This window comes from Mastigoproctus giganteus, chromosome 8 (genome assembly GCF_048544385.1).
Source record: "Mastigoproctus giganteus isolate SK-2022 chromosome 8, ASM4854438v1, whole genome shotgun sequence".
Classification (NCBI taxonomy): domain Eukaryota; kingdom Metazoa; phylum Arthropoda; class Arachnida; order Uropygi; family Thelyphonidae; genus Mastigoproctus; species Mastigoproctus giganteus.
In genome coordinates this window covers 230,002,657-230,291,014 of record NC_143582.1, presented here as the reverse complement: position 1 = coordinate 230,291,014, position 288,358 = coordinate 230,002,657, and the positions used below count along the sequence as shown (strand labels likewise).

The following is a 288,358-nucleotide window of genomic DNA, read 5'->3' as shown; positions in this document are numbered from 1 at the left end:
TTCTGGTAACATTTCAGCCAAAACTGTTGTATAAAGGTTGCAAATGCTCATTTTGGAATATTTTGAGAGCACCTGTCAAATATTACTTATCTTTGCCATAACTATTAATAAATATGTTTGGTTTATATTTCTATTTGTGTTGCCAGTCATTAATGTAACATACCCTTGCAAAAAAGAGTTAGAAATATGAAATTCCTAGGTGATACACTTTCTTTGAACACCACTGTATAATATTCATATAAGTTTCTGTAATTTTAAGATACGTTTTCTTGCACTTTCTTGAACATATACTGTATATATGTTTTATTATATAATTTATGTATTTAAGGTTTATATAAAGAAATTCTGTCTTAAAATCATCAGAAATGCTGGTCACACCAATCAGTTTAAATTATTAACATAATTTCCTATGGATAAATCTCCCTTTCTTAATGTGGATTCACATTAGCATTAGTAGAGGCATTTGATGCAAGAAAGCAAGCTTATGCAGCATCAGCCAAAAAAAAAAACCCACTTCCACTTCACCCCTCTGTTCGTTCAAAATACCTGTCCAGCTGAGCCTTAAACTTATTTAGGCTATCAACCTCCACCACAAGGGATGGAAGTCTGTTCCACCAACCAACCACCCGCTGGCTAAAGGCAAATTTCCGCACGTCTATCCTACATCTGTCTTTCCTCAATTTGAATTTATGCCCTCTCAGGTGATTTTTCTGAGCTAGAGGAAGAATCCCATCAGCATTGAGCATGCTTAAACCATTCAAGGCTTTATACACCTCTATCAGATCACCTCACTGGTGCCTAGTCTCCAGACACTGTAATTTGCAAAACTTAAGCCTTTCTTCGTAAGAGCACCCCTTTGTTCCATTCACTAATCTTGTTGCCCTTCTCTGTACTCGTTCCAGCAGCTCTACATCCTTCTTGAAATGAGGCCTCCAGACCTGTATACAGTACTCTAGGTGTGGCCTGACCATCGCCTTATACAATGGAATAATCACCTCCTTATCCCTGCTGGAAAAATTCCTGTATATCATTGACAATACTCCATGAGCTACTCTTGCAGCCCATCTGCACTGCTCAGAGAACTTCATATCTGCCTGCACAACCACCCCCAAGTCCCTTTCATTCTCTACCACTGTCAGTGTAGTACCACAGAGCATCGCCTTATACAATGGAATAATCACCTCCTTATCCCTGCTGGAAAAATTCCTGTATATCATTGACGATACTCCATGAGCTACTCTTGCAGCCCGTCTGCACTGCTCAGAGAACTTCATATCTGCCTGCACAACCACCCCCAAGTCCCTTTCATTCTCTACCACTGTCAGTGTAGTACCACAGAGTTGATACGTTGCTCTGGGGTTGCTGTTTCCCATGTGTAGTACTTTACATTTGTCAATGTTAAACTTCATTTGCCACCTCTCAGCCCATCTGCTCAACCTTTCCAGATCCTGTTGCAGCAGCATAGTGTCAGTAGTGTCCTTGACAACCCTGCCAACCTTTGTATCATCTGCAAACTTGGACATTAAGCTGGATATACCATCATCAATATCATTTATAAATACAGAAAACAATAATGGACCCAACACTGAGCCCTGAGGGACTCCACTAATAACATCAGTCCACGATGAGCAGTGTCCATTGATTACCACTCTCTGTCTTCTCCCCCTCAACCACCCCTTTATCCATAGCAGCAATTTGCCTCCAATGTCACACTGCTCCAATTTGTGTAGCAGTCTTCCATGTGCAACAGTATCAAAAGCCTTTCTAAGATCCAAGTATATAATATCAAAGTTATTCCCTGCATCCAGTTCTTTTGTGACTGCATCATACAACGTCTACAGAAAGGATAGACAGGATAGGAAGGGGGGAGGGGTTATGTTATTAGTTAAGAAACACATAAAAACCAAGGAAGTGAAGCCAGTCGACATCGCTGGACAGTGCAGTGTTGAGTCAGTTTGGTGTGACATAAGCATTGGGAGATCAAAATTGAGAGTAGGAGTGTGCTATAGGCCTAATGACTCTGATGAGTATATTAAGGAACTGTACAGGGAAATAGAGTGGGCCAGTAAATCAGAGAGTCTTATAATGGGAGATTTTAATTTCCCAGATATTGACTGGAATTTGGGGGCTGGTTACTCACACACTAGCAGGGCTTTTGTGGATTTATTGGATGATTGTTTTCTACATCAGCATGTTCGGGAGGCAACTAGAGGGAGTAATACTCTTGATTTGATTATCAGCAGTGATTCTTCATGCATTAAGAATCTGGAGATAAATGAACCACTAGGTGGCAGTGATCACAGTGTGCTGAAGTGGGATTTACTGAAAGAGGTAACTACCATTAGGGGTAAAGGGAAGGGTTATTGCTTCCGTAAAGGCGACTACGATGGACTGAGACAGTATTTAAATTCTATACAGTGGGACCAACTGATGATGTTACCAACAGCAAATTCAAAATGGGAAGCATTCAAAGAACTTATCTTGGAAGCTACTAGGCTTTACATACCAACTAAGAAATATTGTTCAAGGTTTAGGCCAAAATGGATGTCAGATGAACTAATGAGGCATATGGCAGAGAAGAAAAATACATGGGATACTTACAAATTAACACATGACACAGAAGCCTATGATAGATACAAGTTGATATGCAACCAAGTTACAAAGGAGGTTAGGCAGGCGAAGACAGATTACGAGAAATCCTTGGCAAGGGATGCAAAGAAAAACAGCAAAGAGTTCTTTACTTATGTAAACTCTAGAAGGAAGGGGATGAATCAGATTGGTCCACTTGATATTGATGGGTCAACTGTTGATGATCCTGCTCAGGTAGCTAACAAACTAAATGAATATTTTGCATCGACATTCACACATGAGGAGTTATTCAGCAAGGGGAATGCCAGAGGTGTATTCAACTCTAGCAGTAAGCTACAGAATCTTGAAATAACTGGGAGTAAAGTGGAGGAGAAACTGTTGAAGATAAACACAAGAAAGGCACCCGGGGTGGATGGGATCTATCCAGTTATATTAAAGGAGGCAGCAAAGGAAGTAAGCAAACCCTTAGCCATAATTATGAGAGCTTCCTTGTACTCAGGGGAGGTACCCATAGACTGGAAATGTGCAAATGTGACCCCAATTCACAAAGGAGGATCAAAGGCTGACACAAGTAATTATAGACCTGTGAGCTTAACTTCTGTTCCAGGAAAATTAATGGAGGCACTGGTTAAAGAAGCACTGCAGGATCATTTAGACAAGACTTCAGTTATAGCTCAGACACAGCATGGTTTTGTTAAGGGGAAGTCTTGCCTGACCAACTTGATTGGATACTATGGGATCATATAAGATATAAGGGATCATATCTCTGATATCACGTCTCTGATATCCCAACAATATATGCATTTGATGTTTTGAGCAATACCTCAAATTCATCAAATTTATTTACTAAACTCCTAGCATTGGTGTACACGCAAGTATACCTGCACCTGTTTCTATTCTTAGCTACCCTAACAACCCATGTGTTTACTTGTACCGCAATGGCTCCCAGCAGTCTCTGAAATACCATGCATCTTGTTTTTCAGGCTTCTGCTCATTCTAATAGAAGCAGTGCAAGAATCTCTTTCATCTCTGCCAGTGGCTACTGTCAATCTATTGGTCTTTGTCTCCCCCCAAGCTAGCAGTTTTCCAACCCACCTAACACTGCCTCGATAGCATCAGCAAATATTCTTGCACCCTTTCTATTTAAGTGTATCCCATCCCTGTAGAAGTACTCTGCACTCTGTTTTTGTGGTTCCAGTTAGTGTTAAGCAGGGGTATGCTGTATTAGTATTAATAGTAAAATAAAAATTAAAAAAATCTGCCTGCCTCTTCTGTTCATCTCCTGTAATAATTTGTTCAATGGCTCCTTAAAGTGTGTGTGTGTGTGTGTGTGTGTGTGTGTGTGTGTGTGTGTGTGTGTGTGTGTAAAGATGCCATCAGCATTTAGTTTACTTAATCAGATTAAAGCATTTAAAACCTTGTACACTTCAATCAGTTCTCCTGGCAGGTACATTGATTCCAAATCAGTCTGCTACAATTTTTGCTGGCAAAATTCCTGTATGCTTTAACAGAACTCCCATGAGCTATCCTAGCAGCCTCTCTGCACTGCTCAGAGAACTTCATGTTGGAAAGTATACAATTACCCTTAAGTCTCTGTTGTTATTCCTGCTGCCCAAATGCAGTACATTGCATTTAACAGTATTAAACATCAATTGCCACTTCTCAGCCTATGCCTAATTTTTCTACATCTTGCTCAGTTATTTGCAAATTGTGTTTTTTATGCAGTAGTTATTAATTATGAGAAACTAAACAAAACTTCATTACGTTCTCTGATTTTTTTTTTTTTTTTGCAGTTACCATATTTTATGGAAGAACTTGCTTTAACAGATATCAATCTAGGAAACACTATCCCACTCATCCACAGAACCTCCGAACCTACAATGGATGAGAAAGGGTTTTGGGTTGATCTAGATATTTCATATAACGGAGCTTTCCAGATGACTTTAGAAACTAAATTAAATCTTATGCGATTAAAGAAAAGTCAAGAGATGACTTCCATATCAACGTTTAAAGAAAAAGAAGTAGAGAAGCCTGTACTACCATCCAGGTAATTCCATTTTAATGTTTGTTTGCAAGTTAATTTACCTGTGAAATATTTATAGGTAAAGAAAATTCTTTAAGATAACATAGTTACTGGAGGTTGTAGTCATTAATCCAGGTGTAATCACTATGAAAAAACTGCATACTTCACTACATTAGAAAATTATAAAAATTTTGGATGTCTTAATTATAATTATTAAAAAAATACTTTTATATTAAATGCTGAAGCTACCATAAAAGGGGTGCAGAGGTTTAGGACTAAGTTAAAATTTATTTATTTGCAAGTGTAATCCCATTTCTTCCAAAAAGGAAATGTATATATTTGTATATATAAATTGTATTAAAAAGGTGTATTAATATATTGAATTAAATATGCATAAATGGATGTGATAGTTATACAAAGTGCCAGCAACGAGCAGGTGAGGAAAGTAGAAAAAGTGTAGTAGATTTATGAAAGGTGAAAGAATGTTTTAAAATCCTAAAGGTTATGATCAATTAATAAAAATTATGGGCTGAATTACCAAGCCAATATAAAGTGGGGTAACTGTAAAGGAAAATTAGTACATCAAAATAATAATATAATGAAGGTAAAAATTAAAATTAAAATGTTATAGCTGTCATCAGATATTAGGGGGAAACATTTAGAAAATGGTCGAATATAGGTAATGCAAATATGCATGATCTGATGTCAGCGAAAATAATTATTGATACATGGATCAGGTATATCATCAGGGGATTACACCTGACCATGTATCAGGAACTGCATTTCTCTATTTGTCCATAGTAGTAGAAGAAAAGTGGATAGCCAAAACAAGTCATGGTAAAGAAATTAGCACTTTCTAATAAGTATGGACAAGGTAGTCCCAATGCAGTGTAATTTATTGAGGTATAAATAATTTAGTTAAAATAGAAAAATGTAAAAATGAATATGTAGAATTTTTAATTTTGTGTAGGTGAGAAATCAATTTAGAACAAACAAATAGTATAAGGTCATCATCATCATCTATCCTATTTCATCTAATGGTAATAAGGGTGAGGTATTAAATTGAGGAAGGAGAAGGGAAAAAGACATATATTTTAAATAAATAAAGAAGAAAAATAGCGATAGAAGTAGGATAGTAGGAATGCTCATTTCACCCTTGTATTGCACTAATAGTTCAACGAATGGGAAGAAATTAGAAATAGGCAACAGAAAGATAAAAAGCATTAATTACTTTTTCAAAGATAAAATTTTTGAAAAAGTAATTAAAAGACACAGCTTGCTGGGGTTTTGATGCCCAATCTTATAGTAAGGGCTTGGCATTTGTAAGCATTAGTAGAAAAGGTAGCTAATACCAAAAGCTTGTATAGAAATATGTGTCGAACATGCCAATAAAACGAATCTAAAACGAAACCTATATATTTTTTTTTTTTTTTTTTTTTTTATATTCACACAATTTGTATATATTTATGGAAATTTGTAAACTGTTGTGAGAATTGCTAACATATACTATCTCACTAACCTCAGATGTGAAACATTTTGATTGTTTTATTTCATCATACCTCTTACAGCTATATAATTTTTAAGATTTTTATTATATGTATTTATGATGCAGGTCTCATGTCTACAACAGTGATGAAGAGGATAGTGCTGAATCATCTAGTGATGAGGATGTTGGTCTTCCAGATTTAGGGGAACATAACAGTGAAGAGGTGTAAGTTAAATTGGCTGTGTGCGATATATATTTATAAGATTTTTTTAAAAAAATAATTTAACAGTATATATTATTAATAATTAATTAATGGTTTATGGACCAGGGATACTGCCAGAATTAAGCAGAACGAACCCAACGACCATAATGGGTACATACGTTTATCGGTAGAGAGGAATAGGTAAAGGGCTAACAAAACTGAAATTGTTACTATGGGAAGGTCAGAACAAGGAAGGGTCAGAAGTAAATTAGAAGTACTAAATGCTGTGTATCCTATGACTTCAGAGTGTTTTTCGAGGGCCAGCTGCCAAAATCAAAGGAAAGAACAGTAAGAAGTAAAACATAATTTATTATTTTCCTCAATTTTGAAAAACTTTGTTTGGCAGTAGCCACTGTTACCGTTAATGACAAATATATTCGTAAAGAAATAGCAATATTTGGAAAAGAATCAATTAAATGATTATTATAAATAAAATTCAAATCATCCTTGGGTGTCATGTTTTTATTTAAGAAACATTGCAAAGATTTTATTTCTTCGATTAGAGATACACCATCTATATCATTACTCTTATTTGAGTAATCTGTTAGTTTTAGTTGTAAATCTTTATAATGTGTTAGGATTTCACTTTCATCCCAATCCGATAGTGTACTTAATTTCGATATAACTTTAAATGTGTCATTATATTCTTCCAAAAGTTTAAATCGCTCACACAATGACATTAAAGCAAAATCTATTAATACTTAAAAAAAAAAAAAAAGGGATGTTTTAAAATTAAATTTTGGATCTATGATGCATTTGTCTGTTGATTCGTAGTCAAAACATCTTTTCTTTCCTCTTTGTCTTGTATTGACAGGAAAGTTGGTTCGATAACTGTCTTCTGCGATTTGAATCGCACAACTTATGATTGATTCATCTGTTTTAAATTCGTTTAAATCATATTTAATTTTTTTTAATTTTCAAGAGCTTCGCTGAAGTTAAAATCAGTACTGTAGCATTTTGCTAATGACATTAATTTTACTCAACATATCATGCTACACAATAACGGGACAAATTAATTTAAATTTTGTTATGAACATGTTAGCTTGAAATCTTGTATCCATATCTCTTTTTTTTTTCTCTCTTTTTTTTTTTTAATCATTTGCAATTTCTTTGGTCTGTAATTTTATAGGTCTAATCACTTCGATTCGACTTTCCCATCCCGTATTAGATAATGGTTTTAGTGTTAGTATTTTTACATATTTAAGTAAAATACTCCATCGCTTCGTGGATACAGAAAAGAAATTGTAAAATTATTGAACTACAATGAAGAAATTAACAGTTTCAAGCGAAATTTTTGCATGACAACTAAATTAAAAATATGGGCTGAGCAAGCAACATAAAAAGCTCTAGAGTTAGTTTCCAGTATTTTTGCTGTAACCCAAAATTATTGGGTTACAGCAAAAATACTGGTTTTGCTGTATTTTACCCCTCATATTAGTGGCATTATTGTATTCCTGTCCGCAAAGATTTTGAATGTCCAATTTTAGTCTATAAATATGACCTAAAATAAATTCATACAATCCCTGTCCACTTGTGTCATCTACAGGACAAAAGCCTAAAAAATGTTCTCTGATTTCATTTGTGTTTGCTTCTTTATTATAATGGAATAATATTTTGCATCTTTGACCATTTCTATTTTAATTTGAACTTTATGTCCCAAATAATGAGCAATGTTTTTCGAAGTTGAGCTTTGAATACGGCTTAAATATTCTGCCCTAACTGCATCAAATTTTGAAAAAGTTTCTATTAACTTCAAAAAATTGCCATTATTATTTTCATATAGTTGTTCAGATGATCCGTGGAAAGCTATAGATTGTCGGGCTGAAAATTGTATTGCATGAATTAATACGTTCAATTACCAAATACCAGTACTTTTTTTCTGTCTCATACAACTTCTGTTCTTGAGAATCAATTGTGATATTTTTTGCTAAATTCATTCGAAGTTGAGCAAAACTACTACTATTTTTGATATGAGAGTCACCTTTTTCATGTTTACTTAAAATATGTGACAAATGCTCTTTGCATCCAAATTCATTATTATGTTGTGATTTGCCATCTCTGAAAACAAAGTACCGAATCTCTAGAAACTGAGTATACTAGCCATAATCTCAATATAATTTTTCTCCATTTGGAAGTAACCTACTATAATAAGTGGAAAATTTCCTTTCTAAATTATCTCTTGGAAAATCACATTTGATTATTTGAGGAGGAGGATGTTTGTCTGTTTCATTGTTAAAAATTTTGGTCACGTACCCGGATCTTCTAATTGGGAGAAATTTTTATAAACTTCATCAATTTCTGTTTGTTTAATCAATTCTGGAAGAGTAGTAGTAGATGTTGATGGTACACTCTGTTGTATTTGCGTTTCTGTTCTACTTGTTTTTTCTGGTTCTGTTTGATCAATCAATTCTGAAAGAATAACAGTGGACTTTGATGGCACACTCTGTTGTTCTTGCACTTTTTTCCTGAGGTTTCTAAGAACTTGCTTAAAGAACCAGACAATTGGTTGCACAATTCCTCTCGTGCAGCCTTATGTTTTTTATTTTGAACACCAGATAAGTTTGCTGATTTTTTTCTCAGACATCTAGGGTAAATAGGAATTAGTTTATTATTTAATGAGCAGGAAATTGGAATCTTCTTTTTCGTACGAGAAAATGCATAGCTACTCAAGATAAAAACGAAGGGATTATAGTTATTCAAAGTAAATTTAATTTTTAAATTTCGAAAATTGATCTGAATTTCTGAAAAATGTTACTCATTTGACAATTTTCATTATATTAAAAGCACTAATTAATTTTCAAAATTTTAAAATTATGTCGGATTCAGAACTACAGTAATTCTTTTGTCATTATTTTGAGTCGAATTGAATTTCAATTCCTTATAACTAATGAGAGAAATGGAAAAAATTATAAAATTTTACTTACCATGAGGAAAATGAATAGGAATTCACATAAACAACTATAAATATTAAAAACAAAATTGCTTTGTTTTTACTCCACCAACTAGAAATATTGAGTAAGGACCTAAGACAATTGCAGACCTGCCTACCTATCTATATATATATAGAAAATAGATTAACAGATTTCTAGTCTCAGAAAATAAACAGTTAATGCTGATAACAAGCTGCAATTCTTTTTCTACGAATCTCTGTGCCCAATAATTAGTAAATATTCCATAAAATTGCATAAATAATGTAAATTAACATAACTGTTTAATTTAATGTATAATTAAAAAATAATTTTATAACATTTTTCCTACGACCGTGTTATAAAGTATTTTAGTGTGTAAAATATCACTTTTTGATGACAGTGCCTAAAAAATATTTCACACTAGTGTGTGTGAAATAAATCAAATGGCTGCCACAAATATCAAATTATATGAAATATCAACAATTTAACTGATCAATTTGTATTTATTTAAGTTTTTTTTATGATTTTTGGTTAATACAAAACAAGTTTAGTACAAGATTTATTATAATTTGTAAGAATTACTGAATCTAGTAATTCATTTGACATGTTCACATTTTTATGATACCAACATACAAATACCAAAAAATACTTACTATCAATTGCCAACTCTTATTAGTCATGTGTAAAGGGCTGTTTTTGATCTCTTGCTACCGTTTTCGTGTTTGGCTAATGCCTCACGCATATACCATTGCACTTGATCAAAAACGCCTCCTTTACATATTTATTACATAAATGACTATTTCAGATATTTCATACGTTTATATCTTATATACTTATATTTTTTATCTATTTACATTTTATTATTTAAAACCCAATTTGGCATCCCTCTTTAACTGGCACCTTTGTGCGGTGCACAACCTGCAGACCCGCTTGTGCTGGCCTTGGTTCCAATATCTGGAAAGTTTAAATCCCCCATTATTAAACATTCTGATTTACTGATGCATTCTGTTTCTCTGTATGCTTGTTTGTTGTCCTCATTACAGTCATTATGTCGCACCAAACTGACTCAGTGTAGCATTTTCCACCCATTTCAACAGGGTACACTGCCTTAGATTTAATTTGCTTCTTCCCTTTGAGCATAACCCAAACATTTTCTCAGGTATGCCAAGCTGTGCTTGCTACCTGGGAGTCTATAAAACACTTATGGAACTGATATTGGCAAACACTCAAGTGAACTGGACCTAATTTCGGCAAAGTCTGGTCGGTCTGTGACAGCCAGGTCCTACGCTTACACCTTCATGATGATGGGACCGTTAATGACCCTGGATATAATCCCCATGTGCAAGTCCTGAAATACAGCACCTAGCCACCCAGGTGCGAACCAACATAAGAAAGGGTCAAGATGTTCCACCCATACTATATAGAGGAATGCCGCCGCTCTGTGTTAGCAGGAAATACTATGTGATAGTGTGATAAATAACTCTCATCAGCTGGTGCAATACCACCACTTTTGCTTATTGGAGGCTTGAAATAGTGGAACCCATGTTTAGTCTCAAGAGCAAAGCTCCAGCAACTCCCCATTTCTTCCATCATGCAGAATGACTGATGTCTTTGGAGGTTATGATGGAGATCCAATCTTCCTTACATTTCCTACGACCATGTTATAAAGTATTTTAGTGTGTAAAATATCACTTTTTGATGACAGTGCCTAAAAAGTATTTCACACACTAGTGTGTGTGAAATAAATCTGTGTTCACACACCCGCTGCTAGATAGTCAACCAGATCAAACCTGTTGGTAACTCTTGTAGGTTTCCGGATCAGTTAGTGTATAATCGTAGGCTAGTGGTCAGGTGTGCGGGTGCATAAGTACACATGCCTTGAGTGACCGGGGTTCAAGTCCGTGACTGCTGAATATGGTACTGTTTCTTGTATTCTGTGTATCTTGTAAACTCCTCTGACCGTTTGGTCGTCCCGGAGTATAAACAGAAAATTTATTTATTTTTAATCTCGCTGCCTCTACTCTGTCAGATAGTGACTGGGGTGAGTCAATAATGTGTGTGTGTGTGCACGGTGGGGGTAGGAGTTTGCTGATGTTACATTATGTCAAGGAGCTGGGTACTTGCCATGTGTACAAAAATTTCATAACTTCATACAGCATGTCCTTGCCATCTCTTTTTATTTCTGAATACACCATGAATTGCCAAAATAACAGAACAAACTTATCTGTAAAAAGTTCTAAGCCTCCCAAACACTGCCTCGATCATTTCACAAATATACTTGTTCTCAGTTCTAATCTCAGTGATGTCCATTTCCACTTACAATTTGCCAAATCCCATGTATTTTTTCTGACAGGATCCGAGTTAACAGTAAATTCAACCACTGCTCGTCTCAGCTGTCTGAATTATTTGCTATATGATTCCTTTCACTTCAAAGGTGGTACTTGTGCATATGTCTCTCCTTATGTTCTCTGTCAGAGACTTAGTAATTTGGAATCTCCTCTTTTCAATCTTCCTTGGTTTTCAATCTCTCTCTCTCTCTCTCTCTCTCTCTCTCTCTCTCTCTCTCTCTCTCTCTCTCTCTCTCTCTCTCTCTCTCTCTCTCTCTCTCTCTCTCTCTCCCCTCCTCCTCCTCCTCCTCCATTCTATCAAATTCATTTATTGTCCTTACCAGTCTCCCAGTGCCACTGACTTGGAACTCTAAGGCCAACTTTCCTAACAGTGAAGTAATTTTCCTTGGTGATTTTAATGTTCACAATTCCAGTTGACTAACATTTTCTAGTCACATAGGCCCAGCTTGCCATGATGCTGAGGCATTTTGTAGTTACTAATGATCTCGCACAGATTTACCTACTAGAATACCAGACAGTCTTAGCCAAGCAGCCAACATGCTTGGTCTTTCTCACAAACAACCCTTCTAAATACATGATCAAGGTGTGTGGTCCTCTAGTCACTTCAGATCACAACTTGATGATGGTTTCTTCTAAAATGGAGCCTTTTTCTCATGGCCATTCTCAATCTCATGTTGTTTTGGCTTTACAAGAATGCAAAATGGGGTGATCTGCACGATTTCTTTTCTTTTCCTTGGTTCGATTACTGTTTCAAATCTTCTGATGTCGACGTCTGCTCAGATCATGTAAGTGAAATTATTTTTGTAGGGATGAAAACTTTTGATCTACACTCCACCTTAAAAGCTCATCCTTTATCTAAACCTTGTTTTTCCAGTAAATGTGCTATGGCTGCTCAAAAGAAGAATTTTGCTTATCATAATCGGTTTATATTCGAATCTCCTGTTTCATTTTCTGCCTGCACCACAGTTTCCAATAATTGCAAAGCAGTTAACAATCAGTCCAAACTAGATTTCAAACAAGCTATGAGTAGAAAAGTTGCTTCTTGTCCAAATGGTAGTTGAGCATCCTGATCTCTTGCCAAAGCTATTGGCCACAACTTTTGTCCATCTCTTTCAAAACCAGATGGTTGTATTGCCATCTTCAGCCAAAGATAAAGCTGAACTGCTAGCATCCTATTTTTCTTCCAACTTTATAAAGTTGGGAAGAATATTCCTTTATAAAGCAGCCATTATCCCGGCAATCGCATACGCTTCCGGTGTCTGGTTCCACAAAGCCTCAACAGCGGTAAACTGCAGACAACTGGATATCATACATAGACCCATCCTATTGACCCTCACCCGAGCATGCAAGACAGTCTCTACTCATGCACTACAAGTGATCACGGGCGCTCTCCCTCTTGATCTTGAGGTGATTCGCAATGGCATGCTTCAGCAACTCAGACGTGGCAAAGTCACAACCTTCCAGGACCACACTACAGACCCGGCTAATAACTGTAAAGTTGAGAAATACAGGCTGCAAACGTACTTGACATCGATATGGCAACAACGCTGGACGATTTCTGACAAAGGAGACATCACGCGAAGGTTCTTTCCAAACTTGCAAAAGGTGTACCCAAAATATCCGACATGGCTCTGCCCTGGTCTCCACGTCACCTACCTTCTCACAGGACATGGAGCTATCCGCCACAAGCTAAACCTCTTTGGACTGACAGATAACCCAGCCTGCGCATGTGGTTCCCTCGAGACCTGGGACCACCTGCTACACGAGTGTGAACTGTACGAAGATCTGCGTGGACATCTCATCACACGAGTCCAGTTCAACCCCAAAAATCAGGAGCACTACCTACTGGAGGATGAGGGAACCTACAATGCTCTAACCAACTTTGCTCAGTGCCTCTTTGTAAGACGCCAGACTCTTCCTTTGCCGGAAAATCTAGGACAACTAGGATAAATACAACAACAATCACAACAAATGATGAACCAAGATAAAACTGGACTGTGCCTGAACTGCACTCTCCCAAATACTGACCGATGGAGGACACCGATTCCATATGAGAACTGTTAACCAAACGCATTGACTACAATCGGACCTTTGGGAGTCCACCCTGACTGTGACTGAAGCCTATCCTACTGAATACCCACCAGTGGATGGACCTGGATCCCACGAGTAACTACTTAATAAAAGACCAAGCATGAGCTGCACAAATGTCATACAGACCTGGACTGAAAACCTGGACAGAGATATCTTCACTCCACTCCTGGGAATACCAAACGGGGCAGCCCTGACGCCTTGCCGCCCCACTGAAGCCACCCCACATGTATGCCCTGTTGGCGAATAGGCCAGCTCCCTTGCCTGGCCTACTTTCTACCCTTTCCTGGCGGGGGATGAGGGGACAGCCCTGCTGTCACCTCCCCTTCTCGCCACCCCTTCTTTTCCTTCTGGTGGGGCATGGGCATGCCACACTGTAAACTGGAGTTGTCTTCCCTATCGGCTCCATACTTCTATCTATCTCCCCCCCAGTCTTCAGTCTCCCTCCCCACTCTACCTGCACGCTAGTGAACGCCCCACACAATCTAAATTCCACAAGTGAAAATCAATTTCGCCCACCATTTCTTTTGACCTCCTAGCACTTCCTCCTCAACGTGATCACATTTTTATTTATTTTTTTTATTTATTTTATTTTATTTTTTTTTTTTTATTTTTATTTTATTTTATTTATTTATTTTTTTTTATTTTATTATTATTATTTTTTTTTTTATTTATTTTTTTTTTTTTTAGGTCCTAGCCACTGAAATCTCAGGAAATTAGGTGGCAGGACCTGCCAGAGTGAACTATATTCAAGTGGATACCTGGTCTGCCTCCACGGGGCGAAAGTGGGGCAACGTCGGGCCTCAGTAGAGGTCTGGCGGCTAAATGACCAGATGAACAACGGTACAAGGCATCACACATATACAAAGTCCATACACTTTTAAATCTCTGGCTTTTCCAGTAAACTGGTTCACCTACAATGTAACCTACGCGGAGATGGGGGAAACCCCTGGTGCCGCTTGACCCTAAACACACTTTACACTTTTCTTCCAACTCATGTATTGATGATCTTGGTAAATCACTTCCCACCATTCTCAGTACTCTCCATTCAATGCCTCCTGTGGTGCTCCGTCAAAAGGATGTCAGAACAATTTTGAACAATCTTGATGCTGATAAAACTCCAGGTTTTATTAGCATCAAATCGGCATCTGTGGCACTATGGCCACAGATGCCGATTTGCCTAATAAATCCCCAAACAAACAAACAACAAACCCATCCAATTATCATCCCATTGCACTTACTTCTTCTCTTTCTAAAGTAATAGAGAAATCAATTAACTTCCATCTCTTAAACTATCTAGTAACCTTCTATATGATCATCGATTGCCTCTGTGGATTCTGTCAGTGTCTTCCCTGGTGATAATATGGCTAACTCATCTTTTAACAAATTCAGTGGAAATATTTCGTGAAACTCAAGCAGTTCCTCTTGTCATATCGAAGGTTTTTGATCGTGTTTGGCATACAGGTCTTCTAAATAAGCTTCCATCTTATGATTTTCCACATGTTTTTTGTAATTTGGTATCCAATTTTCTCTCTCTCTGACCACTCACTGTAGTTGATGGTACACTGCTCTGTCTTCTAACTTCTCTACTAATGTTGGTGTTCCTCAAGGCTCAGTTCTTTCTCCTGCTCTTGTCCTCTTGTATATTAATGGCCTTCTTCCATTGACTTTAAATCCTATCCATAGTTTTGCTGATGATAGCACATTGCATTCCACATTCTAGTTTGAGAAACCTTGCCCTGCACAAACAGCTTCAACTTCTCAAATATCCACTACCATTTCTTTAAATGCTATCTCCAAGTAATTCTCCAATGGGGCAAAGAAAACTTAGTTGAATTCAGTCCTTCTAAACTTGGGCTTGTCTTTTAGCCCACAAAAAGAATTCTTCTGCTCCTGTGCTTATCTTTGTTGACACCCTGATTTCTAGACAAGATAATATATCTCTATGGGGGATTACCCTGACTTCTAATCTCTCTCTCTCTCTCTCTCTCTCTCTCTCTCTCTCTCTCTCTCTCTCTCTCTCTCTCTCTCATTTGTAACATGCATAAGCATGTTACAAAATATTGCTTCCTTTGCATCTAAAAAACTTGGTATTACTTTACTTCCAAACAGCTGTTCACTCTGTACAAATCACAAATCTGCCCTGCCGTGGATATTCTTTCGACTTTGGGGGGTGGTTCTCCCAAAACCTCTCCCGGGCTTCTAAATTCTGTTCAAAATAGAACAGTTGCCAGGAATGTTAATGACACTAATGACAATATGCTATTGCAATGGGATCTAGAAAAGTTGAGCAGATGGGCTGAGAGGTGGCAACTGAAGGTTAACATTGACAAATGTAAAGTACTGCATATGGGTAGCAGTAACCCCAGAGTAATGTATCAACTGTGTGGTACTACACTCAGGGTGGTAGAGAATGAAAAGGACCTGGGGGTAATTGTGCAGGCAGATATGAAGTTCTCTGAGCAGTGCAGACGGCCTGCAAGAGTAGCTCATGGTGTCTTGGATAGCAAGGTGATTATCCCCTTGTATACGGCAATGGTAAGGCCACACCTTGAGTACCATATACCGGTATTCAAGGTGTCTGGAGGCCTCATTTTATGAAGGATGTAGAGCTGCTGGAGTGAGTATTGAGAAGGTCAGCAAGATTAGTGAATGGAAAAAGGGTTGCTCTTACGAAGAAAGGCTTAGTTATGCAAATAATAGTGTCTGGAGACTAGGCACCTGCAAGGTGAACTGATTGAGGTGTATAAGGCCTTGAACAGTTTGAGCAAGCTCAATGCTGGGGGGACATAAATTCAAATTGAGGAAAGTCAGTTGTAGAATAGATGTGCAGAAATTTGCCTTTTGCCAGCGAGTGGGTGGTTGATTGCTGGAACAAACTGCCATCTGTCATTGTAGAAGTTGACAGCTTAAATAAATTCAAGGCAGAACTAGACAAACATTTGGAGCGAATGGATGTGTGAAATGGGAAGATTTTTTCTTTTTGGCTGATGCTGTATAGGCTTACTTTCTTGCACCATATACCTCTGCTAATGCTATTTACTGCGCTATCATTGGTGTACATGCAAGTATATATGCATCTGTACTTTTATCCCCTTGGTTACCCTCTCACATCCCATATGTATCCTTGTTCCATGATGACCTGCAGCAGGCTTGAAATCCTTGACATCTTGCTTTCTGGACTGCTGCATGTTCCAGTACAAAGCAGTGCAAGAATCACTTTCTTCTTTACCTGCAGCTATTGTTAATCATAAGTCTGTGGTCTCATCAATATAATGATGATATCTGAAATAAGATAGCAACATTCAATATGGAGGCCTGTATCTACTGAATTATAAGATAGCAGCATGGAATAATTTGTAAGTGTGTATTCAATCATTAGTGGAATAATAATTGAATACATACTTACAAATACCTCTGCGCATGGAAATTTACAGATAAAGAGACATAAATATAATCTAAAAATGATAAGGAAATGATAGTACATTTGGGAGGGAAGAAATTAAATGTTCTTCTAATCCAGTCTTCAGACTTTTAAACAGATGTGCTGTTCAGCACTGGAGCTGATTGCTTAAATTGTGACCAGTTCCAGTACCAGCAGCCCATATTTGTTTATGGGCATGGGTTTGGCAGAAAAATTGATGTGGTAATACTTCAGTAATCATCCTAAAATAAATTTTCAAGTTGATTTTCAGGGTGTACAGGGTCTTTCATTTTCATTTAACTTGTATTAATGCAAACCATGTATCTGTATCATTCCCTTTAAAATAATCAACATTGCCATTGCTGTATTGTCAGGCCTTATTATTTTATTTATTTTTTTTAATTTTTTTTTCAGCTTATCAGATGTCTTAGTGTAATAGACTGAATTGATTGTGATCCCTCTTCCAAAAATATGATTTGGATAATGCTCACAGAGGCTCAAATGAACAGCCGCCATCACTTTGCAAGCAGATGCATGGACACTGTTTTTTGCACATGATGTTTATAACAAAATTTCTTAGGCTGAATTGTTTAATACCTAGAAGCTATTGCTGCATGGAGAATCTAGCTTGAATTTGTTATGCCACCATTACTTTCAGTCCATTCTGTAACTTTTTATATTCTTTATATTGATATATGCCCAATTGAAACATCAAGTTCTCCTGAAGTACATTGAATAGCTTCTAGAATGGTTAAATAAATAGAAGCTGTATCTTAATGCTATAAAATATGTTGGAAAATAACAACCCCAGTGACAGGTGAATTAAAACTGGCAAAGGAAGAAAAGGGTTTGGTGGTTTATAATATGACAAATCTGATGTTCTCTGGACATTGCAAGCACAAAGTGGACTTCTAATGTCCTCAGTGATTTAACAAGTAATTACTCATAGAGATAGAGAGATTATAATTCCTCTCTGTAATGCAGTTGAGAGATGTGACATTGTATTTGTGATGAAAAATTCATTTCTGGGCATGGAATGAAAACATCACTTTATTTAGTTTAGCTTATGCTTGAAGAAAATGAAAATTTACAGAATTCAGTACAGCTTTTAATCAATATAGTTATTGAATAATAGAAAATTAACAAGTTAATGTACACAATGCATTATATATCAGGCAAGTTTGATTTTGATTTTTTTTTTTTTTCCTTCCCTGAAGTAAATGATTTTTTTTTTTCATTTTCTGTGATTAAAGTGTGATTTTCTGTGAAAAATAAATATAATTATCTTCTAATCAATTAATTACTAAGATTATAACTTTATAGAATACTTAATAAAACAGTAGTCTTACATTCTCTAAATCTAGCTGTTGAGTTTAATTACAACTGTATAATATTTATTACTCTTCTCCATTATATTTTTTCTCTTTTTATTTCTCTATACATATATGTATCTCTTCATAAGCAATCACTTTCACAAATCTTAACATAACAATATTGCTTACAATACTACATTAAAGTCACATTTAATCTATGAATTTAGGAGATTTTTTTTTTTTCCCCCATACAGTTGTATAGAAAAAAGAAATAAAAATTGCTGGATTTCAAAGATGGCTTGAAAAATATTTTTAAAAGTCCCAAATATAAAATTGCACTAAATCTGTTAGCATTAGCAGGTCATATGATGCAAGAAAGCAAGCTTATATAGCTCAACCAAAAAAAAAAAAAAAAAAAAAAACAGCCTTCCCATTTCATCCATCCATACAAGTTTGTTCCAACTATCAACCACATCTATTCCTGTTCACTGGAATAGATGTGCTCGATTTATTACATGAACAGGTTGACAGACATGGTGAAGACAATAGGCACCATGCATATGTATATGCAAATGTGTCTGAAAATGATAAAATTCAAAATAAAAAAATCTGGATAATAAAATAAATGTTCAGTATCAGAAAATCTTTTTCTGGTTTTAGCTACCTGTAATGTACGGTAGCATTAAAAGTAGTACTATTTAGTATTATTATTACTCTTATTAGATGATATTAATATTTATGGGTAGCTGTTCTATATTAACTTATTTATTATTATTTTATTGTTTGTGTATTTATTTTATGTATTATTTATTTATTTTTTATTTTATATATATATATATATTTTTTTTTTTTTTTTTTTTTTGCAGACCTGTTTCTGTGGCAGCAGTGGCTACAGGAAGCAGTACTGGTAAAAAACTGTTGAGGATAGTTGACAAAATTGCTCAGTCCCGTTACTTTCAACAGGCTGCAGAAAATAAGTATATCAAGCGAGCTATAAAAGAGGTTTCTAATACTCCTCTAGTATTAACAGTGGAAATTGCATGGCTCTCTGGAGTTCTTGCTCTTAATGTTCCTCCATTGCCTACAGATAGATTATGGCAAGTTTGTTTTTCTGATTCTTTTTTTGTGTGAGTTCAGGCATCTTGTCAAATACATTTAAAATTATACACTCTAGTGCAACTTTCACATTCATTTGCTGTATTCTCATTGTTTGTCTTTTTTTCTTGCATTCCACTTTCTTTTGTATCAGATATGATACGATGTTTACTGACACTGAGCTCAGTGATGTCACAGAATGAGTCTCACCAACTCATCCATCCTGTGGGTAGCACATATATGAATATGAAAGTTACACAAATGATAAAATAATTTGTTATTCCTGTATTGTTTACTTCATTTTATAATATGAAATGAAATAAGCTCTACAGTTACTGATACTAGAATGTAGTACTGTTTATAAAACAATCATATATTGTAGCAAAGATTGCGGCATTATATTTCAATGTAGGAATTGAATAATGCCATTTAAAAATTTTATGCGTATTATGCAGTCATTAGAAATTAGCAGTAAACTGAAAAGATAATGAAAGAAATTGAAAAAAAACTCAATGGAGAGATGCATATAATTTTAAAAATGTATAGTCTATTGGCCACTGGTATAATCAGCTGGTGCAATGTGTGTGTTTTACTATGTAAATAGTGAACTCTAATTGAAACCAGCTTATAATATCTGATGTTACTTAATTATTTAAATATTCAAATTATTTCATAAAAAATTCAGTATCAATATGAGCATCTTCAGTGTCTATATGTAATAATTTTATTTATTTTTTTTATTAGTCAGCATCTATTCTTGCTTGAAAATTTATGCTTAATCATATTCACTATTTAAGCCACCACCTCTTTTCTTTGTTTTTCACATCTCATATATTGGTATAATATGTTAATCATTTCCGCCCTTCCTTTTAAGAGATCAGAAATACAGGAATTTCCCCTCTGCTTGTGCAGCACTCACAACTGTGCTTGTTGAATTGAGTGAATCAAAAAATAAATGTTCGACGAACATGTAAATAGAATTATTTATTGTATTTATTCAATTTTTTATCTCATGCACAGGAAAAATTACAAAAGCGTGCAATTTAAAAATTATAAAATTACAAAAAATAGAGGAGACAGGCATAACATCAGCAAGTTTTACCTCTCGAGCATTGTTGTCAGAGTCGACATCTTCAGCTGATAAGTACGGCACTTCGGAGGATGAGGGCTGTGTAGATTTAGAAGGGGGTGGCTGTTTTCTTTTCATCATAGATTTCTTTGTAGCAAGTAAGTATACCTCACCATTGCCGATGCAATTTCACAAAATGCCATTGACATCTCTGGTGATGAAGCACCTCGGCTCCTCATTTGGTTCATCTTGAGTTTCTTCAGCATTTTCTTTTTTCACTATTGCATCCTGCAAGTCAATAAGTTCTTTGTTAGATAATTCCTTCTCTTCTTTCTCTGTTAACTCCTCCACATCTTTGGCATCAACCTCCAACTGAAGTAGCTCTGCAACCTTTACAATCTTATCTGTAACCTCTTCGTATGATTCATCTTTTTCAAATCCTTCGAAGCCTTTTACGTGCCATGTGCACATTTTCTTCCATGCGCCATTTAAACAACTTTTAGTAATTTCCACCCAGGCCTTATTAATGCTTAAGATGGCATGGTAAATATCATAAGATTTCCAAAAGTCTCTTAACGTAAAATTTTTCTCATCATCTACTGCAGACAATGCCTGAGCAAATGTTGTGCGTAAATCGTATGCTTTTAAATTCTAAATAACACCCTGATCCATAGGTTGGATGAGTGAAGTCATGTTTGGCGGTAGAAATATGATTCTCACATTCTAATTGAAATCATCTAGATGCATAGGATATCCAAGAGAATTATCTAATAGAAGCAAAATCTTGAAAGGAACATCGTTGGCTTTACAATATTTTTCAACCTCGGGAATGAAGCAGCATTTAAACCAATCCTCAAAGAGAGATATTGTTATCCAAGCTCTCTGGTTCAATCGGAAATGCACAGGTAGGGTGACTTTGATGCCCTTAAATGCACGAGGATTTCCAGAATGGTACACAAGCAGTGGTTTTAATCTGTAATCTCCCACTGCATTAACCCCAAGCAAGAGCGTGGCCCTATCTTTTGATGCCTCGAAACCTGGCAATGTATGTTCAATCCGGCATTTTTTTTCCAATACAGAGCAATCTCATCAATGTTAAAAATTTGCTGTGTTGAATAGCCGCCTTCATTAATTTTTTCCAACACATCACAAAATTTCTCTGCAGCTGCAGAATCGGCACTGGCGACCTCATTGCATACTTTAATGTTGTGGACACCAGCACAATACTTGAACCTATTAAACCACCCATTGCTTGCCATGAACTTGGATTGGGGTTCGCCGTACTTATCCTTAATATCTTTATAAATACTTCTTGCTTTTGCTTGAATGGTCATTAGACTTGGGGGCACTCACTTCTGAATCTGATTTTCCATCCGTATCATTAACAGCTGTTCCATCTTCGATATAGCACCTGAACACTGTTTTGTGATCACTGTTGATCTTAAGTGCATTGATCCTTTGACATGTTCTTTTATACGTGCACTGTGTCCTTTAAAATAGTATTCATTGTTGAAGCAGCGAGACTTAATTCCCTTGCAATGGATGACAAACTTTTCCTGCTTCGTACTTCATATTCATCTTCATTTCTAAATCAATTTTGTTTCGTTTCCTAGCACTGCCAGCACTTTGCACTTTCCATTGGTCTGAGACAGCTCTACCCTCAGACATAAGCTTTATAGATACATTGATGACTTGATAATTTTCAACTACCCAACTTTTAAATAGGACTTTGCTGGTTGTTACCCTGCAGAACTGACCCTGGATAAAACAAATAATAATGACCTTTCAGCCAGGCTGCTTTCCTCTACCATCACTTCACAAAATTCCCAGCTGCTTCCTCTACCATCACTTCACAAAAGCATTTAACATTATTAAATTTAAAAATATTACAAACTGTGACCCAGTTCTACTGGCCTGTACATATTGTATAGTTTCATACCCCCTTACTCTGTTGTGTCTCACAGTGTGGAAAGCTCATGCTCACAGATAGTCTATTGATGGGGGTACTATGTTTCTTGTCTTGTCATCGTTTTTCTGTATTATTATTTTTTTTCTCTCATTTTTTATCTTATTTTTATTATTTTGATTTCTTTAACATTGCCACCATTGACTTAAACCCATGAGGCAATTGTCCAATTATCTGTCCAGGGACCATCTGTGGTACCAGCTTGCAACCCCGGACTGCCCGAGCACTACTTTATTCACCTCCATTTCAATTACTTTCTGCTGTTCTTTTTACTACATTTTATTTCTCGTGAGCAATTAGGCTGACCGAAAGCAATATTGAGATGCTACTATCACTACTTGTTTCTTCTATTACAAAGTTTAGTGTCTTTTCCACACTACTTTGTTAGTTTTTGTTTCCCCTTCTACTGGCTTTTTGCCTTATCTGTTTAATAGCTCACTTCTTCGTCACACAGGTACAGTTCCGATTTATGATTTCCACCTCCCCCCCACACGGGGCTACTTCAACTGACACGTATATACACTGCACGTGAACACTCAGCTCTCTCCTTCAATCACCATTTACTTTCAACGTCTTCCGGTCCATACAGACAGTAAGTTTTCTTGTTTTTTCCCCATGTCTTAGATTTTTTGAGTTTACATTTCAATCTTCTCTTTCCACAGGATTTTATTTATCATTATATTTTTATTTTATAGTTTATTTATTCTTCCTTCTGGTCTCAGTTGGGTCAGCTGTGATGTATACGTATACCGTTTACGTGTACATCATAACAGAAACAGAGATCTGGCCTATTGTCTCGTGGCTCCTAAGATATTTTCTGCTGATCCTTTTGAAGAAGTAGTTAAAGTCCTAGGACTCACAGCTTTAGGTTCATACAATAATTATGCCCTTATTAATTGCTTTTTATTTCAGGTAAGTTGATTTTTTACTTACAGGTTCTCCCTATTCTTCCATGGTTATTACACCTGATAGCTCAACTTCCCTACCATATACACAAATATACTGATTTTTACCTTTTTTGTCTATATATATTTTTATATATACAGGGTGTTTCAAAAGTGATGGTCAATAATTTAAAGGTGAACTGTACAGACTACAATATGCAAAAAAAAGGCCTAGTAAACATGGGTCCTTAAGTGAATAATTTTCAAGATTTTGCACATTTCTGTTGGGATCCACCGCTGACTTGTTTGTTTAGGTTAGGTTATGCTCATTCTCTCCCTTTCCCCCTCTTCAATGCTCTGAGACGTAGCAGGCATACTAGTACTTGTCAAAGGATAGTCAACATGGAAAGAGGTTACAGCAACAAAGAGTATAAGAGTATGCAGACATGCACTTCATGTATGGTAAACCAACGGCCAGTGCACTTGAGGCTGCGCATTTGTACCAAAAAGCATTTCCCCGCGGAAGGCAGCTCAACAGGTGCACGTTCATCAGGGTACATCAACACCTTAGATAACATGGGTGCTTCGCACATGGAGTACGAGCAAGTAGGCCCAGAAGCATAACACCTGATGTTGAGGTAAGGATGTTAGAAAGAACATCCTGTAACATCTGTAAAATCCTGTGGTGTTGAAACCAAAAATTAAAAATGTATTATCTTATGTTTAATAAAACCACCCTTAGCAAAGGATTCACAGCTTTTTGCTAAACTAGTGCTCCCATAGTCAGTGGCGGATCTTAACAGAAAATATTCATTATCTCGAAAACGGTTCATTTGTGACCCTAAATTCACTGGGACTTTTTTTGCTTATTTTAGTTTGTACTTTTCAACTTTAACTTATTGACCATCATTTTTGAAACACCCTGTATATATATACAGGGTGATTCACTACCAGTGCGACAAACTTGCAAGAGATGTAGGGGGCACAAAAACGAATCGGAATCACATAGCATTGCAGGGTCTGAAATGCCTTCATCATGCGGTAGAGGACGTTGAACGGGAAGATCGCATGAACAGCAATCCCGCTGGAAGTCAGCATTTGCAAACCGGTTCCCGAGGCAGTAGGGTGGATGAGTATTCAAACGTTGAACTGGCCGACATGCACCTCGTGTATGGAGCTGCGGACTGTAACGGGTGCACCACTCTGCGCTTGTACCAGGAACGTTTCCCGCACAGGCGTGCTCCTCGTCATACAATTTCGCACGTGTGCACAGAAGGTTATGTGAGACTGGTTGTTTCACGAGAGGTACCATGAATCGAGAGCGAACGACAAGGATGCCAGACAATGAGGAGAATGTCCTACGTCTTTGCAGAAGGCAATCCAAGTAAGAGTACTCGAGTGATAGGCCAACAATTGGGTATTTCCCAATCCACTGTATGGAGGATACTGTCAACAAACCAAATGAGTTCATACCATCTTCAACGCGTCTGATCATTGGAGCCTGCGGATTATCCACTCCGGAGGACTTTTGCTACTTGGTTTCTTCAACAGAAACGGTTTGCAAATGCTGACTTCTAGTGGGGTCGCTGTTCAAGCGACTTCCCATTCAACGTCCTCTACCGCATGACAAAGGCATTTCGATCCCTGCAATGGATCGAAATGCTATGTGATTCCAATTCATCTTTGTGCCCCCCCCATACTTCCTGCGAGTTTGTCGCACTGGTAGTGAATCACCCTGTATATAATTAGAAATGCACATTCCTCCACATGATGCGCAATGTATAACAGATATTAAATCAGAACTAATGCCAGTAGCATGGCAAAACTGTTGAGCGAAAATAATAAATTAAACATAACGATTAATAAAGAGGGAGGGAGAAGAATAGGTAAAAAGACTAAAAATTGTAGCAGAAAATAATTTAGAGCCAATTAAATAAGAATTTAACAGCGCCCCCCCCTTTAAGGTGCCAGTTCCAAGTTACGTGAAATATCACAAATAGAGACTAAACTAACTACAATAAAATAAAACCAAAATAATAAAAATAGACTGACCATTATGCTCCATATCAATGGAGGACCACAAGGCCAATAATGGTTGGGGAATCACTGCATTTCAATTGTTAGACAAATCGCCGCAAAGGCAAACTGATCAAAGGATCAGATCCCCCAATCGAACCACCAATGCAGAGAATTTGAATAACGGTGGTCCTTATGCAATGAAAAATAAAAATATAGAACAGGCAGACTAGCACTCCAGAGAAGAGGCACACCACTGACACAATGTAAGCTTTACCAGCTTATATAGACAAATAAATAAAATAATATAGATGGTGGTATGGGTGTAGCATTAGCATATCAAACTCACTACTACCATTTGATGCAGTTTATGTAAATCAATGATTTACATAAATGAAATACAATGGTATGTAAAATTTTATATAATCCCTATTTATGGTTTTGAGGTTTAAGGTACTAAGAACTTGTATCTGACAAGCATTAAGTATGGACTTCACTATATATAAATTATAATAAACAAGCAAACATTTTATTGAGTTAAATTTTTATTCAGGTTTGGATTTCGCACTAATCCTCAATTGTCCATTCGGGCCCGTCCAAAACTGGGTGGCCATACAGTTACTATTGCTCCTGTTATAGAATGGATAGAAAAAAAGTTAGTTCTTGAATTTCAGGTGAGAATAACAGCAAACTCAAATTCATTTTTAAACCAATTTTTACAGTCACCGTTTTCTGTAAATAAGCAAATGTTTTGTATATTAATTCTTTTATTTCAGGAAATATACTGGTATCTACTTTTTTGCTTCTGTTTCACTGCTTGATATATATATATATATATATATATATATATATATATATATATATCAAGTTTTATATACTATATATATATATATATAGTATATAAAACAGGTGAAAAAGGTAAAGAAAGGAGAAGAAAAAGGTAAAGAAAGGAAAAAAAAAAAAAAATAGAAAATAGATGTACCTGGACGCACAAGGCTACAGAACAGGATACAACTATAAAATAAAACATATAAATAAATGATAAAGGACATAGTAAGATGGGAAAGTTATTAACAACAACATGCCATGTCTAAAGGAAGAAGATATGAGAAGAAAAGAATGTTAAGATCCTAATAAATTAAGTGGAAAAAGTGGCTGAATTGATAAGCCAAATCATATTTACAAAAGCTAGAAAAAAGAGGTAATTAATGCATATTAAAAAATAGTAATAAATAAAAATGAAAATAATGAAAATAAATTGGTACATAGATCAGGTATTTCATCAGGGGACTACACCCGATCATGTACCAAAATACTGCGTTTCTATACAAACCCATGCCGATGGAGGTAGCAATAAATTAAAAAAGAATTAAAAAATTAAAAAATGAATTAAAATTTTTTTGAAACCTTCATAGACATGAGTGAGGTAGCCCCAATGCAGTGTGTATATTTTAAGTAAACCGTTAAATTAAAAGGTGTAACAGGCAGCAGCATAGAAAAGGGAAGTAATACAAGATATGGGTGGGAAAAAAATGGTAGTAAAAAAAGGAGGCGAGAATAAGAAAAGAAGGAATGTCCGAATCACCCTCGTATTGCACTAATAGTTCAACGGACGGAAAAAGCAGAATAGAAAGTATAAAGACGTAAAGAGAAGGAAAAGATTTTAAAGATACTAGGCAAGCTGGGTTCGTAAGTACCCAACCTCTTAGAGAGTGCCTTGGCTGTGAAGGTGTTAGTAGAAGAGGAAAATTAATACTGCTAGCCTGTGAAATATTTTTTGTTAATGTCAGATGTAAAAAAATTAGAATAAAATTACATACCTTTAAAATTATGTAGTATCAATTAGTAAAATTATGTAGCATCAATTAGTAAAATTATGTAGCATCAATTAGTAAAATGCATAATAAACATGATTAATAAATAGAATACAAACAAGGAGAGGTTGCTTAGTAGAAAAATAATAATGGACGCCCTCTATAGTTAAAAGTGAGGAAAAGGTCCGAATAATAATTAAAAATAATTAAGCAAAAATAATTAAAATAAAATAATAATGGAAAAAATTAAATAAATAAAACTTAAAGCTAACTTAGAAAGTGAAAAGACATGAGCATCGTTCAGAATAGAAGTCATATGATGCGATCACTTTCAAAGTGGTGGGAATACCACCATTTAAATTTACAACTATACATCTGTACAAATTATCATGTTAACCCTAATCAAAATGAGATATAGTGAAACCGAATTTATGTTTAATGAAGTTAGAAAGATTTTTAATAATACGATTTATAAAATTAATAGGAATATCATTTAAACATAATTTGGTATATAGGCCGTTTAAAGCTTTGATAAAAAGTGTTTGATTGCTGCTAAGATACGCAAGACGTAAAATTTGTGTATGGATGATATTTTTATGAACTGTAATGGAAATATTAGAGTTCCAATTTGTTAAATAAATAATGTTGAAATTAAATTGACTTCTTTTATCAAATAGTTCCAAGGTATTATGAAGAGGTGAATTATTTAAAGTAATGCTTAAATCGAGAAAGTTTGCGTGTTGGTTACCATTATTTTCTTTGTTTAAGGTAAGTTCAGTAGGATATATCAATTTAGCAATATTTTCAAAATGATAATTTAAAATCAAGATATCATCAACATATCTAAATGCGAAGAAATTAAGGTTTGGATTATTATTAGTATAATAATAATATTATTATACTAATATTATATTTAAATGATATTCCTATTAATTTTATAAATCGTATTATTAAAAATCTTTCTAACTTCATTAAACATAAATTCGGTTTCACTATATCTCATTTTGATTAGGGTTAACATGATAATTTGTACAGATGTATAGTTGTAAATTTAAATGGTGGTATTCCCACCACTTTGAAAGTGATCGCATCATATGACTTCTATTCTGAACGATGCTCGTGTCTTTTCACTTTCTAAGTTACCTTTAAGTTTTATTTATTTAATTTTTCCCATTATTATTTTATTTTAATTATTTTTGCTTAATTATTTTTAATTATTATTCGGACCTTTTCCTCACTTTTAACTATAGAGGGCGTCCATTATTATTTTTCTACTAAGCAACCTCTCCTTGTTTGTATTCTATTTATTAATCATGTTTATTATGCATTTTACTAATTGATGCTACATAATTTTACTAATTGATGCTACATAATTTTACTAATTGATACTACATAATTTTAAAGGTATGTAATTTTATACTAATTTTTTTACATCTGACATTAACAAAAAATATTTCACAGGCTAGCAGTATTAATTTTCCTCTTCTACTAACACCTTCACAGCCAAGGCCCTCTCTAAGATGTTGGGTACTTACGAACCCAGCTTGCCTAGTATCTTTAAAATCTTTTCCTTCTCTTTACGTCTTTATACTTTCTATTCTGCTTTTTCCGTCCGTTGAACTATTACTGCAATACAAGGGTGATTCGGACATTCCTTCTTTTCTTATTCTCGCTATTTTCGCCTCCTTTTTTTACTACCGTTTTTTTCCCACCCATACCTTGTATTACTTCCCTTTTCTATGCTGCTGCCTGTTACACCTTTTAATTACACCTTTTAATTTAACGGTTTACTTAAAATATACACACTGCGTTGGGGCTACCTCACTCATGTCTATGAAGGTTTCAAAAAAATTAATTCATTTTTTAATTTTTTAATTCTTTTTTAATTTATTGCTACCTCCATCGGCATGGGTTTGTATAGAAACGCAGTATTTTGGTACATGATCGGGTGTAGTCCCCTGATGAAATACCTGATCTATGTACCAATTTATTTTCATTATTTTCATTTTTATTTATTACTATTTTTTAATATGCATTAATTACCTCTTTTTTCTAGCTTTTGTAAATATGATTTGGCTTATCAATTCAGCCACTTTTTCCACTTAATTTATTAGGATCTTAACATTCTTTTCTTCTCATATCTTCTTCCTTTAGACATGGCACGTTGTTGTTAATAACTTTCCCATCTTACTATGTCCTTTATCATTTATTTCTATGTTTTATATATATATATATATGATAATTAAATATAATCATGTACTGTTTTGGTTAAAGGGCACCTTATTCAGGCTTTGAACTTAGGAAAGATAAATGTAACCATTTCATACCACATTTTGGTATTTGTTTAGTCAATTGCCATACTAAAATATGCATTATAATTGAGTATAACATTACATTGTTACAATATTATACACAATATCATACCTTTTGTGTATGATATTGTAACAATGTGCAATAATCTGAAATGTGCAAGACTGAGTTTTTTGAATGATAATAAATTTGATGTATAAAGAAGGAACCAAGTCCAAATATATTTTGTTCAACAAATAAACATTTTGATGATAATAACACACTGGTGTATTCATTACAGAAAAATAACATATATCATCAGGTGTAGCTTGTGGATCTGGCCTCCCTTTGACCTTTTCAGGGGATTTGATGGGGATGGACAACATTTTGAAGGGCAGTCCCCCAACCTTCAAAGTAGTTTCTTCTGATGATAATTGTCCCAGCGTTACTGCAACTTCTAGTAACACTTCTGTAAATCTTCCTGTGGACCTGTGAGCATTTTTGTTGGATGGTTGGAATTTCATCATATTTTTATCTTTCAACTTTATTTTGAGTTGGGATGTAAGAACAGGTCAATGGGGAGAGTGAGGTATTACAGGAGTAGTTTTTGAGTCAATTTCTTGAATGGAGAGTGCAGCTTGTGCAGGAACACTGTCATAGGAGAGTCCACCATTTTCAAACAGCTGGTGCTCTTTTCTTAACTTTTTCTTTCGGTTGTATTGGAGTCTCTTTATGCATTTACCACCTGTGACCATTCTGAATAAATTAGCATAGATGCTAACTCTCCGGATTTACAACAGAGAATCCCATTTTTTTACTCAATCTGATCCCTTCATCTCATAATATAGCTGATGACAGAGAGTTTCTCTATCTTTTTGCTCAAAACAGTTTTTCTCCTTTTTCTTTTTGTAAAAAAAAAAAAATAGTAAAACTACATTAAAATTGCAATTTTTTAAAAAGATTTTGTGGCATATTTTCTTTAACTAGTTAGCCATTATGTGTTACATTGCAAAATAGAAATGTAATATTCTCTATAATGTGCAATCATTTCACTGTACTTGTGTAGTACAACGCTGGTTGACAATGTCTTTAAGGAAAATAGGAAAGAAATACAAAATAAAACTTCCTAAGACTTATATGTAAGATTTTCCTATATTACAAAATTTGTGTGCTATTTATGCACAAAGCCACCAACAGAATTCTTAAACCACAACAAACACACTGTGCTTTCTCAGCTCTTATAACATCTGCCATTTCTGTTTTTCCTATAGCATTGCCTCTGAGATATGAACACAACTCCAAACTGATGGGAAACAACACTCATTATAAATGTTTGAAATTGTAGTAAGGTTATTATTGTTTAATTGCCTTATATTTTCCTGCATCTGTATTTTATGGAGATGTAGTTCAAATTTATTTAGACATTAGCATTAGCAAGAGCACATGATGCAAGAAAGCAAGCTTATATAGCATCAGCCAAAAAAAAAAAAAAAAACCCATACACACCCTTCTCATTTTACCCATCCACTTGCTCCCAATGTTTCTCTAGTTCTGCCATGAATCTCTTTAAGCTATAAACTTCTACAATAACAGATGGAAGTTTGTTCCAGCAATCAATCACCTGCTGGCTAAAGACAAACTTCCCCACATCTATCCTACAACCGGCTTTCCTCAATTTAAATTTATGCACTCTCAGGCAATTATTCCGAGCAAGAGGAAGAATCCAATCAGCATTCAGCCTGCTGAAACCATTCAAGCAGATCACCTCGCAGGTGCCTGTCTCCTAACATTGCAATTTGTGGAACTTAAGCCTTTCTTCATGAGAGCAACCCTTTGTTCCATTCACTAATCTTGTTGCCCTTCTCTGTACTTGTTCCAACAGCTCTACATCCTTCTTAAAATGAGACCTCCAGACCTGTATACAGTACTCAAGGTGTGGCCTGATCATTGCCTTATACAAGAGGATAATCACCTCCTTATCTCTGCTAGAAAAATTCCTGTATATCATTGACAAGCCACCATGAGCTATTCTTGCAGACTGTCTACATTGCTCAGAAAAATTATATATGACTGCAAGATTACTCCCAGGTCCTTTTCATTCTCTACTACTGTCAGTGTATTACCACACAGTTGATATGTTACTCGGGGGTTACTGCTACCCATATGCAGTACTTAACATTTGTCAATGTTAAACTTCAGTTGCGACTTCTCAGCCCAGCTGCTCTCGTTTCTAGATCTTCTTGCAGTAGCACACTGTCATTAGTGTCATTAACAACCCTGCCAACCTTCATATCATCTGTAAATGTAGACTTTAAGCCTGATATACCTTCATAAATATCATTAATAAATACAGAGAACAACACTGGACCAACACTGAACCCTGGGGGACTCCACTAATAACATTTAGTCCAATAAGAGCAGTGTCCATTGATTACCACTCTCTGCCTTCTCCCACTCAACCATCCCTTTATCTAGGCCACCGTAGCCTAGTGGTCAGGCACGCATGTGCCTAAGTACACGTGCCTTGATTGACCGGGGTTCAAGCCCGTGACTACTGAATACAGTGCTGTTTTTTGTATTCAATCTATCATGCGAACTCCTCTGACCGTTTGATCGTCCTGGAGTATAAACAGAAAATTTATTTAGTGACAAATGGGCCTGGAGTACTGGGGTCCATAGTTTAATAATTCAAATAGATATTTACAGTATACCCAGTTATAAAATATAAGTACAAATTCAGTTAGCTTTCGGAACACGTGTCCCTTTATCAACTTAGTTGATAAAGGGACACGTGTTCCGAAAGCTAACTGAATTTGGACTTATATTTTATAACTGGGTATACTGTAAATATCTATTTGAATTAGAAAATTTATTTATTTATTATAGCAGCAATTTGCCTCCAATGCCAGACTGCTCCAATTTGTCAGCAGTCTTCTATGTGCAACAGTATCAAAAGCCTTCTAAGATTCAAATATGATATCAAAATTATTCTTTGCATCCAGTTCCTTTGTGACTACATCATAGTGTCCAATCAAATTGGTCAGACAAGACTTCCCCTTAACAAACACATGCTGTGTCCGAGCTATAAATGATGTCTTGTCTAGATGATCCTGCAATACTTCTTTAACCAGGGGCTCCATTAATTTCCCTGGAACAGAAGTTAAACTGGTCTGTAATTGCCTGTGCCTCCCTTTGATCCTCCTTTGTGGATTGGGGTTACATTTGGACATCTGCAGTCCATGGGTACCTCCCCGGAGTCCAAGGAAACTCTCGTGGCTAAGAGTTTGCTTACTTCCTTTGCTGCCTCCTTTTAATATACCTGGATAGATTCCATCCACCTCAGGTGTCTTTCTTACGTTTATCTTCAATAATTTCTCCTCCACTTTACTCTCAGTTATTACAAGATTATCTAGCACACTGTCAGAGTTTAATAAACCTCTGGCATTCCCCTTCCTGAATAACTCCTCATATGTGAAATGCAGATGCAAAATATTCATTTAGTTTGTTAGCTACCTGAGCAAGATCATCAACAGTTGAACCATCGATATCAAGTGGACCAATCTGATTCATCCCCTTCCTTCTAGAGTTTACATAAGTAAAGAACTCTTTGCATCCTTTGCCAAAGATTTCTCATAATCTGCCTTTGCTGCCTAACCTCCTTTGTGACTTGGTTACAGACCAGCTTATCTCTGGCACCATCCGTAGCCAGATGGGCAGGAGCAGCAGTGCGTAGCACGCGCTTCTTGATTAAACCGGGTTCAAGCCCGTGACCATCAAATACGGAAGGTTCGGAAAGGTCAGGAAATGACCACCGCATACCCCTGAGCAATGTGGCCTTAGTTGCTAATGCTCCTAAAAACCAAATAACAACAACAGCTTATATCTATCATGGGCTTTTGTGTCACCTGTTAATTTATGGATCCCATGCATTTTTCTTTTCTGCCACATGTCTAATTAGTTCATCTGACATTCATTTAGGCCTAAATCTTGAACAATATTTCTTAGTTGGTATCAAAAGCCTAGTAGTATCCAAGATTAATTCTTTGAATGCTTCCCATTTTGATTTTCTGTTGATAACATCATCAGTTAGTACCACTGTATAGAATTTAAATACTGTCTCAGACCACTGTAGTCACCTTTACGAAAGCAAAAACCCTACCCTTTACCTCTTTCAGTAAATCCCACTTCAGACACTGTGATCACTGCCACCTAGTGGTTCCTTTATCTGCAGATTCTTAATGCATGAAGAAACGCAATTGATAATCAGATCAAGAGTATTACTCCCTCTAGTTGACGCCCGAACATGCTGCTGTAGAAAACAATCATGCAATAAATCCACAAAAACCTTGCTAGTGTCTGGGTGACCAACCCAAAAATTCCAGTCAATCTCTGGGAAATTATAATCCACCATTATAAGACACTCTGATTTACTGGCCCACTATTTCTTTGCACAATTGCTCATTATACTGATCAGATTCATTGGGCCTGTAACACACCTACTCTCGTTTTTCCTTTCCCAGTGCTTCTGTCACACCAAGCAGACTCAACATTGCATTGTCCTCCAACGTCAACTGGATGCACTTCCTTAGATTTTGTGTTTCTTAACTAACATTGTACTCTCCAAATTCTAATTCTGCTCTGCTTATGTCTGTGTGACACCATGTCTCTGATATCCCAAGAGTATCTGCACGTGATGTCTTCACCAGCACTTCAAGCTCATCAAATTTATTAACTACACTCCTAGCATTGGTGTACATGCAAGTATACATGCACCTGTTTCTACTCTTCGTTACCCTAACACAGCCCATGTATTTACTTTTTCCACTATGACTCCCAGCAGTCCTGGAAATCTCCATTGTGTTGCTTTCCATGCTGCTGTTCAATTGCATTTCAATAGAAGTTGTGCAAGAATCACTTTCAGCTCTGCCAGCAGCTACTGTTAATCTATTAGTCCATGTATCCCTCTCATGCTAGCAGTTTTCTGACTCACCTAACTCTGATAGCATCAGCAAATATCCTTGCACCCTTTCTATTTAAGTGTATCCCATCCCTGTAGAAGCAGTCTCTCCTGTTAACAAGCACAGATCAGGCTGTGAAAAATTCTACCCCTTGAGCCTTGCACAATCTCTCCAGGGCCAAATTGATCAACAAGGCTCTCATCATATGCTCCCTTCTATCGTATCTGGTCAATAATTGCAGACACTTTCAATTTCAACCCTAACTCACGGGTTGCTTTCAACATTGACCTGTACTTGTTAAGTAATTCCACCGGTCTCCTACTCTTAATATCATTAGTGCCAATGTGTACAACAATATCACTCTTTGTGCTCTTGAAAGATGATGTCTACAACGTCATCAACCTTTGCCCCTGGCAGACATACACTGGTCCTGTTCCGCCTATCCTTTTTGCACAATATGTTCCCCGTTTCCCTGACAAAAGAGTCACCGACAACAACTAGTCCCTTTGGGACCGGCGCATTCTGCCTTGGGGGTTATCGCTGTGTTGCTTGATGTTCAAGTGCAAGCTCTGGCATTGATATTGACAACTTGATAGGCCCTCAATTTAAATCCTATGAGGACATCCACCTTGTCCTTCAAGCTCTCATATAGGCCCATAGCAACGCCGAGTTGGTGTCTGATTTCCTCACACCCCTTGGCAATATCATGTCTCTTTCCTGATTGCTCCACAAACATCAAACAAGCAGTGCATTTCAAAAGGCTGTGATTCAGAGGACAACCGTAGTCCCCCCCCCTCAGTTCTCCCCTGAGCCACAGCACTCCCATTAGTTTGAGCATTTTGCTTTGCTGCTCTGGGCTGGGTCATGATTTCTGTTCAGTTTCAAATAAAATTCCAGTAGAAAATATAACCCTAAACTTATATTCCAACGCAGTTATAAACTATATATATATGTATTTCAGAATCGAATATTATCTCCGAGTTACGTTATGACTTTCTTTTTTCCTGTCGAAGTTATGTGTTTTAATTTATAGTGTTACTTTTGTAAAAACTAGGTCGTTATATGTATTTAGTTAAAAAAAAAAAAAAAAAGTACAATTTAATTGACAGTGAAATTTAATAAGATTAGTAAATTTTACTGATTAATTGATACTACTATACTCGCTATCTAGTTTTCCGTTAAAACTCACGCTATCTAGTTCGAGGTATACATTGTATCATATAACAATGGCAGCAATTGCTGGCTTTAGCAAACATTTCTAATTTTGAAAGATAAAGCATCTGATTCTCTCTCTCTCTCTCTCTCTCTCTCTCTCTCTCTCTCTCTCTCTCTCTCTCTCACACACACACACATTGTCTTTTCAGTCATTACATTAAAATAATAGTGTGCAGTTAGAAAACCATCTTCAGAACTACCTTTGACTTCATTTTGGCTCATATTTAAATAGAATCTCCATGGGATGATTCAAATTCTTAACAATTCTTATTTGATCCTTGACACTTCTGTTTTTTCCTCGTAGAATAGAGGTGACAGTGTTCAAATATTGCCTGTGATAGGAGGAACTCTTTCGGAATTTTTCAACTAGTATTGTAAGTCACATTTTGGACTTTGTAGGGTTCCCTGCTGACAAAAAAAGTTTTAACCCCCACACAAAACATATCTTTAAAACATGTAGAATTTACATAAAATACAGACAAAGCATGATCTAGGTTGCCATTTCATATATTATTTTCTAAATCATCCAACTCAGTTTTAACTTGTGAAATAAGTTTTTATATTCAAATTTTTTTGTTATTTTTTTCATTTAGATGTTAAAATGGTATGTTTATAATTGTATGTCAGTATCAATTAACTATAAATTATCTGGTTTTTTTTTTTTTTTTGGTTTTTTTTGCTCACTTAGAAATATTTAATATTTCCACCATAATATTAAGATATGGTTTCATTCTTTATTCTTGCAGAAAATCTTTGTCATGCCAAATATGGATAATATTGTCATTCCCTTCATGCATTCTGGCTTATCATCAGATTATTCATGACATTTGGCTAATGGCTTGCTGCTTACCTTTTGTCTTTCATATGGCCAAGATTGGAAAAATAGAATTTTTCTATGTTAAGTCTGTTGTATATTGTGATCAATAAACTTGACGATTTAAAGTGTATATAATGCTCTGCCATGATTGTTAGGCATTTCCTAGATATTCCATTTATTTCTGCAATGCAGAAAAGTGTCAAGATGCTACAATGAACCAAAATGCCAAACATTGCAAAGGTAAACCAAAAAAATGTATGTTCAAACATATTTCATATTTGTTCAGAAGTGAACTATTTATTATTATTGACCTTTTGTATGCATGCATGAAATTTTTCTTTTAATATCAGTAAATTGCCATTTAGTGCAATGAACTTTTAGTAAATAAAAAAAAATAAATTGCCACATCATACACCAGAAGTCTTAACTGTTGCTCAGATTACGTTGTTAAATGAAAAGGTGGCAATATCTTTGGTTGTGTTTTCCTTTATAAAAGAATTCTTAAATGAGTAGTATAGTATTTTAATACAAGCAGCTACCAAGATTTGCTATAGAAGCATATCATATATGATATCTATGCAGAAAATTGCATTATTATTATCCCTATTGCAAACTAGTTGAATATATTTAATTTTCCTTGTTCACCATTATACATAATGTTGTGTGTATTCAACAAAAGTAAGAATGATTTTTTTGATAAAATTATTTGTGTTATAGTTTATTTTGATAATTGTTTATTGTAACTGTAATCATTTTTTTTATTATTTTCATTTATCTGATATTTACTTTAATATTTAACTAATTAAAAACATAAAAGCACAGAATATTTAAAGAAATCTAATTCCTAATTTCATCGCCTTCAATCTTGTTTTCTTGCCACTTATGTTCTTTAAATTCATTTCATAACAAAAACAGAGTATTTACATGTTAGAAATTTTATCAACAGACTTCCACCTTTACCTTCATCTGTACAGTGAAATAATCTGTGTACATATTGTAGTTAAATTATTTTAAAGAATATTGCTTGAACTCGCATCTTTTTTTAATGATAACTTTACATTGCTCTTCAAAGGATTGTATTTTCTCAGCCATTTATAATAGTTTGTAATTTTAAACAAATTAATAGTTAATATTGATAAAATCTTCAGCTTGTTAAAGTAAATAAATTTTGATCCAACTAGTCTATAACTAGTCATTATATGATAAGCACATTGTCAATATAATTTAGAAATCTGCATTTTTATGTTATATTGATTTCAGTTACATCTGTAATAATATTTATTTGAAGTAAAGATCTTAAGCAGCAATTAATTTGTAAATTTCTACTATAAATTGATAGGTTAAATTGTAATAGCGAAACCTAGGGAAATGATTTCATTTACTACTTTGTGTGTGTGTGTGTGTGTGTGTGTGTGTGTGTGTGTGTGTGTGTGTGTGTGTGTGTGTGTGTGTGTGTGTGTGTGTGTGTGTGTGTGTGTGTGTGTGTGTCAGTTTAGTTAAAACTTAAATTGTCCTATTAGGATTATTAGCAATGTAATTCTTTCCTGTAAACAATAAGAGAAACACTGTTACTTTTGGTGAATTTAGTTAATATTAAAATATACATTGCAACATTTTTTTTGTCTTGAAATGCTGCTATTTTTCTTCTTTTTTTACGATTATAATTTTTCTGACTTGAATCTGAAAACAGTACATTCTACAGTGCTTCTTTATTTGTAGACGTTAGTTTGAAGAATTTAAACTAACATCTTCAAAATGTTAATTTAAAATGTTTTAAAAGTTTAACATCTTCAAGATGTTTAAGAAGAATTCAGTTCTTTAGGAATCAAAATTTAATAAATCCATTTGAAATAATATGTTAATCATAAATTTTCGTAATAAAGAAAGAAGAATATGGCCAAAGAATGTTAAAATCCATCATACAGTGATTTGATAGAGAAGGACCACTACATTACTAGTAAAATCATTTTATGTGTCATCTCTGTTTCTGCAATTTTTTTTTACAAACTGTATATTCTAAATCAGTTTTACAGTATCCACCAGTCTGGATTATGCTGTACTTCACAGTAGTGTTCCTTACTTAGGTAGTCCTATTGCATCTTTTTGTTAAAAGTTTATGATAGGTATGCATTCTTCCCAGCAGAAATCTTTAGATTTCCTATTTAAATGTCATAAAGAATTTGTAAAATCTAACTATGCTCATCCTTATTCTCTCATTTTGCTAGTGAAAAATAAAAATGTTATCAGGAGTCTGATGTTGAGATTCATGATAACATTGATTTTAATTCTAATAATCTTAATTTAAGTACCACATTTTGTGTTTCCATGCAGGAGTAGTAATTTAATATTAGAAATGTTGACTAATTAAATGTTGTCTTCCCCTCCCACCTTCATGTGCTAAATCGTCACTAAAATCTTTGAAAAAATACAAACTGGGCAAGGACCAGAGTTATGTGGTAACTTATGTAATTTGTATTTGGCTGGTTTCCAGTATCATAGAGTAATATGCAGCAAATCCTCCTTTCAGTAAAATAACTATTTCATTCATCATGGAATTCCACAAAGATTTTAAAGGATAGTTGCAGTTTTGTAAATTTGTTTCTATCAGCAAAGTGTCAATTAGCACTCACATCTTAGTCACTAGGAAGCTTGTTGTTCTTGACTGAAAATTAATGAATAGTTTTGGATTCTAAAACTCCACATATCCAGTTGGTGGCAGACCCTCTGGAAATGATTTTTTTTTTTTTTTTTTTAATTCTATATTGACTTGATTGGTATATCTGTAATCTACTTTTATTAACAACTCTATTTGGCAAAGGTTGCAGTTTTTGCCAAATCTAGATAGTAAATTTTTAAAATATATTATAAATTTTATATATATATATATATATATATAACATGAAATTCGTAATCAGCAACTTTACCTATACTTCAAAAATAAACTGGGCAGAATTATGAATATTGTTGTAGAAAAATATTTATAGTTTATTCTCATGGTCAATTTTTTCACTCATTGAAAGTGAACTGAATCCTAGTCAGTTCAAGAGTTGAATCCTAATATTGACCTGTGACAAAAGAATATAAATTATAAATAAATGAAAACATTTAAAATTATATTGGTAGAAATAAATTGTTTCTTATAAGAATAAGAGGTTCAGATATTTAATTTGTGAATTAAGGTTTGCATATAATTCCTACCTTTAGTTTTAGAGTAGATTTGTTAAAACAGATTTCATTGAACAAAAGATTTTGGTGTTGGTTGGAATAAATCACCTTATTCCTTCAGACCTATTTGTCTCATTTCCAGGAAATTGTTTTCTTTCTATGTATTGCCAAAATGTAATGAAATGCTTAGGCTTCAAGAGATCTATCCCATGTTACAAGCCTTTCCTCTCCTTACCTCCAAAAAAAAAAATCATAAATTTCACAATTGGAAACTTTTTTTTTTTAAGCTTTTATGTGCATTGGCAAGCACTTTTCTGTGTTTTTTTCACATACCAATATCTCCTATTCCTGGAATATTTCTATAAATGGAGTATTGGAAGTGTCAATGGTGATAGAGAGATTCAGTCTGTGAGGAAAACAGAAGTTGTAAATAATTTTATGAAATTAAATTAATGCAAATCTAAAATGAACAGCTTTGAATTAAATGCCAACTAATTGCATGGAAACAAATCTCATTGGCATTCATTCATGTTACAATGAAAATGTAAATAAATAAATTGTTACGGATGGAAATTTTATATAATAATTTATATCAGCTTTGTGTTAAAAACTTGAATTCATTATTCAGAAATTAAAAATAGTTAACTTTTCACTTCACTTTCTGTGCTTATATGTTTATCGTGTTCTGATAAATATTTGTTATTAAACGTTAAGTTTTCATCTTTAAAATTCTAACTAAAAGTTTTTAGGGAACCACCAGTAATGTTACAAAGTAATATTAAAGAGCATCATAAAATAACAATTAATAACATAAAATAATAGAATAACATTATCATGTATATGCATTATGAACTGTATACACATAGTAGCAATAGTATGAAAGTAATGGGAAAACATTATTTCATTGGAGTAACCTGAATTCTTTGTTTTGGTTGTGATGTGTTATGTTTTTGCACCTACACCTTGTTATTATACTATGAACAATTATCTGTTTTGTTATGTGTAGCTTCAATTTCTACATCTGAATCTTTTTTATTATTATTTTCAGTTTATTTTATTTATTTATTTTATTATTTTTTTTTTTTTTTCTGTGTGTGTCATCTGTCTCACTTTAAAAGGGCAAACAGTTAACATTAGGAGATCCAGATGAGAGAGAGCTTGTGGAAATTTTCTCTCTTGACTTTTTTTTATGATATATGATAACTAATATTAGTTAAATGAACTGTTTTTGTTGGAAAATGATCCATTAAACAGAAAATTCACAGAAAGCAAATAGCATGAATGCTGACTGTATGTGTTCTTGTAAATGTTGGTATTTGACTCTCACCTCCCACCTCTTATTATATCATTTTATTTTGATGGTTTCCAAATCAGTGTGAAGTAATTACATAACACATCAGTAGGCTGTAATGAAACTCACTTTCATTCAGAATTATTTTTATAATTCTGAATGAAGATGATGTAATGAAACGAAAAGCCTAACTTGCAGCCATGTTAGCAGACTATGGGCAGTGCAGTGCAGTCCAAATTGTCAATTCATTGCAGTCATTGTCATCTTTGTCACACTGCCATATAGCTACATTCATACATAGCTATATTTTTACACAGTGAGGTGTCTTTTGAAAAAGGAAATTTCTTCACCTGAATAATATATTGTTGCTGCCATAAAGGAATTTTCCATGCATTATCTATTTCTATGCCACTATCATTTGTTCACGTATTTCGTTACCTTATTCACATATTTCATGATGTGCATTACGATGAATTTGCTCACACATCCATTATTTTATTGGCGTCCAGTTTATTGATTGTTGTAGTAGTGCACCAGGATTGCCATTTGCTAATTATGAGATATGTTGTAATAATATTAGGACTGTTTAAATATGAAAGAAAAATTGTATATGTATCATTTTCAGTTGTCTGTGATATATGCATAAGAATAGAATATTTCCCATTACTTTCATCACTCACTTTATAATAAAATAATCATAAATAATATTGAATTAACCACCATAGTAATATCTTAATTTACTTAGTGCTGTCGATCGTTAGAATAAGATGTCTTTAACAGACTCTCTACGGCAACTCTCAAGTTGACATAGAGAGTTGGAGAGTCTGCTAAAGTTCAAGGCAGAATTGGGTAGTTACTTTTTGATGATGAGTAAATTGAGATCGATTGGGGTTTTTTTTTTTTTTTTGCCAATTTTGGCCTTGAATTGTTTTCTCTGATTAATACTAAAGTGGTGAGCGAATTGGAAATCCAAATTGAGTTAGTTGGTACAGTATTTCTTATAATGTATTTGTAACATTGCAAATAAAACTTCATATATGTTGGTTGTTTTAATGGATTTAAAATTTTAAATTAATGTTTGTCTTTAAAGTGAGTGGTTACTGATTTGTATCTATACTAGATTCCACATTAACACTAGATATAAATTGTTAGTTATAATGCTTCTTCACAAAGTGAAATTCAACTCATGCTGTCAGCATATAGATCAGAATACACCCTGCCAAATTCATTTCATAGTTTTCATTAGTGTTGTTTATAAAAGAAGTTATTATGAGAATAAAATATTTATAAAAACAGATCTTGATTATAGATGTTAAAATAAACAAAGAAAGAAAGATACCTTTTTCATAAATTAATAGCAAAATTGAGACAAAATTGTCATAATCACACTCGGGCTCCAGACATAGATCAGAAACAACCAAAGTAAGCACAGTTGTTAAAAATTGCTAATAATAGTTTGACTAGATGAAAGATTGAATTCATTATTTCCAAACTATAAAGGCAAACAAAAGTTCCTGTGCTAGCAACTTTCTTATACTACTCAGTTATATATTTTCATGCTTCCTTGGTCTAACCCCACGAAGCATATGCTTTTTTTCCTTTTTTGTAAAAGGCACCATGCGTGTATTCAATTAGCATTTGCAGTGATCAGTGAAACCATCCAAAGGATGGCGAATTATTTTTTAATGAAGTAAAGAAACTTCTCCCTGGAAGTGAGTATTTGGTCTTCATAACACAATACCAAGGCTACTTGGAAATAACACATCCTTAAATATGAGAAAGTCAGCTAAGGACTGGAGCATTTGTTTCACTGAATGCCAAGTTTGATATGTATGTATGTGTCATGCTAATGTTTTTACTCAATGAAACTTTAACATATATATTCAGAATATTAATAACCTGTGTTTTTCTGAGTTCGAAAAAGTCTTCATTTGTGATTTTACTAAAAGATTAAACATTTGATTTCTTCTTAAATATTCTGTTTAAAATATGTGCTTTAAATTTCTTGTATAAAACCTGTATTGTATTCAGTAGTAGGGGTGTTTAGTTCTCCCAAACAAGATGCTGTTATTTTTTTAAATAAATTAATAAACTACTAAAAAAACTTAAGTAATAAAGTATTGCTGATATTTTCAGTGGTTTTGTAAGTTTTTTTTTTTTTTTAACATAAAGTTGGCTGAAAATGGCTTTATATCCCCATTCCAAATCCTGGTTATGTTGCATAGTAAAATATATTAATTTTCTAAGCAGTGCTGTTTAATGATATGTAGCATCTCTATTTAAATTTATTTATCCATTCCATATATTAATTCACATACATACTTCCCTCATTCTACTTTTTAAATAGAGCAGCATTGTTATGGAATATATGTGCTTGGAATTTCACAATTGTGCAATACAAATGTAGAAAGATCATTAAGATATCAAATTCACTTTATGTTCACAAAGCAAGCAATCAGTTCTGTTTGATGAGTGAAATACTTTTTGGTAGTTATTGCAAATAAATTGAATAAAATTTTGAAAGATTGTATTAATCATCTTCTATCTGAGAAAGATAGATGTATGTTGTAATGTACAAATTATAAGTTTAAAAATTGTACATTGTATATATTGATACTTTGTTCTATATTGTTCATGTTAACATTAGTATTTGAAGTAAATATGTAAATGTGCACATTTACTTTCTGAGATAAAAGGTAAACACCATCATTTGCTTAACTTTAGACAATAACATTAACCTTCTTTTTCTTGTGGGTCACCAGTTATTATACTAATGAACATAAACCAATGGCTTCTTATACTGCTGCCTTCTTTGCATGTTTGCACTTTGTAAACATAAAGGCGTGAAATTACCGAGTTGCACCTTATGGCTTAGATTGCATGTTATTGACAACCACAATAAGAAAACCAAAACAGCAATAAAAAAGGGGAAAAAATTCCTATTCAATTGGCATTTGCAAATTTTTTGTATTGGTGGGGACCAGAAACTGGGAATTATAATACCCTTCCCAATTTTTCAAATACCTATCACACCCTACCACTGATTTGTGTTTGAGAAATGTTTTTTGTCTTTGAATAGAGTTTAATATTGAAATCAATGTTTATATGCTGCATAACGGTTTCCTATGTTATTGTTAAATCTATGTTAGGCTATCATTAAAGGACGATATCACTAATATAAAAAATTGTCCCAATTTTTATGATGGAAATCAGTAGGTTGCAGTCCGTGTTATACAGATACCTCTGAGTTGCATTATTAAGTATACATTATATTTTATTTTATTTAATATACGTTATATTAAATTTTCACCAGGAATTTATACTTCATTTGATTATTATTCTTAACTTTGAGACACTAATTCTAATCAGTGTCAGTTGTTAACTTGTAGATACTTGCTTTTAAATCCATGGACATATAAGAAGTTTATTAATTATATAAACTTCTTATATTTTCAGTATGCACATATCTTATGTGTATATTATTCTCAAATTGAAAATGTGGACCACCTCTTGATTATCCCAGGGTTAAATTACATTTCATAAAATATAATTTAATTATCAAATATATTATTGTATCAAGTTTTGAACAAGACTGGGATAAAGGCTTTTATATATATATATATATATATATAATCAGGCATTCTTAAAACAATTTGGTTACATAAAATAGTAATGAAGTTCTGAGCACTATATATAGCCATGAATGACTCTTTATGTTTTAAATTTAGTTGTGCCGAAGTTAAAAAGTGATATAATGTAATAGTACATTAGTATTAATTTCTAATTAATGATGTTCTTTTAACAAAAAAAATTACAATTTAGACCCAAGTTACATATAGTGATCCTCTTGCACTTTAAAGTATTTCACAAATAGTAGCAGTAGCTTAAATTTGAACGTTATATAAATTATACATCAGAATTCCTCATTAAAAGATTCTGGAAATTTCCAAGAATCCTGCTGAAAATAATTTGTTTTCCTTAAAGATGCTTTTTTTTTTGTTGTTGTTGTTGTTGTTGTGTTATATATGACACTTTTCTGCAATAAGTGAAAACATGCTTCCTTTGTATGTGCTATGTATTGTATTGGAAAAAAAATATATATTTTTTGTATATTGGTATGCTTGGTATGTAGTTTCACTTATATTGTTAATGGAGATTTAATGTTATCTGAAGTCAAGATTTCTATATACAGAAAAGCTTTATTGGAATATCGAACTTTATTGAGATAAATTTTATGAGAAAGAGGATTCTTTTATGCTTATCTTTTTCTTAAATAATAGGATAAGCATATTCACAACAACATTTATAGCAAATTAATGTGAATACGGTTTTAATTATTTGAAAGTTAATTAGGTTATTGTGCATTGTGAAGTAATGGGATAAAGATGTTATTTATTGGTGATTCTTTCATTTCTTTCTATTTGAAAATAATTATATTGTTCATTATTTGTTTGTTTCTGTACAGAATTTTGTGTAAGAAATAATAACCATTATTCCAGTTTTCTGTTTTGTTAGTTATGTTTTAAAAATTGTAAAATTACAAATTTTTGCTTATTACAAATATAATTTATACAACAGGCTATAGAGTGAATTTATGCAATGTGTGAATTATATAATAGGTGGTCTCCTATCACCCAATGTAGTTCTGTAGAACTACATTGGGTGAATCATGGGGGGCAAAGGACATACAGCCACCCTGACTTACATAAGGGTTGCGTTCCGTGGAACTCTACGTAACTTGGAATTTTATGTGTCGGAATTTCCCTAACTGCTTATGCAGCACTCACAAATTTGATTGAAGCAAAGAGAAATGTTTGACGAATGTAAATAGAATTATTTATTCAATTTTTTTATCTCGTGCTCAGGAAAAATTACAAAAATTTCAAAATTATAAAATTACAAAAAGAGAGAGGAGACAGGCATAACATATCAACAAGTTTACCTTTCGAGCATTGTTGCCAGAATTAACTCTCCAGCTTATAAGCACGCTGCTGTGGAGATTTAGAAGGGGTTTTTTCCAACACCACAAAATTTCTCTGCAGCTGCAGAATCTGCACTGGCGACTTCACCGCATACTTTAATGTTTTGAAAACCAGCACAATGCTTGAACCTATTAAGCCACCCGTTACTTGCCAAACTTGGCTTGGGGTTCGCCATACTTATCCTTAATATCTCCATAAATACTTGTTGCTTTTACTTGAATGGCCATTGGACTCAGGGGCACTTGCTTCTGAACCTCATATTATTAATAGATTTATCAGGTGAAGATTCTTTAACATGTTCTTTTATACGCGCACTGTCCCTTAAAATAGTATTCACTGTTGAAGCAGCAAGACCTAATTCCGTGCAGTAGATGCCAAACTTTGTCCTGCTTCATACGTCTTAATTAATCATCTTCATTTCTAAATCAATTTTGTTTCATTTCTTAGCACTGTCACCACCTGCACTTTCCATTGGTCCCTTTCCCTTCACCATTGTAAAAAGAAAATAAAAGTTGTTCAAAATTGATTCTTATAACAGAACATACGATAATGATGAAAGTGTAGTGCAATTTCCTTTATAAAATGACCTTTTAGAGAGATAAATAACTTAGTTATATAGCAAAAATTTCAACTTCCAAGGTCTTGGAACAAATTACCAAAAAAAACCAATGTGTTATTGGGTTCACATTACGATATTTTCATGATACCTCCATTTATTCCTACAGGATGCAAGATACGTTTCCACGACTTTTAAGTTTGCACCAGCCAGCAAAAACTTACGTAAAATCGAATTTCCGAAAGTCAAGTATTACTCCAGGTATAACCTATCGATACACACAATTATGGGGGATTTTTTTTTATTATAAGTACAGCCAATTGTAATACATAACTTTAAATAAAAAAGTGTTTTTCATTAATGGCATGCCATTCTCATTCAGCAGCGTCAGAATTAGCCTTTCATGCCATCAATGAAAAACATACTTTTTTATTTAATGAGGCCAAAATATTTATGTCCAACGTAATTATATGAGGCTATTAATTGCAGAAACTGTTGAAATTAAATTACATGAGAATTCTGTTAATGCTCGCTGGCCATATCTAATCTCAGACTCGTGGTCCTTTACACGCAAGCGAAGACAAATAATTCCTATTTGTTCCTTGCTCACCCCTATTCGGTAATTTTCATTCCTGTGATCATGACATATGGTTGAAAAGCATTGTCAGCTTCGGGAAGGAAAACAGTTTTGCATTTTTTTCGTTAAATTAATTTTTTACTTAATTTTTAATTGCGTTAAATTGATTTTTAATTATTGTTAATTATTTCTTACTGTAATATAAGATTTTCGACGTTTTTTAATTTGTTTTCCTTTAATTTCTGGAGAGTATCGTATGGAAGTGTTTTATATATCATATTGGGGTAAACTTCTCTTATTCTTTTACAAATATTGATATCAATGTAGACTGTATTAAGCATTATAGCTCTGGTTCATACTATCAAATTCATTTATAATCTCTTACTGACTGGTTCATTCACTTCCTTTCTCTCCAGGTATAACCTATCGATACACACAATTATGGGGGATTTTTTGAATACCTTGGTGCAAAATTACATTCGATTAACACTAAGATACTCGGCCCAAGGTTACCATATTTCTTTTATAATACATGTATATTCTTAGAAATAAAAAAAACTTTGAAAGCTAAAACAGAAATCAACACTATTTAAAATTATTCTGAAAACGTGGCCATCAACAATTACAGTGGGCACAAACAACGGAAAAGTCAGTTGACCACAGCCTATTGGTAAGTGACACAATAGATAATTAATGTTTACCAATGTGTTTGAATATCTGCCCTCTACCAGATCAGGACCATTATGAAGTTTACAAAAATTAATCAAACTAAGACCACCATCTAGACAAGAGTACAGTTATACTTCAGACACAGCATGAGTTTGTTAAAGGGAAATCTTGTCTGACCGATTTGATTGAATACTTTGATGTGGTGGTCACAAAGGAACTAGATGAAAAAAATATTTTTGTATCACATACTTGGATTTCAGGAAAGCTTTTGATACTGATACAGATAAAAGACTACTGTACAATTTGAAGAAGACATAGTGGTAATCAATGGACACTGCTCTTTGTGGAGTTCCTGGGGGTTCGGTGTTAGGACCACTGTTGTTTTCAATGATATTGAAGGCATATTAAGCTTAATGTCCAAGTTTTCAGAAAATACAAACGTTGGTAGGTTGGATAGAAGAAGGAAAGAGGTAGAGGCATACGATGCAAGAAAGAAAGCTTATGCACCATCAACTAAAAAAAAAACCTCCCATTTCACCCCTCCATTCATTCTAAATGCCTGTCCAGCTCAGCCTTACATTTATTTAGGCTATCAAATTCCACAACAAGAGATGGAAGTCTGTTCCACCAATCAACTACCCGCTGGCTAAAGGCAAATTTCCGCACATCTATTCTACAACTGTCTTTCCTCAATTTGAATCTATGTTCCCTCTGGCCCCGGGTGCCAAGCGTTCCGTGGCCAAGCGATTTGTAGTGCATTTCTAAAAGCGATTTCTGCAAAGAGTATTTGAGCAAACAGATTCTATTTTTGTTTCAAAAACCGTTTTCTTAATTTCTTTGTATATCCGAGTAGCACTTTCACTCTACAAGAAGTAGGGAAAGGCCCAGAAAGGGAATCCACCTTTCTGTTTTTTTCTATAAATACTAATTACTAACCCAGCCGCTTAGTCACCTCGTGGCACTGCTCCTGCCTCCCCATGGCGGGGCCGGTAACCTGGGTGGAAAAGATAATCCCCCAGGGCCAAAAGGAGCCATCATGGATTCCGCAAATTTTCCACCCTTAGAGCCTTCAAGCTCAAGACCAGAATATGGTAATGAAGACAAGGAAAATAGCCAACCCAAAAGGCTTCGAACAGAAACACACTGTTCAGATATTCCCAATTTTTTGGTGATGCACTCTCTGTCTACCCAGCCTGTGGGTAAGTTATCTCCGTTCGTGATTCAAAGACATCTAGAATCTATTGCAGGATCACCAAAAATGGTAAAGCAACTCCAATCCGGAGATCTCCTGATTGAAACAGCCTCCACAAAACATTCGGAGTGGCTATTAAAGACAACGACATTTGGTGGGTTGCCAGTATCTGTTACTCCCCACAATACCTTAAATTCATCAAAGGGTGTCATCACAGAATGGGACTTAATTACTGTGTCTGAGGATGAATTAGTACAAGAACTTAGCAACCAAAAGGTAATCAGCGCTAAAAGAATGACAAAAAAAGATGGAAATCTCATTCCAACTCATTCCATCATTTTAACTTTTAGTACTCCTGATTTGCCATCCTCAGTAAAAGCTGGATATTTAAACTGCCGAATTCGTCCATACATCCCAAATCCTCTTCGCTGTTTTAAATGCCAGAAATATGGCCATTCACAGCAGGCATGCAGAGGTGACGCCATCTGTCCTATTTGTGGAGCAAAGGATCATACGCAGGCAGATTGTCCAGCCGCAATTCCCATCTGTCCCAACTGCAAAGGCAATCACCCCGCATTTTCTAAAACATGTGAAATGTGGAAAACAGGGGAATATCCAAAAATATAAAGTAGAACACAAAGTCACATATCCTGAGGCACGCAGACAAATAATGCTGACCATGCCAAGTCCATCTTATGCCTCTCGAACCCGAAGTTTTCATACAACTGCAATTCAAACAGATGTGTCGATACCGCCCAACGTCTCGCTAGCTAATTGGGTTAAAGCAACCATATCAACCACAGGAAAAGAAAATTCTAAAACGAAAACCAGCAATGCCACCAACACCCCGATTAGTATCCCGAATGATACTGAAACAGTCTCAAATGACACAGAAAAATTCCCAATTGAGACTCGGACAGTTCTGCATAACAAAGAAAAACTTAAAACTGCTAAAGATAAGAATAAACCTGAATCATCAGCCAGTAGTATGGAAGTAGATGTAAACCCAGATCATGAAGAACCCATACTAGAACTTCATGCAAATGACACGATGGATACTGGACGCCCTACTTTCCAGAAAAAAGACCGAAAAAAATCCTCTTCAAACAAAAAACAGTCAGATGATTCGTCCTCAACTAAACCAAAATGAACCACAACATCTTACAATGGAATTGCAGAGGCTTTCGTTCCAACACAGATGATATTCAATACCTAATTAACCAATATTCTCCGGTTGCCTTTTGTTTACAGGAAACTTACCTAACCACACAAATTTCTCCTTCGATAAAGAACTATTGGATTTATCGAAGAGATCGAAATGCTGCTAACGCTGCCCATGGTGGTGTGGCAATACTAGTAAATTCAAAGATCCCATCAAAACATATCCCACTCCAAACTGAAATAGAAGCTGTTGCTGTTCGTATAACTCTCCATGGTACAATAACACTAGTCTCAATCTATCTACCACCAAACTGTAATTGCTCTTTAAAAGATCTTGAAGACCTCTTTATACAGATACCTCCACCTTTCTGTATATTAGGGGACTTTAATGGGGCTCTACTAAATTGGATAGACGAGGTAGACTAATTGAAAGTTTTTTGGAGGCACTAAATCTCACTGTACTCAATACAGGTGCACCGACACACATACAGCTCCCAGCAGGACACACCTCAGCAATAGATCTCTCAATTTGTTCACCAGTACTAGTCCCAACCATAGAGTGGTATGTAATAAACGATCCCATGGGCAGTGACCATTTCCCAATAGTATGCAACTTTCTGAAAGCAAAGACTCCTTCATTTCAACCCTGCAGAAAGTGGAAATTTGTCCGAGCAGACTGGGCAAAATTTCAGTCATCAATTGACCTTGACGAGGAAAAAATCCGCCACCAGCATATTGATGATGTGACAGAATACATCACGTCGCATCTTCTAAATGTGGCTAAAGACACGATACCACTATCAAATCCGCCGGGCCGAAAGCATTGTAATTACTGGTGGAATGACAAATGCACCACAGCAAAGAGAGCAAAAAATAAAGCCTGGAATTTGTTTCGGCAGTGCCCAAGCACAGTCAATCTCATTAATTATAAGAAATTAAGGGCAAAAGCACGCTTTATACAAAAGCAAGCAAAGAAAGAATCCTGGACCCGTTTTACATCCAGTTTTCACAGAAATACTGATCCCAAAATAATATGGAAAAGAATTAGACAGCTGTCTGGTAAGTTTCCTACCATACCTTCTCCAATCCTCTCCTGGAATGGGCAAGATATATCTAATCCTGTAGATATAGCCAATGCTTTGGGCAATATTTTTGCAGAAATCTCAGCAACATCAGCATATACTAGCTCATTCCAAAGAATTAAAAACACTAAAGAAAAGCATGGTATTAATTTTGAAACTTCAAACCTTCTCCCATATAATAAACCTCTGCAATATTCTGAACTATTACATGTCATTAGAACAGCCCGCAATGGTGCTGCTGGACCAGATGGGATTTATTATGTCATGCTACAACATCTTAATGACAAAGCTTTGCGCCTCCTCCTAGTCTTTTACAATCGTATATTTTTAGAAAATGTTTTTCCAGTTTCTTGGCATCACTCTACAGTTTTGGCATTCCTAAAACCTGGAAAAGATCCATCCAACTCTCATATATAGCTATAGACCCATATCTCTCTCAAGCTGCCTCAGTAAAATCCTTGAGAAAATTATCCACAGAAGACTCATCTGGATCATCGAGTCGGAAGAGCTAATGAGCCGTAGTCAATATGGCTTTCGTCAAAACAGGTCATGCTTAGACCTTATGGTCAAGGCTGAATTTGCCATCCGTAATGCTTTTGTCAAACATGAACATCTAGTAATGGTTTCAATAGACATAGAGAAGGCATTTGATACCACCTGGAGGCATGGTATACTTAGTGATCTGTACTTTCTCGGACTACGTGGCAACCTTCCTGTATTTATTAAGAACTTTCTACATACTAGATCATTTCAAGTTCGATACCAACATGCCCTCTCTTCAACTTTCATTCAGGAAGAAGGTGTTCCACAGGGATCAGTATTGAGTGCCACTCTTTTTGCTATTAGAATTGATTCCATCACCAAACAGTTTCCAAACACAATTGAGACTTATCTATATGCAGATGACCTTTCCATCTCCTGCCATTCCCAAAACATGAGATCTATTGAAAGACAGCTTCAAATTTCACTAAATAAAATACAACAATGGGCCAGCAACAACGGCTACCGACTCTCTCAGCAGAAAACAACTGCAATCCATTTTTGCAGACAACGAAAACTTCATCCGGATCCTGAACTTCAAATTTCCAATGTCTCAGTGAATAATTGTCCTAGATCATGGTAGTAGTGAATAAGTGTCCTAGATCACAGTATGAACCACAAACTATTAGTGCCAAGCTCACTAAGACCAGTTAACCCTGCCAGTGCCTGGGCCCAAGGCTCATCTGGTAGGTATAGGAAGTAGTGAATATTTGTCCCAGATCACAGTAGCACTGCAAGAACAAGAAGGAATGATTGAGGCATAGAAGACAACAAGAAGGGAGGAAAGGGAAGGAAAGAGAGTAGAAGGAAAAGGGGAAGAAGAGAGACAGAATAAAATCAAGGGGGCAGGTCACTGAATCACATTCCCAGTGCCCATGCCTCAGACAGCTCACCCTGCAAGCAGTTAAGTGCCAATGAGAACAAAGCAGGTTGACTGCAACACTGACATCACAAATTACACCAAGGGCCAAAAACTTTGTACCTCACATCAACAGTACCAGGCACAATAAGGCCAGTTAACCCTAACATTGCCAAAGCCAAAGGCACATCAAGTGAGCAGAGGTAATGGGGTGAAATTCCCAGGTCACAATAGTATGACATGGACAACAAGCAAAGATTGAGACATGAACAACAACAAAGAAGAAGGGAAGGGGAAGAGAAGAAACTTTGTCCCCTCATTCCCACTCTTGGTCAGGATTGAGCCCTGCAAGAGATGGAATAGTACATCCCTCCCACTCTTGGCCAGGACTGAGCCCTGTGAGAGATGGGGTATAGGGATATGGAAAAGTAAATGATAGTCCTTATATTATTATAGTTTAATTTATTTTATTTTAATATATTTTACTTTATTTTATTTATTTTAATTATTTTATTTTACTTTACTTTATTTTAATTGTTTTATTTATTTTATTTTATTTTATTTTATTTCATATCTAAGGGGAAATAAAACCAAAAAAGTGTGCCCTGGTAATTCTGAGGGGACCTTCCCTGATGCATTACCCGGCCACACAGGATTAACTTGATGGGACATCAGACGTCCAAAAACTTAACCACAGGACCGGATCAGTCCGTGTCCTCTTAAGATACAGTAGATCCTGGCTGCCTCCATGTGGCTAGGGATGGGAGTGAGGGGCTGTGACACAAACCTGCCACAGCCCCCTACTGCTAAATGCCAGGTGCCGGCTAACACACAACGCAAACACAACACTAATGCACACCTAATTACATATTTCATCTATCAGATGCATTTTTTTTTTTTTTTTTTTTTTTTTTTTGAGTTAAATATATACGTGAAATTTTGATGCTCTTTTAAGTTCTTTTCTAAGCCGGCAACTTGGCAAAAAGCCTAACAAACGGCGGATATAGGGGAAACCCTGGAAGCCGCTAATAACTTACAAATACACTTTATCTGTATCTGTCTCCATCCCAATCGCTACTAACATCAGATTCCTAGGATTAATCCTTGACCACAAATTAAATTTCCTAGATCATATTAAAAATGTACGGACTTCCTGTCTGAAAAAGATAAACATACTCAGAGCCTTATCTGCCTGAACGTGGGGTGCAGATCGTACCTCCCTGCTTCGGTTGTACAAAGCATTAATCAGATCCCGTCTCGATTATGGTGCTCCAATCTATGATTCTGCCAGAAAGAGTGCATTACGCTGGCTTGATCCTATTCAACACAGTGCTTTGAGAATTGCAATTGGTGCGTTCAGAACGTCGCCAGCACATAGTCTCTACATAGAAGCTCACGAGCCCCCACTAACTTTACGCAGGAAAACGCTGTTATTGAAATATGCTGTCAAGATACAAAGTTGTGCCTCTCATCCCGTTCAGTCATACCTTTTTAACCCACCGTTAGAAAACCTATACAGAAACAAACCCAGCATAGTTAAACCAGTTGGTCTTCGCCTTCTTGAACTAGTGCAGGTTTGGAATATTTCCATCCGGAAAGTACAGCAGATACCAACCTTTGCTCAACCACCATGGGCTCCTCCTCCTCTTCCAACATGTGACACTTACCTCTGCCAATGGACAAAGAATACTTTGCAAGCAACAAACTTCAAACAAATTCATGATGTTCACATTCAAAGATATATTGATTTCTACCAAATTTATACAGATGGCTCTAAATCTAATTCAAATGTTGGAGCAGCTGCAGTGTTTCCAAATACAGTTGTATCAGTATCCCTTCCATCAGATTTTAGTATATTTTCTGCTGAATTGTATGCAATAAAACTTGCTTTAGAAAATCTCTATTCTGACTGTTTTTTAAAATCTGTTATTTATACTGATTCCCTCAGCTCAATCATGTCGCTAAGTAATTGCGAAGATAAAGTTCACCCTGTTCTAGATGAAATCAGAAGCTTGTTACTACAAATCAAAAAACGTCAACAACTGGTTGCTTTTTGTTGGATACCCGCCCATTCCGGTATTTTAGGCAATGAACTGGCTGATAAAGCTGCAAAAAATCCAACTACCTTTGATTTAACCAATATCCCTGTTCCAGCATCAGATTGTGTACTAACCGTTAATGCTGCTTGCCTATCACAATGGACAGCACTCTGGCACTCTCAGACTAATAATAAACTCTTTCAGTTTAAACAAGATCCGAAAATTTGGCGTTCCAGTGTCCGTACATCGAGACGAGAAGAAGTAGTCCTTTCAAGGGCAAGAATAGGTCATACTCATCTGACACATCTTTATTTACTCACAGGAGGTGATCCACCACAGTGTACACATTGCTCTAACATCTTGACTGTTAGACATATTCTCATTGGCTGCCCCTACTATAAACAACACAGAGCTTCATCCTTGATCTCACTGATAAATGATCGTAAACCAATAACTCTTGAAAATCTCATTGGTGATAAGGCAAATATTTCTGAATTTTTTGACTTCCTCAAGCAAACTGGACTTTTTAATAATTTCTGATTTAAAATTTTCTTTTGATTTTATGGAAATTGCTCATCTCTTAAAATAATAAGTGAATAGGCACATTATAGCCATAGATGCTTATGTGCCATTAAGCCTCCATAACAACATGCCCCCTCTGGCTCTTAATCTGAGCAAGAGGAAGAATCACATCAGCATTCAGCTTGCTCATCCTATTCAAGGCCTTATACACCTCAATCAGATCAACTCACAGGTGAATACTCTCCAGGCTCTGTAAACTCCACATCCTTCCTAAAATGAGGCCTGCAGATCTGTACACAGTACTCTAGGTGTGGCCTGACCATTGCCTTCTATAATGGGATAATCACCTCCATGTCCCTGCTAGCAAAATTCCTATATATCAATGACAAGTCTCCATGACCTGCCCTGGCAGCCCATCTGCACTGCTCAGCGAACTTCATATTTGACTGCACAATTACCCCCGCCGACCGGGCTAGCCAGGTAGGTAAGGTGCCTGTCTGGCAACCCAAAGGTCATGGGTTCGATTCCCGCCTTGGGCTTGGATCACAGTAAAATGCAAAAACTTGCATTATGGCCATAGAAGCTGATGCGCCAACAACTAACAAGGGAAAAAAAAATAAATAAAATACCCCCAGGTCTTTTTCACTTTCCATTTCCCTGAGTGTGGTACCACACAGTTGGTACATTTCCCTTGGGTTATTGCTACCCATAGCGATACTTTGCATTTATCAATGCAAATTGCCACTTCAGTTGTCATTTCTCAGCCCATTTGCCCAACTTATCTAGCTCCAGTTTGAGTGGCATACTGCTGTCATTAAAAACCCTGCCAACCTTTGTATCATCTGCAAATTTGGACATTAAGCCTGATATACCTTCATCAATATCATTGATAAATATACAAAAAAACAATGGGCCCAGCACCGAACCTAGGGGAACTCCGTTAATAACATTTGTCCACGAAGGGCAGTGACCATTGATTACCACTGTCTGTCGTCTCCCACTCACCCATCCATTTATCCATTGTAGCAATATACATCTTAGCAACTTGCCCTTAATGCCATACCTCTCCAATTTGTACCGCAGTCTTCCATGTGCAACAGTATCAAAGCTTTCCTGAAATCCAAGTATAAGATATCAAAAATATTTTTGGCATTCAGTTCCTTTGTGACCACATCATAGTATTCAATCAAATTGGTCAGACAAGACCTCCCTTTATCAAACCCATGCTGTGTCTTAACTATTACTGCAGTCTTGTCTAGATGGTCCTGCAGTGCTTCTTTAACCAGTGACTAACAAACTAACAGGTCTATAGTCTTACTTGTGTTACCTTTAGATCCTGTTTTGTGAATTGGTGATACATTTGCATACCTCCAGTCCTTGTGGACCTCCCATGGACTGAATATGTGCAATAAACTGGATAAACATTCTATCTTGATGCAATATTTCCACATTAATATCGAAGGTGATAGCCGGTAGTCATTTACTCTGTTCGATCATCTATATGGTTACTAAAGCTATTTTTAGTTAATGCAATGTCAATATTCAACCGGCCTGTAGAACTGCTATGTGTAGGGAGTTGGTTATGTATATTAATGATATCAATATTATGAGTTATAACAAATTCCTCAAGAAGTTGACCTCTGTGGTCTGTCAATCCATTAACTATAAATTATATTTAGCATTCACATCTGCAACTATTATTACATTTTGATTACCAATGAACTGAAGGGCGTGTTTCATTAAAATCATCGAACAGTACAATGATATTCAGCAGAAATTTAAATAATTTAAAAGTACATAGGTAGCAACATTTGAACACAAGCCATTAATAATAATAATATATTGTTATTAAAGGCAGCAATACAACTTTTAGGAATGGAACTGAAGAACCTGAATAAACAACTCGTGTTCACAAAGCAATCCATAACCCTTGATGTGCGATCAGTGTGTGTCTGATTTTACAAAAATATGGTTCCTGAATGGCCACATCTATTGAAAACTATTCAGTAGATATTCTTATCTCGCCTGCAACAGTACAGGACCTCTATCCATTTATTTGTAATAACTTTAGCTTTAAACATAATGTCAAAGCAATATTGTTATATTCAACATGGTGTGGAACATTTTTCATTTCATCAGCGGTCAATCGTGCTATTTACATCACTCTCTTGTATTCAGCACAATCACGAACTGAATACTGATCCTGTTTTCTTCTCTTACAGTTTGCACAACTTTGAGATTCCTCTTTGTACAAGCACTTAGAAAACGTGCCCAATACTGTTTTATGTGAGCAATATTGCATTGTATGGCCATATCCTAGGCACAAGAAGCACTTAGTAACCACGATAAATGGCTTATGTTTATGGAAACTCCATGTCAGATACATACAACTTTTCCATAGCTGAGACACTTATATATTTGAGTCATAAGACTCGCAACCCAATGAACATTTCAAGTGATTCTGGACTTCATAGTGAAATGAAAAAAATGTCTTGCTTTACCTCATCAAAAGTAAATCCACATTCAGCCAAATTTTTAGTATGTAAAGTCATCCAAAATTTCATCTTTACTTAAGTCTTTGGTATAGCCACTGGATTTTTAAGTATGCTGATGAAGACAGTGAGGTAGAAATATTTATCATATATGACTGTTTCAGTCTCTAAAAGAACCCCTTATTACGCGCCTACCGTAAGGCTTTAACTGCTTTGACTTCAGATTTAAAGTTTTTCGTTATTACCACTTTAGCCTCAGTATAGTACTAGTTTTCATTGTACTTTCTTCTTTTATTCCTAAAACATTCTCTTTAGATTCAAAGCATCACATTTAAGATTATTAACTACATTACACATCTCCTTTGAGGGGAGTCCCGTCCAAATAACATAAGGGTACGAACGTTTAGGCCTAGATTTAATAATTCAATACCTTCCTAGTCATCTGGTCTTATTCAGCATTAGCATTAGTAGAGGCATTTGATGCAAGAAAGCAAGCTTATGCAGCATCAGCCAAAAAAAAAAAAAAAAAAAAAACCCACTTCCACTTCACCCCTCTGTTCGTTCAAAATACCTGTCCAGCTGAGCCTTAAACTTATTTAGGCTATCAACCTCCACCACAAGGGATGGAAGTCTGTTCCACCAACCAACCACCCGCTGGCTAAAGGCAAATTTCCGCACGTCTATCCTACATCTGTCTTTCCTCAATTTGAATTTATGTCCTCTCAGGTGATTTTTCTGAGCTAGAGGAAGAATCCCATCAGCATTGAGCATGCTTAAACCATTCAAGGCTTTATACACCTCTATCAGATCACCTCGCTGGTGCCTAGTCTCCAGACACTGTAATTTGCAAAACTTAAGCCTTTCTTCGTAAGAGCACCCCTTTGTTCCATTCACTAATCTTGTTGCCCTTCTCTGTACTCGTTCCAGCAGCTCTACATCCTTCTTAAAATGAGGCCTCCAGACCTGTATACAGTACTCTAGGTGTGGCCTGACCATCGCCTTATACAATGGAATAATCACCTCCTTATCCCTGCTGGAAAAATTCCTGTATATCATTGACAATACTCCATGAGTTACTCTTGCAGCCCGTCTGCACTGCTCAGAGAACTTCATATCTGCCTGCATAACCACCCCCAAGTCCCTTTCATTCTCTACCACTGTCAGTGTAGTACCACAGAGTTGATACGTTGCTCTGGGGTTGCTGTTTCCCATGTGTAGTACTTTACATTTGTCAATGTTAAACTTCATTTGCCACCTCTCAGCCCATCTGCTCAACCTTTCCAGATCCTGTTGCAGCAGCATAGTGTCAGTAGTGTCCTTGACAACCCTGCCAACCTTTGTATCGTCTGCAAACTTGGACATTAAGCCCGATATACCATCATCAATATCATTTATAAATACAGAAAACAATAATGGACCCAACACTGAGCCCTGAGGGACTCCACTAATAACATCAGTCCACGATGAGCAGTGTCCATTGATTACCACTCTCTGTCTTCTCCCCCTCAACCACCCCTTTATCCATAGCAGCAATTTGCCTCCAATGTCACACTGCTCCAATTTGTGTAGCAGTCTTCCATGTGCAACAGTATCAAAAGCCTTTCTAAGATCCAAGTATATAATATCAAAGTTATTCCCTGCATCCAGTTCTTTTGTGACTGCATCATAGTATCCTATCAAGTTGGTCAGGAAAGACTTCCCCTTAACAAAACCATGCTGTGTCTGAGCTATAACTGAAGTCTTGTCTAAATGATCCTGCAGTGCTTCTTTAACCAGTGCCTCCATTAATTTTCCTGGAACAGAAGTTAAGCTCACAGGTCTATAATTACTTGTGTCATCCTTTGATCCTCCTTTGTGAATTGGGGTCACATTTGCACATTTCCAGTCTATGGGTACCTCCCCTGAGTCCAATGAAGCTCTCATAATTATGGCTAAGGGTTTGCTTACTTCCTTTGCTGCCTCCTTTAATATAACTGGATAGATCCCATCCACCCCGGGTGCCTTTCTTGTGTTTATCTTCAACAGTTTCTCCTCCACTTTACTCCCAGTTATTTCAAGATTCTGTAGCTTACTGCTAGAGTTGAATACACCTCTGGCATTCCCCTCGCTGAATAACTCCTCATGTGTGAATGTCGATGCAAAATATTCATTTAGTTTGTTAGCTACCTGAGCAGGATCATCAACACTTGACCCATCAATATCAAGTGGACCAATCTGATTCATCCCCTTCCTTCTAGAGTTTACATAAGTAAAGAACTCTTTGCTGTTTTTCTTTGCATCCCTTGCCAAGGATTTCTCGTAATCTGCCTTCGCCTGCCTAACCTCCTTTGTAACTTGGTTACAGACCAACTTATATCTATCATAGGCTTCTGTGTCATGTGTTAATTTGTGTCCCAAGCATTTTTCTTCTCTGCCTTATGTCTCATTTTTTCCTCTGACGTCCATTTAGGCCTAAACCTTGAACAATATTTCTTAGTTGGTATGTAAAGCCTAGTAGCTTCCAAGATAAGTTCTTTGAATGCTTCCCATTTTGAATTTGCTGTTGGTAACATCGTAAGTTGGTCCCACTGTATAGAATTTAAATACTGTCTCAGTCCATCGTAGTCGCCTTTACGGAAGCAATAACCCTTTCCTTTACCCCTAATGGTAGTTACCTCTTTGAGTAAATCCCACTTCAGCACACTGTGATCACTGCCACCTAGTGGTTCATTTATCTGCAGATTCTTAATGCATGAAGAATCACTGCTGATAATCAAATCAAGAGTATTACTCCCTCTAGTTGCCTCCCGAACATGCTGATGTAGAAAACAATCATCCAATAAATCCACAAAAGCCCTGCTAGTGTGTGAGTAACCAGCCCCCAAATTCCAGTCAATATCTGGGAAATTAAAATCTCCCATTATAAGACACTCTGATTTACTGGCCCACTCTATTTCCCTGTACAGTTCCTTATTATACTCATCAGAGTCATTAGGCCTATAGCACACTCCTACTCTCAATTTTGATCTCCCAATGTTTATGTCACACCAAACTGACTCCACATTGCACTGTCCAGCGATGTCGACTGGCTTCACTTCCTTGGTTTTTATGTGTTTCTTAACTAATAGCATAAACCCTCCCCCCCTTCCTATCCTGTCTATCCTTTCTGTAGACGTTGTACTCCCCAAATTGCAGTTCTGCATCCCTTATATCTGTGTGACACCACGTCTCTGATATCCCAACATCTGCCTTCGATGTTTTGAGCAATACCTCAAATTCATCAAATTTATTTACTAAACTCCTAGCATTGGTGTACACGCAAGTATACCTGCACCTGTTTCTATTCTTAGCTACCCTAACACAACCCATGTGTTTACTTGTACCGCAATGGCTCCCAGCAGTCTCTGAAATACCATGCATCTTGTTTTTCAGGCTTCTGCTCATTCTAATAGAAGCAGTGCAAGAATCTCTTTCATCTCTGCCAGTGGCTACTGTCAATCTATTGGTTTTTGTCTCCTCCCAAGCTAGCAGTTTTCCGACCCACCTAACACTGCCTCGATAGCATCAGCAAATATTCTTGCACCCTTTCTATTTAAGTGTATCCCATCCCTGTAGAAGCAATCTCTCCTGTTAACAAGTACAGTCCAGGCTGAAAACCATTCTACCCCTTGAGCCTTGCACAATCTTTCCAGGGCCGAATTGATCGACAAGGCTCTCATCATATACTCCCTCCTATCGTGTCTGGGCAGAATTGCAGACACTTTCAAATTCAACCCTAATTCTCGGCTTTTGTTCAACAGTGACCTGTACTTGTTAAGTAATTCTGCCGGTCTCCTACTCATAATATTATTAGTGCCAACGTGTACAACTATATCACCTTTTGTGCCCTTAAAAGATGATATTCGCTCTACAACGTCATCAACCTTTGCCCCTGGCAGACATACCCTGGTCCTGTTCCACCTATCTTTTTTACAAAGCATGTTCCCCGTTTCCCTGACAATAGAGTCACCAACAACTACTAGTTCCTTCGGGACCAGCGCATTCTGCCTTAGGGGTTGTCTCTGTGTCACGCGATGCCCAAGTGCAAGCTCTGGCGTTGATGTGGGCAGCTGAGAGCTTGATGGGCCCGCCCCTCAATTTAGTTTCTTCGCGGGCATCCACCCTGTCCTTCAAGCTCTCATATAGGCTCACAAGAACGCCGAGTTGTTGCCTGATATCGATACACTCCTTGCATCGCGCACACACAAAGACATCCCCCTTGGCAGTATCATGTCCCGTACCCGAATGCTCTGCAAACATCAAGCAAACAGTGCATTTTATAAGGCTGTCAGTCAGAGGACAACTGCCCCCCTCAGTTCTGCTCTGAGCCACAGCACTTCCATTAGCTTGAGCCTTTTGCTTTGCTGCTCTGGTCTGAGTCATGATTCTATTAATTTATTAATTAATTATGTTATGTTATTAATTATATTACGTTTGTAATCTAAGTCGTTATATGTATTTATTTAAACGTACAATTTAACTGCTAACGAAGTTCAACTAACGCTATCTAGTACGGTATGTAACCTATGGTATATCTAGTATGGTATCACAATGGCGGGAAAGTTACTAACGGTAGCGGTAGTTACGAACACGTGGAAACCCTTACCGATACTTTTACAAGGCCGAGTAAAGAATAAATACACCAAATTAATCAAAAAATCACAAAATAATGTTATACTACTAAATTTAAATCAAAAGTTTTAGAAAAACAATTTCAAATCAATAAATAAGAAAAATCCACTTAGCGGCTTTGGAACACGTCCGTCACTAGTAGCCTCGTCGACTTATCTCTACTTTCTTATTGACTGCCAGAACCACATCTACATTCTTAGGACCTAAGCTGGAAAAGGTTTGACAACCCTGTCCGGTAAATTTGCCCTATTATTTATTTCCTCGTTTACCACATTTAATTTCTCATTTTCAATGAGAAATTAAATCTTTTGCCACTGCCTCCAAATTTGACCAATTTTCCATGATAGTATTACCTGAAGTCATAGTTATCTTATTCCCCTCACCAGATCTAAATCCCATAATGCACTTATATCACTTCATATAAATGGATACATCCTGATTATCATCATTCTGTTGTGTCTGTGTTCCTATTTGCAATCCTAATATAGTTCCACCTTTTGAATTCGAAGGAATTCCCTCTGAAATATCTTTTTCAATTGACAAACAAAGCACTAACAGATATTACGGGATCACAAATTTTGCTGTGAAGCATACCTGAACTGGGTAAGTCTTCAGTAGAGGACTCGTGCATCTTTGCGACAATGAGTGATAGCCAGGTCCAGCTCTGAAAATTTTAAATTTCCAAAGTTTGACAAATCAGACTAAGTTTACTTTGTGAATCTCTTTAAACACTTAAGTTTATCTTCTCTAGCAGTTAATTTTTAAAGTTTTATTCTGTCAACGCTTCTTATCCTTAAAAATAAAAAACAACGCAGACATAAAATTAACAAATGCATAGTTTTATCGACTACCTATATACCAGTTAAAAGGAATTAAATTCGTTGTGTGAACACTAGTGTGCCGATTGGCCAGTTTCAATGTACTGTGTGAGTGTTGTGCGTTTAGAATTAAGCTACAGACAATAAGTGAATTAATTCAGACTTTTAAATCCGAACAGCGAAGTATGAAAGTCTAAGTAAAATTTCAACGGTGTCTAGTGCTTACGTCTTACAGCCCAGGACAGGAAGTTTAATTTTGAAACAGATGTCACTATCATTATTAGCAGCCATGTGATGCAAGGAAGCCTGAAGCTTATGCAGTACCAGCCAAAAAAATTCCCGAGTTACCCTGAGAGAGAGAGAGAGAGACAAAAGGAATCACCAAGAAAGAGAAGAATGATGATATCCAGCTCAGGACCTTGGGTGTGCCAAGCCCATACTCACCAGATCTGAGCACCAGATGTGTAAAGCTGATATTCTGAAAAAAAAAAAATATATATATATATATGCAACGTGATTGGCCTGTTTGAATTTTTGTAAATTTGTATCTGCGTGATTCCTAAATATAAGTGCGGAAGGCTGGTGGTGGTGGCCTGACATGCACAAATCATACCAGAATAAAATGTATATCGACAAATAAGTATGATTTCTAAAGCTTAAAAATTTACAAAGTTTGAAAAAACACTGTTTTCTGTTTTCGGAAACGAGACGTATCCGAGTTTTAAATAAACTTGATATTTGGAGGTATTAGTATTAGTATTAATAACGGCCGTATGGTGCAAGAAAGCCTATGGCTTATGCTGCACCAGCCAAAAAAAAAAAAAAAAATCCGAACAAAACAATGATAAAAACAAAAATTAAATAAATAAATAAATAATAATAATTAATAAATGAATAAAAATAATAAAATGAAATTAAAAATTAAATAAAAAGGAAATTAATCCTATCATCCTATGCGCTTCCCTTACCCGAAAGTACTATCCAGATGACCTTTGAATTTCCCCAAACTGTCGGCCTCTACCACCCATGAAGGCAACTTATTCCAGTAATTTATAACTCGCTGGCTAAAATAAAACTTCCTGCAGTCCAATCTAAACATTTCCCCGCGTAACTTGAATTTATGTCCCCTAGTTCTCGCATCATTTATAATCTTGAAAATTTTGTCCTCATTCATTTTACTGATGCCTCTCAGAGCCTTAAACACCTCAATCAAATCTCCCCTAAGGTGTCTAGTTTCCAAACTCTGCAACCCACATATTCGAAGTCTTTCTTCATACGGACGCCCTTTTGCCGATCTCACCAGGCAAGTTACCCTTCTTTGCACCCTTTCAAGAAGCTCGATGTCTTTCTTTAGGTGCGGTCTCCATACTTGAACACAGTATTCCAAGTGTGGTCTAACCTTATATAATGGGATTATCACGTCCCTATCTCTACTTGCAAAAGTTCGATAGATCATCGATAGGACACCATGGGCCTTCCTTGCAACCTGTTTACAATGCTCAGAGAATTTCATGTCTGACCGTATCGTAACACCCAAGTCCCTTTCCTCCAGTACTGGGTTTAGTTGAACTCCACCAAGTGAATAAGTTATTTTGGGATTACTGTTTCCCAGGTGTAATACCTTACACTTTGTTGGATTAAAGCACAGCTGCCATTTTTCTGACCATTCTTGAAGTCTATCTAGGTCTCTCTGAAGAAGCTCAGCTTGACAGTGATCATTAACTACTCTACCAATTTTAACATCATCTGCAAATTTAGACATCACGCCCTCTATCCCTTCATCAATGTCGTTTATGAAAATTAAAAACAACAGTGGTCCTAATACTGATCCTTGGGGAACCCCACTTCTTACATCAACCCAATCTGAGGAATAGCCATTTATCACAACCCTCTGCCTCCTGCCCTGAAGCCATCCTTCTATCCATCTAAGGATTTTTCCAGTGATTCCAACCTGTTCCAGCTTATAAAGCAACCGCTCATGTGGGACTGAGTCAAAAGCTTTGCTGAAATCTAAATAAACAATGTCGAAATTATTCCCTAAATCCAGCTCGTGAGTGACCCTTTCGAAATAGCGAACCAGATTTGTTAAACATGATTTTCCCTTTACAAAACCATGCTGAGTATCCTTGAGAATTTCAATTCGATCCAAATGATCCTGAATTCCACCCTTGATCAATGCCTCCATGATTTTCCCTACTACTGAAGTCAGACTGACAGGTCGATAATTTCCCACTTCACTTTTAGAGCCACCCTTATGTATGGGAGATACATTTGCACTTTTCCAATCCAAGGGAATCTCCCCAAAGTCTAGTGATGCTCGCATAACCAGCCTCAGTGGTTCAATGCACTCGCTTGTCACCTCTCTCAAGATTATAGGGTATATTCCATCGACTCCAGGAGCCTTACTAGTCTGTAGGCTTGAAAGTTTTTTCATTAAATAATCTTGCGAAATTTCAATATCATTAATTACATATTTTTTAACTTCGCTCCCACAATTTCCCACTGCCACAAAAGGCTTTTCATTTGTAAATATCGATGCAAAATAACTGTTGAGTTCATCTGCAACGGCAGCTGGTGTATTTATTACTATCCCCTTTCCCTTACGTAAAGGTCCGATCTGGTTTGTCCTGCTCTTCTTGGCATTTATATATGTGAAGAATTCTTTATCCCCCCTCTTTGCTCTGTTTGCTAGTGATTTCTCATAAACTGCCTTTGCCTGTCGAACCTTTTCTGTGGCTCTATTACACATCACCTTGTAGCTGTTATAGGCTTCAGTACTTTTTATTGCTCTGTAACGTTTCCATGCCACCTTTTTCTGCTCAAGTAATGTGGCAACTTCACTATTCATCCAACTTGGAACCCTTCTCGTGGAGTATTTTTTTAATGGTATATACGCATTCAAGGCATCTGTGATTAATGTTTTGAAAGCATACCACAGTTCAATTGTATTCATTCTCTGCGCGATATCTACCCAGTTAATAGAGGCCATGTAGTACCTTAAGGCATCGTAATTTCCTTTTCTGAAATTAAAACCCATTCCTTTGCCTTTTACTTCTGCTACCTCTCTCGTCATCATCCACCGTAGAACTCCGTGATCACTTCCTGCTACTGGTTCCTCTACTGTCAGCCCTGTTATGTCATCTGATTCATGTGTGATGATGAGGTCTAGGATATTCTTTTCTCTAGTACTTTCCCTGACATGTTGATACAAATAACAGTCATCTAGTTGATTTAAAAATTTTGTTCCCCATGTCGAGTTTCCTTCCCATTTACTCCAATCAATTAGAGGCAAATTGAAATCACCAAATATGTATACAGTATGAGAAAAAAGTGTACATTAAAATGCCATAAATTTTACAAATAAATGCACTCATATGTTTCCCCAAGTCCGTTTTTTTTAATCCCCTGAACCCAAGTGGAAAAAGAAAGATGTAAAACAAATCACATTCTAAACCAATCACAGTGCTTGATTTGTTTTTAAAAACTGACCAATCAGTGTCCATGTTCAAAGTTCAGTTCGGGATCGAACTTTCCTAACCGCCATAGTTAGAAACAACGAGACACTTTGTCATTACACAGACCAAAACGAGGCGGTCAGCAATGAAAATTTATCCGTTAAAAATTAGTTTTTCTTAATTTCCAGAGCGATAGTTACAGCGTGATTCGTGATAGTAGTATTTCCGAAATTTGACAAGTATCAGTTCCAAAGTCACAGCTCCGGGAATTTGCGAGAGATATATGGGTTTAAAAAGCTGTAGTTCTCTATTTGTGTGTGGAGTTAAGATGTATATGTGATTACTATCTGTTTCTCGGTAGACTTTAAAGACGTGTGAAAAGTTAAAATAGGCCCTCGTGTTTGTTTCCGATATAAATGAGCTTGTTTTTCATACAGGCAAAAAGCAGATTTTTACTCAGCTTCGTGTTTTTTTTTTTATATAGAGCAAAAATATCAATTTATTAAGATAAAGTGAAAAAGCATTAGTTTATTCAACTAATATTAGGAAAGAATGTACTTTTCATATAGCTTACCTTTTTGGATATATCAGTAATCGTATTCATATGTCTGGAAAATAAAAACTTGATCATGTTCACCCCTCACACTGGTGCACTATGGCCATAGATGCTGATGCGCCAAATAAATCCCCAACCAATCACCCCTCACAATGGGTGATGCCTCTGGGTGAGTCGATGAAACTTCAAAGGCTGTTCTGGAACTGCCGAAAGGAAATTAGTCAGGTGAGAGATTGACATGTACACGTGTGTTTTCGCTAGTGATATTCAAGCCAACAAGGGGAATTAATGAAACTTAACTTCTGTCTGTCAGTTGAAGCTGTATGTGTTGTGCATTCATCCAGCTAAGTGGTAAAATATGTTTTCTTCTTGGCTTCACAATGTGTAACCTTGTGATATAGTTGACATGGAGATGAATATATTTCCAGTGAATAATAAGAAAATCTTGAAATGTATGTGAATTATCGTTTTGCGTGTTTGTGCTTTGCGAAGCAACTGCACAATTCTGCTTCCACAGTGGAGCAGTCCTTGTGAGTTTTTGATTCAGTTTGACAGCACAATTCCAAAACAAAAGCTTTAGTGATTATACCCTTATCAAGTTGTTAAATAGTTTTTGGCTTTTGTAAATGTTATCAGCGCCTACGTTTACTTAGTCGATTTTAAATTCGATCTTAAACATAAACACGCACGCACATACAATAATTTTTTAATTGCTAAACTGTAGATGCTATTTGCTGGTCTGTTAAGAAGTAGATGTCAACGTTAATATTGGTAATTTTAAGTTTTGAGAAAAAACAATGTTATTTGTTGCTCATGTCGGCTTTGCATACACTTTAATTATTTGACAAAACTAAATGGTTAAGCTAACGTGTTTTGGTTTGGGTTTTTTTTTTTTTTTTTTTTTTTGGAAATTTAAATCGAGTCAAAAACCACACTTGATAATGCTAAAATATACAGTTTTATTCTTGAGTTAACATCGAAAATAGCCTAAATGCCAAACTTAAAGTTGTGAATTTTCACTTAAACTCATTTAAACAAGCAAGCACACTTGATGGCTTGATGTCACTTAATATACACACTTATTGTTGTTGTGACAGCTAAAACGTCGAACTTAAAGTTAGCAATTTTCTCATTGACATCTTGTGCTAACAACTAAAATGGCAAAATTACAATCTTAAGGAAAAACTAACTGCAGTCACTGAGAAATAGGTTTGCAAAAATGAACGCAAATGGATGTCAGAACCACTAGGGCTCCAGAAGAAAGGATTTTATACATGTTATCTACCAACATTTTTAAATTGTTTGGATTAAGTTTCAAAGAATGAGCACCTCCCTCATTGTAATTTTTATTTTTACCCAATAAAAATTATTCTTTTGCAAATATTATCTGTGCCTGTGTGATTCTTTAGCATTATAGAGAAAAACAACCTTTTTAAGAGTTTAATTTTAAATCTTACCTTGGAATAGATTTCACACATCAAATATATACAGAGGTTTCAAAAAAAAAATTACAATCATTGCAGGTAAACTAGATAATACACCGGTTTAATTTTTCAGCTTTTCAAGAACAGGTAGAATTTGGTTAAGAAAAACTTTAAGAATACAGATGATTTAATTACTGTGGATAGAGATATGTGTAAAAATAAACTGTTGACGATAGAGATATATATTCTGTATAGCTTTTTAAAGGGGAAAATATTCATTTTAATTCCAAAGAAGAGCAATATAACTAGAATAAAATCGAACTGTCTAGTTTTCAATATTCACAAATTACAGTTTTTGAGAAAATAACTGCAATCATTGCAGATAAAGTTGACAAGACTTCAAACACACACACACACACATTTCTTCAAAGAAGCGCGTAGGTTTAATTTTCAGGTTTTCAAGAACAGGTAATAACCTTTTAACAATGGCTTAATCTTAAATTTTACTTTGGAATAGATTTTACAAATCAACAGTGCATATAAACTTCATAAGAGTAAGCCGTGTGTGTTTAAACCTGTGTATTTCTGCAAGGAAACAAAATTTCCTTCCAGAAACACACAGATTTATGTGATATCCACACAGTCACAAGAAAAGATCGCCGCACACGAGGTATAACAACCCTGGTTCGTGCCCCAATCCCAAAAGGAAAAATAATCTGAAATTACAAGTAATGCCATCTACCGAGATAAAAACAAACTTACAACAGATATTATAAACCAATTGTTTGCTGACACCTCAAGCTATGGTCAAGTCAAATGCTTGTACTGAAAAGCATTTCGTTCTTATACTCTCCAGTTACTGCTAGAGACTACCAGATGACCAAAAGTACTAATTATAGAAAATGGACGGCCAGTGATATCAACAACTGAATAGCAGAAATATCGTACAAAGGCATACAGCCACACTTCTTTTGCTTGACCCCATTCCGAACTAGCGTAAATACATAACCTTTTTTTATGAAAGTCATAAAAAACCCACTTCTGTTTTTAACTGACTCGAAGTGGTGTAAAAACATAACCTTTTTACACTAAAATGAAAGTCTATTAAAAAACACAAATTTTCTTTTGCTTGAATCCGTTCCGAATTAAAGTAACATAACCTTTTTTCGGCTGAAATTCAGAGAAAGCTACACCCTCCAGAATGTTGCTGTTTTCCCCCTCTTCTAGCCCACGTCTAGAAGAGGGGGAAAACAGAACTTCCAAACAGTGAAGTTCCATGGTGAGTTATGAACTTCGCTGTTCGAAAGGTCACATGGCGTTAATTTTTCCATGTGTCTCATTCTTCAGCATGTCACCTAATGAACCTCATGAGTTATCTGAATGGCCGATTAGGAATGCGTAATTTAAAGAAAAAACTTGTTTGTTCAGGGCTGAATAATAGCGGGGGGTGTGGGGGAAGGAGCCCCCCAAAAGCAGAGGTTTCCAGAAAATAAAATTAAGAAATATCACCTGATGAAAGTGAGGTGATGCTCTACTCCTGCGATATAAGATGCGGAATAGGCTGGTGTCTGTTATGAACTAGAAGTGGCAGTTGTCGTTGTCCTCCAAATCACGGCCTTATGCAGGGTTGGATTTACATATAAGCCAAACAAGCTGCAGCTTAGAGCCTCGCATTACAAGGGACCTCGATGTATCTTAAAAAAATCCTTTTTTAATATTGTCACAGCTGAACTGTGAGAGAGAAGGGTCTCATACATGTTATACCTTAGGGCCAAAACAAATTTAAACCGGTCATGGCCTTACGAAATGTACTACTTCATTGATATTCGCCGACTTCCTGGAACAGGACATGAGACACGCTTCTGGCGCTAGAGACAAAACCTTGTAACGGCGCCTAATATACAGGGTGATTCACTACCAGTGCGACAACCTTACAGGAGGTGTAGGGGGCACAAAAACGAGTCAGAATCACATAGCATTGCAGGGTCCAAAATGCCTTCGTCATGCGGTAGAGGATGTTGAACGGGAGGTCGTGGGAACAGCGATCCCGCTGGAAGTCAGCATTTGCGAACTGGTTCCCGAGGCAGTAGGATGGACGAGTATTCAAACGTTGAACTGGCCGACATGCACCTCGCGTATGGAGCTGCGGACTGTAACGGGCGCGCCGCTCTGCGCTTGTACCAGGAACGTTTCCCGCACAGGCGTGCTCCTCATAATACGATTTTCGCACGTGTGCACAGAAGGTTACGTGAGACTGGTTGTTTCACGAGAGGTACCATGAATACGATTACTGTTCATGCTATCTGCAATGTGTCCAATCATTGGAGCCTGCGGATTATCCACTCCGGAGGACTTTTGCTACTTGGTTTCTTCAACAGAAACGGTTCGCAAATGCTGACTTCCAGCGGGATCGCTGTTCACGCGACCTCCCGTTCCACGTCCTCTACCGCATGATGAAGGCATTTCGGACCCTGCAATGCTATGTGATTCCGATTCGTCTTTGTGCCCCCTACAACTCCTGCAAATTTATCGCACTGGTAGTGAATCACCCTGTATATCGTATCGTAACACGCGCATCTAACAGCGCCTATTTTAGACGGCGCCTGTGGCAAGGGCTTCATACGACAACCCCTAGCCATGACCCTGGGACCTCCTGGAAAGAGACATTCGATGTTACAATTATCCACCTGATAATGTGCAGGCATTACTGGATACGTTGTGCAACTCATGGGTACTACTACAAAACACCGTGTGACACCTGGAGTCCATGCCAAGACGTGTACGGGATATGATATGGACAAATGGTAGCTCCACGAACTATTAGGTGTTGATAATGAGATGCCAACTCAGTGTACCTGACATTTGTAAAAATGTCTTCATTTTTACTTTTCGTTTGCCTTTGAGGGCTGTTACTTTGCCAAGTCACCTTATACTTTTGTCACTGCTATACTTGTAGTGTGATACTCACTCCGTGTATAAGGCTGTGTTTTTTTTTTTTTTTTTGTTTTTTGGAGCGTACGCCTGTTGGCGCGTGCTAGAGAAAAACAGCAGTTGAAATACTATTCCATCTTCATGAGTCCGGCTGATTCACAGCAAGAGATCATTGCTCGATCGGATCGGACGAACATCGTGGATATAATATTGATAAAACTATGAGAAAGTAAATGACTTTCGTCGGAGAAAAGAGAGTAATGACAATTAAGGAACATACTTCAGGGTGAAATCTTAACCTTATAACTACAGGGTGATTGTTGTCTGGAAATTCCTTGTGTAGGGGAACGGACTTTAGATCTAGTGACTACCACTGGGCAGTCTGGAAATTTCACCCCATGCAGATGTGAGGTTCCTTTTTCTCCTCATAAGTTCTATTGTTCACTGTCAGGTCTCCAAAACAACAGTCCCTGGGATTTTCATTTCCCCACGAAATTAGCCTTTTAAGCAATAGAGGCATTGGAAATTCTAAAAGGGGGGACATATATATATTCAGATGAGAGACAAAAGAGGGGTCGAACGTACGGGAATGAAGAGAGACACGCAGAGAGAGCCGAGGAGACGGAGAGAGAGAGAGAGAGAGAGAGAGAGAGAGAGAGAACGGAGAAGACGGAGAGAGAGAGAGAGAGAGAGAGAGAGAGAGAGAGAACAGAGAAGACGGAGAGAGGAGATACAGAGAGACAGACACGGAGAAACCCGGAAGGAGACAGACGAAGAGAGTCTTGTCCTGTGCGAAGCACTTCTCTTTTCTTGAAGCCATCTCGTCACAAACGACTTGAGAATCTTTTGCTGCTGGCTCCTGTTCCTAGACTTCTATTCCTGAATATTGCAAAGATTATTTTGGTAAGTCTCAGCCGATATTTACGACACAATAGTTTAATAGAATGAAAGTGTCAGACGTTCATACCTGACTCTTTATTTAATAGAGTCTACTGAGAAACAACCCTCCTCATAGGAACATTCACTAAGATAGCATTAATCTCACAACACTTAGAAAGTACAGTATAAGATTCACAAGATCCATTTGTATTAATATAACACAAGTTATGACTTTTAAATCTGTATAGTACACTTACATATACACCCAGATGCTCAAACTAGAGGACGAGTGTTGGCTCCAAGAGTACGGGCAACAGTGCCAATTGAGGATCACACGAAGAACACTGACATGTTTATGCACATGTATCATTAGCCTTATAGTATATCGTTTTATCCTCTTTGATAAGAAATAGAGCTCTTATATAACCATATTATTTTACACCTGTTTTGCATGCTAGAGTTAATAAACCATGTTTTGTTTAATCATCCTTGCCTCTTAACCATTCTCTTGCTACACGTTATCCACACCACGAGTTTTATAGTAAAAGAATCACAGTTTTGCGGCATTCTGAGGTATAACTTATGGGAGGATTTCAGAATGAAAGACACAATGCCAATTTTGTTGTGCGAGACTATTCCCCACGTTTCAGAATAGGCCTTGGAACATGAGATTATTGTCCTAGTATACATGGTGTCTCAAAAATATTGGTACAAACGTTTAGGGGAGGTAGGTAACATCTAAAGGAATGTGAATCGCATAGGAACCCATAACCGGAAGCATCACCGTAAGTCGGTACACGGCGCTGTTCATCAGTTCGCGACAGGGAAATTTCTGGTTTACTCATTCAAGCAGTAGTCGGCGCACGGAGAGCATGCATCGATATACGAACTGTGAGCTGGCAGACATGCACCTAGAGTATGTAGTAGCAGAGGGCAATGGACGAGCCACTCAACGAATTTATGGAGAACACTTCCCAGAGAGACATGTACCGGACCACCGTTTGTTTGTGCATGTGCATCAAAATTTGTACGATTATGGGTCATTTAGAGGTAACAGGAGTATTGCGGGCAGACTACGTTCGATGCGAACTCCCGCCATGGAAGAAAGTGATTTGAATGCCGTCCAGAATAATCTTACTACCAGCACACGTGCCGTTGCCTCTGCATTAGGAGTGTCTCGTTGCAGTGTACAGCGTGTCTGGCATGACGATTCTTTGCACCCCTTTCATCTCCAAACGGTTCAGTTACTGCTCCCCCAAGATCACCCTGCACATGGATTTTGCACAGTGGTTTCTCCAAAAAGTGTTCAAGACTTGAATTTTCCAGCCTATGTTTTGTTCACGGATGAGGCTTATTTCACTCGGGAAGGCATTATTCAATCAGCACAATGCTCATGTGTGGGCTCACGACAACCCACATGGTGTGCGCCCCATGTGGCACAACATCGCTTCGCAATAAATGTGTGGGCAGGTATGGTCGGTGACTGCTTAGTCGGCCCATACCTGTTACCATCCCGCATGAACTCTGCTAAATATCCGATCTTTTTTGAACAAGTTCTACCAGGGTTAGATGCTAAAGTCTGTCTATTTGATACACTGCTTTTATCACCCCCCCCCCCCACATCTAATTTAAAAAAAAAACGTCTTTATAGTTAACTAACGTGTTTTCTTTTTATTCTGTGTTTCAATTCTTTATTACTTGACGATGTTCCAGCAAATGTGAGATGCAACATTTGGTTTCAACACGACGGGGCGCCTGCCCATTATGGAAGGTGTGTTCGTGACCATTTGAACAGGCGTTTTGGGCGTCGATGGATTGGCCGTGGTGGATCCGTTGCCTGGCTCCCATGCCCGCCTGACTTATCGAGCCTTGATTTCTTTCTGTGGGGGCCCTCAAATCTATCGTGTAGGAATCGCCTGTGGAGACGGAAATGGATCTCGTGGAGAGACTCATGTGCGCTACTACTACTGCTACTGTCAAAGAAACTCCAGGTGTGTTCGACCGTGTCCACCATTCTATGCTGAGTCGGTGTGATGCATGGATCGCGTCTCATGGTGGAACCTTCAAGCATCTGTTGTAACATCATGAAATGCATCCATCTCGTACTCCATTGTTAATATTATGTCAAATAAATGTTTGCCACTAATTACTGTCGTGTCATTTCTGCTTCTTGTGCCTCTGCTGCTACTTTCCCGTGACGTTTCCGGTTATGGGTTCCTATGTGATTCATATTCCTTTAGATGTACCAATATTTTTTGTTTTGTACCAATATTTTTGAGGCACCCTGTATAAACCACTAGTCGATCATATAAGACATAGGCGTTTTCTGGAACATCAATATTAACGAATAAACTTGCCCGGAAATCTTGTTGTAGACATTTCATCTTGAATAATGTTAAGAATCGAATGTCTTAATCTCCATTTGAAGAGTGATGTCCAGACAAACCCCTGTGGAACACTCAGTAGAAGAAACCCGACTGACGATGATGGTACAAAAAATCAGAAGTGCGCGAGTTTTGTTTCTAAAAAAATTATCAAGGAGTAATTTTAATGCATTTTTATGTTCTAAACAATGGACCATTGGGAGAAGGTGCAATATCCCCCCCCCCCCGTACGTTTTATTTATTTGGAATTCTATTTTTTTTTTTTTTTTTTTTGTAATTTCATCTATGTAATTCGCACCTTACGCTTTAACGCAGTTGTTAAGCGAATCCAAAAAGAACTCGCTTTATTTAATTTTATTTCTATTGATCGTTGTTGTGAATACCGCTTTAATACAGCTTCTTCCAGCAACACTTGCTTTGGCCTTTTTAAAGTCTGTCTATTTGATACACTGTTTTTATCACCCCCCCCCCCCACATCTAATTTCAAAGAAAACGTCTTTATAGATTCTTTTTGTTTTTCTAACATCCGATACAGTCTATTGGCCAATACCAAATTCTTGAGCATTTTTTTTTTTCCAGGAACACCATTTTCAAGTTGTTCTTTCACTTTCAGCTTGGCTTGATAGTTAACTAACTTTTCTTTTTATTCCGTGTTTCAATTCTTTATAACCCGCAGAGTGACTCATCTGCCTTCCTAAATCCCGTGTCTTTCAAAGTACTCAACTCTAAACAGAATTTTTTCATAACGGAATAAACACACTAACTTAAAAGGGTACCGTATTGTAGTACTCCCTCCCTTTCCGGTTCGATTAAAATCAGTATATCCTTTTCCGATTTTACGCTTGTAAAAGTATTTTACAAGTATTTTACTAATTTTGTAATATTTTTAAAAATCATATAGGGCCACCCAAGACCCAACTCATCTGCCCAATTTTTTGTATTAGAATGTTTGTAAAGTTACGTGCAGTTGGCAAAGGTTCTCGGCGCTTACTATTAAATAATGCAATCATTTTTGCCTAACATGCAATTTTCTTTTTAATGTCAGATGTCTTTTGTGTCAGTACATCTTCCGTGACCCGGAGCTTTTAGGAAATCGCTTTAATGATTTCCTCTAAGCACCGCTACACAATGACGTCACCATGTCGTCGCACTGTTTCCATGACAACGGAATGATGTAATGGCCCAATGCAACCTGCTGCTCAAATGTGTGGGTTGTTCGCACGATAATCTCCCCCACATATTCAGAACAGCAAATCGCTAAGAAAATGAAGTGTCTGGCTTTGGATATATTTTAGCACTCGATTTAAACTCACCTAAACCATTTTTAAGAGAAAAAAATGTTATTTGGAGAATGATTTTTTCAAATACGAACTTTTAAAAAAATGCATTGCGAATGCATCGTTGACATCTCATCAAATAATTCTCTAAAGGTACATTTTCTTACTATTGAATATGAGTTAGCTTTCGCATTATGTGAGGGTACATTTGAGCTAAACGAGACATCACAGAGTAGTAAGATACTCTTGCGAGATAGAGTTACAAAAATTCAGGGTTCATTTCAACAGCGAGCACCGGTGCTTTCAGTGGGTAGGGGAAACATAATTTCAACGTTAGAACATTAACATCGCTTTCCTCCCACTAATATATAAATCGGGAAGAACTCGTCTAATTGTTTAATTTCAAGTTTACCATAGCATGACAGAAACGAAAAGGCTTTTTATTATTATTTGAATAAATAATCTTATCCTGAATAAACATCAAGAGTACGCATGGCTAAACTAGGGTCATCTTGCTCTGACACATTCATCATTCTTTGAAGAAATAGTTCACTTTGCACATATGTCAGTATTTCTGTAGCAATCACTTTGAGCAATTGATTGATATGAAATGCATCGTATAACATTTAAATAATTTCGGTTGTTATAAATTAGTATTATTATTAATAGTGGCAAATTATGCAAGAAGGCAAGCTAATACAGAAAAAAAAAAAAAATCATATATCGTCTGTCCATCTCCTTCAATAGTTTGCCAAATCCTTCCTTGAATTTATTTAAAATACTCACTTATAGCAGTTTCTTGCGATGAAGGCCTGACTAGCCGAGTGGTCATGAGTCAGAGTGAATAGTACGCGTTCTTTGGGTGAAGCGGGGTTCCAGCCCGTAACTACTAAATACGGTAAATATTTGTATCGACGATTTAGTGTTAAACTCTACTGATTTCGTGTTGTGCCGGAGTATAAACAGAAAATTTATTTATTTATCATCTATCCCGCTGACTGAAGGCAAACATCAATTTTAATTAGTGCCACCTCATGTGTGTAGTCTGAGCAATAGTAAGAATTTCATCATGCATTGAGCTTGCTCAGTCTGTTCAAAGGCTTAAAGTTGAACCCTTGAAATTAATTATGAGGACATCGTTGGACGCGGGCGAGATTCCTTTGGTTTTCGAGAAGTGCAACTTTATCTATTGGCGATACGGCAATAGATAAAGGAAATTCTAATAGCGAAGTTGGTAACTACAGACCGGTTATTCAAACTGCAGATGGCAGGAAAATCCATAGAGGTAATGATTAAGTGTGCAATCCAGAAACATTTAGATAGATATGGCATTCTGAAAGACATACAACATGGCTTTTTAAAGAGAAAATCATTTAACTAACATAGTTGACTATTTTGACACAATTACTGATGAGCTGGATTTAAGAAAAAATTTCGACATAATTTATTTTGGATTTAGCAAAGCCTTGACTCGGGCCCACTTGACAGAGTGTATAAGCTTGAACAGGTTAGAATTACTGGTAAGATTCGAAGGATTACGGTGTGGATGCAGAGGAGAAGGCGGTTGTGATAAATGGATGTTTTTTAGACTGGTGTAACGATCTTTGAGGGACACACTCAAGTATCGGTTCTTGGACCACTGTTGCTTCTTATTTTCATTTAAAATAATAATAATAATTTTTCTGGTTATATTTCGGGACGTACACACGGTCAGAGGATTTCATAAGATAGAGATAATACAAAAACAACGCCGTATTTAGCAGTCACGGACTTTAACCCCGGTAACTCAAGGCATGTGTACTTAAGCACTCTGGTTCTGACCACTCGGCAACGGCAGTCTAATGACATCGATGAAGAGATAGAAGGCATGATGTTCAAAATTTGGAGATGACGTAACGATTGGCAGAGCTGATAATGAGCAGTGCCAAGCAACACTCCTTCAGGATGACTAAACAGGTTCAAAGATGGTTAGAGAAGGGGTAGCAATATTTCAATGCTGAGACTTACACATGGGGAACAGCCAACCACAAATCGAAGGCTTAGTGTCAGAAAACGTTACAAAATGGCATTTTTGTTTTCAGACAACATTAGTTTAACTTTATGCAAATAACAATGCATATCATGTCATAGAAATGTATTTCTGTAGATAATTAGTATTAGCATTAGCATTAGTAGAGGCATTTGATGCAAGAAAGCAAGCTTATTCAGCATCAGCCAAAAAAAAAATAATAATAATAAAGTAAAATTAATAAATAAAAAAATAACTACTTCCACTTCACCCCTCTGTTCGTTCGAAATACCTGTCCAGCTGAGCCTTAAACTTATTTAGGCTATCAACTTCCACGACAAGGGATGGAAGTCTGTTCCACCTACCAACCACCCGCTGGCTAAAGGCAAATTTCCGCACGTCTATCCTACATCTGTCTTTCCTCAATTTGAATTTATGCCCTCTCAGGTGATTATTCTGAGCTAGAGGAAGAATCCCATCAGCATTGAGCATGCTCAAACCATTCAAGACTTTATACACCTCAATCAGATCACCTCGCAGGTGCCTAGTCTCCAGAAATTGTAATTTGCAAAACTTAAGCCTTTCTTCGTAAGAGCACCCCTTTGTTCCATTCACTAATCTTGTTGCCCTTCTCTGTACTCGTTCCAGCAGCTCTACATCCTTCTTGAAATGAGGCCTACAGACCTGTATACAGTACTCTAGGTGTGGCCTGACCATTGCCTTATACAAGGGAATAATCAAACAAGTTAGAATAATTTAATAATTTACAAGAATAATTTACAAGTTAGCTTGGACTATAAGCATATTTCTGGTAAACCAAGAAAACGTTAAATGACTTTTTCTTGGTTAATTACAAAAGCCTTTACTACAAAATGATTTTGTAGTTAACGTTGTCTGACACTAAACCCTCGAAATAAATTATACACTTGGTGGGATTGAATTAAAAACAGTGGATGAGGAAAGGGATTTGGGGGTTAGAATACGGACAGATATGAAGTTGTCTGAGCAGTGTAAAGAGGCAATCAGAAAAAATACTATGGATTTATTGAGCGTTTTCCTGTAGAGATAAGAAGGTATAATCCGACTGTATAAAGCAAAAAAGATATTGAGCTTGTTAAAAGGGTACAAAGACGGGCAAGTCGAATGATGAGATCTGTTAAAGATCGACCATGTGAGGAAAGACTCCGATTATGTTAGTTACAGAACTTGACGACCAGGCACCTCACAGGTGACCTGATTTAGGTTTATAAGGCTCTGAGAGGGATTAGTAATATGAAAGAAGGAAGGATTCTCACTGTTATAAAGAATTCCAAAACTAGGGTTCACAAATTGAAATTACACTGGTTAAGGTTTAGCTTAGATTGTAGGAAGTTTTCTTTTAGCCAGCTAGTCGTTGGTTCCTGGTACAAGTTGCCCTCGAAGGTGGTTGAGGCGGACAGTTTGAATAAATTCAAAGATCAACTGGATGGTTACCTGTGGTATTTAATTTGTATTTTTTATCTTGGAATTTTTATTTATTTATTATTATTTTTATTTTTTGGCACTATGTGGCATCTGTGCGTATAGTATAGTGGTAGCGTCACCGTTTTTATTACACTGGGTAGAAAAGGCGTGGGTTCGAATCCTTATGATGACACGAGGAACTTTAATGGGCTTTTATCAGTCCTTGGCAGAGTTAGTCGGTTTCAAGAGTAGATAGCAAGTTTTTTTCCCCAGAAACTATGCTTTTTCATCCAGAAAAACAAGCAAATCGTTGAGAGAACCCACACAATTTACAGACAGAATACGTATATAGGTTTATGTAATCAATTACGGGTCACCCAAATATAATAAGTTTTAAAAATAAAAAGCTCACCCCTAACTTTTTCTCCTGAGTACGGAATGTTACGAAAGCTGCAGATTTAAACTGCGGAGTTGAACAAAAGTTCCTTGTGCCGCCCAAACCTATGATTTACATACGTACTGAACATATATTCAATTCCCACAACAGACTGGATACAACTCTTGTCCACAAAAAGGAAAATTGCACCTATATGATCAACACAGCGGTGTCCAGTACTGGCAAACTTCAGAAAGGCAAAGAGAAAAAGATCTCGAAACACACAGACCTAAGAAAGGAGATCAAAGATGTGGCACGTGTAACAAGTAACGACCATTTCGATCATCGCCAAAACCACCGATATGGAGCAAAAGGCCCTACACAGGTGCCTACTTTCAGAAAGTCGCCATCTTGAAAACTTGTAAGGATAATCAGAAATTTCCCCGACCAACAGTAATAACAGCCGGATATATCAGCCTCCCTTGGCACTCGTTACCAGTACACGTCACGGGGCTCCCCCCCATCAGGGAGAAATAACTGTTGCTATTGTTGTCCGTTGATGGAGCATTAGCGAATAGGAGTAAGGCTTAAGCGACATATACTACGTGTATATATTATCTGTAAATTGCGTGTTCTGTAGTCGATTCACTGTTAGCTGGACGTAAAATCACAGTTTCCGAGAGTCCCCATGCACTGGAGATGTACAAAGGTATCTCCAATTCAAAAAGGGTGACACAAATAATAGACCTGTTACAGACCTGTTAGTTTGACTTCTGTTCCAGGGAAAATAGTGGAGTTACTGGTTAAAGAAGCATTGCAGGATCATTTAGACAAGACGGCAGCAATAATTCAGACACAGTATGGGTTTGTCAAGGGGAAGTATTGTCTGACCAATTTGATTGGATACTATGATGTGGTCACAAACGAACTGGATGCAAAATAAATAATTTTGATATCATATGCTTGTATTTCAGGAAAGCTTTTGATACTGTTGCACATGGAAGATACTGTACAAATTGGAGCAATATGGCATTAAGGGCTAGTTGCTACAATGGATAAAACTATGGTTGAGTGGAAGAAGGCAGAGTGGTGGTCAATGGGTACTGCTCTACGTGGACTAATGTTATTAGTGGTGTCCCTGAGGGTTCGGTGTTGGGCCCATTGTTGTTTTATGTATATTTATCAATGATATTGATGAAAGTATATCAAGCTTAATGTCAAAGGTTGGCAGGGTTGTTAATGACAGTATACTGCAGCAACAGGATCTGGAAAAGTTTGGTAGATGGGGTGAGAAGTGGCAACTGAAGTTTTACATTTGCAAATACAAAGCACTGCGTATGGGTAACAATAACCTCAGAGAAATGTACCAACTATGTTGTGTTACATTCAGAGTAGTGGAGAATGAAAGAGACCTTGGGATAATTGTGCAGTCAGATATGAAGTTTTCTGAACAGTGCAGACAGGCTGCCAAAGTGGGTGATGGGGTCTTGTTAATGATATACAGGAATTTTGCGAGAAGGGATAAGGAGGTGATAATCCCCTTGTACAAAGAAATGGTCGGGCTACACCTTAAGTACTCTGTACAGGGCTGGAAGCCTCATTTTAGGAAGGATGTAGAGTTGCTAGAACGAGTACAGAGAAGGGCAACAAGACTGGTGAAGAGAACAAAGGGGGTGCTCTTATGAGAAAAGCCTTAAATTCTGCAAATTGCAGCTTCTGGAGACTAGCCACCTGCGTGGCGATCTGATTGAGGTGTATAAGGCCTTGAATGGATTGAGCAGGCTTGATGCTGATGGGATTCTTCCTCTTGCCCAGATTAATCGCCTGAGAGGGACATAAATTCAAATTGAGGAAAGTTGGTTGTAGAATAGATGTGTGGAAATTTGCCTTTAGCCAGCAGGTGGTTGAATGCTGGAAGAAAGTTCTGTCATAGAAGTTGACTGCTTAAATAAATTCAAGGCAGGAGTAGACAAACATTTGGAATGAGTGGATCAGTGAAATGGGAATCGTTTTTTTTTTTTTGCTGATGCTGTATAAGCTTGCTTTCTTGCATCGTGTGCCTCTACAAATGCCAACCCTGGACCAACAAGCATCCTGCGTACTTGGTAGCAGTACACGTCACGGGGTTCAACACACCAATCAGGGAGAAATTATAATAATCAAAATTAAAAAAGTGGTTATGACACTGGACAACCAGCCTGATGAACCCGGGTTCGGGTCCGCTTTGGCGGAAGAGAACGCGCCTCCATCACGCTTGGAAATTATTATAATAATAATAATAATAAATCAGAATAATAATAATAAAATGAACATTGCAATAGTTACTCCGACGGACCTACCTTTCACAAGGGCAGAGTGATGGCTAAGGCCATCTGGTGTCACTCCCAAGAACTATCACTACCACTGGACTTAAGATGTCAAATAGAAATAACAATCATACTGCATCGAACGCAGCGCAGAATAAAGTCACTTGCGTGCCTTAAACAGAGGCGTCGGTTCAAAAAGTTGGAGAAAAAAGACACTGGAGCAAGTGGCACCATCCTCTGTATGGCTACCACAAGAAAAGAGCAAGACTATCCATCCCACCAATGGAAGTACTTCGTGCGGAACTGCGATAGTGATCACCAGGAAGGAAGAAAACAACAACGCATGAAGTGGAGCATCGAAATGAATACGTACATCATCCAAGCATACTAAAAATAACCCAGATAGAGACCAATATAACAATGTACAGGTAGAGACTACACACCAAGTGGTTGGAACGATTTCTGGATATTCGAGTCACCGAAGAGCGAATAGCGGACCAGAGAAGATCGTCAGGAAGAACCTGATAGCTCCTGCAATATTGGAAAACATCAAGCAGGACATGAGCGATCAACTACAAAGAACAAAGAATGTGGACATCACAGAACCAGAGGAGGAAAAGAAAGAAGAAACACAACCCAGAGCAGCTGAAGTGGAAAGAGACGAGGTCATAATATCCGGACTAGAAGAGGAGTTCGAAGAAATGGACCCATAAAGACCCATATGATACCGAAGCAGAGGCCCAACAGAATCCTGTAGAGAGTCATAGACCACCTAAATCGGCAAATAAAACCATATTACCTCAACAATAATGGTGCAACACTAGAGGCCATCCACAGAGCTGTATATTGGTCAATTTGATATGGATGGTTCAACTGTTGATGATCCTGCTCAGATAGTAAACAAATTGAATGAATATTTTGCATCTACATACACACATGAAGAGTTATTAAGGATTGAAAATGCCAGAAGGTTATCAAATTGTAGCAGCGTGCTTAATGATTTTGTAATAACTGAGAGAAAAGTGGAGGAGAAATTGTTGAAGTTAAACATAAGAAAGGCACCTGGAGTGGATGGGACCTATCTAGTTATATAAAAGGAGGCGGCAAAGGAACTAAGCAAACCCTTAGCCCTAATCATGAGAACATCCTTGAACTCAAGGGAGGTCCCCCCCGGACTGGAAACGTGCAAATGTATCCCCAATTCACAAAGGGGGATCGAAGGGTGACACGAGTAATTACAGACCTGTTAGTTTAACTTCTTTAACCAGTGATTCCATTATTATTATTTTCCCTGGAAAATAATGGAATCACTGGTTAAAGAAGCATTGCAGGATCATCTAGACAAGACTACAGCAATAATTGAGACACCACATGGGTTTGTTAAGTGAAAGTCTTGTCCGACAAATTTGATTGGTGCGAAATTTGCCTTTAGCCTGCTGGTGGTTAAATGCTGGAACAAACTTCCATCTGTCGTTGTGAAAAGTTGATAGGTTAAATAAATTTAAGGAGGAACTCGACAAAAATTTAGATGGAATGGTTGTGTGAATTTTTTTTTTTTTTTTTTTTGGCTGATGCTACATAAGCTCGTACGCTTGCTTTCTTGCATCACATGCCACAATTACTATTACTACTTCTACTGCTACTACTGCTGTGCTGCCATAACAACAACTAGGATGAATGGAAGAGAAACGAGAGAGCAGCAGCAGCAGCAGCAGCAGCAGCAGAAGAAGAACCGAAAAAGGAAGGCACCGCCAGCATGGGAAATAAGACTTCAGCAGAAGATAGAAGAATTAAGAGTCAAGACAGGTCATTGTCCCAGTACCAACAGGGTAATAGTAGTAAGATATTGGGTGGAAAAGTGACAAACAATTTCAATAGAGAGAGAGTCCACAGCAATCACTAGACCAAAAATCAGAGAATAGGGGAATACTTGGACATACTGAAGCAGAACCTTCTCGCACTCAGCAAGAGACTATGCCGAACAAAGGGAGCTCCCAGACTGACTCTTCAATGAGGACCAGAGAGCCTTCTACAGGAATCTCTGAGAAGACGCGAACGAACCTTCCGAGCAGAAGATGATCGAGGAGTTCTGGTGCAACATATGGAGCAGTGAAGTAAGATATAACAGACGAGCCCACTGAATAGCACTAGAACAGGAGAAAACCAAGGATGAATGAGTGATTGGGAGATTTGAGGGGAAGAAGTAAGGAAATAGATTATTATTATTATTATCATCATCTGTTTATTCCAGTAAAGAAAACCACCCCGGGACGGCAAAGTGCCAGGATGGTGCTAAGTACATATCAGGGTACGAGATACTACGTGCAGTGGGTTACATATACTGAACAGGTAGTCGCGTCCCGAAATATTATATACAAATTTTATGTTTAATATATACAGTATTTACATATTAATGATTGTGTACATACATTATACAAATCATATATTTACAATTCACTAATAATTCCATATATAACTTACATATTTACATAACTGTTAGAGAAGATATATTTTTCCAGTCAACAGCTTACCAAATTATTATTGATCTTAAAGCAGAAAGTTTCACTTTTATTCACAATTCTTTGGTACTTTGCAGCCGATTCATATTTCGGTAAGTCTGTACGAATCCTGGAAGATCTCTTTCCGGTATGTTGCATCCTCACACAGTTTTTCGACATCTATGTGCATCTTTGGAGTTAAATATTTTTGCTGCATTTGATGAGAAGAATCTTTGCAGGTTACTAGGATTGTTCAGGACTGGACGCAGTGGATTATTTACTTCTCCGCAACGTCTAGCAGTGGCACGCGGTTTGACTAGAATATTATCCAGGACTGAACCATCTACTCTCCCTGTGAGCATTTGTGCGAGAGTGTGTATGTTCCTGTTAATTGTCCGCTGCATCCAGGGTGTGATGTTAAGGTTTGAGTAGAGAATGGCCCTTGAGATAGTAAAAGGGTGGCCAGCAACTCTTTCGCCAGTTGTGGGAGATCAGGAGCTCCCACAATTGGCGAACCCGAGGAATAGATAACGTCCACAACAAATGGCACAAGAAGATCACTTACACCACAAGAACTTGACAGAGCAGTTCACCTGAATAATAAGGCAATAAAAAAACAATCAGAAAGTTTCTCACTCAAGGAATCACTTATCTGAATGCTAAAGAACAAGAAATGGAGAAATACTGGCCAATAACCTGTCTCCCAACGATGTACAAATCCTCACTAGCTGCATAACCAAGAAGATATTAGACCATTTGGAGAGGGGGAACATAATGGCCGAATAGCAGAAAGGGTTGCAATGATCAATTAATGAGATATGGTGCAGTTATAGAGCAAGCCTGCAACAAGCGCCGCAACCTACATTGACTACCTCAAGGTCTTCCACTCCGTGCCTCATACCTGACTAATAGAGACGATCAAGATCTACAATGTCAATCTGCCAGTGACAAAATTTATAGGCGCAACCATGGCGAAAGGGAATACCACCATCAAAGTCGAGAATATCACAATCGGACTGATCCCCATGAAGAGTGTAATCTTTCAGGGAGATTCCCTGAGCCTACTGTGGTTCTGTCTAGCACTCCAACAGCTATCCACCTTGCACAACAGCAGCAAGTATGGATACAACCTCGAAGAATGAAGGAAAAACCTGTAAATCCTCGCCCACCTTATGTACATGGATGACATCAAGCTCTATGCAGCAACTGGAAAGCAACTCCATCAACTACTCCGAATCACCGAAGAATTCAGCAGTGATATCAGGATGGAATATCTGGACAAGTGCAAAACCCACGTATTGCATCAAGGGAAATTAGCTGGCCGAAACTACCAGTTTCTCGCTCTATCATGATAGAGCGAGAGACCTACAAATAGCAGTCTCAGCAGGTAGTGCAGAAGGATATTAAGGCCTTCCGGACGGAAAAATACCATCAGACTCAGAAGCCTACTCAAAGCAAAGCGAAATGGAGGGAACACAGTTAAAACCATAAACACCTATGCAGTCCCAGTGCTAACTTACTCCTTCTGGATCATAGATTGGACTAACACTAAGCTGAAGGATATCACGAGAAAGACAAGATCAATGATCCAGAAGGAGTAACCACCTGAAGTCAGCCGTGCAGGGACTGTCAATAGCTGAGAAAGTGAGAGGAAGGGGCCTGATAGACTTCTTCGAACAACAGAAGACAGTGATTGCTAATCTGAAGGATTACTTACAGAAAAACGGAGCAGCACTCTAGCAAGCCATAATGAAGATACACAAGTGGCATACCCCACTCATTTTAATTGAGGAGGACCAGGTGGAACAAACCGACGTGGAAAGATTGGAAAAAGAAGATATTAAATTGAACTCCATCAAGACCACAGATAAAATGGCTTCCAATGCATGGCTCACCAGCTGGACGCTCTCTCAAAGACTGTGGCAATTCTGCTAGCCATTGAGGATAATCCAACACATCACCACAGGATGCAAGGTGACGATCCAGAAAGAGCATACTCATAGACACGACCAGGTAGCCAGGATAATACATCAGAAGCTAGCGAGGGAAATACCGGTTGATCAAAGAAAGTATACTGTATTACAAGTACGATTCCCAGACAGTACAAGAGAACCAACCCCCAAGCTGTACTGGAATCCCGCCATAATAACGGACAAGTCAATCCCGCACAACAGTCCAGACATAACCCTATCTGATTGATATAGCAGTACCGAACACTGGCAACCTCCAGAAAATCCACGAGGAAAAGATTATGAAATACATGAACCTAAAACAGAAGGCCAAAGAGATGTGGCATATGCAACAATTAACGACCATCTCGATCATTGTTTCAACCAACCTATGGTGTCAAAGACCCTACATAGCAGCCTAACAGCAATAGGTATCCCAGCGAACACCTGCAAGGAACTCCAGAAATTCGCAATCCTGAACACCTGTAGGATAGTCAGAAAGTTCCTCGACCAACAGTATCACCAGACATAACAATCCCGCCCATGTGTACTTAGTAGCAATATCCGTCACGGGGGCACCACTTGGTATAATAATAATAATAATAATTGTTATTATCTATCTATCTATCTATCTGCCTACAATATGGTCATACTTTCAAGTTTTGTAAGCAATCTACATTTACCTGTGGTCACTGTGACCTAACTGGACATCAAACTACAAATTGTCCATCCCTTGATAGTCCTCCGTCCTGTTCAAACTGCAGGATTAAGAAGAAAGATGTCTCTCATTCCTACAAGGACACTAAGTGTCCCGAATTTGTTAAAGCACAGTTTACCAATAAACTAAAAACTAACTTTATTCCTTAGAATCTGGTAAGATTTACTTGATTCTTATTGCTTCGTTTCCTTGTGGGGTTCTATTTGAATCCCTGTTACTATTTAATTGTTAATTTAACCTAAGCTGCTTGTTTTTTAGCTAATATTGAAAAAATTATAGTTTAAATATATTGTCTTAAAAATATATATATCTATATATCTATCTGACACTTAATATGAGAATGATCCAACGAAACTGTTTTCTTAATTCCTGAAATTGAAATGTTGAAACGTTTGTATTTCATTCTAAAAAGTTTTCTTTATCTTTTCTTTTTTGCTTTTGTACATAGAATGTAAATAGTTGTTGTTGAAAATGTATCTACTGTTCTCGTTTTAATAATAATAAAAAAAAAAAATATATATATATATCTTTTGTGTGTGAGATGAGCAGAAGGTTGTGTTCAGAATCAGATGAGCTTCAAGGACCCAAGAGAAATGACACAAGTGAGAAGCATTTTGCTTGTGAAGTACGTGGCACACTGTTTAAAAAATCATCACAACTGAAAGACCACAATAGAATTCACACAAATTACAAGTCTCTCACTTGTGAAACATGCAGAAAGTCATTTTTTAAATGGGCAATTTTTAAAGAACACTTAAGAACTCACACCAGTGAAAAACGTGTTATCTGTGAAATATGTGGCAATTCATTTTCACGCTTCTCGTCACTAAAATGGCACTTCAGAATTCATACAAATGAAAAACCTTTTATATGTGAAATATGTGGAAAGGGATTTTCACAATCAGCATGTGTTATAAAACACAGAAGAATCCACACAAATGAAAAACCTTTTACTTGTGATTTATGTGGCAGGTCATTTTCATCTTCAACACGTCTCAAGGACCACAAAAGGTCTCACACTCGTGAAAAGCCATTTTCTTGCAAAACATGTGCAAAATCATTTTCAAGGTCACCACATCCACTCAAACACAACAGAAGATTTCACTTCAGGGAACTTTTATCCTGAAAAATATGCAAGAAGTGATTAGATAGTTAATCCTACTTGCAGTATGCACTAACTTATGGTTTCAGTCATTCATTAAAGTTAAACTCCAAAGTATCCAAATTATCTAAAAGAATGCACTAAGATTTTTGCAGCCGTTATAATTTTACAAATAGTAGTGAACAATAGTAGGGCTTGTGTTGACTCATCTTCAAAAGCCACAAATTTTCAGCATTTTGAGTTACTAAATAGACGTTACCTTTTAAATATAGTGGAATATGTACAGAATATATTTTTAAGATCATTAGCTGTAAAAAAAAAACGAATGATTTCTTTAGGTTAGGAATTTTTTGTTATAGGAAATTTATGACAAGAAACTTTTTTGTAATCATGAAATTTTAAATTTTTAAGCATAACAGAAAAAAAAAATGTTATCTAGGTTATTAACTTCTGTGGAGGTAACCATTTTGTGTGCATTTGTATTGAAGGAAAGTTTTTTTTTTTTTCTTTGTCTTAAATGATATAAAAATTCTTCCTTTTAGCTACCGATAACTGCTGAACTTTCAGTGTTCCTTTAATTAAAGTAACAAAATTTGACATATGCCATTCTCTCAGTTACTTTTCTGAGGTCTTGAATAACCAAAAAATTGTTTATTTAATTTTTCATTTTTCAATTATGGTTTATGTTGGCATAAATTGTTTCAAACCGTGTTGAAAGCTTGCCCTTCATGCCGATTTTCAAAACTTTTGTAGAGATGAAAGTGGATTCTTATAAATGCACTGATAGCACCACATTGAGTTTCATGACAATCTGTGCCATGTACAGATATAATCTGTTGACATTGCATTGGAACAGCCTACAAAATGTATGTATGTGTTTGCACTCATAAAAGGGTTAAAGGTAATCAAAAAGGATGTGTTCATGAAGATTGAACCATTTCATTCCACATCTGCTCAGTTGGGTTAAAATCTGTGGTTTGTGCTGGCTAGGAAAAGTGTGTAAAGTTCATGTTCCTTGTCATGTTCCTGAAACTTGGAAAAATTTGGATTAATGTCACAAAGGATAATTTTTTTTTATAATCAAGTAGCGTACTAATAGCTACATTTTATGTGTATAAGATATAAGTATCTGTAAACTCTGTAATTACATAATTAGTAAATAAATGTACACTTAAACCAGAAAAAAAAAAATATATATATCTATCTTTCTATCTATCTATAAGTGGAGGTAGTTTCCAATGATGTGCTCTACACGCGGATCGGACACCTGCTTTTGAGCTCCCGACCTTTTGTCCTTTTTGACGTTTGTCTGCGATAACCCTTAGTCAAGACTTATATGTTTCGATTCCTCTTCGGAAGAGCTTTCGAGTAATAATAAATTTGTGTGTGTAGATTTAGCGGAGTTTGAGTTAGGTTAGAATTTAATTTTTTAACTTTAGCCATGGAAAGCTGGACATTCCAGTAACGGCTTACTCCACCCCTCCCCCGCCCATCCCATCTGTTGCCTCCAGCTATGGCCAGCGAAGGTCAAACAACCACAGCAACGGAACCTACAGCTACTGCCAGCAGTGACCAAGACACCGGAAGCCACATCCTGCGACAACAGGTGAATACCCCAAGGTCCAAAAGGTCAGTAACTGTTAATACTTATGCTAATGCCGTATCTAATGGATTATGCTTGACGCCAGCAAAAACCCCTCTCTCGCGACCAACAATAGTACACACGCGGTCGAACAACGCTCTTACAAATGAAGCAAATGCTATTACTTCCCGGGAAAATGGAATAGTAATTTTCGCTACCAAGGAAAACACCCCCTTAGAGCAGTACCTTACAGCGATCGCGGAGAAAGTACCACCGAAAAATATTACCTACGCATCCCGTGTGGCGGGAACTGTGCAAGTGTATTTCAGCCACCCCCTCATGGGCGCAAACTATCCTGCAAAATGGAATAGACATCGGTCTTCATCACCAAGAAGCGGCGCCAATTGCCTTAGCACCAACGAAAGTTACAATTTGCAACGTCCCACCTGAAATCCCTCATCAATTTCTGAGAGGAATTTTATCCAAATACGGATCAGTTACCGGGAAAATACGCACACTCTCTGCAGCAAACACGAAACCGGATTTTCGCATATAAAAGCTTCCGCAGGCAAGCACTTATGTACTTCACCAACAATGACGCAGCAAACATCCCAAAACTCATCAACGCCAATCTAAACGGAATAATTTACACCTTCTATATCTTCATTTCCTCACAATGTTTCTTCTGCAACGAAAAGGGTCACATCAGGAAAAACTGCCCGCATATCTCTAACTCTTCTGAAAGTAATACCGAAATTCAGATGGCACCAACCTGGATCAGGCCAGATGCACAAAGCGAGCTGACTGTTGGAGATAATGGGGATGCTGAAGAAACTGTCACACAGTCTGAGATGCTTCCCACAACAAACTCTTCAGAAAAAGAAAATTCAAAGACCACAGAAGACCAGGACGCAATCTCTTCAGGAGACTGACCAACCGAAACAAGAGTTTTATCTCGGAATCAACCCCCAAGGCAGACCACGTCCCAAGTCACAAAACAGATGAAGACAACGCACACGGCGGCAGGAAAAGAGCAAACCACCTCTCTACTATAGATCAAAAACAACAGGGGCGACGAAAATAAATACAGAACACCACAGATGACAAACGGTCAGATCTCAAATAAGTCCATCATACCACCAAGTATGGAAATAAATAAACAGCTACAAACCACTCACGATCCAAATAAAGAAGAACCAGAATTTCTGGGCACTGAAGAAGAGACCAACTGTGATTCTCACGATTCAAGTGCTTCAGAGGATGAGGAAAGCGATTTTCCCTACACTAAAGGTCCTTTAACTGTGGAAAAACTATGCTCCTTTCTACGGGAAGTACGCGGCTCCCCACAGAAGCTGGAGACAGCTCTGACGTTCACCTCTAACATACCCGAGCTGATCTCACAACTTACGGCTCTACATTCCAAACTAAAAGGAAAGAAGGACAGGGCAGATGTGAATAGATCCAAGCGCCTGTACTACTTGACTAACGGGCTCGAACAGCAATATCATCAATCAGGATGTTATCCGCCCTAAAACTTGCAAAACCCTTACCTTTATTCCTGCAGATATTGCTGACTCTTAGCATGCTATCACTTAATGCAAGAGGATGCGCCTCTGCATTGCGCAATAAGCTGATCCTTCACCAGGTCCAACGACATCATGCCGACCTGCTCTTCCTACAAGAAACAAATATTAAAACAGACACAAGGCCATCCTTGAAATGGACAGATTGGTCATATATATTCCATCACTCTCCAACACAACAACATCATGGAGCAGGAGTGAGTGTCGGTCTTCATCAAAAGACCACCTGCAAGCTCAATGTGATAGCAGAGATCGCTGGCTATGCGATTTACACCCGCCTGGATACACCCCAGAAGGAAACCCTGCACCTTTTTAACATCTACATGCCACAGCAGGACAGACTTGCTATTCAAATAACCAACTTCATACAAAGCAACCTCTCTACTATAGATCAAGAACACATCATTCTTGCTGGCGACTTCAACTGCACTCTTGACCCAGAAATGGACAGAACACGATGCACTGAGCACCGCACAACATTAATCAACAACCTGCAGGCCCTGATAAACAACAATGAACTGGTCGACGTATTTAGACACCAGCACCCAGAAGAAAAGTCCTACACCTAGAGATCAGCAAATACAACACCTGAAAGACTACCTTACCAAGCCTGACTGGGTACATCCCAAAACACACCATCCACCTGATTAGAAAAGGCTGCTGACGAGGCTACTAGAGACGGTCGTGTTCAAAGCCGCTAAGTGGATTTTTCTTATTTATTGATTTGAAATTATTGTTTTTCTAAAACTTTTGATTTAAATTTAGTAGTATAACATTATTTTGTGATTTTCTGATTAATTTGGTGTATTTATTCTTTACTTGGCCTTGTAATTGCATAAAAGTATTGGTAAAGGTTTCCACGTGTTTCAACTCCGCTATCGTTCGTAATTTTCCCGCCTTTGTGATACGATAGTTATATACCGTACTAGATAGCGTTAGTTGAACTTCGTCAGCAGTTAAATTGTACGTTTAAATAAATACATATAACGACTTAGATTACAAACGTAATATAATTAATTATATTTAACATAATTAATAACATAACATAATTAATTATAATTAATTAATAAATTAATAGAATCATGACTCAGACCAGAGCAGCAAAGCAAAAGGCTCAAGCTAATGGAAGTGCTGTGGCTCAGAGCAGAACTGAGGAGGGCAGTTGTCCTCTGACTCACAGCCTTATAAAATGCACTGTTTGCTTGATGTTTGCAGAGCAATCAGGTACGGGACATGATACTGCCATGGGGATGTCTGTGTGTGCGCGATGCAAGGAGTGTATCGAAATCAGGCAACAACTCAGCGTTCTTATGGGCCTATATGAGAGCTTGAAGGACAGGGTGGATGCCCTCGAAGGAACTAAATTGAGGGGCCCATTAAGCTCTCAGCCGCCCACATCAACGCCAGATCTTCTCTTGGTCGTAGCGCAACACAGCGGCAACCCCCAAGGCAGAATGCGCTGGTCCCAAAGGAAACAGTAGTTGTTGGTGACTCTATTGTCAGGGAAACGGGAAACATGCTTTGTAAAAAGGATAGGTGGAACAGGACCAGGGTATGTCTGCCAGGAGCAAAGGTTGATGACGTTGTAGAGCGAATATCATCTTTTAAGGGCACAAAAGGTGATATAGTTGTACACGTTGGCACTAATAATATTAAGAGTAGGAGACCGGCAGATTTACTTAACAAGTACAGGTCACTGTTGAACAAAAGCCGAGAATTAGGGTTGAATTTGAAAGTGTCTGCAATTCTGCCCAGACACGATAGGAGGGAGTTTATGATGAGAGCGATCAATTCGGCCCTGGAAAGATTGTGCAAGGCTCAAGGGGTAGAATTTTTTTTAGCCTGGACTGTACTTGCTAACAGGAGAGATTGCTTCTACAGGGATGGGATACACTTAAATAGAAAGGGTGCAAGAATATTTGCTGATGCTATCGAGGCAGTGTTAGGTGGGTCGGAAAACTGCTAGCTTGGAGGGAGATAAAGACCAATAGATTGACAGTAGCCACTGGCAGAGGTGAAAGAGATTAGCATTAGCATTAGCATTAGCATTTATAGAGGCATTTGATGCAAGAAAGCAAGCTTATGCAGCATCAGCCAAAAAAAAAAAAAAAAAAAACCCACTTCCACTTCACCCCTCTGTTCGTTCAAAATACCTGCCCAGCTGAGCCTTAAACTTATTTAGGCTATCAACCTCCACCACAAGGGATGGAAGTCTGTTCCACCAACCAACCACCCACTGGCTAAAGGCAAATTTCCGCACGTCTATCCTACATCTGTCTTTCCTCAATTTGAATTTATGCCCTCTCAGGTGATTTTTCTGAGCAAGAGGAAGAATCCCATCAGCATTGAGCATGCTTAAACCATTCAAGGCTTTATACACCTCTATCAGATCACCTCGCTGGTGCCTAGTCTCCAGACACTGTAATTTGCAAAACTTAAGCCTTTCTTCGTAAGAGCACCCCTTTGTTCCATTCACTAATCTTGTTGCCCTTCTCTGTACTCGTTCCAGCAGCTCTACATCCTTCTTGAAATGAGGCCTCCAGACCTGTATACAGTACTCTAGGTGTGGCCTGACCATCGTCTTATACAATGGAATAATCACCTCCTTATCCCTGCTGGAAAAATTCCTGTATATCATTGACAATACTCCATGAGCTACTCTTGCAGCCCGTCTGCACTGCTCAGAGAACTTCATATCTGCCTGCACAACCACCCCCAAGTCCCTTTCATTCTCTACTACTGTCAGTGTAGTACCACAGAGTTGATACGTTGCTCTGGGGTTGCTGTTTCCCATGTGTAGTACTTTACATTTGTCAATGTTAAACTTTATTTGCCACCTCTCAGCCCATCTGCTCAACCTTTCCAGATCCTGTTGCAGCAGCATAGTGCAGTAGTGTCCTTGACAACCCAGCCAACCTTTGTATCGTCTGCAAACTTGGACATTAAGCCCGATATACCATCATCAATATCATTTATAAATACAGAAAACAATAATGGACCCAACACTGAGCCCTGAGGGACTCCACTAATAACATCAGTCCACGATGAGCAGTGTCCATTGATTACCACTCTCTGTCTTCTCCCCCTCAACCACCCCTTTATCCATAGCAGCAATTTGCCTCCAATGTCACACTGCTCCAATTTGTGTAGCAGTCTTCCATGTGCAACAGTATCAAAAGCCTTTCTAAGATCCAAGTATATAATATCAAAGTTATTCCCTGCATCCAGTTCTTTTGTGACTGCATCATAGTATCCAATCAAGTTGGTCAGGCAAGACTTCCCCTTAACAAAACCATGCTGTGTCTGAGCTATAACTGAAGTCTTGTCTAAATGATCCTGCAGTGCTTCTTTAACCAGTGCCTCCATTAATTTTCCTGGAACAGAAGTTAAGCTCACAGGTCTATAATTACTTGTGTCAGCCTTTGATCCTCCTTTGTGAATTGGGGTCACATTTGCACATTTCCAGTCTATGGGTACCTCCCCTGAGTCCAAGGAAGCTCTCATAATTATGGCTAAGGGTTTGCTTACTTCCTTTGCTGCCTCCTTTAATATAACTGGATAGATCCCATCCACCCCGGGTGCCTTTCTTGTGTTTATCTTCAACAGTTTCTCCTCCACTTTACTCCCAGTTATTTCAAGATTCTGTAGCTTACTGCTAGAGTTGAATACACCTCTGGCATTCCCCTCGCTGAATAACTCCTCATGTGTGAATGTCGATGCAAAATATTCATTTAGTTTGTTAGCTACCTGAGCAGGATCATCAACACTTGACCCATCAATATCAAGTGGACCAATCTGATTCATCCCCTTCCTGCTAGAGTTTACATAAGTAAAGAACTCTTTGCTGTTTTTCTTTGCATCCCTTGCCAAGGATTTCTCGTAATCTGCCTTCGCCTGCCTAACCTCCTTTGTAACTTGGTTGCATATCAACTTGTATCTATCATAGGCTTCTGTGTCATGTGTTAATTTGTAAGTATCCCATGCATTTTTCTTCTCTGCCATATGCCTCATTAGTTCATCCGACATCCATTTTGGCCTAAACCTTGAACAATATTTCTTAGTTGGTATGTAAAGCCTAGTAGCTTCCAAAATAAGTTCTTTGAATGCTTCCCATTTTGAATTTGCTGTTGGTAACATCATCAGTTGGTCCCACTGTATAGAATTTAAATACTGTCTCAGTCCATCGTAGTCACTTTACGGAAGCAATAACCCTTCCCTTTACCCCTAATGGTAGTTATCTCTTTGAGTAAATCCCACTTCAGCACACTGTGATCACTGCCACCTTTGAGGGAACAATTTGAGTCCCTGAAAAAACGAGTGCTTGCCCTCGAAAATAATGCATCTGGGAGCTCGTCAGGGACTCAAAACTCCAGCAATCTACCAAGTGATGCACACCCGATTCGAGCCTCAAAACAGAAAAACCAAGTGCAAACTACTCTGGTTAAAAAGGACATTGTATTATTAGGAGACTCCATTGTCAGGGAAACGGGGAATATTTTTTGTAATAAAGATAGGTGGAGGAGAACCAGGGTATGTCTGCCGGGAGCAACTATTGATGATGTCACGAACAGACTGTCAGATTTTAAAGGGGGTAAAGAAAATATTATTATTCATGTGGGGACAAACGATATTAAACGTACACGATCTGACGATTTGTTGGAAAAATACAAGACCATGCTGAGGAAATGTCGCGAGCTAGGCCATAATGTCTATGTGTCTGCAATTCTGCCCAGACACGATAGCATGGGATTATATGTTAAGAGCCTTGTGGATTAACTCAAGACTTGAAGGAATCTGCAAGGCTTTTGGGGGGTAAATTTCTATCAGCATGGCCCACACTTGTAGGTAGAAGGAATTTGTTTTGTAGAGACGGGATACACTTAAACAAAGGTGGTGCAAAAGTTTTTGCCAGTATTATTGAGGATACCTTAAAGGTTCAGGGAAACTGCTAGTTAGGGGGGATGTGGGTAATACTGACACGCGTTTATCTGATAATATTGGTCAAAGTAACTCTTGCACATACCTCAAGAGTTATTATCTGTTACCCCAACTGGACGTATTATCTAGATGTTCTGGGGGCACAAACGTTTCACGTGGGCGGGTAGCTAATGCGAGGGAAGAGAGCCTAAAAAACTTCAAGGGTTGTGTTAGGGTTGTTAAATATACAAGAACAGTAAATCTTAATTGTTTATACAGTAACGTTAGAAGTGTCGTCAATAAAATGAGCGAATTCGAACTGCTGGTTAAAACAAGTAACGCGGACATAATAGGGCTTACAGAGACGTGGTGCCACCCGGAAATTGGGGATGATGAATTTCAGTACGGCTTGTATAATGTATTTAGGAAGGATAGGTTAGATAGAAGGGGTGGTGGGGTAATGCTTCTTATCAGAAGCAGTCTGAGTGCGACGATAGCTTTCCCGGATTCAGACGTTTCACATGCTTGTATAGAGTCTGTATGGTGTGAGATAGTTGGAAACAAAGGTACAATGCGAGTAGGAGTAATCTACAGACCAGGTGATTGTGAAGATTATGACAAAAGCCTCTACATGCAAATGGAATGGGCAAGTAAGCGTCAATGCCTTATTATGGGTGATTTCAATCTGCCTCTAATTGATTGGAGTAAATGGGAAGGAAACTCGACATGGGGAACAAAATTTTTAAATCAACTAGATGACTGTTATTTGTATCAACATGTCAGGGAAAATACTAGAGAAAAGAGTATCCTAGACCTCATCATCACACATGAATCAGATGACATAACAGGGCTGACAGTAGAGGAACCAGTAGCAGGAAGTGATCACGGAGTTCTACGGTGGATGATGACGAGAGAGGTAGCAGAAGTAAAAGGCAAAGGAATGGGTTTTAATTTCAGAAAAGGAAATTACGATGCCTTAAGGTACTACATGGCCTCTATTAACTGGGTAGATATCGCGCAGAGAATGAATACAATTGAACTGTGGTACGCTTTTAAAACATTAATCACAGATGCCTTGAATGCGTATATACCATTAAAAAAATACTCCACGAGGAGGGTTCCAAGTTGGATGACTAGTGAAGTTGCCGCATTACTTGAGCAGAAAAAGGTGGCATGGAAAGGTTACAGAACAACAAAAAGTACTGAAGCCTATAACAGCTACAAGGTGATGTGTAATAGAGCCACAGAAGTGGTTCGACAGACAAAGGCAGTTTATGAGAAATCACTAGCAAACAGAGCAAAGAGGAGGGATAAAGAATTCTTCACATATATAAATGCCAAGAAGAGCAGGACAAACCAGATCGGACCTTTATGTAAGGGAAAGGGGATAGTAATAAATACACCAGCTGCCGTTGCAGATGAACTCAACAGTTATTTTGCATCGATATTTACAAATGAAAAGCCTTTTGTGGCAAAGGGAAATTGTGGGAGCGAAGTTAAAAAATATGTAATTAATGATATTGAAATTTCGCAAGATTATTTAATGAAAAAACCTTCGAGCCTACAGACCAGTAAGGCTCCTGGAGTTGATGGAATATACCCTATAATCTTAAGAGAGGCGGCAAGCGAGTGCATTGAACCATTGAGGCTAATTATGCGAGCATCATTAGACTCTGGGGAGATTCCCTTGGATTGGAAAAGTGCAAATGTATCTCCCATACATAAGGGTGGCTCTAAAAGTGAAGTTGGAAATTATCGACCTGTCAGTCTGACTTCAGTAGTAGGGAAAATCATGGAGGCAATGATCAAGGGTGGAATTCAGGATCATTTGGATCGAATTGAAATTCTCAAGGATACTCAGCATGGTTTCGTAAAGGGAAAATCATGTTTAACAAATCTGGTTCGCTATTTCGAAAGGGTCACTCACGAGCTGGATTTAGGGAATAATTTCGACATTGTTTATTTAGATTTCAGCAAAGCTTTTGACTCAGTCCCACATGAGCGGTTGCTTTATAAGCTGGAACAGGTTGGAATCACTGGGAAAATCCTTAGATGGATAGAAGGATGGCTTCAGGGCAGGAGGCAGAGGGTTGTGATAAATGGCTATTCCTCAGATTGGGTTGATGTAAGAAGTGGGGTTCCCCAAGGATCAGTATTAGGACCACTGTTGTTTTTAATTTTCATAAACGACATTGATGAAGGGATAGAGGGCGTGATGTCTAAATTTGCAGATGATGTTAAAATTGGGAGAGTAGTTAATGATCACTGTCAAGCTGAGCTTCTTCAGAGAGACCTAGATAGACTTCAGGAATGGTCAGAAAAATGGCAGCTGTGCTTTAATCCAACAAAGTGTAAGGTATTACACCTGGGAAACAGTAATCCCAAAAAAACCTATTCACTTGGTGGAGTTCAACTAAAGCCAGTACTGGAGGAAAGGGACTTGGGTGTTACGATACGGTCAGACATGAAATTCTCTGAGCATTGTAAACAGGTTGCAAGGAAGGCCCATGGTGTCCTATCAATGATCTATCGAACTTTTGCAAGTAGAGATAGGGACGTGATAATCCCATTATATAAGGCTTATGTTAGACCACACTTGGAATACTGTGTTCAAGTATGGAGACCGCACCTGAAGAAAGACATCTAGCTTCTTGAAAGGGTGCAAAGAAGGGTAACTCGCCTGGTGAGATCGGCAAAAGGGCGTCCTTATGAAGAAAGACTTCGAATATGTGGGTTGCAGAGTTTGGAAACTAGACACCTTAGAGGAGATTTGATTGAGGTGTTTAAGGCTCTGAGAGGCATCAGTAAAATGAATGAGGACAAAATTTTCAAGATTATAAATGATGCTAGAACTAGGGGACATAAATTCAAGTTACGGGAGGAAATGTTTAGATTGGATTGCAGGAAGTTCTATTTTAGCCAGCGAGTTATAAATTACTGGAATAAGTTGCCTTCATGGGTGGTAGAGGCCGACAGTTTGGGGAAATTCAAAGGTCATCTGGATAGTACTTTCGGGTAAGGGAAGCACATAGGATGATAGGTTTAATTTCCTTTTTATTTATTTTTTATTTTATTAATTATTATTATTTAGTTATTTATTTTTATTTTTTTGTTTTTATCATTGTTTTGTTCGGATTTATTTTTTTAAATTTTTTTTTTTTTTTTTTTTTGGCTGGTGCAGCATAAGCCATAGGCTTTCTTGCACCATGCGGCCGTTACTAATACTATTACCTAGTGGTTCATTTATCTGCAGATTCTTAATGCATGAAGAATCACTGCTGATAATCAAATCAAGAGTATTACTCCCTCTAGTTGCCTCCCGAACATGCTGATGTAGAAAACAATCATCCGATAAATCCACAAAAGCCCTGCTAGTGTGTGAGTAACCAGCCCCCAAATTCCAGTCAATATCTGGGAAATTAAAATCTCCCATTATAAGACACTCTGATTTACTGGTCCACTCTATTTCCCTGTACAGTTCCTTATTATACTCATCAGAGTCATTAGGCCTATAGCACACTCCTACTCTCAATTTTGATCTCGCAATGTTTATGTCACACCAAACTGACTCCACACTGCACTGTCCAGCGATATCGACTGGCTTCACTTCCTTGGTTTTTATGTATTTCTTAACTAATAGCATAACCTCTCCTCCCTTCCTATCCAGTCTATCCTTTCTGTAGACGTTGTACTCCCCAAATTGCAGTTCTGCATCCCTTATATCTGTGTGACACCACGTCTCTGATATCCCAACAATATCTGCCTTCGATGTTTTGAGAAATACCTCAAATTCATCAAATTTATTTACTAAACTGCTAGCATTGGTGTACACGCAAGTATACCTGCACATGTTTCTATTCTTAGCTACCCTAACACTACTTGTATCGCAATGGCTCCCAGCAGTCTCTGAAATACCATGTATCTTGTTTTTCAGTCTTCTGCTCATTCTAATAGAAGCAGTGCAAGAATCTCTTTCACCTCTGCCAGTGGCTACTGTCAATCTATTGGTGTTTGTCTCCCCCCAAGCTAGCAGTTTTCCGACCCACCTAACACTGCCTCGATAGCATCAGCAAATATTCTTGCACCCTTTCTATTTAAGTGTATCCCATCCCTGTAGAAGCAATCTCTCCTGTTAACAAGTACAGTCCAGGCTGCAAAAAATTCTACCCCTTGAGCCTTGCACAATCTTTCCAGGGCCGAATTGATCGACAAGGCTCTCATCATATACTCCCTCCTATCGTGTCTGGGCAGAATTGCAGACACTTTCAAATTCAACCCTAATTCTCGGCTTTTGTTCAACAGTGACCTGTACTTGTTAAGTAATTCTGCCGGTCTCCTACTCTTAATATTATTAGTGCCAACGTGTACAACTATATCACCTTTTGTGCCCTTAAAAGATGATATTCGCTCTGCAAGAAGCAGTGCAAAAATCTCATCTTAAAAGATGAGATTCTTGCACTGCTTCTATTAGAATGAGCAGAAGCCTGAAAAACAAGATGCATGGTATTTCAGAGACTGCTGGGAGCCATTGCGGTACAAGTAAACACAAGGGTTGTGTTAGGGTAGCTAAGAATAGAAACAGGTGCAGGTATACTTGCGTGTACACCAATGCTAGGAGTTTAGTAAATAAATTTGATGAATTTGAGGTATTGCTCAAAACATCAAAGGCAGATATTGTTGGGATATCAGAGACGTGGTGTCACACAGATATAAGGGATGCAGAACTGCAATTTGGGGAGTACAACGTCTACAGAAAGGATAGACAGGATAGGAAGGGGGGAGGAGTTATGCTATTAATTAAGAAACACATAAAAACCAAGGTAGTAAAGCCAGTCGACATCGCCGGACAGTGCAGTGTTGAGTCAGTTTGGTGTGACATAAACATTGGGAGATCAAAATTGAGAGTAGGAGTGTGCTATAGGCCTAATGACTCTGATGAGTATAATAAGGAACTGTACAGGGAAATAGAGTGGGCCAGTAAATCAGAGAGTCTTATAATGGGAGATTTTAATTTCCCAGATATTGAATGGAATTTGGGGGCTGGTTACTCACACACTAGCAGGGCTTTTGTGGATTTATTGGATGATTGTTTTCTACATCAGCATGTTCGGGAGGCAACTAGAGGGAGTAACACTCTTGATTTGATTATCAGCAGTGATTCTTCATGCATTAAGAATCTGCAGATAAATATACCACTAGGTGGCAGTGATCACAGTGTGCTGAAGTGGGATTTACTGAAAGAGGTAACTACCATTAGGGGTAAAGGGAAGGGTTATTGCTTCCGTAAAGGCGACTACGATGGACTGAGACAGTATTTAAATTCTATACAGTGGGACCAACTGATGATGTTACAAACAGCAAATTCAAAATGGGAAGCATTCAAAGAACTTATCTTGGAAGCTACTAGGCTTTACATACCAACTAAGAAATATTGTTCAAGGTTTAGGACAAAATGGATGTCAGATGAACTAATGAGGCATATGGCAGAGAAGAAAAATGCATGGGACACTTACAAATTAACACATGACACAGAAGCCTATGATAGATACAAGTTGATATGCAACCAAGTTACAACGGAGGTTAGGCAGGCGAAGGCAGATTACGAGAAATCCTTGCAAGGGATGCAAACAAAAACAGCAAAGAGTTCTTTACTTATGTAAACTCTAGAAGGAAGGGGATGAATCAGATTGGTCCACTTGATATTGATGGGTCAACTGTTGATGTTCCTGCTCAGGTAGCTAACAAACTAAATGAATATTTTGCATCGACATTCACACATGAGGAGTTATTCAGCAAGGGGAATGCCAGAGGTGTATTCAACTCTAGCAGTAAGCTACAGAATCTTGAAATAACTGGGAGTAAAGTGGAGGAGAAACTGTTGAAGATAAACACAAGAAAGGCACCTGGTGGATGGGATCTATCCAGTTATATTAAAGGAGGCAGCAAAGGAAGTAAGCAAACCCTTAGCCATAATTATGAGAGCTTCCTTGGACTCTGGGGAGGTACCCATAGACTGGAAATGTGCAAATGTGACCCCAATTCACAAAGGAGGATCAAAGGCTGACACAAGTAATTATAGACCTTTGAGCTTAACGTCTGTTCCAGGAAAATTAATGGAGGCACTGGTTAAAGAAGCACTGCAGGATCATTTAGACAAGACTTCAGTTATAGCTCAGACACAGCATGGTTTTGTTAAGGGGAAGTCTTGCCTGACCAACTTGATTGGATACTATGATGCAATCACAAAAGAACTGGATGCAGGGAATAACTTTGATATTATATACTTGGATCTTAGAAAGGCTTTTGATACTGTTGCACATGGAAGGCTGCTACACAAATTGGAGCAATGTGGCATTGGAGGCAAATTGCTGCTATGGATAAAGGGGTGGTTGAGGGGGAGAAGACAGAGAGTGGTAATCAATGGACACTGCTCAACGTGGACTAATGTTATTAGTGGAGTCCCTCAGGGCTCAGTGTTGGGTCCATTATTGTTTTCTGTATTTATAAATGATATTGATGATGGTATATCAAGCTTAATGTCCAAGTTTGCAGATGATACAAAGGTTGGCAGGGTTGTCAAGGACACTACTGACACTATGCTGCTGCAACAGGATCTGGAAAGGTTGAGCAGATGGGCTGAGAGGTGGCAAATGAAGTTTAACATTGACAAATGTAAAGTACTACACATGGGAAACAGCAACCCCAGAGCAACGTATCAACTCTGTGGTACTACACTGACAGTGGTAGAGAATGAAAGGGACTTGGGGGTGGTTGTGCAGGCAGATATGAAATTCTCTGAGCAGTGCAGACGGGCTGCAAGAGTAGCTCATGGAGTATTGTCAATGATATACAGGAAGTTTTCCAGCAGGGATAAGGAGGTGATTATTCCATTGTATAAGGCAATGGTCAGGCCACACCTAGAGTAATGTATACAGGTCTGGAGGCCTCATTTCAAGAAGGATGTAGAGCTGCTGGAACGAGTACAGAGAAGGGCAACAAGATTAGTGAATAGAACAAAGGGGTGCTTTTATGAAGAAAGGCTTAAATTTTGCAAATTACAGTGTCTGGAGACTAGGCACCAGCGAGGTGATCTGATAGAGGTGTATAAAGCTTTGAATGGTTTAAGCATGCTCAATGCTGATGGGATTCTTCCTCTAGCTCAGAAAAATCACCTGAGAGGGCATAAATTCAAACTGAGGAAAGACAGATGTAGGATAGACGTGCGGAAATTTGCCTTTAGCCAGCGGGTGGTTGGTTGGTAAAACAGACTTCCATCCCTTGTGGTGGAGGTTGATAGCCTAAATAAGTTTAAGGCTCAGCTGGACAGGTATTTTGAACGAACAGAGGGGTGAAGTGAAAGTGGTTTTTTTTTTTTTTTTTTTTTTTTGGCTGTTGCTGCATAAGCTTGCTTTCTTGCATCAAATGCCTCTGCTAATGCTAATGCTAATGCTAGAAGCATCACACATTTGCCATCTTATATCTCAGATCACTCCTTTATCAAATTACAGCTCTCCTTCTCACCCAATCACTAGAAAAGTGGAGGTGCTTATTGGATATTCAACAATAGCCTTCTTCAAGACAAGGAATACATCTCTAAGCTGCAAGACCTGATATCCAATCTTGCCCAATCCAAAGACAGATTGGAGCCCATGAACACATGGTGGCCTAGCTTTAAAAGTAAACTGAAATCATTCTCGCAAACCTACAGCCATCAGAAAAGTCAACAAAAGCGTAATAACCTCTATCAACTTGAGCAAAGGCTGAAAAATCTCCCATCTGATAGTCAGACCTATCAGTCAACACTACAAGCCATACAAACCCACTTAGAACACTCTGCAAAAATCGCCCTACTCAGATCGAGATACACCCACATAAATCTATCTGATGCCCCGACCAAATACTTTTTCTCATTAAAAAGCAGACATCAGAAATCAACCACCATCACTGCCATTCAGCTGCAAAACGGAAACGTCACTGAAGACCCAGAGGAAATCTTCTTTAAAGTAACAAGATTTTATAGAGAAATTTACAGTTCTCAAGAAACCTCTACAAAGGCAACGGAGGAAATCCTTTCAGAACTTAAAAAAATCTCCCATACGGCCAAATGCAGTATGGAGAACCAATCACCCTACAAGAACTAACAGCAGCATGCAAAACCCTTTCCAAAAATAAATCACCAGGTCTGGATGGACTGACTTCTGAATTCTTCCAAACGTTTTGGGATCAACTCGGAGTGCTACTCTTTCGAATGCTTGAAGAAGCTTAGTCCCATGGACTACCATCTTTGGTCACCACCTCTGTCGCTCGACTGATTCCCAAGAAAGGGGATCGCACCAATTTACAAAACTGGCGCCCGATTTCCTTAATGAATACGGACTGTAAAATCATTTCCAAAGCCATCGCCAATAGATTAAAAGCCACTCTCCCTGATATCATCGATCACCAACAAACATACTCTGTACCTGGAAGATCGATTCACGACAATCTACATCTGATCCGAGACCTCCTCTCCACTGCAAACAACCAAAGAGAATTCCTAGCACTTATTAGCCTTGACCAGAAAAAGGCATTCGACAGCGTTGAACACAGCTACCTATTTCAAACCTTGAAAGCCTTTGGATATGGACCATACATCATCGGAACAATCCATCTGCTATACAAGGAAGCCAAATTCTGCCTGAAACTCAACAACCAGCTCACCTGCCACTTTTCGTATTCCAGAGGGATAAAACAAGGCTGCCCACTCTCTTGACAACTCTACACAATTGCCATAGAACCATTCTTTAATAAAATTGCCACCAGTATACAATCCCGACGAACGCTGCTATCAGAACCCCACCTAAATATAACCTACTCAGCATACGCAGATGACGTCACAATTGCAATAAGCCACGAGAGCGAATTTGAAGTCATTCAAAAGGCTCATGATCTCTATGCTCAAGTATCAGGCTGAAAACTCAACCACTCTAAGACCAGCAGCCTGTGGGCTAGTAACTGGAAAACTAGAACAGACCGCCCCCCCCCCCCATCCAATGCACATGGTCCATCGAGGGACAGAAATACCTAGGTGTGTACCTCGGCAATACCCTCCTTTTCTCACAGAAGAACTGGCCCGAATTGCTGAGTCGTTTCAACAAAGTACTCGGGAAAGGGGCCGACCGGGCTAGCCGAGTGGGTAAAGTACCTGCCCGGCAACCCAAAGGTCGCGGGTTCGATTCCCGCCTCGGGCTTGGATCACTGTACTGCAAAAACCTTTGGAGGTGCAATATGGCCACAGAAGCCGATGCGCCAACAACTACCAAATCAAAAAAAAAAAAAAAAAAAAAAAAAATCGGGAAAGGGAGAAGCGTGTGCGCCACATCTTCGCTGAGAGGGAGAGTGCTTGTGATCAATCATATGGCGGCAAGCATTCTCTGGCACATCTTCAAAATTCTCACTCCACCTCCTGACTTCCTCCACCAAATCCAGGCATCTGTCCGAAGCTTCCTTTGGAACAAAACCAACTGGATGTCCTGCTCCAAACTTAGCCAGCCACTTACTCACGGGGGTCAAGGGGTGGTCTCTCTTGACGACAAAATCACAGCATTCCGGATCACCTTTCTTCTTAAGACGCTGCAGACAAAATACCCACATTCCGACACTACGGATAAACTACTAGCAACAGCCACTAGAGGACTATCTCTTTCAACAATAGTGAGAATGGATATGACACCAGCACCACTCAAACTACCGCCGTTTTATAAAGACGCACTATACCGCTGGAAAAAGCTAAACCTTCACCATAATCTTGAGAGAACATCCCTTCCCGCAATAATTTCAGAACCGCTCTTCTACAATAAAAGAATAATAGACCCTGCAAATGATGATATTCTCTTCTTCCCTATGTGGAACTGGGCAGGAATAAGAACCATAGGCGGCCTCCTGACACCAAGCCTTGAATGGAAAGGATCAGAAGATTTTCCCATTAAAACCATAAATGCAAAGCAGCAACACAGACATCTAAAATCAGCGATCGCACGAGCTCTTCCAGACATCACTACAACTAAAGGGATTGGAAATGTCACTGGATCCTCGCCTGCACCAACCTTCGTCATCACATTACCAGAAGACACGGTACCTCTGTCTCCTGCACCCTCAAAAAAAGTCTATCAGCTAATCATGTCTCATCATACAACCACAATTTTCCCGTCATCCACCTGCCAAGCTGTCCCTACATTCCTCTCCACTCGCCACAAGCCACCATCAAACTTTCAGTGGAACCTTCCGTACAGGACGAAATGTTCCAAATCGGACCAGACATCCAGTGGAGACTGGCACAACATCCTTCCCACCCCAGTCAAGCTACAAATCTTCGGGTTACGCTCCTCAACCTACTGCCTCTTCTGCGCCAATCCAGGTACCCTGGAACACATATACCTGACATGCCCTCTGAACAAGGAGCTTGTCAAATACGCTTTGGATGCAGCAAAGCTTGCCTACAACCACGCCCACACTCCGGAGGACTATTGGTACCTACTTCACTCCGAGCAGACAGCACACACTACCTGCAACTTCCTATTCATTGCGGCCAAGGCCGTCATATACAACTTCTACTTGAAGCACAGAAGAAGCAGTGACGACGTGCCTCCTGTCGACACATCGGCGCAACATCTGAAGTGGAGCCTACGGAGAAAGTTGCAGAGCAGACTTCTACTTGAATTCCACAGCAAAAAACCAGAAACCGTGGATCATCTTAACAGCGAATGGAACAGTGGCGGTCACCTCTTCACCATCACTGAACAGTCCATCACTTTCAACGTGTGACACTTAATGAAAATGATCCAATGCCAAGAAACTGTTTACTTAATTCCTGAAATTGAAATGTTGAAACGTTTGTATTTCATTCTAAAAAGTTTTCTTTATCTTTCCTTTTTTGCTTTGTACATAGAATGTTAATAGTTGTTGTTGAAAATGTATCTACTGTTCACGTTTTAATAAAATAAAATAAAAAATATATATCTATCATCTCTCTATCCATTAAAAAAGTTTTCCTCCTAGTGTTACTTATTCGAGCCAATAGGAGAAGAGGGCAAGGCAATTATGTCACTAAAAATGCATTTAATTATTGACAACTGCCTCCATAACTTTCACCAACCTCATGCATGTGATTCTCTGTCGAACATTTGATACTCCATTGTAACGTTTTTTTTATATTAATGAATATTGTATATTTGTAAATACTGTGGTTTAGTGTTTTGTAAATTTTTAAATATTTCTAAACGTTTCAGTTAAATATTTTAGTCGTGCTCTTTCGGATGCAACAATGTTCCCTACGTATTATGAAACCCGAAGCAAAAGGCCTTTTCCTAAGTGACCTATGTAAACGCAGGTAAATAATTACGTAGTGATATTGGTTGAAGTCCAGTGTAGTATACACCAGCAGGTACTTCAATGAAAGCGAGGAAGACAGCGATAATTAACAAGTGAAGGCACCTCCCTTTTCTGATTGTTTTGTGTCGTCGAGGAGTTGGGGAGTTTAGCTTAGGTAGGATGTTTATCCTTCCCTCCTGCTGTTTTAAAATAGGAAAACGAGTTTCCGATTTAAAAACAGCGGCAAATGTGGGGAAAACACTCTAGGCATATCAACCTAGAACCATATAATCAGTATCAGAATCTATAGAAAATTCATCACATTACTGCAGAATGCAACACATTACTGGAGGATGCCAGCTGAACCCAGACGGGGTACAGTCTTATACATGACCACACATAAGGCCGCCTTAGCCGAGTGGTAATGGCGCGCTTGCAGCGGTACATATGCCTTGAGTGACCCGGGTTCAAGTCCGTGACTGCTGAATGCGGTGCTGTTTCTTGTATTATCTCTACTTTGTGAACTCCTCTGACGGTGTGGTGGTCCCGGAATATAAACAGAAAATTTATTATATACGTACAAACTCAAATGTTACTGGAAACCCCCACCCCACAAGCTTTACCGGGAACGCGCCATAATAACACTGACAACCTCCAGAAAACCCACGAGGAAATTAGCAAGGAAGCCTATGGCTTATGCAATAGCCAATAAAAATAAATAAACAATAATAATAATAAAACAAAATAACAAAAAATACATAAAATAAATTTAATAATAAAAAATTTAAAAAATAATAATAATTAATAAGAGAAAAGGAAATGGCTACCCATGCATTTCCTTCCTCCCTTAAATAATTATTCAGCCGACCTTTGAAATTGCTCAGACCATCAGCCTCTACCACCCAGGTAACTTATTCAGTAATTTATAGCTCAATGTCTAAAATAAAACTTCCTGCAATCCAGGCTAAACAACTCCCCCTGTAACTTGAAATTATGGTAGCACAGTGGTATCGTCACTGTCGTCCTCACACCATGTGGAAAAGGCCCGGGTTTCGAATCTCGTCGATGACGCGAGGTTACTTTAATAGACTTTTTTTCACTCCCTGGCTGAATTAGTTGGTCTCAGGCGTGGATAGCAAGGATTTCTCCTCAGAAACTGGGGTTTTTCGTCCAGCAAACAGCAAACCGACCATAGAATGCACACAATTAACAGACGTAAGGCACAGAACGGCAGATGAATTTAATTATTCGGGTGGCCTAAATATAATAGTTTGGTTGTTTTGTTTCATTTTTTGTCTGTTCTCGAAGGATTTATGCCTAATACGCCACCGTCCATCCACTCGGTGGAGCAGAAACCGTGACTCATCAGAGAAGGCCACCCGTTGCCATTGGCCAGGATCCAGTGTCGGTATTGCTGTGTAAACTGACGGCGTTGTTACCAAGCTTCTGCTCCGGAGCCCAATGAGCAACAGGGTTCGCTGCACTGTGGTGTTGGAGACCTTCGTGGTGACCCCCCACGGTTCATTTGGTATTGCCTTTAGATTTATGTGCTATTTATAGAGTTTTGTTATTTCTTGCGAAAAAGAATAAGAACAAGCTTTTGGCATAAATGTTACTTGTATGGATGATGTTAAAAAAAGAAAAGGAAGTGATTAGAAGTAGATTAGTAGAGATGTGTCAATATCGTTGGGATCAGAGTTTAACGGGAGAAGTTACCAGATTATTTATTCCCAATGTCAAAAATAAGAAATGGTTTTATCCAAATATGGAAGCATATTTAATTACGGGGCATGGGTCTTTGAACCAAAAGTTGTTTTATTTTGGGTCAGAAACTCATCCTAATTGTACATGCACACTACCGGTGTGGGATCATGTTTTATTTGATTGCCCCATATATGAGAACTACAGGAGGGAGTTAATGCTTGTTGTGCCAAACCTTGTCAGAGGACGAGAGTACATATGTTTAGATAATAAAGAAGTCTTTCAGGTCTTACAAAACTTTGCAAGATCAGTTTTTAAGAAGAGGAAAACTCTCTTTTCTGTTGCTTACAGTTCATAAATGCCGTACACTTTTTTTCTTTTTCTTTTGCCTCCCTGGCTTAATTTGGCCTTGTGGAGGGGGAGGATTTATTTATTTTATTGTTATTTACTTATTTATATATATACATGTTTTTTTTTTTTTTTTTGACAATCTAGTGAGTTACTAGAACCCAGGCACCAGGATAATTAGTATTGACTACTTGGTGCGGGATTGCAATGTGTTTTTACATAAATGGAATGGCAGGTTGTTTGTGTATATATATATTTTGTCCACCTTGCTTACTTTGGCTATGAGGGGAGAAGTTTAATTGAATTTTTTTTGTTTGTTTAATTATTATTTTTATTTTATTTTTATTTATTTATTTAATTTAATTATATTTTTTATTTTATTTTATTTTATTTTTTATTTATTTTATTTTATTATGTTTATTTTATTATAATTTTTTATTTCATTTTATTTATTTATTTTTGCTGGCACTCAGGTTTGGGCAGTCTGGGTTAGGGATGTTGGCACCCGCCTGTACTAATCCCGCCTGTATGCGGGATTGGTGCCAATTTGCACAATAAGAGTTTTAGTAGACCCAGGTTGGAACACGTGCCTGGGATGGGCACCAGGAAGCAGTGCCTAAGTGTTACTGTTTCCTGGTGGTGAGGTGGCCTGAATATAATGTTCAGGCCACCTGTAATAATCATAGAGTACATGTTCGACTATAATACTAGGTGGATTTGGATGAGAGCCTTGGGGCCACCATAGAACAGAAACAAATATGAAGATGAAGATGGACATTTGGACAGCCAATCGAGCAACAGTAGCGCGCCGATCGGTCCTGACCAACCGTTTTCAGCCGACGTTCACCTCTGGGATCAATGGAGCATGGGGGCTCCACAACTGACATGTCGGTTCGTTAAAACTGTCCAATTCGTCCAGTCTTGATACACTTTCACCACTGCAGCACGTGAGCATTTCACAAAGTCCGCTGTTTCGGAAATGCTGACACCCCTGGCCGGATAGTCGATCATAATGCCTTTTTCCAGATCTGACAGGTCGCGTGCTTTGCCCATGACAGAGGCTGTTACTGTGTTCACGGATGCCGAACATCAAGCCTTTTATGCTTGCGGTGTGTGAACTTGACATGTGCGCTGTATGATTCGCTAGGCGTGTGATGTCTGCATTGGAGGTGATCATAATATTGTGACTGTACTCTGTCTAGGTGATAGATGACTTTCATCAACCGGTGAAATACCACCACTTTGCTTATTGGAGGCTTGAAGTGGTGAAACCCATGTTTAGTCTCTAGAGCAAAGTTTCCGGTATCCCCCTCCCTCCCATACTTCTCCTTCAATCCATGCACGGTACTAAGTACTATAGGTTTTGATACCTTTCGTGTTTGGGGTTTTCATAAAAAAAAAAAAAAAGAAAAAAGAATAATACCCAAAAATTTATGTGAACAACCATGGAGGGTGAGAACAACCAAATAGCTTAACAGTCTGATGCCTGAAAATATTAAGGCTGCCCTTACGATAAAGAAGCTTAGTCTTGTTAGGAGAAATGGTAAGTTTATTAATAACAGACCAAGAGAAAACAGATCATTCATAATGCTAGTGGCAATGCTTTCCAAAGAAGAATTCTTCCTCTAGCTCAGAATAATCACCTGAGAGGGCATAAATTCAAATTGAGGAAAGACAGATGTAGGATAGACGTGCGGAAATTTGCCTTTAGCCAGCGGGTGGTTGGTTGGTGGAACAGACTTCCATCCCTTGTGGTGGAGGTTGATAGCCTAAATAAGTTTAAGGCTCAGCTGGACAGGTATTTTGAACGAACAGAGGGGTGAAGTGGAAGTGGTTTTTTTTTTTTTTTTTTGGCTGATGCTGCATAAGCTTGCTTTCTTGCATCAAATGCCTCTACTAATGCTAATGCTAATGCTAAGAACGAGAATTATCAAGGAGAAGAAGGGTTAGATCATCGACATATACTATTTTAGAATCATTGGGAGTTGAACGGAGAAGCCACTCATCTAGAACCAAATCCCAGATGAGTGGACCAAGCAATGAACTTTGTGGGCGTCCTCGAGAAACAGAGAGACTAAGTTGCTGAGTTCCAGAAATGACTTGTAGAGAACGGTCTTGTTCTCCACCGTTCTTGTTCTGCATGTTAAGTTATAAACTTGTGAGGAGCATTGAGCAGTCCTGAGGCGATCAAACAAGCTGTCCCACCTAAGGGAATCAAAGGCTCCAGAGAAATCTACGAAAAAAATAGCCATAACATATTTAAAAGTGCAGTTGTTTACTCTGGAGAGAAGTTCAATCAAGGGCTTCTCAATTCCACAGCCTTGACGAAAACCAAACTGGTCAGAGGATTTTAATGAGCATTCAGTAAATAGACAATCTAGATGGGCATCAATAAGTCGCTCAAGAATTTTACCCAAGTTGGTCAATAACGCAATTGGACTATAGGCCTCAGCAGAAATAGGAGTAACCGGTTTGGGAATTAATTTTAACAATGCCATCTTCCAAAGGACAAGAAAAGTTGCCTTGTTCAAACATTTATTATACAGTGTAAGAAAGACAGATGGATAGAGTTTGTGTAGTCGCTTAATAAAAATGCCCTCGAGGTTTAAGACAGCTATTATTATTGATTTTGGAGTTACCAAATAACAGATAATCTTCTGTTATCTCAAAGACGTTCCATTTGGATTCTTCCATGTCCAATTTCTTTTCACCATTTTCTTGAAAAAAAAACGTGTTCATTACTGACAATCCTCGCGATTCTGCATGTTCCACAAGTCTTTCGCCCCTTTCATTTCTTTCACCAATTCCAAAATTTCCTATAGATCCCCTTTCTGCGCTGTTTTGTCTCTTTCCAACTTTAGCATTGAAGTCCCCCATAAGGATAGTGTAGTTGGTTTTCTGCTCATCTAGAAGGCTCTCAATTTCGGTGTACCTTTTTTTCAACCTTTTCACCATCATGGCTCGATGTTGGTGCATAAATCATAAATCATAAATCATACTTTTGAATTTGCAAATTTTGTTTTTTATATCTTTATGGACCAGAAAGCCAACTCCACCTTCGCTTCCTTCACTGTTTCCATTGGTGTACAGCAGATTTCCACTTGATAAACTTATAAGTGATTCATTTACACATCACACAAACTCAACACTATTTTTTTTTTTTCAGGCTTGTTTATGTATAATAAAGTCAGAGATATTAGGCTAAAAGACCTACAAGTGAAAATGAAAATGGACTGCACTTTCGGCTACGACTCGGCATACGACTATGATTTTGGGATGCTGGAATATTCAAGGCCTTTCAACTAAAAGAAACTTTCTTTCGGATGAACTGCACAAATTCGTGTTATCGAAGACAAAGAAAAAGGGATGTGGAGAGGAAATAATTGGAGAATACTACCATTTTTGGAGTGGAGTTGATAAGAGTGAAAGAGCAAGAGCAGGGGTTTCTATTGCTGTTAAAAAGAAATTGAGACACAACATCAAAAACTGGCAATTTATTAATGAAAGAATGATCTCATTGGAACTGAAAATATACGGGAGAGAAATATGTATTTTGGGAATATATGCTCCGACTAATGACACCGCCGATACCTTGAAGGATGAATCTGGGAGGATCTGAGAGAACTAATAGAAAAAATTGATAAGAACAAAGAGATATATCTAATGGGAGATTTCAATGCAAGAGTAGGAACTGAACAAAATAGCATTAGCATTAGCATTAGCATTAGTAGAGGCATTTCTGGCAAGAAAGCAAGCTTATGCAGCATCAGCCAAAAAAATTAAAGTAAAATAAATAAATAAAAAATAACCACTTCCACTTCACCACTCTGTTCGTTCGAAATACCTGTCCAGCCGAGCCTTAAACTTATTTAGGCTATCAACTTCCACGACAAGGGATGGAAGTCTGTTCCACCTACCAACCACCGGCTGGCTAAAGGCAAATTTCCGCACATCTAATCTACATCTGTCTTTATTCAATTTGAATTTATGCCCTCTCAGGTGATTATTCTGAGCAAGAGGAAGAATCCCATCAGCATTGAGCATGCTCAAACCATCCAAGGCTTTGTACACCTCTATCAGATCACCTCGCTGGTGCCTAGTCTCCAGACACTGTAATTCGCAAAACGTAAGCTTTTCTTCGTAAGAGCACCGCGTTGTTCCATTCAATAATCTTGTTGCCCTTCTCTGTACTCGTTGCAGCAGCTCTACATCCTTCTTGAAATGAGGTCTACAGGCCTGTACACAGTACTCTAGGTGTGGCCTGACCATTGCCTTATACAAGGGAATAATCACTTCCTTTTCTCTGCTAGAAAAATTCCTATATATCATTGACAATACACCATGAGCTACACTTGCAGCCCGTCTGCACTGCTCAGAGAACTTCATATCTGCCTGCACAACCACCCCCAGGTCCCTTTCATTCTCTACCACTGTCAGTGTAGTACCACAGAGTTGATACGTTGCTCTGGGGTTGCCCATATGTAGTACTTTACATTTGTCAATGTTAAACTTCATTTGCCACCTCTCAGCCCATCTGCTCAACCTTTCCAGATCCTGTTGCAGCAGCATAGTGTCAGTAGTGTCCTTGACAACCCTGCCAACCTTCGTATCGTCTGCAAACTTCGACATTAAGCTTGATATACCATCATCAATATCATTTGTAAATACAGAAAACAATAAAGGACCCAATACTGAACCCTGAGGGACTCCACTAATAACATTAGTCCACGATGAGCAGTGTCCATTGGTTACCACTCTCTGTCTTCTCCCCCTCAACCTCCCCTTTATCCATAGCAGCAATTTGCCTAAAATGCCATACTGCTCCAATTTGTGCAGCAGTCTTCCATATGCAACAGTATCAAAAGCCTTTCTAAGATCCAAGTATATAATATCAAAGTTGCAGCCCGTCAGACCAAGTATATAATATCAAAGTTATTCCCTGCATCCAGTTCTTTTGTGACTGCATCATAGTATCCAATCAAATTGGTCAGGCAAGACTTCCCCTTAACAAAACCATGCTGTGTCTGAGCTATAACTGAAGTCTTGTCTAGATGATCCTGCAGTGCTTCTTTAAACAGTGCCTCCATTAATTTTTCGGGAACAGAAGTTAAACTCACAGGTCTATAATTACTTGTGTCAGCCTTTGATCCTCCTTTGTGAATTGGGGTCACATTTGCACATCTCCAGTCCATGGGTACCTCCCCTGAGTCCAAGGAAGCTCTCATAATTATGGCTAAGGGTTTGCTTACTTCCATTGCTGCCTCCTCTAATATAACTGGATAGATTCCATCCACCCCAGGTGCCTTTCTTGTGTTTATCTTCAACAATTTCCCCTCCACTTTACTCTCAGTTATTACAAGATTCTCTAGCTTACTGCCAGAGTTAAATACACCTCTGTCATTCCCCTCGCTGAATAACTCCTCATGTGTGAAAGTCGATGCAAAATATACATTTAGTTTGTTAGCTACATGAGCAGGATCATCAACAGTTGACCCATCGATATCAAGTGGACCAATCTGATTCATCCCCTTCCTTCTAGAGTTTACATAAGTAAAGAACTCTTTGCTGTTTTTCTTCGCATCCTTTGCCAAGGATTTCTCGTAATCTGCCTTCGCCTGCCTAACCTCCTTTGTAACTTGGTTACAGATCAACTTGAATCTATCATAGGCTTCTGTGTCACTTGTTAATTTGTATGTATCCCATGCATTTTTCTTCTCTGCCATATGCCTCATTAGTTCATCTGACATCCATTTAGGCCTAAACCTTGAACAATATTTCTTAGTTGGTATATAAAGCCTAGTAGCTTCCAAGATAAGTTCTTTGAATGCTTCCTATTTTGCATTTGCTGTTGGTAACATCATCAGTTGGTCCCACTGTATAGAATTTAAATACTGTCTCGGTCCACCGTAGTCGCCTTTACGAAAGCAATACCCCTTCCCTTTACCCCTAATGGTAGTTACCTCTTTGAGTAAATCCCACTTCAGAACACTGTGATCACTGCCACCTAGTGGTTCATTTATCTGCAGATTCTTAATGCATGAAGAATCACTACTGATAATCAAATCAAGAGTATTACTCCTTCTAGTTGCCTCCCGAACATGCTGATGTAGAAAACAATTATCCAATAAATCCACAAAAGCCTTGCTAGTGTGTGAGTGACCAGCCCCCAAATTCCAGTCAATATCTGGGAAATTAAAATCCTCCATAATAAGACTCTCTGATTTACTAGCCCACTCTATTTCTCTGTACAATTTCTTATTATACTCATTAGAGTCATTAGGCCTATAGCACAATCCTACTCTCAATTTTTATCTCCCAATGCTTATGTCATACCAAACTGACTCGACACTGCACTGTCCAGCGATGTAGACTGGCTTCACTTCCTTGGATTTTATGTGTTTCTTAACTAATAGCATAACCCCTCCCCCCTTCCTATCCTGTCTATCCTTTCTACAGACATTGTACTCCCCAAATTCCAGTTCTGCATACCTTATATCTGTGTGCCACCACATCTCTGAAATCCCAACAATATCTGCCTTTGATGTTTTGAGCAATACCTCAAATTCATCAAATTTATTTACTAGACTCCTAGCATTGGTGTACACGCAAGTATACATGCACCTGCTCTACCTCTTAGCCACCCTAACACAACCCATGTGTTTACTTGTACCCCAATGATTAGCATTAGCATTAGCATTAGTAGAGGCATTTGATGCAAGAAAGCAAGCTTATGCAGCATCAGCCAAAAAAAAAAAAAAAAACCCACTTCCACTTCACCCCTCTGTTCGTTCAAAATACCTGTCCAGCTGAGCCTTAAACTTATTTAGGCTATCAACCTCCACCACAAGGGATGGAAGTCTGTTCCACTAACCAACCACCCGCTGGCTAAAGGCAAATTTCCGCACGTCTATCCTACATCTGTCTTTCCTCAATTTGAATTTATGCCCTCTCAGGTGATTTTTCTGAGCTAGAGGAAGAATCCCATCAGCATTGAGCATGCTTAAACCATTCAAGGCTTTATACACCTCTATCAGATCACCTCGCTGGTGCCTAGTCTCCAGACACTGTAATTTGCAAAACTTAAGCCTTTCTTCGTAAGAGCACCCCTTTGTTCCATTCACTAATCTTGTTGCCCTTCTCTGTACTCGTTCCAGCAGCTCTACATCCTTCTTGAAATGAGGCCTCCAGACCTGTATACAGTACTCTAGGTGTGGCCTGACCATCGCCTTATACAATGGAATAATCACCTCCTTATCCCTGCTGGAAAACTTCCTGTATATCATTGACAATACTCCATGAGCTACTCTTGCAGCCCTTCTGCACTGCTCAGAGAACTTCATATCTGCCTGCACAACCACCCCCAAGTCCCTTTCATTCTCTACCACTGTCAGTGTAGTACCACAGAGTTGATACGTTGCTCTGGGGTTGCTGTTTCCCATGTGTAGTACTTTACATTTATCAATGTTAAACTTCATTTGCCACCTCTCAGCCCATCTGCTCAACCTTTCCAGATCCTGTTGCAGCAGCATAGTGTCAGTAGTGTCCTTGACAACCCTGCCAACCTTTGTATCGTCTGCAAACTTGGACATTAAGCCCGATATACCATCATCAATATCATTTATAAATACAGAAAACAATAATGGACCCAACACTGAGCCCTGAGGGACTCCACTAATAACATTAGTCCACGATGAGCAGTGTCCATTGATTACCACTCTCTATCTTCTCCCCCTCAACCACCCCTTTATCCATAGCAGCAATTTGCCTCCAATGTCACACTGCTCCAATTTGTGTAGCAGTCTTCCATGTGCAACAGTATCAAAAGCCTTTCTAAGATCCAAGTATATAATATCAAAGTTATTCCCTGCATCCAGTTCTTTTGTGACTGCATCATAGTATCCAATCAAGTTGGTCAGGCAAGACTTCCCCTTAACAAAACCATGCTGTGTCTGAGCTATAACTGAAGTCTTGTCTAAATGATCCTGCAGTGCTTCTTTAACCAGTGCTTCCATTAATTTTCCTGGAACAGAAGTTAAGCTCACAGGTCTATAATTACTTGTGTCAGCCTTTGATCCTCCTTTGTGAATTGGGGTCACATTTGCACATTTCCAGTCTATGGGTACCTCCCCTGAGTCCAAGGAAGCTCTCATAATTATGGCTAAGGGTTTGCTTACTTCCTTTGCTGCCTCCTTTAATATAACTGGATAGATCCCATCCACCCCGGGTGCCTTTCTTGTGTTTATCTTCAACAGTTCCTCCTCCACTTTACTCCCAGTTATTTCAAGATTCTGTAGCTTACTGCTAGAGTTGAATACACCTCTGGCATTCCCCTCGCTGAATAACTCCTCATGTGTGAATGTCGATGCAAAATATTCATTTAGTTTGTTAGCTACCTGAGCAGGATCATCAACACTTGACCCATCAATATCAAGTGGACCAATCTGATTCACCCCCTTCCTTCTAGAGTTTACATAAGTAAAGAACTCTTTGCTGTTTTTCTTTGCATCCCTTCCCAAGGATTTCTCGTAATCTGCCTTCGCCTGCCTAACCTCCTTTGTAACTTGGTTGCATATCAACTTGTATCTATCATAGGCTTCTGTGTCATGTGTTAATTTGTATGTATCCCATGCATTTTTCTTCTCTGCCATATGCCTCATTAGTTCATCCGACATCCATTTTGGCCTAAACCTTGAACAATATTTCTTAGTTGGTATGTAAAGCCTAGTAGCTTCCAAGATAAGTTCTTTGAATGCTTCCCATTTTGAATTTGCTGTTGGTAACATCATCAGTTGGTCCCACTGTATAGAATTTAAATACTGTCTCAGTCCATCGTAGTCGCCTTTACGGAAGCAATAAACCTTCCCTTTACCCCTAATGGTAGTTACCTCTTTGAGTAAATCCCACTTCAGCACACTGTGATCACTGCCACCTAGTGGTTCATTTATCTGCAGATTCTTAATGCATGAAGAATCACTGCTGATAATCAAATCAAGAGTATTACTCCCTCTAGTTGCCTCCCGAACATGCTGATGTAGAAAACAATCATCCAATAAATCCACAAAAGTCCTGCTAGTGTGTGAGTAACCAGCCCCCAAATTCCAGTCAATATCTGGGAAATTAAAATCTCACATTATAAGACACTCTGATTTACTGGCCCACTCTATTTCCCTGTACAGTTCCTTATTATACTCATCAGAGTCATTAGACCTATAGCACACTCCTACTCTCAATTTTGATCTCCCAATGTTTATGTCACACCAAACTGACTCCACACTGCACTGTCCAGCGATGTCGACTGGCTTCACTTCCTTGGTTTTTATGTGTTTCTTAACTAATAACATAACCCCTCCTCCCTTCCTATCCTGTCTATCCTTTCTGTAGACGTTGTACTCCCCAAATTGCAGTTCCGCATCCCTTATATCTGTGTGACACCACGTCTCTGATATCCCAACAATATCTGCCTTCGATGTTTTGAGCAATACCTCAAATTCATCAAATTTATTTACTAAACTCCTAGCATTGGTGTACACGCAAGTATACCTGCACCTGTTTCTAGTCTTAGCTACCCTAACACAACCCATGTGTTTACTTGTAACGCAATGGCTCCCAGCAGTCTCTGAAATACCATGCATCTTGTTTTTCAGGCTTCTGCTCATTCTAATATAAGCAGTGCAAGAATCTCTTTCACCTCTGCCAGTGGCTACTGTCAATCTATTGGTCTTTGTCTCCCCTCAAGCTAGCAGTTTTCCGACCCACCTAACACTGCCTCGATAGCATCAGCAAATATTCTTGCACCCTTTCTATTTAAGTGTATCCCATCCCTGTAGAAGCAATCTCTCCTGTTAACAAGTACAGTCCAGGCTGAAAAAAATTCTACCCCTTGAGCCTTGCACAATCTTTCCAGGGCCGAATTGATCGACAAGGCTCTCATCATATACTCCCTCCTATCGTGTCTGGGCAGAATTGCAGACACTTTCAAATTCAACCCTAATTCTCGGCTTTTGTTCAACAGTGACCTGTACTTGTTAAGTAATTCTGCCGGTCTCCTACTCTTAATATTATTAGTGCCAACGTGTACAACTATATCACCTTTTGTGCCCTTAAAAGATGATATTCGCTCTACAGCGTCATCAACCTTTGCCCCTGGCAGACATACCCTGGGCCTGTTCCACCTATCTTTTTTACAAAGGATGTTCCCCGTTTCCCTGACAATAGAGTCACCAACAACTACTAGTTCCTTCGGGACCAGCGCATTCTGCCTTAGGGGTTGTCTCTATGTCACGCGATGCCCAGCAGTCTCTGAAATATCCTGCATCTTATTTTCCAGGCTGCTGCTCATTCCAATAGAAGCAGTGCAAGAATCACTTTCTCCTCTGCCAGTGGCTACTGTTAATCTATTAGTCATTGTATACCCCCAATCTAGCAGTTTTCCGACCCTCTTAACACTGCCTCGATAGCATCAGCACACATTCTTGCACCCTTTCTATTTAAGTGTATCCCATCCCTGTAGAAGCAGTCTCTCCTGTTAACAAGTACAGACCAGGCTGAAAAATATTCAACCCCTTGAGCCCTGCACAATCTTTCCAGGGCCGAATTGATCGACAGGGCTCTCATCATATACTCCCTCCTATCGTGTCTGGGCAGAATTGCAGACACTTTCAAATTCAACCCTAATTCACGGCTTTTTTTGATCAGTGACCTGTACTTGTTAAGTAATTCCGCCGGTCTCCTACTCTTAATATCATTAGTGCCAACGTGTACAACTATATCACCTTTTGTGCCCTTAAAAGATGATATCCGCTCTACAACGTCATCAACCTTTGCCCCTGGCAGACATATCCTGGTCCTGTTCCACCTATCCTTTTTACAAAGCATGTTTCCCGTTTCCCCTGACAAAGAGTCACCAACAACTACTAGTTCCTTTGGGAACAGCGCATTCTGCCTTGGGGGCTGCAGCTGTGTTGCGCGATGACCAAGTGCAAGCTCTGGCATTGGTGTGGGTAGCTGAGAGCTTCATGGGCCCCTCACTTGTAATCCTTCGAGGGCATCCACTTTGTCCTTGAAGCTCTCATATAGGCCCATAACAATGCTGAGTTGACGCCTGATTTCCTTACACTTCTTGCATCGCGCACATACAAAGACATCCCCCATACCTGACTGTCCGCAAACATCAAGCAAATAGTGCATCTTAAAAGGCTGTGATTCAGAGGGCAACTTCCCCCCTCAGTTCTCCTCTGAGCCACAGCATTCCCATTAGCTTGAGCCTTTTGCTTTGCTGCTCTGGTTTGAGTTATGATTTCGATTTACTTTCAATAAAAATTTCAATTTCAGTACAAAATTAAATCCTAAACTTGTATCCGAACACAGTTATAACGCTATATTTATGTTTCAGTAACGAGTGTTATCTACGAAATATTTGTTTCAGTAACGAGTGTTATCTTCGAAATCCCTTTATAAAACTTCCGTATCAAGTTATGTATTAATTATTTATTTTTACTAATTATTTATATTACGTAACCTATGTGGTTATATGTATAGTTAAAAGTACAATTTAATTTCCAATGAAGTTCGACAAGATTAATAGATTTTACTGATTAATTTTCGCGTAGCAATGGCGGCTATTTACGATCGGTAAACACGTGGATTTGATACCCTTTCCGATACTAAGTAATACCTACAAAATCTCTATCTAAGTTACTTTAAACTTAAGTACCGTAAATAGGAATATAAAGCTACTCTAGAAAATAAGTTAATATGTCAATTTAAACTAATAAAGCAGAAAATAAATCAGAAAAAACTTCTCTGTTCCAAGAGAGGCAGAAAGGCACGTCCGCACAGGCAACCCTCGTTTCTTATTTTGCATAATTTAAATAGCAACGTTATTGGAAGATTTGCAGAGAAAGAGAGGAATGACAATGGAGATAGACTATGCAATCTTTGTGAACAGTTCGACTTGAGAATAAACAACACATTTTTCCAACACAAGGATATCCATAAATATACTTGGTCACAGGAGACAAGACAAATTAGATCAGTTATAGACTACATTATTTCAAAACATTCAGGGACATATGTATTGAAAGATGTCAGAGTTTGTAGAGGAGCTGAATGTGGATCTGACCATTTTCTTGTTAAAACAACACTGAGGTGGAACTGGATTAAGAAAATATGTGTGGACAACCAACAATGCAGGGAAGGAGAAATGCTATGGATCAATTTAACATTGACCTACTCCAGGACGACAGCATTAGAAACAACTTCACCCAAAGACTGGATGCTGCAATTAACATAGAGATAAAAGGTAATACTGAAGAAATCTACGAATATTTAAAAAATACTGTTAAAAAAATAGCTCACGAAATCCTAGGCAAAAAGAAGAGCCAAGGACCAAAAAATACCTGGATTACAGAGAAAGTTAGAGCTGCTGTAGAGGAAAAGAAACTTGCATATCAGAAATGGCTGGGTGATAGGAATGATGCGTATAGGAACATTTATGTTGAAAAAACAAGAAAATAGCCAATCGGTTGGTAGTAGAAGCGAAAAATGAAGAATGGGAAAGGATATGCACAACTATTAATAGCATATTGGGCTTCAAGCAATCAGCGGAATCGTGGAAGGTCCTTAAAGACTTCAGAAAACAGAATAAACACAATGCTGGTTTGCAATTAATACCTTTGAAAGACTGGACAGAGTACTATGAAGGACTTTTAATAGAAGACCGGGAAGAGTTCAAGACGATGGAGGATTTTGGTGTAGAAGACTCGAGCTTAAAAGTTTCTGTTAGGGAAGTGGAACTCCTGCTAAAGGAAGGAAGGAATGGCAAATTACCTGGACCTGGAGGAGTTTACATGGAACATCTGAAATATGGAGGAAGAGGAGTGGCTGTTCTGATACAAAAACTGTTAAATAGTATATTGAGAGGAGAAGAAATACCGAAAGAAATGATAACAGGATATATTACATCAATTTATAAGAAGGGCGATCGAAAAGCTGTTCAAATTACAGACGAATATGTGTCCTGAACCCGCTGTTAAAGATCCTTGGAAAATGGATCAGGAACCATTTAGAAGCCCGAATTCAGGTATCAGAAGAACAAAGTCGTTTTTCAGCTGGGAAGTCATGTACAGATCGTATCTCAACAGTACGACAGATCCTTGAAAAATGCCAATCAAAAGGAAAAAAAATCTTTATGATTTTCAATGACCTTGAAAAGGCATATGACAGTGTTCCAAGAAAACTCTTATGGGAAGCACTGAAAGAGGCAAATGTTGATGGACAACTGATTAACATTTGTATTAAGGCAATTTACAGGAATAATAGATGCAGAATTAAAGTGGGATCAGCTTTGCCACCTGAATTCCACACTTCAAAAGGCTTATTACAAGGTTGTTGCATGTCACCAACACTTTTCAAAATTTATATTGACATCTGCCTAAGATCCTGGTCAAAAAAATGTAATAAAATGGGATTGCCGATTAATAAGAACACCTATATTCACAATTTACTTTTTGCAGATGATCAGGTGGTGATAGCACAAGACTTAGAAGATGCAAAGTATGCATGTCGTCAATTGTTTGAGGAATATAAATAATGGGGTCTAAAAATCAATTTTAGCAAGACTGAAATGTTGTCTTCAGGGCCAGGACACGTTCTAAATATTGCAGGTTTTAAAATCAAACAAGTCGATAAATTCAAATATTTGGGATCAATCTTACAAAGTGATGGATCATCCCAAGCAGAGATCAATAAGAGAATTACAGACGGCAAAAAGGTTATCACCATGTTAAACTATGTTCTGTGAAGCAAAAATATCCGAAATAAAACAAAGAAACTTATATTTAAAACTATTGTACAAATTCTTCTATTGTATGGAGTGGAAACCTGGACATTGAAAAGACGAGCGGAAAACAAATTGCACTCCACAGAAATGGATTTTTGGAAACGCTCAGCAGGAACTTCTAGAAGAGACAGAAAACAGAATGAAGACATAAAGGAAAAAATGGAAGTGAGAAAGACTATAATTGACACTATCAAAGAAAAGCGTCTAACATGGTATGGACATGTAAATCGGATGCAAGAAAACAGATATCCAAAGGCTATCCTGGAATGGATACTTTTTTTTTTTTTTTTTTATGTGAACCCCAAACATGAGAGGTATGGGAACCTATAGTACTTAGTACCGTGCTTGGGTTGGAGGTTGAGAAGGCGAAAGAAGATATTTGTTGACATTGGACTTGAACTTCTGTAGACTGTAATTTTCACGAAATACGTATGAAGGAAGGTTGTTCCAGAAAACGGCAGTTGAATGAATAAATGAGGAAGATGAAAAGTTGTTTCTGTGGGTTTGAAGTTGGACAGTAAATGGATGTTGGCTGGTGGCGGCACGTGTTCGGACTGTTTTGAAAGAGAGAGCTGGAATTGCAGAAGCCAATTCAGAAGAACAGTGGGTTGGAGGTTGAGAAGGCGAAAGAAGATATTTGTTGACATTCGACTTGAACTTCTGTAGACTGTAATTTTCAGGAAATACGTATGAAGGAAGGTTGTTCCAGAAAACGGCAGTTGAATGAATAAATGAGGAAGATGAAAAGTTGGTTCTGTGGGTTTGAAGTTGGACAGTAAATGGATGTTGGCTGGTGGCGGCACGTGTTCGGACTGTTTTGAAAGAGAGAGCTGGAATTGCAGAAGCCAATTCAGAAGAACAGTGCCCATGGAAGTATCTGTAGCAGAGGCATGCAGCAGAAACAGTACGTCTATGAGAAAGCGAGTGGAGATACTCTGTTAGAGATGAATCATTAATTAACCTAACTGCCCTCTTCTGAATGGAATCAAGAAGCCTGAGAGAGGTTTTGGGGGCACCACCCCAGATGTGGGAACAATATTCCATGGCAAGGCGGATTTGCGATTTATACAGAGTGAGCAGCTGTTTGGAAGAAAAGTAACACCGAGAGCGAAAGAGAAAACAGTTTTTTTTAGATGCAGAGGAAGCAATATTTGTAATGTGCTTGTGCCAAGAGAGATTAGAAGTCAGGGTAATCCCCAAAAGAGATATATCATTTTGCCTAGAAATCAGAGTGTCACTAAACATAAGCATAGGAGCAGAAGAATCCTTTTTGCGAGATATAAGACAAGAAGTTTTAGAAGGGTTTTTAGAAGGGTTGAAATCAACTAAGTTGTCTTTGCCCCACTGGAGAATTACCTGAAGATCGGCATTTAAGAAATTGGTAGCAGATTTTCGAGAAGTTGAAGCTGATTGAGCAGGACAAGGTTTCTCAAAATGGAATGTTGAATGCAGTGTGCTATCATTGGCAAAACTATGGATAGGATTTCCAGTCAATGGAAGAAGGTCATTAATATACAAGAGGAAAAGAGTGTGGGAAAGAAACTGAACCTTGGGGGACACCGACATTAGTGGAGAAGTTAGAAGACAAAGAACCATCACGCTCAACTTCATCAAATTTATTTACTAAACTCCTAGCATTGGTGTACACGCAGGGGCATGTATACTTGCGTGTACATCAATGCTAGTAGTTTAGTAAATAAATTTGATGGAATTGAGGTATTGCTCAAAAAATCAAAAGCAGATATTGTTGGGATATCAGAGACTTGGTGTCACACAGATATAAGGAATGCAGAACTGGAATTTGGGGAGTACAACGTCTACAGAAAGGATAGACTGGATAGGAAGGGAGGAGGGGTTATGCTATTAGTTAAGAAATACATAAAATCCAAGGAAGTGAAGCCAGTGGACATCGCTGGACAGTGCAGTGTCGAGTCAGTTTGGTGTGACATAAGCATTGGGAGATCAAAATTGAGAGTACGAGTGTGCTATAGGCCTAATGACTCTGATGAGTATAATAAGAAACTGTACAGGGAAATAGAGTGGGCCAGTAAATCAGAGAGTCTTATAATGGGAGATTTTAATTTCCCAGATATTGACTGGAGTTTGGGGGCTGGTCACTTACACACTAACAAGGCATTTGTGGATTTATTGGATGATTGTTTTCTACCTAAGCATGTTCGGGAGGAATACTCTTGATTTGATTATCAGCAGTGATTCTTCATGCATTAAGAATCTGCAGATAAATGAACCACTAGGTGGCAGTGATCGCAGTGTGCTGAAGTGGGATTTACTCAAAGAGGTAACTACCATTAGGGGTAAAGGGAAGGGTTATTGCTTTCGTAAAGGCGACTACGATGGACTGAGACAGTATTTAAATTCTATACAGTGGGACCAACTGATGATGTTACGAACAGCAAATGCAAAATGGGAAGCATTCAAAGAACTTATCTTGGAAGCTACTAGGCTTTACATACCAACTAAGAAATATTATTCAAGGTTTAGGCCTAAATGGATGTCAGATGAACTGATGAGGCATATAGCACAGAAGAAACATGCATGGGGTACATACAAATTAACACATGACACAGAAGCCTATAATAGATACAAGTTGATCTGTAACCAAGTTACAAAGGAGGTTAGGCAAGAGAAGGCAGAGTACGAGAAATCTTTGGCAAGGGATGCAAAGAAAAACAGCAAAGAGTTCTTTACTTATGTAAACTCTAGAAGGAAGGGGATGAATCAGATTGGTCCTCTTTATATCAATGATCCTGCTCAGGTAGCTAACAAACTAAATGAATATTTTGCTTGGACATTCACACATGAGGAGTTATTTAGCGAGGGGAAAGCCAGAGGTGTATTCAACTCTAGCAGTAAGCTAGAGAATCTTGAGAATCTTGTAATAACTGAGAGTAAAGTGGAGGAGAAACTGTTGAAGATAAACACAAGAAAGGCACCCGGGTTGGATGGGATCTATCCAGTTATATTAAAGGAGGCAGCACAGGAAGTAAGCAAACCCTTAGCCATAATTACGAGAGCTTTCTTGGACTCAGGGGAGGTACCCGCAGACTGGAGATGTGCAAATGTGACCCCAATTCACAAAGGAGGATCAAAGGCTGACACAAGCAATTATAGATCTGTGAGTTTAACTTCTGTTCCAGAAAAATTAATGGAGGCACTAGTTAAAGAAGCACTGCAGGATCATGTAGACAAGACTTCAGTTATAGCTCGGACACAACATGGTTTTGTTAACGGGAAGTCTTGCATGACCAATTTGATTGGACACTATGATGCAGTCACAAAGGAACTGGATGCAGGGAATAACTTTGATATTATATACTTGGATCTTAGAAAGGCTTTTGATACTGTTGCACATGGAAGACTGCTGCACAAATTGGAGCAGTGTGACATTGGATGCAAATTGCTGCTGTGGATAAATGGGTGGCTGAGGGGGAGAAAAACAGAGAGTGGTAATCAATGGACACTGCTCCTCGTGGACTAATGTTATTAGTGGAGTCCCTCAGGGCTCAGTGTTGGGTCCATTATTGTTTTCTGTATTTACAAATGATATTGATGATGGTATTTCAAGCTTAATGTCCAAGTTTGCAGTCGATACGAAGGTTGGCAGGGTTGCAAGGACACTACTGACACTATGCTGCTGCACCAGGATCTGGAAAGGTTGAGCAGATGGGCTGATAGGTGGCAAATGAAGTTTAACATTGACAAATGTAAAGTACTACATATGGGAAACAGCAACCCCAGAGCAACGTATCAACTCTGTGGTACTACACTGACAGTAGTAGAGAATGAAAGGGATCTGGGGGTGGTTGTGCAGGAAGATATGAAGTTCTCTGAGCAGTGCAGATGGGCTGCAAGAGTAGCTCATGGTGCATTGTCAAAAAATATATAGAAATATTTCTAGCAGGGATAAGGAGGTGATTATTCCCTTGTATAAGGCAATGGTCAGGCCACACCTAGAGTACTGTATACAGGTCTGGAGGCCTCATTCCAAGAAGTATGTAGAGCTGCTGGAACGAGTACAGATTAGGGAAACAAGATTAGTGAATGGAAGAAAGAGGTGCTCTTACGAAGAAAGGCTTAAGTTTTGCAAATTACAGTGTCTGGAGACTAGGCACCAGCGTGGTGATCTGATAGAGGTGTATAAAGCATTGAATGGTTTTGAGCATGCTCAATGCTGATGGGATTCTTCCTCTCGCTCAGAATAATCACCTGAGAGGGCATAAATTCAAATTGAGGAAAGACAGATAGATGTAGGACAGACGGGCGGAAATTTGCCTTTAGCCAGCGAGTTGTTGGTGGAACAGACTTCCATCCCTTGTCGTGGAAGTTGATAGCCTAAGTAAGTTTAAGGCTCAGCTGGCCAGGTATTTTGAACGAACAGAGGGGTGAAGTGGAAGTGGTTTTTTTTTTTTTTTTTTGTCTGATGCTGCATAAGCTTGCTTTCTTGCATCAAATGCCTCTACTAATGCTAATGCTCAGTGAGCGATCAGAGAGAAAACTGGATAACCAATTACTAAAAACAGTTGGCACACCATAAGATGGAAGCTTGTTTAGAAGACCTTTATGCCAAACACGATCAAAAGCCTTTGAGATATCAAGAGCAACTACTTGTGTTTCACCGAACCTTTCCATTAAATTAGTCCATAAATGGGCAACATAAGCCAGAATATCACCAGTGGATCGGCACTGAAGGAATCCATTCTGGCGATCGTTAATCAGACGGTAGGTTTCTTGGTAGTTTAAGAGTTGGCGGTTAATTGATTTTTCCATTACTTTAGAAAGAGTAGAAGTAATTGGAATGGGACGATAATTGGATGGGAGGGATTTGTCACCCTTTTTAGCAACTGGCTGGATATGAACAAATTTCCAAGCAGAAGGAAAAACACCTTTGGAACAAGAAAGTGAAAAAAGCGGCAAAGAATAGGAGTAAGTTCAGGAGCACAGGTTTTGAGAACGAGTGGAGAAATACCATCAGGACCTGAAGCTTTCTTAGCATCAAGATTCTTCAAAATCCATCTGATATCCTTTTGACGGAAGACCACAGGAGGCATTGAATGGAATGTGTTGGGAATGGTGGGAAGTGTTTTACCAAGATCATTAATACATGAGCTGGAAGAAAAATGGGATGCTAGCAGGTGAGCTTTATCCTTGGCTGAAGTGACAACAGAACCATCTGGTTTGAACAGAGGTGGGAGAGAAATGGGCAAAAGTTGTGGCCAATAGCTTTGGCAAGAGACTAGAATGCTCGGCTGCCATTAGGGCAAGAAGCAAGTTTTCTGCTCTTAGATCTGATTAATAACTGCTTTAGAATTGTTGCGAGCTTTGGTGTAGTCAGAAAATGAAACTGAAGAATTGGAAACAAGCCAATTACGATATGCATCATTCTTCTCTTGGACAGCCTTAGCACATTTATTGGAATACCAAGGTTTAGATAAAGGACGAGATTTTAAAGTGGAGTGTGGGATAAAGCATTCCATTCCTGCAAGAATAAAAAAAAAAAATCAAATTATTATTTTAGTGTTGCCCGTAATTAAATACATTAACCCGTGTTTGTGTCTGTAAATTGCGTATGTTCTATGGTTGATTTGCCTGTTTTGCTGGACGAAAAAATTCCAGTTACTGGGGAGAAAAACCTTGCTATCTACGCCTGAGATCAACTAACTCAGCCACGGAGTGAAAAAAGCCCATTAAAGTTCCTCGCGTCATCGACGGGATTCGAACCCAGGCCTTTTCCACCCGGTGTGGGGAGGACGGTGACGGTGACCACTGTGCTACCCGCGCAGACTTCCTGCAAGAATAATTTCACTGACACGATCTGAACAAACGTTGACATCAGAAGTTTTGAAACAGTAATCCGACTAAGGAAAAGAAGAAAAGAAGTCTCGCAGGTCATCCCATTTTGCATTCTTGTAATGCCAAACAACACGTGGTTGGGAATAGCCATGAGATAAAGGTTCCATTGGAGAAGAGACCACCACCAAATTTTGATCTGAAGTGCCTAAAGGACCTCTCACTTCGACCATATACTTAGAAGGGTTGTTTGAGAGAAAAAGATCAAGCGTATTGGCTGTATGATTAGGATTGTCCGGTATTCTTGTAGGTAAATGAACAATCTGTGTTAGGTTATTTGTAATTGCAAAAGCCTCAGCATCTCGATCTGCTGGGTCGTTGTGACTAGAAAACGGAAGCCAGCTGGAGTTGTGAACATTAAAATCACCAAGGAAAATTACCTCACTGTTAGGAAAGTTGGACTGGACAAAGTCAAGTTGCAAAGAGAGGAAGTCACAGAGCTCCAAGTGATTAGTGAAATTGGGAGAACGGTAGAGATAACAGATGAATTTGACACGATGAGGTAGAGAGATTGTAAGCCAGAGAAGATCAAAGAGAGGAGATTCCAAATTGCCAAGTCTATGACAGGGAATATCAGAACGGACATATGCACAAGTACCACCTTTGAGGCGAAAGGAATCATACAGCGAATAATTTGGGCATCTGATATGAGCTGTAGTTGAATCAACCGATAACTGAGATTCTGTCAGAAAAAGGACATGGGGTTTGGCTGCTGCAAGTGGAAATGGACATCGTTGAGATTAGAATTGAGACCACGTATATTTGTGAAATGAATTAGGAAGTCCTTCCTGGAAGAAGGAGAAGAGATGGATGGGGTACGGGAGTGCCTGACAGCCCGAGGGTGAACCGACCAAAACACCTTGAACCGCACGTTATGGCGGGTAAAAATTCCTAACAAGAAATAACTTGTAGGCTGAGGAAATCCATTGTAAATGGAAACACTCCTCTTGAAGAAGAAGATATTAGGTGGATTTGGACAAATGTCTAAAGGCCACCAAAGACTATAATAAATAAATAAAATATAAATAAATAGAATCTATCATGTTTGTGTTTGTTTTCCTAATCAAAGGGCCCATCATCTTTAAAAGTGTGTGGTAATCATCTTCGTTCTTTCGGAAATAATTCTTGAAATCCTCCAGTCAATCTTATTTCATTTAAAAGATTGAAATGAATATATTGATTGCATTTCACTATCCATTCTTTAACTCATCGCTTCTTTTCAATGTTAAACTTAAAATAATAGCAGCAAAAGCTTTTTTTTTATTATCCATTCGTGTCACACCATTTGTTTTTTTCTTGAGGAGAGAACGTCTCAAAGTGACAGAGGATACCGAACGTGTGAGGGCAATATTGTCAGAAATACTGATAATATTAATCATGTGAGGTCTGCATAAGAGCACTCTTTCTTTTCTGCACATGTTTCATAAAAAAAAAAAAAACTCTCATTATAGGGCCATTATATATATATATATAATAGGGTCATTATATATATATATATATATATACATATATATATATATATATATATATATATATATATATTACATGGGCAGTATTGCGTTCTCTTGTTGATTTGATTGTTTTTCTGCATGAAAAAGTCTAGTTTTCAGATGAAAAAAACTTTGAAATCCAATTCGTGAGACCAATTAAGTCTGCCATGGAGTAATAAAAAGTTCTTGCATCATTGAATGGATTTGAACTACAGCATATTCCACGGAATGTGACAGTGATTACAACCGTTGTAATAGCTGCGTGTACACGCCTCTTCCCTCAGAGTTTTGTGATCTTGTATGCAAGAAGAAATGTTGTGACTATGCGTTCGCTCTTTTAAGGGCCAGTGGGAGAGGGTGCGTTCAGTATTCGTCTCTGGTGCGTATACTTTCTGCACCACAACAAACACCAGCTTAGGTTTGTCTTATAGGACATTTTTCTATTTTAATGATCGTTTTTTCTTCCGGTTAGCTGACGTTGCTAATTTAAAAAGTACTGAGAACGCAAAAATATTTTATGGTTTAGTTGCGGCTAGTTTGGTGTTGCTGGACTTCTCAAATTAAACTGCTAAAGCTCTCAGCGATATTAATATCGCCAAATTAATTCATGGAATAAAATTAATGGAGAACACCACTGGTGAAGCGTTACTTATTCGAGGTGGTGCAATACTATAGAAACTCGCTGAGAAGGTATTCACAATGTGAAATATAATTCAAGTGATGCCAACTCATCTAGCTGGGTAGATAATCATCTTATACCTAAACGTATAAGAATGATTCAAATTTCGCGAACCCATATGGGCTCACATCTGGTGAGTATGGGCTTGGCACACCCAGGGTCCTGAGCTGGATATCATCATTCTTTTCTTTCTTGGTGATTCCCTGCTATTTCTGACTCTCTCTCTCTCTCTCACAGGGTAATTCAGAAATTTTTTTTTGGCTGGTGCAGCATGAGCCTCAGGCCTCCTTGCGCCATATGGCTAATGATAATAATAATAACAATATGTGGGTAAACTCCTTCTCAGTCCCTGAAAATACACTACATCCTTTAATTTCGCTGATATTTTTTTCAATTAATAACAGCGCCCTCTCTGAACGTTAAAATTGTGTTGTGCAATTGCGACGCAGTTTCTTTCATCGATTAGCTGTTAACCGGTTTCGTTCCTTTCTTTTCCGGTGGCCACGTGTTAAGTGCTACTGGAGGACGCTCCAAATTTTATTTAAAGGTGTTCAAGATATTTAAAAATTATATAGTTCCCGAAGTCAGATTAAATTAACAGAAGCGTCTTATTTTTAAAAGGAAGGTTCCATATACGTTTGTTCAAGTTGTTTAGGTAAGTTCAAGTCATTTGTCATACGTTTAGTTTGTCTGAACTGTCTTGAAGAGCAGGAAATTTCGCAGTATAGAATTTTAATGTAGTATAAAATTATTGTGTTAAATCCTATGTTATGTGTGCCAGTATAAAAGATAGATATTTAGCTGTCGTACTTGACATTAAAATATGAATATATATATATTTTTTTTTTTGTTGCAAAGCAGACGCATTGCAGTTTTGTGTGAGAAAAAAAAATCTTAAGTAAAGAGTATGTCAAGTGTTAATTGCGTTTAGAAAATACACAAGAAGGTATAATATGGTAATCAATGGCGTTTTATATTAGAGATAAGTAATTCTCTCCATTGAATCTCCATTTATTTATTCATTCATTCGGGTGTTGTCGCGAAATTTCCAAAATGGCGTATTGCTTGTACAACCGGTGCGTCTGTCATCACTAAATTTCAGAATTCGCTCTTACGTCATTGTTCGAAAATTTAATGTACCAAATTGAACGTAATTCTTCACAAAAATATTCCTTAAAGTAAACTCGAACTTAAATGCAGTGATATTCCTTTGTGCTCATATTTGCTTATTATTATTTTTTAAAAATTGTTTTATTTATTCGCCTGTGAAAGTTCGGTAATTAGGAAATGAATTCTGTTGTTTAATACAAAGACAGCGTTTGAGATGTGGAAACAGATTTCTTTTAGAAGAAGAATGGATATGTTATGGGAAAATTTGAAAAAAAATGTATTAAGCTGAGACCTATTTCTGAAGGTATTATTATTAGAACAATTGCAGTCTTTGGTATAATTACACAATTGCAGTATTTGGTATTATTATTAGAACAATTGCAGTCTTTGGTCCGAAGGTATTATTATTAGAACAATTGCAAGTCTTTGAGACTTGAATGATAAATATGATTAGAAATTTGCATTAGTAGTGGCAAATGTTAGCATTAGCAAAAAAAAAAAAAAATTCTTCCCATTTCACTCATCCATTCTTCCCAATAATTTGTCTAGGTCTACCTTGAATTTATTTAAGCTTTCTACTTCCATAACAGATAAAAAGTTTGTTCCAGTGGTCAACCACCTGCTGGCTAAAGGCAAAGTTCCTCTTGGCTATTCTGCAACCATCCTTCTTTAATTTGAATATGTACCCCCACTTGTGCATAGTTTGAGCAAGAGGAAGAATCCCATCAGCATTGAGCTTGCCCAATCCATTCAAAGCCTTAAACACGTCAATCAGATTACCTTGCAGGTGCCTAGTGCTGCAATTTGCTGCACTAGGGACCACTAGTGTTCCAATTTGCAGAAATGAAACCTTTCTTGGCCTCCACACCTGTATGCAGTATTCAAGACATGGCCTGACATTTGTCTTATACAATGGGATAATCATCTCCTAATCCATGCTTGAAAATTCCTGTATACCGCTGACAAAACCCCCATGGGCTGCCCTGGCAGGCGTTCTGCCTTATTCAGAGAACTTCATATATGACTACAGTTACTGGTGTCTTTTATTTTCCTCTGCTACCCATATGCAGTACTTTGCATTTGTCATTAATAGTTTAACTGCCATTTCTTATTCCATCTACCTAACTTTTCTGGATACCATTGTTGTAGCATACTGTTATTAACCACCCTGCCAAATTTTTTAATTATTAGTAAATATAGAAAACAATTGGCCCAACACTTAACCTTTGGGACTCCACTAATAACATTAGTTGATGGAGAGCAGTGTCCATTGATTACCACTTTGGCTTCTCCCACTTGACCCATCCCTTTATCCATAATAGCAACTTGCAGTTAATGCCATACTGCTCCAATTTGTACAGTCACTTTTTATGTGCAACAGTATTAAAAGCTTTCCTGAAATCCAAGTATATGATATCAAACTTTTTTGCATCTAGTTCATTTGTGACCACATCATGGTATCCATTTGAATTGGTCAGACAAGATTTTCCCCTTAACAAACCCATTCTGTGTCTCAACAATAACCAGTTTTTTCTAGGTGATCTTGCATTGCTGCTTTTAACAGTGACTCCATTATTTTCACTGGAACAGAATTTAAACTAACAGGTTTGTAATTACTTGTCACCTTTTGATCTCCCTTTGTGAATTGGGGATACTTCTTCACGTATCTAGTCTGTGGGCACCTCCCCTGAATCTAAGGATGCTCTAATAATTACGGTTAAGGGGTTTGTCCTTGGCTGTCTTCCTATATAATTGGGTAGATCACATCCACCCAAGATGTCTTTCTTATGTTTAACTTCAACCATTTCTCTTCCACTTTCCTCTCATATTTTATAAAATCATTTAGCTCCCCATTATTCTGGTATTCACCTAACTAAAATTCCTCATGTGAATATAGATGAAAAATACTGATTTAGTTTTCCAGTAACCTGAGCAGGATCGTCAACAGTTGAGCAATTGGCATCAAGTGAACCAATTTGATTCATCCTCTACTAGTGTTTACGTAAGTAACAAAGTCTTTGCTGCATTTATTTGCCTCTTTTGCCCAAGATCTCTCTTATTTGCCTTTGCTTTGCTTTATCTCCTCTGACTTGATTATAGACTAGTTTATCTACCATAAGCTTCTGTCACCTGATAATTTGTATCCCATGCATTTTTCTTTAATGCCATAAATCTTCAGTTAATCTGACATCTTTAGGTCTAAACCTTGAACAGTTTCTTAGTTGGAATTAAAAACCATAGTAGCTTCTACGATTAATTCCTTGAAAGCTTCCCATTTATAATTTGATGTTGGTAACTTCATCAATTGGTCCCACTATATAGAATTTCAACTGTCTCAGACCACTGCAAGTACCTTTATAAAAACAAGTCTCTTTACTCCTGATGGTAGTTACATCTATTTAAATTCCACTGATTCTGCAGATTTATAATGCATGAATAAACACTGCTGATAATCAGATCAAGAGTATTACACCCTCTTGTTGCCCCTCTAACATGCTGCTAGAGAAAAGTCATCCAATAAATGCAAAAGTCTTGCTAGCATGTGAGAGACCAACCCCCGAGTTCCAGTGAATATCTGGAAAGTTAAAATTCCCAAGATTCTGATTTACTGGCCCACTCTACTTTTCTGTATAGTTCATTGTACTCATAAGAGTCATCAGGCCTATAACACACTCCTACTCATTTTTGCTTTCCCAGTGTTTGTCACACCAGATTGACTCAACATTGCATTGTTCACCAACATCAATTGGATGCACTTTCTTAGATTTTGTTTCCAACTAACATAACCCATCCTCCCTTCCTGCCCTGTCTCTCCTTTCTTTACACATTGTACTTGGACATTACTAATGTTTGACCTTTAGCATTAGCATTAGTAGAGGCATTTGATGCAAGAAAGCAAGCTTATGCAGCATCAGCCAAAAGAAAAAAAAAAAACCACTTCCACTTCACCCCTCTGTTCATTCAAAATACCTGTCCAGCTGAGCCTTAAACTTATTTAGGCTATCAACTTCCATGACAAGGGATGGAAGTCTATTCCACCAACCAACCATGCGCTGGCTAAAGGCAAATTTCTGCACGTCTATCCGACATCTGTCTTTCCTCAATTTGAATTTATGCCCTCTCAGGTGATTATTCTGAGCGAGAGGAAGAATCCCATCAGAATTGAGCATGCTCAAACCATTCACTGCTTTATACACCTCTATCAGATCACCTCGCTGGTGCCTAGTCTCCAGACACTGTAATTTGCAAAACTTAAGCCTTTCTTCGTAAGAGCACCCCTTTGTTCCATTCACTAATCTTGTTGCCCTTCTCTGTACTCGTTCCAGCAGCTCTACATCCTTCTTGAAATGTGGCCTCCAGACCTGTATACAGTACTCTAGGTGGTGTGGCCTGACCATTGCCTTATACAAGGGAATAATCACCTCCTTATCCCTGCTAGAAAAAATTCCTATATATCATTGACAATACACCATGAGCTACTCTTGCAGCCCGTGTGCACTGCTCAGAGAACTTCATATCTGGCTGCACAACCACCCCCAGGTCCCTTTCATTCTCTACCACTGTCAGTGTAGTACCACAGAGTTGATACGTTGCTCTGGGGTTGCTGTTTCCCATGTGTAATACTTTACATTTGTCAATGTTAAACTTCATTTGCCACCTCTTAGCCCATCTGCTCAACCTTTCCAAATCCTGTTGCAGTAGCATAGTGTCAGTAGTATCCTTGACAACCCTGCTAACCTTCGTATCGTCTGCAAACTTGGACATTAAGCTTGATATACCATCATCTATATCATTTATAAATACAGAAAACAATAATGGACCCAACACTGAGCCCTGAGGGACTCCACTAATAACATTAGTTCACGACGAGCAGTGTCCATTGATTACCACTCTGTCTTCTCCCCCTCAGCCACCCCTTTATCCATAGCAGCAATTTGCCTCCAATGCCACACTGCTCCAATTTTGCAGCAGTCTTCCATGTGCAACAGTATCAAAAGCCTTTCTAAGATCCCAGTATATAATATCAAAGTTATTCCCTGCATCCAGTTCCTTTGTGACTGCATCATAGTATCCAATCAAATTGGTCAGGCAAGACTTCCCCTTAACAAAACCATGCTGTGTCTGAGCTATAACTGAAGTCTTGTCTAAATGATCCTGCAGTGCTTCTTTAACTAGTGCCTCCATTAATTTTCCTGGAACAGAAGTTAAACTCACAGGTCTATAATTACTTGTCAGCCTTTGATCCTCCTTTGTGAATTGGGGTCACATTTGCAGATCTCCAGTCTGTGGGTACCTCCCCTGAGTCCAAGGAAGCTCTCATAATTATAGCTAAGGGTTTGCTTTATTCCTCTGCTGCCTCCTTTAATATAACTGGATAGATCCCATCCACCCCGGGTGCCTTTCTTGTGTTTATCTTCAACAATTTCTCCTCCACTTTACTCTCAGTTATTACAAGATTCTCTAGCTTACTGCTACAGTTGAATACACCTCTGGCTTTCCCCTCGCTAAATAACCTTTAACCACTAGATTGCGATGCTTATTAATCTACCTTTAATTTTTTTAAAATATTTAAAAATTTGGTTGCTTTTGGGCAGTTAAAATTATCATTAGTTATAATATTATAGCTCGGACACAGCATGGTTTTGTTAAGGGGAAGTCTTGACTGACCAATTTGATTGGATACTATGATGCAGTCACAAAAGAACTGGATGCAGGGAATAACTTTGATATTATATACTAGGATCTTAGAAAGGCTTTTGATACTGTTGCACATGGAAGACTGCTGCACAAATTGGAGCAGTGTGGCATTGGAGGCAAATTGCTGCTATGGATAAAGGGGTGGTTGAGGGGGAGAAGACAGTAGTAATCAATGGACACTGCTCATCGTGGACTAATGTTATTAGTGGAGTTCCTCAGGGTTCAGTATTGGGTCCATTATTGTTTTCTGTATTTATAAATGATATAGATGATGGTATATCAAGCTTAATGTCCAAGTTTGCAGACGATACGAAGGTTGGCAGGGTTGTCAAGGATACTACTGACACTATGCTACTGCAACAGGATTTGGAAAGGTTGAGCAGATGGGCTAAGAGGTGGCAAGTGAAGTTTAACATTGACAAATGTAAAGTACTACATATGGGAAACAGCAACCCCAGAGCAATGTATCAACTCTGTGGTACTACACTGACAGTGGTAGAGAATGAAAGGGATCTGGGGGTGGTTGTGCAGGCAGATATGAAGTTTTCTGTGGCAGTGCAGACGGGCTGCAAGAGTAGCTCATGGTGTATTGTCGGTGATATATAGGAATTTTTCTAGCAGGGATAAGGAGGTGATTATTCCCTTGTATAAGGCAATGGTCAGGCCACACCTAGAGTACTGTATACAGGTCTGGAGGCCTCATTTCAAGAAGGATGTAGAGATGCTGGAATGAATACAGAGAAGGGCAACAAGATTAGTGAATGGAACAAAGGGGTGCTCTTACGAAGAAAGGCTTAAGTTTTGCAAATTACAGTGTCTGGAGACTAGGCACCAGCGAGGTGTATAAAGCTTTGAATGGTTTGAGCATGCTCAATTGCTGATGGGATTCTTCCTCTTGCTCAGAATAATCACCTGAGAGGGCATAAATTCAAATTGAGGAAAGATGGATGTAGGATGGACGTGAGGAAATTTGCCTTTAGCCAGTGGATGGTTGGTTGGTGGAACAGACTTCCATCCCTTGTCGTGGAAGTTGATAGCCTAAATAAGTTTAAGGCTCAGCTGGACAGGTATTTCGAACGAACAGAGGGGTGAAGTGGAAGTGGTTATTTTTTATTTATTTATTTTTATTTTTTTTTTTTTTGGCTGATGCTGCATAAGCTTGCTTTCTTGCATCAAATGCCTCTACTAATGCTAAAAAAAGTTTTTTGAACTTATTCTTTAAATTTAATTTTTTTTATAAAAATGTTAACAAGAAATAGATGGGAGAAATTACATTATCTGTTAGATTTAAGTTCGTGGAGGCATTAAGTTGATGCATGAAACATCGACATTACACCAATGCAATGGGCTCTGCCTGTATTTAAAAAAAAAAATGATTTTTATAATTATTGGTATAGTAACAAAATAAATATAATCAATTGAACATTGCCTGTATTATATAATATATTTAAAAATGAGATTTAGCCAATCAGTATGATCGATGTTATGACGAGATCCAATTTTCCTTATATTTTGAGTGTACAACTTAAAAACAGTTTGCTGGCCGAATGGCCATCCAACTGTTAGTACAGTGGACTATATAAATACCCACTTAGATGGTTAGATAGTCCTCTGGACTGAGCCTATTCTAAATCCAAGAAGTATATAATCATGCTGCCTCTACTGTGCCAGCTAGTGACAGAAGGGAGTCGGAGTAGTGTGTATGCGAGGCATTGTCAAGGCCATGTTATGGCAAGGAGCTGGGTGTATTCTTACCATGTGTACGCTGTATCCAAAAATTCATCACTTCATACAGCATGTTCTCCTCACCTTTTCTTACTACTGAATACATCATGAATTGTCAGATTAAATAGAACAAACTTATTTGCAAAAAGATCTTAACCATCCGAACACTTCCTCGTTCATTTCACAAATATACGAGGTCTCAGTTGTAATCTCAATGATGTCTATTTCCACCTAGTCTACCAAATGTTGTACTTTTTCTGAAAATCCCAGTTATCGATTGATTCAACCACTGCTGATTTCAGTTACCTGAATTATTCAATGTACAATTCCTTTTGCTTCAATGGTGGTAGTGCTTCAAATTCACAGAACCACATTTTCTTCATCTATTCATTCCACTTCTGTTTTCTGGAACACCTATTTCCTGAAAATTACAATCTATAGAAGTTCAAGGCTGATGACAACAGATATCTTCATTCATCTTCTCAACCTTCAATCCATGCACAGTAATAGGTTCTAATACCTCTCGTGTTAAGGGAAAAAAATAAATACCAATTTTGTTTTACTTGAATGCACAATTGGATAGCTGTACTTTTTGTGTGCCCATCTATTAGAGCAATTATTTTTATTTCATGTCTAGTCTCTATATCACATAGTCTATTTCTGCATGTGTATTTTTCCTAAGAAATTTAATTTTGAATAGATGTCTACTAAATTCATTAAGGAACAGAAAAATCATGCTGCGTGTTGATAAGCAGTGTACTAGTTGATGAGAACTTTTCAACTGTGTCAGCTATGTCTGATGAGAGACCTGCTTCGACAGATTAGCATTAGTAGAGGCATTATGCAAGAAAGCAAGCTTATGCAGCATCAGCCAGAAAAAAAAAAAAAGAAAAAAAAACTTTCACTTCACCCCTCCGTTTGTTCGCAATACCTGTCCAGCTGAGCCTTAAATTTGTTTAGGCTATCAACTTCCACAACGTGGGATGGAAGTCTGTTCCACCAACCAACTACCCGCTGGCTAAAGGCAAATTTCCGGACATCTATTCTACATCTGTTTCCTCAATTTGAATATATGCCCTCTCAGGTGATTATTCTGACCAAGAGGCAGAATCCCGTCAGCATTGAGCATGCTCAAACCATTCAAGGCTTTATACACCTCTGTCAGATCACCTCGCCGGTGCCTAGTCACCAGACACTGTAATTTGCAAAACTTAAGCCTTTCTTCGTAAGAGCACCCCTTTGTTACATTCACTAACCTTGTTGCCCTTCTCTGTACTCGTTCCATCAGCTCTACATCCTTGAAATGAGACCTCCAGACCTGTATACAGTACTCAAGGTGTGGCCTGACCACTGCCTTATATAAGGGAATAATTACCTCCTTATCCCTGCTAGAAAAATTCCTGTATATCATTGACAAGACACCATGAACTACTCTTGCAGCCCTTCTGCATTGCTCAGAGAACTTCATATCTGCCTGCACAATTACCCCCAGGTCCTTTTCATTCTCTACCACTGTCAGTGTAGTACCAGAGTTGATATGTTGCTCTGGGGGTTGCTGTTTCCCATATGTAGTACTTTACATTTGTCAATATTAAACTTCATTTGCCACCTCTCAGCCCATCTGCTCAACCTTTCCAGATCCTGTTGCAGCAGCATAGTGTCAGTAGTGTCCCTAACAACACCGCCAACTTTTGTATTGTCTGCAAACTTGGACATTAAGCTTGATATACCATCATCAATGTTATTAATAAATACAGTAAACAATAATGAACCCAACACTGAACCCTGAGGGACTCCACTGATAACATTAGTCCATGATGAGCAGTGTCCATTGATTACCACTTTCTGTCTTCTCCCCCTCAACCACCCCTTTATCTATAGCAGCAATTTGCCTCCAATGCCACACTGCTCCAATTTGTGCAGCAGTCTTCCATGTGCAACAGTATCAAAAGCCTTTCTAAGATCTAAGTATATAATATCAAAGTTATTCTCTGCATCCAGTTCTTTTGTGACTGCATCATAGTATTCAATCAAATTGGTCAGGCAAGACTTCCCGTTAACAAAACCATGTTGTGTCCGAGCTATAACTGAAGTCTTGTCTAGATGATCCTCCAGTGCTTCTTTAACCAGTGCCTCCATGAATTTTCCTGGAACAGAAATTAAACTCACAGGTCTATAATTACTTGTGTCAGCCTTTGATCCTCCTTTGTGAATTGGGGTCACATTTGCACATCTCCAGTCTATGGGTACCTCCTGAGTCCAAGTAAGCTTTCATAATTATGGCTAAGGGTTTGCTTACTTCCTTTGCTGTCTCCTTTAATATAACTGGATAGATCCCACTACCCCAGGTGCCTTTCTTGTATTTATCTTTAACAATTTCTCCTCCACTTTACTCTGAGTTATTACAAGATTATCTAGCTTACTGCCAGAGTTGAATTTACCTCTGGTATTCCCCTCGCTGAATAATTCCTCATGTGTGAATGTCGATGCAAAATATTCATTTAGTTTGTTAGCTACCTGAGCAGGATCATCTACAGTTGAACCATCGATATCAAGTGGACCAATCTGATTCGTCCCCTTCCTTCTAGAGTTTATATAGGTAAAGAACTCTTTGCTGTTTTTCTTTGCATCCCTTGCCAAAGATTTTTCGTAATCTGCCTTCGCCTACCTAACCTCCTTTGTAACTTGGTTACAGATCAACTTGAATCTATCATAGGCTTCTGTGTCACGTGTTAATTTGTATGTATCCCAAGCATTTTTCTTCTCTGCCTTATGTCTCATTTTTTCCTCTGACATCCATTTAGGCCTAAACCTTGAACAATATTTCTTAGTTGGTATGTAAAGCTTAGTAGCTTCCAAGGTAAGTTCTTTGAATGCTTCCCATTTTGAATTTGCTGTTGGTAACATCATCAGTTTTGCCCAGTGTATAGAATTTAAATACTGTCTCAGACCACCGTAGTCGCCTTTACGAAAGCAATAACTCTTCCCTTTACCTCTGATGCTAAATCAGGGGGATGAGTAAATCCCACTTCAGCACACCGTGATCACTGCCACCTAGTGGTTCCTCTTTCTGCAGATTCTTAATGCATTAAGAATCACTACTGATAATCAAATCAAGAGTATTACTCCCTCTAATTGCTTCCCAAACATGCTGATGTAGAAAACAATCATCCAGTAAATCCAAAAGCCTTGCTAGTGTGTGAGTGACCAACCCACAAATTCCGGTCAATATCTGGGAAATTAAAATACCCCATTATAAGACTCTGATTTGCTGGCCCACTCTATTTCCCTGTACAGTTTTTTTATTATACTCATCAGAGTCATTAGGCCTATAGCACAATCCTACTCAATTTTTATCTCTCAATGCTTATGTCACACCAAACTGACCCCACACTGCACTGTCCAGCGATGGCGACTGGCTTCACTTCCTTGGATTTTATGTGTTTCTTAACTAATAGCATAACCCCTCCTCCCTTCCTATCCTGTCTATCCTTTCTGTACACATTGAACTCCCCAAATTCCAGTTCTGCATTCCTTATATCTATGTGATACCACGTCTCTGATATCCCAACAATGTCCACCTTTGATGCTTTGAACAATACCTCAAATTCTTCAAATTTATTTAACAAACTCCTAGCATTGGTGTACACACAAGTATACATGCACCTGTTCTTTTTCTTAGCTACCCTAACACAACCCATGTGTTTACTTGTACTGCAATGACTCCCAGCAGTCTCTGAAGTATCCTGCATCTTGTTTTCCAGGCTTCTCATTCTAATAGAAGCAGTGCAAGAATCACTTTCACCTCTGCCAGTGGCTACTGTTAATCTATTAGTCCTTGTATCCCCCCAAGCTAGCAGTTTTCCGATCCACCTAACACTGCCTCGATAGCATCAGCAAATATTCTTGCACCCTTTCTATTTAAGTGTATCCCATCCCTGTAGACACAGTCACCTCTGTTAACAAGTACAGACCAGGCTGAAAAAAATTCTACACCTTGAGCCTTGCACAGTCTTTCCAGGGCCAAATTGATCGAGAAGGCTCTCATCATATACTCCCTCCTATCGTGTCTGGGCAGAATTGCGGACACTTCCAAATTCAACCCTAATTCACGGCTTTTTGTCAACAGTGACCTGTACTTGTTAAGTAATTCTGCCAGTCTCTTCTTAATATCATTAGTGCCAACGTGTACAACTATATCACCTTTTGTGCCCTTAAAAGATGATATCCACTCTACAACGTCATTAACCTTTGCCCCTGGCAGACATACCCTGGTCCTGTTCCACCTATCCTTTTTACAAAGCATGTTTTCTGTTTCCCTGACAATAGTCACCAACAAGTACTAGTTCCTGTGGGACCAGTGCGTTCTGCCTTGGATTTCAGCGAATTTGCTGAAATTAGGTGTTAAAGCTGATAATTGACAGCGAATGTCTGCTAAAGCATAGTCTGTTTCTCCTTTTTGATTTTGTGTCACAAATGGTAAAAGTTTGCAAGCTGATTTGTCTGCTATATTAGGGAAATAGTCTAAAAAAACTAGCCCAGAATGAAGACAGCGAAACACAAAATCTTTTTTTGGAGTGGTGTCACAAGAATATCAATCAGTTGTTTTGTGAATAGGATGAAGCAGTTTCAGTTTATCAAGAAAGGTTTAGGTATCCATCTCTCCTTTTCAATGTCTGTATTGACATGAAAATATTCTTCAAAAGAGATTGACAGTTATATGAGGTGGTAAGTCTGATTCTGTGGAGATTATATTGTCCTTCTCCGAAGAATAATTTTATCATTGAATGCCAAGAATGTCATTTATTATTAGCCATGAAAAGTGCCATTCTACCTTGAAGTGATAGATTCAGTGTATTGGTTTGTGAAATATATTGGGCAAGGTATAGAATCCCTTGACAGTTATAACCACAAGACATGAAGTTGACGAATATCTCCAGTTTATCTCATCTTTCTTGTAGTTTCAGCTTTTCAGTCAGTAAGAAACATTAATTTTAGTGTAATTGAGAGAATCTCATCAGTACTTTACCTTGACTCAGCTAACATGGTTCAGTGTAAAAAGGTAAGCAGCCGTGGTTGCTGTTTATTTCGTTGCAAATCTGCCTGAAAAGTTTGTATTTAAGCCACTAGATTTTACACAATTGGCAATTTCTATTAGTGTCTTAGTTTTGCAGGAATGTTTTTCACAGCTAAATTTTCCCTGTTCTTCTTCCTGTTCATGTGGTCACTTGTGACCACATGAACAGGAAGGGCATGCTGTTGCCTTGATTCTCACAACACACGAAATTGACCTTGTGTAGCCTTGGCACTGTCAGTACAAATATCAATCGAGTTCACGAGCACAAAGCCATCAATTTTTCAAAAATATCAACTCGTGTTGTAATGGTTTTTGAATAGTCACAGATAAGGTCTTAGTACAGCTCACCATTATACAGTTTTTGAGCCAATACTAGCAGCATAGCTTGGCTGCTGACGTGAGTTCTGTTCTCTCATCTAGTTGCAAGATAAAACAAGGTGATAACTTAAGTCTACAAATGTGAGAAGATTGGCTGAGCAAAGTGAAATTATTCTTTTTAGTGTCATTACAGGGGCACCTGTTATTTTTGCTGATTCGTTGGGTCTGAATTTTGTCTTGTGTAGGGGAGTGTGCCTGCGCGTGCATGATGAGGCGGTTGTTTTTAGTGCTCCTGAAAGTCACTTGATTTTTCTATTTTAAGTGAAATGTTTAAATGTTCTCACATGTAACAGTGAAACGGCTGAATGGTTCTACATCTCCTGAGGTAAAAGTAAAGTGTTAAGTATATTTAGGGTCAGACAGCACCAGGGTTTCCCCCATCTCCACGTAGTTTACATTGTGTGGTGATACAGATTACTGTAAAAGCCAGAGATTTAAGTGTATGGATCTTGAAGTGTGTGTGTTGTGTACCGTTGTTCTTCTGGCCATTTAGCCGCCAGACCTCTGCTGAATCCCAACATTGCCCCACTTTCGTCCCATGGAGGCAGACCAGGTACCCAGTAGTTTAAGATTTACTCTGCCAGGTCCTGCCACCTAATTTCCTGAGATTTCAGTGGCTAGGACCTATAAAAAAAAAAAAAAAGTGATCGCGTAGTGTAGTGGGTAAGTGCAGAAGAAAGCCAAAAATGGTGGGCGAAATTGATTTTGGATTGTTGAATTTAGTTTGTGTGGGGCATTCACTTGTGAATAGGTAGAGTAGTGGGGGGGGAGATAGACAGAAATATGGAGCCGATAGGGAAGACAACTCCAGTTAGTGGGGCATGCCCATGCCCCCACCAGAGGGGAAAGTGGGGGTAGCGGAAGGGGAGGAACAGTGGCTGGTTTAAATCGCCTGTATGGCACATTGGCAATAGCTGTCGATTGACATCCAGTAGAAAAGCTGTGGCTAGGACAGCATCCCAGCCTTGGTTTCCAAGATGTTAGGATTATTTGTGGGAGGAATCCCGTCGGAGATTCATAGTCATGAAGGCATGATTGATTTCTACCAGTTAGTTTGGTATGGTCAGTTCCTTTGGCATACGAGTGGTGATTTTTTTCATTTGGGAGAGTCATGTTATGGTGGTAGGCTTGTTCTTCGTCTCTCAAACAGATCATGGGCGAATTTTGTGAAGGCGTATGTTTCCTTTGATTCCAGAAGATAGTGCTCCTGGTCCTTCGGGTTGAAATGGATGGTTGTGATCAGTATGCAGCGGAGGTCTTCATATAGCGGACAGTGGTACATTATGTGCTCTCAGGATTCCAGGAGGACACAGGAGCAAAGTGGGTTGTCAGTCAAGCCTAGGGTAATTAATTTTCCTTTGATGGCACAATGACCAGTCAGAAGATAAGTAGTGAAGAGGCCTGGAGAGAACCAGAATAGTGGTGCTGGGTGTGTTTTGTCAAGCTTTGGTAAGAATTTCTTTGTTATTGCATCTTTGGTTTTGTCATTCCAAAGTTGTTGCCAGGTCTGTTTGAGGAATGTGGACAGTCGCTGTTTTTCCATGGGTGGTTGTTTTCCAGGTCAGTGGTGTGGTCCATGAAGGTAGTCGATCTTCCTTTTGTCAGGTTGCAGAGCATGCCACATGAGAATTTACCAGATCGGTTCATTCTAACACATCCAAATTGTGCATAAGTGTTAACGAGCCAGGCACGTTCTGTTGTGAATAATCGCCATTTTCAACAGCTTGGATTTCTGTCCAATGGATTGCACCCGATTCGGTTACACCCCCAGTCAAGGTCAGAAAGGAGTGATTACTCCCCCCCCCCCCCTCAGGTGAAGTCTCTCAAAGCAAACATAAGAGTCCTGCCACAGGGTGAAGCATCACACAGCATTAGTCATAGTGCCAGAAGCACCTAATGGAAAAGGTGGCCAAGTGTCCCTGGGAAGCTTTGATGATCCTTCCCCGCACATTTTTGTCATTCAAAATGTCGAACTATAGTGCTCCAATTGCTGAGTTGTCTGTTGAACTGACCTTTTCCGAAGTTCTGGACACAAGTTTCAAGGAACCCCTAGTTATGTTGGAGAAAAATCTGGAAGACATTTCCCCCTATTCGAGGACCTTGAAATTCTACTTATACTTTTAATGACTCACAAGACTGAACAAACTGGTACTGCAGCTATTTTTGACTATGTTTTTGGACTAAAAGCAATTATGCTAGATGTTTTTATAGAGGGCTCCATGGTGACCTCTTATGGTAGTTGAGATGTCCAAAACTTGGAACAATATAGAAAGGTTAGTGGTAGATCTAACTATAGAGAATGAAAAGTTGAGAACAAAATTAAATTATCTTAATGTTGAGAGGAAATAATATCTTGCCAACCGTTTCAGCTCACACCTATGCGAGTGTGGCTGCCTTAGGTGCTGGAAAACAATCTCAGGGTGATGTTAACTTACCGGATGTTCAAACAAAGTATGTACTTATGGTTAAAGCAAATGTAGATAGTAATTGTAAAACCAGTGAGGAAGTTAAAGCTGAAATTTCTAAAAAATCTTAAACCTGAATTTAAAAAAAATTAAAGATTAAATCAATAAGAAAAATAAGAGATAAGGGGGAATTCTAATTGAAACTGATAATGGTAAGAATCTTAATAACCCAACAGTCATAATTTGACATACATAAAGGTGTCAGTGACTTTGATTTCCTGGAGGACTTAAAAGATAAAAACCTTATGGATCATGGGATTTCCAAGGAAGATTGAGTCTGTTAAGGTTCATTTTAAAATCAGATCTCAGAACAAACAAAATCAACATTGGATCCTTGAGATCCCAAACAAAATTAGGAAAGTGTTTTTGGCATCAAAGTGTAAGGTTCTTATCAGATGGTCTGTCTATGGTATGGAGTATTTTTACACAGCATCATGCTGTTTTACATGTCTTAGCTATGGACATTGGTTAAAAATTGCCACCAGTCCAAGTTTACCTGTGGACATTGCGGTTACCTGGGTCACCAAATTCAAGATTGTCCTAAAATGGAGGAACCTGTTTATTGCTCAAATTGTTGGCTTAAGAAGAGGATCGCGGACCATTCCTTCAAGGATGTTAAGTGTCCTGAATTTGTGAAAGCCCAAGAACTAACAAAAATTCTGACCATCTTTACCTAACTCTGAAGTGGGAAGCTTTGATGATCCTTCCCCACACGTTTTTGTCATTCAAAATGTCGAACTATAGTGCTTCAATTACTGAGTTGTCCGGTGAACTGACCTTTTCCCGAAGTTCTGGACACAAGTTTCAAGGAACCCCTAGTTATGTTGGAGAAAGATCTGGAAGACAAATTTCTCTTTATTCGAGGACCTTTAAATTCTACTTGCTTGGAAAGCTGTTTCGGAAAAATTTTATGTGGTTTCATTGTATGCTCAATGCAGTCAGGACAGGCCATTGAGCCATTTGTAAATTGTATTATGGAAGATGCTCTCTGTTTGTCTGGTTTTCCCATCATTTTTATGATGGATGGTAATAGCCTACTCTCTGCTTTAGGACAGCCTTACTACAGATTCAAAAGGGGGAACTCTTGGAAGAGCTTATCCAGTCCAATAATCTCACTCTGTGGAATACCCCAGGACATCTGCTCATCTTTTGTTTCATCTCTTGGTCAATCCTATATTGACATTACCATTTCAAACTCTGCTCTTGGTAATGGCATTTCCAGCTGGCATATCCACACATCATGCTGCCTAGAGTAACCACAATGTCATCGCTTTTATGGATCAGTCATAGCAACAATCGTAGGACTATCAAATGCTGTTTTGACTTCCAGTGGTTTAAAACCAAACATGTTGATTGGAATAGCTTTGATCTTACTTCTGAAGAAATAATTGTTCAACTTGTCTCTTTTCCTGCTGATATGCAAGTTACCAGGGTTCAAGGGATTCTAAACGTGGTCTGTGAGACCAGTCTAAAAAAGAAAAAGACGGAAAATTAATTGTGTTCCATGACGAACCCAAGATCTCACTATTCTCAGAAGAAACTTACAAAATGCTCATAGTTTTCAGAGAGCTAACAGGGCTGAGATAGACAGACTTGGCGAGTTGTATAAATCCAATATTGTATAAAACCAATACCATCTTCCAAGAGAAACTTGCCTGGGTTTGTTCAGCATAACATAAATGAAGGTCAGTGAGAATTACTTTACTAACAAGATTCATCCCAGTGATGTTTTTTCATCTATTATTGTGAGTAATAAATCCTGGACTGGGGCATTGTCAATTAATGCCATTTTGGATGGGTTGCTCCATGAGGACACTGCCTCCTTTGAAAATACCATCCAAACTACAATGAGATTAGATTATTTATCATACCAAGGGCCCCGAACCGAGGCTCCTTTTACGGATACTGAGCTGGAATCTGCTATCTCAACCCTAAGGGATGGAAAATGTCCTGGACAGGATCTCCTTGGGGTTTCTGTTCTCAAAATATTTTGGAAAAATTGCCCATTGATAATATTAAATCTTATGAATGATTGTCTGTCTTCGGAGTTATTCCTTTGCTTTGGAAACAGGCTAGACTTAAACTTCTGCTTAAGTGCTTTAACAAACCCTCCAGTGATCCGGCATCTTACAGGCCCATTACTCTGCTGCCCATCATTGGCAGTCTTTGAAAAATTAATTTTCTCATTTTCTAAATTACTATTTAGATAGAAATCTAAGTTTCCCACTTCAGTTTTCCCACTTCACTTCAGTTTACCCGTTGAAGGTGTTCTGTTGATGCTATTTGTTAGGTTTTAAGTACTGTTTAAAATTCCAATTCTAAATATGTCCTCGGTCTCTTTGTTTACTTCAAAGGGGCACTCAACACTGTTTGGTGGCAGTGTCCTGGTGAGGTCCAGAGAGACTGGGGTCTCTGTTCCCATTTACTTTCTTTTTTTTTTTTATGTGAACCCCAAACACGAGAGGTATTAGAACCTATAGTACAGGTGACCCCTGCTTAACGCTGATAATGCGTTCCGGAAAAACAGAGCGCTAAGCGAGCGCCGCATTCCCATAAAGTAACATATGTATTTGTGAGTTGCGGTCGGTGCCATAGGATATTTCCTAGTCAATAATAAACGGTAGTGAAAAGATACACAAATGTCGGTCAAAATATTTAATATTCAAATATTTGTACATATAAAATATTCTGCATTACATATGTATATAATTATATGGTAACTACTTATGTAACAAAATTAAACTTAAAATTCCAATTAAAATCATGAATTTAATTGATCTAAATTGATTTAATTTAATTGATGAATTTAATCATGAAAAATGTGTGGATTTTGGGTTGAACTTTGGCCTTCTTCCAAATAAACTAAAAGGAGTATTAATTTTAAATCCTCTGCAGCGTTACCACCCAACAATAAAGTTAACCGATCCTTCGCCGCTTTGAAACCTGGCAGGTTTTTTCTTCTTTCAATATGCAACTTCTTTTATGCATTCGTTTCCATAAAAGTCCTGCTTCATCTCTGTTAAAAACTTGTTGAGAAATATAACACATAATACCCCCTTCAATAATTTTAACAAGTTCTTTTTTGAAACTTTCGGCTCCTTGATCTGCACTTGCGGCTTCTCCCTGGATTTTAAATCTATTCAACCAGCCCTTACTAGTTTTAAACGGTTCCAATTTTTTTTTTTTAGGTGAGTTTTCTTCAGATCATCATATAGGCTAATCTCTTTCTCTCTTTCTTATTATTTATAATATTTAACTTAACTGAATTCTGCATTGGATATTATCTTCAATAAAATTAGTTAGTCTTTCCATTTCAATCCTAATAGCCTACCCCTTGTTGCTTGCAGTGGAACAGCTATCTTTCCCGCTGTTAAAATTAATTCTTTATTATTTTTTTTTATATAATTGTTCTTACAGTTAAACTTGCAAGTCCTAAATTATGGCACACATCCGCTTGTCTTTGACCGGAATCGATTCGCTTCAAAACATCTAATTTAATTTTCAAATTCAGAGTATTTTTCTTACATTTATATTCTTCGTACTGCGCCCAGACGTTGTTGCTTTTTCATTCTTATCGGCCATTATTAACTCTTCGAAAATGTAACTGCATTGGTTGCATTAATTACGATACAATGTTCAAGTAAACTGTCCATTTACGCACGATGTCTAATACTGCTGAGTGATGACTAACTAGACTTCGGATAAATGCATATAACGCAAATATTACAAGCAATACACTTGATCATTTTTTAAAATGTTGATCTTGGAACTACATAACAAGTCACTGTACTACAATTAAATTAGCGCGTGAGAGAATTTCACTGAGCATGGGAATATTTCTCAAGTCTGCGTGGGAAACGTTTTAACCGTATTTTTTATATTCATTTTCAAGCTATCGACTCCATCAAATGAAGTGATTTCATTAAATATGCCAAAAATGCAATCTGTAAAAGAGCGTTATAGTGATCTGTGACAGCATTATAGTCAGATAGTGGTTATAATATAAGAACAGCATTATAGCGAATCAGCGTAAAGTGAACCGCGTTATAACGGGGGCCTGCTGTACTTAGTACCGTGCTTGGGTTGGAGGTTGAGAAGACGAAAGAAGATATTTGTTGACATTGGACTTGAACTTCTGTAGATAGTAATTTTCAGGAAATACGTATGAAGGAAGGTTGTTCCAGAAAACGGCAGTTGAATGAATAAATGAGAAAGATGAAAAGTTGATTCTGTGAGTTTGAAGTTGGACAGTAAATGGATGTTGGCTGGTGGCAGCACGTGTTCGGACTGTTTTGAAAGAGAGAGCGGGAATTATAGAAGCCAATTCAGAAGAACAGTGCCCATGGAAGTATCTGTAGAAGAGGCATGCAGCAGAAACAGTACGTCTATGAGAAAGCGAGTGGAGAGACTCTGTTAGAGATGAATCATTAATTAACCTAACTGCCCTCTTCTGAATGGAATCAAGAAGCCTGAGAGAGGTTTTGGGGGCACCACCCCCAGAAGAGGGAACAATATTCCATGGCAGGGCAGATTTGTGATTTATACAGAGTGAGCAGCTGTTTGGAAGAAAAGTAACACCGAGAGCGAAAGAGAAAACAGTTTTTTTTAGATGCAGAGGAAGCAATATTTGTAATGTGCTTGTGCCAAGAGAGATTAGAAATCACGGTAATCCCCAAAAGAGATGTATCATTTTGCCTAGGAATCGGAGTGTCACTAAAGATAAGCATAGGAGCAGAAGAATCCTTTTTGCGAGATATGACAAGACTGAGTTTTAAAAGGGTTGAAATCAACTAAGTTGTCTTTGCCCCACTGGAGAATTACCCGAAGATCGGCATTTAATGAATTGGTAGCAGATTTTTGAGAAGTTGAAGCTGATTAAGCAGAACAAGGTTTCTCAAAATGGAAAGTTGAATGCAATGTGCTATCATCGGCAAAACTATGGATAGGATTTCCAGTCAATGGAAGAAGGTCATTAATATACAAAAGGAAAAGAGTGGGGGAAAGAACTGAACCTTGGGGGACACCAGCATTAGGGAAGAAGTTAGAAGACAGAGAGCCATCTACCATCAGTGAGCGGTTAGAGAGAAAACTGGATAACCAATTACTAAAAACAGTTGGGAAACCTAAGATGGAAGCTTGTTTAGAAGACCTTTATGCTAAACACGAACGAAAGCCTTTGAGATGCCAAGAGCAACTACTTGTGTTTCACCGAACATTTCCATTGAATTAGTCCATAAATGGGTAACATAAGCCACAATATTACCAGTGAATCAACACTGATGGAATCCATACTGGCGATTGTTGATCAGGCGGAAGGTTTCTAGGTAGTTTAAGAGTTGGCAGTTAATTGATTTCTCCATTACTTTAGAAAGAGTAGAAGTAATTGCAATGGGACAAGAATTGGATGGGAGGGATTTGTCACCCTTTTTAGGAACTGGCTGGATATGAGCAAATTTCCAAGCAGAAGGAAAAACACCTTTGGAATAAGAAAGTGAGAAAAGGTGGCAAAGAATAGGAGTAAGTTCAGGAGCACAGGTTTTGAGAACAAGTGGAGAAATACCATTGGGACCTGGAGCTTTCTTAGCATCAAGATTCATCAAAATCCTTCTGACATCCTTTTGACGGAAGACCACAGGAGGCATTGAATGGAGTGTGTTGGGAATGGTGGGAGGTATTTCACAAAGATGAAGTGACAACAGAACCATCTGGTTTGGACAGAGGTGGGAGCAGAGATGGGCAAAAGTTGCGGCCAATAGCTTTGGCAAGAGACCAGAATGCTCGGCTACCATTAGGGCAAGAAGCAAGTTTTCTACTCTTAGCCTGTTCAAACTCTAGTTTGGACTGATTAATAACTGCTTTACAATTGTTGCGAGCTTTGGTGTAGGCAGAAAATGAAACTGAAGAATTAGAAACAAGCCAATTAGGATTTGCAACATTCTTCTATTGAACAGCCTTATCACATTTATTGGAAAACCAAGTTTTAGATAAAGGACAAGATTTTAAAGTGGAGTATGGGATAAAGGATTCCATTCCTACAAGAATAATTTCACTGACACGATCTGAGCAAACGTTGACATCCGAAGTTTTGAAACAGTAATCCGACCAAGGAAAAGAAGTCTCGCAGGTCATCTCATTTTGCATTTTTGTAATGCCAAACAACATGAGGTTTGGAATAGCCATGAGATAAAGGTACCATTGGAGAAGAGACAATCACCAAGTTGTGATCTGAAGTGCCTAAAGGACCTCTCACTTCGACCGTGTACTTAGAAGGGTTGTTTGTGAGAAAAAGATCAAGTGTATTGGCTGTATGATTAGGATTGTCCGGTATTCTTGTAGGTAAATGAACAATCTGTGCTAGGTCATTAGTAATTGCAAAAGCCTCAGCATTTCGATCTGCTGGGTCGGTGTGACTAGAAAACAGAAGCCAGCTGGAGTTGTGGACATAAAATCATCAAGGAAAATTACCTCACTGTTAGGAAAGTTGGACTGGAGAAAGTCAAGCTGCAAAGAGAGGAAGTCAAAGAGCTCCAAGTGATTAGTGGAGTTGGGAGAATGCTAGAGACAACAGATGAATTTGACACAATGAGGTAGAGAGATTTTAAGCCAGAGAAGATCAAAGAGAGGAGATTCCAAATTGTCAAGTCTGTGACGGGGAATATCAGAACGGACATATGCACAAGTACCACCTTTGAGGCGAAAGGAATCATACAGCGAATAATTTGGGCATCTGAGATGAGCAGTAGTTGAATCAACCAATAACTGAGATTCTGTCAGAAAAAGTACATGGGTTTGGCAGACTGCAAGTGGAAATGGACATCATTGAGATTAGAATTGAGACCATGTATATTTGTGAAATGAATTAGGAAGTGCTTGGGAGGTTTAGATCTTTTCGCAGATAAGCTTGCTCTATTAGTTTGACAATTCGAGTTTGACATCTCGAGATCAATCATGTATGCTAACCTTGGTTGCACCCCTTGGAATCAGTTGCTCATTACAGGAAATCTGCGTAATCTCTGTCAACTCCTCAGCGATCGCTTTGATGCTCCAAATGTCCATAATCTTGTTGCAGGCCCTAGGCTTTCCCCCGTCCTTTGCAGTAGTGCGTAGCTTCCCCTAAGAAGCTTATTACAGAATTTAACTATGCTTAGAAGATGTTTTCCGTCTAACATCCTCCAAACGTACAACATCCTGAAGATTGATCCCCACAAGTTCTGTGATGAGAAAGCATACAGATCTGAGAAGATACAGGACATGTACCACCACATAAAACTGTAGACGTTTCCTGATTATCTCCTTCAGGATGGAATCTCCCATCAACTCTACTTTGCTGAAGAATTAATTTGTTTTAAAGCATTGTTTTGTATGTATATGTATTGGCTGTATATGCATATATTAGGATGCATATGTGTTTGTCTCTACCTTTTTGCTCGTTTCACTGTATATATTTGTATCTGCTTTATTTGCTCACTTTAGATGTTATTTTGTTGGAATATAGAAACTAATGTTTATAATATTATATAGAAACTGTTTCTATAATAATAGAAATAATAATAATATGCATAATTTATGTACAACTTCTATGTTTGCTGTCTAAGTTATAATGTACAAATGTATATAGGCACCCTCCTAGCTGAAGGGTGTTCAGGGGTGAAGCATACGTAATAAATTGAATAATAAATAAATTAAAATTCATGGTGTATTCAATAGTAAGAAAAAGTGGGTTGGTTGGTTGGTTTTTATTGGTGCATTAGCAACTAAGGCTATAAAGTGGGTGGGACATGCTGCTGTATGAAGTAATGAAATTTTTGGATATGGCGTACACGTGGTAAGAATATACCCAGATCCTTGACATAACGTGGCCTCGACAATGCTCCCTGCATACCCACTACTTGGACTCCCTCCAGTCACTATATGGCAGAGTAGAGGTAGCAAGATTATATACTAGCTGATCCAGAAGCCTCCTAGAGAGTTATCAATAGGTTCGGTCCAGTGTACTAACTAGCGGCTGGCCTACGAACACTGTTTTAGAGCTGTATCCTATAAATGTAAGGAATGTTGGATCTCGCCACGACGTTCATCATAATCTTAAGTCATCAATCATACTGCATGATGGAAGAGATAGGGAAGGATTACTGCCTCCTTTTGAATTATTTTGATTCTCGTAACAGTCACTTCAGGTTTTTGTTCTGTCACAAAATCTGTAACTAGGGGCTGCCCTCAGGGCTCTGTACTTTCCCCCGTGCAATGGAACATGATCCTTGATGAGTGGCTTTCAGTTGTTTGTGACAACGTCCTTCAGCTTGCTTATGCAGATGACCTTGTTATTCTGATTTTTAGTAATTCCCACTGAGAGTTTGAGCATAGCAAGTGAAGTTCTAGATGACTTGAATATATGGTGTCAAACACAAACTTCAAATCTTAAGTAAAAAAAAACAAATGTTGCTAAAGGGCTTTTTATGTGAATAGACCACCTGTTATTAATCTAAACAGAGAAATGATTAGGAGTACTAGGCAGCATACATATTTAGGAATTTATTTGGATGACTATCTTAATTTTAATTTTGCAAGCTATGTACTTCTTAAAATAAAGCTATAACCTTTAAAATTACCAAGAGTTCTACTTTTGGTGTAAAGAAATCTATTAAATTATACCACTCTTGTATATTTATACCAATTGTGTGTTATGCGGCTGGGGCCATAGAATTGTTAATTCCCTAATACAAAAATATCTTACTTGAGCTTGAAGATTTTTTCTTCTCACTGTAAGAACTTGTCGAACTGTTTATACAGTTGCTCTCCAGGTCTTCAGTCGTCAATTGGCACTATATTTTATATTGTAGAAGAAAAAAATGTTCCTGCGGTTGTAAATGGTATTACTTATAATACTGACTTATGAGAAAACGTAGACATTAAATGAATGTTGTGGAGTGTGGCAAAATACTTGGTCTGCTTCTACCTTGGGTAGAAGCAGATCAAGTATTTCCTTCAAATTCAAAACAAGTATTTCCTTCAAATTCCTCCCTTCAAAATACTTGGTCTGCTTCTACCTTGGGTAGAAGCAGACCAAGTATTTTGAAGGGAGACCTTCAGGTTTTTTCCCCGAGGTTGTTGATTATGATAAGAAAATGGACTGGTTCAATCCTGGCCTACACATTACATTTCTATATACTGGTAATGGCATCTTAACTTAAAATTGTTCTCACTATTATTAAGTAACATTCTCCTCTGCAGTTGTGGTGCTCAAGAAATTGTCTTACATTGTCCTCTGTATAGTGATTTAAGACTGGACATTTCAACTTCTCACAAATGTATTTGATGAAGTATAAATCTTTACATTGTAATGCTTAGCTGATTGCTGGGGACTGATCACTTTGTATGTAGACTTTTTTCTTGGATTCTCTTACCTGATGTATTGATCAGTCTGCTGGACTCCGAAGCCAAGTGTTTATTTTGTATCATCGTATACAGTAATACCCCGAAGTTACGCGATAGGTGGGTCCGACGAAAATCGTTTAAGTCGAATTTGCGTAAGTCGGGGTACAACTTTGCATATACATACATATAAATTTTGTTTAATTGAGACCAAGGACTAACAAAAACACTAGTTCAAAAGAAAAATATTTAATAAAATTGCAGTTATTTATACATTTTAATACAAATTATGTATTAAAAAAATAAATGAGTTACGTAAAAAAGTTATTTCAATGTCGATGGCTTCATAAAATCTAACAAATTCGTCTGACGTCACAGCGCCTTTTTTTTTTCACGCAGAATTTCTTCGTAGCAAGCTAATAATTTTTTATTCCTTGCTTTGTAGCTATAATGCGTTTTTCGTTGGAGTCTGTTTTCTAAAATTTTTAAGCCCTTTTCAATTGAGCTGAGACCTTCTGTCAAGCTTGCAATTGTCATGTGCTTTTCTGGTGGAACTGGGTCTCAAGTGTCGGATAATTCAGTGACGTTTTGCTCACGCATCTCTGAGCTCATTCATTGTTTAAAAGAAAAATATTTAATAAAATTGCAGATATTTATACAGTTGGTTATACAATTGCAGTTGGATTCACTATGTGAATCCAACTGCAATTGTATAACCAACTATGTGAATTCACTATGTGAATCCAACAGCTTGTTGACATCATCACCATTGACTTCCAAATCTAATTGCCTGGCAAGATTAACAACTTCTATCATATGAGCGACATGATCAGTTTCTGGCGTTGTTTTCATCTCGTTTTTGAAAAAAAAATGGACAAAGTTTCTTCCAGACACCATTCGATGTTTTTTTGTGAATTTCATCCCAAGATTCTTCAATGATTCTTACGGCATCTAAAACATTGAATTGTTTCCAAAAGTCTTTAACAGATATCTCACTATTTTGTCTCATAGCTTCATTCAGACGAGCAAACGAATGCCTCGTGTAGTAGGCCTTGAATGTTTTGATGACTCCCTGGTACATCGGTTGAAGCAAGCTGTTTGTGTTTGGAGGCAAAAACACAACTTTCACAAGTCGGTCGAAATTAATTAGGGTGGCAGGAGGGTGACCGGGTGCATTGTTAATAAGAAGGATCAATTTAAATGGAATCTGTTTAGACTTGCAATAACGTTCCACTTCGGGTATGAAGTGGCGACCAAACCAGTCCTCAAAAACGGAAGCTGTCACCCAAGCTTTATGATTTGACTTCCAAATCACTGGTAAGCTAATTTTAGATATATATTTTTAAAACTCTTGGGTTTTCTTGAGCGATAAATTAAGAGAGGTTTTAACTTGCAGTCACCAGCTGCATTCCCGCCGACCATCATTGTCAATCAGTCTTTGGAAACCTTAAAGCCTGGAAAGTTTTTTTTTTTTATTCGTGAAAATGATGTAATTTCTGACAAAAGTTGAGCACGAATTCGAACGCATGCATATAAATATGACAGTTGGAATGCAAATTCTTGTATATGTGTGCAGCTCATGCAGCAGCAAAGTTGAATTTTGTTCATCTTTCGCTCTCACTCTCCGCCGTCGCACTGTATATCGATAGCACATGAAAAACGACCTTGAAGATGGTGGGCGGCAGCGTTGCTAAACGAAAAAATCAAGAACCGCGTAAGTCGGGGTATTACTGTATAGTCTTGTGTATTGTTAATCATTGTATATAGTTGCTTTAAATTGTACACTATGCATACTGTTACTTTTTAGCGGCAGATAGGGGAAATATAATAAAATATTATATTTTATTATATTTGGAGCCCGCCAAAATATAATAAAATACTTTGAATACTTTGTGTAGGTCAATAGTGATGGCATTATCAAATTTTCACCAATAGTGTGGACCTTTCCTTGACAAACAATCTAATAGCTCATTTTCAATGAGAGGCTTTTAATAATTCTTTTTAACGACTCGTATATTGATTTCATGAACAGTCATTTTTATGTAATCTTTTTCTCTTCAAAATAAGGAAAAATATTTTTTTCTAGTGTAAAATTAGGATGGATCCACTAAACAAGGGTGAATATATGTATGCATAAGTAGAGTATCTGTTTACTTAGTCTTATGAAAAAGATTTTGGCTGTTTTCCAGAAAACTCATTCCATTCCCATCCTAAGAAAAATGAGAGGAGCAGGAAATATGGCCAGATTTGGTGGAGCAAGGAGAAATAACAGACCAAAAAATATGCCCATGCCAAATTGGAATGCAATCTCTCTTCAACCATTCCAGAAAGATTTCTATAAGGAGCACCCAGCTGTTGTTGGAAGATCTGAAGTAAGTGTTCTTAAAATCAATTAAAATAGATGTTTTTCTATTACTATTTTTGTTGAATTACATAGATATTTTTGTTTATGATACCAAATTTCTATAAATGCACTTTCCCGCACTCTGCAGGCTAGTAGCTGTAGTGACAATGAAGCAAGCTTGTAGAGTATGAGCAAAAAAAAAAAAAAATCAGACTCACATCTTCATCCCTTCTAATTTGCCCAATTCTTCCTTAAATTTATTCAAACTATCCACCTCCACAACTTCAGATTGAGAGAGAATGGGCCCGTGGCACTGGTTTCCATGGTTTAGAAGAGAATACAGCCGAGCCAGTGGAAGCAGAAACTAAAGTAAACTTAATGTTTTAATATGACAAGTAGCTTTCCGGGTGATGAACCCCTTCCTCTCATCAAGAAAGATACAGAGATGCAGACATAACATAAAAAAAAATTATGAATGGAATAAATTATACTAAATAGGCTGTGCATGATCAGATGACTGGGAGAGCATGTACACGAACACTAGTGTTCATTCATTCCCTAGGCCAGATCAGGTGATTGTTGTTGGTATGCATACGGGATTTGCTAGTTTGTCGTGTTTTTGATCACTTTGGAATTGGAAGTGAACGGGACACTTCCTTTCCTCAATGTTTTGGTGAGACAAGTGGGCTCATCTGGAAACCTCAGCATACTGGAAACCAATGTTCTGCGGGCAATTCACAAAATACAAGTCAGCCCATGCTCCTTGTCATCTAAACAGCACTGCATGTGCTCTACTCTCTCAAGCTTGGAGCCATTCCAGCTCAGAGGAAGCCAGCCGCACCGAGGTTTCTAGGGTAAAAGCTGACCTCACCAGTTGTGGATACCCAGCCCGTGTGTTAGACAGGTGATCTACTACAAGCACAAGAGCTTACAACTTGTACGAGGCCCTCGTGGCAGTGACAGTGTTCCTACTGTTTATATTCCATATTACCCAGGTGTCTCAGACCAGATTTCTAAGGTCCTGCATGAGTACCGCATGAAATGTATACAACTTCCCAGTAGGAGTTTACGATCTCTGGTCTTGGGATTAAAAAATGCCCATCACCCCTCTCTTATGCGGCAGCATTGTATACCAGATTACTTGCCATGATTGTGGCAGCTGTTATGCAGGGGAAAGCTCCAGATGTCTTTGGTACCGCCTCGCCGAACACGACAGGTTCATCTGCCTGAGTGAGTCTGAACATTGCAATTGCAGAGCATTTTTGGTCAACTCATGACCTCAACCTCAGGTGTGATAGTGAGGTGATCGACCAATCTCGACACTGCTATCACCACCTATGATTAGAATCTCTGAATATATCAGCTGTCGGTGCCTCCGTAGCCAGGTGGGCAGGAGCAGCAGTGCGTAGCACACGCTTTTTGATTAGACTGGGGTTCGAGCCTGTGACCACCAAAAGCGGAGGATGCGGAAAGGTCAGGGAATGACCACCACATATCCCCGGAGCAATATGGCCTTAGTTGCTAATGCTCCTAAAAAAAAAAAAAATATAACCAATATCCAGCTGTCACAAAGTTTTAAATCGCAGTAGAGGTACAAGACTACACCCAATTTTAGAGTCAGTAGTTTTGAAACACGGCAAATGCTGGCAGCAAACCCATATGCACACTGTACTCCAACAATTGCCTGATCTGGCCTATGAATGGCTGAACACTCACGTTCATGTACTCACTCTCCCAGTCATCTGATCACACACAGCCTATTTAGTATAATTTATTCCATTCCTAACATTTTTGTTATGTTTGCATTTCTGCATGTATGTCACCCTGAAAGTCACTTGTCATATTAAAACTTACTAAATTTACTTTAGTTATTGCTTCCATGGCTCTGCTGCATTCTCTTCTTCAAATTGAGATTTGTTTCAACAATTGATTATTCTCTGGCTGAATACAAATTTCTGTTTATCTGTCCTACAATCATAGGAATTACCCCTTATAGGAGTAAGAGTAGGAGAAAGAGTAAGGATGCCATAAGCATTTAGTTTACTTAGTTCATTTAAAGCCTTAAACATAGCAATCAGAACTCCTTGCAGGTGCCTGGTTTCTATGCTGCAATTTGCATAACTGATTTCTTTTATGGTGAGACTGTTCTGCCTGGCTAAAATTTAAGCAATTCTCATGGTACTACTCACTGATTTCGATCAATATTAATTCGAACATACTATGTGATCGAGATCAATGTGACGGGAGTATGATGTTAAATTATGCAATTAATTTTGCTCTGGATCGCTTAAGTCACATAGGAAATTTTATAATATTGCGAAGTATTACACTTCCCCACCTGGCTATTTCATAATGCCACCCAGCTGGCAAAGTTTTCTGGGAAGAACACTTCCATTTTTTTGGATGAGCTAGTGAGAATGTCTTGTGGTTTTAATTTGTGCCTAATTGATAGGAGTGGGAGGGGAAACTTGCAATGGGAAACAATTTTTAAATCAACTGAAGGATTATTATTTCTATCAGAATGTTAGGGAAAGAATATTCTTGATCTGATCATTGCCGCTAAGCCAGATGACATCATAGGGGTTGACAGTACAGGAAAGCAGGGAATTATCACACATTAAATTGGATGATGAGTGGTGGCAGTTAAAGCTGAAGGGATGAGTTTTAATTTCAGGAATAGAGATTGACAGGTTAAGGCAGTGGTTTTCAACCAGGGTGCCGCAATGACATTCCAGGGGTGCCATGTAATTTGGGTTTAAGGTACTTAAGCTTATTATTATTTTTTAATTTATATATTTATTTCATTATAAAAAGGTGTACAGTATCTTTTTAATTTTGTGGTGATTTATAATTGTTTACTTAGTACCTCTATATAAAGAATAAAATTATATACTGTATATATATAATTTGTATTATGAAATGTACTTTTTATAATTATATTATTATAGTAAATATCATATAACATATTTTTTAATATTTTATATATACATACAGAGAGAGAATCGGATATAACAGGCAGAAAATTGAGTAGGGGTGCCGCAAAATAAATTACTTAGGGGTGCCGTTATTAAAAAAAGTTGAAAACCACTGGGTTAAGGCAATACCATGACCTCTTTGAACTGGAGAAATAAAGTTTTATGAGTTATAGTATACCCTTTGAAGCCTTTGAATGTGTACATACATTATACACATTCATACACATGTATGAATGTGTATATATTTTGTATTAATAAAATACAACATGAGGAGAATTCTGAGATGGATGACTGAGCTCTCCAGGTTAACAGTGCAGAAAAGGAAGGGAAAGTTAAGAGTAATAGAATGTACTGAAGCCTACAGCAGCTACAAATTTATCTGTAATGTCACCTCAGAAAAATTTAGGAATGGCAAAGGCAGACGGAGAAATTGCTGGCTAAGAGGGATAGGGACAAGGAGTTATTCATATATGTGAATAAGAGAAAAACATCAGATTGGACCTAGGTGTAGTGGGTGTAGGAAAAGGAAAGTGTTAACTAACATATCTGATATTACAGGGCATCGATATTTATAGAAGAAAGTGCATCCATAGGGATGTGGAACTGGGACACCTGAAATTAGTGATATTGAAATCATGCTCAAGGAGAGTGCATGATTTTGTTAAGTGGAAAATTGTCATAAGTTTGGTTATCTGTTTTGAAAGTCGCACATTAAAGCTTGCCGTATAGGCTCGAAGACTGAATCGCACGGAGAATCCTTTGCATCTCAGGATGGCTCTCTTCACATAGGGCTAACTTAATAAGTGGGGATCCCCAAGAATCGACATTAGCATCACTATTGTTTTTGATTTTCTTAAATGACACCTATGAAGAGATAGAGGATGTGATGTCAAGATCACCAGAGTAGCTAATGATCACTACCAAGTGATCATTAGCTACTCTGGTGGAAGTGAATAACCTCCTTTGCTGACTGTTGTGTTTACTGTGCATGATTTTAACTACATAATATCTTAATTACTCCATATGTTTATGGAATTCTGCCTGACAAGCACTGGGTAATCCAACATGTCCGAAATATATAAATAAATAAATTTTCTGTTTATACTCCGGCACGACAACCACGTCAGTAGAGTTTACAATAAATCGTCAATACAAATATTTATCGTATTTAGTAGTCACGGGCTTGAACCCCGGTGCACTCAAGGAATGTGTGCTATGCACTCTCTCTGCCAACTCAAATGTCTGCAGTGTTTTTTTTTTTTTTTTTTGTATATAGGGTAAATATATTGGAAACTGTGCTCCTTTCACAGCTGAAACACTACTCTTAATCTATGAAGCATATCTGGTAGATATGCTTCAGGGATTAAGGTAGCTATGTTTTAATGCAGGAAAATGCAAAGTCTTACATTTGAGGAATAGCAACCTCAAAATAACTTATACACTTGGTGTGATTTAATTTAAAAAAAAAACAGAGCAGGGGTCACCAAATGGTTGTCATTGGGGTCCACGTTAGAAAAAAATATATCTTATGTTGCCATGAGCTTGAAATTAAAATAATGAATAAATCATCTAATAAATAATAGGTAATATTTATGTAACTGCTACAGATACTATGTTAAATTTCATGTACGTGTACATATTAATGAGAGAAATTACATTTTTTTTCCCAAAACTGTAAAATCTGGAACAAATCTTTTATTTCATATTCAAAGTAAATTTTGCAGATTGTTAGCCAAGATTGAAACTTGTTCTTAATATGGTTCGTTTTTGAAAATGTTAGTTCACATATATATTCTTCACATATATAAATGCCAAGAAGAGCAGGACAAACCAGATCGGACCTTTATGTAAGGGAAAGGGGATAGTAATAAATACACCAGCTGCTGTTGCAGATGAACTCAACAGTTATTTTGCATCGATATTTACAAATGAAAAGCCTTTTGTGGCAAAGGGAAATTGTGGGAGCGAAGTTAAAAAATATGTAATTAATGATATTGAAATTTCGCAAGATTATTTAATGAAAAAACCTTCGAGCCTACAGACCAGTAAGGCTCCTGGAGTTGATGGAATATACCCTATAATCTTAAGAGAGGCGGCAAGCGAGTGCATTGAACCATTGAGGCTAATTATGCGAGCATCATTAGACTCTGGGGAGATTCCCTTGGATTGGAAAAGTGCAAATGTATCTCCCATACATAAGGGTGGCTCTAAAAGTGAAGTTGGAAATTATCGACCTGTCAGTCTGACTTCAGTAGTAGGGAAAATCATGGAGGCAATGATCAAGGGTGGAATTCAGGATCATTTGGATCGAATTGAAATTCTCAAGGATACTCAGCATGGTTTCGTAAAGGGAAAATCATGTTTAACAAATCTGGTTCGCTATTTCGAAAGGGTCACTCACGAGCTGGATTTAGGGAATAATTTCGACATTGTTTATTTAGATTTCAGCAAAGCTTTTGACTCAGTCCCACATGAGCGGTTGCTTTATAAGCTGGAACAGGTTGGAATCACTGGGAAAATCCTTAGATGGATAGAAGGATGGCTTCAGGGCAGGAGGCAGAGGGTTGTGATAAATGGCTATTCCTCAGATTGGGTTGATGTAAGAAGTGGGGTTCCCCAAGGATCAGTATTAGGACCACTGTTGTTTTTAATTTTCATAAACGACATTGATGAAGGGATAGAGGGCGTGATGTCTAAATTTGCAGATGATGTTAAAATTGGGAGAGTAGTTAATGATCACTGTCAAGCTGAGCTTCTTCAGAGAGACCTAGATAGACTTCAGGAATGGTCAGAAAAATGGCAGCTGTGCTTTAATCCAACAAAGTGTAAGGTATTACACCTGGGAAACAGTAATCCCAAAAAAACTTATTCACTTGGTGGAGTTCAACTAAAGCCAGTACTGGAGGAAAGGGACTTGGGTGTTACGATACGGTCAGACATGAAATTCTCTGAGCATTGTAAACAGGTTGCAAGGAAGGCCCATGGTGTCCTATCAATGATCTATCGAACTTTTGCAAGTAGAGATAGGGACGTGATAATCCCACTATATAAGGCTTATGTTAGACCACACTTGGAATACTGTGTTCAAGTATGGAGACCGCACCTGAAGAAAGACATAGAGCTTCTTGAAAGGGTGCAAAGAAGGGTAACTCGCCTGGTGAGATCGGCAAAAGGGCGTCCTTATGAAGAAAGACTTCGAATATGTGGGTTGCAGAGTTTGGAAACTAGACACCTTAGAGGAGATTTGATTGAGGTGTTTAAGGCTCTGAGAGGCATCAGTAAAATGAATGAGGACAAAATTTTCAAGATTATAAATGATGCTAGAACTAGGGGACATAAATTCAAGTTACGGGGGGAAATGTTTAGATTGGATTGCAGGAAGTTCTATTTTAGCCAGCGAGTTATAAATTACTGGAATAAGTTGCCTTCATGGGTGGTAGAGGCCGACAGTTTGGGGAAATTCAAAGGTCATCTGGATAGTACTTTCGGGTAAGGGAAGCACATAGGATGATAGGTTTAATTTCCTTTTTATTTATTTTTTATTTTATTAATTATTATTATTTAGTTATTTATTTTTATTTTTTTGTTTTTATCATTGTTTTGTTCGGATTTATTTTTTTTAATTTTTTTTTTTTTTTTTTGGCTGGTGCAGCATAAGCCATAGGCTTTCTTGCACCATGCGGCCGTTACTAATACTAATATGTTGATCCGAACATTGTACATAATTGAGTTTCCTTATTTCAGGATACTTTTCGTGTTGTGTATATTTTCCCAAAAAACTGTCTAAAATTACTTTAAGTTCAGTCATTTTTAATTACATTTTATCTATAGTAATAGTATTTGCCATATAGTGCAAGGAAGCCATGGGCTTTTGCTGCACTGGCAACAACAAAAAAAAAAAAACCCAATTAGATAAGAAAACATAAATTATATGCTTCCCACATCATACAGTTAACTATCCAGTTGACCTTTAAATATTCAAACTGCCAGCCTCAACTACCTGCAAGGCAACTTGTTCCAGTGATCAATGACTTGCTGGCTAAAAGAACTTCCTAAAATCTAATCTAAAATTTCAAATTTATGACCTCTAATTTTGGAATTGTTTAGAACAGCAATATATATTCAGGGATATTCATGTGTTGTTGTGGCAGACCCCAGGGTTTTCCTATTGGAGCAATTGTACTTCTTGTGTTGAGCTTATGCCAAAATCAGCCATTTGTATGTACTGTGTTGGGTGTATAAACGTTATGATTGTGTTATGTTGTCGGCTAGTATCTGGCTCTTGGCAGGTGGGATGACCAGCAACACCTGGTCACCACATCCCACCCCACATGCAGGTGGCCAGGACCTACTATCTTCATACTAGACTATACCGGAACAAAGTTCCAGAATAGACAAAGTTATGAGAAAAGGAAAGTTGGGGATGTGTGGGGAGGGAAAAGAAGTGCAGCAGGGGGGGCGTCAGAGAAGGGACCCACCATAATAAAAGAGAGAAATTGATAAAAAAAAAAGTGAAATTGGAGGTAATTTTCAGCCTTTGTTGTAGCTATATATGGTATAATCCTGTCCTAAATTAGGATTAGCAATGTTAGGTAAACTGCAACGTGATAAATTACCATATAGTGTTCCAGTAGCATAACAATTAACAAGCATTCCAGTCAGTGGTCTTCATCTTGAAACAAAGGAGCACAGTTTCCAATATATTTACCCTATATACAAAAAAAAAAAAAAAAAAAAAACACTGCAGACATTTGAGTTGTTAGAGCTATATTTTGGACATGTTGGATCACCCAGTGTTTGTCAGGCAGAATTCCATAAACATATGGAGTAATTAAGATATGTAGTTAAAATCATGCACAGTAAACACAACAGTCAGCAAAGGAGGTTATTCACTTCCAATAAGTGTCCAACAGCATGGCACAGCTGAAGCACTAGAGTCAAACTATATACACTATTTACAATTTCGAACACAGTAGTTGAGTCACTCCAGACAAAGATTTAACTTCTAATACGATGTTTGTGAGACAAGATGCAGGAAGTAAAGGTTGAAGCTTTCATGCTACTTGTCAGCCAAACACAGCAGTAGTAACAAGTTTTTCTTATAAGAAAAGACAGAGAAATAAGTGATAATATAGTGATATATTGAAATCCAATAGATTAGTCTAGTTTCTAAATAACAGTTCTTATTCAAGTCTGAAACAATGTCAGTCCTTGTTAAAGTCTTTTTCAAGTTCATTGTTTAGACAGTGAGAAATCCACCTTCATTCATTTTACTAATCCCTCTCAGAGCATTGTAAAACTCAAGCTCAATCAGGTCACCTTAGAGGTGTCTAGTTGCCAAGTTCCGTAGCCAACATATTGAGGAAGTCTTTCCTCATACTGTCGTCCTACCATTCGACTTGCATGTCTTTGGTTCCATTCAAGATCAGTGGGGTTTTTTTTTCCTTTTTTTTTTTTCATGTGAGGTCTCCATACCTGAACTCGGTATTCCAAATGTGGTCTTACAATTGCCTTATACATTGGAATTATGACCTCCCTATGTCTACAGGATAACAATTGATAGGACACCATGGGTTTTCCTGGCTGCCTGTTTACATACACTGTTCAGAAAACTTCATATCTGTCCATGTTAAGGGCAGATTTTAAGGGTAGTATGGCGTTAAGGGCAAGTTTCTGCTATGGATAGAGGGATGGTTGAGTGGGAGAAGGCAGAGTGGTAATCAATGGACACTGCTCTTTGTGGACTAATGTTATTAGAGGAGATCCCAGGGTTCGGTGTTGGAACCATTGTTGTTTTCTATATTTATCAATGATTTTGATGAAGGTATAACAGGCTTAATATCAGAGATTACAGATGATACAAAAGGCTAGCAGGGTTGCTAATGACAGTATCAGCTGCAACAGGATCTAGGAAAGTTGGGCAAATGGGCTGAGAGGTGGCAACTACTGCTTATGGACAGCAGTGACCCCAGAGTAATGTACTAATTATGCATAGGGTAGTGGAGAATGATAAAGACCTGGGGGTAATCATGCAGTCAGATGTGAAGTTTTCTGAGCAGTGCAGACAGGCTGCCAGAGCAGCTCATGGGATCTTGTCAGTGATATACAGGAATTTTGATAGCAGGAATAAGGTGATTATCCCCTTATAAGCAGTGATCAGGCCACACCTTGAGTACTGCATACAGGTCTAGAGCCCTCATTTTAGGATGGATGTAGAGCTGCTGGAACAAGTACAGAGCAAGGCAACGAGAATGGTGATTTGAAAAAGGTATGTACTTACCTAGAAAGGCTTCAGTTCTGCAAATTGCAGCATCCTTAGACTAAGCACCTGTGAGTTGATCTGATTGAGGTGTTTAAGGCTTTGAATGGTTTGAGCAAACTCAATGCTGATGGGATTCTTCTTGTTCAGATTCTGCACCTGAGGAGGCATAAATTCAAATTGAGGAAAGAGTTGATGTGTGGAAATTTGCATTTAGCCTGCAGTGGTTGATTGCTGGAACAAACTTCCATCAGTCATTATGGAAGTTGATAGCTTAGATAAATTTGAGGAAGAACTGTGTGAATTTTTGGAGCAGATGGGTGGGTGAAACAGGAATGGTTTTTTATTTTTTTTTTTTTGCTGATGCTGTCTGTTTGCTTTTTTGCATCATATGCCTCTTCTAATTTTAACTTTTGGGCAATACGTTGGGTATGCTAAGAAGCCACTTATTTTCGTTGTCTCCTCTTTATTTTATAATCTTTTCCTTTAGTTTATTTTACTTATTTACATTCTGCTAATTAATTTTAAATTATATATATTTAAATTAATGATTTAGGTTCATTTACCTTGTGGTCTGCAAAAAAAAATTTTTCATGGTTCGGTAATTGGTGATCCCTGCAATAGAGGAAGAATGGAATTTGGAAGTTAAGGTACAGTCAGATAGTTAGTTCTCTGAGCATTGTAGTTAAGCAACAAGGAAGGCCCATGGTGTTCTATTGATTTATTGAACAATTGCTTGTAGAGTTGTTAATGTCATAAGCCCGCTATATAAGTTAGATTTTAGGACCTCTTGTAAAGAAAGACAGCTTCTTGAAAGGATCCAAAGAAGGGTAACATGCATGGTGAAATCTGCAAAGTGACATCGATATAAGAGAAAGCTTTGAATGTGTGGGATACAAAGCTTGGTAACTGTGTAATCATGCAGTCAGATATGAAGTTTTCTGAGCAGTGCAGACAGGCTGCCAGATTTATTATCTGGCAGCCTGTCTGCACTGCTCACCTGGGGTTTGCCAGTTTACCACAACTGGCAAACCCCAGGAATCAACTGTTGTACTTCTCGAATCTTCCATTCTGTCATCTTCGTTTTCTTCTGTTCTATATCCATCCAGGGCAAACAAAAAAATCCACTGTAAACAAAAGCTTTAAAATTCCTTTGCTTCTGAGTTGATTAAGTGAATTGCTCTGTTTGCTTTGTTTGTTCAGTCAGTTGCTTTGTTTCTGAGTTGATTAAGGCATTAATAAGATCTTGTCATGTTGTTTTTTCATTTTAATTTGCAAGCATTTTTTTAAGAATTCTCCATTGGGAAAAGGTTTTCGTTCTTTAGTCAACTGGTGGGCATGACAACTTTCCTGGGTACTTCCCATTGTAAGTTACAAGTATATTTATTTATGTTTATTTTCCTTTTGTAGTTCTTATATAAATTTAATAGTGTCAAAGGTGGTGTAATTAATGGTGGGGGGATAATAGACAAGTAGCCTTACCTGAAATGCAGAGAAACTCCTAATTTGATTATTTGAAAATGTTCTGCTGTGACTTAAACAATTCATTAAAGCTGCCACTTTTATTTTCTTACACAGTTTTTGTGCTTTTGATTGTAATGCCTAGCAGTGTTATTTGCTTTCAAAACAGCAGTACCTTTCCCTATTCATAGAAATACCAAAGTAACATTCTATCATTGTAAATTCTATGCATTTAGCATCCACTGCATTTTTTAATAAAGTAATTGTAGTTCTCTCCCAAACTGGGTGGCATGTGTAGAATAATATTTTTCAGTTATGTACAGTTGCACACTCAAATTTCCTTCTGACTGTTGTTGATGCCACAGTCCTCCCAAGTAATGAATCTGCTAGTTGACAAAATCAGATTGATTGTTTGTGGGATTGAGATATTTGCAATGTCTTAGTTTTAAGTTGCGTACTGACACATTGAAAGGACTATGAGTATGGGCTGAGGGCTGCTGGTCTAGTTCCTGCATTTATTGAGTTTTTTGTTAATTATCACCTCATACCTGATTTGCTGTAATTCTTTAACTTAATACTCATTCAGTATGCTACTAGTTTCATGTTACCTGTTCCTTTCTAGTATGAAGTGGAAGAGTACAGAAGAAACAGTGATATCACAGTGAAAGGAAGGGATATTCCTAATCCAATAACAGAATTTTTTGAAGGAAATTTTCCAGGTAAATGTGCCCGAATTTTATTTACTGTTTAATTTTGTTAAACTTCTGGGCAAATGTTTTGATGCATATACCTGAATGGTTATGTGAAGAAGAATGACTAACTATTGAATTAAACTTAAGAAATACTTGAAACAAAATAAATATAGCACATTAATTAATTCTGTTAATACAGTTATCTCTGTGGCAAGTTGCTATTCTTCTGTGAATCTTAACCCTCCCTTTATCTGAACAAAACATATAAATAAGAATAAGAAAAGCAAAACATGCACACCCCCGAAGGAGTGGATTTACAGTTCTTCACACAAAGAAACACCTCCACACTTCCTAAGAATTAGCCCTAATTAAATAACACAAAATACCACAAATAAAAAAGGTCAATAAGCACTCTCTCTTGAAAGGATACTAGCACTTGACTTTTGCTGTCCTCTGAAGAGTGCTTATAGGCTCTGCTTCTGCTTGTGGTATTTTTTTTTTTTTTTTTTTTGTATTTAAGTAGGGCTCCTTCTTTGAGAAGGGGTGGTTCTTTGTGGGGGAAGAGCCATGCATTCACTCCTTTGAGGGTGAGTTTCTTTGGTTTTTCTTCTCTTTATTTATTTATTTTTTTTTTATATAGGGGTGGTTAGAATCATAGGAGCATTTCTTACTTAAGTTCAGTTCAGTAGCAATATAACCATGTTTTCTCACCCCATAATATATTGGAATTTATGGATAAATTGGCTGCTCTTTTATATACAGTTGTGCCCCATATCTGCTGATTCAGTTAGTTGCGGTTAACCACAGGGGAAAAAAAATGAAAAAACTTAACACATACTACTCGCGTGTCCAATACGATGCTTCCCTTTATTTTTTACAATATTGCGTATGTTTTGATTGTCAACATTATAATGGTTCTTTAGAGATTTAACGGATGCACTGTTTTCAAACTTTGAATAATTTGAAGTTTTTGTTTAATTTGAAAGCACAACTCTTGCGTTTGCCCATCATTTTTGCGATTTCTAAACCAAAAAAAAAAAAATATATATATATATATATATATATATATATATATACTATAAAAAAACAAAATTTGTCCTCTTGTGGTGCGATGGAACACAACAATCAATGCGACCCACTAAAAACTAAACATTTGGTCTTGAAGTGTCCTGGTTAATCCAACCCATGTAAATAAATCGAGTCTGCTGTACTTTATATTACCGTATTTAATGTTGGTAATGTCTTACTGTGTATTTAATTTATCAATTAAACTTTATTGTACGTATGTACAAGAAAATCACATTATATATTGGGTCAGCAGGTGTTTGTTTCAGCCATCCACGGTAGGTCTTGGAATGTATCCCCCATGGATACAAGGGTCTTACTGTACTGAAATTTATTAATTTTTAGGTTCTTACTAAAATTTAAAATTATATGGAAGCTTTGTTTAATTTGAAAGCACAACTCTAGATAAGGAACCACATTATTCAAAATTAATCTATAATTGTTCCAAACTTTCTTTCAAAATAGTTGATAGACTTCTAAAAAGTAAAACTTATAAGAATGAGATTGTTTGCTTTGTTTTCAAAGTCCTGTTAGATAATATAGGCCATACTACTCATGTGTCCAATACGATGCTTCCCTAGGGATATGATTATCTCATTGTATAAGACAGTGGTCAAGCCATGTCTTGATTACTGCATACAAATATGTAGGCCTCATTTTTGGAAAGATGTATGGCTGCTGGAATGAGTACAGAACAGGGCAATGACAATGGTGATTGGAAAAGGGGGGGGTGTACATACCAAGAAAGGCTTCAGTTCTGTAAATTGCAGCATCTGGAGACTAGGCACCTGCGAGTTGATCTGATTGAGGTGTTTAAGGCTTTGAATGTTGTTTCAGCAAGCTCAATGCTCAGAACATACATATGGGGGCCACATTCAAATTGAGGAAGGACGATTGCAGACTGATGTGTGGGTGTTTGCCTTTAGCACAAAAGGCACACATCCACAGGAGTAAGTTCAGGAGCACAAAACCTGTGCTCCTGAACTCACTCCTATTCTTTGCCGCCTTTTTCACTTTCTTATTCCAAAGGTGTTTTGCCTTCTGCTTGGAAATTTGCTCATATCCAGCCAGTTCCTAAAAAGGGAGACAAATCCCTCCCATCCAGTTATCGTCCCATTGCAATTACTTCTACTCATTTCTGAAGTAATAGAGAAATCAATTAACCGCCAACTCTTAAACTACCAAGAAACCTTCCGCCTAATCAACGATCGCCAGTATGGATTCCGTCAGTGTCGATCCACTGTTGATATTCTGGCTTATGTTACCCATTTATGGACTAATTCAATGGAAAGGTTCAGTGAAACACAAGTAGTTCCTCTTGACATCTCAAAGGCTTTTGATCGTGTTTGGCATAAAGGTCTTCTAAACAAGCTTCCATCTTATGGTTTGCCAACTGTTTTTAGTAATTGGTTATCCAGTTTTCTCTCTGATCGCTCACTGAGTGTGATGGTAGATGGCTCTCTGTCTTCCAACTTTTCCACTAATGCCAGTGTCCCCCCAAGGTTCAGTTCTTTTCCCCACTCTTTTCCTCTTGTATATTAATGACCTTCAATTGACTGGAAATCCTATCCATAGTTTTGCCGATGATAGCACATTGCATTCCACTTTCCATTTGGAGAAACCTTGTCCTGCCCTATCAGCTTCAACTTCTCGAAAATCTGCTACCAATTCCTTAAATGCCGATCTTCAAGTAATTCTCCAGTGGGGCAAAGACAACTTAGTTGATTTCAACCCTTCTAAAACTCAGTCTTGTCTTATATCTCGCAAAAAGGATCTTCTGCTCACTATGCTTTAGTGACACTCCGATTTCTAGGCAAAATGATATATCTCTTTTGGGGATTACCCTGACTTCTAATCTCTCTTGCCACAAGCACATTACAAATATTGCTTCCTCGGCATCTAAAAAACTTGGTTTTCTTTTTCGCTCTCTGTGTTACTTTTCTTCCAAACAGCTGCTCACTCTGTATAAATCGCAAATCTGCCCTGCCATGGAATATTGTTCCCACATCTGGGGTGGTGCCCCGAAAACCTCTCTCTCAGGCTTCTTGATTCCATTCAGAAGAGGGCAGTTAGGTTAATTAATGATTCATCTCTAATAGTCTCTGCACTCGCTTTCTCATAGATGTACTGTTTCTGCTGCATGCCTCTTCTACAGATACTTCCATTGGTACTGTTCTTCTGAATTGGCTTCTATAATTCCCGCTCTCTCTCTCTTTCAAAACAGTCCAAACACGTACCGCTACCAGCCAACATCCATTTACTGTCCAACTTCAAACCCACAGAATCAACTTTTCATCTTCCTCATTTATTCATTCAACTGCTGTTTTTCTGGAACAACCTACCTTCATACGTATTTCCTGAAAATTACAATCTACAGAAGTTCAAGTCCAATGTCAACAAATATCTTCTTTCGTCTTCTCAACCTCCAACCGAAGCACGGTACTATGTACTATAGGTTCTAATACCTCGTGTTTGGGGTTCACATAAAAAAAAAAATTTAAAAAAAAAACCATTAGCAGAAGCATGTGAAGCAAGAAATCAAGCTTATACAGCATCAGCCAAAAAAAAAAAAAAAAAAACCTTACCACTTCACCAATCCATTCACTCCAAGTTTTTGTTTAGTTCTGCCTTAATTTAAGTTGTCATCTTCAACTACACATGGAAGTTTCTTCCAGCAAGCAACCACCTGCTGGCTAAAGGCAAATTTCTGCATATCTTTTCTACATCTGTCTTTCCTCAATTTGAATTTGTCCTCTCAGGAGATCAATCTAAGCAAGAGGAAGAATCTATTCAGCTTGCTGAAACCATTCAAGGCCTTATACACTGCAGTCAGATCACCTTACAGGTACCTTGTCTCATTAGGTACCTGTATAATGAGTATATTAGGCTTATAACAAACTCCTACTCAATTATGCTTTCCCATTGCTTATGTCACACTGAACTGATTCAACATTGCACTGTCCACCCATGTCAACTGGATGCACTTCCATAGATTTTTTGTTTCTTAACTAACAGCATAACCACTCCTCCCATCCTATCTGTGACATCTGATATCCCATCAATATCTGCCTTTGATGTTTGGACAGCACCTCAAATTCATCAAATTAATTTACTAAACTCCTTGGTGTACACGCAAGTTTACATGTGCCTGTCTTATTCTCTGTTATCCCAACAGAGCCTATGTATTTATTGTTCCGCAGTGACTCCCAGCAGTGCTTGAAATCCGAAGTACCTTGTTTTCTTGGCTGCTGTTCATTCCAGTCAAAGCAGTGCAAAAATCACTTTCACCTCTGCCAATGGCTGCAGTTAATCTATTAGTCCGTGTATCCCCCCCGAAGCTAGCAGTTTTCTGACCCACCTAACACTTCCTCGATAGCATCAGCAAATATTCTTGCACCCTTTTTATTTAAGTATATCCTATCCCCGTAGAAGTAGTCTCTCCTGTTAACAAGCACAGATCACATTGAGAAAAATTCTACCCCATGAGCTTTCTTAGCATCGAGATTCATCAAAATCCTGATATCCTTTTGAAGGAAGACCACAGGAGGCATTGAATGGAGCGTGTTTGGAATTTTGGGAGGTGTTTTACCAAGATCATTAATACATGAGCTGGAAGAAAAATGGGATGATAGCAGGTCAGCTTTATCCTTGGCTGAAGTAACAACAGAACCATCTGGTTTGGACAGAGGTGGGAGCAGAGATGGGCAAAAGTTGCGGCCAATAGCTTTGGCAAGAGACCCGAATGCTCGGCTACCATTAGGGCAAGAAGCAAGTTTTCTACTCTTAGCCTGTTCATACTCCAGTTTGGACTGATTAATAACTGCTTTACAATTGTTGCGAGCTTTGGTGTAGGCAGAAAATGAAACTGAAGAATTAGAAACAAGCCAATTACGATATGCAACATTCTTCTCTTGAACAGCCTTAGCACATTTATTGTTGGAAAACCAAGGTTTAGATAAAGGAGATTTTATCTTCCCCTTCCTTCCTAAATACATTATACATATATACCATACTAAAACTCGTCATCCCCTATCTCCGGGTGGCTCCACTTTTCTGTAAGTCCTTTTTGTAAGCATTACTTGTCCTAACGAGCAATTTGAATTCATTCATTTTATTGACAACACTTCTGACATTACTGTACAAACAGTTAAGACTTGGTGTTCTTGTATAGTTAACCACCCTGACACACCCCTTAAAGTTATTTAGGCTCGCTTCCCTGGTATTAGTTGCCCACTCATTTGAAACGTTTCTGCCCTGAGAACATCTTGTTAATGTTCTGTTGCGGTAGCAAACAAAAACTCTTGCACCACTGTACGTAAGTTCCAACTGTACAAATTTGCAAGTTGTTCAAGAGCTACGGCCAGCAGATAAAGTGAGCAGGCGAGACTTCTGCACGAAATTCCTTGAGATATTGGAGCAGGAAGAGTTTATTTTCACTTCTCTGGTTATGTCTGATGAAGCGAACTTTCATCTTGAATGGGTTTGTGAATAAGCAAAACATCCATTACTGGGCAGACAGCAACCCACACCTTCAAGAAAAATTCTTACAGTAGCCCAAAGGTCGTCGTGTAGTGTGTTACCGGAGTTTCCACCGTCTTTGTGGGGCCGTATTTTTTTTTTTTTAAGTCTATGAAGAACACAGTGACTGTCAACACAGAGTGGTATGGGAACATGATTGAGAACTTTTTTGTTCCAGAAGTACAGAGGAAAGATATTCTCCACATGACATCGTTCCAGCAAGATGGGGCTACAGCCTGTACCACGATGGCTAAACTGAAGCAGTTCTTTCCACATTGACTGATCTTACAATTTGGGGATGTCCCGTGGCTGGCTAGGTCTCCAGACTTTTTTTTTCCCCTTGGGGATATCTCAAAGACAGTTTTCTACTGGCAGGTACACAGTTTTGGGGATTTGAAGACTGCATTCCGAGAAGAGATTGAGGCCATTCCCAGGAAATGATTCAGGATATCGTGAGGATCTTACAGGAGCACTTGCAGAAATGTATCAATGCCGATGGGGATCATTTGCTAGATGTTATATTCAAGACAGACATGGTTTTTGGTGTATCGGTAATCGCAATTTGTGTAAATCTTGACAGCCATAAATAAAGTGTAGCCATGTGTCAGTTCTGACTATTGCTTTTTCTTTTGTACTATTTATCGAGACCCACCCTGTATATATTGCCACCTACGTGGTTCAAACTCTTTGCTAGCTATTTGTGATATTATATCTGTGCCAAATCACAGATTCTAAAAGCTCTGAGTATTACTGTCATAACTTGTCATATATGACAAGTTAAATTATAATTATTATAAATTATTGCACTACTAAATTATAGTAGCTATAATTTAATCCTCTGCTGATACTGCTACAAGTTACGTAGAAACTTCCAATATCTGCTGTATTGATACGAAAAAATTGCAGCATTACAATGATCATACTGCTAAAGATGCATTTACAAGGCCGAGTAAAGAATAAATCCACCAAATTAATCAAAATCGCAAAAAATTAGTATACTACTAAATTTAAATCAAAAGTTATAGAAAAACAATTTCAAGTAAAAAAAATCCACTTAGTGGCTTTTAACACGTCTGGCTCCCACTAGCCTTGTCAGCAGACTCCGGCCTTAGCTGCCAATGCGCCATCAAAAATCAATCAAACAGTCAGTCAGGAGACTTCTGCAATCAACCACCTGCTTTAGCCGGCTGGTCGTTGATTGTTGGAACAAACTGCGATCTGTTGTGCAAGTTAGTCTGAATAAATTCAAGAAAAAACTTGATGGTACTGGGAGGTTCTTTTTTTTTTTTTTGGCCAATGCTGTTTAAGCTTGCTTTTCTTACGTCATTTGCTGCTGCTAATGCTATTATTGTATGTTGCAAAGGCCTTAGTTTTTACATACCCATGAACAAACTGTTGTACAATTCCTATCTCATGTTGCCTGTGCATTGTCTTTAATTAAACTATCCCTATTCAGGTCTAGCTGTAATATCATCCTTACCAACTGCATGCTGAGCTTGAAATGAAAATCATTGTGTATAGTTCATGTGTGGAAGATAATAACAGTAAAAAATTCATTCACATATTTCTACCAGAGACAATGGGTTTGTGATTTTGAAAGGAAGTTAAGAGGGTGTTGCCAAGGAACTATCACTACAGAACCTGCTCAGTGTTTCACATGTCTTCGTACTTCCAGCAGCTGACCTTATGTTGTGAGTAATGGCAACCATGTGGTGAGTTGTGCCATTCTTTATCTTGGTGAGCATGTAGTAAGTCATATAGTGCAAGTATGCCAAATGCTTTTGCTGCAATGGAAAAACGGGATGGGGGGGGGGGAGGAGTAGATAAGAAAATACAAATTATTTGCTTCCCTTCTCACATAGGTATATGCCTCAAAACTATCTAGTTGACCTTTGAATTTATTCAAACTGTCATTGTCAACTACCTCTGAAGGCATCCTGTTATAGCAGTCAATAACTTGCCAGCTATAAGAAACTTCTTACAACCTAGTCTGAACCTGTTCCCCTGCAATTTGAATTTATTCCCTGAAGTTCTGGAATTCTCTATTCAGTGAAAATTCTGCCTTGATTGTATGAACTCCTTTCAGAGCTTTATAAACCTTAATCAAGTCACCTCTGAGGTACCTGGTTGCCAAGCTCTGTAGCCCACATATTCTGAGTCTTTCCTCATATGGTTGCCCTTTTGCCAATCTCATCAGCAAGTTTCCTGTCTTTGGACCCTTTCAAGAAGCTCAATGTATTTTTTTTTTTTTTCCCCAGTTGAGTTCTCTCTATATATTTGAATGTAGTCTTACAATTGCCTTATAGAGTGAGACTATCACTTCCATATCTTTACAGTAAAATGTTTGATTAATCATTGATAGGACCATGGTCTTTCCTTACAGAAAACTTCATATCTGCCCACATCCAGTTCATTTTCTTACATTGTCGAGGTGAGTTTCTTACATTGTCTAGGCAACTCAGATCAACTATTTTTTCCCTTCTGTTAAATGAATAATAGATTTTACTTATACAAAAGTAAAATCAGTTACCTGCACATATAAAAACCCATAAAAATTCATTTAGATTAAAATTAAATTTATTGGCTACACTACAAGGTTATATATACTGGTGAATATTGAAATGTTATAGGCTGTATATATATATATATATATATATATATATATATATATATGGACTATTTCAACATATATTATGGTGAAATGGGGTGGCATCCTGACAAGATACCATTTCATATATATTGGCCAGTTACCTACAAGTTAAAGAAGACATTGTTAAGATTTCATATTTATATACATATAACTACTTCTGGATGCCATGCCCAGGGCTGTTACTAGCACGGACTGCTAGTAACAGCCCTGGAAAATGTGCTCCTGGATAACCCAAGCACTAACTGTATATCCTTCAGTCCTATACTGTTCACTTTACTAAAATTAAAATTTTCCACACTCTGGGAAAATAGTGAGTAATGTGTAATAGGGCATGAATGTCTATTTCTATCCTAATTAGTTAATTTCACCTCCTTTTAGCTAAGCCACTATACAATTTCTTATAACCATAAAGCATGTGTATGCAAAAATATAAATGTTTTTTGCTGCAGAAAAAGCCCACTTTATATAAAATACTAATCAGTTCAATGAGAACTACCAAAAGCTATTAGGAAAGCAGAAAAGATAGCTACGCTGATCCTTGATTGGGGAACATGATTGTGTAGAAGAAAATTTGAAATACAGCAGAACATTGGTTATCCAGAATGTCAGTTATCTGGAATAATTTGAAAGGCTGTTTTTTTTTTTTAATTAATGGTAGTACAGTAAGCTCCAGTTATAACAGTCACATTTGCAAATTGAATTTTGATTATAAGCAAAAGATTGAGTTCACTACCTGTTTATAACAGATTGTACAAACAAAAAGCCCAATAAACTGAAAACTGCAAATTGTTTTATGGTTTACCTCTAGAATTCTGTCACCTTCAGAAAGGTGCCTCCATAGCCAGGTGGGCAGGAGCAGCAGTGCGTAGCACACACTTCCTGATTAGACCGGGGTTCGAGCCTGTGACCAAATACGGAGGATGCGGAAAGGTCAGGGAATGACCACTGCATATCCCTGGAGCAATATGGCCTTAGTTGCTAATGCTCCTAAAAACCAAATAACAACAATAACACCACCTTCAGAAATGTGCTTTAGAAAAATATCACTGAAACTACTGGGTTTTCTCAGAAACCATGAGTGAATTTCAGATCAGTTTAGCTCAAGATTCGGTAAGAATAATATCAGCCTGAAACTGTGCAATTTGTTATTTTTCTCAATTTTTAACAGTAAAATGTGAAAAGAAAGAAAACTCTTACTTTTAACATTGCAACGAAAAATGGAAATTAATAATAGAATTAGAAAAGTAAAAATTTAGGAAATCTTTCCAAAGAGTTTAATGTGGACACTTCAACAATTTATGACATCAAGAAATTCCAGTGCTATAACAGAATTTGTGTCGATTATGGATAGCAAAGGATCTAGCAGGAGAAAGACTGTCAAAACCTGAAAATGCCGCTTTAGTTGAGTGCACTGTTTATTAATGTTTGATTTCAGAGCGAGGTTTAGCTGAGCCAGTGAAAAAGCATTGGATTTTAATTGAAAATTAAGAGGTAATGAAGATTTTAAGTTTGGCTGAAAAACTTTAAACCGAGACACGGTATACATGAACTAGATATTCAAAGCAAGAAACTTGCAGACGAATCGTCAGCAGTGTCTGAAAAGAAAGTTCGCTTCAGTTAAGCAAATTACAAGAAAGAAAACATTTGATGTTGATGAGACTGGCTTATGAAAAGCATTACTGAGAAAAACTCTAGCAACTAAAAGAGAAATGCCTGCACCAAGTTTTAAGATGAGAAAAGAGCAAGTTACAGTTGCTATGTGTGCAAATGCTACTGGGCTGCACAGATAACGACTTGCCGATAACGAGCTTGTCCGTGCTCATTATTGGCAAGTCGAAAAAAACCAAGGGCATTTCAAAATCTTTCAATTTTCTTGTTTTGTATAAAAATCCCTGAATGGATGTTTCTGTTTTCCTAGTCCGTGCTCATTATCGGCAAGTCGGAAAAACCATTTAAAAAGAGCATTTAAAAATCTCAATTTTCTTGTTTTGTATAAAAATCCCTGAATGGATGTTGCTGTTTTCCTAGATTGGTTTATAATTTTTTATTTAATTAATCTTATTTTATTTAATCGTAAGGTAAGATTAAATAAATTTAATCTTACCTTAGATTAAATTCATTTAATCTTACTGGAAAAATTATCTGGAAAATTTGGCTATCAGGAAGAGGTCTGACATCAGTTATTCTAGATAACTGACGCTCTAGACAGATAACAAATTATCTAAAGTTATACTTGGAATTTTAATAATTCCTTGTACCAGTTGCTATATGTGAGGAGATAATCAGCCATGTTTAAAAAACAAACATTTGATATCTCTGTTAAACTGAAATTCTGTTGACAGTGAGGTTAGGCAGTAGGGCATTGTTTTTTATATAAAACTTATCATTTGATGGCTTCTAACAGAGTCCAAACAGAAATCCTAGATGTGCTTAATGATCAAAATTATATATTGTACTGATAAATCTTGTGCCTTTGTCTTAATATAAGATGATTTCCTTTTCAATGAAATTCAGAAGTCAAGTCAGTGATTTTAAAAAAATCACTTACTTTTGACCATGTGCCTGGTTTCAAATGAAAAAAAAAAAAAAATTGTTAATACTGCTTGCTTGATTCTTTAAATAAAATAAATTTGCTTTATAAGAGAGAGAGAGAGGGGGGGGGAAAGGTATGCAGTTATTAGATATGGAGGAAAAATCTGTATTTTGTATAGTGCTTTGTTTGTTTTCATTTTGAGCAAGGGCATAAAAAATAAAAAGATTTTGGTAGGATTGTACAGTGCTGTAATAATCTTTTAAAGTATTAAACATTACTTTAAGTAGTGTTATGGAATTTTTCTCTCCCTCCTAGATTATGTTATGGAATCTATATCTCGTCAAAACTATCAGAAACCTACTCCCATTCAAGCTCAGGGCTGGCCTGTTGCTCTCAGCGGAAGAGACTTGGTTGGAATTGCACAAACAGGTTCAGGAAAGACCCTATCAGTAAGTTTTAAGCAATTTGTTTATATATTTTAACTTTGATTTGTCGAATTTTAAGTTCAGTTGTATGATGCTTCTCTAATAGTTTGATTAAATAAAGAAAATGCTTCTGCATTAAAAACTCTCTCTGCAATTTTGAGAGAGAGGAATAGAAATGTGCAAGCATGCACACATAATGAGAAATCTTGAGGACAAAGGAACAAGAGAAAATTATTCCTGTCTAGGCAGTGATACCAAGCAAAGCTCATTAAATCCTCTCTAGTGATAATGGATGGATTAAGCAAATAAAGGAATTAGAATAAAAAATAAAGCAAATTTCCACTGTGCAGATGACATAGATGAACATAGTATACTGGTGATATAAAATGATTTGCAGACAATCCTTAGAACAGTAGCAAAAGAACCACTGAGATGTAAATTGAGGGAAAATGATTGAACTAGTAATAAAGTTTAACTTATCTAGTGACAAATTGTTTAGGAATAAACTAGTAGAAGAAATGATTGCTGCAAGATCCACTTACAGTACAAAGCCCAAGGATATCATGATCCAGGCAGAAATGCCTGCAGGCAGTCCCGGTGTGTCATGAGTTCTTAATTTGAGTAGCCTGTGGCATTTATTTTAAGTTTGGTCTAGTAAACAAACCTAGCTGAACCAAAGATTCTTTTCTTTGCACCTGATGTAAGGAATTTACAGATCTCAAATTAGAACTTGGTGTGTTACAAGAAGAATTTGAGTCACCAAAGAAATGAGTGCTTGCCCAGGGAACATGTAACTGGGAGCTCATCGGGGACTCAAGTATCTCATGACCTGTCAGGTTATGCACCACCCTGATTTGGGTTCCAGATAAGAACAGTCAAGTTCATATGGCTGTGGTTGAAGATGATCTAGTTTTATTGGGAGTCTGTTGTCAGGGAAACAGGTAATATTTCTTGTAATAAAGATAGGTGGACCAGAACTAGGGCATGTTCTGGTCTGTGTTGCTGGGAGCAGTAATGACTGATGTTACCAGCAGGTAGTCAGATTTTAAGGGGGTAAAGATAGCATTATTATTCATGTGGAGACTAAGGATATTAAATGAATACAACCTGATCATATGTTGGATAGATTTAGGACCATGCTGAATAAATGCCGTGAGTTAGTTCTGAATGTGTATGTGTCTGAAATTCTGTCCTGGCACAGTAGGAGGAAACCTTGTGGATTAACTGAAAACTTGAGGGAATCTGGGGGGGAATTTTTATCAGCATGGCCTGTACTTGCAGGTAGAAGGTATCTATTCTGTAGAGATGGTATTCATTTTGAACACAGGATTATGCCAGTATCATTGGGGAGTTAAGTAAGGTTAACTGCTAGTAAGGTTTGAGAAGGGTAATATATGTGTCTTCAAATAGGCCTCTGGGGTTGGGAATATTCATATTCATAATAATTATGCAATACACCAACCGATGTTATAAATACAGGTGACCCTTGCTTAACGCTGATAATTCGTTCCGGAAAAACGGAGCGCTAAGTGAATCCGCGCTAAGTGAGCGTCACATTCCCATAAGGTAACATGTATTTGTAAGTTGCGGTCGGTGCCATAGGATATTTCCTAATCAATAATAAACGGTAGTGAAAAGATGCACAAATGTCAGTCTTAAAGTCTTTCCATTTCAATCCTAATAGTTGGCCTAGCCCTAGTTGCTTGCAGTGGAACTGCTTATGGACCAATGGGGAACAGTGTTATGTTTATTAAAATAATGTTGTAAATAAAAAATAAATTAAAATTCCAATAAAAACTGACTACAATATAATATGAATTTCAACTGCAAAGAATTATTTACAATAAAACAATGTAGATGAAACACAAGATGATAAAAGTGCTAAAATAACCGTAGCTTTCAGAGGCATCCGCCTCCTTTTCAGCAGTAAGGCTTGTCATACGGCACATCCTTAAATATCAGCAGGCTCACGGTTCTCAGCATGTGGTTCCACAGGAGCATGGGTAGCGCTCTCCCCATGTTCACTGGAACCGGAAATATCATGCTTCTTATCAAAAGCCATTTCCGGTTCCAGTGCAGATGGGGAGCCCATGCTCCTGTGGAACCACGTGCTGAGAACCATGAGCCTGCTGATATTTAAGGATGTGCCGTACGACAAGCCTTACTGCTGAAAAGGAGGCAGATGCCTCTGAAAGCTACGGTTATTTTAGTGCTCTTATCATCTTGTTTCATCTACATTGTTTTATTGTAAATAATTCTTTGCAGTTTAAATTCATATTACCGTATTTTCCGGCTTATAAAAAGCACTCTAGTTTTGGCCACATTTTTGGGGGAGCGGGAACTTCTCCAAAATAATAAAAATAATATTTTGGAGAAAATAATAATAAAATGAAATATGGTAATATATTTTTCTCAAAATAATGGTATACGCTTGGGTAAATGTTCAACCAATAATGAAATGTTTGTTTCTGAAAAAAGCTGACAGAAGTAACGTAACAGAAATTCTTACTCACCCTAAAACAAATACGGGCATCACTTTCTCTTTGTAAAAGACGGTTGGAATTGAAAAATTCCGATCCAGTCTAATTAGCCCACCATACCATAAAAGTGCAAGATCATATTATAGAGGAAGCAAACACATGGGAAAATGAAACAAGTTTTTACTTACGTCTGATTGTGAGATTCATATCACACAGATTTCAACAAGTTTTCCACGAAAAGAAGATTACTGGTATGTATTGTTGCCATAGATTGTAACCACTGATAATTGTTAAAAATATATTTCAACAGATAAATCTTAAGTAAAATTGGTGTGAATTTCAAAGGGAAGTTTTCAGAACTCAGTTTACTGGCACTGCGTCATCGAAAATGCATTGCCGGTAGTCTTTAGGCCTAATATGACATTGACCATATAAGACGCAGGGTGATTTTTACGAAGTATTCCTTCATGAAAAAAAAACCGCTTCTTATAAGCCGGAAAATATGGTATATTGTACAGTCGGTTTTTATTGGAATTTTATTTTAATAAACATAACACTATTTATAACATCAGCTGATGTATTGCGTAATTATTATGAACGTGTTTGTCTGATGATATGGGTCAAAATAATGTTTACACTAACATCAGAAATTCTTGTTTGTTACCACAAAAGCCAATTTTGGCAAGGTGTTCTGAGTGTAGCAATGTTTCAAATGAGCAGAATGTGAAAGACAGGGAAACATGCCTAAGTAACTTCAAGGGGTGTGTCAGGGTAGTAAACTATAGGATACTTAGTCTTAACTGTGTCTACAGTAAAAGAGAGGGAGGGGAAAATGGCTAAATTTGAACCCTTGGTTTAGGACATCTAATGCTGACATAGTAGGGCTAATAAACACGTGGTGCCACCCAGGAATTGAGGATGATGAGTTCCACTATGGTATGTATGATGTATTTAGGGAAGGTAGGAGGGGGGGGTGTCATGCTTCTTATCAAAAGCAGCCTGAGTGCAAAAAGAACTTTTGCTGAGGTATGCCAGCACAGATTCTGGTGTAAGTTAGTAGGAAGCAAAGGTATAATGAGAGTGGTTATAGTCTACAGACCAGATTGTGAAGAATATAACAAGTCTATGTGCAAATGGAATTGGCAAGCGAGTGAGAATGTCTTATTATGGTTGACTTAATCTGTCCCAAATTGATTAGTAGAGGTATGTGATGCAAGAAAGCAAGCATACAGCATAAAAAAAAACAAAAAAACTTCCCATTTCTTATTTTATTGAATTTATATAAGCTGTCAACTTCACTTGTGTGTTTAAGTCAGTATTGGTATTGCAAATATTGGACTGAACAGTGCCAGTGAAGAAATATAAAAATAAGACAAAACAGTAAGCAGGACATAACAAAACAAAATATCCCCATAGTTACCCAATCCGTGGGCACAAGCTTTCTATGCCGTGAGGCACATCAGAGGCTAGAGGGTATGACTATACCTTATGTACAGGCCTGAAAGTAATAAGCAATCAACCTACAATTATGTTGTTTATATCAAGGTTGTTGTCTAAGTTTTTTAAATTCATAATATTCAATGCTTGTTTTTGAAATGATGGAAATGCCTTCCTCCACCATCATTTCAAAAAGGCATTGAATATTATGAAATTAAAAAAAAAAAAAACAATAGTTGTACCAATAGTAGCAGTGCAAGAATCACTTTCACCTCTGCCTGCGGTTCTAGTTAAGCTAATAGTCTGTCCCCCCCCCTGAAGAAACTTGTGGCAAATAAGTGTAACTAGAAGAACTAATCGATATAATATAAAAGTATTATATAACAACTAATCTGTATTCATACAAGAGAGGATGAATACAGATTAGTTGAAGAGTAGTTATAAATTTATTCCTGAAATTATGCCCTTGTGCAGTAATGAAATAAAGACGAGGACTAAACACCTTACATGGCTGCTAGTCCAAACTGCCAACAAGAGAGTGAATTGAAGTAAAATAAAAAACCAGAAGTAAAACGAGAATAGAAGACCGCATGAACTGGTCAGCAACCAATCAGCTCACAGGAATCAGAAGAAATAAAGAAGGTAAATGTGGACTGCAAACATTACTGCCACTGTTCTGCAGGCCTATTGTATGGCACAGTGACATTAGTTTGTCTTTTTCTATTTGTGAAGTGCATCAGAAGGCAGCAACTATTGTCTCATAGCCTTCTGATGGTAAGTGACAAAATGGTCATCTGTTTTATTTTATTTATTTTTTTGTGTGTAGTTTACAGTTTCAATATCATGATACTTCACATTATTTGGCCTTGCATTACTATGGGTTGGCAATCTAAATTTATTCTTTATTGACTATTTAATTTATGGTATATTTACTTTTAATATAAAATATTCAGAATTTTTACTATATATTCTCTCCACATTGTTCTTCTGAATTCTCTCTCCTTTTTTTCTTATTGGTTTTATATCTATTCACTTTTTACAGCTTTTCCTTTCTACTGTCCTACTTAAATTATGTTCTAGACAATGTTTTGTGGGATGTGCTAATGCTGCCTGTTATGATGTATATAATTTTACTACCAATCTAATTTAATTTACAACACACACACACACACACACACACACCATGATCACTGAATTATGTCCACCCTACCTGTATTGGACTATGTCACATAGCTCGCAGTAAAAATAAAACGAACAACTTTGTGATAAAGTAGCAGTTATAGGATGTAGTAAAGATAGTGGAGTTTCAAAGGGGTCATGATTGTGGGAGCTTATGCGTTGCTCATGGCCTACTATAGTTAAGGTATATCAAGAATGGTGTTGAATAGGCCAAACCTCCTCCTACTTACAGAACCTTAAAGGATTATGCAAGGCCATCAGGGATAGTACAGCTAGTATAATCACTGTCCTCCCAACATATCTTTTCCTGGGTGGAAAAGATCAGAGTTTGAATCTAGTCAGTGACACTAATTCTTATAGGCCTTTTTTTACAATGTGGCCGAGTTAGTTGGTCTGAGGTGTGGGTAGCATGAAAATCAGTTTATCAACCAGTAAATAGCAAATAAATGACAGAGCACGTGCAATTTACAGACCTTACTATTTATGGTGCAATATATGGTCTAGGTTGCTGATGTGTCTGAACAAGGTTATGCAAGGTGGATCCCAATACTGTATTGAAATTGCAATACAGCAGGGGTGGCCAACTTAATTTGTGACGCAATCTACTTTTTTCTTCAAAATGTGCCGTGATCTACCATCTCAAGAATTTCATTGCACATGGTTAAAAAAAGTTAATCAACACATATTGAAAAACATTCTTTAAATTTAAATAAAATTCAGAATTATTATTTTAAATTCACATGTATTTAAATTTTTAATTTATGCGAAGTTTGTGTCGTCATGTCATCTGCTAAGCTTTCAAAATCGGGAATATACTGTGATAAGCCGAACTGTAAAGAAACTTCTGTATACAAGTCCGTAAGAATAGAGCGGCTCTCTCTCTCTCTCTCTCTCTCTCTTTTTTTTTTTTTTTTTTTTTTCTACATATGTGGAACCAAAACAGGAATTTAAAAGTTCACTGCATGTTTTTTACATTTGGGTACTTTGTCAGCAAACATTTCCAAAAGTCTTTTTTTGATGATCTGGCTTTTAGGAAGATATTGTTTTGCAGTGTAATAATTTCATTTTCAAGTAATATTTTCTCCATGTAAAAAATCTCTGCGTTTTTTTTTCCTTCAATTTGTTTCGTATCTAAGTCGACATTAAATAGATAAGAAATATCTTGAACACTGTCTTCAGTTGTTTCAAAGTCATCCACAACTTCTTCAATTTCAGAAACATATTTCTTACTATTAAATTCAAAAACGGGATATTTTTGCAAATGAACTTGCATATTTGCAAAATAATTTTTCTTTGAGATCCTTAGCTATTGCCAAAAATTGATATTTATATGCAGAAATATTACTAATCATGCCACCCACATTTTTATTTTTTCCTTGTAATTCCAAATTCAGATCACTTAATTTACTGGTAAAATCTGCCAAAAAAGCTAGACCACACAACCACTTTGTATTTTGTAGCTGCTGATAATCATCTCCCCTTTGATTAACAATTTCTTTTTTAAATTTCATTCAGCAAATTTCGAAATCTCTGTAGAAACTTACTCCGACTCAAACACCTGACATATGTGTGTAATATCAGATTTGTTTCATTCTCATCGAGTTGCATTTTGAAAAGTCTCCTTTGAAGAGATTATCCTCTGGAATTCACGATTTTGAAAGCTATGTCCATAACACTTAGAATTTAATCTTTTGGTAGTTGATACAGTGGGTTTTCACCATGCTTTTGGCACAATGCGATGAATCCGTTAAGATGCCCTGTCATTGCTTTGACTCTATCTGTTATTGATACAAGCTTAAATAGTGGTAATTTAATTTTTTCAATAAAATTTTTGAATGCGTTAAATATATCAAGACCTCTAGTTCTTTCTTTTAACGAAACCATACCCAGCAGTTCTACTGTAGTGGCAGAATCATCGAAAACCGTTTGAATAAAATCGAACTGTCTGTAAATTCATCCAGTTGTAAAGAAAAGGACACACCGCTAGCAATATGAGCACGCAATTGTTTGCTCACATTTTCACTCATTTTTTCGATGCTTTGTATCACAGTATTTTGAGATAATTGCAAATCTCGAAGAGCACTTTTAATTTCATTTTTGTTCTTAAAATTTTCAAAAAGAGAATCTTATTTCTAAAAATGCGTCTTTGATGAATTGACCATCAGAAAATAGTTTGTATTTTTTTCAAGGAGATGACTCACTTTAAATGATGTTGTTGTTTGTTTTTTTAGGAGCATTAGCAACTAAGGCCATATTGCTCCATGGTATGCGGTGGTCGTTCCCTGACCTTTCCGCATCCTCCGTATTTGGTGGTCACGGGCTCGAACCCCGGTCTAATCAAGAAGCGTGTGCTACGCACTGCTGCTCCTGCCCACCTGGCTACGGAGGCGCCTACTTTAAATGATGCTACAGTTACTGCTTTAGATTGTAAATTAGGTGTCATGAAGAAATTTTGTTGTGCGAATAATCTGGATTTAAGTTCTTTTAATTTATTTTTTCTAAGGTCACTATTTAGGCGGAAAATCCAATTGGTATTTACCATAAAGATATTAATATCGTTAATAAATATTGAAAGCGGTAAGGGAGCCCAACATGGAGTGCATTGAAGTGCCTTTCTGAATTTCCTTTTTTGAGTCTAGCCACAGAAGCATTGAAAATCAAACAACAACATTTTTCTTTTATCATTACAAAAAGTATTCTAGTTCCCACTCTTGATGAAAACGAAACGTTTTATTCTTTTTCGTAGTATTCATTTTAAATCAAGGGATATTAAATAAACATAAGTACTGTCCAGTTATAATATTAAGTAAGCTAAATAAGAATTTGACACACGCACTATTCTCTCCACAACGTAATTGCACGAATTTCCACTAGACCACAGAGTAGTACTACTGTGCACTAGACAAGCCTAGCTGCTGCGTGCGACAAGGGTAGTCATGTGGTTCAATGGATTTGTAATAAGTGTATGCAGTGGGGTGCATAATAAATAATAATATATAAATTTTGACTAATCTATATTTTATATATGTTCAAAATTCATCGTGATCGACCGAAATTAAAGCCGTGATCGACTTGTGGGCCACCCTTGCAATACAGTATTTGGAGCCGATTGTGCTAGCCAGGTGGGTAAAGTGCCTGCCTGGCAACTCAAAGGTTGTGGGTTTGAATCCTGCCTCTGGTTTGGATCAGAGTAAAATGCAAAAGGTTTGGGGCCACATTATGGCCACAGAAGCTGACGTGCCAACTAACAAAAAAAAAATAAATAAATAAAAAAAATACATATATATATATATTGGGAATGCAAGAACAATGCCCCAAATGATGTACGAAACACTCAAATGTATATGGTTCCACAGCAGACTATCCAAGGGACACCCCTCCCCTCTTCACTGCTGATCATCATTGATGGCAAATGCTGGGTGTCCAACCACCGTGTCGGTGACACGGTGGTTGGACACCAGAGGACTGGAAACAAGTGTGGTGAATGGCCGAGTCCAATACATGGTGCAACATGCCAACAGCCACCTTCATGTGGTGCAAGCAATGTGTCTCTAGCACCATTGACCATGGTGCTCACTATCCATAGGACAGGTGGCAGTGATTGCTTATCATGGGACATGTTTGTGCATTATGGACCAATATTTCACTGATTAGGTCTCCTGGCAGCTCTTAGGAAACCTTGTGCACCCTGCTGTGTTGCAGTTCCCCCCATGGACAGAAGAGGGATCATTCGAAGACTAATGTGCCATGTCACTGGGTCTGCATTATGCATGAGTGGTTCACGGAACAACAGTGAAGATTGGAGGCCCATCTTAATTGGCCTCCAAATTTGTCTGACCTCAATCCAGAACACCTGTGGGGTTTTGGAATGAGAAGTGAGGTGTGTGGACATGCAACTATCATCTGTTCTGACACTGAAGAAAGCCTTGCAGGCACATGGCTACAGATCCCTACAGGCATATTCAGACATTTAGTTGAGACAGTTTGGTGATCAGTGTGTGCATGCGCATGCACACACTATAAAGTTAAGAGGTAAAGATACGTGTGGCTGAGGTTAAAGATACATTTTGGTGAAGATAATGAAAAACAAGTATCAGGAAAATGGAAAAATGTTTTGGCATTTATTTAAAACTCTCAGAATAGGGCTGAGAAGGATACTTTAGAAGTATTAAAATCCTTTGATTTGCTAAATGGAGTGACAACACCACTGAAGAAAATGAAAAGATTGAGATACGGAAATTTTGTTTCTCTTATTGAGGTAGCAAGGTTGTGAAAAACACCAAGGCCAGAAGCACTGGTTGATGATGAAATCAGAACTGAAGTGCTGGAAGGAAGATAGTGTTTTTGTAGTTATGTCCATTAACTTGGGTTTCTCAAACTGGGTTATAAGTAACTTGGAGGGAGGGGAGGGAGATTGTCACAGTTTTTTTTTTTTTTTTTTTTTTGTCAGGTTTTAAGCCAGAGGCCAAATTTTAAAATTATTTTTTCCCAACGGAATGGTTTGTTTATGAAGTTGTACGGCTGTCATTGCATTTATTGATATATTAAAATTTAATTATTAACCATCGTACGATCACTCATCGGTGAAGACAGGATATTAGAGCTGGAAAAGGAATTAGAAAATGTGAATTGGAATATCATCGGTTTGGCTGAAACAAGAAGAAATGAATCACTTATAAGTTTATCAAGTGGAAATCTGCTGTACACCAATGGAAACAGTGAAAGGAGTGAAGGTGGAGTTGGGTTTGTGGTCCATAAAGATTTTAAAAACAACATTTTGGAATTCAAAAGTACATCACCAAGGGTGTCAAGACTAATATTTAAGATTTCTAAGAGGTACAAGCTAAAGATTATAATGATTTATGCACCAACATCCAGCCATGATGATGAAGAGGTTGAAGAAATGTACACTGAAATTGAGTCTTCTAGATGAGCAGAAAACCCACTACACTATTATTACGGGGGACTTCAATGCTAAGGTTGGAAAAAGGCAAAACAGCGCAGAAAGAGGAACTATAGGAAATTTTGGAATTGGTTGAAAGAAATAAGAGGTGAAAGACTTGTGGAATTTGCAGAATCTCAAGGACTGTCAGTAATGAACACTTTTTCAAGAAAAGGGTGAACAGAAAGTGGACACGGAAGAGTCCAAATTGATTAACAACTAATGAAATCGACTTCATCCTTACTAACAGAAGATATATTGTGAATGATGTTACCGTCCTGAATAAGGTAAATGTTGGAAGTGATCACAGAATGGTAAGATGTACACTTGATATAGATGTAGGAAAGGAAAGGAAAAAACTGACTCGAGTAAATAATACAAAGGTCTTTGAAATAACAGAGGAGGAGAAAAAGCAGTATGTACTGGAACTTAAGAACAAGTTTGAGCTTCTGCAGACTGCTCAGGACCAAGATATCGACGAGGAATATTACAACTTTCTGAAAGTGATAAAGCCCAAGAAACCTATAGGGAAACAGAAATCCAAAGAAGAAAAAATTAGTCAAGAAACACTTGTTATGATGAACCAAAGACGACAAATGAAGAGCAAGAAAAACACTGACAGGGAGAAAATTGAGTATACTGAGTTATGCAAAGCCATTAGAAAGAGACTCAGAGAGGACATAAGAAGATTTAACACAAGAAAAGTAGAACAAGCATTAAGGGAAAACAAAGGATTTAAATCAGCAGCCATGAGCAGTAATACAGAAAGACAAATGATACTGAAACTGAAGAATAGCGATGGTGTACTTATAAACAGCAGAGAAGGCATAATTCAAATAGCAGAAGACTACTATAGAGAATTATACAAGGAGCGAGGGAATGATACCAGCAGTGGGGAAGATGGATTGCAAAGTAGCAACACATACGAAATACCCGATATTCTTCCTGATGAGGTAGAACATGCATTGAAGAAAATGAAGAATCGGAAAGCCCCGGGGGAAGATGAAGTTACTGTAGAGTTTTTAAAATTGGGAGGAAGAGACATAACACAAAAACTGGCAAGGCTCTTCACAAAGTGCATTAGAAAAGGTGTGATGCCTAAGCAGTGGAATAATGCAATCATAGTTTTGCTGCATAAGAAAGGAAATAAATCAGAAATTGGAAATTATAAACCAATTAGCTTGTTATCCCATATCTACAAGTTGTTCACAAGGGTCATTACTAACAGATTAGAAAGAATACTTGATGAGAATCAACCGAAAGAGCAAGCTGGCTTTAGGACAGGATTCTCAACTATGGATCACCTTCACGTAATATCACAGCTAATGGAGAAAGCAAATGAATATAAAACACCATTATGCCTGGCATTTGTAGATTATGAAAAGGCATTTGACTCCATACAGCATAAGGCAATGTTTCGGGCACTGGAAAGACAAGGCATAGATACTCCATATATTATGATTTTGAAGAAAATATATGAGAGTGCTATATCCTTTATTAGACTAGACAAAGACAATAGCAAATTTAAAATCGAGAAAGGAGTTCGACAAGGAGACATATCTCCGAAGCTGTTTACTGCTGCCCTTGAGGAAGCTTTCAGAAGATTAGACTGGTCGCAGAAAGGAGTCAATGTGAACGGAGAGTACCTAAACCATTTACGATTTGCAGATGACATTGTGGTCATAAGCCACGATCCCAAAGAATTAGAGGAAAATCTTAATCAGTTATGCACAGTTAGTAAGGATTTTGGACTAAAGATAAATATGGCTAAAACAAAAGTAATGATGAACAAGTATGCCACGGAAAGGGAAATAATGATTGAAGGAGCACTAATTGAAAAGGTGGAGTCATACTTATCTGGGACAAGTTATTAGCTGTAATAATGATAAATGGCTGGAAGTCAAGAGAAGAATAAATTTTGGATGGATAGCATTCAAGAAATATAGTCACATACTGAAGAGCAATATCCCAGTTTGTCTGAAATGTAAAATAATGAATCAATGTATTATACTCCCCACCATGACTTATGGAAGTGGAACTTGGGCACTCACCAAAAGAATGGAAGAGAAGCTAAGAACTACACAGCGAAGAATGGAACGAATTATATTGGGAATCAGACTGTTAGATAAGAAGAGAAACACATGGATTAGGCAGCAAACTCAAGTAAAGGACATTCTTATCAAAACTAAAGAACTAAAATGGTCTTGGGCAGGACACATAGCTCGAAGATATGATGACAGATGGACTAAGAAAATAACAGAATGGTACCCAAGAGGAGCTAGAAGAAAACCTGGAAGACAAAAGCGGAGATGGATAGATGAAATTCATTAGTTTGTGGGTAGTAAATGGATGGCCAGTGCTCAAAACAGAAGGAACTGGAAAGTTGCTGGAGAGGCCTTCATCCTGCAGTGGATTGAAAACGGCTGATGATGATGATTAACCATCTACCCTCTGTATAGCTTTCATTTTTTATGACATCTATCAAAAAAAATAAGGTTCCTGTGAGTTTGCCAATCTCAAGATAAGGAAAATAATAGTAAATCCATTCAAGGCTTGGGTTGGATTTACCACCTATTGTTATTATTATTCAAAGTAAGTAATATATTTAAGATGGAGTCCTGTGCACTTTTGTTCAGAATTATAGAATTTAATACCTTCGTGAAATTAGTTCTAATTTTGCACTGCCTGCAATTTTTGACATTGTATTTTACAAGATTAAATGTTGATAAGGTAAGTATGGGTTGGTTGGTATTAATTTCAGAAGTAAAGAAAATTAAAAAAAATAAGATTAGTTTAATAATGATTCAGATGTTCTATAACTTGTGTGTTCAGAATAATCCACTGTTAATAGCTTAATTTTTCTTTTAGTATATACTTCCAGCTATTGTTCATATCAATCACCAGGCACGACTTCAAAATGGAGATGGACCAATTGTAAGTTCCTTCCTCAAGTTTGTAAAGTAAAAATTTCTTTATTTTTTTTGTTATATGATGTTGCTGACTTTTTGAGTACCACACGTGTCTGCAGCCTGAACAGTCCACACATTGTCTGCAGCCTGAACTTATTTTTTTTTTATTTTATAAGACAGGAATGCAAAACATGTACAGACTGTTTTTGAGTTTTATAGTTTCAGTGTGTGTGCGTGCGTGCGCGCGCGCGCACGCTCATGACAGACATGAAACTTTACAGGCGACCAAATCGGTCATCTGTAAAGTGGTTCTGTACATATTTTGCCAAGGATGCCATCATTCAAGTGCTTTATGGCTCACATAACAAACTCTTGGGATACCTGCCAATTTATGAAAGGAGCATGATTGACCAGCCATTGTATTTAAATATAACACAGTATCTGTTTGTGCAGCTGATGACAAAAATTTGTTTGCCGTACAAAAATGGCTTAAGGAAATTAATTTTTTCTAATTAAAAAGTGCACTTTAACCTGCACAGGTATCTGTTAAACTAAAGTGTTATACTTTATAAACATTGCATAATGATTGTGAACATTTAGATGTGTAATGATTGCATATAAATTTGGAAGGTTGTAATGCTTAAGAATACTGATATTAAACTTGAAGAATATTGTATTTACAATAATTTAATATTCCTTTTATTCCTCCTCATGACTTGTCTGAAAGTAGTGAAGTGCTAACTTAATTTTGTAAAAAGAAAATATCTGTAAGAAAAATTATGCTCTGCAGCTGCTTAGTCACAAAAGTTGCAAATATTGATTGAGTAGTATGTGCTATATTTAAGAGTACTTAAATTATATTTGAGTACTTAAGAGTATTGGAACCGAAAAAAAAAAGTTAGTTATCCAGTTAATACACATCGGAAATCGAGAAAGTCTGATTACAGAAGGATTTTTTTGTGATGCAGAATTTTTGAGAGCAATACATTAAGAAATATACAATCAACTAAATACATATCCATCCTGCTGATGCATGTAATAATTTGAGGTGCATAAAACTTTTGTCTATATCTGCAAGACCTCAGGTGAATTTTTCTACATTCCAAAAGAGATGTTGGCCTCAGGCATGTGTGGTCGTCTTCTGGAAGGCAGTGTAATTGCAGTTTTAATGAAATTAAATTACAGAATTTAGAACAATTTTCTTTGATTTTTAAATGAGGATAGTAATTTTTTGGCATGCCTTTCAAGAACACAATATTTGAATGGGCTGTGATGTGAATTATTTGTTCAGTGCAGAGAAACGAATAATTCTGAAATGTGAATTATTATTTTTTTTTCCTTTCTAGAGATTTTTTTTGTTTATTTTGTAAATATTTAACCATGCACGATAAAAATAAAATAAATCAACTTGTTTTAAGATGCAGAGTGCCTTTTAGAAAGACTTCTTTTAAAATAAGCTTGGTATCTCTGGAGTGGGGGTGAGTTGAGAAATAAATTTAGTGTTCTATTAGTGGTGTACATTGCTTAAACATAAAACACAAAGTGAAAGGCAACAAAATACCATAGGTGTTTCTCATCTGTTAAGCACTTTACATCTTAAAACAAGCTGATTTATTTTTCTATTGTGCATAATTAAATATTGTGTACATGTGTGCAATCGAATTTTGAGCTTGTGGGAATGCATAAGTTACAGCAAATCCTTGATTAGTGGGAAATTCTGTTTAGTTTGAATTATAAATTGATACCAGACCTTATTTAATAAGAGTCAAAATTTGGTTAGTAAGAGTTTTTATTCCAAATTGTGCCAAAAATTACACGTGGTTTATAAGGCCAATATGTTGGAATTCGCGAGTCTACTGTGCGTAATATTATAAAACACACTGATGAAATAAAGGAAAAGTTGCACGAGCTGTTTGTGGATTGCAAACAACTATGTGTACTAGGAATAGAAGTGGAGTGTCTCTTATCTGTGTAGGTGGAGCTTGTTTTGTATATTTATCAATGATAATGAAGGTATATCAGGCTTAGTGTCAAAGTTTGCAGATGATACAAAGGTTGGCAGGATTGTTAATGGCAGTGTGCTACCGCAACAGGATCTAGAAAATTTCAGCCAACTGTGTGGTACTACACTTAGGGTGATAGAAAATGAAAAAGACCTGGGAGTAATTCTGCTGTCAGATATGAAGTTTTCTGAGCAATGCAGACAGGCTGCCAGAGCAGGTCATGGGGGTTTTGTCAATAATATACAGGAATCTTGGTAGTAGAGAAAAGGTGATTATCCCTTTGTATAAGGCAGTGGTGAGGCCATGCATTGAGTACTGCATACAGGTCTGCAGTCCTCATTTTAGGAAGGATGTAGATTTGCTTCAGTGTGTACAGAGAAGGGCAACAAGATTGGTGTGGGGAACGAAAGGGGTTCTCTTACCAAGAGAGGCTTAAGAGTTCTGTGAATTGCAGTGGCTGGAGACTAGGCACTTGCGAGGTGATCTGATTGAGGTGTATAAGGCCTTGAATGAATTGAGCCCCATTGAATTCTAATGCGATACTTCCGCTTGCTGAGATTACAAACCTAAGGGGGCATAAATTCAAATCGAGGAAAGACAGCTGTGCAGAAATTTGCGTTTAGCCAGTGGATGATTAATTGCTGGAACAAATTTCCATCTGTTGTGGAAGTTGATGGCTTAAATAATTTCAAGGAGGAACTGGACAAACTTTTAGAGGGAATGGTTGTGTGGATTTTTTTTTTTGTTTGATGCTACATAAGCTCGTGCGTTTGCTTTCTTGCTTCACATGCCTCTATTACCTCAGTATTGCCTTCACAAGTCATTACTAATAAAGTCAAAGGCCATGACAACAATCAAATATTCCAGGAGCTTTGTTTTGAGAATGATAAAGATTTTCAACATTTGTTTCTTCATATTGAAGGTCGTTGGCTATCAAAAGGCAACTGCATAAGATGCTTTTCTCATTGATAAACTTAAAGGTATCAGGCATGACATTGCATATTTGTCTGAACTATTTGCAGAGTTCAGTGAAATGAATTTACAGCTGCAAGGAAAAATTAATGATATCAATCTTATTAAGGCCAAATCTGTAGTATCAACTTATTTCAAAGTTGACTCTATTCAAGTGCCGTATAGGCTGTTGCGAGCTATATCGATTTCCCTCTCTGTCTGGGCGCCTCTGTAGCCAGGTGGGCAGGAGCAGCAGTGCGTAGCACACGCTTCTTGATTAGACTGGGGTTTGAGCCTTTGACCACCAAATACGGAGGATACGGAAAGTTCAGGGAATGACCACCGCATATCCCCGGGACAATATGACCTTAGTTGCTAATGCTCCTAAAAAAAAAACCAATTAACATAACTTCCTCCCTCTCTGTCTGAGCTAGATAAGATTGGTAAGATACATGATTATGTTCTGGAGTCTCTTGTGACCATTTGGATATGCTGCATAAAGATGTTTGAATGATTTAATTATCTTCTTTTGATAGAAATTATAGATTGGGCGATGAATCCATTTTTATATATTGAGCAGGTTGAGGTTTTAGAGGAAGAACTAATTGAGTTACAAAATGATATTGAGTTGAAATTGAAGTTTAAGAAATGTTATCCAGAGTTGGTTACAGAAGATAATTTCTGATTGCTATCCTGTGCCGAAGTTTAACATCGACAGATTTAAAGTATTGCATATGGGTAGCAGTAACCCCACAGTAATGTAACAACTGTGTGGTACTACACTCAGGGTGGTAGAGAATGAAAAGGACCTTGTGGTAATTGTGCAATCAGATATGAAGTTTTCTGAGCAGTGCAGTCGATCTGCAAGAGTAGCTTATGGTGTCTTGTCAGTGATATACAGGAATTTTTTTTAAAAGGGATGAGGTGATTATACTGTTGTATAAGGCAATGGTCAGGTCACACCTTGAGTACTGTATACAGGTCTGGAGGCCTCATTTTAAGAAAGATGTAGAGCTGTTGGAATGGGTACAGAGAAGGGCAACAAAATTAGTGAATGGAACGAAGGGTTGCTCTTACAAAGAAAGGCTTAAGTTTTGCAAATTATAGTGTCTGGAGACTAGGCACTGGCTAGGTGATCTCATAGAGGTGTATAAAATTTTGAATGGTTTGAGCATGCTCAATGCTTATGGGATTCTTCCTCTCGCTCAGATTAATCGCCTGAGGGGGACATAAATTCAAATTGAGGAAAGGTTGTTGTAGAATAGATGTGCAGAAATTTGCCTTTAGCCAGCGGGTGGTTGATTGCTGGAACAAACTTCTGTTGTAGAAGTTGACAGCTGAAATAAATTCAAGGCAGAACTAGAAAAACATTTGGAGCAAATGGACAGGTGAAATGGAAGGGCTACTTTTTTTGCTGATGCTGTAAAAGCTTTGCAATCCCAACTTGATATTTAGTAGAACATAGTTTTACTGTGGTCATCCAACTTATCGTCAAGGAAAGAAATTGACTTCAGATTACTGAATGTGGTGATTTAAGACTGCTAAGCGACTTTAAAGCAGACACTGATAAACTGGTATTATGTCATCAAGCCCAACCCGCATATTAAAAATTTACAGAAAAACGAACCTGTTACTAAATGTACAATTAATTTCAACTGTTTTTAATTATTTTTTTATCTTCATCATTGGGCTGTACAGTCTGCCACTGAAAAATATTTTTATAAGTTGGTACTGGGGGGTGCTGGGGATGCATTTAGGCAGTGACTCAAAAGTTTGGGAACCACTGGTTTAGCACTTATTATTGGGAGGCAGTGTAGAAGGAGATCAAATTGAAACCAATGCTCTTTTGTTATTCATTGAATTCTCACTCTTAGAGGCTACAATCAGCGATCGCTTCCAGGTTTTTGGCATTCAAATAAGAAAGCATTGGTAACCAAAGTTCTTTTTGAAGCTGGCTTTCAACATGTTTTTGCCCAGCTGTTGAAAATTTTCGCAAGAATGACGATATTGCTTTTAAAGCATAATTGATTTTAGATAATGTCCCTGGTCATCCAACTACACTTGGTACATTGTGTGAGAATGTAAGTCATTTTTTTTTACCCACAAACACATCTTTATTGTAGCCCATGGACTAAGGAATAATCGCAACGTTTAAAGCCTACTGCCTAAAAAGAGTTTTTGTGCAGGAATTTGCTCAAACAGGTAACGATGCAGTTTCTTCGATAAATAAATTTTTCTGTTTATACTCCAGGATGTCTTCCAATGTTGATTGACTTCTGGACAAAATATAGCATCAATTGAAAATATTTTCCGTGCTTGAAGAATTAACTGGAAGTAATATGCATGAAGTGTGGAAACATTTTGCTTCATTGCACAAATAATTTTGATGGCTTTCCCTCTCAAGTGCAAGTCGTTGTTTTAGAAATAAGAATTGGAAGATGGCTTTGTTTAGATGAACTGGAGACTACAAATGTTCATGACTTGTGTGACTCGCACTCAAAAGAAATGACTAAAGACGACCATCTCAATTTAGATCAACAGCATGCATTTGAAGAAGCCAACAGTGATAATGAAAAAGTAAAAGATAAAGTGCAGCATTATCATCCCACTGCAGGATGGAAGCCCCCTCAACAATTCATGCTGAGGGAAATGGACCATAATCTGCCACGCTGGTCCAGTGCAGGTTGGCAGATTGACCGTATTCAGCAGTCAGGGGCTTGAACCCCGGTCTACTCAAAGATCGTGTGCTACTGCACTCCCACTCCTGACCACTTGGCTACGGAAAAAGTAGACAAGTGCAAATGAAGGAGTTCACTATCAAAGAATACAAAAAAGATTTCAAATTCTGGAAGCTTTTGAAGCATGCAAGTCTGCTGAGATGTGGATAAAGTTTTCAACAACTACAAGCATATGTATGAAGATTAAAGAAAGGCAGTGAAAGAGGATGCGGTTATCGTGGATCGAGCGCATGGGTTCTGGAACCGTAAATGGCTCGAGAGCCTACGCATCTGTTCATCCGACCACAATATTATGAATAGGGACAGAGGTATGCGTATGCATCCTCTGTTTGAAACTATCATCCTAAGTACGGATGAACGGTTTTGCTTAACACGTTCCAGTTCAGACCATGTGCCGACTGCACCACGTGTATAGGTACCGTGAGCCTGTTATATATGGACGTGCTGCAGGAAGTTTTGTTACTGCTGAGGAAGGAAGCCGATGCTTCCGAAAGCCCCAGAGATCTTTGTCGTTTTTTATCGCTTTTAATCCGGTTTATTTTAGTGTATTTTATCTCAAGGATTTTATCACAGTTTTAATGTTTTTTACATGTATATAATTTAATTTAATATAATAGCAGTTTTTGTAAATATTTTATTTTAATATGTAAATATTTTAGTTACAGTAAATACTTATTCTTATGGTTGGTGTGTGAGCTGATTTAATGCTAAAATATGAATTTTCCCAACCTCAGGCCTTTTTCAGGATATTCAGGAGTGCAATGTAGCCTGCTAAAATATTTTAATTAAATGTAATGTTTTCTTTGCTTAGTTTATAACTAACTTGAATCAGAAATTCATTTTTATTATCATTTGGTATAAATAAACAGAAAAAATTGTGCTTAATTTTCATTGCATATTTTCATTGCTGTGGGATCAATTATCATACTTTCTGTTAATAGCTTTGAATAGTACGAATTCATTTAATACGATGGTTTCGCAGGATTCATTATTCGTACTAATTGAGACTTTTCTGTATTTGAAAATTTTTTTCCCCTATTTTCAATTAATTAATTAACATATTAAATTGTGTTTGACATATAGATTGTTTTAATCATGTTTTGTTAGCTTATTTTTAAATTTAGCTAGTGATTTTGTAAATTACAACTTATTATTCAAATTGCTAAATCTACCAGTTTTGGTGCAATTATCATAACACTATTTGCGCCAAAGTAGTAATGAAGAGGAAAAATGGGGTTTAATTGCAATCAATAAGTAGCTGAAAGGTTATAATCATTTTTTGAAGGATAAAGTTGAAAGATGGTTGCAGGATAAATGTGGAAGTTTGAATTCAGCCAGCAAATTGTTGATTGTTGGAACAGATTTCCATCTGTTATGGAAGTGGATGGTTTGAATAAATTCTAGAAAAAACTAGAGAAATTCTTGGAGGGTATAATGGATGAAATATGTATATATATATATATATATTTTTTAAAGCTATATATATATATATATATAGTAAAGAATAATTGTATTAAGAAGCTAATTGATCATAGGGGTGGAATGTGACCGTACGAAAAGGAAGATAACATAGCTTATGGATCAGGGACACTGCATTAGCAAAACGTACCCTACAGCCATAATTGTGTGTATGTGTGTGTAAAAAGTATATTGTATGTAGAAATGTGAAGAAGATTTTGATTTAAACCTATTGAATATACAATATACACTGTGAGCTCGACTGAATGAATAAGGAATGTAGCAATATGTGGTAGGAAGAAAGAAATAGACAGGAAATTAAAGATAAGTGAAAAGGCGATCAAAATAAGATAACATTGTAGTATCTGTCACAATCTCAGTGTCATCGTCAGAAGTCATCCACCGAAATTATGAAAAAGACTGCAATGTTCTTGCTGTTTTCGACATGTTCTGTGTGCTGTGGTGCACGTGAGCTGTTGCCACCTATTGAGAACGAAATATTAAGATTATTTAAATTTTGCGGTAAGAGTAAGGTCTAATAGATTGTGCCAGTAAAAGTGGTTAAATTATGTAGTACATGGATGATCTTACAGAAGCAAGTGAAAAGAATTGAAAAACTGAAAAAAAAAACTAAAGTAATGAATATCGGAATAGGCAGGAAGAAAGGGTCTTACTGTTACTTTTGTAAAACTGACCAAATGATCAAGATGGTGGCGTGCTGTATATTTGTGTGGGTATGCTAGTGGCTCCTAGCATTAGGTGTGAAAAAAAAAAAAAATATATATATATATATATATATATATAATAATTATGGTATGTTGTCTATACAATCTATACAGACACCATACCATAATTATTATAATTTTTTTTTTTTTCACACCTAACGCTAGGAGCCGCTAGCGTATGACCTCTGATGATACTGAGATTGTGAAAGACACTGCAATTTTATCTTATTTTGATCTCCTTTTCACTTATCTTTACTTTTAATTTCATGTCTATTTCTTCCTTTTCTTCTTCATAACATATATCGCTACATTCCTTATTCATTCAGTCGAGCTCAGTGTATACTGTATATTCAATAGGTTTAAATCAAAATCTTCACATTTCTACATACAATATACTTTATATTGTATGTAGAAATGTGAAGACTATATTTATATATATGTGTGTGTGTGTGTGTGTATGTAAATATTACGAATAATAAAAATTAAAAATAATTAAAAATATTTATTTATTCTAAATTTGTATTCTAAATTATTTTTACCATGTGGCTTCTTACACGTGCTCTTTGACATACAGAACATGTCAGAAACAGAAGTAAGAGTATTGTTCTTTTTCATAATTTTGGTGGATGACCTCTGACGAAGACACAAATTATGAAAAATACTGCAATGCTATATCCACATTGGTCGTTGTTTTTTCAAAATTTGCATTTTGTTTCTTTTTTTATATCGTTACACTCTTTTTATATCGTTACATTTTTTCTTTTCCTTTTTTCCACCCTTTGTTCAACACATATATCGCTACCAGGATACATGGTATTTTCATTATTAGCACTAGTTAAATTCTATATTTAAATTCTATACTTATATATATACCTACTACATTCTACACATAACAATAAAAATAATTTTATGTATATATTAGGGTTGTAGGGTACCTTTGCTCTTGCAGTGTCCCTGATCCATAATCCATATTATCGCACTTCAAATCCGACTTCTCTATTTATTTTTAATTTTTATTATTCGTAATATTTATTATCCTAAGCTTTATCCAGGTTGAGCTCACGCCACCTAGAACAGCTTATATACACTTGCTATTTCTTTTTTCTACCCGATATTTATATATTCACCATCTTATCCTATTTATTTTTAATTTTTATTATTTGTAATAATTACACACACACACACACACACACACACACACACACACACACACACACACACACACAGTTGAACTTCCCTATAACAAATTCGATAAATCCTTCAAAAAATTCGTTATTATAGAGAAATTTCGTTATACAGAGTATCTTTTTTATTAGAAATTATCTAATCAGAAAATGAAAACGAATCTACATTTATTTTTAATGTATTTTATTTCAAAAACATACTTATTTAAATTACGTTTAGACAATTTTTGCTGGTAAATATCACATTAAATCTGTAATTTTCATTTGCACAGTACAATTAAAAAATTGTCTGATTCTCAAAGAACCTCACATTTGTTCAGAGCATTAAAAACATCAGGAATAATTTTAACAAAACTATAGACCCATACAAACAGTTTTAAAAGCGTTAATCATTTCTTCGCGAGTTGGCTTTTCTACGGGTTGTTATGATGCGTCTTCGGCGTCATCTTTAATTTCTTTGTGATCATGGTCGCATCTAACACTGTTTAGCAGTATTTCATCTTCATTTGGATGTTCTGCTGTGATCTACATAAACATAACTATCCAGTGTTATTTCATTTTCGATGTTTCCAGAAGATTCTAATGTCCGAAAGTTTTTCAGTTGTGAAAGGGGCAGTTCATCTTTTTCGTCCAGTCGTTGTTCGACTTCTGTATTCAACGCAAATCCCGCTTTTGAAAAACAATTTTGAATACTGTATTTAGTGACATCGTTTGTCCAAACTTTTGCCAGTTCAGAGATGCAATCTCTAAGGTTAATTGTAACCTCCAAGTTTCTATTTTCTGATAATGCATTGACAATCTTCATTATTATTCTCTTTCGATAATGAAATTTAAAATTTTTAATAATGTCTTAGTCCATTGGCTGAAGTTTTGACGTTACATTTGGTGGTAAAAACAAATTCGCACTTTTAAGTTTGTCAGAAATACTGGCAGGATGTCTGGGCAGTTACCAACACGATTTCCTTTTTTCTTTTGTTATACGCTTGTCTAGTTTTAATATCCATTCTTCAAAAATATCACTTGTCATCCATGCTTTTTTATTAAAAGGTGTAGTCAACTTCCAAAGATTTTGTGCCTCTAAAACATCTTGGGTTTTTGATATTCTGATGACAAAGTCTTAATTTTTCACTTCGTGTCATATTTGCTCCAACTGGCACAGTGATTCTTTCTTTGCTTTGTTTTCCACCAAAACATTTTATCATCCTTAAAAGCAAGTGTTCTATTCGGTAAACATTTAAAGAAAAAACCCATTTCGTCAGCATTAGAAACATCTTTTCGCTCATATTCTTCCAAAATCTTCTTTAAGGTATTGTTCCTCCAACTGTTGCAATCTTCTTCACTTACATTAACACTTTCTCCACAAATAACCTTTTCTGCAATTCTGTGGCGCGTCTTAAATTTATCTAGCCACCAAGTGCTCGCATTAAATTCTGTATGTCCAAGGGACTGCAAATTTCAGAGCTTGTTGCTTCATTATTGGGCCCGATAATGGGATTTATCAAGTATCATTTCGCCCATTTTAGAACAGCTTTATCAACATCTTCATATGAACACAACATAATTCGCTTCTTGTCTGTTCCTCCTTCAATTGCATTTAAAATTGATTCTCGATTATTTTTAAAATCGTAGATAAACTGCTTGCAGATATGCCATATTTCTCCACAACATCTTTTTTCTTAAAACCCTGGTCAATATCATAACAATCTTTGTTTATCATTAATACTTTCAAACACTTTCTCTTCGACATTGTTTTCGCAATTGTAAAAATTACTGGACTGCAGGGTTTGTTTGTTATTTGGTTCTAAGGAGCATTAGCAACTAAGGCCATATTGCTCCGGGTATATGCGGTGGTCATTCCTTGACCTTTCCGCATCCTCTGTATTTGGTGGTGAAGGGCTCGAAACCCGGTCTAATCAAGAAGAGTGTGCTACGCACTGCTGCTCCTTCCCACCTGGCTACGGAGGCGCCTACTGGACTGCAGCTCTTGCCGATACATACAATGCAAACTTCGCTGCACTGGCCATATAGTGAATTGTTAGTGTAGGTACTGCCTACTCAATGACGTTCGCTTGCCAAGTCAACAGTATCACTCACTTTGAAGAAATATATACGACTTTGTGAATTTATTTTATTCCGCTTTCATTCATATATACACGAAAGAAAATTTATGATTAAAATGTATGCTGTACGTTACTTTTCAGAAAAAAAAACAAAAAAAACAAGAGCATATAGCCTGTGATTGATGACGAACGAAAAAAAAAAAAAAATCATGAAAACCATCTACTGGGGGTCCAGTTAGACGAGAACGGACATATCATATAATGATTGACATAAAGGTCACGTGGTACAGTTGAGGTGAGAAGCGAATGTCACTCAGTAGGTGTTACTAAAATCCGACTATGTTAGCATTCTATGTATTGCATGCTGAAGCATGCTAAAGGTCTACCGCAGTGAATTTCGCTTTCCCCTGAGCCAACATCAATTTACAAATCTACCCTATTTATCGTAAAGTTTACGACCACTTAACCTAATCCATTTGGTTTAATAACTGTAACAAAAATGAAACAAAGACCCTACTACGGGCGTCAACGGCCACAAGTGTTCACTAAAAGGGTGATTATTTAATTCCAGATGCTAATGCGAAATTTCGGAGGGAAGGAGGCAGTATATTTGAGCGGCTGTTTAGCGGGAAATGCTTGAAAATCTTCAAAAACGCTTTTACTAATTTTTTTAAAAATTCGTTATAGAGAGACTAACACTTCGTTATATGGGGTTAATTTTACATGTAATTTCGTTTCAAGGTGCAATGTTTTGCGAAAAATTCGTAATATAGAGAAATTCATTAAATAGAAGTTCGTAATAGAAGAGAAGTTCCACTGTTTTTTATATACACACACACACTTACATACATACAGTCCATTCCGGTTATTTGGAATACATCGGGACTAATGCATTTTGGCCCGATTAAGCGGCTGTCCCAATTATCTGAAGTTTCACGTAAATAGTTAAAAATACAATGTACACCCCTCCCCTTTACAGTCGATTCACTGTACAGTCAAATCACGTTACGACGAACTCACCATAGTAAAGTGCTGTACGATGTGTGGTAAGCGCCGCTCAATGTGATCACATTTGTGAATTGAATTTTCTTTTAAACAGTGATTCGAATTAGCAAAAATAGGAGGAATATTATCCACAGGCTATAAAAGCAAAGATATATTAAGCACAAATTTACCCTTGATTACCTTACCAATTAAAAAATTAAATGATACATGAAAATCGGAAGAATATGTGATAATCGGAATAACATAATATAATAGCGTAGCTTAATTTAATTTATTAATCGGAATAATTAATATGTACATACTAACTAGTTGACATTTCTGTTCACTGACATTTGTGGGTGGGAATTAAAATTTAAAACAGTAAAAAGATAAGCAATCAATAACAAAGAACACAGCACACACAAATTGCAAGTAACACGATATGCGCAAGTGAGAACGGAGTAACAAGTTACAAAGCTTTAAAAATAGGAATGAAGAGATCTGAAAATTAATTTTTTTATGATTGAAGATTTCATGGAAGTGTAAACACATTTCACCACAATAACCCACAGAATTCCAGCTATCAGTATTATCGCAAATTCAGTAAGATCGAGTTTACTGTCCGTTTATGATAGATTTCACTAACAGAAAAGCCCAATAAACAGGTGATTGCTAATTGTTTTTATTGTTTTATGGTTGTGACCTCCAGATTCGGTCAGAATCAGACTGAACTACGTGGTACCGTCGGAGACAATCGGAGGGTAATCTCCAGTGCTGCGGTCTCCTGCCCCAATTAAACGGCATGCTGTCCCATTTAAGCGAAGTAAACCCTGGCTATTTAGCATTAGCATTAGTAGAGGTATTTGATGCAAGATAGCAAGCTTATGCAGCATCAGCCAAAAAAAAAAAATAAATAAATAAAAAATAAACACTTCACCCCTCTGTTCGTTCGAAATACCTGTCCAGCTGAGCCTTAAACTTATTTAGGCTATCAACTTCCACGACAAGGGATGGAAGTCTATTCCACCAACCAACCACCCGCTTGCTGGCTAAAGGCAAATTTCCTCACGTCTATCCTACATCTGTCTTTTCTCAATTTTCTCAGGTGATTATTCTGAGCAAGAGGAAGAATCCCATCAGCATTGAGCATGCTCAAACCATTCAAGGCTTTATACACCTCTATCAGATCACCTCGCCGGTGCCTAGTCTCCAGACACTGTATTTGCAAAACTTAAGCCTTTCTTCGTAAGAGCACCCCTTTCATTCACTAATCTTGTTGCCCTTCTCTGTACTCGTTCCAGCATCTCTACATCCTTCTTGAAATGAGGCCTCCAGACCTGTATACAGTACTCTAGGTGGTGTGGCCTGACCATTGCCTTATACAAGGGAATAATCACCTCCTTATCCCTGCTAGAAAAATTCCTATATATCATCGACAATACACCATGAGCTACTCTTGCAGCCCATCTGCACTGCTCAGAAAACTTCATATCTGCCTGCACAACCACCCCCAGGTCCCTTTCATTCTCTACCACTGTCAGTGTAGTACCACAGAGTTGATATGTCGCTCTGGGGTTGCTGTTTCCCATATGTAGTACTTTACATTTGTCAATGTTAAACTTCATTTGCCACCTCGAAGCCCATCTGCTCAACCTTTCCAGATCCTGTTGCAGTAGCATAGTGTCAGTAGTGTCCTTGACAACCCTGCCAACCTTCGTATCGTCTGCAAACTTGGACATTAAGCTTGATATACCATCATCAGTATCATTTATAAATACAGAAAACAATAATGGACCCAATACTGAACCCTGAGGGACTCCACTAATAACATTAGTCCACGATGAGCAGTGTCCATTGATTACCATTCTGTCTTCTCCCCCTCAACCACCCCTTTATCTATAGCAGCAATTTGCCTCCAATGCCACACTGCTCCAATTTGTGCAGCAGTCTTCCATGTGCAACAGTATCAAAAGCCTTTCTAAGATCCAAGTGCATTAGCATTAGTAGAGGCATTTGATGCAAGAAAGCAAGCTTATGCAGCATCAGCCAAAAAAAAAAAAAAAAAGTAACATAAATAAATAAAAATAACCACTTCCACTTCACCTCTCTGTTCGTTCGAAATACCTGTCCAGCTGAGCCTTAAACTTATTTAGGCTCTCAACTTCCACGACAACAGATGGAAGTCTGTTCCACCTACCAACCACCCGCTGGCTAAAGTCAAATTTCCGCACATCTATCCTACATCTGTCTTTCCTCAATTTGAATTTATGCCCTCAGGTGATTATTCTGAGCAAGAGGAAGAATCCCATCAGCATTGAGCATGCTCAAACCATTCAAGGCTTTGTACACCTCTATCAGATCACCACGCTGGTGCCTAGTTTCCAGACAGGTAATATCAAAGTTATTCCCTGCATCCAGTTCTTTTGTGACTGCATCGTAGTATCCAATCAAATTGGTCAGGCAAGACTTTCCCTTAACAAAACCATGCTGTCTGAGCTATGACTGAAGTCTTGTCTAGATGATTCTGCAGTGCCTCCATTAATTTTCCAGGAACAGAAGTTAAACTAACAGGTCTATAATTGTGTCGCCCTTTGATCCTCCTTTGTGAATTGGGGTAACATTTGCACATCTCCAGTCCATGGGTACTTCCCCTGTGTCCAAGGAAGCTCTCATAATTATGGCTAAGGGTTTGCTTACTTCCTTTGCTGCCTCCTTTAATATAACTGGATATTTGGTTTTTTTGGATATTTCCTCCATTGGTTTCTGTTTTTTAAGATTTGCCCCAAATAAACGGCTGCCCCGATTAACCGATGGCCCAAATAACTGGAATCCACTGTGTATATGTATATTTGCAGAAAATATTTTTATTATTATTTAAAGTTATTGCATCAATCAGTTTGATTTAGCACTTGTCTTCAGGATATAAGTTGCCAACCACTCCTACACTAAAGTTGAATTTTAAATAATTTTTAATATTTTTAAATAGTGTAATAGAAATTGAATTTTTTTATTTTTCATAGGCCCTAGTATTGGCACCTACTAGAGAACTTGCACAACAGATACAGCAGGTGGCTGCAGAATTCGGACATTCTTCCTATATTCGCAACACCTGTGTCTTTGGAGGTGCCCCTAAAGGCAATCAAATTAGAGATCTGATGAGAGGTAAGAAATGGTCTTTTCTACAAGTTCTATATATTTTTTTATTTAGTTACACAAACTAAGTCATCAGTTAGGTTTACCATGGTAGATTGAATTAAGTTCATGTTAAAATAAGTTTTTACTTGTGTCATACTAACATCAATTATTTTTAATTATGTAAAGGGGTAGAAATTTGCATTGCCACTCCAGGAAGGCTTATCGATTTCTTAGAAGCAGGCAAAACAAATCTGAGAAGATGTACTTACCTTGTACTGGATGAAGCAGATCGTATGCTTGATATGGGATTTGAGCCCCAAATCAGAAAGATAGTTCAACAAATAAGGGTAAGGCTTTCAGTAATTATTGAATCACTTTTTATGCTAGGGTAATATGGTGCATATTTCTTTATTTTCCAAGTCTAATGAATTACAATAGATTACCTGTACAGCTTTTTTTTTTTTTTTAACTCCCCTTTCTCTCTCTCCTTGTTTATTCGACATTTTTTCCTTTTGATTTGACAGTCATTTTATTATTTTAGATGCTAGTAAGTTGAATATCCGCTTGCTTTAAAGGATAAAAGAATTTTTATTTTATAAAACAGAATTTTTAAAAAATAAAATAATTTTATTTTTATAAAATATTTCCTGGACTGAACATATCACGAATGTAGAGGTACTACAAAGAGCAGGAATGCAAAGAGCATTACTGAGGAACATAAGAGAAAAGCAGCTGAAATTTTTTGGGCACATCATGAGGAAGGAAGGTTTGGAAGAGATCATCATGACAGGCAAGGTGAATGGAAAGTGAAGCAGAGGAAGACAAAGAATAAACTATAATAGTAGTTTGACCAACTGGATGAATGTACGGAGTCTAGACCTGAGAACAGCAAAAGATCGAAAGATATGGAAGACCATGATCACCAATGTCCTTAATGGACACTGTACATTGAGAGAGAGAGAGAGAGAGAGAGAGAGGCTGATTGATTTAACACTTTCACCACCAACTTTTCCGACAACATTTTTGACCAAGTATTGAGTCAATCTGGATTGTAACGGGCAGAAACATTTTTGAGCTTTCTTCTCTCTGTGACAGAATTAATCAGCTTCTGGTTGTTTAACAAAAATATCCAGTTTTTCTTCTGTCAAAGTGAACGACAAAGTTTTAAAAGTAGGGTGGTTCCCCTCCATTTAGATTAATAATTAAAAAACTGCATATTTGTGTGAGGAAAGGTGAAAATGTTAATATATTATTTAGACTCCTCAATAGTAAATAATGAAGAAACAGCAGTTGTTACTTGTGGTGGCAATGTTTCCTAGGGCATATGATAACCTTTAATGCATCCTTGTTTTTTCAATTTAAATTTTGCAGCTTCAGCTGGGTTTTTTTTTTTTATTTTTTTATTTTGTTTGCTTATGATCCCTTCTGTTAGTTAGTTTGACATCAAGATCTGTCTCTCTCCCTCTAGCCTGATCGACAGACACTGATGTGGAGTGCTACCTGGCCAAAAGAAGTTCGGTCATTGGCAGAAGAGTTCCTTACAGACTTTGGACAAATCAATATTGGATCCCTTCAACTTTGTGCCAATCATAATATATCACAAATTGTTGAGGTGTGTGAAGAAAATGAAAAAAATGGAAAGTAAGTACTTCAAAAGTAGTGTTAAAATTCTTGTCTGCTTGCTTTGCTTTTCTGACTGGGCTTCTTTAACCCACTATTTAGTCCACTATTATATACACTTTAGACACTATTAGATACTTTAGTCCACTATTATGTAACCACTAGTTAGTTAACTATTATAATTCTTAATGATAAATTACATAATCCACAAAGCTGTTTTGTGAATTCTGATTGTCTTTAGGGGTCTACCACACTCATGTCATAAGCCTTTTCTAAGGTACTGTCTATACAAGAATACATAATTTTTCCATATAACTGAAAAAAAACTAGCATGGTTCAACACTCATTAGTAGGGCTCTTAATACCGGTATTTCGATATTTTTAATTTATGATGCTGGTATTTAAAAAAAAAACACACATTTTTTGCAATAAATTTTGATGATAATTAGGTGCAATGAAGTAAGGAAAAAACAAGTAATTACTTGAATTCACGTTTTAAATCAAACTTTTATTACAATAAATATTCTAGCAAAAATTACTAAACATTCTAAAAACAAAAAAATAAGCATCTGCACTACCTGTCCGAATAAAGTGAGCTCTTAAACTCAATTGTATTATCATTTAAATTGGATGTAATTTTGGTACATATTTAATTAGCGGCAGAAAATGTCGTTTTGGATTCTGTGCTGGTTGGTGCTTTGTACTAAGATAGGCGTAGACAAGTTGCAGTTTAACCTCCCTCCCCCCCTTATTCCCCATCTTCAAAAGATCTCATTTCCTTTTTGACATTTTATGACACTATATCCATATTAATGAAAGAAAGAGACTTTCTTTCATTAATATGAACGGTTAAGCTTGGTGAGGAAACCAAATCTAAGTTTGGGGGGGGGGTATTTATTTATATATTAATTTTTATTTCCCTGTACTTGAGTATTGCCATCAGTGGCCATTGTTATGATTTTTGCACAGCAGCTCCCCTCAAGCACTAAGTTAAAAAATGAGAATTTCCAGGAGCTGAGGGATATTCCCCCTCCCCTCCCCACAAGAGAATATATATTATATGTGAGCTGTCAGTTTCTCAAGAACAATGACACAAATATAAAACAAAAGCCATTTATTATACAAATTACTTACAATATATAACTGGTGTTCATTTACATTTATTCTATTCATTTTTCTCATTTAATCTGTTAATACATTGCCTCATTTCCATAATTTCTCTCAATTAACAATCTCAACTCTCTCTAGAGGTTCAGACACTAAACTAATTCAATCTCAATCACTTCCTCATATTTCTCTTAATCACCAATATCAATTCTCTTCACTACAGCAATCCATAAGTTTCTAACTTAATGCTGACAATTCCATGTGATCTCTTAATTTAGCAATATTAGTTTTCTTTGCAACTTCAACCAATGGGATTCCTTTGTATGGGTTTCTTCCACAGAGTGCAGTGATGTCTCTCTCTCTCTCTCTCTCTCTCTCTCTCTCTCTCTCTCTCTCTCTCTCTCTCTCTCTCTCTCTCTCTCTCTTCTTAGTTGAACTCTGCAGTATAGCTTTTCCAGTACTGTCTTATTTCGAGAACAGTTCCCTGGTAATACTGAAGGAAATTACCACAGAAATAGTAGAAGCCAGAGTACTATCTGACTGGCTTGTTATTCAACTTCCGGATTAACTTCTAGCACAAGAACGTGCCCGATAGAACCCTTCACTATATAGCTGGACACTCCCAGAACTACTACCGGAAGTCTGCAACCCCTCCGAACACAACCACAAACCCCTCTTTTGGTGTGAGCACCTTATTTCCTTCTCATTTATTTATTGACTTGATTGCAAGTTACAATTGCCCCCGGTACTACTTTTTTATATGCAAACCCCAGAGGGGTTTGCACACATTTGCATATCTCCCCCTATCTAATTTAAACCTGACTCAATCACGGTATTATTCTTTAAACTCACTTCTTCCTTTGGTGGGAAAAACAGAATTTTTCCCACACAACAAAATGCTTTCATCTTTTACCTCTAGATCATCTGTTCACGATACCTTTTAACTGCTCCATACCGACACCCTTTCCCAAAATGCACTAAGTGTTGCATCCTCAAGTAGTGGTGTAATAGAGGGATTAAACTATTGTTCAGGAGCTTTTCATTTTAACCCTTCCACACCTACCATACCATTGTTCACTATATTCCTTAAGTTGCACTACCAGGCTTACTGCCATTAATGGAAATATTTCCGTGATGATGTTTTCATTATTCCTTAAGTGCTTTGGCGCCTCCGTAGCCAGGTGGGAAGGAGCAGCAGTGCCGTAGCACACGCTTCTTGATTAGTCCGGGGTTCGAGCCCATCACCACCTGGGGGGGTGCTTTCATCTTCTCCCCTCCTCACCACCCCCATATCTTCAATTCTGGTGAGGCAAGGGCATGCCCCACTGAAAACTGGGGCTACATACTCTATTATACCCTTATTTCTGTCTTTCTCCCCCCAGCCTTCTGTTCCCCCTCTCTCTACCTACAAGCTAGCAAAAGCCTTAAAAAACTTAACTTACATGTCTAAATTACCTTATGCCCATAACTTGGCCTAGCAAAATCAAGTGATTCTACCCCTATGTTGATGTGCTTTTTTTTTTTTTTTTCTTCTTTTATAGGTCCTAGCTGCCAAAATCTCAGGAAATTAAGTGGCAGGACCTGTAAGAGTGAAACTAAGACTACTGGGTTCCTGGTCTGTCTCCACGGAGCTTAAATGGGGTAACATTATTCATCTGGTCATTTAACCCAGCGGCTAAATGACCAGGTGAATAATGGTACATGACACTACACATGAACAACTCCCACACGCTTTTAAATCTCTGGCATTTCCCAATGAACTGGTTCACCCACAATGAAAGCAATGCAGAGATGGGGGAAAACCCCTGGTGGAGTATGACAACAACACACTTTACATGTTGCTGTACTATCAAGGTTTTAGGCAGGTATGCTGCTGAAGTCATGCATATCATTTAAAAGTGCATGGGACAAATTTTTCAGTTTTGTTATCACATAAAATGGTTTTGTGAGTATTCAATATCAAAGCCAATAAGTCTGGAATACTTCCATAGATTTCTGAAGTGGGAAAATTTTTAAGATTTGGAAACTTAAGCAACAGTGATTTGTTGAGTGCAGTTTGCTGTATTCCATAATTAATTGTCGAGACCACGTTATGTCAAGGATCTGGGTATATTCTTACCATATGTACGACCTATCCAAAAATTTTATTACTTCATACAGCATGTCCCACTCACTTTTTCTCACTATTGAATACACCATGAATTGTCAAACTAGTAGAGTAAGCTTATCTGGAAAAAGATCTAAACCTCCCAAACACTTCCTAATTCATTTCACAAATATAAAAAAAGGTAAAGTGCAGCCATTATCAACCCACTGCAGGATGGAAGCCTCCTCAACAATTCATGTTGAGGGAAATGGACTGCCACGCTGGTCCAGTGTGGGTTGGCAGATCGACCGTATTCAGCAGTCAGGGGCTTGAACCCCGGTCTACTCAAAGAGCGTGTGCTACTGTACTCCCGCTCCTGACCACTCAGCTACAGAGGCCTTTTTCACCTTTTTTCACAAATATACGTGGTCTCAATTCTAATCTCAATGATATCCATTTCAACTAGCAGTCTGCCAAGCCCATTTACTTTTTCTAACAGAATCTCAGTTATCAATTGATTCAACTACTGTTCATCTCAGTTACCCAAAGTATTCGCTGTATGATTCTTTCCGCCTCAAAGGTGGCACTTGTGCATATGTCCGTTCCGATATTCCCTGTCAGAGACTTGGTAATTTGGAATCTCCGCTTTACGATCTTCTCTGGCTTAAAATCTCTCTAGCTTATTGTGTCAAATTCATCTGTTGTCTCTACCGTTCTCCCAACTCCACTAATCACTTGGAGTTCTTTGACTTCCTCTCTTTGCAACTTGAATTTCTCCAGTCGAACTTTCCTTTCCTAGGCACCTCCGTAGCCATGTGGGAAGGAACAGCAGTTCGTAGCACATGCTTCTTGATTAGTCCGGGGTTCGAGCCCATCACCACCAAATACAGAGGATGTGGAAAGGTCAGGGAATGACCACCGCATATCCCGGAACAATATGGGCTTAGTTGCTAATGCTCCCTAAAAAAAAAAAAGTCCAACTTTCCTAGCAGTGAAGTAATTTTCCTTGGTGATTTTAATGTTCACAACTCCAGCTGGCTTCTGTTTTCTAGACACACCGACCCAGCTGGTCGAGATGCTGAGGCTTTTGCAATTACTAATGACCTTACACAGATTGTTCATTTACCTACGAGCATTAGCATTAGTAGAGGCATATGATGCAAGAAAGCAAGCTTATTCAGCATCAGCCAAAAAAAAAAACAACCACTACTCCCATTTCACCCCTCCGTTCGTGTCGGACATCTTAACCATAAGGATACCGGACATCCTAACCATACATACAACATGCTTGATATTTTTCTCACAAACAACCCTTCTAAGTACACGGTCGAAGTGAGGGTTCCTTTAGGAACCTCAGATCACAACTTGGTGATTGTTTCTTTTCCAATGGAGCCTTTATCTCGTGGCTATTACCAACATCATATTGTTTGGCATTACAAGAATGCAAAATGGGATGACCTGCGAGATTTCTTTTCCTTTGCCGGATTACTGTTTCAAAACTTCTGGTGTCAACGTTTGCTCTGATCGTGTCAGTGAAATTATTCTTTTAGGAATGGAATCCTTTATCCCACACTCCACTTTAAAATCTTGTCCTTTATCTGAACCTTGGTTTTCCAATAAATGTGCTAAGGCTGTTCAAGAGATGAACATTGCAAATAGTAATTGGCTTGTTTCTAATTCTTCAGTTTCATTTTCTGCCTACACCAAAGCTCACAACAATTGTAAGGCAGTATTAATCAGTCCAAACTAGAGTTTGAACAGGCTAAGAGTAGAAAACTTGCTTCTTGCCCTAATGGTATCCAAGCATTCTGGTCTCTTGCCAAAGCTATTGGCTGCAGTTTTTGCCCATCTCTGCTCTCACCTCTGTCCAAACCAGATGGTTCTATTGTGACTTCAGCCAAGGATAAAGCTGACCCTGCTAGCATCCCATTTTTCTTCCAACTCATGTATTAATAATCTGGGAAAAACACCTCCCAGCATGTTCCATTCAATGCCTCCTGTGGTCTTCCATCAAAAGAAAGGATGTCAGAAGGATTTTGAGAAATATTGATGCTAAAAAAGCTCCTGGTCCTGATGCATTTCTCCATCTTGTTCTCAAAACCTGTGCTCCTGAACTTACTCCTGTTCTTTGTCGCCTTTTTTCACTTTCTTATTCCAAAGGTATTTTTCCTTCTGCTTGGAAATTTGCTCATATCCAGCCAGTTCCTAAAAAAGAGTGACAAATCCCTCCCATCCAATGATTGTCACATTGCAATTACTTCTACTCTTTCTAAAGTAATGGAGAAATCAATTCACTGCCAACTCTTAAACTACCTAGTAACCTTCCTCCTGATCAACGATGAATAGTATTGGTTCTGTCAGTGTCAATACACTGGTGATATTCTGGCTTATGTTGCCCACTTATGGACAAATTCAATGAAAAAGTTCGGTGAAACACAAGCAATTGCTCTTTACATCTTAAAGGCTTTCAATCGGCATAAAGATCTTCTAATCAAGCTTCCCTCTTATGTTTTGCCAAGTGTTTTTTTTTTTTTTTTTTTGTGATTAGTTATCCAGTTTTCTCTCTGATTGCTCACTGAGGGTGATGGTAGATGGCTGTGTCTTCTAACTTCTCCACTAATCCCGGTGTATCCCAAGGTTCAGTTCTTTCCCCCCACTCTTTTCCTCTTGTATATTAATGACTTTCTTCCATTGACTGGATATCCTATCCATAGTTTTGCCGGTGATTGCACATTGCATTCCACTTTCCATTTTGAGAAACCTTGCCCTGCTCAATCAGCTTCAACTCAAATCTGCTACCAATTCCTTAAATGCCGATCTCCAAGTAATTCTCCAGTGGGGCAAAGACAACTTAGTTGATTTCAATCCTTCTAAAACTCAGTCTTGTCTTATCTCTCGCAATTAGGATTCTTCTGCTCCTATGCTTATATTTGGTGACACTCCGATTTCTAGGCAAAACGATATCTCTTTTCGGAATTACCTTGACTTCTAATCTCTCTTGGCACAAGCACATTACAAATATTGCTTCCTCTGCATCTAAAAAACTTGGTTTTCGCTTTCGGCGTTACTTTTCTTCTAAACAGCTGTCCACTCTGTACAAATCGCAAATGCACCCTACCGTGGAATATTGTTCCTACATCTGGGGTGGTGCCCCCAAATCCTCTCTCAGGCTTCTTGATTTCATTCAGAAGAGGGCAATTAGGTTAATTAATGATTTATCTCTAACAGAGTTTCTCCACTCGTTTTCCCATAGACGTACTGTTTCTGCTGCATGTCTCTTCTACAGATATTTCCACGGGCACTGTTCTTCTGAATTGGCTTTTATAATTCCCTCTCTCTCTCTCTCTCTCTCTCTCTCTCTCTCTCTCTCTTTCAAAACAGTCCGAACACGTACCGCCACCAGCCAACATCCATTTACTGTCCAACTTCAAACTCGCAGAACCAACTTTTTATCTTCCTCGTTTATTCATTCAACCGCCGTTTTCTCGAACAACCTTCATACATATTTCCTGAAAATTCCTGAAAAAAGTCTACAGAAGTTAAGTCCAATGTCAACAAATATCTTCTTTCGTCTTCTCAACCTCCAACCCATGCATGGTACTAAGTAGTACTATAGGTTCTAATACCTCTCGTGTTTGGGGTTTACATAAAAAAAAAAAAAAAAAAAAAACCACACAGTCATTCTCCATGGCTAGATCATGTCATGTTTGAGAGAGATCCGCAAACATGTCGCAGTTTGCAAATTTTTTAGACTGTGATGCATTGGAGAATCGTCCCCTTCAGTTTTTACGCGAGAACTGAAGGGGACGGTTCTCCAACGCAAAGCAACATATGTAAAATAGCAAAAGTGCTCATGCGAACCACAGCACTTTTGCTATTTTGCACACATTGCTTTGCTGCTCTTGTCTGGGGCATGATTTCCATTTAAATACAATATAATTAACAATAAAAATTTAAGGGATTTATATATTTAATTTATTAATAAATTAATTGTATTAAATTGTATCTATACTAAGCTAACAAATTGCTACTACAGTGCTATGCATTACGCTATCTAGTTTTACGTTATACCTTACGCCAGTGGTCTCAAACTGGCGGCCCCTGGGCTGCATCTGGCCCCCGAAGCAATTTCACACGGCCAGTGAATACATTTCAATTATGTATTTGTTGTAAATACGGTGCTTATAATTTTAGAGACATCGTGATATGGACTGAGCTTATGTGTGCGACTGCTATTGAAGGAAAAACAGATAGAATAAATAGGTTGGGGCTTTGTCTTTGTCACTGTATGCTTGTATGCCGTCCACATGACTGGGGTAAGGTGGGAGAACTTTCCACGTCGATACAATCAGTAAATTTAGTTCGCCAGCCAACAGTTGGTGGCACTTCAGTATTCTGGTGTTTCCGTTTTTTTCTATTGAGTTGGTACTTCTGACATATATTTCCTTGAGTCATTCACTAGTTGGTTAGCTGGATGCACAGCTGCGCAGTTCATATTGCTATATAGATAGACAAACTAGCGTACGGCCCGTCAGCTGCTTTCAGATCGTGCATTCGGCCAGCATGCAATTTGAGTTTGAGACCACTGCCTTACACTATTTTGAGATATACGTAATGCTGATCTGGATCAATACTACACAATGGTGGCAAGTTTCGAACGGTCCAAAATTTACCGATACTAAGTAATAACCCACAAAATCTCTAAGTTCAAAATAAACTAAGTATCGTAACTATGAATATTAAGCTACTTCTAGAAAATAAATTAATATGCCAATTTATCAATCAAATGGTAAAAAATTAAGAAAACCTATTAGCTGGAGCTGTCAGAAACTTCACCTGCAACAAGCTAATGTCGTTCCCACTCCCTGCATTGTTTTTAAGCACCAGTGGAATCATACATGGTTAAACCCGTGTGCAATTTACATTTTTAGTGTACTCTGGTATGGATAATGCATTCTTTGCTGCTTTTTCTGTTAACTTCCTCTCTGCCCCTATTGTTTTTGTTCTTTTATTTGATTCTCTCCTTCCCCATCTTTTGATTCAATTTCTTTGTTTGATAATTTGAAATTATAATTGGATCTTAAATAAAATTTCAATTTCTAATTTAATTTTATAATTAAACAAAGTATTTTCTGTTCCTTTGTAATTTTAGTTAGTAGATTCTGCTGCATAATGTTATTTTTATTGAGCCTATTGATTGGCACTTGTCAACATGCAATACATTGTTTTCTGTTGACCTGTCATGATTGCTCACATAAGGACTGCAAGAGAACCATGGTTCTTTTGCAGTCAGCAAGCCACAACAGAAATGTTAGTTTTTGTGGATTTCCAGTGTCAATTCTTATGCATTCTTAAGTTGGGTGTCTGTATTAATCCATTGATGCAGTGGAAGAGGGAATCCTTGCATGTTTTCAAGCATGGATCATACTTTTTTAAAAGTATACTGTGCAGTATTAACGTAGCTCCTTGCTTGCTTGTCGATTCTTTATCATTGATCCCCCCCCATTAGTTAATTGGAATTTTATTTTCCAATGTTTTGCTTGTATATAGGTAGCATTTAGCAATTCTTCAGCATTATTACGATATGCAGCGATTCTTTTACATTATTTTACTTTGTAAATCATTATTATTATACCATGTTTAATTTATATTTTTTAGTATAATACACATTGTTTTTTTATTTATGAATTTAATTTTGTAGATAGCCATTGTGAGAAAATAGATGGTTATGTGAGAAATGTGAGAAATTAGATGGTTATGTGCAAAATGTGTTTAATATATCCAAATGAGTAATATGGTTTTTTTAAAAACAGATTGATACAGTTTCTTCAAGAGATTGCTGAAGAGAAAGAAAACAAGGTAAAGGAATTGCTTGATTCTATTGCAAACTTGCTTGTCATTTAACAAAATCTTAATGAAAATTTATAATTGTGAATGTATGATGAAATATTTTAATTATTAATTTTATCATAATATGAATACATAGTATTCAACTTACCATACTAGTGAAGCTCTTAATTACTGGTTGTTTTGAAATATATATTTTTAGCATTATTTATTTATTTATATATATATATATATATATATATATATATATAATGCTCAGAGAACTTCATGTCTGAACATATCGTAATACCCAAGTCCCTTTCCTCCAATATCGGCTTTAGTTCAACCCTATCAAGTGTATAAGTTATTTTAGGGTTACTGTTCCCAAATGTAAGACCTTGTACTTTGTCGGAATAAAGCATAGCTGCCAGTTTTCTGATCATCCTCGAAGTCTGTCTGGTCACTCTGAAGCAGCTCTGCTTGGCGGTGATCATTAACTACTCTACTGATCTTGACATCATCTGCAAATTTAGACATAATGCCCTCTATCCCTTCAGTGTCATTTAAGAAAGTCAAAAACAACTGTCGACTCAATAGTGATCCTTGGGGAACCCCACTTCTTACATTAACCTAAACTGAGGAATAACCATTAATCACAGCCCCCTTCCACCTGCCCTGAAGCCATTCTGCTATCCATCTAAGAGTTTTCCATGTGATTCCAGTCTGTTCCAGCTTATAAAGTTACCACCCACGTGGAACCAAGTCAAATGCTTTGCTGAAATCTAAATAAGCAATGGCAAAATTATTCCCTAAAATCGATACATGATTTACCTTGTCAAATATCTAACCAGATTTTCCCTTTTGAAAACCATGCTGTATATCTCAGAATTCTATTTCTATCTAAATGATCCTGAGTTCCACCTTTGATCATTGTCTCCATGATTTTCCCTACTATTGTATTGTAAAGTATTTGGAAAGCTACAGCTTAATATTCAGATAACCTTTGTTATCGATATTTTGGTGGGTATTTCGTACTTTAATTCAGGAGTTAAATTTAACTTCTTTAGTGATTTAAATCTTGTCAACAGTTTAATTTTGTTAACATAAATTAAATTTCAAATTTCTTAAAAATATGTTTGCTACAAGTTCCACTCACAATTCAAATTACAGGGACATCTGGACTCAAATGGAAATACCTGTGGGAATTTCCGGGAGTTTCTTCAGCCTGTGGCATGTATTCTAAGGCTGGTCTAGTAGACAGACCTAGCTCATCTAGCAATTCTTTTCTTTGCAACTGATGTAAGGAGCGTACTGATCTCAAATTAAAATTTGTTGCATTATGTGAAGAATTTAAGTCACTTCAAAAATGACTGCTTGCCCTAGACGAAATGTAACTGGGATCTTCTCAGGGACTCAAGTATTTTCACCTGCCAAGTGATGCACCCTGAATTCTGGGTCCTGGAAAAGAATAGTCAAGTGCGGGCTGCTCTGGTTAAAGGTGATCTAGTTTATTGGGAGACTATTGCCAGGGAAATAGGTAACATATTTTGTAATAAAGATTGGTGGTCCAGAACCAGAGTTTGTTTGCCAAGGACTACAATTGATCATATTACCAACAAACTGTTAGATTTTAAAGAAGGTGAAGAGAAAATTATTATTCTCATGGGAACTGATGATATTAAGTGTACATGGCTTGACCATCTGTTGGAGAAATATAGGACTATGCTGAGAAAATACCACATAGTTATGTCACAATGTGCATGTGCCTGCAATTCTGCTGAGGCGCTATAGGAAGGACTATACGCTGAAAGCCTTGTGGATTTGCTATAGACTTGAGGGAACCTTAACTCCCCGAGTGAATCCACAAGGCTCAGTGGGGGAGGGGGGATTTTTTTGTCAGTGGCTCACATTTATAGGTGGTAGGAATCTATTTTGCAGAGATGGTATTCATTTGAACAAAAATGGGGCAAGGATTTTTGCCATTATCATTAAGGATTCAGCCCTGGAGAGATGGTAAGGCACATGGGGTAGAATTTTTCTCAGAGTGGTGTGTGTGCTGCTTGTTAACACGACTTCTTCAACGGGGATGGGGTATATAGAAAGGGTGCAAGAATGTTTGCTGATGCTATCGAAGCAGTATTAGATGTGTCGGAAAACTGCTAGCTTGGAGGGATATCTGGACAGATATCCCTCCAAGGTTAACAGTAGATGCTGGCAGAGGTGAAACTGATTCTTGCACTGCTTCTATAGTAATGAGCAGTAGTCTAGAAAATAAGTTGCTCGGTATTTCAGAGACTGCTGGGAGTCATCATGGAACAAGTAAATACATGGGTTGTGTTAAGGTAGCTAAGAATAAGAACAGGTGCATGTATACACCAGTGCTAGAAGTTTAGTAAATAAATTTGAGGTGCTGTTTAAAACATCAAAGGCAGATATTGTTGGAATATCCGAGATGTGATGTCCCACTGTCAGGAAGTGAGCATGCAATCGTTAGCTGGAAGATGAAGAAAGATGTTGCAGCAGCTGAAAAGGCACGGGTTTTAACTTCCAAAGAGGGGACGGGACTTTGACAGTTTAAGGTACTGTGTGGAATCTGAACTGGGCAGATTGCTGAGGGATGGCAAATACATTTGAATTATGGAATACTTTTAGAGCAGAAATTGCAGAAGCCATGAATGCATACATACATTTAAGAAAATATTGCAGGAGGAGGTCAGGGATGCCAAGGCTTGAATGAGAATGTGTTGGCTAAGAGAGCAAAGATTGGGGACAAGGAATTTTTCATGTATGTAAATACAAGGAATAAAAAAAATCAGATTGGAAACTTGTGGGTGATATTGTTGTATGGGATTCTTCCTCATGCTCGGACTATGCACATGAAGGGGACAAAGTCTTAGACAACTCAGCTGATGTTGCGCATGAATGGGACAAGTACTTTCCACCTGTCTTTACTGAAAAAGACCCTTTATGTTGAGAAGAGGCTGAGCCATATGAAATTAGTGATGTATTTACAAATGATTGCTTATTAGAAAAACTTGAGCATAAAGGCAAGTAAGGCTCTCAGCGTTGATGGCCTTATACTCTTAAGTTTTGAGAGAGAGCATGGGATGAGTGTATTGAACCATCGAGGTTAATTATGAAGTCATCTTTGGACTGGAGAAGTGCCAATGCATATTGGCGATAACTTGGGCACTTCAAAGTTGTTCTAAGAGTGAAGTTGTTAACTATAGACCAGTTAGTCCAACTTCAGTGGTATGAAAAAGACGGTGATTGTGAGTGCATTCCTGGGACATTTAGTTAGATGCGAATTCTGAAGGATGCAAAACATGGCTTTGTTAAGGGTAAATCATGCTTAACTAACTAACTTAGTAGGCTATTTTGACAGTTATTCATGAACTGGATTTAGGGAACAATTTCAACATAATTTATTTGGATTTTGGCAAGCATTTGACTTGGTCCCTCATGAGAGGTTGCTATGTTTTCATGCTGCTAAATGCCTTACACTTAAAAGTCTTACACTTGTGGAATTGCAACACGTAAATAAATTATACACTTGATGGGGTTGGATTAAAAACAGTGTGGGAGTTACAATGTGTGCAGATACTGAGTTTTCTGAACAGTGCAAGCAGGAAAGCCCATTATGTCCTATCAATGATTTTTCAAACAATATCCTGTAGAGGAGGTTGTAATCCGTATAAGGCAGTTGTAAGACAGTATTTGGAATACTGTGCTGAAGTGTGGACAACTCACTTGAAACAAAGACATTGAGCTTCATAAAAAAATTTTCCTTGAAAGGTCCTACTCAAATGGTGACATATGCAGAAGGATGACTGTATGAAGAAACACTGCCATTGTGTGGGCTATAGTTTGGCAACTAGACACCTCAGAGGTAACCTGATTGTGGTTCTGGGAGGGATTAGTAAAATGAAGGAAGATGGAATTCTCACTGTTCTAAACAATTCCAGAACTAGGAGTTGTAAATTCAAATTATAGGGCTTGAGGTTTAGATTAGATTGTAGGAAGTTTTCTTTTAGCTAGTGAGTCGATGATGGATGGGACAAGTTGCCCTCACAGTTAGTTGAGACTGACAGTGAATAAATTCAAAGGTCTACTGCAGCGTGTCCCAAACTTTTTTAGTCATGGAACACTTCATCTCAATATATTTATGGAACACTTTGCGAAACAGAAGTTTAGTGGGAGCCAAAGAACTGTTTGCTAATATTTTATTACATACGATGCAATGTGCATCAGGAGCATCTTTATTTCCAACGCATGTAAAGCCAAAATTAAAGTAGCTGTCGTCATACTTTCATTTTGGTCTTTTATCAGTTGGGTCCTGTTTTTCACTTTGGATTTTTGGGGTGCAAAAGGCTGCGATTGTTCATCCTTACTTTGAAGTGTTACAATATTGTGTTCGTTTTCATCGATCACAGTTGCACTACTAGAATACTTGTTTCTTATTTTAAAGTTCCTTCTTTTCAGTCACAAATCCATGGTAATTTATTTTTATAATAATATTTCGAAATACTGATAATTATCAAAAAATATGTATACGAGGAAGCGAGTTTAGTTATGATATCGGTTCGCTTCCCTCTCTCCTTCAACCCGTTTATTAATAACTGGAAAAAAAAAATTCTAATGATACAAAAGTGGTGTACCCTACAAATATGCAAAATTTATTTTGTTTTTTAAATTATTAATTACAATTTTTCATGGAACACATTTTGGGAAACCCTGGTCTACTGGATATTTACCTGTGTGCGGAGGGAAGAATATAATTTATTTTCTTGTCTATTTGAGGTTTTTTTTTTTTTTTCCCCTTGCTAGTACAGCATAAGTCTGGTTACCTTGTACTATGTGTTGAATACTATTACTGCATGGTAAGATTTTAGATAATTCCAAAATTTGTAGTTGGCACAAATCCTATTCTTCCCTACTAGGTAGGCGCCTCTGTAGCCAGGTGGGAAGGAGCAGCAGTGCATAGCACATGCTTCTTGATTAGACCGGGGTTCGAGCCCGTCACCACCAAATACGGAGGATGTGGAAAGGTCAGGGAATGACCACCGCATATCCCGGAGCAATATGGCCTTAGTTGCTAATGCTCCTAAAAACCAAATAACTAACTAACTCCCTACTAGGTATTGAATGGCATCCCCCGCCCAGTAATTTTGAGTTATTTTTCTGATGACTAAAGTGTAAATGCTGATTTATCCTTCAGTACATGCTGGAATCAAATGTATATATGTCCCCATAGAAGGATCACAGCATGATTCACCTTGGTTTAAGGTCTAATTATTTTAGCCAGAGAGTTATAAATTTCTGGAATAAGTTACCTGCATAGGTGATAGAGGCTGGCAGTTTGGGGAAATTCGAAGGTCATCTGGATAGTTACCTACGGGAGGCGGGAAAACGCATAGGTTTTCTTTAATTATTATTATTTAAATTTATATATATATTTTTTTTTATTTTATTTATTTATTTTTTATTTTATTTTTTGGCTGGTGTAGCATAAGCCATAGGCTTCCATGCATGATGTGGCCATTGTTAATGCTAATTATTTTATTATGTTTAATTCAATGTTTTTTGACTATTTTGTGTTTTTTTTTTTCAATTTACCTTAGGCACAGCAAATCAGTCTATCCTTTCCTACTAAGTATTAAATATTACCTGCATTTCTCATTTAATGAAAATTGAGTTGTACAGTAGTAGTACAGCAGTGAATAAAATAATTTCTTAATCATGACCTTAAATGAGGCATTGTGTGTGAAACAAGAGATTGACATAGGGTAGCTTTCTTTAATGTTATGCTTGTGAAGTAATGATTATCTGTGTATAAATTGTATATAGTAACTCTCCTTCTCTAGATGAAACTAAAACATTATTTTAAATGACAAATCTCTGCCCTTCCTCTCCTTCCAGACACTAATCTTTGCTGAAACAAAAAGAAAGGTTGATGAGCTCACGCAACAAGTGAGAAGAAGTGGGTAAGTGTTTTTATGCATCGAACTGAAGATTTAACATTATTTATTTTATAGCTTTCCACTGATTATAGGTGTTTTAATGTGTTACCAGATTAACACATAAGTCAAATAAAACAGTTGACAGCTTTGACTCTTGAATGATACAGATGTTTCTGTAAGCTATTCAACTCAGTGTGAATTGGAGTAAAAACAAGCCGGTGATAAGATAGACACAGTACGTGAGATAGTGCAGCAGTTTAAAAAAGAAAAAGTAAATTTAAGACAAAGCATGCTACAACTATAGAATATTGTAAGATAAATGTAGCACTTCATTTTTTATTTAGTGATGAACAAAGTTTGTTGTTTACTGCATCAATCTCATTGTGGGGGCACTTCAGAATAACAATTTTGGATGGCTTTAAGGGAGAATATTGTTATTTAAAATGCATGTCATTACGGGAGCCAAGTAAATTGTGAGCAGGCAATTTATGTGTGATCTTTCTAGAGCCACTGGTAGTTCTCTTTTTTTTAAGTTTGTGCATTTTCCAGAACTCTTTATTTGAAAGAATCTTCTCTTCCAAAAGTTCTTGTAGCGAGCGAGAAAGGAAAGCTACCTTTCTTTATACATTTCTTTCCTAACTACTAATCCTTACTTAATCTTCGTTTGTCACACCAGGTGATGCAGCTAGAATCCTTGGCAGGAGTTATTTTTTATAAGGGCCAAAAGGAGCAAATATGGATCACAATTTGCTTTTGCCTTCAGTGCTGACAAGCTCTCGGCGAGAGATAGAAATTGAACGTGACACGCTGCAACCCAAGAAGTTTAAAACCAGTCCCTCGGCGACAGATTTTCATGTATTTCTAATATAGGTAACCCTCGTGTAACACAGTTGTTAGATTTCTCTAAAATGTCATGTTGTGCGAAACCGTGTTATATGGGACTATGAAAAGGTACAAAGGGGGTGGGGGTTACGTTCCAAAAGCTAATAAAAACACACCATTCTAGATTTAGTGTATCTTCTACTCTCTTTAAAAAATCAGTAATCTGGGTTTGCTTACTTTTGCTTGATAAATCTTTGTGAATTTCATTGTATGGAACTAAGCAGTTTTGGGGTCCTTTCATTCAAGAATCTGCATTAAAAAAATTCAAAAAAAAAAAAAGATTCTAATTGCTTGGCTAACTTTGGGCCTTCCTCTATGCATTTTTAATGTAAAATTTGGAAGGTTATAATCTTCATCTATCATCCTCTGAATTGATTTGGTTTTACTTCCAACGCCATTTCCACCAAACCCGCTTTACCAGACTCTTTCTACCAGTAATTCTTGAATGTCTTCAGCAATATATATATATATTTTTTCTTTTTTTTTTTTTTTTTTTTAAGAAGCATAGGTGACTAAGTCCATGTTACTCTGTGTATATTGTCTATAAATTGCATGTATCCTAAGGTCGATTTTCTGTTTTGCTGGAGAAAAAACCATGCTACACTTGCCTGAGACAGTAACTCAGCCACGTTGTGAGAAAGACCCATAAATTCCTCTTGTCATCGACGGAGTTTGGCCTCAGATCTTTTCCATCCGGTTTGGGGAGGATGGAGATTTTACTATTGCGCCGGTTCGACAATATTTCCACAATGAACTGACTCTGGCCATACATTTTGCCAAGCACATTTAATGTTGACGGTTTTACTTCTTTCAGTGATAAAGCTAGATTCTGATACAGTCCACAATTGAGAAATGTTTCTATGCCTCCATTACTTCAAGAGACCCATAAATTCCTCTTGTCATCGACGGAGTTTGGCCTCAGATCTTTTCCATCAGGTTTGGGGAAGATGGAGATTTTACTATTGCGCCGGTTCGACAATATTTCCACAATGAACTGACTCTGGCCATACATTTTGCCAAGCACATTTAATGTTGACCGTTTTACTTCTTTCAGTGATAAAGCTAGATTTTGATACAGTCCACAATTGAGAAATGTTTCTATGCCTCCATTACTTCAAGAGATTTGTAATCAGTTTTTTCCAGAATCGATTGTAACGATTTTCTGATGTAATGAGTTTTAAAGGTGGATATAATGCCTTCATCTAATGGCTGAATGAAAGTTGTATTAACCTAATACAACTGTGGTGGTAGGAACATAACTTCAACAGTTCAGTGACTTAAATCTTTTCGATGGCCTGACGTGCTATCCAATAGTAATAAAACTTTGAAATCTAGATTTTTCCACAAGTTTCACAGCATAAGAACGTAACACAGGGATTTCCCAACAAAATAAATACGGGGATTTTTTTTTTTTTTACTAGGAAGTGAACAGTGGGGATTCAAAGAGTGAAAATGTTGAAAATTACATTCAACATAATAGTAGGGTTTTGCCCTTACAAAAGCTCAAAAATACCCTGTTATGCTAGGTTTACCAAAATTATCTGTGTTGTGCTAGAATTGCTGCAATTTATCAATCATGTTAGAGCGAAACCGTGTTATACGGAGCTTGCCTGTAATGCACTGACTTGCAGATCAGCTTCTCACTCTCGTGTTGCACTAATAGCTCACCCACTGGGCTATTAATGAAATACCCGGGCAGTGTGGATACTATTGCTATCTTTGCCTCTTTTTAACTCCTTACTGCACTTTATTTTCCTTTTCCACTACTGTTTACCTTTACTTTTCTTCTGTAGTTACCCCCCCCCCCCCCCCCGTTTTTTTTTTGCTTATAGTTCATCTTTGCTTTGGTTTATTAATCATTAACATACAAACCTGTTCTAATTTACCTATCCGTGTTACCTTCAGATTTACCTTATTCCTCTTGCATATTGTAAGGTTATTTGTGCAACAGCTAAAACAAAATTGATTTAAGGACCATTTGTACCTTCCATGTAAACAACAGATGAATTTCCGGGATAAAGGAAAATCACTCTTTCCTAATTCTTTAATAGAATGCTTACAGTAGAAAGCAAGTTGACCAGAGCCAATGTCTGAGTCAGGAATATGCTTTTATCTTTGCCAATGGCTGTGGACACACAGATAGCAGTTAACAGCATGACTTCTCTGTACAGTAGAGGTGGTTGTATAGGTTTTAACTCCTCTGACCGTTTGGTTGTCCCGGAGTATAAACAGAAAGTTTATTTATTTTACGAGCACCAGTAAATTGTGGAATGTTTTAGTTATCTCCAATTCTTGCTTTCTACAGCATCAGTTCTATTGCCTAAAGGCCAGAGGTGCAAACAATGTGTACCCAGGTCTCTGAAATCAGTTTATTTGGAAACCAAGGGGGAAATCAAAAAAATTTGCTATATGGATGTTTGCTAAAGAGAGGTCCAACTGTGTATATAAATATATTGAAAGAAAATGAAGGAGATAGTAATAGAAGGTAAAATATACATAATAAGAATAAATAATGACAAAATGGGGATTTTACCACACATCTTAGAAAACCAGCATCTGGTGTCAATGACCAGGATTGCAAGCAAAATAACATGTCTTTATTTCTGATGTAAATTACAAGCCAAAGGGTATAAAGCATAAACATAAATGAAATTTTATAGATGAAATAAAAATAGAGGATTAGTTGTGGGGGGGGGGTTAGCAAATAGCTTGTGAACTATACAGGGTGATTCACTACCAGTGCGACAAACTTGCAGGAGGTGTAGGGGGCACAAAGACGAATCGGAATCACATAGCATTGCAAGGTCTGAAATGCCTTCGTCATGCGGGAGGTTGCGTGAACAAAGAAGCAAAGAAAAAGAACAGAAACAGCAACTCGTTAGTGTAACAGAAATCATTTTAATGACAAGTTTTACATTAGCAAAAAGCCATGCTACAGAAGGTGTTTGAAAGTTCGACCAGAAGCAGTCACACAGGCTTCACAGCGCCGCCGCATGGAATCCCTAACATTCTGGAAGATTCCTGGCATGTCTCAAATCTCCCCGGCAGCTACAGAGATGCGAGCGACGAGGTCTTCAACTGAATCAACAAGGGTCTCGTACACCAATGTCTTCATTTGACCCCAGCAGAAGAAGTCCAGGCATGATAGGTCCGGCGATCTAGCAGGCCAATGAACTGGATCACCACGACCTATCCAATGATGTCCAAATGTAACGTTTAGGTGTTGGCGGACATCATTGGTGTAATGGGGGGGGGGGGGGCATCATGCTGGAACCACATTGAGCAGCGCAACGACTGAGGAACATGTGCTTCTTCAATAAGTTCGGGCAGGACTTGCTGTAGAAAGATCAAGTATGCCCTACCGTCCAGACGAGGGGGCAGAAGGTACGGTCCAACGAGGTGTGCTCCAACAATGCTGGCCAAAACATTGACAGAGAAACGGCGTTGAGTTGCACGTGTTCGCGTACCATGGGCGTTCTCCAAAGCCCACAAAGGGGCGTTATGTTGATTGAAGGTTCCCTCTCTTGTGAAACTTGCCTCATCCGTGAACAATATGGACGCAGCAAATGCGCTGTCTGCCGCACTCTGTTGAAGAAACCAAGTGGCAAAAGTTCTCTGGAGTGGATAATCCACAGGCTCCAATGATTGGACGCATTGCAGATGGTATGAATTCATTTGATTTGTTGACAGTATCCTCAGCCGAGTGGGTAAAGTACCTGCCCGGCAGCCCAAAGGTCGCGGGTTCGATTCCCTCCTCGGACTTGGGTCAAAGTACTGCAAAAACCTTGGGAGGTGCAATATGGCCACAGAAGCCGATGCGCCAACAACTACCAAATCAAAAAAAAAAAAAGACAGTATCCTCCATACAGTAGATTGGGAAATACCCAATCGTTGGCCTATCGCTTGAGTGCTCGTACTTGGATTGACTTCTGCAAAGACGTAGGACATTCTCCTCATTGTCTGGCATCCTTGTCGTTCGCTCTCGATTCATGGTACCTCTCGTGAAACAACCAGTCTCGCATAACCTTCTGTGCACACGTGCGAAATCGTATGACGAGGAACACGCCTGTGCGGGAAACGTTCCTGGTACAAGAACGTTTCCCACACAGTGGTGCACCCGTTACAGTCCGCAGCTCCATACACGAGGTGCATGTCGGCCAGTTCAATGTTTGAATACTCATCCATCCTACTGCCTTGGGAACCGGTTCGCAAATGCTGACTTCCAGCGGGATCGCTGTTCATGCAACCTCCCGTTCAATGTCCTCTACTGCATGACGAAGGCATTTTGGACAATGCAATGCTATGTGAATCCGATTCGTCTTTGTGCCCCCTACATCTCCTACAAGTTTGTCGCACTGGTAGTGAATCACCCTGTATAGTTGACACTATGAAATTTCTAGAGAACAATATATTGTGCTCTACATACATCACTATAACATAAACAAGTATCAATTTCAGTGCTGAAATTTAAAAAAATTACAAAAAATACATTATCATACTTATCTATTTAAAAAATTTTTCCAATGTTTGTTGCTTTTAATCCTTAGCAGTTAATTTTAGAATTTAATTGCTAAGGATTAAATTTTATTAATTTATTTTTATTGCACAGGTTAAAAAATTTGTATTAAATTTTATAAGCTGTACAATAATTTGCAGTCTTCACTTTTCCCCCCCTTAAGTTCTGCTGCACTCAGTAACACTTCAAAAGATTTCTTAATTTCTCTGGTTGTCGGAGTATCTCTGGACCTCTATCTTCATTATCACGATTTTTGTTTTTCTCTGTGTCAGGTTTGTCTAGAATAATTCCATCAACTTTACTAACAACTCACTTGTTGCTAGAAGTTTTTGTTGGCCATGCACTACTTTCTTCAATATTTATCATAACACCTGGCTGAGTAAATAATTCAGCTTTATGAAAACAGTTTTTAATTGTTAGTTCAGAAATGAAATCCCGAACACTAGCCATCGCATGCATCTAATTAAGTTGATTCTTTTTGCTGTGTCCTTAGCTTGAGGATAGTTGCTTTCTGCAATAATTTTTTGTTGCACTGTAGATGCATCACAATACAGTGTTTAGAAAAACTTTGAATCCTTGATTCAAAGGTTGCACTAATGTATTTGTTGTTAGAAATGAGAGTTATGTCATTTGACTGTACATTCAGATGAGCTATACAGTTATCTGAGGTAAGTGCAATTTTTTACTGACTTGCGATAATTCTCTGCCCTGTTCCTTCAGAAAGTCAATGAAAATTTGAGACACCATCCATGCACTTGTGCTGTTGCTGTTATATTTATGTGGTAGGTTTTATGTCCATCTGAAAACACATGGGTGCTTTCTTTTTCCAATTACAAAAACTTGTTTTTTAATATATATACAGTCTGACCTCTTTTTAACAAATTTCCATATAGCAAATTTGTTTGATTTCTCCCGATCGTTACATCAAATATAGTTTCCATATTGGGAAGAAAATTTCCATAACAAACTGATTTCGAGAGATCTGGGTGCACATTGTTCTCACCTCTGGCCTTTAAGCAATAGAGTTGATGCTGTAGAAAGCATGAATTAAGAGCTAAATGGATTAAGAATTAATCCTTTAGATTTTAAGGGTTAAAACATTCCCCAATTTAGTGGTACCATAAAACCTATACAACCACCACATCTACTGTACCGAAAGGTCTTGCTGGTCAACTGCTATCGTCCACAACCATTGCCTGTGGACGATATGGATTTATGTGGATGATGATTAAGGCATATTCTCAACGTGGCCATTGGCTTTGGTGAACCTATTTTCTACTGTAAGCACACTGTTAGGGAAATAGGAGAGAGTGATTTTTTTTTCCCTTTATCCTGGAAATTTATCTTCTTGGCAGAAATGATTTCACCTGTCTGTGTGAAGATGTAGATGAAGCTGATTTTCAGTGGTGAAGTTGATTCGAGGCCAAAACGTGCCGATATCAGGGTCATTAATAAAAGAAAAGGCTATGGAGTGCCAATCTTTTCTGGGGCCTAACACATTCCGAGCCAGTTCTGGTTGGCTGGACAAATTTAAAAAAGGCCAGGGCTTACCCAGAGTTATTTCTGGTGAAACTGGAGTTAAATTTCTATTGAAATCTAACATCCAATTGAGGAAAGAAAACAGATCAACTGTACGTGCTGAATTTGATTAAACCAAAAAAGAAATGTTCGACAAATGTGTAAATAGAATTGTTTATTCAATTTTTTAATTTCACATGAGATAAAATAACAAAAGTGTGCTTTGAAATGTACAATAAAAAAGATCAAGACAACTGCCAGTACAAACACCTTATAATCAAAAATAGGCTAAGATAAAGAAAGCCAACTCAAGAACTACGGGAAACTTACTGGACAAACTAGTTTGGCACTACTGCAGTTTCTCCCAGCATTGTCAGTAAATATGTGCATTTTATAGGTGGCAGCAGTAGAAGTTGAACGAAATATTGATTGACACGTAGGTGTGACAGATAATGTAATGATTGTTTTTCTCATTATTAAAAGCAGATTATTGGAGTTCATCAGTGTTTTTGCTGTTAAAAAAACATTACTAATATCTTTGTTTTTAAGGAAAAAAGGAAAGGGTTTACCAAGGTTTATTTTTCTTTATATATCCTAACCTGACCTTAATGTTAGGTTAGAGAAAAACCTTTAAAGTTGGTATGGAAAAGGTGTCCGTACCAACTTTAAAGGTTATGTTAGGAAATAATAGGATAGGAAAGATTCTTTATATATATGCATATGTCAATTAATCACTTATACTATGATGTTATCGTCTGTTGTGTTCATACATCAATCTATCGTATCGTTCTCGACTTCTACTTAAACTACCCCCTGGCTTGTAGCCGTGAAGGGAGTTATATACAGCAATGTGCCTTATGTATATAATAAAGAGCCTCTACCGATAACACTCACTGTCTGTTTACCAAGAATGCAGGTAGAAACTACAGTAGTGGCAAACCAGTTTGTCCAGTAAGTTTCTCATAGTTTTCTGTGGTTCTTGTGTTGGCTTTCTTTACCTTTGCCCAAAAATAATCTAAGTGCAAGGTAGGGGGCTGTCAAACTACAGCGGCTGGCAGTGCTGACAACCGGTGGTAGTGGTATCGGCAACGTTATTAGTCGAGATGCCTCACTAATTTCAAAAGTGAATGCTATCCACGATTTTTTTTTTTTTTTTTTTTTTAGTTTGCACTATCCGGCAAAAATTTATGTAAGTTGTGGCTGCACTGGGAAAATTTACTTCAAAGTTGCAGTGTAGTAGATTTCATCAGTAATTTTTCAAAATGATTTAAATTCCAATATGTAGATATTCACAAGTTGCAGGACCCAGTTAAGTCTTTAAATTTCATCTGTATTAAATTCATATAAAACTCTTTATTGTTAGTTGTCAAAATGTAGTGAATACGAAATTTTGAATAATCTGATATCCGATTAAAGAGGGTATACTGCAGTGAAGTTTTCTGTACACTGTATTTTGTGAAAAAATTAAGCACAAGATATATTGAAAAATAAATTGTGCTTAAAGTATTTGTTTTCCAGGTGGCCTGCAGTGTCCATTCATGGTAACAAAGCTCAACCTGAACGTGACTGGGTATTGAATGGTAAGTGTTTTGAATAATTATAAATTTGCTGACTTAGAGAAGTTTGTTTTGATATATGTAAATTAAAGGAAACAGAAATCGGAATAGAATGGAATAGTGATTAGTTTTAGGCAGTTTGGTTCATTACTAAATGATGCTGGAAATGCTTATTGTGAACAGATTGTAGAGTTGAAATTAGTTGGGTTTTTGGTTTTTTTTTTTTTTTTTTTCTGTATAAAAAACAAGCTTTTCAAAAGGTTGTTTTAAATTTGTTGTATTCCTAGAATAATTCGTTGAGCAGGAAGCAGTTAAGGGAGAGATACGTTCTAAACTCTTGGTGTACTGGTGAAATGAATGCCCTCCCATGGAATGAAGGATTGCAACATACATCTCTAGTTTTCTGACTGTCTTCAAGAGAAGATAAATATCTCTTGAAGCTAACTGGAAACTGGGAGCAAGCCTCAGCTTGTGAGAAGGCAGAGTGTCATTCTGTGATATTGTTGAATGAGGTGATTTAGAGGTGTCTACATTTAATTGATGTTGGTCACTGTGGTATACATATGACCTTTCAGGATCGCCAGTGAAATTAAAAGCTGGAATGGTGTGTAGTGATGAAAGCTGTTTCAGCCTTGTGTGGCATTGATGGGGGACAAAAGATGAGAGAGAGAGAGAGAGAATCATGAACTGGTTTTGTCATGGGGAATCGTTGAGGCAGTCGCATGAAAGTAACTGTTGCATTTGTATAGAGGCAAGAGCCAATTATTATGCTGAAAATGACCCGACCCATTTGTTTTCTGTATCCCCCCCACCTTGTTGCCAACATTACCAGATTGGCAAGCAAGAGCAAATTGTAAAAGGGAGAGATACATTGTAAACTGTTGGTGTATTGGTGAAATAAATATGTCCCATAGAATGACGAATTGCAAGATACATCTCTAGTTGGATATGGCTGGGCACCTGACCTCAAATTTCCATACCTGCACTTTCAATCCTCAATTGACAGTTCAAGTGGAACAAGCCTAGATGGATTTATTGCAGTACAATATCCAGTGCCTCAACCATTATGTGCCAGTCAGCACTATATGATGGTCCTGCCCAAGATTAATGTTCAGTAATGTAAACATTCTTTTCTGATATCTTGGCCCTGTGTGCCGAGCGAGTGATCATAGCGATATTTCCAAAGCGATTTGCAAGCGTCTTTTCTCTAAGCGACAGATTGTAGAGATGTTAAAACCCTCTTTATTAAAAGTTATTTAATTTTGGCTTTTTCTAAATAAAGAACTAAGCTTTGTATCAAGGAAGGAAAGACACCTTTCTTATAAAAAAAAAATATATATATATATATATATAACCAATTTCTCTAACAAACTAACCACTAATCTCGTATCGCTTGGTCACTGGTGGCACCACTCCTGCCTCCACGTCGTGGGGCTGGTAATCTGAGTATAATCCAATACTCAGGGCGAAAAGGAGCAATTATGGATCCATTAATATCACCGACTGTAGAGCCTACGTGCTCGCATGAACTTGTGTAATCTCAAGCAAAAAGAATCAAAAAAGATGATTCTTCACATGACCTACCTGCTTTTTTAATTATACACTCGTTATCAATGAAATCTGTTGGTAGCTTATCACCATTTCTTGTGCAGAAAAGCATAGAGGCTGTAGCAGGTACTCCCAAAATTGTCAAACTTCTTCGCTCAGGAGATCTTCTTATAGAGACTTCCAATCCCAGTCATTCTCCTGAATGACTGGGATTTTCAAGACAACTCCTGAAGCAAACAACCTTCGGGAGATCACATTCGAAATGCTTTTCTTAAAAAAACAGCACATGGTAATGATAACTTGATATTACCAAAGCATTCGATACAACCTGAAGATATGGAGTCCTCCAAGACTTATACAAACTTGGACTGAGAGGTAACCTGCCTAGATTCATTTAGAATTTTCTTCACCTCAGGACCTTTCAAGTAAGATTCCGGAATGAGCTGTCCAAAATTCACACCCAAGGAATACTTCAGAGATCAATTTTAAGTGCCACACTCTTTGCATTACGTACCAGTAGCATTATAAGAGACATCCCAGCCACGGTAGAAGTTTATATGTATGCAGACGATCTTGCTGTTTCCTGTCAATCATCGAACATGGCTACCATTGAAAGACAACTACAGATAGCAATAAACAAAATTGAAACCTGGACAGAAAGCAACGGCTATCAATTAACCGAGGGGAAAACAGCAGCAATACACTTCTGTAAATTATGATCGCTTCATCCGGAACCTATATTAAAACTGAAAGGCAGAGAAATACCGATGACAGATGCCATAAGATTATTGGGTCTAAATTTAGACACTAAATTAAATTTTTGTAAACGTGTAACCTATCTACAAACTACGTGCCTCCAGAAACTAAACATCCTTCATGCAGTATCCTCAACATCTTGGGGTGCTGACAGATAGTCATTGCTGAATTTATATTGTTCTCTAATCCGGTCACGGTTAGACTATTGAGCTATAGTATATTCATCAGCTAAAAACAGCATCTTACGGTCTGTGAACACCATTCAACACACTGCCCTTCGATTAGCACTAGGTGCCTACAGAACCTCGCCAGTACAAAGCTTGTATATAGAAGCACATGACCCTCCGCTTTATCTTAGAAGACAACGCCTACTCTGCCAATACGCTGCCAAAATAAGAAGCTTTCCAACTCACCCCTGTTGTGTATACCTCAACCAACCTTTATGGCCAATACTTTATGAATCCAAGCCTAATGAACCCAGACCTGCTGGGATTCGTCTTCAAGAAGTAATAAAGTGGAAACTCGATCTCAACAAAATTGCAGAAAGTGCAAATATGCCTTTACCTCCATGGAATAGACATCGTGTAAACATTGATCTTTACTTCGTGCAGTGGCCAAAAAATACCATTCCACCATGTAATATCTGACAGTTGCATGTCAACTATACTTCACAACACACTGGGAAACTCCATCTATACGGATGGATCCAAGACCCAGTCACATGTAGGTGCAGCAGCCGTGTTCCCTTCGCATGTAATTTCAAAATCTCTTCCAGTTGAGTGCAGCATTCTATCTGCAGAACTGTATGCTATACAGCTTGCATTAAGTGAAATATGTCAACAGTCGTCCCTCTCTGTCTTAATATACTCGGATTCACTCAGTGCTATTTCAGCCATACAGGGTAAACGACATTCTCGTCATCCTCTCCTACAAGAAATCGACTTTCTAATCAACCTCTGTCAAAAGAAACACTCTGAAATAACTCTTTGCTGGATCCCAGGACACTGCGGAATAGAAGGCAATGAAAAAACAGACATTGCAGCTAAGTCAGCATGAGAACTGCCAAACAGAACAAGGATAGTCCCACACACTGATTTTAGTCCAATCATTATTAGAGAAAGTGAAAATGAATGGGCCCACATATGGAAAAATGAAGTCAACAATAAACTACAGGAAATAAAACCTAATCCAGAAATATGGAACTCCAGCATCAGAGAGAGTCGCAGAGAAGTAATACTTGCCAGACTGCGAATTGGCCAAATCTTATCTTACTCATTTTCATCTATTGACAAACAAAAATCCCCCACTTTGTGTTCAATGCCAAGTTCAGCTTTCAGTAAAACACATTCTTTTGGTATGCCCTCGATTCAGAAATTCCAGATTCCTTTGTTTCAGGGTTCGTACAATAACCAGAATCCAGTTACCCTTCAACAGATCTTAGACAATTCTGCGAATATAGATGAATTGTTTAATTTTATTCGGCAAATCAGATTTGATAAACAAATCTGAAAAAAATTTTTGATTTACATTAAAAACCTGGAAAGACACATCTTGGCCATTGATGCCCTTGTGTCTTAAAACCATTAAACAACAACAACATCTAATATCTTAAATAAGTTATTCTAATTATTTACTCCTATAATCTTTATCATTAAGTGTTGTCAAAAATTGTATGTGAATGATACATACTTACCTACATAGTGTTTCAATTAAGACAGTGCACTTCACTGTTTTTAGGTGGTTTTGTGAACATTTTTGTGCCATCAGCTACTTTTCTTTGTTCTTAGATTATACCCATCCTTCGTATAATCTAAGAACATTATTGATGTAAAATGACTATAAACTGATTTTATTTGAATTAAAAAAAAAATGGTGATATTTGTTTTTCAAGACAGCATTTAGCTGTGTTACAGCTTGGTGGCTGTGTATTTGCAGTTGCGTTGCATTTGCTTCCTCTTTTCTTTCAAATAAAATTGGTTTATGCTCACTATTGAAAATACATTGAAGTTTTTAGGCTAAGTGAAGTACAGAACTTCTGTTTAGGAAAAAATAAAACATCAAAATCAAAAAATTGCCTTTATATATATATATATATATATATATATATATAAATGGCTTTAAAAATTAGAATTAAATGAAATAAGAAAATAAATAAATATAAAGCTATCATTAGAGGCAGCAAAATGCATATCCTCAGCATGATGCCCAGTACATAATTAATATAAAAATCAGTATGTATGCCAGTAGCACGGCAAAACTGTAGAGCGAAAGTTAACATAAAAATTAAATCAACAGGGAGGGGGAAAGTAAAGGTAATAAGACTGGAACTGTATCCGAAAGTCTCCAAATAATTTAGAATTTCAGTTAAATCCATATTAAATTTAAAATATAATGCCAATTATATAATAATTTAGCCCCCCCTAGGTACCAGTTCCGAGAGACGTGAAATATTACCAAAGCTGAACTAAAGGAGAGGTACTGCTAAATTATTATATAATTTGCATTATATTTTAAATTTAATATGGATTTATTATTAATTGAACTTATAAATAAATTATTTGGAGACTTTTGCCAAATAAATGATAATTTAGTGGCACCCCCCCTCCCTCCGTAAGGTACCAGTTCTGAGAGATGTGAAATATCACCAAAACCGGGACTAAAACAAAGTAACAAAATAGACTGACCATTATGTCCCATCTCGATGGAGGACCGCAAGGCCAATAATGGTCATGGAATGGCTGCATTTCAATCATTAGACAAATCTTTGCAAAGGCGAACCAATCAAATGACCAGACTACCCCTCCATCCTCCGATCGAACTACAAATTCAGCGGATTTGCATAGTAATGGTCCTTACGAAGCAAGAAATAAACTATAGAATGGAACTCTGGAGCAGAGCCACACCACCGACATAATGTAAGCGTAACCAGCTTATATAGACAGAAAAGGAAAATAAATATAGAGTGATATAGGTGCATCTTTACCCTGTCAAACCCACTACTACCACCTGATTTATATTTGAATGATGGCTTTAAAAATTAGAATGCAATGAAATGAAATAAGAAAATAAATAAATATAATGCTATCATTAGAGGCAGCAAAATGCACATCCTCCACATGATGCCTGGTACATAATCGGTAATTAATATAAAAATAAAAATCAATACATAAAAAAAATATCCAGTAGCATGGTAAAACTGTAGAGCGAAAATTAACATAAAAATTAAATCAACAGGGAGGGGAAAAGTAAAGGTAACAAGACTGAAACTGTAGCTGAAAGTCTCAAATAATTTAGAAGTTTAATTAATAATAAATCCATATTAAATTTAAAATATGCCAATTATATAATAATTTAGCGGCACCTCCCTTGTAAGTACATTTTAGTCCTGCTTTGGTAATATTTCACGTCTCTTGGAACTGGTACCTACTGGGGGGGGGTGCTGCTAAATTATTATATAATTGGCATTATATTTTAAATTTAATATGGATTTATTATTAATTGGGTTTAATTGAACTTCTAAATTATTTGGAGACTTTCGGCTACAGTTTCAGTCTTGTTATCTTTACTTTTCCCCTCCCCGTTGATTTAATTTTTGTTAATTTTCGCTCTACAGTTATTCCATGCTACTGGCATATGTATTGATTTTTATTTTTATGTTAATTATCGATTTTTTATATATATATATATATATATATATATATATGTATCTGATAATTAAAATAAATATGATATTTAAAATAAAAAACATTAGCCAGTAGTACGGCAATAATGCAGAGCGAAACGAAACGTAAAATAATATAAAATAAACAAACAGGGAAGGGAAAGTAGAGATAATAGGACAAAAAGGTAGTCGATAATCCCCTGTATAATTTAGTCAATTAAGTCATTAAACCCAATTAATAAAACATGAGTAAATTTAAAATAATGCCAATTATAAATAATTTAGCGAAACCCCCTCGAAGGTACCAGTTCCAAAAGACGTGAAATATCACCAAAAAGGGTTAAAGAAGCTACCAAAAAACTAAAATATCAAAATAATAGACTGACCATCATGCCCCATATCGACAGAGGACCACGAGGCCAATAATGGTCATGGAATCGCTGCATTTCAATCGTCATACAAATCATCGCAAAGGCAGAAATATCGAAGAACCAAACCACCCCTCCATTCTCCGATAGATAAACCAATGCAGAGGATTTGCATGGCGGTGGTCCTTATGCAGCGAAAAATAATCTATAGAACAGACAGCACTCTAGATCAGAGCCACACCACTGACATAATGCAAGCTTAACCAGCTTATATAATAGAAAGGAAAGAAATAGATGGCAGTACAGGCGCTGCTTATTTAGCATATCAACCCACTACTACCATTAATTTATATTATATTATGTGAGGTAAAAATTAGGCAAAAGTAATAAAAATAAATAAATATTGCTATGTAGCTATCATTATTACTTTTGCCTAATTTTTACCTCACATAATATATATATATATATATATATATATAGCTATCCATAAATATTTTAAAAGATAGATGGATAAATTCTTGTGAGAGAGAGATGATGAAAAAAGAATTGTGCCGAGGATAGTGTAAAAAAGTAAATTTGGTTTTGTATGAATTACTAGATTTTAAGAGAAGTGTGAACGAGAAAGAAAAAGTATAGTGCAGAAAAAAAACTATAAACATTGAAATGAAAAGTACGCAAATATTGAGCAGTAAAAGATAATGCAAAAATTATAAAAATGTATTATACGTTCTAATCTCAATGCAAAATATAGAGCAGAAAAATTAAATTTTTAGTTAAAAGTTAGGCTGTTGATACATTAATACCAGAAGCAGGATAGGTCATAGTTAGTTATCCTGGACAATATTACATTGCCTCACATCTGTTGAAAAAAATTAGCTACAAAAGTAAAGGGGAGGATGTGAATAAAGCAGTGAAATCAGCAGCAGATTTTAAAATAGCCGGTGTGTAGTCACTCAGTAGAAACAACACAATTTGACACTACATTAAGATACACTTACACTGCTCCACTGATTGGTCTTTATCTGTACACATCCACACACCATAAATATGGAGTTGCCATGGAGTAACAGGTGCTGAATACATATCAACAAAAAAGAGAGACCATATTATCACACACATGCACATTAAAGTATGGTTAATTTTTGTTTCTTTTTTAATTTTTCACTTAACTTGCGATCAATCATACATACATTGTCTGTGGCTACTCTCTGCATACACTGTTGTACAATTTGTTGCTAATTTTATTGCTCTATCCTTTGTTTTGTAGCTTGTTTTCTCCATCAGCTATGTGGAGCAGTGAAACTGTTCCAGATAGGCAATCATTATGTAGTCCCTTCAATGTTGAGTCACGTTGACTTATCCTATTTCTTAGTACTAATGGATTCACAACCTAACTTTCGATATTCTATTTTCACTTTTGTTTTTTTCCACATTCTACTCAGTATTTATATTTCATGTATTTCTTTTACTTTTATTTATGTTCTTTCCTTCGTGTTTCTGCTAAAATTGGCTACCTTATATACTAATTTCCGTTCACATTTATTTATATATATTATTTTTCCCCTCCCTCTTTTCATTCTCCAGAATTTAGAAGTGGGAAAAAGCCAATTTTAGTAGCCACAGATGTTGCTGCTAGAGGATTAGGTAAGTAATTTAATTGGTTTTAGAAGCTGTTAGACATGGAATGTGGCATGACATGGAAAGGAAAAAAATATAAAAACAAAAAAAAAGAAAAAAAAAAAAAAACAAGGCTTGTGACTTCTGATATGTGGTATAAATTCTGTAATGTCTAGTTTATGTAAAATTTATTTTTCATTAATTATTTTGTCAGTGAAATTTGTAACTGTATATGTGTATATATATTTATTCTCTAAACTGAGTGCAAATGTTTATTTCAAATCATTAGGAAAGATGAATGTTTTCAAGATGTAGAAACTTTTTTTTTTTTTTTGATAGTGATTATATTGACTATACTGAAATCAAAAATTGAGAAACAGCTAGATGTTTCTGGACCCCTCTTCCCCCATAAAGTTTAAATGTCAGTTGTAAGTAACAATTTAAAAGTTATGGGTTTTGTTTTCAAAATGGCCTAAACAAATCCTTGATTTATTAAACTGCCATATTTGAATGTTGGGGTTATACTCTGAATTTGGGGACTTTGTTTTTTAATATGGGTAAAGGTGACATGCAAAAAGATTAACCACTTATTCCTACAACACTATTCAAAATAAGTCTTATTACTTGAAATATTATCACTGGATTCATGTACATTTGATACTTTGCAGTTTTTTGATCTTAGCTCTAGTGCTTTAAGCATTTTCACTGAGGCTTCATATCTTAATATTAACTATTTTATTTAAATAACAATGATATGTACCTGTACTTAGCATATGTAGTATACATTGGGTTATTGGCCTACATATTTCTTTAAATAAAAATAACATTCAAGTTGTAAACTCCTCAATTGTTACTTCTACACCAGCTTTTGCTCTTCCAAGTACAGAACTAAAAAATCTGCATTATCTTTATAATTCATTAGAAAATGGTAATTTTGATAGTTAATGTTATGTCATATTTGAGTTTTTCTTAATCGCAAAATTGGCAACTAGATCATTTCCTGAGTCTATTACCAGGAATCAGCAAAAACTTTTTCCTGAACGATATTGTTACGAGAGACCATTGTGTAATACTTAAAATCAGCTTTTAGTATAATTAAATAGATTATTTAGTAATTATATTAAAAGTATTAGGTGACATATTAGTATTTTATTGAAAAATACTAGAAGATGCAAAGCCTTTGACCCAGTACTCCCAATGTAATAAAACTTATGTTTTTGGGCAGCATTTCCCAACCTTTGGTTCACTTATAAAAATGGTCTGCAATAATTAACAATAAAATGGCTTTTTGTTATTAATCTGTAGCTTGCTTTTTTTTTTTCTTTTTTTTTTTTTTTTTGCCCTTTATCTCTGCCTCAATTATAACAGTGAAACTGTATCTGAAAAAGGTACAAAAATATTGCCTATGTAATTTGTTGGGCTGGTTGGGGGGGGGGATTTTACATATTGAAGGCTTTATCCTAATAAATTTACTGCAAATGAAGGTACATTCTGTTAAATAATTTATTTCAAATTATTAATGATTGATTTACACCATTTTGTTAAATTCACAGTTGTCAATACTATATAATGATAAGAATGAATCATAAGCCTGCTTTGTTATTAGATACATAAGAGAATTATTTGAAATATATGGACTTATTTGTCTTAAATGATAGTTTTTAGTAAAACAGCATAATGTGGACATCTCCAACCATGCCAAGGTGTATGCAAGAAATGAATGAATACAAGGGTTCAGCTGAGTGGAGATTACAATGTTGATTAACTACTTCTTGAATGGGAGGTGGTGATTTCAGTTATAGTGAGAAGAAAGCCCAAAAATGTTTCTATCCTTTCCAGTTCCTGATTCCAGATTGACTTAATTTGTGTGGTTTCCAATCCTTGGTAAAAAAAAGCTGGCAGCAGAAGTGTTAAAACAATAGCCAGTAGCAATTAATTGCTGTTGGTTTTATGATCAGAATATTTTACAGAAGGTGGAAGTTGCTGAAAGTTTGGTAGAATCTACCATTTGAGCCATTTTGTTCAGATAGTTTAAAACTTAGGTGTTTAAAAAGAAATTGTTTCATAACTTTGACTTAATTTTTTTCTTTTGCTGCATATATTGAAAGTGACTTCCTGAGGATCGGGTAATTTACCTGTCTTTTTGTATGATTATGTTTAAAATTGGGTTTTTCTGCAGTTTATATTACTGAAATAATCTTTTGCAATACATTACTTTATTGAACTTAAATGCAGTTCTAAATCCTTAATTACCCAATACATTTTTTTTTTTTTTCCTTGGCCTGTTTCAAGCTAAACAACTGGCCTGGTGTTGTTATATTGCTAATGTTATTAATATCAAGTAAGTTAAACTATAAATAGTCATATTACAGAGTATATTGAAATGCTACGAGGGCTGTTCAATAAAAAATGATAATCCCCTAGACACATACAACTAACGTGCCATGCGCTTACTCCAACGTTTGCCATTCTTCAAAAACGTGAGGCTATTTTTTGGCATGTTTGAGAATCATTTCCTACTCTACTTCTGACAACTGGAAACATTTTCCTTGTAGCCCCTTTATTTAACGTTGGAAATAAAAAGAAATCGAAAGAAAAGTTAGGGCTGTAAGGCACATGAGGAATAATTTTGACATTAATGCTTGCTAAGTACTCAACAGTATGAGCAACACAAGGTCTCGCATTGTGGTGCAGTGTCGATTCTCTGCGTGCACTTGTGGTTGTTTGCAACAAATGTGATACCACAAAAATAGGTCCCATAATGATCGCATGATGTGGCATAACATGCTGATAAACCATTCCTTGAATGTCAAAAAAAAAGACCATAGCTGCTTTTTTTTTTTTTTTTGTTCAGAAGTTACGACTTTTGCTTTTGCTTTTTTCAGGTGTTGACAGTGGCATAGACTTCCAAACAAGGCTTTGTTGCTAACTCTCTTGGTTTAAACGAAGCCATATCTCTGCTGTTATGGCCATGTGCAACTTCATCCTCAGTAAGCATCCATTGTGGCTCCTGCCAAACCTCCATGCAACTTGTTGCTCAGGTGTGAATAGTCTTGGAAGACTGTACAAACATATCATATGCAAGTGGTCATGGAGAATACTGTGCATGCTTCCTACCAATATCCTTCCCACCTCTGCCAATTGCCTTACTGTTATACAGTGATCTCTCCTGATTACAGAAGTAGTGTTTCTGGCTTCTGTGTAGATTCACTTTTTTTAATATTTCAGCTGATGTTTTCTTGAGGCGAAAGCAAAATTTGAAAATAGCATGCTGTACCCCTGCATGTCATGTCCATTGTTATATAGGCGAAACTGAACAGGCATAAACTGGTCATACAGTTCTATGTTATGCTGGTTAGTTTAGTATAAATTCTGCATGCAGCTCCAGCTGGAATTAGGAAGCATTACAGTTGTACATGGAAAATTATGACCATTCTTTATTGAACAGCCCTCATAAGTAAAAGATCTGCCAATAAACAAAGGAACAACTGTTAGACCTGGCTGTACTTGGATGACTATTGACCAACATAAACACAAGTGCCACTCTTCATACCACCATTTTGGTTCTTTTTGCTACCTCATTAGTGAAGAACTAGATGTAACAGAAAAACCTGAATTGAAGATGGAATAACACCTGAAACCTGGAGGCATAACTATTTGATTCTAGGTAGAGAGGAAATTTTAATGTTGAAAAGATGGGGACTGTATTTACCATAAAAACTAATACTAAAGAACAAAAATATGTAACCATCATTACCGAAAAGTACCATAAATTAGGAATTAATACAAATTATTCTCAACACAGCAGAGTAGTTAGGCACAAGGTGCATCAGTACGTGCTTTGAGTGACCTATGTGATTACTAACCTAAATACTGTGCTGTTTCTTGTATTTGTTCTATCTTGTGAACTGAGCCCATAATTGTCCTAGAGTATAAACAAAAATTAAATAAATAAATAAATAAAAATAAACTCATTGTGTACTTTATTTCTGTACAAGGAATGCTTTGAAAAGTTCCTGACCTGAGTATGGAGGATTTATTTGAGGAGTCTGGTAACTTGTTGCTTTTCAACATAGTCCCCTTTGGATTCAATACATTTTCGTCACTGATGCTGCAGTCCATCAAATCCAACTGCGAAGAAAATTTTCTCTTTGAGCCTCCAGGAATACATCCATTGCAGAAGTGATCTCGCTGTCAGTGAAAAATGTGGATGTCAGATAGATATTTTTTCAAACTAAGAAATAGGTGAAAGTCTAATGCAGCTAGATCTGGTGAATAATATGTTGGACATATGAGCAGGTGCCATTGTGCTGGTGGAACAAGACACCTTTTCTGTCCTTGGTTTGTCTTTGTTTTCATGCAAATGCCTCAAATTGTCTGCATAATATGCCCTGTAACTGTCTAGCCTTTCTGAAGGGATAATTTGCTATCAACACTCCATCAGTTTTCAAAAAAAGACAGTGCTATCACCTTGCCAGCAGAAGGAAGTGACGGCTTTTTTCAAGGGGGAGAAGAGGTGTGTTCCCACTATTTGCACTCTTCCTTTGTCTTTAGCTGAAAATGATGGGACCCTATCTCATTGATGGTCACAAACTAACAAGGAAAACTGTTGGATCTGCTGGCAACGTCTTTGGGATCCATTGTGCCAACACCTTTTTCATAGCAAGAACCTCTGTAGTGCAAACATTCAGATGAGGTGACGAAGATGTTGACAATATATCAAACTGTCACTTTTCGAGCAGTCACCACCAGGTCATCCACAGTGTTTGTGACTTTCCAGGCCTTTTCTTCCTTGTTTAAATTCTGCTGCTCACTTTTTAACCATTGGAATAGGAAGGGGCTTCCACCTGCTTTGTTGTAACCTTATTCTCATGACTTGCCTGTGGCATTGTCCATCTTTCCTCATTCACACAGCTTTGCTGATTCTGGATCTGTAATTAAAAAATTTTTATTGAAACTTGGTGGATTGCTATTTGGAGTTACTATGTTGTTTGTTATTTGGTTTTTAGCAGCATTAGCAACTAAGGCCATACTGCTCCGGAATATGCGGTGGTCATTCCCTGACCTTTCCGCATCCTCCGTATTTGGTGGTGACGGGCTCGAACCCCGGTCTAATCAAGAAGCGTGTGCTAAGGAGTTACTATATTCTGTACATTAAGTACAGAAATTTTTAATGATGTATCACTACCCATTTCATACTTAGGCCACTGATATCCCTCTCATACTATTTGCACATTAATTTAGTTTAGCCCCTAATGTAGCCTCATTCTTCAGTAATTGTCAGTGTGAGGATTTAATAGTTCAGCCCTTTTTTTGTTTCAGTTATAATTAGATTTGGTTTTTTTTTTTTTTTGTTCAAGACAAGCTTAGTTGTTATTTTATTTGGAATCATTAATTTGTGTGGTTTATTTTACTTTGAATAACAATGGTTCTTTATTTCATCCCCCCCTTTTTTTTTTTAGGTTTTTATGGGTTGAGTTCCCTTCTCTTTTAAATATTAATTGAGATTTCTGCTCAACCTAGAATCAAATGATGCATCCACTATTTAAAAGGGAGTTGCTAAACACAGTCTCTTTGCTTTAGGTCTTTCTATTATGCCTACATTGATGAAGTGAATAAAGTACCAAAATGGCCTTATGAAGGTGTGGCATTTGTATTCCTGTTAGTCAATAGGCATAGCCCAGTTAGATGTTCATTTACTTATTGGATCACATGCGTGGCATTTCAATATATTATTTGTCTGTGCAAATAATTTCAATATATTATTTGACACTGTCTCAATGTGCTGTAGTCCCAGATGTTTCAAATGTTAGCCATTAAAAAAACAACTCAAAGGTTAGCTAAAAACTTTGTTCATATTGCATATTTTTGGACTTGTGTAGGAAAACATGCTGGAGTCACACTTTAGTGCATGTCTGAGTACAATCTTTCACAAAGAATTGTGTGAACATTTGCAAATAAGCCAACTGTTTTGACTGTGCTTAGCACCCATATAATTTTATTTACACATTAATTTCCAATTATTAACTAATTATTAACACATTAAGTTAATAAATTAACTTTGATTGTATTTAGGTCACCATATATGGACATAATGGTCACCATAAGCAAAAAATATGACGCATCACCTTTCAGCAAGAGAATCCCAAGTTAAATTTCACTTTTGTGCTTGGTGTTGTTTAAAGCAGAATCTGCTTTTTTTTAATGTGTTATACGTGGTAGATGTTATCAGACAAATCAAGGTATAATCAAGGCAATGACCACATTTATTGTAGGATAGTAGTTTGTTAGTTGTGAGATAAGTGTTCACACATTGCTTTGAGCATTTCCATCTGTTAATTTTTTTCTTATCTGAAAAAATGAAGGCGAAATTTGAGAGATTGGGCTTGGAGAAAGTTATCATAAGTAGTTTTGTGTCTTGCATTTGAAAAACAGCTCTACCATGATTAGCTGCAAACTACTTCATTGTTTTTATTGGTAAGTACTCGAATGCCATTATGAAGAAAAAATTTTGCTGAAAAAATGTACTTAAAATATTGGAATTTAATTTTTAGAACAGTGAAAACTTAACACATCTTTACATTAAGAATATGTCTGGGTTTGGTGTCAACCAAAGCATAGGATGCAAAATAATGGTACGCTCCAACAATGAAATTGGAGGAAATGTTATGGTATCAGGCTCTTTTTCAAGTTCAAAACCATATTGCCTGGTTCATCCTTTTGTTTTTACGCAGTGCAAAATCTTGACATTTTAGACTTAACACACTTTTGCTGAAATACTACATTGCTGATCTTTGGACCTATAGGCACAGTAGTCAAATTACTGTGTTGCAAATAATTGTAATTGTTCTCAGAGAACACTGTCAGTCTGCATGTGGGCAACTTAATCTAGTGTGGTTTAGCCTTAAAGCATGAGAGATTATCTCTTTCTCCCCCACATGTTTGAGTATTATATATGGTTCCAAATCCTTCACCAGTTCAGCAAAACTGCATTACACATGCTATGTGATAAATTTGGTCTGAAGTTTTTGCTGAAATTTCATTCTGTAATTGCCAAAGCTTACCAGCAATCTGTTGGTACCAAACATTTAGTAAGTATAATTCTGTCGCTGATTTTATATCTGCAGCTTTTTTAAGATGCAAGACATCCATTTTTCCATATAGTGAACATTACATTTAGTTGGTAAGTGAATTGCAAACAATATTACAAGGATTAATATGTAACACCACTACTAATTTTATATGTTTACATATAAAATTAGTAGTGGTCAACTAATTTTATATGACCTCTACTAATTTTAAGACACTCAATGACCTCTTTGTGATGGACCAAAATATTACGACCACCTACCTAATAGTGTGTGTTGTGGGCTGCCTTTAGCCATGAAAACCACTTGCACTTGCTGTAGCATTGACTTCACAATACCATAGGTGTGCTTGGGTATCATGGACCAGCTGTACAGAAAGATATCATGGAGTTTGGCAACAGAACAGGTCCACTGGTGAATGCTGCATCTCACAAATGTTCAGTGGGATTGATGTCAGAGGAATTTGGTGGCCAGGGTAGCACACAAAATGCTTGGACATGATCCTTGAAACATTTCTGCACATACCATAGTGACAGAGCATTGTCTTGTTGAAAGAGTCCAGTGCCATCTGGATACAGTCATTATGTAGAAGAAACTTGTTCCGAAACAATGCTGAGGCAGGATGTGGCAGTGAGGGTGTGTTCAATGGGGACGAGGGGACCCAGTGATGTCCACGAAAATATGCCTCAAAACCACAATACTACTGCCAGTGGTCTGTTTTAGTCCAACTATGCAGCGTGGTTGCAGCTGTTCATCTCTTTGCCATTGAATGCCCATCTGTCCATTAGCATTGTAGAGCTGGAAAATTTATTCATAAGACTGGACAACTCTTTTACAGTCATCATGTCCAGGAATGATGCTATTGGTAGAGGTATTGATGACTGATAGTAAATGTGTGTACAATAGTTTGCCTACTTTGTAGGCCTATCCCCGAGTGTCTTCTGGATGGCATGTTAAGAATTATTTTTCTTTGCACCCTGTTTGTAGTCTGCCATTAATTCAGGGATTGATATTATTAATGTTTGGCATTTATGTGTGAATGTAGATGCAAAATGCTCATTCAGCTATCTCAGCATCCTTCGCTAGAGATTTCTCATAATCTGCCTTCACTTGCATAACCTTTGTGACTTGATTATAGATTAGCTTATATATACACCATAGGCTTCTGTGTCGCCTGATAATTTATATGCATCCCATGCATTTTTCTTCTCTGCCACAAGTCTCATCAGTTCATCTGACACTCGTGGCAGAGAAGAAAAATGGTTAGCAGTAATCTGAGTAATTTATGAACTGTGGTACTACTCAGGATAGTGGAGAATGAAAAACACCTGGGGGCATTTCTCATTCTCTGAGCAGTGCAATGCTGCCAGAACAGCTCACTACATTTTGTAAATGATATACAGAAACATTGCTAGTGGGGACAAGGAGGTGATTCGATTATCCCTTTGTATAAGGCCATGGTTAGGCTGCATCTTGAGTACTGTATACAGGTCTGCAGGCCTTGCTTTAGGAAGGATATAGACTACTGGAATGGGTGCAGAGAAGGCAAACCAGATTGGTGAAGGGAACAAAAGGGTGCTCTTACCTAGAAAGGTAGTTGGGAGCAAATTGTCTTTCTAGGAAAACACTGCAAATTGTAGCATATTGAGACCAGGCACTTATGAAGTGATCTGATTGAAGTATTTAAGGCTCTGTTTGGATTGAGTAAGCTCAGTGTTAATGGCATTGTTTCACTTGCTGCGACTACACACAAATGAGCAAGCATAAGTTGAAGTTGAGTAAGGATGGTTGTAGGATAGCCAATTACAGAGAAGGGCAACGAAATTGTAAGTGGAACAAAGCATAGCTGTTACCAAGAAAGGCTTAAATTCTTCAAATTGCAGCTTCTGGAGAAGTGCAGTGATCTGATTGAGGTGTATCTGGCCTCGAATGGTTTGAGCAAGCTCAACACTGGTGGGATTCTTCCCTTTGTGCACAGATTACTCACCTGAGGGGAAATAAATTCAAATTGAGGAAAGACAGTTGTAGAATAGATGTGCAGACTGTTTGACTTCAGCCAGTGAAATAGAGATTCTTGGAGCGCTAATTGGTGGCTTTTTTTTTTGTTGGTGCTATAAAAACTTGCTTTCTTGTATCATTTGCCATTACTACTACTATTGTGAGCAGTAGAGCTCTCTGTCACAGACAATATATGACAACTGCCATTCACCTAGACTATCAGCAACTGGTGTCTCCCTATTGTGGAACTTTGGATGGTTTTGTTCCTCTATCAAATCATTCCCACAATACTTGTGGTCACTGAGCTGCTACCCCCTCACCTTCCTAGCAGTGCAAATCATTCCCCATTCAATCTCTATGAGGTACTACCTGAGTTGTTCAGTGATATTTCTCCAAGGTGCTTTGTAGGATGTATCCACCTATGATGATGGATGGTCATAATGTTTTGGTTTGAGTGTAATTGATAAGTCTTCACTTGTAAAATTGAGAAAAGTATATACTAATAAGGAAATTTACTCCTATTCCTCATGTAGCAAAAACTTCTGAACAGTTCAGAAATCTATACAGAATTTAGTAGATGTTTCATTTGGGAAAATTCAGCCCTTCAGTAATGTATTCTGTGAACATGAGTTCTATGTTATCTGTTTTATTCTTAGTTATTTATTTCCATTTATATGAAGGTTGGAGAAGCAAAGGCTAATCTACCTGAAATATGTGCTCTGATTTCATCTTGAGTAAATATACGTTTACATGTCAATGAAAGTTGGCGCCATCCTAATAGTTGTCTAAAGAGAATACAAAGCATGCTGTCAGTTGTGAATAAAATTATAGACCTTAGCAACTAATTAAGCTTTTATTGCAGGCTGTGAGAATAAAAAGCAATCTATTAGCATGCTGGTACTGAAAATACATTAGCAAATTCAGAAAAGTTTCAGATTAATTGGATTTCCAATAAGTACGGTTAAGTTTAGGAGAATGTAAGTGTTCCTGGTGATAGATAGCTGGAATGCCACCATTTCTGTTTTGTGGATAAATGAAACAGTTTCAGTTGACAATTGCATAAATTGTCAAGCGACTTTCGTGTTTAATTGATGCAGGGTTTCCCAGGTGCAAACAGGACAATACAAATTGAAATGGAAAAATGATATAAAAGGAGTTTTATTTGTCAGGAAACTCAAAGGACAATAGCTGCACACATTTTTTGTAGGTCTTCCAACTGCAATATAAAAATCCTTTGTAATAATCATGTTGAGGAACAGGAATCTATGAGGAAACTTCAAGACCTTTTCTACAGAATATTTTAAAGTGGTTATATAAGTTTGTGTTTTTTAATACAGTTCTGTTATAAAACTTTTATTTGGTTAATATTTGAGTGGTAAAACAATACAGCAATAAATTCAAGAAACTTAAGACATTTTTCATCTATCTTCCACTTTGATATATTGAGGATCTACTGTAATGAATATTGTGGGCAAGAAGTGCAATCTAATCTTAATTTTTTTGTTGGTTGCCAAACATGACTCTTAATAGTTTTGTAGTGAGGACTGCAATGTCATCTGGAGGCCTTGGGTGCATGGTTGGTTTTGTCCCTCTTCGACCTTTTATTAAACTTGTAAGCATTTAAGAAACATTTATGGGGCCTAGGTGTATCACATCCATTGTACTGCCATTCCCCTTTTCCCTTTGCATGGCCCTGCTTGTAGTTACATAAAATTAGCAGGCCAACTTCCTCCCCCTAAGCACACTTAAGTGCATGGCACTTCAAAGATACCTTCAGAATTAAGCCTTTAAATGTTTTAATCGTGCCAAGCAGCAAATGAAAGTCATGATCTTGAATTTCTATTGTGCCAACTGAACAACAAAACTTCAGTATTATGCCACTTTGGCTGTAATGATCAATAGCAACTATGGTTCTTTTTAAATTCCTGATTATCACCCTTCCCTCCCTCACTGTGGTAAAATAGTGGGATGTTATTTTAACTAATACAAAAAATTACTTAAAAGGGAAGGGAGAGACTGTATAAACATGGAATCCTTTTCAGTTTGCAAATTTTAAAATCTGCTTCAGGGAAATGCCAGTTATTAAATTAAGGTAATAGATTTTTGATCTTTTACAGCTATGGAAATATTTTGTAAACCTAAATTCTTTGCACAGCCACATTATCTTTAATAATAATAATAATTCATAGATACAAGTAAAAATAGAATTTTATTGAATGTTTGTAGAACCTATAAGACCACTTTTCTATACAATGAACTTTGCTCATCTCGCTGAAAATAAATATTTTACTATTTTTAAGAGTTTATTGGTGTAATCATAATACTCTGGAATTCTTTTAACTAAAAATATACATTAAATTCCCTATAACAATATTATAAATTAAAACTGAACATTTTAATATGCTTGAACTTTAGTTTTTTTACTTTTCTTTCATTCTTGTGATTTATAAAATGAACTTGCCTTATTTATTTCTTTGTGTTTATTTTATTTTTCAGAGGCACAAATGGTTGAAAAGAATAATCTTAATTTGTGCTTCTGGAATAGTGTACCAAGACATATGTGTAATGGCCCACCAAATGTCAAATTTAATCACGGCCTTTCCTCAAAATTCCAGTCATGTCATTTCCTGATAAGTAAATTCTTAGGCATTTTCATTGAAGTTGTTATTATTAATCATCTGGTTAATGTGCTTGGGGAAACCTGATTACATCAACCAGATTAAAAGTAAACACCTGCATAGAACAGCTGTGTGAATTTTCAAAGGGAGGAGTTAAAAAAAAAAAAAAATAAAAATAAAAAGCTCTATCACATAGCATGTGGAGGCTTTTTAAAATTAAACAGAAAACTTCTTCTGCCTCTTCTGCAAGTGTTTGCATGTCAGCATTGTGTGTGTTTAAGCCACTGGTCGTGACGGGAGGAAGTCGAGTGCTCTTGATATGTGCAGTTAGAGCACCCTTCAAGCCCGAAGTGTCCATACGGCTGGGAAAACTTTTGGAATGAAACTTAAGGTAATAAGTTTTCCTTTATTAGATAATGGTTTTTATATCTTATGAACTACTTTTAAACTGCAGTTAACAGTGCACTAATCAAGAAGTTGACTTAGGTCAGGTTCCAGATCAGTGCAAATGCTAACTGCACTGACCTTAGAAATGCTAAGCATTGCCCTTCTGTGAAAAGAATATTTGGTTACTAACTTTACTTTTTAATTTACATTAATGGACTATGCATGCATTGTACAAATAAGTTATGTTGATCAATAGTATAAAGCTCCTGTCAAATTATTTAACAGTGCTAAATATAAAATCATTGCCAAACTTGTTCATAAATTGGTACCTGTTTTTAAAGGTTGGATTTTAACGTTATTCAAAATTATCGAAAACTTAGAGGATGCGAAACTGAATTCTTTTGCCACATTTCTTCAATTGAAATTTGCTGTATCTTTAAATATGAAGGTCATTCACAAAATCTATCATCTGTAATTTTCACATGTGTAAACAGATATTTTAGGCATAGGTGCACTGAAAATAATTGGCATTAGGTTTTTTTTATTCCCAAAAACTATTTTGATCATATTTACAAAGCATTATTAATAGAGGAAGTCAGCAAGGACGTGAAAGTAATTTCTCTGTAGTGAAATATCGGTTGAATTTGTATTGTAATGGAATTTTAATGTATATATTATATTTACACAATGGAATAATATGCTGGGATGCTGACACAAGCAAAATGAATAGGTACAGAGGTCAATCTGCCCCCCCCCCCCATTCTGGAATGTATTCAAGTAAATTCAAAGTATTTTTCCCACCTTGATAATAAAGATAGCATTTTTCTTTAGTAGTTTTATTTGCCAGAAGTTTGTAATATTTTTTACTTTAACTACTTTACCGAACTTCATGGCTTGCCATTGTATTTTGTTGTTTCCACTGAAATCCTCTTTAATTTTCCTATTCTTCATCTAAATTTATTATAGTATCAGGAATACAGTTTAGCTTTTGGTCAAGATTTCTGTATTTTATGTTTTGTGGCAAAGAAGAACTCAATTTTTTAAGTGAACATTAGATAAATTAACTGTTTAGTTCAGTACTGAAACGCAAAGATTTTGCATTAGTCAATGCTATAATTGAATTGAGCATAATTAAAGCAAAGAACTTTAAAATACTGTTTATTGTATATTATAACAACATGAGTTATCTGCAGTGTATGACGTGCATCAGTTGTCACTAATTTGGGAGAAAAGTCTCTGGATACTCTGCTCTCTGTTAAAAGTTGACACTTTAATATTAAGTTAGCCAATGTCCTCTATCACAGAGTCAGCAATTTTGTCAGTTATCATTACAAATAAAATCCCTTTATTTTTCTCTTTTCAATAAAACTAGCAAATGCCAACTTTGTCACAAACATGAAAGTTTGTGGTTAAAATGCTTATTTCTGGCAAAGTGATTATAGATATAACTGTAATTTCCTACTTTGGTATTTAAATCTTAAACCATTACTAATATTTGTCATTAGTTTCTGCTAATCTTAATTTTTTTTTTTTTTTTTTTTTTTTTAGACTTCAACTGTATATTCAGAAAATTTTGGTTTCCCCACTTTCCATTTTTAATATTGCACACAACTGTATTAAAAATGCTTTCCAAGTATTCTAACTAGTTATAAAATTATTAGTATGCCTATCTTGCACTGTCTTCCTTTCAAAATAGGCTTATAATGGCCCACTTCCTCTGTATCCATCCTCTTGGTGTAAGAAGTACTCCATATTTTTATCATTCTAATTCTTTTGCCAATGCTATTTCTTACCAATTTAAACTTCTAGCTTTAATTGGACTTATGGTTTCAGTAGCACGTTTAACATAGTGCGCTGGTCCTTTGATAACCAGTAACCACGTTAGAAACCTTATTGGTCTGGGTCACTCTCAGTATGGCAGCTTCACCATACTGTAGTGAAAATTTTACCTATAATTTGGTGAGCTTGTTGAAAAATTTGCATTCCATCGTTATTAATTCCTTAGTTTCATAACTGGCTACCTAATACATTATACCATGAGGTGTAGTACATCCTGACACTCCATGATAGTTCAGGGCCAGAGTCTTCAGCTTGTTTCCTACATACCTAGGTTGGTGTTGAGGGCCAACCAGTGATTGTTTCCCCAAACAAAGAATGAAGTTGAAGCAGCATTTGAGGTGATAACTTATCACATGATGCAGAGCAGGTCGACAGTTGATCATATGTTTTGCCGAGAGCCATAGTTAATAATGTAGAGTAACTCACAAAATGAGACCCCAACTGTGATTCCAAAACAAGAGCCAGTCAACAAATTTTAATGTGATTTTCATGTTCAGCAGCATAAAATTAGTCAAGATTGGGTGTTTTCATAACATTTTATGTGTTGACCAGTGTTGTCAATGACAATTAGAACTTTAAATTCGAGGTTTTTAGTTACCATGGATGTTTTGGCTTCGGGTACAAAGCAGTCGTGGAACCACTGTTAAGAATAATGTTGCAGTAGCCCATGCTTTTTTGTTCTTGATGCTTGGTGCATAGGCTTTACTACACCTCTCTGGGGCATTGGTACACAGAAGAAGATATATAATCCTTCACCGTCCCTAAAAACAGGAGCTGTTCATATTTTGAAAGAAAAGTTCTATTCAGCATTCACCCCCCCCCCCCAGAAGAGCTGTGGCAGTATCCTTTCTTCTCAATCAGTTGATGTAGTTTGTCATGAAACCTTTGAGCTGCTTCATGCCCCACCAGTGATCTTTATTTTGTGCAAACTGTCCTTATTTTCAAATCTATTGAACCATTGCCCTAATATTTCACTCTTCTGCGGGTTAAAATGATCAGATAACTGCTTTGCTTTCTCATGAATGATGGTACTATTTGGTGGAATGTTCTCCTGTGCATGATCCATAGTCTGTAAATTAAGAGCTTTTCCACTTGTTCGATTTAATTTTCTCGCACTTATGGCCCTTTCTCTTATCACTTTGTTTTTCTTTGTGGATCTCACCATTGACTCACTAATTTCAAAATCTTTCAACTGTTGGTGCACTTTTGCCCATTGAGTGTCTATCAGGTACTTTTTATATATATGTGTATATATATATATATATATATATATATATATATTAAGTGCATTATGTTTTTACACCTCTTTACACTAGATTCTTTGCTGTCTTTCGGCATTTTTAAGGGTAATACATTATATATATTATTTCACTTAGACAGCTCCTACTACTGGGGGAGTGGGAAATTGAGTGTGTTTGTGCCGATGCTGCTAAGCAGAGTTGGGTACACCAGTGAAGCAGTATGTGTATGTACCAGATTGGACTGGGATTGGGCAGTTCCCGGTAGCCAGTCTTTTTTTTTTTTTTTTCCCCTTTTGCAAATGTGCATAGCAATTACTAAATTTTAAAAATAACCCTGTAAATAATATTTTGGTAAGAAAGTGTTTACCCTATTTGCATGCACTTCTGGAGGGTTATAAGGAACAAATGGCAGGTTCTGCAGAGCTTCCCTATATCAAAAATAAACTTTAAGTTAAGGGCCCAAGTCTCAAGCTATGAAAACCATAAGAAATTGTGCATGTTGTTCATAGCCTCTTTCTGTACATAGCTGTGAAAAAACTGGGTTTGTTAGTTCAGTTTCATTTTGGAGGCATTTTGCCATAAGATGCTCTAGTATGGGACTGGACTACTGAGTAAAAATGAAAAAAATAAAATTAAAGTAATATTTCTCCATTGGAGAAGTATGTTGCTTTTTATTTAAATAGTTCAATACCAAGGCAACCCATGGTGCCTCCACAATATAAGATTGATGCACTAAGTAGCAAACCCAGCTTGATCACTATGTACAGAAACAGGCTATACTTGACGTGTACAAATTTAAATAAAAATGCTTAGCATTTCTTTTCCATATAAAATGCACTATTTGTAAATTTCTAGTAAGAATCGATGTAATGGAAATGTGAGATGTTGAATATCAAATACTGCTAGCCTTAACTTGTATAATTTTTGTAAATTTGTGAAGGGTCCTGTTGTGATTCTGTTTTTTAAATAGTTTTGATTTAAGTTCATGAGTAAACATTTGCCTCTTTGTAACATTAGTGGATGTTTGGTAATCTAATTGTTAGAAATTTATAGGATCAACTGAAGATTATATTTTCTTGCTGATGATTAAAAAATGAAATTTAAAAAAAGGGAAGGTGCTGTTTTATAAATATCACCAAAGGGGGTGGGGGACTTGAAGGCAATAAGAACTGTAAGAAAACAAGATGATTTTCTTTAAATTAATTTTAACCCGGCAGTGACATCTGACAGGTTCCGACCCCTTTTTTTTTTTCCTGGAAAATGTTTTTTTAATTCTTCTTCTTGAGCGATGCATTTTTGAAAATTCTGTAAAAATTGAAAATGGAAAACAAGATGTCTATTATTCTTCCATTATTCAGTTTAAAACACTTGTATACCAAATTTTAAAAATGTGCGGGGATATATTTCTGTTATATTATGAATTAGATAGTATGAATCAGAGCTGTAATGCTCAATACGTACGTTCTACGTTGATATTAATATTTGTAAAAATAATAAGAGGAGTTTACCTCAATATAATACGTAGAACACTTCTGTATGATACTCTCCAGAAATTAAAACGAAAAAAATCGAAAAATTACATTAGAGTAACAAATAATTAAAAATCAATTTAATGCAATTAAAATATTGAAAAGAATAACGAAAATATTCAAAACGATTTTCCTTCCTGCAGCTGACAATGCTTTTCATGTCATGATCACAGGAATGAAAATTACCGAATAGGGTTGAACTTGAAACGTAAATAGTGATTGTCTTCATGCATGCACGTAAAGGTCCACACATCGGAGATCAAATATGGCCGACAAACATTAACAAGAATTCTTGTGTAATTTAATTTCTACGGTTTCTGCAATTAATAGTCACATATAATTACATTGGACATTAAGTATTTTTGCCTCGTTAAATAAAAAGTGTTTTTTGTTAATGACATGAAAGGCTAATTCTGAAGCTGCTGAACGAGAAGCACGAACTGAGGCTTCATGTTGATTCTACACGAATATTCAGAGAAAAGCATGTCGAACCTTGGTAAGACGAGTTGCAATCACTGCAAGAAATGTTGTACACTAGGTCATTAATTTGTGTTGAGCACGCGGAAAGAACAGAGCGATTGTTCAGTATAGTGTGTAATTTCCGTTTTGGCCTGGCCACAATTTTAAATTCGGTATCTTTAAAGAATCTGTTAAACTGTTTGTGCCACTGTTCAACGTATGGGACAGGAATAAAGTTTTTGATATTACTATTGTTGGTTGGTGTAGTATTTTGTATCCTATCCTTAGCCTGTACCCTAATTCAGTTTATTGTAGGAAGTGGATAACCCCTGTTTAAGAGCCTGCTAGTTAATATTTGTATTTTTGCATCCAAAGCAGATTCCGTCGTTGAATATTTATAGGCATTTAGAAATTGATTAAAGATAATCGATCTTTTGTAGGTGAACGAGTGATAGCTATTATAATGTAGAAGCCTACTGGTGTTTGTAGGTTTTCGATAGATGCTAAATTGGATTTTATTAGAGTCCCGAGTAAGGATGAAATTTAGAAAGTTTAATGACTTTGTATCCGTATCCTCCTTTCCAATGTAAATTTGAGTCTAGAATGAATATTATTAAACAAATGTAAAATGTCTTGGATAGTACTACTACTATCAGTAATAACTAGAACATCATCTACGGGGTCGAAAAGGTGTCAAATGTATATGCTCAATGCAAATGTTGAGAGATAGATCTCTGACATTAAGCTACTCAGGCTCAACCCATTGGCAATCGAAAAATTTGATTGTACACCTTGTCTCGAAAGATGACATAGTTGACCTCAACTAACAGTTTAACTGGAAAATTTCCTTAATAGGTAGCTTCATATAATTAATCAGTATCGAGTTATTATTTAACATATCCCAAATAATATCTAATGTGTATTTGACGTTTACATTTGTATATAACGAGGTAACATCTAATGAGAATAAATTGTCATTGTTGCCAAGTCTACTGTCTTTAAGATTATTAAATGTATCATAGTTCTTAATCCCAAATTGTATTACCCGTCTAAATGGTTTTGATGTTATATACATGTGTGGCTAAGGATGAAAATACCGAGTTCCTGTAGGAAACAATAGGTTGAATAGGAAATCCACTCTTGTGTAATTTTACCTGACCGAAAAGTGCAGGAATATTGTATGTTCTGGCCTTCAATTCCTTTAACTGAGCCATAGTAATGTAGTCGTTTCTTCAATACGTGGTTAATTTTAATATTTTTAATTGTGTTGAATTGATTTAATCATTTGTTACTCTAATGTAATTTTTCGTTTTAATTTCTGGAGAGTATCATACGGAAGTGTTTTACGTATTATATTGAGGTAAACTCCTCTTATTATTTTACAATGTTATATTATGTATATAAATATTAAAAATTGATGTATGTATTCAATACTATCAGTTCCTTTTTTTTTTTTTTTTGTTTCAAATTTGGTGTGCTTTGCAGTGAAACTACATCTCCTACAGTACAGGGCCATCTTTTGAGGGTGTTCAACTATGTGAAAAGTATAAATAAATAGAACATTCGTGCCTGTCTGTTACTGCACCACATCACCCTGACAGGTTGTCATGTGCAATTACTGTATGAAAACTATAAGTAAATCTCTCCAGAAACTATTGCAGAAAAGGTTTGACTATGTTTGGGAAGTTGGAAAATTTGTATTTTCCAACAATGGTATGCAATATACTATTATTTTTGAGGATCACATGTTAGGTAATTTGTTTTATGCAATCTTCCTCAGTATTTTTCTTTAATTCATCCTTGGCAACTATGCAATATACTATTCTAAACTTGCATTTATAACAGTGTTGAGTTCCATTCAACCATCATACAGCCACTTACTTTTTTTGTAGTATGGCAAATAATCCAGACATTGAAAAAAAAAAATTTTTTTTTTTTTTTTTTTTTTTTTTTAAGACTGAACAACATAATCATGTTGTGGAAGTAGTCCTTTCCCTCTGTTTTAGGTAAGTTAGAAATCTGTTTTGATTTGAAAGAGTGAAACCATCTAATGTCAAAGATATACAGTAGAATTCCCATTATCCAAAATTTTGGATATTTGTATTTTTGACCCCCCTTATTTTCTTACATTTAACTGTAAAACACAAAAATTAGCTATAAATAAAATAAATCATAATTCCACATAATATAAAACAATATTGAAGAGTATCAACTGCTGATATGATGTATCATCAGCCATTTTCAATCCACTGCAGGATGAAGGCCTCTCCAGCAACTTTAAAGTTCCTTCTGTTTTGTGCAATGGCCATCCATTTACTACCCACAAACTCATGAATTTCATCTGTCCATCTCCATTGTTGTCTTCCATGTTTTCTTCTAGCTCCTCTTGGGTACCATTCTGTCATCATGTCTTCGAACTATGTGTCTTGCCCAAGACCATTTTAGTTCTTTAGTTTTGATAAGAATGTCCTTTACTTGAGTTTGTTGCCTAATCCATGTATTTCTTATCTAAGTCTGATTCCTAATATAATTTATTCCATTCTTCACTGTGTAGTTCTCAGCTTCTCTTCCATTCTTTTGGTGAGTGCCCAAGTTTCTCTTCCATAAGTCATGGTGGGGAGTATGCATTGGTTCATTATTTTACGTTTAAGACAAATTGGGATATTGCTCCTCAGTATGTGACTTTCCTGAATGCTATCCATCCAAAATTTATTCTTCACTTGACTTCCAACCATTTATCATTATTACAGCTAATGACTTGTCCCAGATAAGTATATGACTCCACCTTTTCAGTTACTGCTCCTTCAATCATTATATCCCTTTCTGTGGCATTCTTGTTCATCATTACTTGTGTTTTAGCCATATTCATCTTTAGTTCAAAATCCTTACTAACTCTGCATAACTGATTAAGATTTTCTTCTAATTCTTTGGGATTGTGGCTTATGACCACAATTATCTGCAAATCGTAAATGGTTTAGGTACTCTCCATTCACATTGACTCCTTTCTGTGACCTGTCTAATCTTCTGAAAGCTTGCTCAAGGGCCACAGTAAACAACTTCGGAGATATTGTCTCCTCGTCGAACTCCTTTCTCAATTTTAACTTTACTACTGGCTTTGTCTAGTCTAATAAAGGAGGTAGCCTTCTCATATATTTTCTTCAAAATCATAATATATGTGGTATCTATGCCTTGTCTTTCCAGTGCCTGAAACATTGCCTTATGCTGTATGGAGGCGCCTCCGTAGCCAGGTGGGAAGGAGCAGCAGTGCGTAGCACACGCTTCTTGATTAGACCGGGGTTCGAGCCCGTCACCACCAAATACGGAGGATGCGGAAAGGTCAGGGAATGACCACCGCATACCCCGGAGCAATATGGCCCTAGTTGCTAATGCTCCTAAAAAAAACCAACATCATGCTGTATGGAGTCAAATGCCTTTTCATAGTCCACAAATGCCAGGCATAATTGTGTTTTATATTCATTTGCTTTCTCCATTAGCTGTGACATTATGTGAAGGTGAACCATAGTTGAGAATCCTGTCCTAAAGCCAGCTTGCTCTTTTGGTTGATTCTCATCAAGTATTCTTTCTAATCTGTTAGTTAATGACCCTTGTGAACAACTTATAGATGTGGGATAACAAGCTAATTGGTCTGTAATTTCCAATTTCTGATTTATCTCCTTTCATATGCAGCAAAATTATGATGGCATTATTCCACGTCTTAGGTGTCTCACCTTTTGTAATGCATTTTGGGGAAAGTCTTGCCAGTTTTTGTGTCATGTCTCTTCCCAATTTTAACAACATCTTCAGTATATTGATGCATAAACACTTAACTGTAAAAAGGGTGGAGGTAGCTGCCAACTAAGAAAATGATAAACCATTCAAACCTGCATTGGTGTAATTATATTTATTTCTGATTTGGAAATATGAAGTCAAATATTTCATGGTATTTTCTTACCATTTTGGTGACAGCTATCTTTGCAGTATCACTGTCACAAAAGGTCACTTAGGTCACAAGAACTTGTTCTTGTAAGCTAAGTGACCTTTTGTGACAGTGATACTGCAAAGACAGCTGTCACCAAAGTGGTAAGAAAATATTGAGAAACATTTGACTCCATTATGTACGTATTTCCAAATCAGAAATAAACATAATTGAAACACAAGTTTGAATGCTTTATTATCTTCACATAACACACTTTAATTATACACCATGCCACTCAAGGAAAAGTAGCAAAACGTTAACAATTATTTTAAAGCTCTATAGGCATGCAGTAAATAATTGCAAATTAATCATCAATTTTTTTTTTTCTTTCTTTCCTGCTTTCCTTTTGTACTATGGATAATGCATTTAAATTGAGATTTCCCCAAAAAATCAACTGCCTGAAACACCACACCCTGGTCCCAGTTGTTTTGGGTAACCAAAATTTTGGTTGTATTAAGACTGTTTTTAGCAAACCAGAAACAACAACTGTGAAATACTTAAGATATAGTGGCATTATTGCTGAGAATTATTCTTGATGTAAGGTTAGCAGTTCTTATGTGGGTAGTGTTAAGTTTTGTTTGGTAGAATTTCATATTTGGCATTCTCACATTTCCGGAAATTTTAAATGTTAGATGAATTTCTTGTTGCTGTTATTGATATTGTTATAGATAATATGAATAACCCTTAAGAAATAAAGAAAACACAGGTTGGACCAAAAACATACTTTGCTACCAGAACTTGCTACAATTTAAGGTTTCTGGATTCAGTCTTGAATCCTGTCACCAGACGTAAAACAAATGTCTAACCTCTATGCCAATCTGTGTTTTGTTTACGTCATTATGAACTACCTTATATCATCCTAATCTTTAATGACTCTAGTTCACTGTTTGCTTATCTGAATCAGTATCCTCAAATTGATGTGTAGCTAAATCCATATAATGATTCACCTCTTGCAAACTTCAATTAATCTCTTCCATACAGAGGTTTTTCTTCTATTTTATGCATTTCTGGAAGATGTTTCCCCATATTTTGTTTTTGGGGATTTTGATTCATTGACTACTGTGGTTCCTTTATTGATCCCTATTATGCAGGCTCAAAAAACCTAGAATAATTCTTCAGGATAATTGCTATTGTCTTCTCCTGATATGGTCTTAAACTTAAAATAAGTGACAGGCAACTGCTTTCTATTCACAACTTGATGTTAATTATATTAACTAGCTTCTTTCAGCATACTTTAGCTCTCAACAGCTGGGACTGATCATGGCATGGACTCAAGCTGTTAAAAGTGTATCAGGGATTGTACTGACTCGCATGTTTCTCACAGTTGCACATAGTGGTTGCAGATCACTACTCTGTTCCTCTTTAAATTGAGGAGGCCACTGTGTTAGGCTGATTTCACTCATATGTTCCTGGAACCAGTTCTGTGTAATTCTGTCCTTGTGACATGGGCATATTGTATTGGAAGAACCCATAGATACACTGCAGTGTATATAGATACACTGCAGTGTATATAGATACACTGCAGTGTATATAGATACACTGCAGGGATGTTTCTAGATAGCCTTTGGTATCAAAGGATCAATTGTGCACTATAGATACTCCCCAAGCCATTATGCTGCTGCTACTACCATCCTGTATTATTGCCAGATGGATCCATGAATTGGTGCAGTTTTTGCCATATCATGGGTTCTCCCATTAGCTTGAGACATTCAAGAAGCCAAATTTGTCAGGTCAGTACTCCACTCTGACAAATTTTTTAGAGTGGAGTACTGTTTTCCCAATACTCCACTGTTGATATTCCTTGGCCCAGTTAACCATACCTTGTGTTTTTCTAGCAGGAATGGAACTTGGCTGCTATATCCCCATCTGTGACAAGGTATGAAGAATATTTGTTGTGCATTCTGAAATGCTTCTTTCATTACAACTGTTTTACTGGGTTGTTATTTGACTGAATAGCTTTTCTGTTACCTTGCACAAGTCTTGTAAGGCATTGTTGGCCTGTCCCATTAACGAGCCGTTCATAACACTGCCTGGATGTTATTTGGTTATTAGACCAACCTAAATACACCAAGCCCATATGTGAAAGCCACATCAAGGTTACAGTTTCCAAGAAAATTCATAATCATATGGACTACCAACCCACATTCAGTTGCTTGAATGTTTTGTCTTGCCCATTCTAATACTAAATACTTTACGTAAGCATCTCTATCTACTGCTGTGCTTAATACTGCATGGTAACAGCACATGTTACATGCTATTACAGAAGCATTTCATTTCGTGAAGAGAGTAGGCATACTTAATGAAGTGGCAGCTTGGTGTATAAATAACTGGGGTGGGGGATTCCATTTTCTGAGAGAACACTATGGTGGAAAGGGAGGCTTCATTAGTATGCTGATTAATATGGGGGATAGTTAATTAAACATGAAGTTGAAATGAACAGAACTTAAATATAAAACAAATGAAAAGAAAATTGACAACCCAAATCTCATCTCCAGGGATGCACCTAAAGTTAAAGGATCAGAGCCAGAAGTGATTATAAAAGTAAGAGGAAAGTTCTGCTGAAGACAAACTTTATCCAAAAGTTTGCCTTCAGCCAGTTGTTAGTTGATTATTGGAACATTAGAGGGGATGGACAGGTGATGTGGGAACTATGCCCCCCCCTGTTTCTTTACGCTTAATCCTGTTGGAACAATAACAGTGATATAGTATTAATTATCACTCCTTGTTCTTCCTTCTATCCTATAATTCGAATGGTAATTTATGTAATGACCGCTAATTAATTAATAAATATTGTCATAATTCATATATTTATAAAATATATATCTTTACATTCTTGTTCAGTTGCCTTCCACTGGAAAATGTAATTTCATAACCTGTTTGATATTTATCCATCTCCATCCTTAGCAATGCATCCCCCTAAGCTTAGTTTCTTCAACTTATTTCATAATAACTGTAAAAGCTTGAAATAAACACTTCATTTTATATCCAACTTAGTATTCTGAAAAGGTAAATCCTTACATTTGCAGGCTCATTTTGACAAATGGATAATGGTGATTTGTAAAAACCAACAATTCTAAATAAGTTAATTTTTTTTAAAGTTTTTTTCTTAAAAAATTCTAGTGTAGAAACATAAACTGAATACCATATTTACTTTATTTGAAATATAGTTTACATGTTACCCGTGAAGCAATAAAATTATAATTGTTTACACATGCTCGTGCACACCTCTTTAAATTTTGTATTTTCTTGTGTTCATGATGGTTATCAAGATGAATTTCCATTTATACTTGCTGGAGCCAGCACAACATTTGACAGTGGGCCATGTATTTTGTGTTGCAGTATGTGGATTCAATTTGTAATATCTACTTACAGTAAGGTCTGTTTCTAATTTTCCATATTTGAATTGCACCAGTATCAATGAGTGTACTGTAAATACAATATCTAGGATTGTTATGTTCAATTATTTTATTCTATCTTTGACTTTGCCTAGCAGATCATGCATTCATTTGAACAAAGGTTTCATTGTTCTTTTCAATCCTAAATCATCTCAACTATAAAGAAGGAATCCCTTATAAGCCTAAGCTATCTAAGTTGTAAGCTTACTATCATTTTTACTAAATGAAAAATAAAGTTTTTTTATGCAACTAACGAATATTTAAATTTGCACTGTGGTGATACTGTGGCTAGCAGAAAGTGAAAATATTAGTTTTACTTGGGTTGTCAAGTTTGTAAAATTTATAGAGAATTATAAAATATAACTACTACCTTAGTTATTTCTTTTTATCATATTACAAGGGTGATTCAGAATTAGTTACAGTTTATCTATGGCTGACAATTTTGGCTATTAAAAGCATTTCAGTAATTAAATATATGCATGGGTAGTTTATAAATGTGTTCCTTATAAGATCGGCAGTACCCAATAATTTAATGTCAAAAGTGAATTTTCAAAAAATTGAGCAAGAGTAGTGTGGAGTAGTATATATATGAACAAAAGTTTTACAAATGAGTGTAAATGCTTTGAAGTAGAGAGAAGAGTGTACACATTTTGGTACTAAAATTATACGAAATAAGTTTAGAAATAAAACTGCTAAATTTATATATATATATATATGGCGCCTCCATAGCCAGATGGGCAGGAGCAGCAGTGCGTAGCACACGCTTCTTGATTAAACTGGGATTCAAGCCTGTGACCACCAAATACGGAGGATGCGGAAAGGTTAGGTAATGACCACCGCATATCCCCGGAGCAATATGGCCTTAGTTGCTAATGCTCCTGGGGAAAAAAAAAAAGCTAAATTTATAGCACTAAAATACTGAACTTCTAGAGGAATCCTTTGTCAATTCATACCATAGTTCCTCATAAATCAATAGATTACTAAGTGCAGCTGTCTGTTATGTGCACTGCTTGAATTGTGAGATATGAGTTAGTGTTTTCTGTAACTGCACCAGACCAAGATTTTCTCACAGTTTAGAAACAAATTTTGGGGACAAAAATATTTCATTGCATGTATCTGAAATAAATTCACCAAGTGCTTATAAAACAATGTCAGCATAGAATTATTTAAACTTTTACTCCTCATAGAACACTAAAACCCATTGTTTTCCAGTGCTGTAATCTGTATTAGGCACAAATACCTATAAATAAAGTTATAAATACTTGCATTTTTAAATTATAAATACACAGCATTTTATATACAGCATAAACATGTTCAGTGCTTTTGAAGCATTGCTGATTTCTGTTGATCAGTTAACTGTCTCATATTAGTATTTGCAGGATCATGCTAATATATCAACCAAAAAAAAAAAAAAAAAAAACTTTTCCTTAACCTTCCATGCCTTGGCGTGCTTTTCTGTGGCATTGGAAAAAGTAGATAGTGCCTAACAGAGTAGGTGTTAAGCTACTTGCTTCCACAAAACCAGCTGAAACCTTATTCTAATTATAACTCTAAAGCTGAATACAAATTTACACACATCTATTGTTACCTTCTTTTTTTGGTGGATTACCCTTAGGTGTTTCTAAGGGTAATCCACCTTATTAGCCACCTTGGGTTTGCCACCCAAAATGTGTTGCATCTAGTCTATCATGATCTGTTTGAAATACGCTATGCTTACCACACATTACTTACTGCTTTTCACTGGTAAGCATAACTACATTTTGAAGGTCACTTCAAATATTATTTCATTGCATGAATGGTTTTTAGATTTTGCTAGTAGTACATACTGCAATCTCGAGTCCATTAGCTTCCCTGAATCTAAGGATGTTCTAATAATAGTGGCTAAAATTTTGCTTACCACTTTTGATACCTCCCCTAATGATTATTGGATAGATCCATCTGCCCAAGGTGCCTTTTTTTTTTATGTCCATCCTCAACAATTTTCCCTCCACTTTCTTTTATCACAAAGTCATTTAGCTCCTCATTGGAATAGGATAAACTTCTGGCATCCCTTTCCCTAAAGAATTCCTTATGTGTGAATATTGATGCAAAATATCTATTCAATTTGTTAGCAACCCATGCAGGGTCATGAACAGTTAACCTCTTGACATCAACGGGCCCAATAAGATTCAACCCCCTTCTACTGTCAATGAGCACAGTCACCCAATAAATCCACAAGTCTTGCTGTTGTGTGAGAGACCAACCCACAAATTCCAATCAACAACTGGAAAGTTAAAATCCTCAATTATAAAACATTTTGAATTACTGGCCTACTATTTCTCTTTATAGCTGTTTGGTATACTCATCACAGTCATTAGGCCTATAACAGACTCCTACACTCAATTTTGTTTTCCTGTGTTCTTATCTCACACCAAACTAACTCAATATTGCACTGGTCACACATGTGAACTGGACGCACTGCTTAATATGCTTCTCAACTAAGAGCATAACCCCCTTCCATTTTGTCTGTCCTTCCTGTATATATTGTGTAATAGGTAGATGTAGTTCATGAGTAACTTTCATGCAAAAGTTTGCAGAATTGAGATAATAAATAGAATAGTTAATGCTTTATTGGCCGACCGGGCCAGGTGAGTAAAGTGCCTGCCTGGCAACCCAAAGGTCGTGGGTTTGAATCCTGCCTCTGGCTTGGATCAAAGTACTGCAAAAACCTTGGGAGGTGCATTATGGCCACAGAAGCCGATGTGCCAACAACCACCAAAAAAAAAAAAAAAAAAATGCTTTATTGAAATTGTGGGATTTAATATTCATTTATTTATTTATTGTGGCCATGGTGGTTTACAGCAGAACAAATTTCCTACACAATAAGTTTCTGGTATTGCACTAATTTCGAACACATTTCTTTTAGTTTGGCATATTAGTATTTTGTGGTTTCATATTTGGAAGCAGTAGTAGAATGCCAGCACAAATCATTGTGAAGGTGATAAATTTAAAGGCAGACTGTAATGCTAAAGGAATTTGCATGATGTGTTTTTTTTTTTAACCTATCATGGGCTAGCATATACTGCATGAGTATGATATTGTGCTCATCTACCATTAAAAATGGTTTAATTCCTGTCATGCCAACTGAAATTGTGGTGTTTGGCATTAAAAAATGCACTAAGAATTCTTGTATTTGGCTGACCAGTTGTCTCCTTCCAGATTTCATAAATCGCTAACTCCTGATATATGTGTGTTTGTTTTTGTCACTCATTTTATTTATTGGAAAGTAGCATAACTTTCAGAAAGAGAGTAACATAGTAATTTGATTTGTTAGTTCCTTAGAATTAGTGGTGGCATATGATGCAAGAAAGCAAGCTTAATACGGCATCAGCCAAAAAACCTTCCCAATTTCGCCCATCCGGTCACTCCAAATGTTTGCCTAGTTCAGCCTTAAATTTATTTAAGCTATCAACTACCTGCTGACTGAACGTAGACCTCCACGCATCTATTCTGCGACTCTTTCCTCAATTTGAATCTATGCCCCTTCAGGTTTGTAATCTGAGCAAGTGGAGGAATCCCTTCAGCACTGAGCCTGCTCAATCACATCACCTCGCATGTGCCTAGTCTCCAGATTCTGTAACTTGCAAAACTTAAGCCCTTTCTTGGTAAGAGCTTTTTTTCCTCTCATCAATTCTGTTGCCTTTCTTTGTACTCATTCTAGAAACTCCATCCTTCATAAAATGAGGCTTCCAGACCTGGATGCAGTACTTAAGGCGTGGCCTGACCATTCCCTCATACAAGGGGATAATTAACTCCTTATCCCTGCTCACAAAATTCCTGTATGTCATTGACAAGGCCCCACAACCTACTTTTGTTGCCTGTCTGCACTCTCAAAACTTCATATCTGACTGCACAATTACCCCCCAAGTATTTTTTATTCTCCACTTCCCTGAGTGTAGTACTGCACCATTGGTATGTTACTCTGGGATTACTGCTACCCATATGCAGTAATTTGCATTTGTCAATATTAAACTTCAATTGCCACTTCTAGATCTTTTCTAGATCCTGTTGCAGTAGCATTCTGTCTGTTATCCTCATCAACAACCCTGTCAAACTTTATATCACCTGCAAACTTGGATATTAAGCCTGGTATACCTTCATCAATGTCATTGATAAATACACAAAACAACAATTGGCCCAGCGCAGAACCCTGTGGAAGTTCACGAAGAGCAGTGTCTACTGATTATCACTGTCTTATCCCACTCAATCATCAGCCTTTCATGTGCAAAAGTGTCAAAAGCTTTCCTGAAATCCAAGTATATGATATCAAAATTATTTTTGCATCCAGTTCCTTTGTGACCACATTGTAGTATCTAATAAAATTGGTCAGACAGGACCCCCCCCCCTTAAACACATACTGTGTCTGAACTATTACTGCAGCCTTAACAAACACATACTGTGTCTGAACTATTACTGCAGCCTTGTCTAGATGATCCTGCAATGCTTCTTTAACCAGTGATTCCATTACTTTCCCTGGAACAGAAGTTCAACTAACAGGTCTAATTATTTGTACCAGTTTGTGAATTGGGGATACATTTGCACATCTCCAGTCCATGAGAACCTCACCTCAATCTAAGGATGCTCTCATAATTATGGATAAGGGCTTGCTTATTTCCCTCACTGCCTCCTTCAATATCACTGGATAGATCCCATCCACCCCAGGTGCCTTTTTCGCGTTTTACTTGAACAATTTCTCCTCTACTTTGCTCTATTACAAAATCATTTAGCTCCCTGTTAGTTTAATAAACTTCTGTTGTCCCTTCCTTACAGCATGACGCCATTTGCCAATAGTATTTTGACTCCTGTTAAATTATGAGAACCTATGGTGTGAACATTTATATTGAAATTAAGGATTTCTTTACAAAAATCCTTTATTGGAATATTTTAAATTTACTTTTTAAACTGATCTGCTTATTTTTTTTTAATAGGATCTTTTTGCATTCTTTGTCATCCTCTTTCAATACTTGCAAAAATCTGAATATTTTCAAGTAGAAAGGGATGATTTTCTTATAGTTATTTTCGGCTTGCACTGAAAAAGCATAGCTAGAAACTGTTTAAAATTACTTTAGATGGGAATTTTTTTATTGTTATTGTTGTTTTATTAATTATTTTGGCTTGCATAAATGGCCTATGTATTTACTTGTATAGGTGATAATTTTAAATGTTCTTTGACAATCTTTGAAAATTACAATAGCTATATTTCGTTTTCTACATCATAACTAAATGGTATGTTTTTTCATCATGTGCTATTTAGATGTTGATGACATTAAATATGTCATTAACTTTGACTATCCAAACTGCTCTGAGGATTACATTCATCGCATCGGGCGTACTGGGCGAAGCAATAGATCTGGAACTGCCTATACACTGTTCACAGCTTCAAATGGAAGACAGGCTGGTGATTTGATTTCTGTACTTCAGGAGGCCAATCAGGAAGTAAATCCCAAACTACTAGAGTTGAGTATGTGCAGAATTGGAAGAAGTAAGTTTTATATTTAGATAAAGTAATTCTTGGAAATTTATTGGAGATTGTGAAACAAAATCTTATCATCTTAAATTTTAGTATGTTAATAAGTATATAGTCAGAAGTTTGTGGGGATGTGTATTTTTAGCTTTCATCTCATCCATATCTCTCTCTCCCTTGCTGTGAATTTAATTTTTTTAAAATTTCCTTTAATTTATTTAGCTAACTTTAGCTATTCCACTGTATTTTGCCAGTTTCAGTAATATTCTTAAAGGATAATTTTAAAATCTACTTGTCTTCACTGAAACATTAAATATATAACTACATTCATCTGAGTGTGCAGTAACCTTTGCATATTCAGATGATCCAAAAAATTCAGTTGCATACTCACATGCTGTTTCTGATCAAGTTATTTTTCAATTAGGCATCTCTGAATGTTCACATTAATTTCTGGTTATTCATGCACAGATTCTGCATGAGTACAAGTAGTTCCTGAACTTTACGAGTTTTTCATTCCTAGCGCATGCTCGGAAAGCGGGAATTTATATCCCATAAACGTAATGTTGAAAACAGAGGTTATGTTATCAACAGTGAAATTTGAACATAGTAATGTTAAAGAAAAGTCAACAAGCTTAGACAATGATATTATTTATCCAAAGAAATGATAACATAGCCTTTAAAATCAAGGAAATTATAATAATAAAGAAATTATGTCATGCAAAAGTTAAAGAATGTTTATTTTTCATCGCCACCATCAACTAAATGCACACTTGTTGATGGTGCTTCACTCAGTTGGCTCAACACTTGTTGATTTGTTGGAAGCACAAGGAGTCTTCTTATTCTGAAATGCTTCTAGAGTCGTTTCCAAGACAGTTTTCTCTTTCTTTTTATAAATTTCATGATAGCGTGCATAATAGTGTTTTTTTTTTTTTTTTTTTTTTTTTTTTCCCCTCTTCCCCTATCTGTAGCAACTTTACTACTGCGCTCAATTTGAATCTTGACTCAAATCTCAGTTCCTTTTTTATGTGGTGAAAAACTTCGTCAAGCCCCTGAGAGTGAAGCAATGAACAGGAGTTTCTGCTGTTAAAATCTTCCCCAGTCTCTTCACATTTTGCAATTTCAATGGGGTCTTCATTTATGAGCTCTCCATTGTGTTTGATCAGTGACATCAGTTGTAGAAACTTCAAGCTGCAATTGGTTAGCAATATTAACGACCTCTTCTGTTGCATTTTGCACGATCTCTGCTGATTCTTGAAATCCTTCAAAATTATCATGGAATTGATGACAGAGTTTATTCCAAATACCCTTCGTGTTCTTCCTTGTAATTTTGTCCCAGGCTCATTTTATTATTTTGATTGCATCTAAAATATGGAATTCTTTCCAAAAATTAAGAGTTGGACCTCCCTCTTTATCTCTGCCCGAACAAATAAACGCGCACACAGAATTAATGTATTATTATATATCTATGCGTGTGGTTTTAAATGCTGTATTTATGAATGTTTAGAAGTTATTGCAATTAATGTTGTGATATTTGGAAAAAAAAAAAAAAAAAAAAAAGCTCAAAAACCCGGGAACTTGTAAAGTGGGAACTGCCTATATTCATTTATCCGGGTTGAATGTGTTATTTTTCATTTTTGGTATTCACTACTGGTACTTTAGATTGTAAAAGAAATGCCAGCCAAACTTCTAGCAGTCAAGATTTAATAAAAAATAGTGAGGAAAGGCAGTATTTTCAATGCCTTAGAAAAATATACAGCAATACCACGTATAGCACTGATAATTGGTACTAAAACTGTTCCGTGTTATGTGAAACCATGCTTATTGAGGTATAATTATAATGGTTTGAGGTATAATTATTATTGAGGTATAACCGTGCTTATTGAGGTATAATTGAGGTTAATTATTATTGAGGTATAATTATAATGGTTTTTAAATGAATGCGTACCAGAGAAACAGTCTATAAACAAATTATAATAAATCTGTAAACAATTTGCACTTGATAGCCAATTAAAAGGATTTGAAATAAAAAATACTGCAAAAATTTTAATAATGAAAAGGTAACATCATGAGAGATGAGAAAAAAGCTTTTGTTTATTTGGGTATTATAAAAATGAAGTTTGGTGAAGTCATCTCTTCTTTTTCTCAGTATACAAGTCTTTGTAGCATTGAATCCAATCTTTTAAAAGTTGCCATATCTGGATGCTACATCCAACATTTGGATCTCCATTCATAATTGCCTCTCAGGCAATTCAAGCCCCGAAAAACTTTTCAATTCTTCAGTTAAAAATTCTTTTGGTGCCACTTCGGTGTTATCCACTTCTGAATTGGTTTCTTCTTCTTGATATGCAATTTTCTTATCAATTTCAAGGCGAGTTGCATCATCTAAGTTATTTGCATGTGATCAGTGCAGTCATGTGCTTTGGCAGTGTCCAAAGTTTTGAATCCCAAGTCTTTTCCGATCTTCACAATGTCTTCGGCAACTGTCTGACTTGCGATTCAAAACCAATGAAATCATTTGCCAAATGGGGAAAAACATACTGCCAAACATAACATGCTGTTAGCAGTGATTTATAACCAAGACGCAGATATATTTTCGATCGTATTTAGAGTGGTAAAAAATACATTGTGACATGAAAAGTTTGAAAAGCTATCATGTCGTCTCGTCAGGATGGAATTAAGAAAAGTGGACACTTGCCACTGACTGCCTGAGGGGACTTCTGTCATATGTGCAGCATATATGTAGAGTATGTGTCTAGGCTACTGAATGAATAGCCTAGACACACTCTGAATTTTCAGAGTATAGGCTATATGAGACACATACTCTGAATTTTCAAAGTATAGTGAAACCCATGCTGTTTGAAGCCATGCTAAGCAAGGTATTGCTGTGTACACACACACACACACACACACACACACAGGATTGTTAAAATTAAAGTATCCCTACGTTAGAGGGCTCTGGGGCGAGTTCTAAGGCTTGTACTGAAGAGAAATTTGGACAACAGTAAAGAATGCACTTGCCATTTATTGGGGGAAAAAATTATTTACAAAATTTGTCACTGTATGGTGCATAACTATCTTAGTTACGCGTATGCAAATAACTTACCGTTATTTGCATAATCGTAAGTTATTGCCACAGTACCACTACTCAGCTTTACTGTATAAAAGCAAAGCAGTCTTTTCAAAATCATACAGTAGATGTTTGCCTGCACTACCCCAGCAATTGCAGGAAAAGGCACTATTCGTGAAGCAGTACTATCAGAACGGCAACAATGCAGCTATCAAAATTCCAGCGTCAGAAGCACATTAGGCATGGACTTATGACTGTTTGTGCTATCTGCAAAATGATTGTAAAATTTGAAGCAATAGGACATCTTGGTGTTCAACCGGGTAGAGGTTGAAAATGAGTAGACTCCTGGTGTTGAAGATGTGGCTGTCATGGATTTATAAAGTCACTCCATGTGGTAGCGCAAGTGTGCCAGCTGTTTTTCGTGAAGTGGACATGTTGTATTCCACTGTAAGGCTAGTAGTGCATCAGTCTTGCAGTACTGCTCTTACAAGATGCACATGCTACAGCAGCTAAAGCATGGTGATGCAGGTATTCATTTCACATATGCACTTCAGTTTCTGGTGCGAATGACAGTGGATATCACTTTGGAATGCTCTTTAGAGTGATGAAGCCCACGTCTGCTTGGGCAACAGAAAACCCTCAAAAGCTTTCCTGAAATCCAAATAGATGATATCAAAATTATTTTTTGCATTCAGTTCCTTTGTAACCACATCATAATATCCTATCAAATTTGTTAGACAAGACTTTCCCTTAACAAACCCATGCTGTGTCTGAATTATTGCTGCAGTCTTGTCTAGATGATCCTGCAATGCATGTTTAACCAGTGACTCCATTATTTTACCCGGAACAGAAGTTAAACTAACTGGTCTGTAATTACTTGTGTCACCTTTCGATCCCCCTTTGTGAATTGGAGATACATTTGCACATCTCCAGTCCGTGGGAACCTCCCCTGAGTCCAAGGATGCTCTCATAATTATGGCCAAGGGTTTGCTTAGTTGCTTTGCCACCTCCTTTAATATAACTGGATAGATCCCATCCACCCCCTGGTCTTGGCGCATTATAGCCTTAGATGCTAATGCGCCAAAAAAATCCAAATCAATGAATCAACCCATCCACCCCAGGTGCTTTTCTTATGTTTAACTTCAACAATTTCTCCTCCACTTTGCTGCTCTCAGTTATTACAAAATCATTAAGTATCCTGCTACAACTTGATAACCTGCCATTTCCAAACCTTAATAACTCCTCGTGTGTGAATGTAGATGCAAAATATTCATTCAGTTTGTTTGCTATCTGGGCAGGATCATCAACAGTTGATCTATCATATCAAGTGGACCAATCAGATTCATCCCCTTCCTTTTAGAGTTTATGTAAGTAAAGAAATCCTTGCTGTTTGTCTTAGCATCTTTTGCCAAGGGTTTCTCGTATTCTGCCTTCGCCTGCCTTAACCTCTTTTGTGAACTGATTACAGACTAGCTTATATCTGCCATAGGCTTCTGAGTCGCTTGATAATTTATATGCATCCCATGCATTTTTCTTCTGTTACGAGTCTCATTAGTTCATTTGATAACCATTTAGGCCTTGAACAATATTTCTTAATAGGTATGAAACTTTTAGTAGCTTCTACGATTAATTCCTTGAATGCTTCCCACTTAGAATTTACTGTTGGTAACATTGTCAGTTTATCCCACTGTACAGAATTTAAAAACTTTCTGAGACCACTGTACTCACCTTTACGGAAGCAAAAACCCTTTCCTTTACCCCTGATGGTAATTATATCTTTAAGTAAATCCCACATCAGTACACTGTGATCACTGCGACCTAGTGGTTCCTTTATCTGCAAATTCTTAATACACGAATGATCACTGCTGATAACCAGATCAAGAGTATTACTCTCTCTGGTTGCCTCTCGAACATACTGCTGCAGAAAACAATCATCCAATAAATCCACAAAAGTCTGACTAGTGTGTGAGTGACCAACCCACAAGTTCCAGTCAATATCTGGGAAGTTAAAATCCCCCATTATAAGACATTCTGATTTACTGGCCCACTCTATTTCTCTATATAATTGTTCATTGTACTCATTCGAATCATTAGGCCTATAACACACTCCTACTCTTATTTTTGCTTTCGCAGTGCTTATGTCACACCAAACTTACTCAACAGTGCACTGTTTATCTATATCAACTGGGTGCACTTCTTTTGATTTTGTTTTTCTTAATTAACAGCATAACACCTCCCTTTCTGTCCTGTCTATCCTTTCTTATACATGCTCCTATTCCTAGTTACCCTAACACATCCCATATACGTACCTATTTTAGGATGACTGCCATCCGTCCCTGAAACCCCCAACACCCCATGCTCCAGGTCGCTACTTATTCTAGTAAGTAGCGACCTGGAGCATGGGGTGTTGGTCGCTACTTATTCTAATAGAAGTTTTATGAGACAGTGGAGAGACTAAGAGATAGATCATAACCTAGGATAGATCATTAATGAACCTAATAAGTGCCCTGTTTTAAATAGTATTAGAAGTCAGAGAGAGGAGTGCACTACCCAAGATGTGGTAACAGTATTCCCTAGTAGGGTGGATTCGAGATTTGTATAGAGTGAGACGGTTTAAGAGAAAGATAACACTGAGAGCAAAAAAGAAAACCCAGTATTTTGGATGCAGAGGTTTGATGCTATATATATATATTTTTTTTTTTTTTTTTATGAAAACCCCAAACACTAAAGGTATCAAAACCTGTAGTAGTTAGTACCATGCATGGGTTGAAGGAGAAGTATGGAGGGGGGATTCCGGAAACTTTGCTCTACAGACTAAACATGGGTTTCACCACTTCAAGCCTCCAATAAGCAAAGTGGTGGTATTTCACCAGGTGATGAAAGTCATCTACCACCTTGTGTCAGGAGAGATTAGAAGTTAGATAAATCCCTTATAGAGGTGTGATCTAAGCTAGAGATCTGATTGTCATCAAAGATAAGGAGCAGTGTCTTGCAAAAAGGAGGTTACTCCTTTTTGCAAGATATATAATACAGGACTCAGTTTTAGAGGGATTGAAATTAACTAAGTTATCTTTGCCCTATTGGAGAAATACCTGTAGATCAGTATTTATGGAATTTGTGGCAGATATTTGAGAAGTTGGAGCTGTTTGTGCATAGCAAGGTTTCTCAAACCTGAAGGTGGAATGAAATAAAATTCAGTTTTGCTGATTATGTGCTATCATCAGCAAATCTATGAATAATATTTCCAAACAGTAGAAAAAGTTAATTAACATACAAGAGCCGGTACAGTAGAACTTCAGTTACCAGGGACCGAGACCATGGCGGATAATAGAATATGTAAATTAAAACCATTATACACACAATAGACATGATCATCTAACTTTTATTACAAAATACATAATCTAATGAAATTTAATTAAATTTTAATTATTATTTTTTTTTACTGGGTTATCAAAAAAATCATAGTACAGATATCTACTTACATACCTACTTTTAATATTTTGACTTACATTGATCTAGTAACGTCATTAAAAAGTTAAGGAGAACAATATTTGATAATTTAATTTCCTTTCTAAAAAAGTTGTCTTTCTTTTGTTTCATTACCCCTTCAGCCTTTTGGGAGGCAATGTTATGAATTTTATGCAAAAGTAACACTTGCATAGCATCTACTTCTTGTACCTCGAACCACTGAATACACTTTGACAACATAGTTTCAGCTTCACTGTGGCTAATTATGTTTGTTGTTACATCAGCAGCAGTGTTTTCTTTTTGTTTCAGAATCATCCGAAATTGTCATCACTCTCTGCACAATTTCATCATCGTCTAAATTTTTGCCTCCGGCATCCATACTTCCTCCATTGAAATATTTTTAAAACCAGGGACATTCGAACATAACAGCAGCAAAATTCAGTTTCTTTTGGAATGGTTTTTGTATCAGTTCAATATATTTCTGGCCACAACTTATTCCCGCTTCTTTGTATTGTTTGAACTGGAACATCATTGCAGGCATCAGTGGCATTGAAAGTTGCATCTCTTATAGTGTAACTTTTCCAAAACTCAATCACATCTAATTTATTTTCTGCCAAAACAAATTTCTGAATGGATATTTTGTGGTAACGATCTTTATTATTATTATCATCTGTTTATGATTAAAGAGGCCTGTGCTCTCTGGATTCATTATGAAATTAAAATTACTGTAACGCAGAGCGAAAACGGATACAAAAATAGATTTTGACAAGTTTAATAATGGGAAATATACATATATTAGATTAGATACATATAAACAAAAAGCTTTCGGTTGTTTTGTCAACCTTCCTCGGTTAAACTGACAGTTAAGAATGGAGCATGAGGGAGTGTACTGCCAATATTGTATGTGAAGTGCATGATTAACTGTTGGTTGTTGAAGCCTGTGGCTGTAATGCATGCGGACGTTGCCAGCGTTTGTCAATAGTCAGGATTGCTGTTTCGATGATAGGGTGGACCTGACATCCACTGTTCCTGTTGACTGAGGTATTGGAGCATTTGATATTCAATGATTCTAACCAGGCACGTCGGCGATAGTGGCGGGACTTATCTACAATCACGACATTGTGATGTGGGTCAATGTTGTGGTGGGTTGCCTAAACGTGTTTGGCAATAGCTGAGTGCTCCACATCCGCTAAGCGGATTGCTCTTTAGTGTTCAGAAAGACATTTTTTGAGCCGTTTCCCCGATGTAGCAGCTAGTGCAAGAGATGTGGTAGACCAATGTGCTTTGTAGTAAGGTGGGGACGTGTTTTTACCTTAGAGATGAGGGATCGTAATTTTCTGCCTGGGAGTTGTACGCATTTTATCCCATGTGATTTTAAGACTACAAACCTGTTGTGATAGGTTTGGGTAGTATGGGATAAAGGTGCTTGCGGCTGAGTCATTACCTTGGATGTTTCTGTGGCCATGTGTCTGTAGGTCACACCTGTCAAGGGTATTGATGGGATAGCCACACTTCGTGAGATCTGCTTTGACTTCAAGTTTCGGTGCGCCTCTCATTTACAGAGCTAGTGTGTCCAGGCACGAGTTAGCAAGGTTCGTGCAGTGGCAAGAAGATGGCTACGCGCATGTGCTGACCGGAAGTTGATAAATTGGCCAGCACACATCGGGGAAACTGGGAGACGGCTCGAAAAACGCCTTTCCGAACACAAAAGAGCAATCCGCTTAGTGGATGTGGAGCACTCAGCTATTGCCGAACATGTTTGGGCAACCCACCACGACATTGACCCACATCACAATGTCGTGATTGTAGATAAATCCCGCCACTATCGCCAACGCACCTGGTTAGAATCGTTGAACATCAAATGCTCCAATACCTCAGTCAACAGGAACAGTGGGTGTCAGGTCCACCCTATCATCGAAACAGCAATCCTGACTATTGACAAACGCTGGCAACGTCCACATGCATTACAGCCACAGGCTTCAACAACCAACAGTTAATCATGCACTTCACATACAATATTGGCAGTACACTCCCTCATGCTCCATTCTTAACTGTCAGTTTAACTGAGGAAGGTTGACAAAACAACCGAAAGCTTTTTGTTTATATGTATCTAATCTAATATATGTATATTTCCCATTATTAAACTTGTCAAAATCTATTTTTGTATCCGTTTTCGCTCTGTGTTACAGTAATTTTAATTTCATATCATCTGTTTATTCCACAAAAGGAAACCATCCTGGGATGGCAGAGTGCCAAGAGGGTGCTAATTACATGGCAGGATATGAGATACTACCGGCAGTTTTTTGTTGTTGATTTTCCTTCCTCAGCAGCATATGTCTACTGTGTGGCACATCCTTAAATATAGCAGATCCACGTCATATGGTTCCACTGTTGGAATTTTCCATTTGTGCACTAGCTGAAACTGTTCATCACGTCCAAGAACAACGGTTTCCAGGTGTACACCCCTATCCCTATTAATAGTATTGCTAGCTGCCCCTGTGCATGATCTGTGATGACAGCATCCTCTGGGGAAATTTGTTGTTTTCTCCCAGAAAGTCTCCCCCACCAAGTATCAATGAAATCAAAAATATGAACATTAATTGCAAAAAATAAATGTTAAACCTTCATAAATACTGCATTTCAAACCATGCACATAGCTATACAACACAGTATACCCTGCTTTACGATATTAATCCGTTCCAGAACACCATTGTATCGTGAAAATATAAGGTTGAACCCAATAACACTGTTTTTTGGTAATTCATTCCACGACCTCAGAAGTTAATTTATGATGTATAACTCTGTAAAAGGTCGTTTTTATAGTGTAAATTGTATTAGTTACCAATTAAAATGCACTACGCTTTCATTGTTATCATGTGTTATAAGAATTGATTTTGAATGGATGTGTGATATTTTTCTAAAGCACTTTCCAGTTTATTGGGCTTTTCTGTTACTGCAAACAATTATAGACGAACATGGAGTTATGTTTTAACTCCATGTTCGTGCCGTCAGAGTGTTGTTTTGCTTTGGCTTGGTGATACTTAGGAGTAAATCACACCTTACAAAATAGACACCTATAAAAAAGACAGCAGTATTTTCTGTATTTGTGATGTGGTTTAATGTTTCTTTTGTTTATAAGGTTTAGTTGTTTATGCAGTAAGTGTAATTGGCAAAACATAACATGTGCATGTTACCTTTAATTTGTGCTTATATCACTGTTATGAAATTTTCATATTTATACTATAAATAGAATTGACAATTTAATGTTTTTTTAGGTAAGTATAAACAAGTTGGTTAATGTATTCACGTTAACTAACTTTTGTACACTTAATGTGTTTTCATTAGATTTTTTCTTAAATTAATTTAATTTTTCATTTAATTCTGTGGTAAACAGCAACAAGTGGTATAACGTGCTATTTGTCGTTATATATTATTTGGCAACATTACTTAATTGCAAGAAAGTAATACTGAACATTTGAAACTTTTTGCCAAATTTAAATTTGTATATCATTCTGTGGGGAGGAGGGGAGGAATAGGCAAAGCAAATAGACAAAATGTGTGGATGGGCAAAGCATTGCTACTGTGTTAATTTCAGTTTTATTTTATATATTGTAATTTGAAAGACCTTATTTTCATTTAATTTTGTAGGTTTTAACAGGTGGAGAAATGGCAATCAAGGAAAGCGTAGAGATTTTGGTGGGAAGAGAGGTGGATCTCAAGGCACTTTTAATTCAAGGAATGGAAGTAACTATCCATACAAAAAATTTGCAGCTACAAATGGAAACATTCCTGCTAATGGATTTATGAATAACAATCAGTATGGAAATATTAAAAAATATGAGAATGGGTTTCAAGGTAATAATGCACAGAGCTGGAACCTAAATAAGAATGTGCAATATAACTACACTCCACAAAATTCATCCGGTGCTTACAACACTCCAGCGTCATTAAACAGCTTTACTGGTGCACAAAAACCATATGTTCCCCCAAGTAATCATACATACTTTCAATCTTAGTTTCAACTTAGTATCATATTTTAAATTGGTAGTATAATTAATGTTCACCGAAACTGTGATACATTATTTATTTGTAACTGTGCATAAATGTATTGACTATTGTTTAATAAAATGTTGCCCTTCAGTTTGAGCATGCCTTCATTGCTGGTTCATTTGATTATTTATAGTTATATACATGCAAATTTGCTTCACAGAAAACTGTAGAGATGCAGAAAATTCACAATATCTCACTTCTTGATTCAGAAAGTCGGTCGGGAAATCACTTCATATCTCTGCACTTGCTACAGAGTTGATGTATATATGCATAGCAGGCAATACTGTTTACTGTACTACTATAATTGCCATCCTCTCCACACCTGATGGAAAAGACCAGAGTTCAAATCCGACGCATTGAGCACTTTTTATGGGGCTTTTTCACGATGTCACTAAGTTAGTTGGTCTCAGGTGAGTATAGCATGGTCCCTTCTCTCTCTCTCTCTCTCTCTCTCTCTCTCTCTCTCTCTCTCTCTCTCTCTCTCTCTCCCTCCCTCCCCCCCCCTCCTAGAAAATCAACTAGAACACAATTTACAAACATTATATATCATAAGTCACAATAAGTCCTTAGTTGCTGATGTGCTTGCATTATGCTTAAGTGTAGCAGTGTACACAACAGTTTGGTCCAGGGCTGTTGAAAAATGCCCATTATGTGCCACAGTTGTAACATCTATACCACTTCCCAAATTTTAAGATGATTTTAGTTATACATCTACACAGTTCTGCTACACTGTTTTTATGACAAGATATAAGACTCAGCCATAAGTCAGTGGTTAACCAGTCTTAACAATAGATGTTTTTCAGACTGCCTCAGTATTTTGTCATTAATCACTGCCATGCATATTTCTCAGTTATCACCATCTCATTACCAAAGTGCAACTGATGGCTGAAGGGGACATTCAAGAATAAGTTACTGTTTAAGAAAATCGATTTTATTCCTGAATTTGCTGTAACTCTTCTGTCTGATCATTTCCACACATGCACAACAGAATGACCGACAATGTGACATGAGTGAGGAATTTATTTGTTTCACAGAATGTGGCTGTTAGTCACGTGTTTTTTTTTTTCTCTCTCCTCTTCCCCAGAAACTTCTTTTGTCCAACAGCAAAGCAAATAGACCACAGAACACAGTTTATAGACAAATGATATATGGTGCGATAGGGCCGAAGAAAGTTTGAATGAGCATGGCCCACAGATTGGATTTGCCTAACAGTTTTTGGCATGAGTGTTACAAACTCATATATTGTTGACAATGTTTTGATGAAGCTGTATTTAAATCAGTGTTCTTTAACGTTGATTGAAATGCACCTGGCTTTGATGGTCTTGGCTGGAATTTGGAGTGGTGTTCTCAGTGTTTTTTTTTTTTTTTTAAGTAACTTACAGTAGAAAGTTAGTGAAACTGTCAAAAGAAAATATTTTCATTGATGCAGTCCAAAATCAATTTTCAGCCTTACTATTTAAAATTTAGCCCAATCCAACTTTATTAGGTGAGGATGCAATGAGCCCATCATGTGGAGACAGGCAGAATTACAGATGAACAGAGGTCGCCACAAATAGCTTTCGTGAGACAAAAACTATTGGCTGCTACTTCAGAGAATTGGGCAAGAAGCAGGTTTTCTACTCTGAATGTTCAAGACTGGATTGATTAATTGTTTAATAATTAGCATATGCTGTCAGCTTCAGTGTAGGAAATCCAATTAACATTCCACACTTATCAAATTTATGGGAAAAAACAAGGTTTAGATGAAGTAGGAGATTTTAGGGTGGAATAAAGGATTTCATCCCAAGAAGAATAATTTCACCAAAACATTGTAAGTAAACATCAGGATTGGAAGATTACAGTAATTAATCAAGACCATATGTGTAATGCCAAATGACACATATGGCACCACTGGCAATTTTACAGAGTTAAGTATCAAGGTGTATTTGAAGAGTTGTTGGAGAGGAAAAGATGAATAGTGTTGAGTATGTGGTTAGCATCGTCTTGTATTCCAATAAGTAAATGCATAAAAGTCAGTATTAATTGAAAAAGCTTCAACATATCAACCAGCTGCAGTTATGAACATAAAAATCACCAAGAAAAATACCTCCCTGTTAGGAAAGTTAGATTGGAGAATTTTAAAGAAAGTAAGTCCTTGATGATTTGTACAGTGGGGAGAATATTTGAGACAATAGATGAATTTCATGGCATGTTAGAAAGCTTAAAGATCACAGAATAAAAAAGATTCCAGATTAGTAAGTCTGACAAGGAATATCAGCACATATACTGAAGTACCTTTCAAGGTAAAGAAATATAATTAATTCATTTAGAGCAACCCCAAAAGAGTGGTAATTGCAGCACTTAAATGCTTTTCTGTCAGAAAAAGTAAGTTGGGTAGATGATAGATGGAAATGGACATTATTAAGGATTTAACCGAGACTGCATATGTGAAATGAAGTGTTTGCAACATTTTTGCATGTAGGTGACATTGGTTTGACAATTTCGGATGCATTTTGTGGTTAAGGTAAAAACGGACCAGAAACATGAATTAATGAAGTTTGATGTTGCATGCATATTTTTTTGAATATACTCAGCTCCATATTACACCTCAAAGGTGCTCCTATATACACTACTTGGACTCTCGTCACTAGTTGACAGAGTAGAGGCAGTGAGTATGCACTAGCTGATCTGAATGCTTCCTGGAGGGTTACCAATTCTTCCAGTGGACTACTAGCGGCTGCCTTACAGAAATATTAAAGCTGTGCTCAAAACATAGGATTATTGAATCTTCCCATAATTCCAGTCATATTCTCAGATTTTCAGTGCAGTCTCCCCATCATAAAAAGACTAAATTTACTGACTAAATATACTGCTTTATAGTGCACTTCTATAGTAATACATAGGTTTGTCTATTTCCTTTTCTCTTATTAATTTATTTTTGGCTGGTGTCGAGCCAAAATATTGACCAGCAAGTCATTATGCAAATCGAAGCAACTGCGGGTGAATTATGGAATGGATCGGGGCACTATAAAAAAAACACCTGATACTGATCTCCGTTGATCAATGTTGCTCTTGTTCTTCATATGGGAAAGGCAGCAGACAAGCAAGGTTGACAATGGCCAGATGACTGGGTCAGAGCATATCCAAAACAGAACAGCTGGTGGGATGCCCATGGACAGCCATGATTAGTGCCTACAGAAAGTGGTCCTTGGAGGGAAAACCAACAAACTCCCGGCAAGGTGTTGGACAACCACGGCTCATCGTTGTTCAAGGTCAGAGCAAAGGCTCTCCTGAATGGTATGTGGCAACAGAAGGGCGACCCGCAACTCGCCAGTAATTCGAATGCTTGTGACAGGAGTAGTGTGTCACAACACACAGTACATTGAACCTTGCTAAAAATGGGGCTACATAGCCGCAGGCTGCTCTGAGTGCCCATGCTAACCATGGTTCACTGGCGACTGCCTATGATGGGGTGGGCACGTGAGCATCGAAACTGGACCCTGAGTGATTGGAAGGTCATCTGGTCTGATGAATCACATTTCCTGTAGCACCATGTGGAAGGCTGGGGAAGTGCTGCACTGGGACGAAAACAAGCCAGTGGTGGCGGTGTTATGCTTTGTGTGTGTGGGGGGGGGGATGTTCTGCATGGATACTCTGGGTCCAGTCATACAGGCACTCTGACATCTACCACGTACTGTCGTATCAGGCACTCTGACATCTACCACGTACCTAAACATTGCTGACCAGGTACACCCTTTTATGGCTGGCAACGGTCTTCCCCTGTGGCGATGCAGTCTTTCAGCAGGATAATGTGCCGGGCCACACTGCCCCATTTGTCCGAGACTGGTTTGTGGAACATGAAGACTTCGTTATTGCCCTGGCCTTCAAATTCCCTAAAAATCAGTCCCATTGAGCATCTCTGGTTTTTGTTGGAACAGCAACTCCGATCTGCAGCATCTCAACTACAGACCTCACAGGAGTTAGATCTGCTGGTTACATGTTGGTACTAGATACCATGAGATTTCTAAAGACATTTAGAAATCTTGTAGCTTCCATGCCCTGCTGGGTACAAGCTGTTTGTATATCGACACATCTTGTAACTGTAACTGTAAAAGGTCAATATTTTTTTAATATAAAAATAAATTATTTTTATATTTATAAAATTTTTAATATAAATTTAATATAATTTAATATAAATATAAATTTTTATATTTATAAAAATGAATTAAGTGGGAAAATGTGATTATAAAAATACTGTATTCTTTATCAAAACGTATGCTGGAAAAAAATAAAATATATTGAATTGAAATTGGGAATTAAGAAACCAAACCTAGTACAGAGGAAAACTTAACTGGCAATTTCTTATCCAGGTTCCACTGTATTTGCTAATTTAGGAACACCACAGGACTACTATGAAGAGTGTCTTAAGAGTTCACTTTTCCTCAGGACTCGTATCTTATTGGTGTTTATTTTTTGCTGGCTTTTTGTCTTTCCAAACTTTGCCCTAACTAATTTCTAATTTGCCATTGCTTCTTTACAATCGGGACAACAACTTCAGCTGGAAAACGGAAGAGTTGAGGCAACTTGCCATCTGTAGGTAGCCATTATTGTGCAGTGATATAGGCTTTTTCCAGGAACTTAATGTGGTGTACATATTATATAATTCTATTTTAGTACAGTTTTTGCAAGGCAATTGTGACCTTCCCATTGGTGGATTTTACTTGCCTCTTGGATCATTAATTTTATTATAACATTACTGATTCCGTCTAAATTACTGACTCTGTCTTGGTAACCACAAATATTTACTATTTTATTAATGTGTATGATATTGAAAAGTTATCTATTATCTTCTAAGCACTTCTTTCTATACCAACGACTTCAGAAGATCAAGAAGACTTATTAATGGTTTTAGCCACATGAGTTACTAGGCCTTATTACTCTTATTTGATGTCTAAATCGACTGTTTTCTGGTCAATTTACTGTTT

At 37.2% G+C, this 288,358-nt stretch overlaps 2 protein-coding genes across 3 annotated transcripts in view; both read left to right on the top strand.

Moving 5' to 3' along the window:
• Nucleotides 1-36,572, top strand: part of LOC150082408 (testis-expressed protein 2) — a 187,251-nt gene extending 150,679 nt beyond the window's left edge. Inside the window, exons 5-9 of the mRNA XM_090380511.1 lie at nucleotides 4,383-4,594; nucleotides 6,225-6,323; nucleotides 19,309-19,539; nucleotides 26,026-26,146; nucleotides 36,495-36,572. Of these exons, the coding sequence (XP_090236637.1) occupies nucleotides 4,383-4,594; nucleotides 6,225-6,323; nucleotides 19,309-19,539; nucleotides 26,026-26,146; nucleotides 36,495-36,572 (741 nt within the window). The remainder of the gene's footprint in view (nucleotides 1-4,382; nucleotides 4,595-6,224; nucleotides 6,324-19,308; nucleotides 19,540-26,025; nucleotides 26,147-36,494) is intronic.
• A 95,717-nt stretch (nucleotides 36,573-132,289) lies between these two features.
• On the top strand, nucleotides 132,290-283,501 carry LOC150082407 (putative ATP-dependent RNA helicase DDX17). 2 transcript variants are annotated; one of them, XM_090379269.1, is made up of 14 exons: nucleotides 132,291-132,478; nucleotides 158,838-159,020; nucleotides 170,310-170,406; nucleotides 181,461-181,594; nucleotides 194,477-194,542; nucleotides 209,641-209,782; nucleotides 209,942-210,102; nucleotides 211,224-211,396; nucleotides 220,382-220,427; nucleotides 226,314-226,378; nucleotides 234,789-234,850; nucleotides 242,744-242,803; nucleotides 272,600-272,827; nucleotides 282,993-283,501. In XM_090379269.1, the coding sequence occupies exons 2-14, from the start codon at nucleotides 158,868-158,870 to the stop codon at nucleotides 283,358-283,360; spliced, it is 1,755 nt and encodes a 584-aa protein (XP_090235395.1). In that variant the 5' UTR covers nucleotides 132,291-132,478; nucleotides 158,838-158,867; the 3' UTR covers nucleotides 283,361-283,501. The 2 variants fall into 2 exon arrangements, with proteins under 2 accessions (XP_090235396.1, XP_090235395.1); XM_090379270.1 differs by lacking the exons at nucleotides 272,600-272,827; nucleotides 282,993-283,501 and adding an exon at nucleotides 254,359-254,582 and having other exon boundaries at nucleotides 132,290-132,478.
• Nucleotides 283,502-288,358: the final 4,857 nt, after the last annotated feature.

Bases quoted from the DNA above. Each gene is read 5' to 3' on its own strand.
- LOC150082407 (XM_090379269.1), top strand. From the start codon at position 158,868: ATGAGAGGAGCAGGAAATATGGCCAGATTTGGTGGAGCAAGGAGAAAT. The intron at 242,804-272,599 runs GTAAGTAATTTA...TGTGCTATTTAG, and splicing joins TGTTGCTGCTAGAGGATTAG to ATGTTGATGACATTAAATAT. The intron at 272,828-282,992 runs GTAAGTTTTATA...TTAATTTTGTAG, and splicing joins TATGTGCAGAATTGGAAGAA to GTTTTAACAGGTGGAGAAAT.